We start from the raw sequence: 214,285 nt of genomic DNA, 5'->3' as shown, positions 1-214,285 counted from the left end.
TTTCCTTAATTGTCAACTTCCCTCCCTCACAAAATGAGGTTGTTTTCCTTAATCAGCTCATTTTCTTATAGAAAGCCAGTATAATTTGAAAACCTAGAAAATGAAAAAAAATGCCACATAAATACATTACTTTACCAAAGAAGCAGTTTTAAATTTTAGTTTCCAAAGCTTCATTGATTCTTTCTCAGATATAGTTACCTGTTAACTCTAGCTGTGCTGCTATTAACTTAGCTGAAAACCACTTATACCTTGCAAGTTTGGGGAAAATACTTTTTTCTTATTAGATGAAGGAAAGTACTTACCTCCATTTGTAATAAATCATTTTTTCAGGCCAGAATGGTTTTAGATTAAATTTTAATTTCATTTGGAGACTATTAATCCCAGTTTTTGATGAAAGAAGTCATTGTATTACAAGGCTCTTGAGGTGCCCCTTTTCATGTTTTCTGAAACCTTTGGTAGTACCTACATCATCCTACTTTGTCAGTCTCTTGGTTGACAGAAGTGAAATTTGTAACTGAGATTCCATTCCACTTGCATGTCAGAATGTCAAGCTAAGGACAAGTTTTGGTTAGAGGGATGCTCCCTGCATTTTGAGGCATGGAACCTGGAGCAACCCAAAGGTGACTAACCTCAGCCACTAAATAGGGAACCTGACATTTGCAGTTGTCCACTGATGGACCCCCGACAGAAATACACAAGAGAATTCTCACTTTGCACTGCAGGTGGCCTTTCTATTTGGGTTTCTATGGAAACATGCAGTAAAGGGAGAATGGGGTCTGGAAATTCTGCTCCTGGGTCTGATGTATTAGGCATAGAAGAGATCCTGTGACAGAAAGCAAAGATTCTATACTAGGACTGGACTGAGGAAACTTTTTTTTTCCTGTAGAAGAGAATGGAGTCTTACTTATTACTCTGTTATCAGTCAAGCTGACAGAGACAATGGAGCTGCTCAACTTAGTCTCCTTTAAAATACATCCCTGAAAGTCAAAATCCATTTTTCTCTGTAGCTTGTTGATAGCTTGGAAAGTTTCCAGTTTGCCACTTTAAACATGGGGGAGACTACTTATGCCTTAGAAGGCTGAACACTTCTTTCTTTACTCCAATAGAAAAGTACATCTTGGGTTGATATTAGCAAAATTATTGCTGTAAACACAGACTCACATAAACACATAAAAGGATTCTGACAAGCATACATTTCTTCAGTTGTTTCTTTTATTCCTTCTATTTTGAATTCATGGTTCTAAATCGTTTCCTTATTTTGAAAATTGTGTCTTTGAATTTCGTTCTTCCAACCACCAGTTAATAGCTTAGGTAAATGTATTTCTTTCTGCATGTACACAAAGCAATGGAGAATGTGTTGGGTCCTGGGCCTTTATTCTCCCTTTGACAATGAAGTTAGAGAGATTTGTTTAGTCTTTCTATACTACTTGACTTAAAAAGCTGCAGATGAAACATGATTCTATCACCACATCATGTGGACGACTATATGAATTAGAGTTCAGTTTGGATCTCCATTCACTTTGCCTAGAAATAACATTAAGTTTGTCTTCTAATTTCTAAGTAGGAACTATGCCTTAAGCACCTACTGTCAGACTATGCTAACCACTTTACAAATATCTCATTCGATTCTCACAACACTGGGAAGCAGGTGCTATTATCTTTATTTTTATAGTTGAGGTTAACAGAGGTTAAGCAATTTGCCCAGGGTCATATAGATATTAAGTATCTGAGGCTGGATTAGAATTCATGTCTTTCTGACTCCACATACAATCTAACAGCTCTACAGTTATAATCCTGGTAGAAATGGGCTGCAAGATGACAGAATGGATAGACTGTTAGGCATAGAATCAAGAAGACTAATTTTTCTGAGTTCAAATCTTGTCTCAGATGCTAAGCTGTATGACCCCGGGTAAGTCATTTAACCCTGTTTGTCTGTCACCTATAAAATGAGCTGGAGAAGGAGATGACAAAACACTTCAGTATCTTTGCAAGAAGTTCCAAAATGGAGTCAAGAAGACACGACTGAACGACATTTTCAATACACAGTAGTATGGTAAGCAATCTTGCACTACCATGGGTGTGGAATGGGGAAGGTTTAATTAGGAATGAAATCAAGGACAGATTTCACTGACTCTTGGGATGATTCAAATTTCCAAAAGATGAAGGTATTTTCACATCAAGAGGAATAAATTGAGAAAGGCCATGATCAGCCAAGAGTTCAACCTTACCTAACCCAGGGTCACACAGGTAGTAAGTATCTGAGGCTGTTTTTGAATTCACGTCTTCCTGACTCCACATACCATCTAACAGCTATACAGTTATAATCCTGGTAGAAATGGGCTGCAAGAGAATTCTCACTCTTCACTGTAAGTGGAGAAATAATTAAGAAATAAGTGAATTAGGAGTGTCCAGACTGAAATGAATGAATGACATAATTGAATGAAATGAATGGCAAATCCACTGAGTTGCTCCATATTTATTTTGGACAGATACTTGAAGATAGGACTTAAGTAGGAGAGTATTCTGGATTGGATATGGGAAACTGCACCTTGTTTAATAATCCAAAGCTTATCTCAAATTAAAAAAAAATTTCAAATGAAAACTGTATTTTTCTAGTGATACTATAAAACTACAAATCATGGGTCAACAGAATCTCCAAAGAAGTAATTATTGTCAGTGACTCAAATGAAAATTAAAAATAGTCCAGTAGGCACGCCTAGGCTGCAGCACATTAACAACGACTTACACATAAGATATGCCTTAAAAAATATTGTACAGGAAATATATTATTGGAGAAGGAGGTAGACTGGTTATGTAGTGAGTAGAGAGAGAGAGAGAGAGATGGGAGTTGGGAGGGGGAGAGGAAGAAAAGAAAAAGTATTAACCTACTAATGCCAGCCAAAATGATAATCACTTTGCAGGTTTCTAATTTGTTTCTCATGACAAAATTTGGAGACAGGTGTCCCATTTTACAGTTGAAGAAATCAAGGCAGATAGGTTAAGTGATTTACACACCTTATAAGTGTCTGAGGCCAAATTTGAATTCAAGTCTTCTTGAACTACAGGCCCAGCATTCTACTATGTCATTTAGAGACCTGATATGACAAGTTGAAGTTTTGTTTAAGGTGTGTGGTACATTGTGTAGATCTTCAGTATAAGGAAAAACATAAAGATGAGATCAGCGATTCAATGAATTATCCATAGAGCTATCTAAACAATTTTTTAACTGTATAACACAAGTGTAAAAGAGACCTGAGAGAAATAAAGGTAGGTACTTTTGTTGTAGGTGAACTCAATGAAAGAGGTGAATTAGAAAGGAAAACAACATGGGGCTATTTTTCATAAGGTGTGTTTTTTTTTTTACTTAAGGGTTAAATAAAATGTGAGATGTATCAGAGATCTTAGAATTATAGAGTTAAGGCTGCAAGGTACCTGTAGGTTATCTACTCCAACTCCTTTTATAATTGAAGATAATGAGCCCCAAGAACTTAACTTAACCAAAACATCAGTGACAAAGGCAGAAATTGAACCCAAATTCTGACTTCAAAGTCAATACAGCAAACATGCTTGCCAAAATGTTTTTATGTACAAAATTTAGAGTGTAGTGACATTTATGTAGACTATGGGAGTACCACTGATTTTAAACCTTAAGTTCAAAGTAAATTAGTGTCACATATAAATACATATTTATAATCTGTTTTTCCTCTCCAACAACCCCTTAAGAGAGGCCATATAGGTCTATGATCTTCATTTTACATATGAAGAAACTGAGCCTCATAGAATTTAAGTGATTTCCTAGTCACAAGGCTATAGCTCAATTCCCAGGTCCAGCTCTTTTCACTACTCTATGCTGCCTTCCTTTGGATATTTTTACTTCATTTTAGTAAACAAGAAAATATATAATGTCAATTGTTCAAATATTATTCAAGTATATAACAAATCAGGATTTTAAAGCAATTTCATATAGTAACATATTATGGACTAACAAAGAAAATATAACCATCACTTATTATATTTTGCTATCATCTAATTATAAGAATATTTCACTTAAAGAAGTCATAGTGACAAAGATGTAGGGATTTGGTTTTTTTTATTTTATGGTTAAAATACAATGTACACATTCTACTTTACAAATATGCTATTATAACTACAATGGAAGTTATTGTAAGCAACAATCCATATTTCCCTTTTGTGTGGGTCAGAAATATACAAACAATTGGATTTATCCAGTGGCATGATGTTATTTTCCAATCCAGTAAGACATTGTGAAAAATAGTTGAAAAATGCCTGGAAAAAAGATAAACTTTTTTTAATCCCTCATTTAAACTCCTGGGATTCACTCCCAGTTGTCTGAACATGGATAGAAACAAATGATTAATGACAGAGAGAATGTGTTTTCGGCACCGACTCTTTCAGAGCACGACATTCACAGAATACTTTATTTTGGTATTTGGAGCATTTGCTCATTTCTTGTGCATCATTAAACTAGGAATATCAAAAAGCAAAACAAGGTTGACATTAAATAATAAGACTTGGGGACACTTTGTAACAAAAGTTATTATAATCCACTACGCTTTTTTGTCAGAGTAAGGCAAGTGAGGTAGTTTATTTTGTATGTACATTGTAATGACAATGAGTGGTTCCAGTATACTTCAAAGGTCATTGATTCCTAGAACCATTACGCCAAACAAAGTGTGCTGGCGTGCAAAAGAAGCCTTCATTTTTTTTTTATTTTCTGCAAAATGAGAAAGGAAAAACACTTAAGGCAATTATGGAGTCTCTGGGTCAAGTTCTCTTAAAATTCTTTCCCTTCCTCTAACATTTCACTGCATGGTTATCTAGCAATCCCCCAACAGCCTAGACAATGGAGATTGCAAATTCAGGCAGAATTACAGAAACATCATGTTTCCCCCTTAGCTAACATCATCTCCCATTAGCAAGCAAACTTATAGCTTTGCAGTTTGGTTGTCAAAGTATGGCAAATATAAAATGTTGACAAGACAGTGCTCCTAAAATATAGTTGACAGGCTCTTTAGAGTCAAAAGTAAGGATCTTCAAATCCATCTATTATCTCAGAATTGTAATGTGAAAAGGTTCACTTATGCTTTTAAGGATAGATTTAGTCACCAAGAATCCAATGAGTAAATTATCTCTTTCAAAGGATTAATTAATAAATACAAAGAGAGGGAGAGGAGTACTGGAGCTGTGATTTCACCAATATTAGGCATTGCTTGATGATGAAACTACCAATTGCAAGTCAGCATCTTCTCTAGCATTTCTATAATTTTGGTGCCAAGACTAACACTAAAAGAGGTTTAAATAATTAACCCAAGGTCAAATAATCAGTCCAGAAACCAAGTCTATTAGGCCAGATTTGATTGTACCTCTCTCGAATATGCACTAGGGAAAAAACTATCCTCTCTTAACAGTAGGTTAAAACCTTACAAGTAAACATTAAAGTCAAATGCAATAATACTAATAAGACTATAATGAAAGTTTTCTCCCTCTCCCTCAGATGCTAGAAATCTTTGGTTTTAGATATTTTTCTTGAACAAAATGAAGTGAAAGAAATAATTGAATCAGATAGGAATTTAGGGTTATAACATTTCGCAAAAGTATTTGAGAAAAGAAGCATATTTCCCTCCACATCCCCTATATTTAACAATAAACTGATGACAAATTAGAATAGAGAAATGTATGAAAACCTTAGGATGGTTTCTAGTTCTGGTGTCTAACATGTCTGGAATTTGATTTGAGGATTATTTTACTTCAAAATAACTTTTGTGTGTGTGTGTGTGTGTGGGAATAAACTGTATTTCTGAAAGGAAATACAGTTATTTATATAGGGAAAACAAGACATTTTTTTTGGAAGACACAGGTGTATTTCAAAGTTTTATTTCAAATATTGGCAGATATTATGAGTGCATTAGAACCTGGGACTTAAAAGAAGAAACTACATAACACTTTTAAAACTTTTAACAGAGTTCCAGGCAATGCTTTGTTGCAAAAGAAGGCAGCATTCACATCTAGGTAGCCCACATAGTACCAAAATCATCCCTCAAATCCCTTATCTGCCAACCCCAAGCTAAACTTTGGAAAAGAAAATATATTTTGTTTATGGGAGAAGGGGCAAATAGGAAAATACAAAACCAGAACATATTCCAAAATATCTTGTCACAATTATGAAACTTAAAGACATCCTTAACAGATCCTAGAAGTGGCTCTTTCTTTTTTATCTGAAGAGGAGCAATACCTTAAGATTCCTTAACACATTTCCTTTGCTCCTTTTCCTAAATGAGGATGATTGGTGAATAACTGATCTGACAGATTCTAGATTTGGAAAATATATGATACTTAACTTACCCAACATACATAGATTTGTACAACCTGATTATTTAACAGTTGTGCTAACCATGCCTGTGATTGATGATTAAATGTCAAAAATGACCTCAATATCATGTAAGAACCAGAGATAATTGTATTTTCCAGGCCTAGATAAATGTCTTAAAAACTGTTGACTATAGAGTCAAATATGGTCACAAAATAAAAATAAGAAATGTTTGGGGGAAGGGAGAAATTCAGCAATTGTCACATGGAAAAAAATTCATCAAATAAAATAATAATGATTAGGAAACAAAATCCAAGGCTGTTTATAAAGAAGAGAGAAATGAAAGACTAGGCATATCCTTAGCCTGACAATGCTTTGCTCAGAGACTATGTCCATAATGTAAGATGAAAAGTTTTTTTAAAAATTTCAATTTGTTTAGACACATAGAAATACATATTGGTATATCAGAATGATGAGAATGACAATACAGTACAACATAGATTAAACAGTACAGGTTGCTTTAAACAGTAGTTCTTTCTCCTCAAAATAACCAAATAAGAGGAGTGAGTCAGAAGCATAAATATAGTATATTTTACTTTCAGAATAAGATTTATTTGGATAGAAGAATTGCATTTATGCAGCACAACTACCCTGGGCATTTCCATCATTCTTTTTTTTTCTGAAAAGCAGCCCTGTGTTGTTATTATTATATATAAAGTCGAGGGAGAATCTTGCTTTGTAGAATTGCAAAATCATCCCACCAACCATTACCCATCCCTCATTGTCTCTCAAATTTGGTAGTGTTTGCTACATTTGGTAGGCCGTAAGACTGAGTAAGACAGGAGTCCTAGTGGAAGACACAGTTCACTTTAATTATCAAGTCAAAATCCTGGAGAGGATGAAACTTTCTATTGTCCAGATTGGCCTCTTTTTAAACTGCCATCATACTTCCTTTATAAGTCAAGTAACTGGCACAAGACAACTGGTGGTCATCTTGGGGTTTGCAGGTTGATAAACAATGAACACATCAATACCCTCTGGCTTGGAGAAGCATCTCAAGAATAAGAAGAGGGATGGGAAGATGAGAGAGTCCAAAGAAGCCACTTTGTCCTCCACCATATTCTGGCCTTTCTTGGTCTAGAAAATATAAGTGGAGCACTTTCCCAAAGAAGTAGCATATTTCCTGAAGTTTCAACTTGCCTTTGGTTTTATCACCCACTCTGCCTGAGGATTTGCATGATACACATCCAACATGTAAGCATCTGGATCTAAACAGTGTTGCCCTGGGACAAAAAAAAAGGAAGAAGCATGTTCATTTTATTAAGAAAATGTCCAACTGATTCCTGCAAGGTTCTTTATCTTATTGATTGGGAGGTAAATAGATCAATTCTGAGTTTCTTTGCAAAAGTCAATTTTTCTGATTGTCTGATGGAACGTCAAGGATATTTTTCATTGGATTGAGGATTGCACTAACATATTGTCTAAAATAGAATTCTTTTCTAGTCTGCTCATGTCAAGTGAACCTTAGAAGAGCAGGAGGGCTTAATCTGTTAAAGTACAAATTCCAGTTGGCCACTCATTTCTCAAAGTCTTATTACATAAAGCAAGAACTTTTTAAAAAACATGCAATTTCATTTCTTCTCTGAAAATACACCTTGGACCACAAAAGATTCCCATTAAGTAAATTTCAAGGTATGCTTCTTTGATTTCTTTGACTTTCTGAGAAATGTCTACCATAGGCTGAATAATTATTATAATCAAACCACTGTAACCAAGATCAAAAGTAATGTAGTAAATTGGGAAACAATCTTTACAACTAATAATTCTGACAAAGGACTCATTTCTAAAATATACAGAGAACTGAGCCATATTTTTAAAATAAAATGCCATTCCCCAATTGACAAATGGTCAAAAGATATGCAAAGGCAATTTACAGATGAGGAGATCAAAGCAATCCATAGCCATATGAAAAATTGCTCTAGATCATTAATTATTAGAGAAATACAAATTAAAGCTTCTCTGAGGTACCACCTCACACCTCTCAGACTGGCCAATATGACTAGAAAGCATAATGATCATTGTTGGAAGGGTTGTGGGAAATCTGGGACACTATTACACTGTTGGTGGAACTAGGAACTCATTCAACCTTTCTGGAGAGCAATTTGGAACTATGCCCAAAAGGCAACAAAAATGCGCATACCCTTTGTACCCAGCAATACCACTACTGGGTCTATATCCTGTAGAGCTGATGAATAAGAGTAAAAACATCACTTGTACAAAAATATTCATAGCATCCCTGTTTATGGCGGCAAAGAATTGGAAATCAAGTAAATGTCCTTCAATTGGGGAATGGCTTAGCAAACTGTGGTATATGTATGTCATGGAACACTATTGTTCTATTACAAACCAGGAGGGATGGGAATTCAGGGAAGACTGAAGGGATTTGCATGAATTGATGCTGAGTGAGATGAGCAGAACCAGAAAAACATTGTACACCCTAACAGCAACATGGGGGTGATGTTCAACCCTGATGGACTTACTCATTCCATCAGTGCAACAACCAGGGATAATTTTGAGCTGTCTGCAATGGAGAATACCATCTGTATCCAGATAAAGAGCTGAGTTTGAACAAAGTTCAAGGACCATTCCCTTTAAATTAAAAAAAAATAACCAGATATCTTATTGTCTGATCTTGTTCTCTTATACTTTTTTGTTTCTTCCTTAGGGATGTGATTTCTCTCTCATCACACTCAATCTGGATCAATGTACAACATGGAAACAAAATATAGACTGACAGATTGCTTTCCATGGGGGGGGTGGTGGAGTAAGATTGGGAGAAAAATTGTAAAACTCAAATAAAATATTTAAAAAGAAAAAAATAAAATAAAATAATTATTATAATCACCAACATCATAACAGTAAAATGGATGTTAGCTATTATAAATTAATATTAGTAGCAATAATAATAAATCCTTATCAATCATTCAATAAGTATTTATTAAAAGTACTTCCTATGACTGCTAAAGTGCTAGAGATGAAAGACAAAAAATAATCTCTTGGAACTTAAAATACATTTTTATGTGCATTGTTGAATAATAACATTTAGCACTTAAATTTATGCCAGATCTATAATTAGAAAGTAGCTTTCAGACAATGTGGTTGATTTTACTTGAATTGTATTTATCATGTTATTTTTCCTAAATTTGTTAGAATTTCCTATTTTCCTCACTTTGTTATGAAAATCACCAGAAAGAACATACAAAGAAAGTTCCTCAGGAAAATCTATATTCTAAATGCTACACAAAAATTATTCATTGAAAATGGTGCTGGGAAAGCAATTCACCCTATAGCTGAAAGGAAATAATTTTTATGTGTCCAGAAAGCCTTTATTAACATCATGAAGAGTCAGGATGTCGATTTGAGCCAATATGAACTTTTCTATTCGTTTAAAGAGAAAGGATGTCTTTTGAAATAGCTACCTCCAGGTCACAGATTTTCACTTGACCCCATCAAATACCTCTTTCACTAAGGACAAATGCAAAGTATACTATACAATCCATCCATGCTTAAAAACCTTGGCTCATTCTCCTTAAATGGTTAATCCCCTGCAGCCTGGAGAAAGGGTAGGAAGGCAGGAAGACATGAGTCAGTTAAACATCAGTCTTTAAATCTGACTGACTACAGCTAGAATGATAGACACATTTTTGCAAATGAATACATTACCTTTAGACTTCAAAAGCTCTTGGACCTAGCTTTAACTATTTCATAATAAGAAATGAAGCAAATGTCATTAAGACACAGGCTTTTTAAAAGCTGCAGAATACTCCTAATTTCCTTTGAGAAAATAGTCACTTAATGAAAGAATTTCCTTGATATGACTATGGTCAGCAGGTCAGTGAAAAGCTGAATTATCCCAGGGTTACTCTGAAGTGAATTACTATTTGTTCAAATTTTTCTTTATCTTGCCTATATAAATTAACAAAATTTATGACAGTCCTCTCAACTTCTCCATTCCTCTAAATCCCTTATCCTCAAATTCATATCTTTGTGCTTGTTTGTTTGAGAAAGTGGAAGTGGGGTCAGCTAGGTGGTGCAGTAGATAGAGCACCAGCCCTGAAGTCTGGAGGACCTGAGTTCAAATCCAATCTCAGACACCTAATAATTGCCCAGCTGTGTGACCTTGGGCAAAGCACTTAATCCCACTGTTTTAAATTTTTAAAAAAGAGAGAGAGAGAGAAAAGGTAGAAGTGAAGTTATTTTTCCAGATATCAATTGTGAGCCACAAAACCCAATTATCTTCTTAATTAAAAGAATTTTTGTCAAACCAAGAAAGCCATGATGGGACAATTCATTTTACTGAAGAAAGCTTCTAGAAGATGTTTTTATATAGCAATAACATGGTATCATTAAATAGGATATTGGATTTAGGGAAGGAGACCTTGGTTCCACTTCTTCATATGTGACCTGGGGCAAGTTACTCTAACTTTCAGGTCTCTTTCTATGATACAAAGAGTCTAGCTTTGCTGACTTCTAGGGTCCCTGTCAGTTCCAATACTATAACTTTATGCAAAATATGCTCATTCCACTTACAAATGGTTTGACATTTCTCTAAATACACGAGTGCATTAGAATGAAAGTGTGTTTGGTAAATTTCTTCTATCTGGCATTCTCTTTCTACTTCTTTAGTAGCTAAATTCCAACCAATCTTTTAAAGACCAAGTTCTTCCAGGAACTTTGCCTGAGCTTCCAATTCAATAACAATCTTCCCCTTGAGATGTCATGAAGGATTTTGCTAGAATGTAGCATATTACTTGAGAAGTTCATTAGAGAGTTAAGAAACAATCTTTAATGCAATCTTATGTTCTTATTAGTTCCTTGAGGTTTGGTATTATATCTTATTTCTCTTTGGAATTCTCTGATGGTACCAAACACCATATTCTGCATAGAAGAGGCACTAGGGAAATGTTTCTTATATTGCATTGTACTGTACTACATTGTATTGTGTATTACTGTACTATACTGCATTGTATAGGATAGTATTATTTTATTATTGAATTGTGCTGGGTTGTGCTGTATTGTATTGCATGGCATTATACCTTAAATAATATTAAGTTGTATTGTGTTGCAGATTGTTTTGCATTGCCTTGTGTTGTTTTAAGAGGCTTAATTTCCATTTTGAAGGTTCTGGCACTAGGTTATTGTATATTCATGAAAATATTGGCATAAATAAATACAATATTACTCTCAGTAAAAAGAAATTACCAATATGTGAATATTCCATTATATACTCAACAAATATAAAAAATGGAAATGAAATATTATAACATATTTAAACAGTACTCCAGAAAATTGATGCAGCTATTTTGATATGAACCAAAAATATTAGCAACCAAGTTTTCATTTGAAAAGTAGTTCATAGTAAGGTGCTTTTATAATAAATAAACCTATATTTGCAGTAAATGTTTATAAACAATAAAACAAATATTTCTTCTCAAGGCATCAGAAAATTTAGGATTAAAATTTGAGAACAACACTTACCTATATTGCCTCCAATTTCATATAAGCTTTGGTTCTGAGTCTTAAGGCTACCTGGTGAATCATGACTAAGGGGGAGAAAACATTTTGATTTTTAGTCCTTAATTTTTTTATGAAAATATTTCTTTATACACCCAAAATAATCAGTCCCTGAAAATATTGTGGGCAGTTAGGTGGTCCAATGGATTGAGTGATAGGTCTGGAGTCAATAAAACTCATCTTTGTGAGTTTAAATCTGTCCTCAAACAATTTTTATTAGCTGTGAGACCCTGAACAATACATTTAATCCTATTTGCCTCAGTTTCCTCAGCTGCAAAATGAGCTGGAGAAATAAATAGCAAACCACTAGAGGGTCACAGTGAAGAAAATATCAAATGGGGTCACAGAAGTGTTGGACCTGACTGTAAAGTGACTGAACAACAACAAATTCTACACTTGGTGAGCTATGTCCTTGTGGTCTTTCAAAATCCAGCTGAGGGTTTACTTCAGAAAACATTGCTTAAAATGTCACTGAAATTGGGTCAGCTAGGTGGCACAGTGAATAGAGCACTGGCCCTGGAGTCAGGAGGACCTGAGTTCAAATCTGATCTCAGACGCTTAATAGTTACCTAGCTGTTTGACCTTGGGCAAGCCACTTAACCCCATTGCCTTGCAAAAATAAAAAAAAATTTGCCAAAATGTCACTGAAATAAAATCAGTTCAACTGCTCCACTGCCATCTGTATCTTACTCTTCACCCTTTCTTAGTTGCATAACATCTCACTGGTTCTTTCTGTTGATTTAGCTAAAGTAGACTGTTAGCTACATCTATAACAGGATTGTACCTGCTTTGGGTTCTTTCATCAGAAAAGAGAGACAACAACATATCTCCTGTCCCTAAGTCATCCTTCTTATCTGTTCTGAACTTCAAATTAGGGAAGGAGTGGACAAACAAGGTTGTGGGAAGCACTTCAGGTTTAGAAGATTGAGGCCTTTGGTGCAGAGAAAGGATAATTAGAATTAATGGATTTGGAGTCAAAGGACATATGAGTTTGGGATCCTTACTCTGTCATTTACTACCTGTGATTTTGGACATGTCACTTAACTGTTTTCAACCTCAATTTCATTATTTGCTAAAAAAAAATTGCTATAGAACTTCTTGGCACCTTGTACTCTAAATCTATTATTTTATGATTAAATTATAGACCTGGGACAGCTATATCCCAAGAGAGATTACTTAATGAATGGTTCAGATTCCAGGATGAATTTTCAGTTCAGATTCCATAGAAAGGAAAACAAAAGAAAGCCTTTCTTTGGTATTGGAAGAAAAAAGATGGTCACTTTCAGACTCTAGCCTCTAATTTCTCCCCTTTTGATGGTGAAAAGCAGATACTTTTTTTCTTACTTGGATTAGATAAGATAGATGGATAGCTAGAAAGATAGATGGGAACAGAAAAGTGGACAGATAAAGACAAATGGATAGAGAAAGGAAAGACATAAATAGATGGGATTAAGTAGATAAATAGAAAGATGATGCATAGAAACATAGTCAGATGGATAACTAGATAAGCTAGAAAGAAAGATGGATAGATAGAAGACAGAGAATATAAATAGAAAAATGGATAGGTAGAAGGATGGATGGATCAATGGATAGATAGCTGACAGCACATTTATTAAACATTACTATGTACAAAAATTGGGGACAAAAGGTCAAATATGGGAGAATGGCATTACAAGAGCTTACAATCAATTAGGAGAAAATCACACATAAAGGAGCACTTGAAATTTGGAGGGGTCCAAAAGTGCTCAATGGCATGACTAGGAATTGAGATCAAGGCCTAGAGCTTGACCAGATAAAGTAAAAGCCCACTCCTCAGAACCCAGAGAGTTCCAAGGCTGAGTTCCAATTTTTGGTGGTGAGGAAGCAGGGATAAAGGCCTGATTGGAGGCAGGAAGAAGACAGATAAAGAGTAGTCTGCAGGAAGCCAGTCCTTCAGTGTAAAGGGATTATATATATGGCATGCTTCTCACAATTTAAGCAATCAATGTCACAGGCATTGTCTCATTAGGAAGATGAGCGGGGAAAGGTCTTCAGAAGAAGTTGGTCTAAAGGGGCTGATTCAACATAGGCTCTTTGATCCAACATTTCTTTTACTAATAACATTTTCTTTTACATGGGTCTAAATATAATGAGCATCAAGTCAGTTATACAATCCATGTAGCCAGACATTTGTCTGCTAAATCTCTCCAAAGCCTCTACAAGCCCCCGTGTGACTATCAAGTTGAAACAATTATACTGATTTAGGTTTCCAGGATAGACAGCAACAGATGACTAAGAGTCCAGAGTGTTTTTGCTGGCCTCAGGCTATTACTTTTTAATATGATTGGAAGGCTTCTTTAGGATACATGTCAAAGGTGGACGAGAGACCATTAAATCATGTCTGCCTTCAGATAGTAGGAATTGTTTGGAATGATATTTCTCTTCTCCTAAAATCCCAGGACAAATTCATGTCTTGGAGTAAGTGTGCCTGGTTACAAATTGATTTTCATTCTTCTCCTTTAATGTTCTTATTCTGTGATTAGCCAGTATATGGCAGGAGAGCAAAGCAGCAAGTCACTGACTTCAGGCTGACCCCAATGATTACTCCCCGTAGTGTATTAGATAGGAACTGTGGCACCAAAATACAATATCTATATCATCAGCATGCCTATGTTATGTATACCTATCTTACAAGAGAATTTTGCTTTTGACTCTGTATTTCCTGAGCCTACCAAAGTTATTGATAAATGAGTGATCAATCAATTAACCAATCAAAAATTCAGTGCTTACTATTTGCTAGGGATTGTGCTGAACATTGAGATATAGAGTCAAAAGTAAAACTGCTCCTGCCTTCAGGAAACTTAGACAGTTATCCCCTTATACATCTTGATTTTCCCTATCGTGGCTTGGATTTATTAAAGGTTAGCATAAGAAATTAAATGTGAATTGGGGGGCGGGAATTTTTCAGAAACCAGAAGATGAGACAAAGCTAATCCTTAACCCAAATTTTGCAATAAGATATTGTAAATAACCCATAAAAGAAAAAAGAAAAAAAATTCAGACTTCTTCTCTGGGAAAAAAAAAATCTAGATATCCAGATCACGGGGGTCTTGTGTTGCTAACCTTTGTGATGTGGAAGGAATAATTATATTCTAAAAGAGGAAGACAACAAGCATACATATTAGCATTCATATAACATATGCAAAATAAAACCAGGGAAGTTTGAGGAGGAAATACACTAGAAGGAGAGATAAGGAACGTTTCATGTAAAAGGAAGTGACTTGTATGTACTTAATAAAAGTTTGAATTGAATTAAAACAAAAACCTAGCAAAACTCCAAAGCCACCTTGATCAAAAATATCTGTCTAAATTTTCCTTTGGAGGCAATATTAATATTGACTTTTTTTTCCTTCCAAAGGTATTTATTATTATTATTATTATTATTATTATTATTATTATTATTATTATTATTATTATAGTTTTTAAGCAAAAAATAGGAGATTCAAGGGATACAAATTTATTTCTCTTTCCCAAATTATTGGGATATAAGCAAAAAAGACACAAACTAAAGAAGATCTATAGCTTTATTGAGAAAGTTAAAGATCAAGGTGCAAGGACAAAAGACCCTTGGCCAGAATTCTTCATTGAATTATGATCCCCATTGTCACTTACCTGTTCTCACAATGAAATCGAGCCAGGATATCTTTGGCTTTGGTCTGACCATTAAGCTGAATGGCCATGGACACTTTGGAATGAAGAGGTGCATGTACTCTAATGACTCCTTCAGGTATATCAGACTACAAAGAAAGGAATAAAAAGAAAATCTGCCTAAATTACTTGTATCCAGCTTGGCTAGACTTAGTTCTTTTATTCTTTTTTTACCTTTACTTCGATGTTTTTTTTTAACATACACTCAATTCATGCTATGACACCTGACATTCCTATATAGAATGGGTTATTGACAATAAGATGCTACAACAAATCTTCTTGGTCCCAGCAGTAAATCTCCTCGGATGGCATTCAAGATGGGCCTCCATGAAGCAAAATCCTGGGCTATTACTGATTGGGTTAGGGAAGGGTTTCCAAAGGACATCTTCTAAATTTTTTGGCTGATCAAACAAAAAGGCCTTGACAACAGACCCAAAGGTTCTCCATGGGGACCTTGAATATTTAAATTCTATCACTACAGTAATTTGCTTCTCTCTATATCCCTAGCTCTTATCACAGTAGCTACTGACTGCTGGCATAGTAGATACTTAATATTAATTGATTGTTGCTGTAATCTGACCAATAATAACACACAGAAATGTCTATAAACCATGAATCCTGAATAAGATGTACAAAGCTGAGGATGGATGTCCAGGAGGTTCCCTCCTTTTCACTTTTTTTTAACAGCAAGACATCAAGAACTATTTTCTCTCAATACATTCAATTTTGATCAATGCATAGCATGGAAACAATGTAAAGATTATCAGATTGCCTTCCATGGGGGGGGTGGAGGGGGAGGAGGGAAGGGGTGGGGGGGGACTCTAAAATTCAAAACTTTACCAAAAGAGATAGGTAGAAATTACTATAGGTAGAAACTATATAATTGGAAACAAATAAAATATTTATATAATAAAAAAGACATCAAGAACTACCAAAATACCAGGAAACTAGACTATTGTAGTCTAACTGCTTATCCAGTATTTGCATTTGGATGTTCTGTCATCACCTCAAACTCAGTTTGTTTCTCCATTACTTAACTCCTCTTCTGAGTAAACAAGTTCATCTTCTAGTTGTCTTATTTCTGTTAGTCATTTAATTAAGCAAAAGATCTTGCAGTTATATATTCCTCCTTTTTGCTAATAATTCAAAATGCAAAGAGCAGAAAACAAAATACATAAAAAATATTATTGGTTTCAATCATTCTATTAAAGCAACTTGATCACTGTTTTAATGGAATTTACTTTGAGCGATAACAGGAGAAGAGGTAGGGATTAAGTATTTATATAGTATCAGCTATACATTAAGAAGCTTACAAATATCTCATTTTATCCTTAACAACAACTCAGAAAGATACCTGCTGTTATTATTTCCATTTTACAGTTGAAGAAGCTGAGGTGGACAGAAGTTAAGTGAGTTGCCCAGGATCATACAGTTTGTGAGTATCTGAGGCCAGATGTGGTTGAGGTCTTTCCGACTCTAAGTCCACTGTACTACTTATCTTATCCATTCTATTTGTTAGAAAGTACATATTATATAAAAACAAAATATATTAATAAAATAATAAAGGACAAATAGTAAAATTAAACATTGAAGACATCTTTGAGTTCTCCTTATCCTTAACTTATCAAATATCACTAAATTCTATTAATTTGTTAATTAAAATTCCCTTTCCTTTCTAGTATAATTTTGACCCTTCTAGTTTAGGACTATATCTTATCTGCGATGATTATCTAAAATAAAAATAAATTAAAGGGTAAGATAGAAGAATGTAATGGGAGAGGGGGAAAGGAAGAGGTAGAATGGGGTGAATTATCTGACATAAAAGTCACAGAAGAGCTTTACAGTGAAGAGGAAGATGAGAGAGGTGGGGGAAGACTGTGTGAATTTTACCCTCAACAGAACTGGCTCAAAATGAGAATAACATACATACTCAGGTAGGTATACAAAAACTATCTTACTCTACAGGAAAGTAGGAGGGAAAGGGAATAAGTAAGGTTTATATCTTATCTTATCTAGACTGCTTCACTAGCCTCTTGAGTAGGGTCTCTCTAAGACCTATGTAACCTACAGTTTTGACAGACTAAATTTCCTACAACATTTCTTTGACTAAGTCACTAACCTGAACAGAAACTACAAATGAAGGGGACAGCTAGGTTGCACAGTGGATAGAGCACTGGCCCTGGAATCAGGAGGATCTCAGTTCAAATCTGACCTCATACACTCAAGAATTACCTAGCTGTGTGACCTTGGGCAAATCATTTAATTCCATTGCCTTGCAAAAAAAACAAAAACAAACAAAAAAGAAACCACTAATGAAATCCTACTGCCTTCAGGATAAAGTCTAAATCTTCTATAATCCATAGTATGAAACTATTTTTCCAACTCTATCCATAATAACCTTTCAGTTTGGTCAAACAGATTTCTTCACTGTCTCATGACCACATCCTACTTATATTTCCATACAGCCACATGTGGTTTTATTCACTTGTCTAAAATTCTCTCTATTCTTTTCCTCTTACTGTATTTTTATTCATCCTTCAAGTCCCAGATTCACTATCTCTTCTTCTATGAAAACTTTAAAGACCCCTCCATCTGATAAGCAGGTCTCTCCCCTCAATTTACTGTCTTATAAATGTAGTAATTCATCCTGTACTGTCTTTTGATAGTTTTTGTAAATCTATTTCAAACAGTTTACCTCTAGCATCTCATTGTTCAATTTTTGACATGTTCATATTTTATTTCTTCAACTAGGATGTAAACTCCATGAGAATCAGAATCATGGCTCCTCTGCCTGGAGCCTTGCATGAAGTAGATTTCCAAGAAACACTGGCTGATTATTAGAAGTTAGAGGTTTGGGGACAGCTGGGTGGCACAGTGCATAGAGCACCAGCCCTGGAGTCAGGAGGACCTCAGTTCAAATCCAGCCTCAGATACTTAATAATTACCCAGCTGCGTGACCTTGGGCATGCATTGTCTTAAATTAAAAAAAAAACCCATTGCCTTAAATTAAAAAAAAAATTTTAATTAAAAAAAAAAGAAGCAGGAGGTTCCAGGGCTTCCAGGAGAATGCATGGTTGGTTTGTTGAATCATTTTCTTGTCCACATTTGCTATGCACATGCCTATTATGACAAGGAAGAACAAGTCATGTCCCACAATCCTTAATACTCTTTAAGCGCATTCTGTCTGATGATTAGGTGTTCTCTCACTATTCACAGCTGTGTCTCTTTAGCCACAGGTGGTGTAATAAATACTTGGGTTCAAAATTAGTTGACCCCTCTCTGATTGCAGAAGGGTGGGTTATCTACTGTTTTAGGCAGTTACTATTTATGGTGAAGTGATTGACATTCTTAATTTTATATTTATAGTTCTCTCCCTCTCTCTCTCTCTCTCTCTCTCTCTCTCTCTCTCTCTCTCTCTCTCTCTCTCTCTCTCTCTCTCTCTCTCTCTCTCTCACACACACACACACACACACACACACACACACACACACACACACACACAAAATAGCTGAGAAACCATAGTTCTTCATCTTTGAGTGTATTAAGCAGAAGGAGGTGGGTCTTCATTGAGCATTGTGGATGAAATTAACTTCCATTTAAAGTTTGTAGTTCTGATGAGGGTCTAAGTGGTCACCTATAGAATCTGTAATGGGTCAGGCTGGTGTGGAAACTTGATGATCATTCCTACAGTCCTAGTCTCAGCAGATTCTGGCAACATTTTTTTAATCAGTCTTTAATATTTATTCTCATTTTGTACAAATAATTTTTTTACATTAATAAAATATTCTTGTTTAAGAGTAAATGAAATACCCCCCCACAAATAGAGACTTGCTTGAGCGATAAAATAAAGGAGAGAGAAAAAAATTATAATTAAAAAAATAATAGTAATAATTGTAGGTATGGCCAGGTGGTGCAATGGACAAAGCACCAGCCCTGGAGCCACGAGCACCCAAGCCCACATCCAGCCCCGTAGACCGAACAGTCACCCAGCCATGTGGCATGCAAGCCACCCGATCCCCACTGCCCTGCAAAAACCAAAAAGAAGAAAAAAAAAGACCCAAAATAAAATAAAATAGTAATAATAGTAGGGGTGGCTGGGTGGCAGACAGAGCATTGGCCCTTGAGCCAGGAGCACCTGGGTCCGAATCCAGCCTCAGACAACCAACGATCACCCTGCTATGCAGCTCCAGGCAGGCCACCCAGCCCCATTTCCCTGCACCCCCCCCAAATAATAATAATAATAATAAAAAATGTGCTTCAGTCTTTGTTCCAACACCAACAACTCTGTCGTGGGTGGATCACATTCTTTATGGTGAGTCCATCGCAAAAGTTACTTCCATATTTTTCCACCACTGGCAACATTTTCTAAGGACTCTCCTTTTCTCTCTTGAACACTTTCAGAAATAAGAGAGACATACAACTGTTCAAAATTACTTGTCCCAAAATGTTGGAATTTGGCAATTTGTTAAAATTTTGGGAACTAAAAATATTCTAATGACAATATCTGAGGTTCTTTTGTTTGGGCCTCACAAAGCACATTGCTAGACTAAATAAAATGCAACTTTATTTATATAACCTTGCTTCCCTCCTATGGTAGAATGGGTCTTATCATGAGAACACCCTGTCATCAGTGATAGCCTCACTATCATTGACTCACAGTACCCAGACAACTAGAAAATAGCTAATCAAATTGGTTTTTAGGAGATCAATGTGTAAGCTATGAAATTCTTGATACTTCCTGTACTTATCAGTCACATTTCCCAAGTTCCATCATTTTAAAAAGTCATATTGTAATACTATGAGTTCATTTTTGAGAGGTTTTACAGCTAAAGGAATAGAAAGGAGGGTGTTGATTAAAGAAAACAGATACCTTCATACTCCCCAAAGACAGTTATCTCACCTTCCTTCTTGAAGATGGTGATATTGGAAGAGTCTTTGAAGTCCTAGGACTGGTAGCCTAAAGGACAAACATAGATCCTTAAGAATGACCGTGTATTATAACAAATACAAATACCTTCTCTTTTCAGCATCTTTTTTTTATAACATTTGTGAATTTATTTATTTTTTCCCATGCTCTTTATATAGATTTATAAATTATAGCCATAATAATTGTTGAAACTCATATAGATCTTTAAAGCTTACAAAGCACTTCCTTCATGATAATTTTGGTAAGGAAGTCGTGCAAACACCATTATGCCCATTTTTACTGAGGACAAAACTGAAGATCAGATAGTTTTATCACTTGTTGAAGGCCAAACAGTTCCCAAATGTGAGGGAAAGGATTCAAATCCTGATCTCTTGACCAAAAAGTTCACCACTGTTTCCATCACATCATGTAGACTGTCTCTAATTCAACTTAGCTTGAAGTGACCCCCCCCCCAAATGATCTATATGGAAATTTAACCAGTCACTCTGATTAATGAAAAATAAACCAAAGGAAAATTTTGCTTTACAATGACACTTCAGTGAGAAAACTACTGTCATCTGCCTAGACTTGGTTTCCTTACAGAATCTTGGATATAATCATTGGACTTAATCAGCACTCTTTAGAATGAGCTGCATCTCACCTGGCATCAATTTGAGTGACTTTTACAGTTCTTTCACTCAAGAAAATTTGTTCCCTTGTCTATTGGGCACACTTAGCATTGATATTCCTTTTCACTGTTTCACAGGTATTAAAATAACAGCTTTCAGCTCCCCAAGTTCATTTTATACTTATTTATCAGTGCTTAGTATTAAATAAATATTTTATTTATATATGACATATATAAATATATACTACATAATATCAAAAATGTTAATTAGTATGGTGCTTCAATCATTTTAATAGAAGGAACAAAAATCTCATCAGAATTAGAGCCCTACTGATGTTCAACCTTGATGGACCTGCTCATTCCATCAATGAAACAATCAGGGACAATTTTGGGTTATCTGTATCCAGCGATAGAATTGTGGAGTTTGAACAAAGACCAAAGACTATTACCTTCAATTTAGGAAAAAAAAAAACAAAATAAAACGTTATCTTATGTAATTTTGCTCTCTCTTATACTGTATTTTTCTTCCTTAAGGATATGAGTCTCTCACCACATGCAACTGAGATCAATGTATACCATGGAAACAATGTAAAGACTAACAGAATGCATTCTGTGGGAGGGGGGGAGCAAGAATGGGGAGGTGAATTGTAAAACTCAAAATAAATAAAATCTTTCTTAAAAAAAAAAAAGAATTAGAGCCCTATACCGACCAGAATTAGGGCATAACATCACTTTTACTCTGTACCCCTAATTTGTATAGTCTGTTGGGCTACAGTTATATTTTATTGCTGACACTTTTTTTAAAAAATCTTCTGGGGAAGCTAGGTGGCACAGTGGATAGAGCACCAGCCCTGGAGTCAGGAGTACCTGGGTTCAAATCCGGCCTCAAACACTAATAATTACCTACCTGTGTGGCCTTGGGCAAGCCACTTAATCCCATTTGCCTTGCAAAAAACAAAAAACAACAACAAAAAAAACTTCTGAGAATTTAACATATTGTGCTCTAAAAGTATAAGTCACATTAGGCCTTCCTGGATCATGACAAGAATATGTTCGTTGAATTATACTCATTATTTTTATAATGTATTAAAATACTACCTCGATTTTTTCAGGTCTTTCTCGTTCCAAAGTCTTCCTTCTGAGAAGTTTTCTCATACTTTTGTCAAATGTTAACTGCTTCTTCGTGTTGTTAATCGCAGCCTCATTCATTTTCCTCACCTGAGTAATCAGGAAAGATGGAACCTAGAGCAAGGAGGCAGGAATGGCAAGAAGCCAGTGTTGAACTAGATTTTTAATAATGGGCTGTTTACTTTTTAATGGTCCAGTCATTTTTCCAATTATCAATCAATCAATAATTACTTATTAACTGCCTACCACATGCCTGGCATTCTGTACCATGTTGTCTCGAGGGCCTCAAGGAGAGGAAAATATGCATAATACATAAAAATGAAAACTAAGTAACTTTGGGGAGACAGTTGCATTTGAGGTGGGGAAGAACACTAGGAAAGACTTTATTAAAGGAGTTTTAAAGGAAACAAGGAATTCAAAGATTCCTTGTTGGGCTGCTCTTCTGGGCCTTGGAATCAATAACCTCCTAAAGTGGACCAATATTTGGAATTATTTATTCTCTTCAGGTCCAGTCTGAAGAATATCCTAGAACAAATAGGCATAACAGAATCCTAAGAAAACTGCATCACAGTCTTTAAGTGGTAACAGTGACTGTATTAAAAGCAGGAAATATAAGCATCAATGAAAGAAGGGGAGCAGCCTCTGAAACTCACACATAAAAATGCCTCCTCCAAGTTGCCCATGGGGATTGAGAGGCTGCAGGCTCTGGGAGAAGCAGGCACCATTATTTTTATTTTCTTGGTGCATAGGGTTCATACTCCTGAGAGTAAAAAATTAAAATAAAAATGTTATGGTATCTTTCCAATCACTCACCGTCCACAAAATGTCCTGGTACCTAATTAAGAGCCGGACAATGTGTGCAGTGGTAGCAGCTACCTGCATCTCTTCTTGGTTGGAGCGTTTGCCTTTGTAGATGAAGAGATTTGGTGCAACGATCATGGAAACATTCCACAAACTCATTTTGTTTTTCCCTTCATTAGCAACTACTTTCTTGAGGAATATCAGGAAGGCCTATAGGAAATATTATTTCTATTTATGCTATTATAATATAACATGATACAAAATAATAATAAAATATATTATATATTATAATATGAAATTATATAATATAATAAAATATATAACTTATAATATGATATAAAATATATTTTATATGACCTGGCATGATATAACAATATAATAATATATATATATGATAAAATATAATATAAACACATAACAGCAATAATAGTATATATTAAAATGTATTATGATATACAAATACATGATATGGGGTGACATGAAATAATATAATAAAATACAACTATATTATGTTATATCATATATTATTTATACATACAATATTCAAATAATTTAACATTTAATATCAGGTAACCAAAATGCACAGTGACCTTACTTAGAGTACTTATTTCCATTCCCCATTTCCCCCTGCTTTATTCCCCAAAGCATATCTAGACATTGTCAATTGAGCTGAGCTGTACAATATTTCATGTAATCCCAGAGTGCTTAAAGGTTTAACAAATGTAATGTTAGTTGTTTTTCAATAGACTGCTGCATACAATAACTTCGTTATGACTGAGTTTCTGGTACTGGAGACCTTGTGATCTTTTGTCTGAGTATTTTGAAGATATCAGTCTGAATATTTTCAACCCCTGAAAGTTTGATAGATATGAAGATTTTTTTTCCTTTTTGGTTTTTGCAAGGCAATGAGATTAGGTGACTTATCCAAGGTCATACAGCTAGGTAATTAAGTGTCTGAGGCCGGATTAGAACTCAGGTCCTATTGTCTTCAGGGTCAGTGCTCTATCCATTGTACCACCTAGCTGCTCTCAGATATTAGATGAAAAAAAATTTTAAGGATGTTTAAATACTGATACTCAAAACAGACATCAATTAGTGATCAATTAATGTCTTGAATAAGTACCTGATATATGTCAGACACTGGGAATATAAAGAAAGGCAAAAGACAGTCCCTGCCCTCAAGGAATTCACTATCCAATGGGGGGAGACAACCTGTAAAGAAATATGTACTTACAAGCTTTACAAAGGATAAATAGAAAATAATCAACAAAAGAAAAGTACGAGAATTAAGAAGGATTGGGAAAGGCTTCCTGTTGATTTTGATTTGTTTTTTTTCCTTAAGGGTAAAGGAACACATAGAGGGAAAATTCATTGTAACAGGAAGTCCCAAAAGCTGACTCTTGTTTTATGACTTCACACCTGAAAAGTCTTTACCAGGAAGGTGTCTCCTTCAGCTAAACTAAGGAGAGACAAACTGTGCAGTTAGCACAAAACCCAGGCCTTCATCTAAAATTTAAACTAGAGCAGCTAGGTGGTACAGTGGATAGAGCACTGACCCTGGAGACCTCAGTTTAAATCCAGCCACACAGTCTTTGGGCAAGTCACTTAACCCCACTGTCCCATAAAAAATAAAATAAAATTTAAATAAGACTGAATGAATTTAAGAGTTTAGTTTTTTGATAAAATTTCCTCTGTTGTTTTTCAGTCTTCCCTGAAAAGGGAAGAAAGAACTAGAGAGACGGTTGAAAAGTAATCCATGGTAAACTTCTATTGGGGGGGGAGCTTTGAAAAGTTGTTTAAGAGGCCATACAATTCAGTTGAGTTTTCCAAACTTCAAGGATTCCCCAAAGTAGAGATGAAATCCCATAAGAATATGAAATTTTGACACTCTAGGATTTGTTTTCTAACTAAAAATTGTGGGAAAAATGGAGACTCTTGTAGAGTCAACCAGTACTTTTCCTTCTCATCTTAGTCAGCAATTGGAATGGTGAGAAAAAAGTATAATCAAAGGTTTCAGTAGACCCAAAAGTATGACTAAGGTCTTCTAGGGATCTGGATAGAAGGAAAGATTATCATTTAGTTTAAATTAGTTTGGTAAAGTTTTGTTGTTTTTTTTTTTTTGGCAAGGTAATGGGGTTAAGTGACTTGCCCCAGGTCACACAGTTAAGCAAGTATTATTTGTCTTGAGGATGGATTTAAATTCAGGTCCTCCTGACTCAGGGCTGGTTTATCTACTGTGCCATCCAGCTGCCCCAGTTTGGTAAATTTTTTTATTTTCATTTGTATACAGCTATATAATACTGAGAATCCCTTTACACACGTTTCATATTTTATTGTTCAGTTGTTTGAGTTGTGTCCAACTTTTCAAGATCCTGTTTGGGATTTTCTCACCAAATATACTGGAAGGGTTTGCCATTTCCTCCACCAGTTCATTTTACAGATGAAAAACTGAAGTAAACAGGATGACATGACTTATCCAAGGTCACACAGCTAGTTAGTATCTGTAGTCAGATTTTATTTAAGAAACATGAGTCTTCCTGGCATTCTATTTACCATGCCACATAATTGCCCCAGTTTTAGATATGTTGGCTTAAAATACTGAAGATGGAGAGTCTTTTTTTCTTCCCTCAGTTACTAATATTTTCACCAAAGTTCTGAAACTTCAAAGTATTCGATGGACTAATGGATTCCTTTAGTAATTAAAGACATTGAAAAAAAACAACATGATTTTCATTACCTTTTAGGGATTAAAAGGGATTTGAAGGAAAGAAATGTGTTTGATAAAAGTCTATGGACAAAGATTCTAGTCACAGAATCCCAGAGCTGTAAGGGACCTCAGTTGTCAATCTATTCCTAAACAGAAATCCTGTCTATAACATTTGTATAAACATTCAGAATTTGTTTGAAGACCTCCAGCAAAAGGGAACCCATCACCTATTAAGATGGCCCTTTCCACTTTCCAGTTTTAATTATCACATATCAACTAAAGGGAAATTCAAACCAAAACATTTTATTGATGACTTGATACATATGCAGATGACTCCCAGTTATAGGACTTCACTGAAGAGAGAAACTTCAGACACTAGCTTGGTAAGTCACTTCATCCTGTTTGCCTCAGATTCCTCATGTATAAAATAAGTTGGAGAAGGAAATGGCAAGTCAAATTTGTATCTTTGCCAAGAAAATCCCAAAATAGGGTCACAAAGAATAAGATATAACTAAAGACTAAACAAGTAGTAGTAGTAGTAGTCAAAGTAGTAGTAGTAGTAGTAGTAGTAGTAGTAGTAGTAGTAGTTAAAACCATAATATCAAACCACTTTCCATAGCAGGAGTAGTAGCTGGAAATAGTTTTCTAAATAAATTCACCTCTGAATTAAGTCTATGAAACTTCTCAGATTCAGATGAGGAACCTAAAGGCAGCTTGGTGAAGCAAAGCATCAGCCTTGAGTTACCTAAAGTTGATGTTAGGTTTTATAATGTTAGGTTTTGTAATTTTCACTGTAAGAAATTCAAACTAACAAAGAGCATCAATGACTGGCTTAAGTGATGTTACCTACCTTAGCAGTATCTCTATTGGCATCAGGCAGAAGCATTATTAAAAGGTGTAAAGCTTGTAATTGCAATTTGATCTTGGAGATTCCTAAAAATATAACAGAAGCATCAGCACGCATTGTGAAAAAACCTCTAGCTAATATCTCACAGTACCAGAGGGCTACTGGCAAGTTTTAAAATGTTTTCAGCATAATGATGCAAGGTATGCCCATATTGGATAGGACTTCTGGTTATCACTCTTATGACATATGATGAACAGGTTGGCAAATGAAAAATCCCCATGATTGTTGAAGAGATATATTATATGCTTGAACTGAGGCATCTAAATGATATGGTGGAAGTGTTGAGTTGGAGCCAGAATGAACTAAGTTCACATTCTGCCTAAGCTATTTACTAACTATATGATCATGGGTGAGTAAATTAATCTCTCTCAGGCTCAGTTTATTTATCTGTAAAATGAGGAGGTTTAACTTACTGGTCCCTAATTTCTCTTCCAACTCTAAATGACCAAAGCTTTTTCAAAAAGCTTTATGATATAATATACAACTTTGATACTATAACAGATTTACAAAGAATATAATAAGCTGTGCTCTCATGTTTTAATTGACCCCTAGTTCTAAAACTTACCTTGCAGATTCGTAGAATTATAAGGGATAATCTTAAATAGCACTGTCTTTAATAAGACAGTGCATTAAGACCAACTCAGGTTCTATAATTTTTATGTCTGAGATTTGTCTCAGTTGGACAGAAGTCTGTTTTTCCCTGGAATCCTATCAAGTCTGCTCTAAGGTAGAAGATATGGGTTATGGTCAAAATTCAGAGTGTACCAGAAAACCCAAATTTTCCTGTGCCATTCCCATGGTCTCCAGAAAGAAAGGAACTAGACCAAATTATAGCCTAGGAATCCATGAATCACTGAAGGAATCTTAAGTACAAAGGAAATCTAAATTTCCATGTAATGTGTGAAAGTCAGTGAAATCTATATATGATCAATGTTTTCAGTGAAATTTTCTCTTGACAAGGTATTAGATTATATGACCTGATACCATCAAGGAGATCAAATTGGCCTTTCATACATGTGCTTAGAGTGGAGAGGGTGAGGGAAGAGTATGAATAAATGAATAGTTATGGATCTAAATTAGAATTTGGCAATGGGGTGGAGGGATATATCATTTGGAATTGGGACAAGTCTGAAGAAAATCTATATGTGGAATTTTATAGATAGGTTTAGAGTTTGTAAATCAAACCTGATAAGAGGCAGATGAAACAGAGTACCCTAGGATTTGACTATGCTTTATTCAGGCAGGAATCTTTAACAAGGAATGTCTGTAATAGACTCTATGAAATAATACATAAAATTTTTATCTTGATACCTAAGGCATAGGCTGAGAGCTGCCTCTGTATAACAGAATAAACTTGAACCAAGTAAACTTGAAAAGTCTTCTAGAGGAAAATAGTTGCAGATCTATACTAGAGACTTTAATTTTTTTGTAAAATGAGGCAATTTAGATGAAATTATCATTAAATTCAATTTCTTATTAATAGCATCTAACATTTACAAAATGTCACAGAAATTCTTTTAGATAATGAGAACAAGTATTATTATATTCATTTCGTCAATGGGTAAACTGAGGCTTGCTAAGGTAAAATGATCTGCCCAAAGATCACACTGCTAGTAAATATCAGATGTGAGATTCAAACTCCTTTCCAAGTTTAGTCCTTTGACTACTGGGCCATGATGCCTCTCTAATATGCGAAATCAAAAGTGTCATACTCAAAGAGAAACAGATCCCTTTAGGCAATATATGGACCTAGGAAAACACAAATAAGAAATTATCTACATTGTATTTTTATTATTTTGTTAGACATTTCTCACTTAAACTTTAATCTGATTCAGGACACCCTTGGGAGTTTTGAGATCTTTCTCCTAAGTCACCTTTGCCTTTATCTGAATCAATAACATATCAATGACAAAATAGCCTTTCAGTTTAAAGACTAAATTGGGAAATGACTAGAGTTCATTTTACAGATGAAGCCCAGGCATATGACTGTTTTTGTAGTTAATTGAATCCCTGATTGCATTGGTTGCAAAGTAACACAATTCTTCTCTTTCTGATCAGTCATTTATTTCCTGAGACAGATATTAGACTTTACTAAATGTGCCTAAAGTTATGATTGATGGGCTATTAGACCTTTAATTATATAAGACTTTTGGGGGCAAACTTTGGATAAAGAAAAGTAATTATAGTAATGGATAAGACTTTTCTCCCAGTCTTTAACAGAGCACAGAAGCCGACAGAACAGTCTGACTCTACCCTTTGGGAAAATGTGTCTTCCTCCAGAGTTTACACTGTGAAACCCAAAAGGCCCATCTTCACCTTGGGTGGCAAGTCAGCGCTTTGAAGTCCCAGTATGCTTGCCCGATAGCAAATCAATCATCTGGAATTGGCATTTTTCAGTTCCAAGGTGACAAAGAAATGTAGAGGTTTTTACAAGTCACCTAGCTATTTCTTTCTAGGATACTTTTCCAGGCTCATTTTATTCAATGAATTGCAGGGACAGCAATCTGGCTGTGAGCTGTGGGGCTAAGAAAACAAATTTATTTTTATTTTTTGCTTTAAAGATGAGTTTCTGAACAGCATGGAAGCCAAGGCTGAAAATGACCTCAAGTTATGCTGTAACACCTGCAGAATTGAACAGTAACAGTTTGTCGGCAGAATTGTTGAGCAGGGCCCAGAGGGAGGTTCACAAGCCTGCAGTGTCTTTTCTAGGACAGCAGTCTTGATAGAAAAGTCCTACACTTTATGATTTAAAAATAAAAGGAGCTAGATCTCCTTTTTACCCTAGTTAGTTCTATTCACAGAAAATAATCCCTCAGCATAAAGATAGGGACAGAACTTGTGATTTCAATGATATAAGGAATTCCTAAATGAGGAAAAGCCCTTTACCAATGAAGGGAAAAGGGCATTTTAACCTACCATCTGTGGATAGACTTCAAAGAATTTGTATGGGAATACAACAAACTTGAATGGGAAGAAATTTTCATCTTTATTTCATTATAATTGGTTTCTATTGTAATTATCTGCATTTTAAAGTTGTGATTCCTCAGAAAGGTGCATGAGTCAAATCAGAATGCCAAAGAAGTTCATGACAAAGAAGGTAAGAACTTTGGATCAGGAAGTCAGGAAGACCTCAGTTCAAATTCAACCTTTGACATTTCCTAATTATGCAACCCTGGGGAAATCATGTAATACTGACTCAGTTTTCCTCAAATAGACAGTTATAATTATTATCTCCCAGGACTATTGAGGGGATAAAAATGAGATAATAATTGTAAAGCAGTTATCCAACCTTAAAGGGCAAATAAATGCCAATTATTATTATCATTGAGTTGCTTAGAATGCTGAGAATTCATTGCCCTGTGTCACATAGCCTATATATGTGTGTGTTTATGTGTGTGTGTGTGTGTGTGTGTGTGTCTTACAAAAACAACACTTGAACTCAGGTCTTCCTAGTTCTGGGTCAGCTCTCTATCCACTGTTCCATATTACATCTCCCTAGGTCTTAAACAGAAGCAAGGATCTGGACTTAGATAAATGTAACCCAACTTTAAATATCAGAAAGACACACCTAATGTTTTATCTTCTCTTCCTAAAATAGGAAAGTTAACAATTCTTTTCTTTCCTGCCACTGAGATGAACTAGAAACATACTAATTTTAGGACAATGCTTTTTCTTATCAATTTAAGAGTTCACTAATTACCACCTTCTATAATAATTTTAATGATTTTGCAGCTCCTGAACCACCAGTGCCCTTACAGAGCATAGTCTGTAAATGAATATATGCCTTTTGAAGATTAAAATCCAATTGGAATTCTTACAAGGGATTAATGAAGTAGTGATTAAAGCTTCAGATAGAAAGTTTTAAAAAAATCCTGCTCTAATACTGATCAATTTTGTGATCTTGGTCAAAGTACATAAAATACAATACTTCTGTTCTCTGTTGTATAAATTAGGGTTTTGCAGTGAATTTTAGAGCTGGAAGAAACCACAGACATCTAGGCCAATCTTTCATTTTATGGATGAGAAAACTGAGGCATAGGGTAAGTCCAATTTTCCTTCTCAATCCACTATGTGTGAAAGCTTCTAGATGAAGCCTCCACCAAAGGAGAAAGTTGGGAAACTTCTGGACCACAGACCTTTCTGTGTTAGGGATAGCTAGGTAGCACGGTGAAGAAAGCTATGGACTTGAGGTCAAGGAATCCTGAGTTCAAATCTATCCTCAGATATATACTAGCTGTATGATCCTGGGCAAAGTACTTGCCCTTTGTTTCTCAGTTCCCTCATCTGTAAATTGGAGCTAATGAGAGAACCTACTTCTAAGGGTTTTTGCTTCACAAACCTTAAAACACTACAAAAGTTAGCTATTATTAGTAACTAGTCTTGAGCAGTCTTATAAAATCCCAGGAGCCCTAATTGTCTTCTGGATTATTGGCTTATGCTAAGGCCACTGAAAGACGGACATATTTTGAATCTCAAGGAATATTTATCAAGTCAGTTCAAAAAACGTCTTTTTTCATTCCTTTTCTCACAGCAGCTACTGTGACCAATTCTTGACCCAGATTACCTGGAAAATACAATATAATGGCAGCAGAGAAGTAAGATAGAGACTTTCATTTCTGCGCTATGGTGCTCAATAGCAGATAAAGGTCAAATCTGAGCAAAATGAAATTACCTTCAAGACCTGAGCTGTGTGATAGAGGTTCATAGAAATTGATTCAACAGTTTCTTGTGGTTAAATATTTAGGGTAAACAAGACAACCTTGGGGCAAAAAGAAAAATTCCTTTCAATTCTGAAACTAGAGTATGACCTGAGTTTGAATCATGCCTCAAATACTAGCTGTGTGACTTTGGACAAGTCACTGCATCTCTGTCTGATTCAATTTCTTTATCAGTAAAAATCACAGACAGGGGTGCTTTGAGAAACAAATTAGATAAAATGCTTTGTAAAGCAATTTGCAAACCTTAAAATGCTAACTGTTGTTTGATAGATATATAGATATAGATATAGATATAGATAGATATAGACATGGGTATGGGTATGGGTATGGGTATGGGTATGGAGAGATGGGGGTGGAGGTGAAGGTGGAGGTGGAGGTGGGGGTGGAGGTGGAGATGGAGATAGGGGTATGGGTATGGGTATGGATACGGATACGGGTACAGGTATGGATATAGATATAGATATACATATAGATATACATATACATATACATATACATATACATATACATATACATATACATATACATATATATTATAAATATGCATGCCTCCAAGTAACTAGTTTCCCACAAATGTGTTCTTACCATGCCATTTCAAGGGTCACGTCGAATCAGACACCTTTCTTTTGTCTTATGCCTCACACTGTTACCTGCAGTTTATTTATACCAAGATACTGTTTTCACTTACTTTCCACTAAGGCAATGAAGGCAGGCAGATATTCCACAGTAAAGAGAGGGCTGGGGAGGTCTCTGATAAACATCTTTAGCAGTCCTGCTGCATCATTGTTGCGAACTTGGTCCCAATCAAATGTATCTTCATAAAATTTGCTTTCCAGTTCTTGGCGGAGGTTCTGCAACCAAAGGTATTGTCAAATGTTCAATGACTGCCCCTCCACATTTTCTCTTCCCCTCCCTCTGCACAATGTCATTACAAAGGTCACTTTTGGTGGCATGGTGGATGGAGCCCTGGGTTTGTCTGGAGTCAGGATGGCTGAACCCAAATTCAAACTGGAACTCAGACACTCAGTTGTGTGAACCTAGGCAAATCAACTGCTGTCTGCCTCAGTTTCCTCAACTGTAAAGTGAGTATAATAATAGTACCAATGTCCCAGATTTGCTGTGAGGTGAGATAATCTTGGTAAAGTGCTCAGACATATCTTGTTGTTCAGTCATTTCAGACTCTCCATGACCTTATTTTGGGGGTCTTGGCAACAGAATGGAGTGGTTTGCCTTCCTTCTTCAGGTCATTTTAGAGATGAGGCAACTGAGGTAAGCAGGGTGCATTGCCCAGCATCATACAGCTAGTAAGTGAGACTAGATTTGAATTCAGGAAGAGGAGTCTTCCTGATTTCAAGTTCAATGTTCTATCCACTGTATTACCCAGTTTCCCTCTTCATACAGTAGGGCTTGTATAAATACTTATCCCCTTCCCTTTCCAGTAATTTACATATTCTTAACTGCCTTTTTTTTTGCAAGGCAATGAGGTCAAATCTCAAAATCACACAGCTAGGTAATTATTAAGTGTCTGTGGTTGGATTTGAATTCAGGTCCTCCTGACTCCAGGGCTGGTGCTCTATCCACTGAGCCACCTAACTACCCCATGAACTGTTATTTTCAACAATGGTTGCTGTCAGTCTCCACATGACTCCCCTAGGATAGGATAAAGAGTCTTTAAAATTATGATTACCCCACAATCAGACAACTGCTCCTTTAAAAAAAGAATGGTCAGTCTTGTTTTGCGGAAGCAATTTTGCAACTGTTTTAGTCCCTTCCCTTGAGATCTAACTCTGACATTAACACTACACACTAGTATTTAGACTTTAGTCTTAGATTCTTGACTGTCCTTTCTTGATTCTGGTTTTGTCTCCTCTTCCCCAACTTCCCCAATGCCCCAAACCATGCTGATTCCTGGGCTTAGACCTTTTCTCTTACACTTCTGAACATTCCCAACTAACCTGAATTGTCTCCTTTTCTCTTCTTTAGTTATGTTCTTTCCCAGAACAACCTTCTACTCCCACTTGGCTTGGCATCTTCTATGGTTCATTTGCCTGACTATGTCCTTTTAGATGCAAATCCTATACTTAATTGTCCAGTTCAAACAGATTATAACTATCCCTAAATATAGAATGAGTTCCTATACACAAAAATTATCCTATCCTTGGGTCTTGGCATCCTCTGCTCCAACAGCTGGTTCATGTATTCCTCTGGTTTGTCAGTATCGTATCCTTTGCTCTGAGATGCCTCCCCAGTGACTGGTCACCTGCAATATGATCCCATCTGTAATATAGGTTTGTGTACTGGTATTTGTTTGAGAATAACAGTTTTTATTTAAATAATAATTTCTAAATGAATTTCTTTTATGGATGTTCTAATAGTTTCTCAGGAGAAAAAAAAATAAATCTTGAAAGCATGACTAATTCTATATAAATATATACTTTTTTTCCCACTCTGACCATAATTTCATTTCTGTGGTCTTGGCAAAATACCTTCTCTTCCCACAAAGCAAATGCTCAGGGTTTTGACAAAGCTTCCCTTTCCCTTTCCCTCCTTCCTTTTCTAGCCTCGAGCAAGAGAGCATGTCTCTCAGATGGTTCACATACAGAATGGGAAAACGTCCAATGAAGATGATCTTACTTCTTTCTGCTCATGTAGAATAATGACATATTCCAGAAGTGGTGCTGGCAGCTTTTTTAGCTAAAACACTCAGGTCTGTTTCACATGTGTATGTGTGGGGTTTTTTTTGGTGTTTTTTTTTTAAAGTGTATGAGCTTTCATAACTTAAAAAGCCTCCCTTGGCTTTTTAAATCATGAAAATGGTTTTCAAAAATTATTTGACCTCTAAAAAGTCTAATTAACCTGGATGGTTTAGATTCAGGATATTCACTTACTTTTAACCTCTTCTCCAATGCTTTTCCCACTTGAAGCCAAACTTATGTCTTACTATTTGTAGTATCATGAGATTAAGAGAATACAAAGCTTTGTCAGAAACAAATATAAGAGAGTCCCTTAGCAGATACAGATTGCCATGAGAAGGTGACTAGAAAGAGAGACTGAGCATAATTTGCTTATGGACAATTTCAACCAGATTTAATTTTAGGTCACATCTTATTTGTTTTCAATCAATCAATCAAAAGCTTATTAAGCACCTACCATTTGTGAGGCATTGCCAAGCAGTGACCAATTTGTGCTATAACTCCCTGTCTTTTGCCTATTTTAGGCAAAATCAACAGAAATATGATACATTTGAAAAAACAGAAGAAAATGGCTTATAATTTGATTCTTTAGAATTTTGAAGATTTGACTTTTGTCCCTGAGAAACTTTCAGCACAACAGAGATAAGATAGATTGCAATGTATTCTAAAACCATCAATTTATTGGCAGATAGTCCAAATCTGTGACTTTATAGGTTTAGGGAACTTCCTAAGTGAAAATTCATTCTGCCAATGTAAGATAAGTAAATCATTCATAATGAACTAAGATAATTAATATGAAAAATGCTATTCACCTCCATAAAGAGATCTGATGAAATCTGAATACAGACTGAAGCAAACTTTTTTTCCATTTTATGATTCTTGCTTTGATTGTTTTGGGTTTTTTTTCAACAAGGCTAATATGAAATATGTTTTGCATGACTTCACATGTATAATTGATATCATATTGCTTGCATTCTCAGTGGAGGAAGGGAAAGAATTTGGGACTCATTTTTTTAAAAAATGAATGTTAAAAATAAATTAAATTTTAAAAATCATCTCTAGCTTATAGTCTGTGTTGCTTGGGGCACTGAAATTTATCTATGGGCCTAGACCTAGTGTGTTCTCAGATGAGAGCTGAGCCTAGGTCTTCCTGACTCCATCAGTCAGGAGATGAATTGCATTAAAAAGAGTTCCATTTTTGTCATCATTATCTACCAACTCTATCCTAAGGCAATGGAGTAAAGGAGAAATGAGGTGCTGTAGCAGCATCTCCTGATTTGGAATCAGAAGACCTGGGTTCAAAGTCCACTTCTATTATTAGCTATGTGACCACAAGCAAATCAATACTTCTGCTTTTGTTTCCTAATCTGTAAAATGGAGATGATAATGGGAGAAACAGTTTTTTAAAAAAATACACATAAACTATGGATGTTTTAATTAAACATCTGAAGTACCAGGGATCCCAAGAGGCTGCTCTTTTTTTTTCTTAATAAACAGAAAGAAAACCAACCCTCCTTTGTTTCTGCCATAGCAGAATGTTGGCCCAGCTTAAAATTTGGAGGCAGCTGAACCAGGTGCTAAAACTGTACTTTGCCAAATACAAGAAAAAAAAATCAGATGTAAAGGACATCATGTAATCTGTTCAAGGTTAATGAGAATAGGAGACCAAGAAATTCATGAACTTAAGTCACCTCTAAGGGGGGAAAAATGTTGCTCCTATTTGTAAGAAAGGTTTTTTTCCCCCTTATAAATATTGCAAGAGACTGTATCTTTAGATTCAATAACAAAGGAAACCAATATAACAGCTAAAATGATTAGAAAATAGTCCATCCTGAGAGATACTGAAACCTAGAATGAAGAAAATCTCAAAGATCATACATTCGACCCTCTCCCATAAAAATATATTTCCCCAGTGCTTGGTTCAAGAGTCTTTTCTTTATTAAGAAGAAAGTCATTGAAAAAGAAAAAAGCTTTTAACTACTTCCAACTAGAACAGGCCTCACAAATCAGGATTGGTTTGGCATCTGTGCATCCTGTCTGGCTGAAACTAGTGATTTCCTTTCTTCCCCAGCCTTCCAGTCATTTTTAATGAAGTTTTTAATATACAAAAAAAAAAACAGGGTAAGAATTTTACAGTGGTACATTTTAGAAATCACAGTTTTTATGTCATTACCTTGACTGAATTTGAACCTACCAAGAAAAATGGAGACTTAAAATTGAATGTAGTTTGTTTAAAAATGTATTGCTTATGTTTTCCATACATGATTAAAACACTGCCTAAGAAATGCAGTTACACATAATTTAATAAAAAAGACTGGATAAGGAAAAGCAATTCAGAGTTACCCAATATTTGGGATATAAGGTTTCAATTTCTCTCTAATAACATTTTTTCCTTCTACTTCTCTACATTGTTCTCTCAAATGTCTTCCTATTTGCTTTCTTGAAGCCCAAATGATTAGAATACCTGGATTACGTTCTCCTTTTGAATAGGGTGAAATAAAGAACCTGAATGTTATTAAATCCATCAGTAGAGAAGGGTCACTTTCATGTTGAATGAAGCTCAGGAATATTCTCATGTAAAAGTAGCCACAAAGAACCTGGCACTAGAGAATCATTAACCCCACTTATAAGTAAAATTTATAAGCATTTTCAGAAAAAGTTTATGAATAAGTTGTGATTGCCCATGAAATGTTTATAATGTGCCATAACGTACATATACAAGATGTCTTGTATTATGTCTTCTGCACTTGGTTATAAAAAGAAAAGAGACTAATCACATCCACATGTTCTGGATTTTTTTAATACACACACAGACACACACACACACACACACACACACACACACACACACACACACACAGAGTGAACCAGTTGGAATGTCTGTAAATCCAGATGTCACAATAATATATGAAGACTGGGAAAGATAGAATCTGGTTCTGCTTAGGAAATTTACTTCCTTGACTTCTGATTGGTTGCCTGATTAGACCTATTTAAACAAACCAAGATTGAACTCAAAAGTTTTATCTTTCATCTGTAAATTTAGAACGTGCCTATTATGGACTGACTCCCTCTTTCTCTTTTTTTCTCCCTTTCCAGTGTTCTCCCTCAGACTTTTATATAAGAACATATGGGTCCAAGATCCATGATTCATGCATATGCTTTATAGAAACTAGAGACCTAGACTTCTAGACTTGACTTACGGACACAATCTAGTCCATTCTCCTGTTTTCAAGAGTATCTTGTACCTCATAGCCAACTCTCCATAAATGCCTACAGAGTGGAGACCTCACAAAGCTAATATTTATGAAGGCTTTTCTTTCAGGAACATTTCTTCCTCTATCTTGCCTTAACATTTGTATCCCTATACCATGGTTTAAAAGCCCATTTGTCCTCTTGTTCTATGCCCAAAAGGAGAATGGTATCTGGTCACACTTTAGGGACAGGTATGTGACCCAAAGGACTGATTTGGAGTCAAGGTCACTTACTAACTGTAAGACCCTGAAACAAATCTTTCAAATCAGGTCTGTAAAAAAAAATTTCTTTGAAAGCTATTTTAAATATAATTATTTTTCATAGTAATCCTATGTATTTTATTTTATGCATTAAGAAACAAAATACTAAGGAGGATTTTTTCATGGATTTCACTAAGCCCCAAAAAGATCCAAACACAAAAAAGTAAAGAATCCTTGATCCAAGCTATTTCAGGTTTAGTTTCCCCATCTGTAAAATGGGAATGATAATACCACCCACCTCACAATATTGTGGTAGAAATTATAGGAAATAATCTACATAAAGTGCTTCACAAAGCTTCAAATACCATTTGGAATCTAATAACTCAACCCTTGTTGTTGCTGACCTGCTTCTGGCATGTCCAACTCTTTGAGACTATTGTGGGGCTTTCTTGAAATGTTACTGAAGCAGTTTGTTATTTTCTTCTCCAGTTCATACAAATGAGAAAACTGAAACAAACAGGATTAGGTGGCTTAGCCAAGGTCACCCAGCTACTAGATGTTTGAAATCAGATTTACACTAAAGTCTTTCTGACTCTAGGTTTGGCACTCTAACAACTATGCTATCTACCTGCCCTATTAATTCCCCTACAAATTGAAATTCTTTTAAGTATGCAATAGTAGAGTTGATGAAGAGATATCCCCTCAGTTCCACAAATTGTACTTAATTTTTTTTTTGGCTTCTGCAAGGCAATGAGGGGTTAAGTGAATTGCCCAAGGTCACACAGCTAAGTAATTATTAAGTGTTTGAGGCCGCATTTGAACTCAGGTCCTCCTGACTCCGGGGTTGGTGCTCAATCCACTGTGGCACCTAGTTGCCCTTTCTCTATACTTAATTTTAAGACCAAAACAGTTATATTCTTCCCACCTCCCACTCTGTCTTGTTACTATCTATCAGCCATTAATGACTCATCCTTTCTCAGTTTCTTGAATCCTTTATATATAAAAGGACTATATTCATAAAATTGAAATTAATTAAGACTTCTCTCCATCTTTTTATTAGAACCTCATCAGCACCAAAGAAAAATAAGGTAATAATTATGCCCTATAGCAAGTGTATCTAACTTGAAGCCCATGGGCAGCATGCCACCCTCGAAGCCCATTCATGCAACATTATTACATTTTTATTATACTCATTGATAATATGGGTTACATTGTGGTCACAAATATTAAATTCTAAATAGAGTCTTTGACAAGTTTTTGTGGTTGATAGAACTAAAAAATTGAACACTCATTCTTTAAAGTGTCCAAAATTTTCCTATTGAGAATGGGAGTTTTAAAATGCTTGCACCGAAACTGGACATTGAACACAGTGACAGCAATATTGTAAAAATGAGCTACTATGATAGACTGAGCTCATCTCATGCAACAGCATGAGCTGAGACAATTAGCAAAGGTCTTATGATAGGAAATGCTACCCACATCCAGAGAAAGAAGAATGGAGTCTGAATGCAGACTGAAGCATACTATTTCTTGGTTTTTTTTGTTCTTCATGTTTTTTCCTTTTTTGTTCCATTTCCTCTTTCATAACATGATTACTGTGGAAATGTTTTATATGATTGCACATGTATAACCTATATCAAATTGGTTGCTACCAAATTGTGAGAAGAGGAGGAAGAAAAATTCAGAGCTCAAAATATTATTTAAAAATGAATGATGAAAACTATCTCTATATGTAATTGCAAAAAAAATTCTATTAAAAAGTTACATGAGCAAATGTAGCTTTTGCCACTCAAGACTATTATAAGGACACCCTTTAAAGATAATGGAGAAACCAAATTAGAGCAAATAATAAAAATAAAGTGTCATTATAAAACATTTACTTACTTCATAGAAGGGAAAATGTTTCCAACTCAAGAATATTATACACAAAACAATAACTGAAAAAAATCCAGTTTTTATAAGGGGGAAAAAAATCATTCCTGTGGCTACTGATTATAAAATTAAGACTGGGCCTTAGGTGAATTTGTTGTAAGGTATCTTTTTCCAATACACAGTGGACCCAAGGCAACAGCCTAGTCCCCATGTTTACAGAACAGATATCTAATCCTAAGACTTCCAGTTCAATTCTTCCTTCTTTTGGAAATTATTTGTATTCATTTACCTGAATATATCATATCTTATCAGTAAGACAGAGAAGGAAATGCCAAATCACACTAGTGTCTATACCAAGAAAAGCCTAAAATAGGGTTATGAAGAGTGAGAAACAATTGAAATGACCAAACAACAGTTAAACTGAATTTGATTGGATATGGTTTTGACAAATAAGATGAGATAATTCAGGTAAAAGATTTACAGATTTATAAATTATAATGTTTAAATGCAATGCCAAATCTTAGAATTACTGTTTTTGTCCTTATCACATCAAATTCAAATGAAACAGTTAACTCTAGAAATGATCCAAGTAGGAATTGAATTTATATCTTCTTTTGGGACAGAGTAAATGCAAGATACCTTGACTCTGGATGCAGATCCTGGGACTCGAAGAATTCCTTCTGTTTCTAAACCTGTTTCTTCAAGTTTCTGCAAAAGCTAAAATATAATGGTACATTTTAGGAACATGTCTTCCATTTGATTTGAAAAAAAAATTATTCAAATAACAGTCACTTAAGATTTTTTTTAAAAATACATAAAAATAACATCAAGACATTTCTCACACAAGAGATATCAAGCCATTAGGTGGTGCAGTCAATAGGGCACTGGACTTGGAGTCAGGAAGACCTGAGTTCAAATTTTCCTTGTTACTTGATAGCTGTTGAACTTGGGCAAGTCATTTAATCTCTGTCCTCTTCACTTTAGTTAAGTTTCTCCTTCATTAAATTAGAGATGATAGCACCTACTATCATTATCACTATCATGGTTTTTATGAGGATGAAATGAGATTATAATTTATAAAGTACTTAGCAAAGTACCTAAAACATAGGAGATGATAATCTATGCTAGTTTCCTCCCTCATGCCTACTTAATAGCTAATAAGTTGTTTTTGAATTGTTTCAGTCCTGTATAAGCCTTTGTGACCTCATTTGGGTTTTCATTGTATAGATACTATAATGGCCTGCCATTTCCTTTTCTAACTCATTTTACAAACCAGGAAACTAAACGAGTGACTTGCTCAAGGTCACAGTTCTGAGGTCGAATTTGAACTCAGGTCCTCCTGACTGTAGTCACTCCACCACCCAGCAGCCCAGATAATAGTTAATGTGCAAAATTTTTATCAGATATTTAAATATCTTGGGATTTTGTTGCTGCTTTTTTGTTGTTATTGTTGCATCTATCTCCATGGTGCTCATAAATCCATTATAATTCTTACATGGTGATGACTTAAAAAAAATTGCACAATTCAGTTGTCCTAAATGAAAGCATAAACTAACAAGAAGGCTTCAGGGGTCCTATGCAACATCCGTCATGGAGGGAATTCTATCGCCAGTCCTGTAAACCTTGGTTAAGTAACTAGAGTCCTTCTGGAGACAGGACCACAGCAGGAAGGAAGATAAAAGATACAATCATCTCTAGATCTGGCAACAAAAAAGAGTACTGAAAGCTAGAAGAATGTGTTATCAACTCAAAGTATTATACTGTGGTTTCTTGGACTTGAATTATATAAAGTTTCTTTGAACTCTGTCTTTTATAGTGTATGAATAGGAGCATTCAGCATTTGGAAACATGAAAGTGGTTTAGGAGGAAAAGCTCAGGTTGTTGGATATTCAGCATTGGAGGGGCACAATTTGGGGAGCAAAGAAGGGAAGATGGAGAAGAAAACTGCAAAGATTTTAATTCTTAACAGTATATAACAATTATTCATTCAACATTTTAAAAGTACTATTTCAAATTTAGAAATGTCTACATTCATATTATTTGCCATAACATTTTAACTGTGCCACTGGATGTCACTATAGATTCGCAGTTATTCAAATCAAAGAACATCTACAAAGCTATTTTAAAAAATCTCATTTAAAAAGCACTAAGTATACCTGCAATTACAATTTGTAAAACATAAAGATGTTTTGCAAAATGCTTCCCTAAAAATATTTCTTTATGAGGATCACATCTACAGAAAAAAAAGTTTCCAAGTCACCAGTTGTTTAATTTTTCTCATCAGGTTTTGGAAAGTAAGCTCTCAAAATGTAAAATTATTTTTAAAAACTAATCTAACATGCAATTGAATATGAAAACAACTAACTTGCTAAATGGCTTTGGTTACAAAAAACATGTCATCTTTTATTCTAAATTGTACAACAAATGTATTAAATTTGGAGAAATTATTGGGGGAAAAATAAAGTAAGCAACTAGTGGAAGTCTCTGCTTTCTCCATTCATGCAAAAGAAAAATGTAGAGAAAATCTGACATAACTGAGTTTAAATAAACAGTCAACATATGGTCATCTGATACAGATATAGATTTGGAACTGGGAGGAACTTCAGAGATCATTTAGTGAAACTATCTCATTCTACAGATGTAGAAACTGAGGCCCTCATGTTAAAGATGAGGAAAGACAGTGAAATCACTTAGTCAAGGTTAGAGGTAGTTAGATAAGAAGTGGATTTGAAGTCTTTAGACTCCAATTTCATATGTAAATTTGGTGACTTTTATTTGTTTCTTGTTTTTGGTTCTTACAAGACTAAGGGGTTAAATGACTTTCCCAAGGTCTAGACTCCAATTCTTTTTGCATAACACTATTCTGTCTGTGAATGAATTCCACCACTCCTCAGCTTTCTGCCCACCCCTTCTCTCCTCTTCTCCAGATCCTCACCCATTCTCTACTTTCTAATTGAAGAGATAACCCCCTTCCTTGCTAAATAAAATCCTACAATATCCTTCATCTCACTTCTTCACTCAGTTACCACTCTCTATTTTAATATATTAAATACTCTCCCTCTCTAATAGTTTTCCACCTTCATCTAGCAAATGTATCTACCTTTTTGGTAATTTATTCTCAGATTTTTTGGCTAAATCTTCTCTAACCTCCTACTACTTCAACATCAGAGTTTCCCATGATTCGGTCCAAGACCCTCTTACTTCTCTCCCTTAGTGGTTTCATCCAATCTCATAGTTTCAATTACAACCTTGATGAAAAATGATTCCTAAATCTATATCTTCACTCACAGCTTTGTCCCAGGGCTCTAACCACATTATTTCCAATTGTCTTCTAGATATAGCTCTGGATATTTTTACAATATATCAAATTTCTCTGGTCAAATCTTGCCTTCCCTCAGCTTTTTCTCTTTCAGTTTGTAACATAATTTGTCCAGTCTCCCATGCTTGTAGTTTTGAGGTCATCTCATATGACACCTAACTCCAGACTTCCATTCATTTTCTAAGTCCTCTTGTTCCCACTTCTAGAATGTTTCTTGCAGTCATACTTTGTTCTGTAGTTCCAATACAACCACCATATTTCATGAGGTCATAGCCTTAGAACTGAAAAGAACCTTTAGCTCCTCCTAATGCAGCTAGGTGGCGCAGTAGATAGAATCGGAAAGATATCTTCTTCAGGAGCTCAAATTCAGATTCAGACACTTCCTAACTGCATGACCTCAGGTAAGTTGCTTCACCTTGTTTGCCTCTTCTCCTTATCTGTACAATGAGCTGGAGATGGAAATGACAGCTTCTTTGCCAAGAAAATCCAAATTGGATCACAAAGAGTCAGACACAACTGAAGAAGGACTCAACAACTGCAATACAATCCCCTCATTTGATAGGTGAGGAAAAACTGAGGCCCAAAGAGGTAAGTGACTTGACCAAGGTGACCAAGGTAACAAAGGCAGCAAGTGGCAGAGTTTTTAACTACAAATCTAGCTCTCTTTCCATTGCATCAAGCTGCCTTGTATTGTAAGTCTTTATCTCTTTATTTTTAAACCATATCATAGTCATAAGCTTCAAAGTGTTCATCCTGTTTCTACTCTAAATGTTCCTTAATTCATTCTCCATCCTACAACTCAAGTCACCTTCATAATATACTATAATGATCATGTCACTTCTATACTCAACTACTTTCTATGACTTCTCACTCTACCAAATAAAGGTGAGGTTCTTAACCCTGACATTTAAGGTCCTTTACAATCTGAATTCAACCTCATTACATCTTATTCTAGGCAAAAGCAGAATAGCCTTATTCCCCAGTCCTTATTCTTGTCTTGCCCTCTCCCCCCCTCCATATCTTTGTCCATACTATCCCCTATGTATTCTCCTTACCCTACCACCATCTCTCTCCCCCTGAGATTTTCTATAACCCCTGGGACTCTTTTTTTCCTAATCTACATCTTATTTTTCTTGTGTCACAGTTATTTGTGATACTTCCTCCTCCTCCTCTATAATACATATATATATATATATAGATAGATAGATATATATATGCACACAAATATATATATATAATATATGTCTTCTCCCCTCATTAAATTATAATCGTTTGAAAGTAGAGATTTGTGGCAGCTTCATATCCCTAGCACATGGCTCACTGTGTCTTGAATATGACCAAAATTTAACAAAATGATGGTTGAATTATTGAGACAAATTAGATAATATAAATAGTGCCAAATAGAGCTCTTAGGGGAATTAAGAAGAGTGTCAAATAAGATCAAGAAATATCAATTTTGATTTTAAGTATAAACGAGGTATTTTCATTTTTAAATCTTAGTTATAATTTAATAATAGTTTTAATAACTTCTAAAATAGCAATAGGTAACAATGGCTATTATTTATGCTTTATGAGCCAGTCACTGGCTTTACAATTATTAACTTATTGATCCTCACCACAACCCAAGGAGGGAGATGTTATTGATATCACCATTTTTCCATATGAGAAAACTGAGACAAATAGCAATTAAATGAATTGTTCAAGAGTCACACAAATAATAGGTACTAGAGGTTGAATTTGCACTTAGGTCTTCCTGATGACAAGCCCAGAGTTCTATTCACTGTTTGACCTATATGAGTAATAAACTTAATGGGTTTAATAAATACTGAACATATGATATTTAAAAACCTAAATATCAATTTAATCATAGGTTTAATAAGTATCAAACACATCATGTCAAAAACCCAAGTAAGCATTCAATAATGGGCTTAATAAATACCAAAAATATAGTGTCCTAATTCCTTTGATGATATGAATTTGCATTCTACTCACCTTTTGGAAGATAAGAGGAACTTTAATTCCAGGGAATTTCTTTTGATCATTTTCCAATAGGACAGTAAGTGGAACACCAAAAAGTCCATTTTCTTGAAAGTTAAAGGGAAAAATGAAGGAAAGAAAGAGAAGCAATTAGTTAAGCAATACCTTCTTACAGTGTCCCTCTCCCGCCCCCTTCCCTGCCATGTTTGAATTAGTGAGACCTTTTGTTCAGATTACCTCGTCCTTTTACTTTATCTGTTCGGTTCCTCTTTAGTTCAATACCCAGAGCATCATAAAAGGCTGTCAGTTCGATGAGAGAGAGATAGCGAATCTTCTTCATATCTTCAATAGACAGATCTCCGACTTCAGTTAACCCAAATCTGCTTTTTCGAACAATAAATTTCTGCAAATGCATGTTGAAAAAATTAAAATCTTCTTTAAAGGAAAGGAGAGATTGGGGGAGAATTTCTAATATTTTGCCCAAGGCTCCTGAACATGCTTCCCAAGGGGAAGAAAACTAGAAGTTAATTCAGCTCCTATAATTTTGATAGATAAAGGCAGGCTGAATCTGACTCAAAATCTTCATTTGTTTCCCTATTCTGAGAGATATGTTGAATGATTGCTTGGAGGAGGTAGCACAAACATTTGAACTGAGACCAGGGAGGAAGACCCCAAATCAGACACCACAGGTGCTACTGGTTTGTATCTCCTAGTCTCTCACCCATCTCTGCCCTAAAAGTTCTTTTCTAACTCAAATGACTTTGATAGGCACATGATGAAGAGGACTTTTCCCTACTCTACCCCGGTCATACTAAATAATAAACAGTTTCCACATCTATCACATATTGATATACCAGAAGCAGTTCTACCTCCTGGCATTACTGAATACTCTGATAGAAATGTTAACACAACTAACCAGAGGGACAAGAGATACAGAGGGCACATTCACCCCATATTGTAAATAAAAGAATTTGGATTTCTCTCTGTTTTCCAGTTCACAATCTCTCAATCTCTTGAAACTATATTAAAATAGCAAAGGGGATATTGCTCATAAAAATTCTGGATGGCATATCACTCTGTAGACAGAGTGGCAACTAGGTGGCTCAGTGGATAGAGTACTAGCTCTGGAGTCAGGAGAACCTGAATTCAAATCTGGCCTGAGACTTTCAACACTTACTAGACCTCGGATAAGTCACTTAACCCTGACTGCCTCTCATCCAAGGCCATCTCCAGTCATCCTAATTCATATCTAGCCACTGGACCTAGATGGTTCTGGAGGAGAAAGGGAGACTGGTGACTTAGCACAGTACTCCCTCACCCAAATCCAACTGACATACTTGTCATAGCATCACCTCCCTGATGTCATGGTCTTCTTGAGAAAGAAGGACAAACAGATAATAAACAAACAAATTCATCTTTGGGAGATACTCTTTATGCTTATTTAAAAGCTTTAAGTTTTCTGGACTTAGTTGCATTGTTTTACATGATACTATAGGTAATAAAAGGGCACTTAGTGTGGCAGAGTAGATAGAATTCCAGACCAAGAGTCAGAAAGACTTACTAATTTTCTGAGCTCAAATCAGGTTTTAGACAGTAATTAGCTGTTTGACCCTAGACAAGACATTTAACCTCATTTGCCCCAGTTTCCTCACCTGCAAAAAGAGCTGGGGAAGGAAATGGCAAATCACTCCAAGAAAACTTCAAATGGGGTCAGAAATAGAGTCAGACATGACTGAAAATTGACTCAGCAACAATAACAAATAGGTAATAATAATAATAATGATGATGATGATGCATAATAATAACAATAATAATAATAAATAACTAGCATTTATATAGCACTTTAAGATTTTCAAATATCATTTCATTTGATTCTCACAACAATCTAGGGAGATAAGTGCTATCATTAAAACCATTTACAGATGAGGAAACTAGGCAGAAATAAGTGAAGCAACTTGCTCAAGATCACATAGTTAGCAGGGGCAGTTAGGTGGTGCAGTGGATAGAGCACCAGCCCTGGAGTCAGGAGGACCTGAGTTCAAATCCAACCTCAGACACTTAGCTGTGTGATACTAGGCAAGTCACTTAACCCTATTGCCTTGTAAAAAAAAAAAGACAAAAAAAATCACAGAGTTAGTATCTGAGGCAGGATCTGAATTCAAGGCTTTCTGGTTCCAAGCCCTGTTCTCTATTCCTTGAACCACCAAGCTGCCTCCATAGGTACAAGTAAGTTTTAGCATATCCACAATGATGACTTGCATGTGAATGGTACCACATATGGAGGTGGGCTAGTCATAGATAAAGAATGAGGGGGTAATGGATGGACACTGAGAATAATGAAATGTGAATGGAACCAGTGGAAAATCTCCAATATGTTCACTGTGTACTTTATTGGAAATTGTGTAAAAAGAGGATTTGGATTATACAGAATGAGATCTGAAGAAGTTGAGATATGTAGTAGGAGTAGGATGTGCATTTCAATGAGATCATGAATACCCGGATTATAGGAACATAGAAGATAGTAGGAAAGATACTAGGACATTGGTCCCCTGGGGGGATGTGGGAGTGAAATTAATACTGCGATTCTACTACACTGCAGGGTGGGCAGAGGAAGGATATCCAAGTAAGAGCAGAATGGGGCTCGTCATTCCGTGGGGTTGGTAGGAAGAATTGTCCCAAATAGTCTCTCTCTCTCTATGTAATTAGGTATTCTTGATGACAAGTTTTTTTTATTGTTGTTGCTAGAGTAAAAGTTCTGTCAAGATGTAATTTTTCAAGTGGCACAATCATCTAAAATGATTATTTAAAATTTCTGCCCTCTAAAGTTCAATGTCCAAAGACAGAGTCCTAGAAAAGGCAAATGATGTCATCTGTTTTATCCAGGATATATCAAACAAGCCTGTTAGAACCGTATGTTATGTATAATCTTTATCAAATTACTTGCCATCTTACAGAGAGGGAATAAGAGGAAGAGAATTTATCCAGATTTTAAAAAATAAATAAAAAAACCTTTTGATATATAATTGGAAAAAAAGAAAAAATTGCATGTAAAATATAAGAAACTAAGTACTGAGTGTGAAGGTTTTGAGAAGCTTTTCTCATATATGATGTTTATAAGTCTTAGAACATGAATTTTGGGAAAATCTACTTTGGTTTAGTTGGCTTCCTGATCTTTGACAGGGTTCTATATAGGTGAAGATAATGAATAGACAAATTCTGAATAAGAGTATTACAATAATATACTTTTCTATGTCCTCTTGTTTTAACTGTCCTTAAAGGAGGACACACTTATTTTTCTATGGGAGCACTGAACTATTTACTGACCTATCAGAGCATTATTCCTGTTTACAGTACAAAAGAGAATATGGAAGCAGCTAGGTAGCACAGTGGATAGAGTACCAGTCCTGGAGTCAAGAGTACCTAAGTTCAAATTCAACCTCAGACACTGAATAATTACCTAGCTGTGTGGCCTTGGGCAAGTCACTTAATCCCATTGCCTTAAATTTAAAAAAAGAAAGGGTAAAAAAGAATATGGCTCCTATATTACAGGAAAAGGTTAGAAAATGGAAAAGTTAAGTAGGGTTTGTCCTTTTCAGAATGAGAAATTCTTACACACACACACACACACACAAAACATGCATACACATATACCAAATATCCTGTTCTTTGTCCTTTAGGGAATCCAGCAGGAAATTAGAATCATAGAAAGGACTTGAAAAGTCATTGAATCCAACCCCATCACTTTACAGATGAGGAAAATGAGGCGATGAGAAGACTTGTCAGAAGTCACTGTCAGCTAGTAGGATAAAGAATCGATAGGAGCATAAATATGAGGGGTGCTACTTACAGTTAAGGAAGAATCTTCTTTTTTAAACCTTTGTGATTTAAGACCTTCTTTTTCTTTAGGAATTTCTGTGATGGACTCTGAAAAAGAAACCTCAAAGGACAATTCTTCTGCAACTGATGGAGTGTCTTTATCTAGTCCACAGTCAAGACAACTATTAGCTGAAAGTGTGAGCAGAGGACATAAGGACAGATTATGAGTCAGAGGACATGAGGACATATCACAAGCCATTTATCAAATGATAATACTCCTTGTGCCCCCAACCCTGAATAAAACATTTCACACACCCACTCAATTAGTTGAGAGTTGAACACAATGGTCTTCAGACTCAAACCAATGAATTTCAGTTGAGCAATAATTTGCCCAACTTGGACCATGAAGTCAATCCTGGAACTATTGATCATTTCTATTCCATTGGCTCCTTTCATTTTTTCCTTTTAATATTTTCTGTATGTGCTGAGACACATATTCCAAGCTGCCTCCAAAATATGTTAAAAAGTGAGCATTTTTGGCTAGGCTCAGTGACTTTTGGACATCAGAATCTTAGGCTGCATGCATTAAGAGAGACACAGGATTCAGAAAGATGAAGCTGATAACATCACTGGCAGACTACATCTGAAGGAAAATAATGAGTTCTAACAGCTATATTTTAGGAAGATGATGGATCAGGAAGGAAGAAATGAATACAATTCAGTGTACATATATTAAAAACCCACCAACTTCTAGGCAGTATTCTAGGGATCAGAGATATATACAGCTTCTGCCTAAAGGAGCTTACATTCTACTAGAGGAAAATAATATGCATATTTAGAAATAAACATGAAATATATACAAGTTCAGATCTAAAGGGAAGGGAAGATTATTAATAACAAAATGAAAGATTCAGAGGGCATAAAGTTAAGTTAGGTAAAGAATGGGATAAGGATACTGTAAGGATAGATACGACATGGCTTGGTATGAAAGAGAAAGGAGTAGTGGTCAGAAGAAAACCATGGCTAAGAAGCACAGGGATTCTTTTTGCTAACAAAGGTCACAGATTGCTACCAAAGAGTAGCAAAGGCAATATTTATCCAATTATCAGTCTCTCAATAAGGGAGTAGAGATACACTCTAGTGCACAAGGTGGATATTTGTCCTCCTTGATCTTTCCAGTCCAAGCAAGGGGTCAATGAATTGTTGGATCTAGGCTGGTTATACTCAAATATTAGACATATTTCTATATATCTAAGAAGAATAGAATAGAATAAATAACACACTCTGTGGCAAACATTATCATGGGTCTCTTAAGTGGAAGAAGAAAGACCAAGAATAAATTTTATTCCTACAGAGTTCTATACATATCTATGAACATATACTATCTTTGATGTCAAGAGGAAATGTGATTGAGAATGAAAATTCAAGAAATCCTTCTGAAAATTTAGAGGGAGTGACTGAAAATGATCAATACTTTTATGCATTAAAAATTAATTCACTTAAATAAATAGGGAATTAGTGAGTTGAGTTTGTTATGTGATGTTATTTTTAATTTTTTAAAAGAAATTGTTATTTTTATTAATAATAATAATAATAACTAGCATTTATAAGGAATTAAAAGATTTGCAAATTGCTAATCCAAATTAAATGGTTTAACATTTCTACTGTTTGACCCTGGGGGGTCGAACTAATAACAATGAATGGGTGGAACTGAAGAGAAACAGATTTAGATTTAAGTGGAATTAAGAAGAAACTCCATAACAGATGGTGCTATTCCCAAGTGGTATTCCTCCATACTAGAGGTCTTCCCTTGGTAGGATTCTTGTGAAGGTGTGGATTAGACTGTATGGCCTCTAAGGGTTCTTCCAACTTTGAAATTCTGTGAGCTCTCTAAAGGTCATGTAGCCTTCTGAAAGAGAACACGTATAATACAGTATCCTTCAGTGGATACATAGTCATCTCCTTTCTTGCAACATAGTCTAAATTTAATAACAGTGTGTTAACAAAGGGGCAAAATATTTTTCTGGAAAATCTCTTTTCTAGCATTTTGTAGGTCCTTAGCAATAAAATAGTAGCTCCCTCCTGTTTATCTGTAGCACTTATATATATGGGGTAATTTTCTTAGAGATGCTAATAGGGGTCAGATGGGTCATATTCCTTATGAGAACTGTCTCCTCTATAATGAGGCTACCTTACTAGCAGAGGAAACCAATCACAAAAATCTATCCTTGTGTCAACTTTGGTACTTGATAGATAATTGAATCAGTAATCCATAAATGGATTTCATGCCTAGTTCCCAGATTACTTTTGACTTTTAAGCAGATTCAGCAAACCAGTCCCTAAATCAAAGAAATTTGTCTTTTTGCTTGATAAGAGACAAAGTCTTTTGGTTTTAATTTCTTTTATTTCTCAAATATATGGCAAATGGTAAAGAAAAAGAGGGTTCAATTTTAATAAACTCACATGTGTTTTATTTTAGGAACTATTGGAATCATTATAGATACATGCAGTATGACCTTTCCCCCTCCCTCCCTCCCAAAAGATGAAGAGACAGTTAAAGGGAAGTTTGATTATATGGTAGCTTACTCACAATTAATTGTTTTCCAAACTGGCTTCTTCCCTGGCACCTGTACACCATTTGCAGAAACAAGGGATACTGGAACAGGCTCAAATGGAGGCTATAAAAGGAAACACATAAATTTTTTTTTAATTTTTTAAAATTCTGAACTTAAACACAAAAAAGGTGCATTTTCATGCACATAGCCAAACATAAACATAAGATTCTATATGAAACCATGCTTCTCCCGTATGGTGCAATGGATAACATGTAAGCTTATATCACCCCCATTCCCCCAGATGCTTATTAGTTATATGACCCTGGGCAAGTCAGTTAACTTCTATCTGCCTTATTTTGTTCTTCTATAAAAGAAGGATAATCATCCTAGCTCCCAGGGTTGTTATAAGAATCAAATGAGATAATAATTGGAAAATATTTTGCAAATTTTAGAATTCTATATAAATGTTCATTATTATCTATTTAATAGTTTCTGTTAAAATATACATGGATATATATATATATATATATGAGTGTATTATATACATATACATACAAATTTATGGAGGGAGGGAGGGAGAGAGAGAGAGAGAGAGAGAGAGAGAGAGAGAGAGAGAGAGAGAGAGAGAGAGAGAGAGAGAGAGAGAGAGAGAGAGAGAGAGAGAGAGAGAGAGAGAATGAATAAGTAAGTAGCTTGGTGCAGCGGAAAGAGTGTGAGCCCTGGAGTCAGGAGTTCAAATCTGGCCTCAGTTACCTATTATCTGTTCAAACCTAGGCAAATTACTTAATCCTATTTATTTCAGTTTCCTCATCAGTAAAAATGAGGTGAAGGAAAGAAGGAAATGGCAAACCATTCCTGTATCTTTACCAAGAAAAACTCAAATAGGGACCCAAAGAATCAGATAGGACTGAAATTGAACAAAAATACCTATAGATATATAGATACACAGATATATGTGCAAACACATAAAATCAATCTATGTTACTTAAAAAACTGCTGACAGTTTGTGCTTCCTGCTGAATTTCCATTCATTTAAAAAATGCTATAATGACCTTTTTTTTTGGGGGGGGGGCTTTATTGCTTAATCTACCTACCTTCTCCCTGTTTCCTCAATTAAAACTGAGAAAAACAAAGAAAAAAAGACTTGTTATAAATAATCAAAATCAAGAAAAATAAATCCACACAACAGGTATGCCAAAAATGCAAGCCTTTTTCTCCCCTTATTTCCCTCACCTCTCTGACAGGAGGTGAATAATAAGCTTCTTCATAAGTCCTCCAGTCATGGCTAGTCATTGCATTGATAGTGTTCTTAAGTGTTTCAAAACTATTTGTCTTTATGATGTTGCTGTCCTTGTACAAACTGTTTTCTTGGCTCTGCTCCCGACTCTGCATCAGTTTATACAACCCAGGATTCCCTGAAATTATCTAACTCATCTTTTTTTTTTTTTTTCCTGCAAGGCAATGGGGTTAAGTGGCTTGTCCAAGGCTAGGTAACTATTAAATGTCTGGGGCTGCATTTGAACTCAGGTACTCCTGACTCTATCCACTGCGCCACCTAGCCACCCCTCATCTTTTCTTAAAGTGCAATAATACTCTATCACATGCCCATGTCACAATTTGTTAGGGTTTTTTTTCCCCCTCAAAGCCTTAAGAGGCAATCTAAGTCATTTCCTTAAATCTTAGTTCTTTTCTCCACCTTCCCTTCCTCACAACCCCAAAAAACATTTCTATAAATAAGAAACACACTAAAGGTCTGTCCACCAGTTCATTTTATGCAGTAAATGAATGCTCTTTGCACACTGCTAATTCTAATGAATAATTCCTATATTCTGGCAAATACTTCATTGGTTAATACACATATGGCTCCCAGAAGAGGATCATGTGTTGATCAAAATCTTTGACATTCTCAATCTTTAATGAGTACTTACACCTTTGCTTTCTTGTTATAAAATAATCAAGTTAATAATTTGTTAAGGGAAGATTCCATTTTCTCAATTTCACAACTAACATAGCAAAACAAATTTAAAGGTCAAAGGAGCATCAAAGGGCATGAAGTTCAAACCCACCCATTTTATAGATGAGGAAACTGAGGCACAGAAAAGTTAAATGAATTATCTAGGGCCTCTCAGCTAAAAATATCTGATAGGATTCCAACACAGGTCTACCTGACTCCAGGTCCAGATTATCTTTATTCTTGACTGCTGGATCCTTTGTCTTACTCTAGAAACTCCTACCAAAATAAGTACTCGGTTTTTCTTTGAATTGTTACAGTTATATTTTATTACATTATATTAAATTACAGTTTCAACACCAAACTCCATGCAAACTACAGTAAAGTAATGACTATGAAGTAACTAAGCACTTGTATTTTTAGAACTGCTTTAGTCTTTAAAATCTCTGAAGAAGCTGAATAAGTTTGAAATAATATAAGGAATTTAAATGTGTATGATTGCAGTCTTGGCACAGTATCCTAATCTTTTCATTGTGTTGGATACCAATAACCAGTGTACACACACAAATATAATCTATGTAAGCAGATGCAAATTGTTCTTCATATTTTAAAATGACCCTCATGGAAAATCTCATGATTGACATATGCAAATAGGGCTGAGAAGACATCTGTTTAGCCAACAGCCCTTTCCACATTATACATAGACCAAAAAGTATGAGGCTACAGTTCTTTATTTCTCACTAGTGTCTGATGTTTTCCCTTTCAATGTATCAGTCTCTGAAGCTCATTTTCATTTCCATTGTACTCAAAGATAGCTCATCCATTGTTTTAATTTTTTAAGCCTTATCACTGAGTGCTGCAATGCAGCTGTGTATTGAATGCCATTTACCATTTGCTTAAAACTTGGAGAGAAAAAAATTCACAATCAACAGCAAAAAAAGTTCCAACTTATAGCAACTTTTACTAAGATAAGCACCTAACTGAAAAAAAAATATATCTGACATTTGAGTGGAAAAGATAAAAATGATTCATGGCTATGAATCCTTTTTCGAAATGAATAATGTCTATTATTGCACTAAGAATTAAAGTCCTGGTGGTGTCACCTGCATTTCAATACTGAGCCTATGGCAATATAATTCAAAGACTTTCTTATTCCTAATAAATGTACCATATTTAGAGGTTAACATTGACTATGTGCAGTTATAGCCCTTAAGATAAGCTTCACAAAATATACCATCAACTTCTATTTCTCAATTACATATAAAAAAATTTAACAGTCATATTTTTGAATTTTGAGTTCCAAATTCTCTCCCTCTCCCATCCCTTTGAGAAGGCAATATGATATTGATTTTACATGTGAAGTTATGCCAAACATATTTGCATATTAGCCATGTTGCAAAAGAAAACACACACACACCCCAAAAATAAAGTAAAAAACTATGCCTCCATCTATACTCAGAGTTCATTAGTTCTTTCTCTGGCACTAGATAGTATTTTTCATCATGGTTCCTTTGATACTATCTTAGATCACTGTACTGATAGAGTAGCCAAGTCTTTCACATTTGGTCACCCTTACAATATTACTTATCCTCTATATAATGGTCTTTTGGTTTTGATCATTTCATTTTGCATCAGTTCACAGAAGTCTTCTCAGTTTTTCTAAAATCATCCTGTTCATTACTTCTTATGACACAAGAGTATTTCATCACAATAACATACCACAATTCATTCAAGAGTCATTTCCTCAATTCCCAATTCTTTGCCAACACAAAAAACTGCTATAAATATTTTTTACACCTACATACCTCTGACTTTTTAACACAAGTTCACAAAATAGAGGCAGTAAAATCCCAGCATATATAATATATATATATATACATATATATGTATACACATATATTTCTAGTTTTAATTTATAAAATAAAATTAGAATTTCCATAATATGTAGTAAAATAATAAGGTGACTGCATATAAAATTGTATATTTACTATCTACAACTTGTTAATTTTTCAAATGTACAATAAAATGATCATGTAAATTTCATTTTTTCCTTCCTTCCCCCTTGACCCACTCTAGAGATGACTACCAGTAGACACAAATATATGCAAAATTATTTTGTGCATAATTCTATTTATCAATTATTTCTCTGGTAGTAGATAGGGTCTTTCTCCATATATCTTATAGTTAATTTGGGTATTTATCACAATCATGAAGCTTATTTGTACAAAATTGTTCTTAATACAATAATGTTGTTATTGTATACAATGTTCTCTTGGTTCTGCTCATTTTACTCTTCATTATTTTTTACAAGTCTTTCCAAATTTTTTTCCTAGGATCAAGATTATCATTTCTTATAATACAGCAATATTCCATCAAAATCATAAACCATATCTTGTTCATTCCCCAATTGATGGGCAGACCTGGCCGCAAATTCCAGCTCTTTGCTATCAACAAAGAGAGCTGCTTTAAACATTTTAGAACATAAAAGTTCTTTTATTTTTTCCATAATCATCTTTGGAAATAGATCAAATATTGCTAAATCAAATGGATATTGGCTGTTCAATAGCTCTTTGGGCATAATTTCAGATTGCTCTTCCAAATGGTTGGATTAGTTCACAATTGCCCTAACAATGAATTAGTATTCCAATTTTTCCATATCCCCTCCAATATTTGTCACTTTCCCCATCTATTATTTTAGCCAGTCTAGTAAGCATAAAATGATATCTGAGGTATGTTTTAATTTGCATTTCTCTAATCAATAATGATTTACAGCATTTTTTATGACTATAAATTGTTTTGATTTATTCTTTGGGAAATTGCCTATTTGTATTCTTTGATCATTTTTCAGTTGGGGAATGAGTCATATTGTTATAGCTCTGACACAAGTCTTTAATCTATTTTAGATATGAGACCTTTAACTAATAAACTGTCTATAAATTTTTCTGCAAATTTTCTACTTTCCTTCTGACCTTGGCTATATTAGTTTTATTTTTACAAAATCTTTTTGATTTAATAATTACCAAATTTATCTATTTTACACCTGATTTGCTCTCTATCTCTTGTTTATTTTGTAAATTATTTGCCTATCCATAAAAAATCATTTAGAAAATTGGAAAGCAGTATGGAAGAAACTGGGCATAGATTAATATCTTATACCATTTACCAAGATAAGGTCAAAATAGATACCTGACCTAAATATAAAGAAAATTGGGCTCTAATTTGTAAGTACAACTGATAACAACACTTCCCCTCCAACCTGTCTGTCTCCCAAACTTCTCTATTTTTATTGAGAATGCTATCACTATTCTTCCATTTAATTAGCCTCAAAAACTTAGAAACATTCTTGAATTTTTTCTTTTCTCCCATCCACCCAATCAATTGAAAAGTCTTATTAGCTCTATCTCTATCAAAACCTCCCGTCACTTCTTGGCTCCAATTGGTGTACCTTTTTTCAAGTCTCCACTCTCCTATCTCATTTTTCACATAACTGCTAAAGCTTTATTCCTAAAAGTAGTTCTCACCATAATTTTAGCTCCCCTAACTCAAAAATTTTCAATGACTCCCTATTGCTATGAAGACAACATTTTATTTTTTTTAGGTTTTTGTAAAGCAAATGGGGTTAAGTGGCTTGCCCAAGGCCACACAGCTAGGTAATTATTAAGTGTCTGAGACCGGATTTGAACCCAGGTACTCCTGACTCCAGGGCCGGTGCTTTATCCACTACGCCACCTAGCTGAACTCTTTGGTCTGGAATTTAAAGCCTCCAACATTTGGCTCTCAGAAATATCTTTCTTCTTTAATTTCATATTACTCCTCTCCCTATACTCTCCACCCTAGTCAAACTGACTAGATGTTTTGCGAATCTGACATTGTAACTTTCTCTGAGATTTTGTACAATCTTCTTTTCTTTTCAATTTTTTAGGGGAGAGGAGAGAATAGACAGATAGAAAGAGTCAAAGACAGAGAGAAAAGAGAGAGATTAAGAAAAAACTAATAGACTAACAAAGTGTGATAGTGTATGTCTCCTGCTTGTAAAAAGAAAATAAGTAGCCAACTTTGGGGCCAACTTTGATTATCATAATTATAGAAAGCTCAGTTTTCTTGTATTTCACAGTTGTAAACATTATGTTTTATTATTGAAAAAGGCAAAACAATTATCTGTGGAATAAAAGTAAACACTAAAAGGTACTATAACTTGATAAATAATTGACTTGATAAGTTGAGATGAAGGATGATTGACACAGCATAGAGTAAGGAATCATGGCTTCTTAAATGGACTTAAACAGGACCTAGCCTTTAGATACCAGAAGACAGAAGAAGACTTTCCAGTCAAAAGTAAGTACATGTTCAATGACATAGACATGAAAATAAAAGAATTGGAAGAGACCTAGAAGCTAAGAACTGTCTCAATTGAAGGAATATAGTATGTAGGTAATAGTTGAAAATCAAGCTGGATAGAGTTGGAGCAATAATAGAAGGCTTTGAAAACAAAGCAGAATAATTTAGATGGGCTAGAAAAAGCAAAAAGAAGCTATTGGAGATTTTTCAAGAAGGATAGAAGTGATTTTCTGGCAAAGAAATGGAAGTGATTGGGAAAGAGAAGAGACTACAGTCAGGCAATCTTTATTCATATGTAAAAATTATTATAGCCACAAAATGATGAGGACTTGAACTAAGGTTCAGCAATAAGAAAGGAAAAGGAAGGAGGTCTATGAGCAAACCACAAAGAAAATTTGATTACATTTGATAACTTACTTGATATCTGTGATAGAGGTGGAAGATCAAAGATGAGAGGTCTGGGCCTGGGTGACAGGAAATTGTGTGGTTGTGAAAAGTAATGAGTTAATGTCTGTAACACATTTTGAACAAAGGGATAATATAGACTTAAATGCTGCAGTTGTTAATAGCAAAGGAAAATGGAAATTAATTTTCTCTCCATTTGCTTTAGTTTCAGTGACCTTGAAATTAGTTCACGCTGAGGGAAAAAAATCCAATTTGTATCTAACAGAGAAAGGTTAGGATTAAAGGGAATAACATAAATTGTATTTGACTGTGATCAACTTGGAATGTTGACTAGGGCCTAAGTGTAAGCCAGAAGCACAAACTCCATTCAGAAAGAGTTGACATAAGAGTGAAGACAAATTGTTCCTCTAGGTACCACTCTTAAAAAAAAAAAAAAAAAAAGAGGAACATTGTAAACAGCTGAAATGCAAAGGGATGAAAACAGGCAGCCTCACTAGAAGTGATTGGTTTTCCTTAGAGAATGGGATGTTTCTTTGAGGAGCTGCAAAGATTTTGCTACTTGTTGGTGGATTTGCCTTCAGTGAAAGAGAAAATAATAATTATTACATGCCTACTCTAAACCAGACACCAGATTTCCTCTTCAAAGCCCCGTCAGCCTCATGGTTTTTCCAGCTGAGAAGGAAGAATATGGTCAAGTGTATGCCATGAAAAAAGGTCAAAGGCAGAATGATAAACAACAATGGTTCTCCAACTTTATTCCTCATGGTACAGTATAAATAATTTCTATGAAAGACTGTAGCACTTTGGCAATACTTGGGACAGTCTGGAGACTGGTACATACCTTCAATAAGCAGTAATTTTGTGTGTGTGTGTGTGTGTGTGTGTGTGTGTGTGTGTTTTGGGAGCCAAAGGTCTGACATTTTGAAATTAGTGCATATGTATGCTGGCTAAATCAAATTAACATTGAATAAAATTAAGTATATATATAAAAGTATATATGTGTGTGTGTGTGTGTGTGTGTGTGTGTGTGTGTGTATTGCACATTTAGGATAAATATATATTCCATTTATATTAATTATATATTCATATATCACACAAATATTTAAATCTGTAGTAATGTCCAAAATTTGAAACTCAAGGCATCATTTTTGAGAACCACTGATGTAGTATAAAGAATGAAGGATTTGCAGTCAAAAGTCTGAAAGAACTTGAAATTGAAATTTTGTGATACCCTAATTTTTATAAATTCAAAGAATCACAGAGATTTTTACCTTAAAGAGTATCTAGTTCAATATCCTTCTTTCAAAAATAAAAAAAAAAGCTTAGAGAGTTTGATTTGGACAATGATTAATTAATTTAACTAACCAAAGTTTTACTTTTCAGTCCAACAATTCTGTTTTAAATCAACTGGATTTATTGATGAACTTGTTTCTTTCCAGTATTTAATAAACCATTTTTAGTATTAGCAATCATCTTTATCACTACTGAAATACTAGACAATATGGAAGACATAATATTGAATATATATAGCTATATGCATATATATCTACAAGTACATACATCTACAAACATTTGTCATATAATCTGCTATATATCTATATACATACCTACATATACATATGTATATATGTATATGTGCATGTATACACATATGCATACACGTGTGTATATACATATGTGCATGTATACATATATGTATGTGTGCGTGTGTATATAAATAAATTAAAAATTCTAATTTCTGGTAGAATCAAAGCAATCAAATATTTATTAAACAGGCACTGTGCCAATCTCTGAAAACGCAAAAGAAATTTTAAAAATTCCTTCCTCTTAAGGAACTTAAATTCTATGGGGAAAATAATATGTTTGCATATATATATACAAATATATCTGCAAAATATATGAAAAATAAATATTATGTAATGTCAGGAGAAAAGTGCTAACATCTAGAGAGATCAGGAAAAGGCCTATATAGAAGTCTGCATTTGAAATGTACTTAATCCAATTTGTTATTGTTATTTCAGTCATGTCCAATTTTTTTGTGACCACATTTGACGTTTTCTTGGCAGAATTATAAGTGTTTTGCCATTTCCTTCTCAAGTTCATCTTACAGATGAGGAACTGCAACAAACAGGGTTAAGTGACTGGCCCAGGGTCACACAAATTCTAGGTGACTGAGACAGATTTGAACTCAGGAAGATAAATCTTCCTCATTCTAGGTCCAATACTCTAACTACTGTGTCACCCAACTGCCCATATAAACCCTAAAATAGGTAGCCAACAGAATTAACTTCTCAAGATTTCTTTGACATTAAGGTCATGAACTAATTTAAAATATGTAAAAAAATTATAATTATGTTTTACTTAAAAATTGTCATTGTCAAATAAACTTGCTTACTATTATGGTAAATAAAGTTAACTATTTACATTAGCTCATTTCAATGTCTAAAGCGTCATAATCATTTTTCAGTTACTCTTAACTGCTCATCAAGATTCTTTCACCATACATTTCCTTTTGTGTGAAAGCAGTGTATATTCCATATTCTGGTTCTATTTTTTATAATCTCATATTTCTTATTATTATTATCTTATAAGGTTTTTATTTTATAATTTTAAAAATTATTTTATAAGGATTTTGACACTTCTCTGCCATACTATAGTATTCCTCATACTAGCTCTATAATAATTATATTATTAGTATTTCATTATGTTGCATATGCTTATCAATTATCAAATCTTGTTGTTTCTCCTTCCACATCATCTCTTGGCATGCCTGCCCTTCTTGGCATCTCCTCTCATATACCTAGTTACTAACCTATTTCAGATCCTCATTGCTTCCAAACTGGTTTCCCTCTCTTCATTCTCCCCCATTCCAGTCAGCCTCCAAGTGGTTTTTTTTTAAGGCAGATCTAATCTTGTCACTGTCTTATTCAATAAATTCCCCTGATGGGGAATCGAGGTGGTGCAGTAGATAGAGCACTGGTCCTGGAGTCAGGAGGATCTGAATTCAAATTTGATCTCAGACACTTAATAATTACCTAGCTTTGTGACCTTGGGCAAGCCACTTAACCCCATTGCCTTGCAAAAACTAACTAAATAAATAAATTCCCTTGGCTACCTATGACTTTGAGGATTAAACAGATCTTGGATTTGGCACTTAAAGCTCTTCACAATCTAGTCCCATTTTACCTTTCCAGTTCATTCCAACTCCCTCCAGGGAAGGGATTCAAGTAAAAGAGGTCATTTTTTTTTCCTGATCCATGTCTTGCTACTGGACCCTGATGGCTCTGGAGGAGAAAGTGAGGCTGGTACTTTGCCCAGCCCTCTGTCACTTAAATCCAATTCACTTGAAAATCAAGAAAACACACTACAGATATCATTGGTCCTCTATAATAATGAAAGACTTCAGCCCCAACAAGGTATTTTGTTTTAATATTAACCTTTTTTCCCTTTACTTTGAAAGGAAAACAAAATCTTTCACAATATGGTTAAGAAATGTTTATTAAGATGCCTGGTAAATGTATCTGCAAGTTGGATTCTGCTCTTCAGTGAAGTTCTATTGAAGATGAAAATAACAGCTCTGTTCAGTGACATACAGCACAAAAGAACTCTCATTAGAAGAAGAAATGTAAATAGCAGAAAGATGATGCACAGGAGATAGTCACGTTCCCCAGAGTCCTGTTCCATTTAGACAAACCATACTAGTCAAGCAATGGACCACAGGGCCCGTTGGAAAAGAACCAGTTCATCAACATCTTAATAGTCATCACATAGTCCCAAGAAAACAAGTATGGAAGAAAGGAAAAGAGATTGGAGTTCAGCTGTTGTAGACTTGTGTGGACACATCCACACTCTTAGGGCTTCCCTTTTTCAAACAACACCCCAGAATATTTCTCTTCCCACTGCCCCCACCCCCACCCCCAAGCAGCACATATTCTCTGGATGGTTGCAGGCAGCAGAAATCAGATTTGAGGGTTGTTAAGCAGAATGCCTTCTTGCCATTGTTCCTGGAAGATAAAGCTGCTGTAAACAGCTGGGAGCTATTATGAGAGGGACCAAGCCAGCAGGATTCAAATGTATTTAGAAAACAGGTTTTCTTTTTATGCAAGGGGCTCAAAGATGTCTCTTTGTGTGGAGGGTACCAATTTTTTTTTTTTAAGGAAGTGGTCTGGGGTTTTTTTCTCCCCCCCTTTGGTATCTGTTTTTTTGTTTTGTTTTGTTTTGCTTGTTTTTAAAAAGCTACAACAGAACCAAATGAAATAAATATAAAAGGGGGAAATGCTGCATATTTAAGAAAAAGATGATTTCTTTTCCCCTTTGTCAGAATCATACCTGAAGCTAAGAATGCTATTTTCTAGTTAGATTGTCCTCTCTTTCTATGTAGCATCTTAGCAGATCTAGATGAAATCGAGATTAAATGAACCAGGAAGGAATTTGAGCCTGGGGAAGGGCAGGATTTTGGATAAAGTATTTCACTGTCAATTCAAAGGCAATGTTCTTCCCACTACAAAATGCATGGGAAAGATTGTAGGGGAAAAGACTGTTAGTAGAAAAAATGGCTAGGATATTACTGCAGTGGTCCAAGTTTGAGGCATATGACATCATCCCCTTTGTTGATGAGTTTACTAGACTGATAGGTCCCAGGAATGCTGTAGACATTGTTTACCTAGAATTCAGCAAGGCATTCAACAAGGACTTTTACAACTTCATTATGTACAAAATAGAGAGATCTGGGATAAGTGATGGTACAGTCTGGTAAATTTATAACTAGAATGACTAGACTCAAAGAATGCTGATAAATGGATTAAGGTCTTCATTTAACCTGACAATGTCTTTCTATTCCCATAGCTATTACCTTAAAATAGGCCCTCATTGCCATTTACTTAAAACTACCACATTCAATAGTTTTTTAGTCCCCTCCAACTCTTCATAATCCCATTTTTTTTAGTTTGTTTTTTTTTTCCCCAGCAAAGATATTGGAGTGGTTTTCCATTTCCTTCTCCAGATCATTTTAGGGATGATGAAACAGGTAAACAGGATTAAGTGACTTGCCCAGGGTCAGTCATATAGTTAGGAAGTGTCTGAGGCTGAACTGGAACTCATGAGGATAAGTCTTCCTGATTCCAAGCTAGATATGTCACCCAGCTGCTACAGTCACCCCCATAATACATTTTCCCACTCTTGCTCCATTCCCATTTCTTTACTTTCCTACACACCATTGCTATATTTTTCTCCCTTATGTAAAGATCTGATCATATTGTTCCTCTACTAAAAATTCTTAAATGTCTTTTTTCTTGCTTACTGAGTTAAGGTCAAACTCTTCAGTGTGACGTTTAAGGAGGTTCGTAATCTGTTACCATCCTCTCTCTCTAGCTTAATCTAAAACTACTCTGACTCAAAGAATCAATGCATGGTGAAGTTAGAAGAAACTATAGAACACATCTACTCTAATTCAATGTTCCATAGCATTTCCAACAAGTAGTCATTTGCCTTGGCTTGAAAATCTCCACTGAGAGCAAATCCATTCCCTCCTGAGGTAGATAATCTTACTTTTTAGATAGCTCTAATTATTAAGTAGTTTTCTATTCTATTAAGTTAAAATCTGTCTTTCCAATTTATATCCAGTTCCTTGTTTTTCCCTTTGAGACCACATATAACAAGTCTAATTCTGTTTCCACATGGCAGGGCCTCAAATACTGGAAGACAGCTGTGATATGAATTTTAAACAACCTAGTTCCTTCAAAAAAAAGTCCTCACATCACATGATCCCAAAGCCTTTCACAACCCTGGTTACCCACCACTGAACATTCTGCAAACTGTCAATGTCCTCCCTACATATTTATGTATATATAAACATATTTTAATATATAGAATATGTTAAAATATATGAATACATATATAAATATAAAATGTATTAAAATAAATAATAAAATTATACGTATCATATATATATATACAATATTAAAAATCAAAATACAGTAATGCAGATTTTGTCTGAAGGATTAACAATTCCCATATTTTATCTACTATGCCATTCACTACACCAACCTATCATATCAACTTTTTTAACTTCCATATATCATATTATTAACTCATATTGAACATGCAGTCAATTCAAGACCTCTATACGGTATTAATTCCATCAATTTTTGATTTTCATTGATCAATAATGGCCAGAATTCATAGAATTTATGAAAAAGAATTAAAAGGATTAAATTATAAGAAAGGTTCTAGGTGCCATTCACCAATCTGGACTTTTCCCAAGATTCCAAATGTTGTGATCAATGAAGCCAAAATGATTTTTCTTTCCTCAAAAGTCTCCTCCTCTCATGGGAGCCAAGAATATCCACACCTAGGGGGCATCCTTCCCCTCTTTTCCCTCCCTCAGCACCAGGCCATCCCATTAGTTATCTGGGTTGAATGACTGCTCACCAAGCATAGTGAAAATGGGACTCACCAGTTGTATTCTTTCCTGTGAGATGGAGGACCATAAGGCCTATTCACTAAATAGTCTTGCTATTATGTCCTAACATTCTTAAAACCTTAAGACCAACTTGCTCTTGGATAAGTCTTACAGACTGATGCAATCCTAAGGCTGCTTAGCCTTAGCAATCATACCACTGCTGCCCCCTTAGCCCCTCCAGGTCTTTCCATGTGCAGAGCTCCTTGAGAGTAAAGACTTTCTCATTTTTACAACTTGTATTACTTGGCAGAGAGACTGACATAATAAACTCTTACTGTTTCCTCATTCATTATTCATTTAAACCTTATACTTTCACTTCTTTTACCAAAGGGATAAAGCAAAGTGGTATAATTTCTGTTTATTCATTATGTTTAAAGACTGTTATTCATTATGTTTAAAGTATGTTGAATTGATTATATCTGTAAAAATAAAAACATGTTTTCTACAAAAGAGATTCTAGTTTCAAGTCTAATACTTTTTCTTCCTTACTATGTACATGGAAATACTAATTTTATTTGGTGTTAAATCTAAATAAAAAGACATGAGTAAGTGAACTAAGTTAGTATTATCATGGAATCAAAGTTATTATTCTCATGGAATCAAAAGTCAAGAAATTAAGATATTTAAGTTATAATTAATAATAATAATATAAATGAATCTGACTTGAACTGTGGTGGCCTCAATTAATTGTTTGCCACTAGCATCTGTGGAAATAACATGAGAGAGAGAGGAGTAGGGAAGGACTGAGAAATGGATATAGATTATTTTCTACTGGAGGAAAGGAGAAAATTGGAGCATCAGTCTTTTATTGGGAGAGGAGGAGGAAGAAAAAAAAGAGAAAGAGAAAGGGGAAGAGTACTAGGGTAGGAAGGGTTCAGTGAAAGGTTGACTTTATTCACCTCAAATGGACATTATGTATTTTACAAACCTTAAAATATAATATAGAGATTAATTATGATTACTATTACTCCAAACAAAAACAGCTACTACTATTGCTGTCATTAAGACATCTTGACCTGGATGTTTGACCTTTACACCAAAGTTAACATGTCCAAAGTCAGAGCTTACCATTCAAACTGGATCATTGTTCTTCTTTCATTATTTCTATTTGTGGCATAAATAATGACTTGAACTCTCCATGTTCTAACCTTGGAGTTATTTTGGACTCTTTTTCTTCCTAAAGACTTCATATGCAATCACTTACTAGATGATCCTATTCATTCTTCTTTGTAAAACTCTAGCAATCTAACCCCTCATCCCTTTTCCCATTGATATCAAAGTATAGACTCTCATTACCCCCAACCTAGACTGGGTATGTGTTATGCATAAAAACAGACATATGGTAATAAAAAAATAAATATAGTCATCAGTGCACTGACTGATAATTGAGTTTGACAAAACTGTGGTTATTGTTGCTTTTTCCAAGAATCAATATAATCTAGTTTGAGCTGATAGAAAAAAAGTATAAGTATGACTTCTAAGACCCTAATTACATATAAAAAGCTTTTTAAAAATTTCAAGACAAATCAAGTAGACTTTTTATTTGCCCTGTGAGAGAACAGGATATGCAGTAGACTATGAATTCTTGTTAATTTTGAAGGCAAAACCTATATTTGCCATTTTGGTATCCTTATTGCTATGGCCCAGTTTTTCATAGCTCAAATAATGCCAGAGATTCTGTAATACTTGTAACATGGATCAAAAAGACTCAAATGAAATAAGTCATAACTAAGATATTTTCTCTCTCTCTCTCTCTCTCTTTCTCTTTAACTTTTGCAAATCAATGGGCTTACACCACTAGGTAATTATTAAATATCTGAGGCCAGATATGAACTCAGATCCTCCTGACTCCAGGGCCTGTGCACTATCCACTACACTAAGATATTCTTTCTTGTAAGAATCTTATGGCAAAAGCAAAAGCAGGAATAGGCATGTTGTTTTCTTAAGAAGCAGATAAAATATTTTTTTGGGATTTGGGGTCAGGAAGATTTGAATTTGAATACTGCTTTAATACATTTACTACCGGATGATCCTAGATTAAGTAACATAATTTTTCATTGCCTTACATTTCTCGTCTGTAAAATAGAAATAACAATAGCATCTACCTCACAAAGTTTATTATGAAGATCAAATGAGATAATATAATGAAGTGTTTTGCAGACCTTAAAAACAGCCATTACAAATGCTCTATTATAAATGGAACAGCAATATGGCAAAGTGGATAGAAATACAAGGCCAGAAGTCAAAAAACTCATCTTCTAAGTTCAAATCTGGCTTACTAGCTGGCTGCCCCTGTACCTGTCACTTAACCCTGCTTACTTAGGTTCCTCATCAATAAACTGGAGAAGGAAATAGCAAACCCCGCCACCATTTTTGCCAAGAAAACTCCAGATGGGGTCACCAAGACAATTTCTACTATTACTACATCTACTACTACTTACTACTACTACTACTACTACTACTACTACTACTACTACTACTACTACTACTACTACTACTACTGCTGCTGCTGCTGCTGCTGCTGCTGCTGCTGCTGCTGCTATTTCCACTACTGCTACTATTACCACTATTGCTACTATTATCACTACTGCTACTACTACCACCTCCACACTATCAGCATGGCCAGCTTCATTTCTACTTCCAAATTAGCAACATATCTGTGGTTGGCATATATTTCTCTTTGTTCTGATCTGACAGATAAAAATCATGTCAAATAAACAAAAGTCCTACCACTGAAAAAATTCTATGAAAGTAAGACTAACATTGTCAAAGTGCATTAAAGCGTTGAAGCAACTATGTTAATAATTCAAATAGACACCAAATGACAAACATCCTTTTGTCATCATTCTTGAGGAAGAGTTGCTTCAATTTTAACAAAAAAAAATCATAGAATTAAGATAGTTTACCATATACTCCTCTTCTTCTCTACATATCAAACTCCCTTGACATCATTACTCATTCTACCTTACTAAAAAGGAATTCTGGGATCCAGTATGGCTAAAGTCAAAGGGTTCAATGGTATAAAAATAGGCTGAGAACCCCAGGTCTAGTCTAATTCTCATTTCTTACAGATAACAAAACTAAACTTCCCAAAGATTCAAGGTCCAAGGTGCCTTTGCCAAGTTTGGGAAGCATATGATTTGAACCCAAATCTTCCGAGTTCATTATACAGGCTTTGTTTCCTACTGATCTCCTTATAAGACCACCCTTAAAACCCAACCTCACCTTTCATTCTTTGATTTCCAATTGGGACAATACACAATATAGTGCTTTGCACAGAGGAATAGCTCAAAATTCATGAGCTAGGGAGCAAGATGAGCAGAACCAGAAGAACACTGTACACCCTAACAGCAACATAGGGGTGATGATCAACCTTAATGGACTTTACTCATTCTATCAGTGCAACAATTAGGCACAATTTGGGGTTAACTTTGATGGAGAATACCATCTGTATCCAGAGAAAGAATTGTGGAGTTTGAACAAAGACCAAAAACCATTACCTTTAAGTTAAAAGTAAACTGTTGTCTAATTATGAAATTTTGCTATCTCTATACTTTATTTTTTTCCTAAAGGATATGATTTCTCTCTAATCACATTGAACTTAGATCAATGTATACCACAGAACCAAGGTAAAGACTAACAGACTGCCTTCTGGGGGGGGGGAATTGTAAAATTCAAAACAAATAAATAAAATTTTAAAAAAATTCATGGGGGTGGCTAGGTGGCGCAGTGGATAGAGCACCGGCCCTGAAGTCAGGCCCTGAGTTCAAATCCAGCCTCAGACACCTAATAATTACCTAGTTGTGTGGCCTTGGGCAAGTCACTTAATCCCATTTGCCTTGCAAAAACCTAAAAATAAAAAAAAATAAAAATAAAAATAAAATTCATGAGCTAGGATACAGGAATACCAGAGAGAATAGTATGATCTCTGTTTGAGTTCTGCTTATAAAATGTGACCTTGGTAGGTCACTTAACCTTTGAGCTTCAGCTTCCTCATTTGTAAAATGGGAATAATAATAATAATACTGGCACTGTTCATTTCAAGGGAATATTTTAAGGATTAGATATTATATGTGTTTACACAAATGTGAACATTGTGATAAATGAATAGATGAATGGAAGAATGAATAAAAAAATCAAAAATAGAAATATAAGTTCTCATACAAAATGACAATCTCATTGGAAAATTGAGGTCACAAAACAGCTATAAATAAAATGGAATTGAATCTTATATTTTTCATTAAATTTATGACACATGTCTTTCATTAAATTTTGCTGTATGTCTTTTTAGGACATTCATTCACCTGTATAATATTTGAATTAAAATCCTGAATTTCTTTCTTTCATTCAATCTGTTTTCATTACAAACATAAAGGTCATTAATACACACCTATCATTTTAAACCAATCTTCCTGCAGGTTTAAAATGTCATAGCATACCCCCATTGATCTGCTTCATCACAAAGTTTTACCCCAGTGTTTCATGCCAACAAAAATGTGCTTCATTGACAATATAACTCTCCAACTTTGAACTTTATATTTTTTTTAGGTTTTTTTCCTAAGGCAAATGGGGTTAAGTGGCTTTCCCAAGGCCACACGGCTAGGTCATTATTAAGTGTCTGAGACCGAATTTAAACCCAGGTACTCCTGACTCCAGGGCCGGTGCTTTATCCACTGCGCCACCTAGCTGCCCCTATTCTCCAACTTTCAAAAAGAGAGGGAGCACATCTGAGTCTAGATAAGAGATTAGAGATGAAGGATAGAGATTTATCATTTTTAGGTCATGGTCTGTAAAACTTTGTACTATGATGCTGTCATTTTTTTCTCAATTAAAATGAATTGATTTAGCTTTACATAGCTTTTGCTTTCAATTTAAAACAAATAATAAAGCATTTTTAGAGCACATTCATTACTTACAGGAGACTCGGGAACTCCAAAGATGTCTCGGACATCTCTGACTGAGTGTTTGTTCTTTTTTCTCATGGTTTGAGTATAGGTATTATATCTCTTTTGAACTGCAGCTGCCTGGGTTCGAGTCAAGGTGGAGAGTAAGGCCTGTCCATCTTCCTCTTCAGCTCCTGAGATTAGTGTTGATAAACCCACATCTTGCAACCACTCAGCTTCAAGCTCTCCTTCTGCAAAAGTGTTACAAGACAGGAGTTACAAATATTCTCTGGAACAAGAAGATGCCATGCTCCTGGGTGTAGAAGGCAAGGGGAAATTAAATAGAAATAAAGCAATAAATAAAATGAAAAATCTTACCATTTCTAATGAATTCATGTTTCAAGAATTTGTTAGAATTCATTTATTAAAATCTACATTATAGAAAGTTGATTAAAGGACCCATACTTCTGTGCAGGTGGGTTTTCTGATCAAATGAGAGTTGTGGTAAGAACAAGAATGATCTTTGCCTCCAGTATTCCATGTGATACTCACGATAACCTAGTTACCATTTACTGAGGAGGAAACTGAGGCACAGAGAGTTGAAGCAGCCTGTCTATATTCATCTAAGAATAATATATAGCAGGTAGAATTTGAACCATAAACTGGTATTGATTTTTATTTATTTGCTTGTTTGTTTTTAAGGACCACATGTGTGATTTAATTTTATGGGGTGTTTTCTTTTTTTTTTTTTTTTGCAAGGCAATGGGGTTAAGTGGCTTGCCCAAGGCCACATGGCTAGGTAATTATTAAGTGTCTGAGACTGGATTTGAACTCAGGTACTCCTGACTTCAGGGCCGGTGCTCTATCCACTGCGCCACCTAGCCACCCCTTATGGGGGCATTTTACCAGTGCAAAGAGACAACTGTTCTGCTCTCTATAATCTTACAGATTTCCTAGAGGGACTCAGAGGTTAAGTGGCTTGTCCAAGGTCACAAAGTCATTATATGATAAGAAAAGAATTTGTATCCAAGTCTTCCTGATCTCAAGACCAAGCAGCACTGTTATATACTATGTCATACTTTCTCTTAAATCCACAAATATATTGTCAGTAAGAATGGAAGGATAGCTAGATAGACATATACAGTATATGTATCCATCTATCTATATATCTATGTATATACATTGTTCTCTCTATATATATATACTGTCTAGGATATTTTTTTCTTTTGAAATTTTTATTGATAACAGTTTTCCATCATCTTTATTTCCAAATATATCATTTCCTCATATTTTTCACTGAATATTTGACACATGTCTTTTACTAAATGTGAGCCATTCCTTGATATCAAGATTTTTATTTTAAAAGAGAGAGTCAGGGGTTGCTAGGTGGCGCAGTGGATAGAGCCCTGGCCCTGGAGTCAGCAGTACCTGGGTTCAAATCCGACCTCAGATACTTAATAATTACCTAGCCTTGTGGCCTTGGGCAAGCCACTTAACCCCATTGTCTTGAAAAATCAAAAAAAAAAAAAAAAACAAATAAAAGAGAGAGTCAGGGCTGAAAGGGTGGGGGAAGCAAATTAGCAAAATTAAGCAACACATCAATTGAATCTGACAACATAGTAAATGTTCTAGTTCTATAATCTTCCAACTCTGCCAAGAATAGGGGAGAGGCACTTGGGGTGGGGACATTTTTCAAAAAATTAGAATAAAATAGAAATCATGCAATAACTAAAATTTAACTAAATTTGAGCTAATCTTTGATGATTCAAGGGGCAGTTCCAAATTATTCAGTGCCACAAGGTCATCATAAGGAACATCATTCATTGTATTATTGTAGATAAAAGCAGTTAGTAAGGTAGAGTTCTGATTAATTAAATGTCAAGTAACATAAAACGTATCATATATCCAGGAACTGAAATGATCCTAAATGTTCCCTAAAAAAGATCCCGCTTCATGAGCAGGTAAGAATGGCTAGAAATTCTATCATATCCCAAAGAGATTACAAAAAGGAGGAAAAGATCCATAAATCTGCAAAAGTACTTATTGCAGTACTTTTTGTTTTAACAAAGAACTGGAAACTGAATGTAATGTAAATGGAATGGAATATTATGATGCCAGAAGAATAACAGAAATGACTGATTCAGAGATACCTGGGAAAATATATAAACTGATACAGAGTGAAGTGACAAAGCCCAGAGAACAATTTATACAATCTTTTCTGTATTGTAATTACTTTGTAGTACTATAAAGGAAACATGGTGATAAACAAGAATTATGACAAATACATATATATACTTATACACATACACATATGTATGTGTGTATATATAATCCATTCATCATCACCATCAACTATTCCAAAAAACTGTCTAAGACTTCTTACCTCTTGGCAAAAGTGGCTGCAGAACAAGAGATATTTTTCAGACATGAGTAATGTGTAGATTTGTTTAGCTTACTGTATTCTTAAATGTCAAAGGAGATATATTGGGGGATATTGGGGCATAATGATAGTATTGTTTTAAAATATATCATAAATATAATATTTCATTTATAAAGGTATTTTATTTATAAGGTAATTTTTTAAAGAGAACACAAACAAAAAGACAACAAAATGTTCTAAATATGGATAGGAGAGAGCAGAAGGCAGTTCAGGAGTTCAGACCCAGACAAACAAAGCAATGATGGAAGTCCCATATTACTTTTACCATGTACATTTAAACAAAATAGGGGGCGGCTAGGTGGCGCAGTGAATAGAGCACCAGCCTTGGAGTCAGGAGTACCTGGGTTCAAATCTGGACCTCAGACACTTAATAATTACCTAGCTGTGGACTTGGGCAAGCCACTTAACACCATTGCCTTGAAAAAAAATCTAAAACCAAAAAGAATTCTCAAGTTTTGGGGTGGCTAGGTGACGTAGTGGATAAAGCACCGGCCCTGGAGTCAGGAGTACCTGGGTTCAAATCCAGTCTCAGACACTTAATAATTATCTAGCTGTGTGGCCTTGGGCAAGCCACTTAACCCTATTTGCCTTACAAAAAAAAACCTAAAAAAAAATAGGATACAACAGAGATCCCACTGTCACAAAGAATTCTCTTTTTCTTTCTGCTGCATATGAACATGCTCCTAATTATTGATGATTATCAAATTCATCATAAAAATAAAGAACATTTTAAAAATGGTCTACTATTAGCACCAGCCTAGAAGCACTGGCCCTGCTTGCATAGTACTTACTTGTAGAGACTTCTAAAATTCATTTTCTTAAGTAGGTAAATATTTCACTTGAAATTTGGTTTGTGCTATCCATATTTTTTGTGAGTTTTCCAAAAATTCATACATGATTCAAAAATAAACTGCAGCTCCACCCCTGTCTAAACTATTAAAAATATCTGAATTAAGACAGTCTCAGTTGATGAGGTTTTCCTTAAGATTTGTTGCAGCAGGGACCAGCCCTAGAGTCAGGAGGACTTGAGTTCAAATACCTAGTCAGACATTTAATAATTGCCTAGCTGTGTGACTTTGGGCAAATCACTTAACCCTACTGCCTTAAATAAATAAAAAAAATTTTTTTTACAAAGATTTGATGTAGCATTTTATCTCTTGAGACAAAGTTTACACAAGTGCTTTTTGTCTTCTTCTAGTATGAGATGTTTTTACATCAAAGAAGATCCCAAGTTGTTTATCTCATTTTTAAGGTGTTGCAAAATGTGATTTTAGGTATACAACTTGATTAGAATAGGCATAGGAACTGCACCTGCATTTTCAATGGTTTAGGGCACTCCCATGTGAGGAAATTCATTCTACCAGCACAGGATGAACATTTTTCTTACAACCTATACTCTCTTTTTTTTTTTTTAGGTTTTTTCAAGGCAAATGGCGTTAAGTGGCTTGCCCAAGGCCACACAGCCAGGCAACTATTAAGTGTCTGAGGCCAAATTTGAACTCAGGTACTCCTGACTCCAGGGCTGGTGCTCTATCGACTGTGACACCTAGCCACCCCATAACTCTTAGAGTTTCCTAGAATACTGAAAGGTTAAAAGATTTGTCTAAGGTTACACAGCTAGGATGTGTAACAGACCTTCCAGTCTTGAAGGACAAATCTTTGCCCACAATGCCATTCTCCGATTTGCTTTAAAACAATACCATCTCCTATTTGCCAGCCAAATACACATGTAGTTATACATTCTCTTTGTGCCCTTCAGAAAAGGAAGCAGATAGTCAACAATCTCATTATTTTATGATCCTATTACTTTATTCTTTACATGCAATATGGATGCAATTTATGTAGCCGATTTAAACCTAATTATTCTTTAAGATGCAGTACAGGATATTTAAGACGTTCTAAAGATGGAAGATCAGTTAAACCCTGTCTTACATACAGATGGCACAGTAAAAGAGGTGAGGAGCACAAGATTTGAAGAGAAGAAATATCTGCAACTTGACAGTATGCATGTCTAATTTCTCTTGCTTATCAGAGACAACTAAATTTCAGGGGAGTAACTTTTGAATAAAACAAATGATAAAGACAATCAAGTCAAGCAAATGCTACTGAGCATCAATTTTTCTGCAGGATGTTGCTTGTCCTCTGTTAATAGCATCCTATTTAAAATAATTCATAAGCTGCAATGACTCTCAAGATTCTCCCCTCATGTCATTAGAAAGCTGTCAGATGTGGTTTTCATTTCTCTTTTGTGTTCTCCTTGAGCTAGAGGGGAAAATGAAGCAGGAAAGACTCTATGTCAGTTCACTGGAAAAGGTTGTTGAGATGATCTCTGGTAATTTGGGGTCTGTAGAAAGGGAAGGAAGATTTGGATAATAATTCCAAGGATCAAATATTTAGTACATCCTTTTGAAGACTTCAATAACAACTCAGATGCCAGTCACACTCTTTTGATTTCCACCATATACATTAGGGTTCCTAAATATTTGTTTTTATTTTTATTTAATATATATATATATATATATATATATATATATATAGAGAGAGAGAGAGAGAGAGAGAGAGAGAGAGAGAGAGAGAGAGAGAGAGAGAGAGAGAGAGATGACATGGAAGGGACTTTAAAGTCATCTAGTTCAACCCTCCCCCATTACCATCTTATTAGAAGAAAACAGACCTGAAGGTGAAAATGACAACCAATATCACATATATAGAAAATAGCAAAGGTAGGAACAGAATTCAGATCTCAAAGATATGACTCTCCCTAGTGTACCATTTTTTTCTTATATTCATCTTAGTGCCACTGAGCTGTCCCCTCCCATGCTAATGACTTCTCTTCATTGATTATCCTCAATTATCTTGTCTGTATCTTGTTTGGGCAGCTAGGTGACCCAGTAGATAGAGTGCTGGGGACAGGAAGACCTGAGTTCAAATCTAGACTTAGAAACTTATTATCTGTGTGTTCCTGAGCAAGTCACCCAACACCCCATTCTTCAGCTTCCTCATTGATAAAATAAGCTGGAGAAGGAAATGCCAAACAATTTAAGTACCTTTGCCTAAGACCCCAAAGGGGGTCATTAATCACTGAACACAACTGAACAACCAATATAGTTTATAGCGAGTTGTTTACATATTGTCTCCCCCATTAATCTGTGATCTTTGAGGGCAGGAACTGCCTTTTACTTTTCTTTGTATCAATTAGTACAAGCCTGGAACCTAAATGCTTGTTGATTGATTGACACTTTGAAAACTAAGCAAGCTTCATGGAAACTCATCAGAAATCCCCAAAACATATACTTGTGGAAAGTCAACATGCATTTTTATACACTTACTGTGTTTCAGATACAATTACATATCCTGAGGAAGTAATGAAAGGCAAAGTTAAATCAAAACAAAATAAAAAAAGAAGTGTATGATGAGGGAGGGCAGAGAAAAAAAAGGGGTAAAAAAACTTATTTTTCATATTTATTTTCCTTTGTAAATTTTCATTTCATAAATTTTCACATTTTTACAACTTGTTTTCATGCAATTTCCTTCAAAACAGTTAAGTGATTAATGAAAATATTCATTCAATCATGATCACCTTGTAATAACTCAAATATGCATTCAGTTCAATTCAACAAGTATTCATCAGTTTGAAATATACTGTACTAAATACTGGAGTTACAAAAATCAAACTATTTTCAGGGAGTTTACAATCTGAGGGGTGAGCAAATACAAAATATACTTGAAGTAAATAAATATAAAGGCAATTATATATATATAATATATAATTTTACATATATATGCAAAAATAAATTTTAAATAATAAATATTTAGGAAACCTAATATATATGGTGGGAATCAAAAGAGTTCTCATATGAGACTGGTACTTGAGTTGCTTCTTGAAGGTTTCAAGGGAATCTAAGAGATAGTTATGAGCAGAGAAGAGCAAAGGCATGTGGTAGGAAACAGATGGGCTAGAATGAAGTTCCTAAAAATGAGTAGCGATTCCATTCTATCCAAGAGACAATCAGGAACCACTGAAGCCTTTGCTTTAGGAAGATGTTCTGTAGCTATCACATATATTGAGAATTCACAGTAATCACTTTATATTTATTTAGCTGTTTATAAAGTATTTTCTTTACATCAATCTAGGAAAGCAGATATGAGGGTTGTTTATCATTAACCCATTTTACATCTGGAATAGCTGAGGTCTCAGAGACACTGTTACATGCCCAAGGTCACACAGACAGCAAATGTTAGAACCAAGCTTAAATATAGATCTTCTGACCTAATAGAAGAAATTGAAACTTAGAGAGGTGAGAGGACAATCACAGTCACACAGACACAAAGGTGAGATTTGAACCCAGGACCACACTCAAAAGCAATGAGTATGCTTTCTTTTCTTGCCTGGAAGTAAGGGATGATTCATCAAGGCTAAGTACCCCAACCCTTAATAATTCATCTCAAAAGAACAAAGGCCAGTTATGCTCATTTCCCTGTTGACAGTTTATTTTCTTTTCCTTCTAGAACCCTTGTAGTATACAATGATATTGATGAGATAGGATATGTGTCCAAACTGCCATTTTGCCCTTTTTTAGTCTTCTGAGAGCTTACATGACTATAAGAATGATAAACAGAATAGGACTAGAACCAGATTTTTAGTTTCACATCTGTGTGACCTTGGACAAAAAAAAACACTTTATCTTACCCCACCCCAACCTCTCTTTCCCTGGTCACCCCTTCAGGCTTCAGTTCCTGGAAAGATGCCTACAAATTTACTTTCCAAAATGAGGGCCAGGAATAAATGTTTTCAAATGAACTTCCCTATTATACAAGAACATGTATGGAGACAGGGGTCAGGTTGAGATGTGATGAGGTAAATAAAGCAATGAGTTCTATTGAATTCAAATTCAAGCTCTGACATTCCCTAGTTTGGAGATTACCAGTAAATGACTTAATCTCTCTGAGGTTCAGTTTCCATATCTGTAAGAATTAATATGGTCTGTATTTCACATGGCTATTGTGAGGAGAATAACTGAGATAACTGAGAAAGCCCTTTGTAAACCTTAAAGTCTCACATAAATCTTAGATGCTATTATTATTCAGGCTCTTCCCAACTATAAATTCATAGAATCTACAATAATCTTGCTAGCATACTAGTTGACTGGAAAAATGCACAAAGAATCAGTCATCAATAATCATTTATGAAGCACATTCTATGAGTTCTACCAAGTGGAATACAAAAAATAAAAAATAAATAAAAAGACAAAAGATAATCCCCATTATCCTCAAGAAGTTTATAATCTCAGAGTCAAGAAAACCTGGGTACAAGTACTGGTTCTGTCACATGTTGAACATGTGACTCTAGATAAATCATTTAAGCACGCAGGACCCCAGACTATAAATAGTAGAGCAGGTGCCAAACTACCTTAGTAGGAGGAGTTCTTTAAACCAATGAAATATTAATATAGTTTAACATATTATTCTTAATCCTAAATATTAATACTAATATTAATATTAATCCTAAATATTAATATTATCCTTAATCCTAAATATTAAATATTAAGATACACACATTTATCAGTCATCTATTATGTAAATATGATTATATAGAGAGCTTATCTATATATAAACTATGAATAGCATGTGGTAATAAATCATATTACAAAGTTTATGCATATTCCTGTACAATGTTGATATGCATGTAGACTCATATACAATATGTTTAGATGTATATCTTTGTGTATACATGTGTATACCTATACTTAAACATATATTTAGCATGTTATCTCAAGGATATAAGGAGAAAAAAGGACATAGAAACATTGGGAATGTTGAAACAATGATGCTAACAGGATTAAGATTGTCAAAAACAGACCACAGGAATGTTAAATCATTGGAGAATTTATGGATGGAGCAAGTGCAGGGCTTTGCTAATTAATGTATGTTAATTATATTATAATAAGGATTTAAGACTAGCCAAGATTGATGCTGGAGGGACTTTGCTGGGGGGAGGGGGAAGTAATGTCTAGAAGTCTCACAAAGCCTAGAGACATGGGAACTGGAGGCAAGTGTGATGGACCTTATAGATAAGAAATCCTATATTGGGAAGGAAAGAGTTGCTTTTGAGTTATAAAAGAGTAATAAATTTTCTTTCTCATAGACATGTGAACTTAATAAACTATTAAATAAATCCAGGTGTCCTCTAAGTTATTTACTCGAACTTCAGAAGCCCAAGATAGAAGCAGAAGGGAGGTGGGGGATGGGATCACGGAGGGGAAAAAATACTCTCATCCTACTCTAGCACGTTGCCTCTTGTCACAAACCTGTTCACACCGGCTCAACAAGCACTTTACCACTTGCTGCTAATTATACTGGCCAGCACCTTCCCTTCTCCTCAGACATTTTTCTTTTCTCTTGCTTCTTCCAGGCCACTGGACACACAGGAAAGTGACATTTGGAGAACTCAGCATCTAATAATACACTCATCACCACGGACCCCAGATGCTGCTATCTCTCCATCAGGATCAGCACTAGAACTGAGGGCTATCTGACCTGCTCTCCTCAAGCATCAAGGCAAACCTGACTCAGAATGTCTTTGAAAGTTGTCTCTAGGATGCCCTACTTCCCTTATACTCACCCCATTGTATTGTACAACTTCAATAACTGCTCCAAAGGTTGTGTGTTCTGTTACACTCACTCTCTGAGGGCTCTCCAACCTATCTCCATCAAGCTTTTATAGACTAGGGGTTCATTCTGGTCAGTTGTAAGAGCTACTTCATAGATGTTAGCCTTTTTTCCATGATCTAACCTAAGAAAAGTAGCTCATCCCATGTCAATGCAAATTAATGGATCTGACTTCCTTCCCTAAATATTCTCATACCAGGTGGTATAGTATCAGCTGATGCTCTGTGGGAGGGAAGAAATGTGACCTTCATCCAGTTCAAGTTATCCTGAAGTTGGCAAGAACTTACATGAACCTGAGGTTGTTAATATGGGAAAATCTGTTGGCTCACTACATTTATTCCAGTCTCTGTTTGGGAGGAACAAAGGAATGGGGAAGGTAATAAAAAATATTCACAGAAATCATAGCTTAGAAAACAAAATAGGATGTTACTCACCATCAGCAGGCTTGACCTCAGTGACTGTCTGTTCTTCCTGTCCACCCTCACTGTTTTCTTTAATACTTTCAACTTCACACCAGAAATCCTCCATCGAAGTACTATCTACGGAGGCTTGGGAATTGGATCGGCTAAACGTGGGAGGGTGGAGGGACTCATTGGAGAGCATTCTGTTAATTCTTCTGCAGCGGGGGATAGATTTTCTGAGAGAAAGGAAAGAAATTCAATGAAAAATAAGACTAAAGCATTTTGGAAAATCACAAAATTAATATAAACCTGAAAATAACCAGTGTTTTAGGGTACTGTGTTTTAAATAGCAATGGAATTGGAATATTAATGTGACCATTTCCATTATTTATTTATAAAGGGTTCTACAATTGAATGTACATATGTATGGCTTCAATTTCATTGGGTGGTCTCTACATAATACTGAAGCTGGACATCACTGAAGTATTGATCTTTGGGGTACCCTGAGCCTACAAGGGCAAGCTCTATCATGCTCATAAATATGGCATATGGCATTATTTCTAAAAAGAAACTGAATCTACTTGAAACACAAAAGTTCTAGGTTGACTCATGGACCTAACCTAGTATGGAAAATCAAATGTTCAGACCTTAAAAATAAAAGACATTGACATGTAAGTTTTAGATTGTTCACATACTTCTCCTTCCCTCTTGTCTTCACCTAAGACTTGTTTCCTTCTCCTCTGGAACCTGATTTCTAAATTAATCCATACCTCTCTCAAGTATCTTCAATCTCTTTCCTTCTACCAATTCCTTCTCCTCTGCATCCCAGTTTGAGAAAAGCCTTCCTTTGACACTTTTACCCCCTTCAATCACTCACTGTTCTACCTCCCTCTGACTATTAAATGTTTTGAAAAACTTATGTCAGTCATTCCACAAGCAAATATACGATGTTTAGATAGATAGATAGATAGATAGATAGATAGATAGATAGATGATGGATATACATTATACACTTAAAGCACATACATAAATACACACATATATAAATAATATATATGCTATTTATAAACCTAAATATAATAAATTGTATTTTAAATAAACAAGATTATATATATATATATATATATATATATATATATATATATATATGACTAACAGGAAATAATTAACAGAGAGAAGACACTAGAATTAAGAAGGATTGTAAGAATGTTTATCTATCCTAAGAACTCCTACTTATTCTAAATTATTCTACTTAATACCCATTCTCTTCTTAACCCCATGAAATTGGGTATATATCTCCACCAGAATTAAATTCAAGGTTCTATTCATGGTCTTTTCTTTGCCTTTGTTTATCAACTTCAATAGCTTTTCTATTCAAAGGACCCTCAAAACTCCATAAATCTAGCCCTGACCTCTCTCAAGGTCAAGAGTTCCACAGACATATCTCACATTGCCTATAGGACATCTACCTATTCTATCAGGCCTCAAACTCAACACATCCAAAACTTTTTCTCTAATCATACTCTTCCATCTGACCTCCCTATTTCTGTCTGTGGCATTACCTTTCATGTGGTCTCCCATGGTTTTGTAGACTTGTGATTATCTTTGTCTCTGTCTCTGTCTCTGTCTCTGTCTCTCTCTCTCTCTCTCTCTCTCTCTCTCTCTCTCCATTCTATATTCACCAAAACCATGTTTTGGTAAGGCCACTTCTACAACATCCATTGTCAGACCCTCCTCTGGGATTCTATGCCAGTCACAGTCTCCTAACTGGACTGGTCTTTCCACAGTTTCCTAACTGATCTTTGAGCTCTCCAACCTGATCATACAGCTGCCAGCCAGAATTAACTTTTTATTGTGGTTTTTAATGCGAAGATCTGGTCATATCTCTCTTCTGTTTGAGAATCAGTCACTTTTTTGTAGTCTCCAATATAAAGTTAATATTAAGTCTGACATTCAAGGACTTTCATCTAGAACAAGGAATTTCATCTTTCAGTCTAGGGCAAACTTCTTTCATGCAGACTAGATAAACTTAATTATTCATGTTTTTACTCTAGGCTCTAGATAAACATGAATTCATTTAATCTGTTTCTTGATCTATAAAATGAACTGGCCTCAGGGACTAATGAAGTCCCATTTAGATCTAAATCTATGATTCAATAAACCTATTCATACTTCAACTGATTATTCTAATTCCTAAATCAAATTATAGGAGTGGCTAGACAGCAGAGTAGATAAGAGTGCCAGACCTGAAGTCAAGAAGGCTCATCTTACTGAGTTCAAATTTGTCCTCAGACACTTACTGCTATGGGATCTGGGCAACACTTCACTTTGTTTACTTCTGATTTCTCATCTCTAAAATGACCTGAAAAGGAAATGACAAACTACGCCAGTATCTCTTTTTTTGGGAATGGGGGTTAAGTGACTTTGAACTCAGGTCCTGTGCTACTTAGCTACCCCAAACTCCACTATCTTTGCTAAGAAAACCCTAAATGGGGTTACAAAGAGTCAGACAAAACTGAAATGACTGAACAACAACCCAAGTCAAATTATAATGTGGTTCTCAGCTGCTCTGAGAAGCAATGTGAACTATCAATCAATCAATCAATATTTATTAAGTTCTTCCTATATCTAGGCACTATGCAAAGTACTAGGAGTTGTAAAAAGACAAAAGACAGCCCCTGCCCTCAATCTATTGGGGGGGGGTGGACATGCTAACAAACATAGACTAAGCAAGTTATATATAGGATAAATAGTAAATAATTAAAAGGCAGAAAGTAATGGAATTAAGTAGTGTTAGTGAACAATTCCTTTTAGGAGAGAACTAGCCTCAAAACCAGGATTTTATTCCTGGCTTAATTAAGAGAAAATGCTCATAAGTTTTGGCAAAGGGAATTTCTTCACCAGGGAGTTCCCCATACTAACTCTTTCAGTAGTGGAAAAAAAAATTGTTTTCCTTTTTTTGCCACAGTGCTGAATATTTTTTCCCAAATTTGGGCCAAAATACTAATTTCACAGGGGATCAATAATAGATGCAGTTTATGTTAGTTTCTTCTTAACTAACCTACAAATGAAACTAAAACAACTAAATAATAAATAAAACTTGCAGAAAACATATTTTTTAAAATAACATGCTCCTGCACTGAAAGAGCTAATTAAATCATACTACTAGTTCCCATCCCAAACAATTTCAGTGTAGCTAGATTAAGGGAGAATGGTGAAAACTATGTTGAAACATGTAACTTGGAGGATCAAAGGTGTGTTTGGGGCTAATTGCCTGTAGACTTCTCAAGCTAACTGCCTTTTTTAGGAATATTTTATTTAAGAAAGGTATACATTGGATGATACGTCATGTAAAATACTTAGCCTAGGTCTTAGGCTCATAATACTCCCTAGTTCTTGGAACTAGATTAAAATGCAATTGGAAAAAATACAACAAAATAAATATACAATAAAACATGTGTAGTGTCAGTTTTCAGTCAAGCTTGATTCTTTGTAACCCCATTTGGGGTTTTCTTGGCAGATATCCTGGAACAGTTTGTCATTTTCTCCTCCAGCTCATGTTACAGATTGAGAAAACTGAGGCTAATAGGACTAAGTGACTTGAAAAAAGGTCATACAGCTAATAAGTATCAGAGGCTAGATTTGAATTCTGGAAGATGAAATCTTTCTAATACCAGGTTTGATACTCTATCCATTTGCTGCCCCAATCTAATAAAACATATGTGTGTGTATACACATATACATACATACACACAAAACAGGTACTTATACAAATGAATATATATTTACATATAACTATACATTTTAAATTATATTATATATAATATGTAAGTTTATGTATTTTGTATATAAATATAAAATGCCTTATTTATATAGGTATGCTAATTAGTATTTTATTTTTTCCAATTATACATAAAGCCACATTTTAGCATTTAATTCTTAAAAATTTTCTACCTCCCTCAGCTCTTCCCCCCCCAAGATGAAAAGCAATGTGATATAGGGATAACATATTTTAGAGCTAAATTATTATTGAAACAAGAGGGATCCTTATTATGAATTAGTAGTTCCTTTTTCTATTTGAGTTTGACATTACAGCCTTTGACATTATCTAGCAAAGCTAATATTTGAACTCCCTTTCAGTCCATGTGATACTAAAATGCCTCAGATTCTGGCTATGAACAATGTCAAACATATTTTTAACTGATGTTGACTATATCATAACATAACGACAACCAGTTCTAAAGGCAGCAATAATTTGAGAATGAGTTGTCTGCCTGCTGTCACATCATCAGCTGGTGGGGTCAAAGGTCAAAGTAAACATGAAATCAGAAAAATAGGTAAAGATGAGAAGGTAATGTGAAAATTTGCTGCAGCTCCCATCCAGTTCATTTAAAGAACCTGTCAACTCCTTAAAAAAAAAAGAGGGAAATTGATACAAGTGAATGACACTGACTCTTACTGCTATTTCCTAGAATTTAATCAATTCAAAATAGATGACCTGCCATAAGGGGGAGGAAGAAAAAAATCTCAGAAGTTTCCTTTGCCAATAAAAATAATCTCACTACACAGCAGGGTGATGCTTGTTCAAAGCTACAAAACATAACTAAATCATTCTTTTCAAGTTCAAGGACTCCTTGATGACCAGATTCAATGGCCTTTCTCTGTCCTCATTTTACTTGACTTTGCTATATATTACACTGTTAATCCCTCATTTTGGATATTTTCCCTTTTGATGGCTTCTCCTTCCTGATATTCTGTGTAGATTTTTGAACCATTACTTTTTTGTCTTTATTCTTTCTTCTATAGCTGAATTGCTCCAGGCTCTATCGTCAGTTTTCTTCTCTCTTTTTCCACTATCACTTTTGGAGATCTCTCTGCTACCATAGTTTAAACTAAGAGCAAATAATTCCCAAATCTATATTCCCACTTCAATCTTCACCTGGATTTTCAATCACTTGTTAGATATCTCTACCAAGATGCCAACTCTGTGAGTTTAAATTGATCTCATCTCACTCCACCAAATATCTCCAATATCACATTTGTATTGATGGTACCACCAATTTCTAAATTTCTCAAGTTCAAAATTCCAGTCTTCTTTTGACTTTTCTTTCTCCCTCACTAACCATAGTCAATCAGTTACCAAGTTCTGCCATTTCTAATTCATATTGACTCTTGTATTCTATTCATTCATATCACTGACACCAAGTTATTGCAATAGCATCATACCTCTACCATTAAGACAGCTAAGTTTTGTAGTGGATAGAGCACCAGTCCTGGAGTTCAAATCTGACCAGACACTTATTAGCTGTATGACCCTGGGTAAGTCATTTAATCCTGACTGTCATTCAGGGCCATCTCCAGTCATCCTGATCCAAATCTGGTCACTAGACCCAATAACTCTGAAGGAAAAAAATGAGGTTGATAACTTAAGAATAGTTCCCCTTACTCAAATACAAATCACTTGCCAAGTCATGGTATCACCTCCCTAATGTCATGATCTTCCCTCAAGAATGAAGGACAAACAACCTCAATCAATCAATCACCACTGTCCAATTCAAAATGAAGGAGGTGGGAAAAACTACTAGACAATTAACTAACTTAGTCATATGCATTAATATACTCAACTATGTTGAAACTTGCCAAAAGTAAGGAGTTATCATTTTAAACATGCCATGATTAAGGCAGACATATTGAGTTGGTGGTACTATATTTCAGTCAAATAAGATATAATGGAATTAGGCATCATTATTAAGAAGTAATGATCAGGGGGCAGCTAGGTGGCGCAGTGGATAAAGCACCAGTCCTGGAGTCAGGAGTACCTGGGTTCAAATCCCGTCGCAAACACTTAATAATTACCTAGCTGTGTGTCCTTGGGCAAGCCACTTAACCCCATTTGCCTTGCAAAAAAAAAAAAAACTAAAGAAAAAAAAGAAGTAATGATCAATGGTTATCCTTTATATTTGATTCCTAACAAGATGTGGTTGGATTTGTACTTGATAAAGAGCTGTCTGTTAGTGTTTTAGAATTTATTAAGTGTATACTGATGTGCCAATCACTGGGTATACCAAAAAAAAAAAGACAAAACCTGCCTTCAAGGAGCTTATATTCTATAGGAGAGACAATATGCAAACAACAAGATAAAATTAAGGAAAATGGAAGGTAATATCAAAGGAAAGACACTAGCACTGGGTTTGGGAAATGGGAAGCAAATTAGAAAATGCCTCTTTCAAAAGGCGGAATTTGATCTGAGAATTAAAGGAAGTCAGGGAAAATGAGATGGAGATGGAGATGAGGAGGGAGAGAATTTCTAGGATGGTAGAAAAACCAGTGTAAAGGCAAAAAGTAAAGAGATGACATGCTCTATCTTCAGTCATCCTGATCCATATCTGGCCACTAGACTCAGATGACTATGGAGAACAGCATCCCCTCACTAAAATACATATCATTTGTTTATCATGATATCTCCTCCCTGATGCCATGGTATTCTTCCAGAATGAAGGACAAACTATAACAACTAATTTTAAATTTCCAAGTCCTTCCATAATGAGTAGCTTATACATGGTTACTCTTAAAGACATTAATTGATGCTTATCAATTCTCTCAATTATTTAGCATCCTACTAATGAGGAATCTCTATTGAAATATCTGCATATCCATAATTCAATGAAAATTCACATCCATAATGTGAATCTTTAAGGCATGAAAAAAAATCCAAAAATACCAGCTGACAATTTAACCAAAGATTAAATTATGTTGAATAGATATCCAATATTAAGTGTATTTTAAAATTATTATTTTAATTCATCAATAATACATATATATGTTATAATTATCTTCTTCAATAATTTATGGGACTATATTTCATTTGAGGGGAACACTCCCTCAGTAACCTAGTGGATGGTCTCTGAGAGTAGTTATGGTCAAAAGAATTCAGTCAACATATAAACAAGCAGAGGCACACAATAGAAAGAGTATTAGATTTGGAGTCAGAAGAACTGGATCTGAATTTAGACTATCATCTAGGACATATGAATTTGAGCCATCACTTAAATTATCTGAGATGAATTTCCACATCTGTAAAATGAAGGGTTTGAAAAAGCAACCTGTAGGAACATTCTACCTCCAAAATTATGACCCTATCATCCAACCATATGATGAATGAGTTTCCTAGAACCTATTAAGACTGATCCTTGGCAAACAACATGCAGATCATTCTCTAGTTTGTCCTTGGAACCTTTCTGGATTGGAAGCATTGCCAAAGTTGATGCTCTGTTAGATTAATTATCTGCTGAATAGATGACTTGACTAACCAGAACACTCCATTCTTCAACCATCCTAGATTAAAGAGAGGATACTTTACACAATATTTTCCCTTCCATCCTTCATCCCTGTTTTCCTTGGAAAAATACTCAAGAATCTGGTGTCAATATAACTGCTTTTAACATCATCCATCATACTTACTTTCTAGATCTAAGGTTAAGGTGATGGCTTAGCTAATAGCTGGGAGTTCTCACTCAGTGGGTGGTCTGAGGGTCTTTGGGCCAATATTTGGACTCCAAGGTAGAGTACAGTAACAAAGATAATGAATAAAAGCTAGCAGTGGGCATTTTACTACTTCATAAAATACAGCTCACAAAAAGTTGTGTTTCAGTTTCATTTAGAGATGAAAATATACATGGATTATTGCCAGAATTATCCATTTGCCATAACATGGATGATTAGAAGAACATACTGAATTCCTGCATAAAAGAAAACAAGGAATGGGAGGATAAGGAAAAAGGTATGTTCCCAGAAAGTTTCCAACAACACAAGGAGAAAAAGGTCTTTTCTTCCTCATTAGAATATACTTTTGTTCATATTTTTCTCTGATATTATGCATATTTCTGTCTTTCAGACATTTATAGTGACTTTTATTTTTATTCAATTTTTCAAAATCAAAGAATTTCAGTAAGACAGGAAATTCAAAACAGCATGATTAGAGCTAATCACAGTGCTGCTTTTAGCTCCACAAGATGAGCCCTTTTTGACTTTTATTTTACCATATTCTGGATGGCTGAGACTTCTAAGACATCATTACAGATTCCAAGGAGAAACTGTTTTCTTTATTCTTTTCAAATCTTTATATCTTTCCATGTGTAATCCCCAGAGAACTACCAAGGAGTTTATACCTTACTAATCTTTGAATATCTAAATCTAGTGAAATTTGTATCTCCTCCCCCAGATGTATGCAGGGAACTGATCTGATGGCTCTTCAAAAAGATCACAAACTCTGGAGCAGGCAAGAGATTAACTTTTGAATAACAGAACCCTTTGACAGTTTAGAGAATCCTATGGATCCCTTCTCATATTAATGTTTTTGAGTGCATTAAAATATAGTGGAAACCAATTATAATGAAATATATATATATATATATATATATATATATATATTAAAAAGATCTTTTAAAATGAGTTGTTGCTGCTTTTAAAGTTCCCGGATCCCAAATTCAGAACCCAGACTTTAAAAGACATTTAATTAACAGGAATAGCCTTGTTTGCTATGCAATGGCTTGCTATACTATGGTTTTACAAGGGATGTATTTCTATCATGTTCAAACTATTTGGCAAAGAAGTAGAAATGATACACTATTCCCAGGAATGCAGTAATTTTAACAGGAGTCATTTGCTAAAGGATTCTGTTTATGGTATAAGCTAATTGAGACACTGGGATATTCAGGTCTTGTTTGTGTAATTAGAATTAGAATGTCCTATTCTCATAGAGAACTATCTGCTTACACAACAGAGATTTTTCCAGGTACTTCAAAGAAAAACAGCTTTATTAGAGACCTAAAAATCAACATATAGAGCACTGCCCTTCAACACAGACTAATCAACATTCAACTTCAACTGAGAAATGGCCTGTAGTGAAGTCACCTGGAAAAGGACACAAGCTCCTTATAAATAACAGAACCATTTAATTCCTTGAAATAGCAATATGAGAATGACTTTTTTTCCCAAGTCACATCCAAATATTTTCTGCTGGGTGGGGAACTGACCATGACCTTTCCCTCCTCAAACATCATATAATTATGATCCCTAGTCTTCCCATCTGCTTAGCGAGCCCTAATCTACAGCCTTAGTCCTCACCAAATATGGAGAAAACAGAGATTTCATTGCCTATTTGTTTCTTTATTGTGAAACACTAGTAGGCAGAAACTAAACAAAAAATAGAATGTGATTATGAAGCACAGAAACTTTTGTCATTAAAAAAACAACTGCCTAGCATTTACCATTATACTGAGACTTAATTATCATGTAGTCACTGAAAGCAGAGGGCATTTTCAACACGTCAGATGGAAGCACTTTTATGGGCAGAGAGCACACTATTATTGGCTAAACACAGGTTCTGTTGGGTTTTGTGAGGTTCCTATGGTGGTGAATGTTAAAGAGAGATTTGCTCTTGGCTGGGAAATAGCCACATTGCTTGTGGCCTCTTTGGAATAGGTTTTCTTATATAGATGGTTGTACTTTTAGCATCCTACTTGGTATACTTTCTGATATATTGCTATCCCCTTATTGTTGGACTCTTCCTGGTTAATTCTAAGCTGGTTGAAGATTTTTTTTTTCATTCAGGTAGTGTATTTTGACCTGAAAAAGGGAGACAGCCTGGTGTGTTGAAATCAACCCCCTCCCTGAGAGTGAAAGAATGAGGATTTAAATCTCACCAGAGGGGGTTCAAATCTCACCTTCTCCACAAAGGATGAGGGTTCCAATAAAACTCTGATTCTTAATATCATGTAAGTGACCTTGAACAACTCACAGGATCTTTCGAAGCCTCCAATCTCTCATCTGTAAAATGAAGGCGTTGGCTCAGGAGGACACTAAGTTCCCTTCCAACTTTTAATAGGTGGACTCAGGAAAGTATACCGAGAATACAGCCAGCTGCCTCCCTACTGAAAATACTTAGAGACCCAACAAAAAAGCAGTCCAAGTCTGGAGGGGTGGAGTCAACCTGAATCTCTCAGCAAACACTTTACATTTCTTCTTGAAAAAACACTCATATGGACATGAAGGGGATCTTGGAGAGATCTACTGCCTATAGTAATATACTGCCTATATTGAACCTTAGAAAATTTTGTTACCCAAGAAACACTCTTCCAGGGACTCACCTTCACAGTTGTTTGATTAGAACTTAGAAGAATCCTGATGTTTTGGGGTTTGTTTGTTTTTCCCTTTTTGGCTTCTTAATCATCTTCACATTCTAAAATGTTTACAAGTAAATTTGATTTAGCTAGTTTGCAGGAAAACATTTGAAATGATCTGATAATAAAAAAGAATGAGTTGTTTCAGAATAATGCCACTGAGAACTTGCTTTGGCTCCTTTTTTTCCCCCTTTCTCCATCCTCAAAAAAAAAATCAATAAAAGCATTTAGTATGCTTACTACAGAGAGGGAAAAAACCTGCTCTGGAATCAAAGAATAAAGAATAAAACTCCATCTTTGAATCTTGGGCAAGTCACTTTAACTTCATTATTCCTCAGTTTTCTCATCTGTAAAATGAAGGGAATGGGCTAGATGGCCTGGAGATGGGGAACTACTCTGTGCTAGATGCTTTCCAATCTATTTCTCCCCAGCTCCTTGACTCTCCCCTGTAATCCTGGCTGGCTTCCCTGTCCTATTCTTATTCCTCTGGATCTCACCCTCCTGGGGAGGAGAGGAGAGAGAGAGAGAGAGAGAGAGAGAGAGAGAGAGAGAGAGAGAGAGAGAGAGAGAGAGAGAGAGAGAGAGAAAGTCAATTGATTGAAAAATTCTGCCAAAAGTTAAATATGTCTGCTCCAAACCTCCTGTCTGGCACTAAAGGCTTCAGAAAAATGTGCTGGTAGAGAAAAGTGATACTAAAACATTACACATATTCTGTCTGCAGTTACTTGGCATGATATATTTTTTCTTACAATTAAGATTTTTTTCTTCCCCTCCCACTTTCCCATTATTAATTGGGGAAAAAGAAAATTCAAAGCTTTTTTAAAAATATGAACAGTCAAACAAAATAAATTCCCACACTGCCCATCTTCATATTTCACATTCTGCACCTAGAATCCCACAAGATGAGGGGAACAGCAGCAGAGTGTGAAACAGTCCATGAGCATCCCTCCTTTCCTTTACGCCCGTCTTTGTTTCTTTTCTTTTTTTCCTTTTCTTTCATTTCCTCCTTTCCTTTCTTCCTCCCTCCCTCCCTTCTTCCCTTCCTTCCTTTCAGTTATCCAAAATCACACAAGTTTTAAAGAGCAAAACTGTGTCCCATGACCCAGTCTTCTACCCCCAACATTAAGGTGACTCCTAGAGTCATTTAGTAAATAAAGGTTTGGGATTTCAGGGCTTTTTTAAGTTATTTATCTACCAATCATCTACACCAATGATGACACATGTAAAATTTATTATTTAGAAAAGAGTAGAAAATAGACAAGAGTATGTACACTCTTTGTCTTGCCCATGTCAAATCCCTGGGTAATTTAGAAACCTGGTGTGTATATATTGATTTTGGTCAAGCTCAGTCAATTTAATAAGTGGTTCTTATCTCATCATCTGAGAAGATAGATTAAAATGAGTAGAGATCAAGCTCCAAGACACCTAATCATTACTGAGAGGGTGTTAGAGTTATGATAGCTCATCGCTCATATTTTCAATATAATTAAGTGATACCCACTGAAGAATCTATAAAGCAAAGTGTGGGCAATGAAGTGACAAGTTTCCTTTGTGGCATCCTTCCCTTCATCCAAGTGAAGCAGAAGCAGATATATTGCTCCAGGATCTTAGTCATTTTAATATTTTTGTGCCTAGAAAACTGTTCCAACCCAATTAGTCCAGATAAATGCTGTAAAAACAGATGGTTCTGAAGGACTGGATTATTTTGTGTTGAGTAGCACATCTGATCCCTTAACCCTGATTGTTTAACATCCAGAGTGATCCCTATTCTCCTGATTCATTTCTGATCACCAGACCCAGATGGCTGCAGAGGATAAAGTCCAGCTGATGATTTAGCACTGCCCCCCCCACTCAAATTCAATTCATGTGCTTGTCATAACATCACCTCCATGATGTCATGGTCTTCTTCAAAAACGAATGACAAACACTGATCAAATAGCACATTTGGTCCTTATCACTTGCATCTGTGAAGATGTTAGCAAACTTAGCATTGTTACCAGTGTATTGAAGGAGACCCAGTAGGGAGGGACTAAATCCAAACTCCCTCATTTTACAAATGAGGAAACTGAGGTTAAAGAGGTTGAGTGACTAGTCCGGGATCATACAGCTTATAAAGGTCTGAGGTAGGATTTGAACCTATGTATTTATAATTCCAAGATCAGTATTCTACCACCTAGACTACAGGGGAGTCATTTTCCTCTTTAACAGACCCAAGTCGCAGAGGTAAGGTTTATTCTCATTTATATTACTTTGTCTCTCCCCAATGGATCTCTGTGGAATTTTTTTGTTCAAAATGGAATTTTCCTAGTGTATCTTTACTGTAATGTATCACTGTGGTTAGGGTGCTGCTTCCTAGTCCAGAGTGAGCATAACAATTCCTCTTAAACCATGGTCAACAGTATCCTTTCAAATATCTCCTCACAGTCCATTGCCCTTATTTCAGCACCCCAGGCAAAAGAGAGGAGGGCAGACTGAAACTATCCACTACACCATCTGTGCAACTTTACTGCCCTGCATCTCCCTATCTTTAAAATGAGGTTGTTGGATTAGATGATCTCTAAAGTCCTTTTTAGTTCTTTTCCTATCTAGTCTTCCAGGCCTCCTCTCCCCCCAGGATGATTTTTAGTTGAATGCTATGAACTGGAATGTTTTCATGAATGATGTATGACTATTATCTTCTTATATTCTTTTCATTTCCATTAGGGATCTTTAAATTGGCAGTTGACTGCCCTCCCTATAAATAACTTATAGGCTCCTCGAGTCATAGAATCCTAGAATTTCAAAGCTAGAAGAGATTCAAAAAGTTTTGACTACAATACTTCTAATCTAATATTCTTTGAACTTTCCCAGAAGTGACTCTGATCTACGTTTTCGATTTGTACTCTTTTCTCCACCCACCCCAAACTCTTAAAAAGCAAAAAGGCCAAACATTTTCCAATTAGTGGCAGCCCCCCACTAAAAAAAAAAAAAGCAGCATCTTAAAAAAAAAGATACCAAACTCTTAAAAACAGCCACATAAAATTCTAGGGAAGAACAGGGTTTGGTTTGGTTTTGTTTCACAGGAGCAACTGTAGTTGAATTCTAGTCCAAAGACTTAGAATCAATTTTCCTTGAAGTTATCAACACAGTGGATAAAAACAATAGAACCATTTATTGTTAGAATTAATTAAAATTCAATCAACTCAACTAACATTTATTAAGCATCTATTAAATACAAAGTGTCATAGTACACTCTAGCTATACAAAGACAGGAAAAAAAAGTTCCTGACCTCAAGGATGTTACATTAGTTGGATAAATTTAAGGTCCAAAGGCAAAATAATGTCTCAAATTCTATAAAATGCACGTAAATACACCATGAAGGAAGATTATACGAGGAACCCCTACAAAATAAGTTGTAATTAAGCATACCTTAAAATATTTTGTTTCAGAAGTAGAAACAAAATGTATGTCACATTCCACAATTAAATAGTCTCCCACCTCTCTCCTATGGTAAGATAGATACATCACCATTTTGAAATGAGAACTGGTCACCATATTAATCAGAGTTCTAAAGTCTCTCAAAGCTGTTTTCCTTTACATTATTGTGCTCATAACACAGACTGCTCCTTTGGTTCTTCATGATATACCAATTCATACAAATCTGATTGAGAAACTATTATTATTTTTAAAAAGGTGTTGTAAAATGGCTATTACATATATTGAATGACTAAGACAAGCATGGGACAGTGCAATGATAGCCCAAGTATTTCTTACTTAGACAAAGCTGAAGGATAACAGAAATGTTAGAAATAGAAATTTTGGTGTTGACTGAGTAGCAAGGAGGAAAATGGAGCCAACAAAACTGAGAAAGAATAAGGAATACAAATAGTCATTCTTAGAACTAGTTCAATTAGGCTAAATGCAAATCAATAAATACTTCTTCAATCTTATATATATGACAGGTAAAACAAAGAGAAGTGACAAGAAGTGGTCACTTGCCCCAAAGTGTAATGTAACATGTAATATGTAAAATAGAAAAGTAAATATGGGGTAATTTGAGAAAGGAGAGAGATCACTTAGGGATGAAGAAAGACTTCTGTTAGGTATTAGCCCCTAAGCTGGGCCTTGAAAGGATTCTAAGACTCAGATGAGCAGGGATACCATTGAAGATATAGGACTGTACAAATTCTAGAAATGAAAGATGGAATATAAATAACAATAATAATATTTACAATGGATAACAGCAAATAAGTCAGTTTGATTAGTCCAATACTCAAGTTTCTTTTTTTTCTTCTTAACTTATGGAATAAACCACATATTTAAAAAATATAGATTGATAAAACAATTTTATAGTCATGAAAAATGCTCTAAATCAATACTCAATTTTCAAAGACATTCATATTGTTATCATAATAGAAATAAACCTTTAAACAGTATCAGGAAAAGTCTTCCACACTGAATAATGGTTTGTATTATAAAGTATTATATAAATGTGATCTATTTTTATTATGAGTGATTTGACTACCAAAATACTTAGTAATGATCACCTTATTAGTGAAAGTGTGTTTTACTAATTCATTATCTGCTCCCTGACAACACTTAGGACATCTTAAATCTCTGATCAATATTATATCTCAAGGGATTTGTCTCTTCTATAAGTATAAACTTCTCCTTTCCAAAAACAATCATCCCATATCTTCTTTCTTTCCCAATCAAACTCTTAGAAAATACAATACTGCCTCAATTTCACCTCCTTTCACTCATCAGCCCTTTGCAATCTGACTTCTGATTGAATCATTCAATTGAAATTGCTCTCTCCAAGGTTACCATTGCTCTCTTAGTTGTCAAATCCATTGGTCTTTTCTTAGTTTTGATCCTTCTTGACCTGTCTACAGCATTTTAAACAGTTGACTATTCTCTCCTTTTGGATATATCCTCTTCCCAAGGTTTTCCTGACACTGTTCTATTTTGATTCTCCTCTTACTTATCTAGTCTTTCTCAGTCACTTTTGAGGGTTTATCATCCAATTCCAATTCCATAACTGTTGGTGTACCTTAAGAATTTGTTCTGGATCCTCTTCTCCCTCTCTTGGTGATATCCTCAATTCCCTGGATGCAACCAGCATCTCTATATAGATGACTTTCCAAACAGTATCTCCAACAGAGAGTTCCTTTGGGGCTATAAAAGAAGTCAAATACCAGTAGTCCCAAGGACATGAAGCAAAGAATTTTTGTGGGAAATACAAATCAGATATTAAAGTCCTAAGTGTTTTCCTTGGTGAAGAAGCATAGAGGGAATAATTGAAATTGATAAAATTCATGAAATCACCAAGGGACAGAAGTTAGAAAATACAACATTGCCCAAAACAGAGCTTTCCATGTCTACACGTAAGGGAAATCAGGAAGGAGGCAACTCTGGATGGGTTGGAATCTTAGGAGGAAATACCAGGAGAGAACCAAGGCATAGAATCCAAAGAGGAAGGGTGCCAAAATTTTTAGAAACATCATGGAGAATGAAACTGGAGAAAAGGCCAGTGGCTGTGGCAATTAAGAGCTTTCATGACCTTGAAAAGAGTAGTTTCATTCCTTTGACTCTTGAATCTTAGGAATTCTCTCCCCTCAGCTTTTCCCAGGAGCACTCTGATCTTTTCTTTGCTCCAATGTCACATTTTACTTTGCATCCTGCTTGGAGTGTGTGTGTGTGTGTGTGTGTGTGTGTGTGTGTGTGTGTGTGTGTGTGTGTGTGTGTGTTAAGTATATAATTTAATATACTTAGTAAACTTTATATATGTTTGTGCGATATATACATATATGTGTATAAATTAATACATATGCAAATATAAATATGTATATGTAAATATCTCACATCCCTCAGACAAGTTTATAAATCCCTTTGGGTTAGAGTACTTGGTTTTTTGTGTCTATCTATATATATCATCATCTTTTTTCTTTCATCTTCCCCTTCTCTCTCTCTCCCTCCCTCCCTCCCTCCCCTCTTTTTAAACATACACACCCTCCATTTATCACCATTTAATCACTTCTGAACTTGCATCAATCTGGCATTACTACCACCCCAACAAAGACCTTTAAATATAAAACCTATTCATGACCTAGTTTAAGCTGTCTTAGTGTCTTCTTTATAGATCCTTTGAACTTATATTTTGCTTAATGTTGCAGATGATGAAGAACTGTTTTTCTCCAACAATAGTCTTTTCATATGAAAAATATATGTAGGAATGTTCAGAGAGGCCTCTCAAACAGACAGACATACCTCATCTAGAAGACTGCAAAAAACTTGTATTGTTTTCTTATTAAAGGAATTAACTACCACCTCAAATTCATGAAATGGCACAACTCATATATTTGTTTAGTGAGTCTTTTTAAGAAATACTCATTTAAAAAAAAACTACCTGTAGTTTTCATATTTCAGCAGTTATGTTTTAAATTTATCCCTAGTGAGGAGAGGTGTAGGCATATGGTTCTGAGAACTAGAAAGATGTGTAGTACAATCCAATTAAAAATACATCTTAGAAAGTCCATGGGAGGGAAAAAAAAGGTGTTAATACTTGTTTCAAATTTCCCTTCAAGTGGGTGGTGGTTCCTTACCTAATTAATATATTTTAATTACTTAGAAGATGACAAGCACTAAATACCTTTTTTTTCTTTATAAAGTTGACATTATCTTCTCTTATTAGAGATTCTCTTAACCTTTCAAACAACAGCACTTTTCTTAAAGGAAGAAATTTATACTTCTGTTTTTGAACTAGAAAATATATAGAGATGCTTATTGTTCATAGACTATATTATCATTCAATAGAAAAAAAAAACCTGAAAATCCATTGGAGACAACTCATAACTTAGAAACTATCCCAATAATTCATTCATTCATATATGTATGTATATATATATATAGTCAAGGCTGCTCTACTAGAACAACCATGACTCCTCAGAATTACATGTACATGACACATCATTCAATGTATCTTTTACATCATCAATGTAGGTATTCTATTTCTTAGTACAGAGACCAAATCATTCCTAGCTTTACATCACATGCAAAATTTGTCCACTGCCTATCCCAAATGTCCCAGGGGTTCTTAACTTTTTTTTTTGTTACATATGTCCCTTGGACAGTCTAATAAAGCCTATAGACCCCGTGTCATAATTTTTTTAGAAATGCATAAAAGATCATAGGATTATAAAAGAAACTATATTATCAATATATTTAATTATTTTGATTTTATTTAATGATTCTGGATGTTTTATGAATTCATTAGCTTCTATCTGTCCAATTTTACTTTTTAAGGAGTTATTTTCTTCAGTTAGCTTTTTTTAACTTATTTTTCCATTTGGCTCATAGTTGCTTTCTTCAGTAAATTTTGTACATCTTTTTCCATTTATCAATATATTAAAAACAAAAACAAAAACATGTTCTTAGTCTTCAAGTCAAGAACCTCATCCTAAAACATTTTGTCTTGATTTCCTCTCTAGTCTCATCATATGCTAGTTAATGTTTTATACTCCTTAGGAAGAAGACAGACACATTCATATCTCTACATCTCTAATATATCATCTGACACATAGTGGATGCTTAATAAATGATTATTGAACTATTTGTGTAAATTATATTTACATACATGGAAAAGTGTTTAACAATCAATTTGATCTTTTTAAAGCACAGGTCTGACCATGTCACTGCTCCCCACCTCAAATATTCAATAAAATCCAATGACTTTCCATTGCCTGAATGACTAAATATAAAATCTTTAAAATCCTTCCTGACCACTTCCCACCTTTGTACTCTTTTTACTCCTTACTCACTCCCATGTACTCTGTGATACAGTAACATCACCTCCTTGTTATTCCTTGAACACATCCATCTCCTGAATATTTTTACTGATTGTCTTCCATTACTACAATACTCTCCTTTACCATAATTTACTACAATTTACCACTCCATTACTACAATACTCTGCCTCCTGGTTTCCCTGACTTAATTCAAGTCTCAGGTAAGGGAAGATGCTAAGATTTAAGGAAGGTTGGAAAAAGCTTCTTATATACTTTCTCATTCTTTCTTAATCTTAATACTTGTCTTTCATATTACATTATTTTATTTATATTTATATACAGAACACACATGTGCATTATATATATATATATACATAAACATGTATATATGGCTACTTATCTAATCTATGTTATCTATCTCTAGTTTGAAGTTATTTTCATGTTATTCCCACTATTAAAATATGAGCTACTTAAGAACAAAGATTGTTTTTTGCCTTTCTTTCCATCTCTAGCACTTAGTTGTCACTCAATAAAAGCTAACTATAAGAAACTTAGGAAGACTTATATGAACTAAGGGAAAATGAAGTAAATAAAATCAAGAGAACAATATATCCTAAAACAACAAAGCAGAAATAAAACAATTTTGAAAGACTTAAGAGCTCTGACCAACATAATAATCAACCATGAAACTAGATGATGATTGCTACCCACCTCCAGACAAAGAGTACATTATTGAGGTGACTAAAAAGACAGGATGACAGGGGTAAAGTCAATTAGATTCTTTGGCACATTTGTTATTTGGGGAGGGTTTTTTTTGGGGGGGGAATGGGAAGGAGACAGAAAATAAACATTCATTAAACAAAAAATAAGTTAATTTTTAAAAATTCACAAATCACTTTATAATCCAGAAAAGTTATTTAGAACAACTGTTTTAGATTTCATTATTTGGTAGCCTCTTTTTAGTTCTCTATTCTAACTCAATTCAGGTTTCAGTGGGTAAGAAACAAGAATAATATAAATAATGAATGTCTCCATTTCTTCCCCCTTTACAAGGAATATGATTGTTTATGGTCTTTTGAAAACGTTTGAAAACACTAGGTTTTGTGAAAACTTGATTTTTAAAAAAAATGTTATCTATATTTGAGGACTGTTCTCTAGTTTCTCATCGAGTTTATACTTCTAAACTGTAGAAATCTGTTCAAGGCAGAGCCAACTCCAAAGAGATAAGGAAACTATGTTATTGTGGGAGAGAAAAGGAATTACAAGTTTTTTTGGAGGCAGGGGAAAGAATACCACACAAATTTGCTTAGAACTCTGGCAGTCCTTAAGTTGCTTGTTTTGTACAAGAAGTGACTCTGAACCCAGACAATGTCCTGAAGAAAACCACAGCTGATAACAAAGATACCTAGACAATAAGCAAGACCTGTGCAAGAGCTCACTACCATCTTTTCCCGTCCAGTCTGAAGATGGTACAGACTAAAAGCTCTAACAGACTTTTCCATGACCTGCTTTTTCTAGATATTACAGAAATTCAGGGTGAAATGATTCCAGGTAATCATTCACGTTCATATAATGCTTTGCCATTTAACAAAGGGCTTTTATCATAATGATCCTTTTAGATAGGTGGGATGCAAAGATTGGTATTCCTTAATCGCAAATAAAGAAAATAAGGCTTGGTGTGGATTCGTGACTTCTACTGTTACAGCTCGATCCTTTCAATCCTAAAACCAGGGGTTTTCCCAATATATCACCCTGCTGCCAAGAGAACCCTCAGCTTGGTAGGAATTGGTCATAATTCCATTACTGCCAAGGAATGTCTTAAAATAAATTATATTTCTTGAGCTGCTGCTAAAGGTGAATTGTGTGTCCTATGACATTAACATCTCCTTTTATGATATGAACCATAAGATTTAAAGTATTACTAATCTTTAGAAATCTATTATCCAACTTCCTAATTTTATAGATGGAGAAACTGAATACTAAAGCAATGAAGTGAGTAGTTCTTAGTCACTCATTCATTATTCTGTCATTCACTGAACAAGTATTTATTACTCTGGGCAGAGTACTGTGCAAAGTCCTGAGAATACAAAATAGTCCAAAAGAAAAAGACCCTAACCTCAAAGAACTCCACCAACATGTAAAGAGCTATGTACTGAAAAATAATAGAGGGGGTATATTGGAAATACTCTCATAGAGAATGCACCAGTACAAAGGGGATCAACAAAGGGTTCTCAAACATGATGGGATTTTTTTTTTTATCGGAAACTTAGAAAGCAAGTTATATGGTAGAGATAAAGTCTCTAGCTAAGTCAAGATGAGAATCTCAATTCTCTGATTCTAGTGAAGTTATTTTCCCCCCACTATGTTTCCTTTTAAAATTCACAATCTAGAACTAAAAATAAAGTAAAACAAAATAAAACAAAAAGCCTTTCTGTGCACATAGGTTGGTATTTTATTGCAAGATAATAATCTACCATTAGTTTTGAGTGCCATTTTGTGCTATAATTGCCCTTATCATCTAGTGAAATTACTACAAAGTTAATTCCACCTTCTTTTTCAAGGAATTTTTCTAAATTATATTGTTTAACTATGAAACCATAAAACTGTATCTGAATATGTCAGATAAGACAAGGAAAATCAGTAATAGGTTTTATGCTGTTCCAATACTTTGCCTTCATACTATTTGTTTGGGTTTTTTTTTTCCATTCACCAGGGACTTAATGAACCTTAGGCAAAGATAGTCTTGTTATTTACAAGAGATATTGTTACAACATAGTCAAGTTAGGAAGGCAAGATATCAAATACTTTATATCATTCTAAAGAAGAAAAATATATTTAAAACAAGTCAAAATTATTGACTATTGCTTATTTTCATGTGACAATCCCTGTATTAGAACTACAAAAATATTCACAGAAAATCTAATAATAATAATAATCTAATCAACAATCTAATAATAAACACAAGAATTAAACATTTAAGAATTATCCCATTGTTCCAAAAGATGTTCTCCTAAAGCTATGGCCATTGTAGGTTCTTTGACCAAAACTGGCAAAGAGATCTATTATATATAGTCATTTTTCCTCTATTCAGTATCTCAACGTATTCATTCTCAAATGGAAAGGTTCAGACATTGAAGGATATCCAGCAACTTCTTCTGTTAGTTCAATTGACTTCAATCAATTCTCTATAAGTTAATTTGCCAACAAATGACAGATTCATGATCATAAAATTTTACTCTTGGAAGGAACCTTCCAGATTACTTAATCCAATTTCATAGGGTCATAGCCACCAATCTTCATCCTATATAAAGATTGGGCCAAAAGTAATTTGAGTGAATGGAAAAATGAACCTAAAAGTTCTTTGACTTTCTTCCTAACCTCTTAAATTTGGAATCTGAGAGTTCAAGTATCAGCAAGTTAGTGCCAGATGCTAAAAAGAGGATGAATAAAAATTTCATAGTACAGTGGAATAGAAAGAATTGGACTTGGAGACAGCAGATCTGGATGTGAGATCCAGCTCCAATATCCATTAGAATTAACTTACTCTGGGTAACATGTTTAGCTTTAGTTTTCTATTAATTTCCAGATCCTATTTTTTCCTATATCTAAGTTGCTATATTAATGAGTTACATGTTAATCTGATTATCTCCAACAGCCACAGACTGACATATAGGCATTGTTGTTTTATATCTAGACTGTATGTACCACCAAATTCTTAAGAAAGCTACATAGAGTATTTTTGCAAACTCTTCTGATCCAAGGGCCTTTTAATTAAAACTGGCTAAGAAGAAACTTTAGTTAGTTTACCTTCATTTTTTTCCTCCATAAAGCATGTCAATTTAATAAATAAACATTTATTAAGCGCCTACTATGTTAAGGGGAAACACTGGTTTCAGAATTATTGTAAGAGGGGACTCTAGATTGCAATGAAATGAATTCACATTTAGATGACACCTGCAGGTTTGCAGAATGCTTTATTCTTACCTACCTGGTAAAGCAGGTAGAATAAGTTTTCTCATTCCATTTTTAGGAATGAGGAAATTGAGATTTAGGATGGGTAATAAAATTGAAACACAAAATCACTGAAAAATATATGTCAGAGGAAGTATTCAAACTCATTTGTTTCCAAATTCTTTGAGCTCTCTCCTATAAAAGGACTCTCTTAATGGAATTGGTTTAGGTATCATGGCAGACAAGTCATGAAAGATCTGCATTCCAATTCTGACTCAAAGATTTACTAGCCATGTGATTCTGGACAAGTCATTTAATTTCTTTTGAACTCAGTTGCTCATATGTAAAATAAAGACAGTAAGACTACCTCTCAGAACTAGTGAGAGGATCAGCGAGAAGAAAATTATATGATTTCTATTGGTTTAGTTATTGATATGATCAATTATGCAGATAGTTTTCCTAATATTGAACTAGCCCTACAGTCCTGGTACACATGCCACCCTGGTCACAGTGTATTATCCTTATGATAAACTGCTGTAACATCTTTGCTAATATTTCATTTAAAAATTTTGCATCAGTATTCCTTAGGGAAGTTGGTTCAAAATTTTCTTTCTATATTTTGGCTCTTCCTGGTTTAGGTAAATATGTATAATGTTTAAAACAATTCCAGCACATAGTAAGTGCTTAAGAAATGTTTGTGGATTGTTAATTTATGGGAAACAAGGAAAATTCTAGTTTGAGAGCATGCTGGCCTAAGGTTTTGCTTTAAGAGACCTAAGGGTGTGGGTTGTCAGGTGGAGAGAAGGACTGTTGGGAGACCTGATGTTATTTCATTGAATTACTTTCTGGAAGAGATCAGAATTTTGTTTATTCAAAGACTTCTTATAAACACATTTAGCTATTTTACAAACACCCTATTATAAGCAATAGTACAAAATCCACAGCATCTGAGAGGTAAATAGTTTCTGAAATAAATTGTATTTTCCTTCCCAGGGAGAAAAATAACTTAACGATTCAGGTCTTCAAATTTTTTTTCCTATTTCTAAGTTGCTATAAATTACAAATACTGTGTTACATAATTAATTTAATTATCTCTAATGGCTCACAGACTGCAAAAAGTTGTTGTTCAGTCATGTTCAATTAAGTCTGACCTCATGATATGATTTAAGTTTTTCTACTGGTATGCTTTACAGGCTCATTTTACTGATGAGGAAACAGAGGCAAACACATCAAGTATCTGAGGCCAGATTTGAACTCAGGAAGATGAGTCTTTCTGGCTCCAGGTCCCATGCCTCATAATAAATAGTACAAAGGATGAATGCAATCTTTCCCCCCTCCTTTACACAAATTAGATAAACGAGCTAAATGCTATTTTTTAACAATTAATCTACATAACCAGAGAGATTATCAGTGTAAACCTCCATATTAAAATTGTGTTTTATTTTTCCCAAGGTTCTACTTAATTATCATTATCCTTCACAGAATTTCTCTGACACATGAAAGTGCCTGAATCAAATTCTCAGCAGGTTATATTTACCTGTTGCTGAGGTAAACAAACCAATGACAACATATACTACTGAACACTAACGTCGCTGCCAAGTCATGTTCTAGGATTGTATTCAAGGGGTTGGGTTCAAGAGGAAGGGAGTAAACAAAGGAAATTTCAACCAGAAATACATCTACTACATCCTTTCCACCTAGACTATAGATAGTGAGGGAGAAAATATTAAGATTAAATTTAAAAGTGTTTTGGCTTCAGAGAGTCAGTTGTTAAACATTTAACAGCACTCTCTTGATCCTTCTATTTCTCTTCTTGAAATCTGTCCACTTTGGGCTTTGGGGAAGACAAGATAGGGAAAAGAAGGAAGAGAGTGCAAGGAATAGAAGGAAATAAAAGAAAGGAAGAAAAGGAGTTTTTCCGGAAATCATTTGTACATATAAAAAAAACCCAAAGGTTTACGGTTCTCAAATCAGAAGTCAAATCACCCAAAGTATACCTAAAATGGAATCTACTCTCCATGATCCCAATGGTTCATCTGATCTGTTTGAAGGCCTACAAAGGGTAAGGGTAGAAAGTAGCAAAGGGACGGAGAGAAATAGACTGCTGCCTATAAAGGTGGGTTCATTCCTTTATCTTACATTAAATCTAAATATGCCAGTTGGCAATTTCAAGATATTATTTCTGGTTCTTTTCCCTGGAATCAAGTGTGTATGAGTGTGTGTATCATACTCATTTAAAAAGCTAGATAACTTGGATGTATCTTTCTTCTCAATCTATAAAATGTAGTTTTATTAAATAGCAAAGTTACCATTACATTTTTCAATTTTCCTCCAGAAAACTCCTGTAGAAGCTGGTTTTGATGACACATTCATAGATAATCTATTTACTGAAGACTGAATTTTTTCAAGTTTTCAATTCTTTTTTAATCATACTGAATATCCTATTACAAAGGCTTTCTCCTGATCATTTTCTTTCACTACTAATTATTCTCCTTCAGTTCTATATGTGGAAGAAAAGATTGCCTGAAAAGAATATTATCCTAGACTTGGGGTTCTTGACTTTTTGGTGTATAATGGACCCTTCTGAGGGTCTGGTGAAGCCAATGAACCCTTGATAGGTTGCTTGCATTCATAAATGAAGGAAATGCCCTATTCCCTCTGCTGACCTTTAAGGTCACATATCCAACTGTCTTTTAAATATCTTGATCCAGATGATCATCTATTAAATTCATAAATCCATTAAACCCAATAATCCAAAAATAGAACTCATAATCTTTCTACCTCAATCCTCCCCTCCTCCTACATTCCCATTACAGTAGAGGGCAACACCTTCCTCCCAATTGCTTAGGCTTGCAATCTTGGAATCATCCTGGATTCTTCATTGTCTTTCACCCTTCATATCCAATCTGTGTCCAAGACCTTTCCATATCACCTTTGCAACATCCTTCCAACACACCCCTTCCTCTCCTTTGACACTGCCACCCATTCCGGTACAAGCCCTCATCACCTACCCCAAGATAATTGCAATATTCCACTGGTAGATCTGCCTGCCTCAGATCTCTCTCCATTTCAATCCACCATCCAATCAGCCACTAAAGTGAGTTTCTAAAAGCATAGGTTCAACCATGTTAATCCCCTACTCAGTAAACTCCCTATTGAGTCCAGTTTCAAATAAAAAATACTCTGGCATAGGGCCCTTTATAACCTGATCCCCTCCTAACTTTCCAGTCTTTTTTACACCTTACTCTTAAGCTTCCTGGCTGTTCAATGAATAAAGAAGATATTTAACTCTCACTTCCATGAATTTTCCTCTGGCTCTCTTCATGCCTCTCCTTCACTTAGTTTGACCTACCTGATTTCCTTTAAGTTCTTTTGTTGTTGTTTTTTGTGTGGTACTGGGGTTAACTGACTTTCCCAAGACCAGTCAGCTGGTAAGTATCAAGTGTTTGAGGCTCAAATTTGAACTCAGGTCCTCCTGACTCCAGGGCTGGTGCTGGTGCTCTACAAGCCTGCTTACCCTTCCTTTTAAGTTCTAATTAAAATAACATCTTTTTCAGAAAACTTTCCCCACATTAGCATATTTGTAGAGTTGAAGAAGGACATGGCAAACCACTTAGTCAAAAAGAGGGGGCGGGGGGATCAGGGAGAGCTGGATACAACTGAGAAATGGCTAAATGAATATTTTCTAAGAAATCCTAAGTAGGTAGTTGGGTACTTTTGCAGAAAAGTTAGAGAAAAATGTTGATACTTAACTGTCCTGAAGGCTTGAGAAGTAGAACTGGAAACATGTATAAAAATTCAGAATGAGTTGAAACATGTGCTGTTTTCAGACCTTGCTTAGGGGAACATGTGAATTTGCTTGGTTAAGAATTAGAAAGAAATACCTAACTGCAGAGGAATTTGCTTTTCTTTAAATCTTTAAATAAATTCTGAATTATCCTATCTGTAGCTTTTTTGTGCATAGTTATTTGCATGCTTTCTCCCACCATTAGACTGAGCTCCTTGAGGGCAAGGAGTGTTTATTATTATTAATTTTTTTGGCACATAGTAGTTTTATATACATATGTGAATATATCCATATATATACACACAATACATACATACATACATTTGTTTTTGTTTTTTTTTAAACTAACTGACTAAATCACTCAAGTGATTTTCCTAAAGAACAACTCCAATCATGGTACCCACGCTACTCAGCAAACTCCACTGGTTTCCTATAGGTTCTAGAAACAAATACAAAATACTACATTTGAGATTTAAAGCCCTTCATGACTTAGCCTCTTCTCATCTTTCCAGTATTCTTGCATCTTCTCCCCTAAACACACACTTTGATCTGATGACACTGGCCTCCTAGTTGTTCCCACAAATAAGACATTTAGCTCTAGGTATTTTTTCTAGTTGCCCCCCTCTACCTACTAGATGAAACCTTCCCAATCCCTCTTAATCCCAGTGTCTTTCCTCTGTTAATTAGCTACTATTTATTCTGTATGAAATTTACTTTGTATGCATTTGTTTGTACCCTGTCTCCTCCATTAGATCATAACTTCCTTGAGGGCAGGAACAGCACTCTTTTTGGTATTCCTAAAATTACCATACTTTTCATTAAACTAATTCTACTAATTTTCTACAGTTGTTAGAGTTATGTTAAAATTTCATATTTAACAAGAATGATGAAAATTACTATTTGTATGTTTGGGTAGATTCTTTTCTTGTCTCAAATATAGTTACCAGATAATAATAATGGTTCACTTTACCCAAACTGCCTTCCTCATAATATTCTTCCTACCAAGAGGTAGGAAGAATACATACTCTTATCCCTAGTTTATAGATGACAAAGCTGAGGTTCAGAATGGTTCAAAGTCAAAATTAGTAAATTACAAAATCAGAACTCTAACCCAAATCTTCTTATTCTAAGTCCTGATCCCAAGGACAACATTAAAATCATAGAAAGTAATCCACACTTCGTACATTTTATAGGCAAATCAGATCATCACAGAAAATTACAGTTACAGCGCACCATAGAGATTACTGAGTGTGATCCTTTCCTTCTACATGAAAATTTCATTTCAGACAGGGTAGCTTGACCAAGGTCACAGAGGAAATCAGTGACAAATCCTTGCTCCTCTACTATCATAACAGAGTTACCTTATAAAGTTAGGAAAGGAACAAACATATCAACAAAGGATTTGACATCTGCAAAAGAAATTTGCTATTTCAGAGACTTTTATCCAGACCAACTCTTTATTAAAAATGGATGAAAGATGTTCCCAGGTAAAGAATACAGGTTCAATTTTATCAAATTGAATATATTTTAATTAAAAGTCTACCTCAAAAAAGTTTATCCATGAATAAATTGAATAAGCTCCAAAATGATTATCTAGAATGAAAGAGATGGGTATTGGATAAATGAGGGAATACCAAGGGGACAGTTTATTAAGGAAGACTGGGGAGGTCGTAAATAGGTTAAAACCAAGGAGATGATTTGGGGGCAGAAAAGTGTCTAATATTCTAACCTTACAAAACAGGTTTTTATGTTCTCACTCACTGCATCTAATTACAGTACACTCACCAGACCAAATACTTTCTATCCACCACCCCCCCACACACACACACACTAAAATGTGCATAAGGCTTGTTTTGACAAAAACAGTTAGGTATTTCAACAGCATTCCACTAAATTATCCATTCAGTCCAAAAGAACAATGACCTTAATTTTAATATGTATGGATTTGCCCTAGTACCAGAATGAAAGAGTAGAAAGAGCCCTTAGTCTGTATCCTTCCCCCCAAAGGAAACTCAACTATCACAAACTCCAGGGGCCAAAGACCCAATGAAGTCTACCTTCTAGGACAATCAATTTCACTTTTGGACCACTCTGTCAAGGAAGTTTTTCCTGGACATCAAGACTAAGTTTACTTTTCCCACAATTTCTATCTTTGCTCCTATTTCTGTCATAAGAACCCAAGCATGACAAAGGAGCCTCTAAAATACTTGAAACACTACTATCATATCCTCCAACTACATACCCTCTTAAGTCTATTCTTCTCCAGGCTAAACATTCCCAGTTCATTCAGCTGATCTACTTATGTCATGACCTAAAGACCTTTCACAATTCTAGTGGCCTTCTCTTGAATGCTTTCAAGCTTATTATCATTCCTAAAATGTAGGGTGTAGAACTGAACACAACAACCTAGATGTGATCTGACTAGAAAAGAGTTTTTCATCTCTACTTTTTTTTCTAGAGCTAGACATGATGCCTTAGGTAGCATGATAACGCTACCTAAAATTGAAATAGTATTTTGGTTACCATAATGAACTTGTAGTCTATTAAGACCCTCAGATCTTTTTCAAACTGAACTGTTGTCCTAGCCCCATATGTCTCCTAAAGTTGATTTTTGAACACCTATAAAAATTTAACATTTATTCATATTTAAGTTCATCTCAGTAGTTTCAGCCCAATCAAAGCTCTAACTTCTCAAGATCTTTTTGATTAACAAACATAACTATCCTTCCTGGGTTTCTGTCATTTGCAAATCTGATAAAATATGTCAGCTATAATATGAGTAGTACTGGAGTTATTATTTTTCACATTGTTGTCTGATGGGCTAGAAATCAGTTCAAAAAATTCTTTAGGGCCCCATATAACTTACAACCATTTGCTTCTCAGCAGCTGCTCCAATACAAACAATTCTGACTTGCCAGATTGTTTGAAGTTCCTAGGGGAGATGCTGTTATTTACCTAAGCAAGTCGCTTAGAATCTAGCTAGAGGAAGAGATTATGATGAGAGATTAGCCCTCATGGCTGTTAAATTAGAAAGAATTTTTTTAATGAAATCCTTATGAATTTTTTATCCTTTTTCATTGTTACTCCCTTGTTCAACAACAAAAACAACAATACAATATAAGAAACTCAACTAAACAAAAATAAAAGAGAAATAAGTGAGAAAAATCCTTCTACCAATATAGACTGGCACCTTCTCTGTGATTCATCATCTTAGAGAGATGCCCCAAACAGTTAAAGACTAAGTGACTTACCTGAATCACCTGGCCACTAGTGTCAGATGTGAGGCTTGAGTTTAGATCTCTCTAAGTCTAAAGTCATCATTGTGTTCAACAGATCACACTGCCTCATACAATTAAATCATACAATTAGAACTGGAAGGGACTGCAGAGCCATAGGGACAGAGATTAACAAATCTAGATCTGGAAGGAATCTCAGAGACCATCAAGTCTATTTTATAGACAAGAAAACTGAGAGGAGGAAGTGATTTAGCCAAGGCTACTCAAGTAATTAATACCAGAGCAAGGATCTGAACCCAATTCTTTTGATTCTAAAACTAGAACCTGTCTAGCACACTACACTCCAAGTCTTTATCTATGTTGTTCCTCCCACCCAGACTGCCTTTTTTCTCCTCTCCATTTCTCCTTCTTCATTTAGTCTTCCTTGCCTAAGTATTCCTGCCCATATTAATCTTCATCGTCTCAACTATTGCAGCATTACCTGTAGTAAGTTTAATACCTAATTATATGCTTTCTTGTATTATTTACTATTTAATCTATTTTCATAGTTTTTCCTATTAGATTATATGGTACTTAGGAGCACAGGTCATATATCTGACTAGAAAGGAATTTATCCCTGCCCTAGTAATTTTTTTCTGATAGCTTCTACTAAGGTATTAAAGATATGGTAATATTTGATGAATATTTATTCATTTTGGGGGAAGTTTAGATTGCACATGCAAGGATAATAAAAGGACCAAATTCTACTCACAAGCTGAAGATGGAGGAGAGGGAGAACCTGATGATCCAAAGGTAATAAACGTCAAAAGGCCTGTATTGACAATCAAGCGCTAGACATAAGTCCAGTTTTGTATCTGAGCACCCTGAACTCCTAGTTTAAATGAGGCATGATTCCACGTTTCCCGAAAGCCATAATCTGAAGGACCCCATGGTAGGTCTTCTCACCTGCGTTCACTCTACCTTCAGGCTTATCTCAGTTCTTAGTTCCGAGTTTAAGCATAAGTCCAGATCCAAATTCAGAGCATTCCTAACATGGCTATTAGTCGGTTTGCCTTCATAGCTTATAGATCTGGACCAACTTATCCTCTTGACTCTATGTAGCAAATTCCTACCTACAGTTTCAAGGGTCAGCTCTAAACCATCCTCATTTCCATGAAACCTCCATATAGATCATGGAGATTTCATGAACACCATCCCTTATATTGTCTCTTAAATGCCCATGTATAATCTTTCCATGTAGATTATTAGCCAATGAATATTTAGGACAGAAATTTTATGTTATACATAAACCCCACCACCTATATGTGAATTAGAAGAATGATGAGTAACTCTCTGAATATGGAAGATTGATTGTCAGTAATATAAAAGGAAGATATAAAGAGAGAAATAATAAGGACAGGAAGATCAGGAGTGGAGTGACAATGTCCAGTGGAGTAAAAACCAAGATTTACTTGTACTAGATGGGCAGCTAAGTGGTGTCATCTCCATGAGTGCAAATCTGGCCTCAGAAACTTACTAGTTGTATGACCCTGGGTCAATCACTTAACCCTATTTATCTCAGTTTCCTTATCTATAAAAGGAATTAGAGAAAGCAATAGCAAAAATCACTCCAGTGTCTTTGCCAAGAAAATCACAAATGAGATCACAAAGAGTTAGATACAACTGAATAACAATACTAGGATTACTAGCCATGGGAAAATGTAAAGGTAAAAGGTGAAGGACTTAAAGACTACTTTTTTTATGAGGGAGGAGAAGGAGAAAGAGGTACAGGAGAAGTCAGATAAATTGCCACTAATAAGATCAATAGTTTTCTAGTGGGGGATAAGGGAGTGTTTGGGATCATTCCAAACCTCAGTTTTGCCATTTCTTGAATCCATGCCATGAGGACATCATGGTGGTAGGACTATCTGCTAAGCATATCTATATCCAGGGGCTTAATCTTCAGAGTCCTCCATACACCATCATAGTCTTATGCTCTTCTTTTAGAATTTCAGTAAATACCACATTCTTCTTTTTCATGCTATATAAGTTCCAAATCATTTAAATGCTTTATTATTATCAAATTCTATCCTTGCCATCACCTGCTTCACAAGGAGACTGTGCCTCAGTCAATTTGTTAATAAAAAGTCTACAAGGGGGAGAAAGAGTCCCGCCTTGCATCCCATAACAAATTAATTAAAATGCCCTGTGAGGGTATTTGATAATACTAAGTTGACAAGGCATGTAATGAAAGGCAATTAATAATCTAACAGGATGTGTAGTTATTTGAAAGGTTCTTTTGAAGTGACTTCATCTGTTATCCTCCATTTTAATTATGTTCATAACAAAGCATGATGAATACAATATTCACAAGAGTATTTGGGCCTTCTAACCAAAGAGTAGAGATATTTGGTCAACAGTGACTTCAGGCTTCTCAGAATCCTTGGTATTTTCATGGAGCCTGCCCTACAGCCCATCCCCATGGGTCTATCTGCATTTTTACTTTTCTTTGAAATCAAAGGAAGGATGATTTAGAACCAGTTCAAACAACTCTGACATCCCACATTTAGGTTAATTTACAGCCAAGTGTTTCTCCAAAGCACAAATCCCTAAAAGATAATGGGTTTAATTCTTTAACAGTGAGTACGTCAGGGTTCATTAAGTTAAAGATCTTGAACTTTTTTTATTCTAGTGTTATTTTATATATTGCACCAAGTTAGATGTTTAGCACATATCTGAAATGCTCTTCCTCACCTTCATTGCTTAGAATTCAGGACCCAGCTCAAATGACACCTTCAGCAAGAGTCTTTTCTTAGTCTTTCTAGTGGCTAGTGATGTCCTCTTAGAGACTGACTTGTACCCAATCTTTATGTATATGTGTCCCCCCCCACCATTAGAATGGAAACTCTCAGATTGTCTCTGGTAAAACTAACTGGTCTTACCTGAATAAGATCAAACTAAAAGGGCGCTTGTTTGCCAGCATTGATCGTTGCATAAGATTTTTTGTTTTGTTTTTCTTGAATCCCCATTAGTCCCAATAGCAAAAAATACTTCCAATCATAAGATCAACAATAACAAAAAAAAATGTTCAAGTCTCCACATCTATTCAATTCGTAAATGGGGAAGATGATTTATGCTGTGTATAACTCCAATACATAGATGTTTGTGTGTTCTATTTCTCCATTAAACTATAAGCTCCTGAGGGTAGAGGCTGTTTCCCCCCCACACACACACATATGAAATTGTATCCCTACCTTCACCATCTCACTCCTTGGTTATTGCAGTAGTCTTTCCTTCCCCAAGATATCTTCACAACTACCAAAATAGCTTTATCTCCCTACCTTTACTAAAAATTTTCTCCTTCACTTACCTCTAAAACTTTCTCCATCTTTATACAGCTTCCAGTTAGAAATCTTAAAAGTTCTTCCCAAACACCCAACTTCAAAATACTATAAGGTTCACAAAGTTATTGCTTCCTTGGCATTCTTATGTATCATTCATTCTCTCTCTGGCCAGAGAGGTTGCACAGTGGATGAATGACTGAGTCTGGAGTTAGGAAGACTCATCTCCTTGAGTTCAAATCTGTCTTCAGACACTTGCTATATATGTGATCTTGGGCAAAGAAATCTTGGTTGCCTCAGTTTCCTCATCTGTAAAATGAGTTGGAGAAGGAAATGGCAAACCATTCTAGAATCTTTGCCAAGAAAATTCCAAATGGAGTCACAGAGAGTCAGACATAGACAAAAAATTACTGAACAATTACTTGTTTAGAAATGAATGTTTATGGGGCAGCTAGGTGGTGCAATGGACAGAGCACTAGCCCTGGAGTCAAGGAAAATCTGTGTTCAAATCTGTTCTCTGTCACATAATAATTACCTAGCTGTGTGACCTTTGGCAAGTCACTTTACCCCACTGTCTTGCAAAAAAACCCAAAAACCATAAAAAAAGAAATGAATGTTCACTGAATCAAAATTCATATTATTGAATCACTCTTAAAATTTAGTTATTTTTTTTCAACCCATGGGTTTATTCCTTTTGGTCTTTAGTATCGCTGAGAAAAAGCTCTCAATCTTTCTCTTTCTTCTCATCCAATGTTGATATATCCTGGGGGTGATTGCTCTTGGTGTGATCATCTATCTTTTCACTAGCACATGGCTCAGTCGACAAGAACTATGTCTACAGACAATCCTTAGAAGGTTGTTATGCTATCTCTCCCCAGAGGCGAGTGAATTACTTCTCCATACCTTTCTTATAATAATACTGTGCATCTTGGCTGAACTGTTTCCACTCTCTACCTTTGGAAAATGTCCAGGCAGGATCTGTATTTCACCTCAATCACCAGAGACCTACCAACTAGGGTTTTTAACATACTCTTGTATTCTGCCAAAGCTGGATCAAGAGGCTGTCTTGAAAAGCTTCAATGTGTATTTCTGTTGTTTGCATTAAGATGGTGTGCTCCTTTTTTAGTTCATCTAATAGCTATGATTTTTTTTCCTCTCTCACATGCTTAGGGTGGGGGGAGGAGGTAAGAGAAGGCTGCTGCTGCTGGTTTTGTTATCTATTTCTGGCCTTTCTGCCAAGACATTGGCTAACACAGTCTTAGATCATGGTGCCCATTGTCTTTGGAATTCCTTATCTGTGGAAATTCCGCTTGCTTGGGAGGCCCCAAAGTTGCAAAGTCTCCATGTCCCATGGATTTTTTTTTTTGCTTTAGAATAGTAAAGCAAAGCTCTTTGTTGACTTTTTCAAATCTGACACAAAATCTTATCTTATTAAACTTACTTTTGATTAGCATAGCTGTTATTCACTTGATTCCTGAACAAGGGATTTTTAACTAGGGCTTTGTAAAATGTGCCTTAAAAAGACAAGACACTAACTGGAAATGGTGATATTATTCACGTGCACAGGGAGCATAAAAATTAAGGTGTGGAATGAATTAGAGACAACCTCCTAAAAGCCACAAGGGAATTATAGACTCCCTACAAGTTTCCTTAAGAGTGAAGAAAGACTTCCCTAACAAGAAATAACAAAAAAAGAAAAAGAAAAAAGAAAAGAAATAACAATTAAAGCACATACAAATTAAAATATTCTTTTCAAAAACATATGACTAGGTTAAGGCACAGATATCATTTTCTATGTAGGCTATGAAGCTCTGAAAATTTCTCCCAGTCTGAATCTTATCTTTGCTGGAACAGTTTAATTACTTAAAAACTAATCTTTTTTTTAAAAAACTCCAAGAAATAAAGTTTAACACACTAAACTACCCTAAAAAGAGTCATAAGGAAGACCTAATGGGGCCTAATGGGAAAAGTAAAGCTTTCCTTTTTTTTATTTTTCTCTTTTGTATAGGAAACATCTCTCCTATATTACCTTATTTCCTTTGATATCCCCATAACCCTGGTGCAGAACCTCATCAACTCATACCTAAATTACTGCTTTAGCCAGCTGATTGGTCTCCAAGTCTCAGGTCTCTCCCTACTCTAGTCCATCCTCCATTAGGTCAACAAATTGACCTTGCTAAAGCCCAGGTGTGACTATAATGCCACTGTTCTACTCCCAATCATCCCCCACCCAAGTCAATGAACTCCAGGGACCTATCACTTTAACAATCCTGTTTGAATTTTCAAAATTCCTTTCTACCTTTCCAGTCTTCTTTATTTTATTCCCTTCTCTGTACTCTGTGATCCAGTGACACTGGTGTCCTGGTAGTTCCTTGCCTGGGATACTCCATCTCCCAATTCTGAGAGTTTTCACTGACTGTCCCACAGGTCTGGTAACATAGTAAGGGCTTAATAAAAGTTTGTTGACTTAAGTTGAATTAATCAAGGGAAGTCTCTCAAATTATAAATTGCCAAGTAGATGTGCATCTGTATTGGCAGAGTTTTTTCACCTGGGATTTCATTATATCAATAAAATCAGAAGTCCACTCCTAGTTCTACATTAAAGGGATTAAAGGAAAAGGCACACCAGGGTCTGATGGGCAAGACTGCAACTTCACAGGAACTCTCAACCATTCTGAATTAAAGAGAGGGAAATTCAAATAAATCAGATCCAAGGTCTTTCTCCTCTTCTTTCCTCCCAAGTCCCCTCTCAAAACAAGACAAAAACTTTCCTCCACTCCCCTTCCATTAGGCTCTATAAAACAAGGAAGAGGGAAGCAAAATATTATTAGAAAGTAATATATATATAGTATAGAAAAAATAGATGATATTTATGTGTTTTGGGTTAAATAAAGCACTTTATATACATTATTCCAATGGATCCCTACAACAAGCAGGATGGGTAGGCAGTATAAGCATTACTTTGATATCACTCCTGCCATATTCTAGGATCTTTATGAGGCAATCTGGCAAATAATTAAATAATTAAATCACAGACTAACGAGGCCTATTATTGCCATACCTTTCTATGCTCAACCCATCTTTGGTTTCATGACTCCTTTATACACAAAGTCTGGTTTGGCAGAAGCAATGACTACTAAACTAGTCAGCTGCTTGACCTCAAGTCTCTTCTGAATCCAGTCTATCTTCCACTCAGTTTCAAACTGATCTTCTCAAAGTTTCCCAAAAAGCTTTGCTCAAAAGGGTCTTGACCATATTACCTCCTCACTCTAAATATTCCATTGTTATATATTCTCTCTTAACTCCAAGATCAAGTAGAAATCTGTTTGGCATTTGAAGCCCTAAACAACTGGCCCCTTCCTACTTTTCAGGTCTTCTTACACCTTATTCCCCAGGTACTCTACTCCATGATCCAGGTATTCTTGATATGAAACTCCATCTTCTCAACATGTACTCCTATACCCGGAATGTTCTCCCTCATCACTCCCCCCCCATCCCCCTGAATTCCTTGATTTCTACTAAGAACCAACTCTTTTTAAGACATTTCCCCAGTCCCCTTCTCTAGGCAATTACTTTCAAATAACATTATAACTCTTATAGATACCATAGTTGTTTGCCTATTGTTTCCTCCACTACAAAGCAAACTCCTTTAAGGCAAGGGACCATGTTGGTGCCTTTCTTTTTTATTCCCAGAGCTTAGCCAGTGTCTTGATATATAGTGACAGCTTAATAAATAATACTTGGACCTCTTCCACTTTCTTAGGTTTTGAAAACCCAAGATCACCTCCCAGCCATAAAGTAACATGAGTAGAACTTAAGTGGAGGAGCTCAGGTACCATTACCCCCATTTTACAGATGAGGAAACTGAGAGTAATAAGAGTTAAGGCAAGACAGATTCAAATCTATACAATCCTCTTTCTAAAGTACCATGATTGCCTTCCAGCACAACAAAATGAACTCCAAAATAGACATACGAAGAAGAAATCAACCATAAAGAATAATTCACTAGACTATGCTTATAAATTTCTACTGATAAGACCTGAATTGGGGTAATATATTCTTGTACCAAACTCTAGTCTAGCAATCCATACTTTAAGAGAGAGTAAAGAATTAAGACTTAAACAGGTTCTAAAACATACAACCTAATGGTAGAAGTGAATAAATTTTCTATAGGCATTATGAGCATGAAGAAGAAAGAACACTTTCCTTATTCACCTACCTATTTCTTCCGGGCAAAGACGACTGCAAGCTAATCCTGCCCGGTATCCTCCACCCCATTACCTTCTGGTGGGAAGCAGAGTGTGGGGCTTGGTCATGGAAGAAAGATTAACATGGCTAAATTAAACACCAAACTGAGCTGCTGGTCCAGTTCCTTAGTGCTTGGAATAGATAACTTAAGCTAAGAATCACTCTCAGTGGAGGTTTAGAAAAAGTAGGTAAATGATTACCTGGAAGGATTGGTTTACATAGCCTGGAATGCTTCTACACTATGACAGGAAGTAGAGTCATCCCCTCCCTCTCCCCCCCCCCCCTTTAGCCTTTCATTAACTATTTTTATTTAACTGAACTTTTTTGATTATTTCCAGATTAAATTTAGGGTCTGTTCCCACACCCATATCACTTTCCTGGACAACATTCAGTGGCTCAAAGGCATAATCTAATTGGGAAATAATTTGTTTCTTAATATTTAGAAAAAGTGTTCATTTTAGTGACTCCTGTTAAAAAAAAAGGAAGCAGATATCCATGCTTAACTTTCATATTATGTTGTCCTTGCCATTCTTACTAAAGCAATAGAAAATACACCTGACTTACCTACAGCTATTAGACACTTTGAAAATTGAGTTGCCTATTTCTCCTTCAGTAAGATTGAATTTTTCTTTGCAAAACCTCGGAGCAGAACATCTTCCACCTTTTAATTACCTACAAAACAGTGCCATCTTTCTAGTATAAAACTAAAGAAAAATTCCAAAACCCCAGTGTTCTCCAGTATTTACTCCCTTCCTTCCATATGTCTCTGAAGAGAAAGAGAGAAGCAGACCTCAGAACAAAATTGGAATTTCTTGGTTTAATAAAATCTGTGTCTTACCTTGTAGTAAGCAGTTTAAAAGTCCCACCGATTATATCCTTAAGGGAGAAGGGCAAATCATCTTTACAACCAAGTTTCCCCCATGGCCCTGGTGGCAAGAGGTCATCTTCCAACTCACATTCCCCAACCTGTACATTCTGAAAACTATCTAAACACTCCTAGATAGGATAACACTTGGTGCCTCCAGCCAGACTGGGCCAAAGGAACAAAGAGCCATGGGGTTTCTGGTCTAAATGGAAAACTCGTTCACACAGCTGAACAGCAATTTAAAGAGGTAGTGCTGGGGAGGGGGGGGGGGCAAACAAATGACTTGCTACAGTAACTTTCCTGTTTGTTTTGGGACTTACAACCTTTCATCCATTTCCTAAGAAGAAAATGAAATACCCAATAAGTTTCTAGTAGCCTAGAACTTATGAAAACTCCTGCAATGTAGGGAAAAGGAGGGGAAAAAAACCTTCCCATAAAGGAGGTATGAGGATCTATGAAAAGCAGTTTTTAAAAAAAAAAGCATTAAAAAAAACTCTGGAGGCAGCTAGGTGGCTTAGTGGATAAAGCACCAGCCCTGGAGTCAGGAGTACCTGGGTTCAAATCTGGTCTCAGACACTTAATAATTACCTAGCTGTGTGGCCTTGGGCAAGCCACTTAACCCCATTGCCTTGCAAAAAGAAACAACAACTCTGAATGTGTTATGTAATCAAAAAGTTTCATCTGTCCTAGAACTTGAACCTGAAATATGCAAAGAAAAGAACTATAAAATGATAGGCCTGACACAGTATCATACTTCATTAAGTGAACTTTTTGTAAACAGAGGTTGAATAAATGAAGTGAATGAATGGAGTGAATGGAAACATTTGCAGGGATGAAGGAATGTATACATAAATGAGGGGCCTTTATTTCAACAAGAGATATTTCTAAGGTAAGATGCAAAGAAATATCAGGACATGATACCATTTTTGGAAACACATGAGAGCATTTACACAAAAATAACAAAGCCTATAAACAACTTTATGTTTTGTTAGATCACCCTGTTCAAACAGTCCAATCAGATGATTAAAGTACAAACAAATCCTTTCTGTGGCAGGGGTTTTATAAGCAAGACTTAATGTGAATTGATTGGCTGGGGGGGGGGGGAGGGGATTAGCTTGAGCCACCAAAGTACTGCAGCTTGTACCTCTAGCTTTTTTGTTAGAAATACAAACTCCCTTTAGAGTTCCAGATGGGTGGCAATGAACTTTGATTTTAAAATATACATACTGATTTTGTTAAAAAAAAAACACATAGATATGAAATATGAATGACCACAGGTTCCCAGTGGTACATATGATCCAAGCTCTTGTATTGGACATTACCATATCCAAATTGTATACTCTACCTCTTCATTCAAACTTAAATTCAGCTTAGTTCACCAAAGGTTAAACATCCATACTTTTTCATGATTGTTCATTATTCTACTACATATAAAGGAAGAATGTGACCTAAATGAACAATTGTCCATAGTAGAAAATTGCTCAGAAAGGAAAGGGAGAGGGGGAGCACCAATTTTCAGAGCCTTTGAATGATCCATACATATTTAGATGAGGGTGGGAAAGTGGGTTCTCATCCTCCTGAAAAAGATCTAAACCACCCCATTTCTTTTCATATTTTACCCATAAACCTCTAGACCTAGGCCCCTGGAGGTCATTCTGAAGCTTAAATGATCAGGTCAAACAAAAGGAAGGAAGGAATTAATTTGAACTACCTCCATCTTGACCTTGGGTTTGAGATAGTTCCTCACTACATTTTTTCCCTAATTTCCTGCATAAAAAATCTTGATGAAACATCTGTATACTCAAAAACCTGAAAGGTGTAGTTATGAATGAAGCCCTTAAAGTTCAGTAAGACTGGGAAAAATTTTTATTTAATTTTCATTTAATTATTGAATTAAAAAGTTCTATAGCTATGGGCCCCACCAGAAATTCTTTGTGCAACAAAAAAAAGTTGTTCATTAGAGGCAGATGATGATAAGGGTGGCTCCGTGGCACAATGGATAGAGCACTGGCACTAAGAGTCAGGAGTAGCTGAGTTCAAATCCGGCCTCAGACACTTAATAATTATCTAGCTGTGTGGCCTTGAGCCATTTAACCCCATTACCTTGCTCCCCCCAAAAAAAGCAGATGATAGAGGTTTAAGAAATATCCCCTTTAATTTACCATTATGAAAACTAAATAAGCAGAAAAACATCATGACAATGTCCATTGTTTACCTTAACTTTTCTGAACTTGGCAAGTTCTGATTTTATAGTCAGACTTCCCTCCCCCACCCCACCCCCACTTAAATAAGCAGCTAAGTGGCACATTGAGGAAAATCCTGGACCCAGAGTCAGGAAGCTCCAGGATTTACTATATAAGGGATGAATATATAGTACTTGTGAATACTGAATGATTTACTCATTCCAAAGAAAGGTAAACTATAAATCAATCACATGGACTCAAGTTACCTAAAACAACCTATGTAAGCGGGATATAATTCAATAAATTTCAGTCCAGAAAACACTTATTCGGTAGCTTTTGTGAACAAAAAGCAGGCTAGGCATTGGAAGAAATATAAAGTTTGGGTAAGATGTGATCATAGGCCTCATGAATTTCATAGTCTAATAAGGGGGCTAAGTCGCAAGTAGATTGAACTCTCAAAAATGAAGACAGAGGATCAAATCATACCTCAAACACTTATTAAACTGCATGATCCTGAACCAGTGACTTAACATTTTCTGTCTCAGTTTCCCCACCTGAGAATGGGGATATATTAACAGCACCTGCCTCCCAGTATTATTATGAGCATAAAAAAGAGGTATTTAAAGAATCGTTCAATACTTCATGTGAGTCATAGGTCATTACCAGTTGTCTTGACTTTTATCTTGCCACAAGACTTCAATAATTCTGGAGGAAGAGAGACTGATGACTTTGAGCAACTCTGCCTCTCTTAAATTCAATTCCTGTACAAGTCAAGATATCAGTCTCATGATGTCATTGATCCTCTTCAAGAACAAAGGATAAACAACAATGGAGTATAAATACTGGCTATTATAAATATCACAATATGTTGCTTCATGACTTCAATACAAGAAATAATTTTAAGCTGATCACTAATAAAATTAAAAGAACTATTCAACAATAATATGGAAAAAAATCCATTGACTGTTCTCTTATAGTGGAAAAAAAAGTATGGAACTGATTTTAATCAAAATTTCAATCGAAAATTAAAATGTTTGCTTTAAATTCTTGGAAAAATAAATATTACTCCAAGATCAAACACTATTTTCTTCTACCTTTAAAGAATCCTTTCTAAGCATTCTGAAAGTTTATGACCTAATTTATTTGGCATTTTCATATTTGTGAAGAACTCTACTTTTCTTATCCCATTTTATTCTCGCAATAATCTTGTGAGATATATAACTAATCATAGTATTTTTTAGAATATTTTAGATAATGAAATTGAAGCAATCTGAAGTTAAGTGATCTGCCCAGGAGTCACACAGCTAGCAAGGCTCTGAGGCAGCTCTTTCTATCTCCTCATTGAAAACTATTCTCTGTGATGCCAAACTTTCTTATTAAACAATAAGTTTCATAATAGCTAAGACCACATCTTATCCAAACTTTGTATTTTTGCCAACACCTAGCTTAGTGTTCTAGGTAAAACATCTACTTAATATTTTCTGACCTGAAATTAATTTAATTATGTCCTGCTTGCCATTTTCAAATTCTAAAATGCTTTCATAGACTTAAGGTAGTTTAGACCCCGGTGATTGCTTTACAGTTTGCCTCCATATGGGACTGAAATGAATAAACCATTTAAACATCACAAGTCCTACAAGTTTTCCCTTCACCAACAACTGGTTGTACCCCTTTCTTTTCTTTTTATTTATTTTGAGTTTTTACAATTTTTCCCCTAATCTTTTTTTTTTTAGTTTTTTTTTTTTTTACAAGGCAAACGGGGTTAAGTGGCTTGCCCAAGGCCACACAGCTAGGTAATTATTAAGTGTCTGAGACCAGATTTGAACCCAGGTACTCCTGACTCCAGGGCCGGTGCTTTATCCACTATGCCACCTAGCCGCCCGCATTCCTTTATTTTCTAACAGATAGTTTGTCAAGTTTCTGTGGCTCCCAAATATACCAGAGGCAAATTCTCCAAACTAAGCAAGGTTAGTCTTCTGATGGCAAATTTAGTCTGTTGCTAAGCCCACATATGAAGTCTTTTAAGCTTGGTACTACTCCCTCGTGTTTTTGCTTTGCTGGCAGAGCCTTTGTCCTCCAAGGTCACTGCCACAGATTGGTGAAAGAGTGAAACTTTCAGACCAGATGTCACTTGCTCACAGAAAGGAAGGGGACAAACAGACAGAAATGTCCAGAATGGATGATCCATGACTGCAGGCAGACCTTAATCCATTTATCACCTCCAGTGCCCCCCATTCCCAAAAATAGACTTTAAAAAAAACCTTACCAACTAGTCTTGTGTTTCTTTGTTTAACATTCTGGACTTATAAAATCCCCAAGTCCCTGATACCTGTTGGGACATCTGAAAAAGAATTCACCAAAGCATTCTGGTTGGATGGTGTCCATAAACCCACAGGGAAGAAGGGTACAATTGAAAAGAAATAACTAGAATGGGTGATCTGTAGTGCAGACAAAAACCTAGGCCACCCATCACCTCCACTCCCCCTCACCCACTAATATATACTTTAAAAATCTCTGCCAACAAGTCCTGTGTATCTTTATCTAATGTAGTAATGATTTATATATTCCATCAGTCCCTCACATTTGTTGGGACATCTGAAAAAAAGAATCCAGTAGCCTGTTTTCTAGTGTACTACACAGTACTGTCCTAAAGCTCTGGGTTGCATGGCCCCAGACTATGTTCTGAACCAAGTTAGTATGGCCTGGACTTGTATGTAGTAGGTATTGTTTTGTCAAGCTGAGATAACCACCGGCACTTTCATCATCATTATCAATCATCATCATCATTATCATCTAGCATTTATATAATATCTACTATGTACCAAGCACTATATTTATTTGATTCTCACAGCAAGAAGGTGTCATTATTACTCTCATTTTTGTTGCTGTTGCTCAATAGTTTTTCAGTTATATTACACTCATTGTGACCCCATTATGGGACTTTCTTGGTAAAGATACTGGAGTCATTTTTCCATTTCATTTCCAGTCCATTTTGCAAAGGAGAAAAATGAGGCAAACAGAAATAAATGACTTAGCCAGAGTTGAGGTTGAATTTGAACTTGGGTCTTCCTGACTTCTCGGACAGAATTCTATTCACTGCAGAAATTGAAAATCAGAGAAGTTAAATGACATGCTTAGGGACACACAGTATGTGTCTGAGGCTAGAATTGGCCTCAGGTCTTCCTGACTCTAATGTCAGCACTCTATTCTATACCATCTTAAGAAGAGCTGAGAATTGTTAAGAGTAGAGCTGGTTGGTGATCCTTGTTATGCCAGTTTTATTTATGCATTTTTATATAGACATTTACATAAATATACAGAGCGACATTGATATATATGTACATTTAAAAATAGAGACATTCATATAGAGAGACATTCCTATATATATATAGACATTTAAAGAGGGAAACATTCATATATATATATATATATATATATATATATATATATATATATATATATATATATATAAATAAATAGAGTTATAGAGATTCATATATATATATGTGTATATTTCATACAAACAAAATATATATATACATTTATTTGTATATAAATGTATATACATATATATGTATATACAGGCAACTAGGTGCCACAGTTAGAGTACTGGAACTGGAATTAGGAGGCATCTATTAGAGTTCAAATCTGGCTTCAGACACTTACCAGCTGTGTTACCTCGGACAAGTCATTGAAGCCTGTCTGTCTCCTTATCTATAAAATAAGCTGCAGCCAGAAATGGCAAATCCTTCCAACTTCTTTGCCAAGAAAACCCCAAAAGGAGTCAAAAAGAGTCAGATATGATTAAATCAATCGAACAACACCACACAAACACACACACATTTTATATGCACATACATATATATTTATATATACACAAAATATTGTATATGTATACATATGCACAAAGTATTGATGGTCAGATATGAGGTATAGATAAGTGGTATATTGTAAAGACATATTTGCATACAAAAATATAGATATACATTTATATATGCTTTAAATGGCATGAAGTTATTTCTAATATCCCTTGAGATCTCATGCAAAGAGTATAATTTTGTCCCTTACAAAATGTTTGGCTGATACATTCTTTCCCCAGTAAAAAAATGAACCAATTCTCCTACAGTGCCTGGCTGCAATGAAATGCACTTAATGTCCCTCTGGTGTCATGGTCAATGGCATTTTCCCATAGGGTAGCTTGATCCCATAGAAAACCGAGAACTAGGTTCCTAACCTTTTATAGAGAGAACATTGCCTGTGATTAGCAAATAGATAGTTGACATCATATTACTGATTCGAGAGGCATGTGGCATGTTGTGCTATTTCTATTATACTGAGCAGCAAAAACATGTTTTCTTTTAATAAACCTTTAACCTTAATACAACTGAAAACATAAAACCAGTCATGTAGGAGGGGAAGATTTACAGAGCATGACCAAAGGGAGGAAATATTATAGAACATGTCATTCCAGAGTATCCAGCCTGCTGGGTAGTAAAACATATATTTCCACAAGAGAATGGCAATGATTTTTTTTTTCCTTTCTGGTATCCATTAAGTTTTATAGAAGAGACTGCTGTTTTCTTATTAGTTTAATACTACAATTCAGCTTTATTAGAAATAACATGTTAACATAAAAAATGACCATTAAAAATTAATTTGCTTGGAAAACAATTGGGGTGGGGGAATAAATTAATTATAAGCATTTAGAGCTTCTCATTTTCCAAAGACAAAAGAAATAGACCTCATAGAGAGACCAGACTGATTTAGGGTCTTTGGGAGACAGGGAGAAGTTATATGGGCTATATAAGGTATAGGAGACAAGGAGAAAGTTTATTGGGAGTTACATGGACTTATTGGTTTGGGTGAAACCAAGTGGTTAAGTTGAGCCTCTCCCTAGATGTTTCTTTTAGGGACAAAGAGTGAGTCAAAATGTTGGGAAATAGCATCATACAGTGACCTGGTGCCCAAATAAGAGACTATTGCTAGGGGAAAATTGATGGTGTATATATGTGTGTATATATATATATATATATATATATATATATATATATATGTATATATATGCATATATACATATATATATATAGTAACAACCCTTAGCAATTCATTATTTTTTCTCTTTAAAATTTTTTTAATGTAAGTTTTATTTTATTTTGCTTTTTGTTCAATTAACAAGTATTTTTCCTCCTCCCAATTCTACTTAAAAAAAAAACTCTTATGCCTTTTGCCCTTTTGTCTCTCTTTTTTTCTCTCTTCAGACTAGTAACTCTTAACCCTTTCTGTGTGTGTGTGTGTGTGTGTGTGTGTGTATGTGTGTGTGTATTATCTGGCTTTCTGTTTCTACTCCACTTACTCTCATTCTCTCTCCACTCCCACCATTTTCTTCTTTTTTTTAAATATTTTATTAATTTATTTTTCCAATTATATGCAATTATAGTTTTCAATAATCTTTTTTTTGCAAGCTTTCAGTTTCACATTTTTCTCCCTCCCCCTCCCCTGACATAAAGCAATTAATATAGGTTATACATGAACACCATGTTAAACATAAATCCATATTAATCATGTTATGAAAGAACCAAATCAAAATGCCTCCCACCATCTTTCACAGGCCTTTCTCTTAATAACAACCTGTAAGTGACATCCCTTTCTCTTGTCTTTGATAATATGCTTCAGTTCATAAATTCATTATGTGAAAATAGGGAGAGATTAAGTATTTATTAGGCACCAACTATGCACCAGTCATTTTACTTTACAAAATCTCATTTGATCCTTCCATTTACAAAGCACTTAAAAAAAATCTCATTTGATCCTCACAATAGTCCATTGAATTAGGTGCTATTTTGATTCTGAATTTACAATTGAGAAAACTTGAGATGAACAAAACAGAAATGGTTACTTGAGTATGAGAGGCCACATTTGAACTTATGTCTTTCTGACTCCAGGCCTGATTTCTATCCATGTGATACTTAGCAATCACAATAAAACTGGACCAGAAAGTTCAGATGAGTTAAGTGAGGAATATCAGGAGAAATCAATCATGAATTTTGAATCTAAAGGCTAGGAGATTCGGGGGTACAACCCCAGGATATAGACAGGAAACCAGAAATCTGTTTCCTAAAAGAAAAAAAATTGAGAGGGTATCCAGAAAATGAACAGTCTTGGATAGATAAGTAACCTTTATTCACTGGGTGCTCTGTAAACTCAAAGCCACTAATCCAGCCAGAATATTCAGAGACATCTTCTCTAAGTGAAAGAGATTGTTGAGAGAATGGCTAGTGACCTAAACTATAAAGAGTCAATCAGGAATATATTTCCTAATAGTAGAAAACAAGGTAGTATCCAAGATGTGAACAAGAAGTCTTTAGGAGAGGGATAGCTAGGGTTCTGTTCCCTAGCTCAGAATGGTGTCCAAAAAGCAATTTGCCTTCTAGTGATCTGCCCAACTGGAGACAGGTGGCAACACAACTGCCTCCTAGGGGACAAAAGACTAGAGGTCTGTCCCTAAATAGAAAACTTAGAAAGGTTGTCTGTTCCTTAGGAGTTAGAAGAACTGACCTTGTCTATGGCAGGTTGGGTAGATGTGAGGGAGAGAAGGATGTTTCCATTATAGATTTAAAGGCATAGACACTTCAGTCAGAAATCTATCATCTGATACAAATATATACATATATGAATATATATTTATATTCTATAGTTGTAAAGATTAACTAGACAAATTCAACCAGTTTTTTTAATTAAAAATTTTTAAAATTTTTTTTAATTGAACAGTTTATAATACATTAAGCCAAACACAGAGAGGATTTTTAAAAATGAATGATATAGGGGTGGCTAGGTGGCGTAGTGGATAAAGCACCGGCCCTGGAGTCTGGAGTACCTGAGTTCAAATTCAACCTCAGACACTTAATAATTACCTAGCTGTGTGGCCTTGACCAAGTCATTTAGCCCATTGCCTTGCAAAAAAAAAACCTAAAAAGAAAGAATGATATAGTCTGTCCTTGAGAAGTTCACAGTCTAGTAGAAAAGAGACAAATATACAAATATCAAAAATAGAGGTCAATAGGTGGTAAGCATCTAAGAGAGAAAACTTTTGTAAGTAAGAGATTTGGAAAACATACTCCAGCATTTTGCAACTATATTATCAGTTTCTTCAAAAGGCTTTGACAATAACAGTCTGGTGACATGGGCTTTGTTGTGAACCTTTATCTTTATTTTCTTAAGTGAAATCTTACTGACATAATCACAATTTTTTTAAGCAGGGCAAGAAATTAAATTCTTTCAATGAAGTTGCAAAGAGGAGAAAATATGTTGAAACTTCCAAGAAAATACATTCTTTTGCATGAAATTCCCTGGGCTGGTGGTTACATGAACTTCCTAAAATTTGGTGGCAGTTGCGACTCCTCACATTGGCAGAGGCTGCCTCGTTTGGGGAGGGGCCCACTTCTGGCAGGTCTTCATCATAGGTTATGAGGCACTTAAAACCAGGCCAAAGGGGACACAGCTGTCATCCTAGGGTCAACAATTGAAGAGTAATGACACAAACTTCCAAAAGAAGATGAGATTTTAGCAAATATCTGTTGAACGGAATAAAAATGTGGGAGCTTATATAACTAAAATGCTAGAAAAAAGAAAAAAGAGATACTAATGTAAATCATTGATCAAGAAAAAACTCAAGGCATATAATTAAGATTCCTGGAAGGGCTATTTTTTCCCCCTATATACAGCAAAATAAACTAATATTCAAATATTAGTTTCAAATTCAAATATTCAACTAATATTCAAAACTGGGCTGGATCCAGTCTTAGCTTTTTGCTGATCCTCACAAAGGAATTCTGTTTCCTATTCCAATGCCTGTTATTCCCCCATTCCAATGGAATGCTCTCCAGATTCTCTTCTTAGAAATCCCTGGCTTTCCTTAAGACTTAGTTCAAATTTCATTTCTGGTCTCCCAGATGCTAGTGTCTTCTCTTCTAAGGTTATCTAATCTCTATTTATTTTGCACATATGCATTGACATACCTAGGGGCAGCTAGGTAACAGATAATGTAAGCAGGTCTACAATCAAGAAAACTCATCTTCCTGAGGTCAAATCCACCCTCAAACACATACTAACTGTGTGACCCTGGGCAAGTCACTTAACCCTCTTGCCTCAGTTTCTTCATCTGTAAAATGAGCTGGAGAAAGAAATGACAAAGCACTCTAGAATTTTTGCCAAGAAAATCCCAAATGGAGTTATAAAGCATCAGAAAGGACTGAAATGACTCAACAATAAAAGAAAACTCTCAGAATTAATGAAGCAAAGCATCATATTAAAAAAGCATAGAGATTTTGGGGAAAATGGTGAAGTGAGAGGAGATATTTTTAAAAAAGCCTTTATCCTAAATATTGCATTTAAAATCAAGTAAAAACAGAAGCAAGGCTACCAGAAAACTCCATAAGAAAACTTTTATCACCACTCAATGAAAATAACAAGCCAGTTAGAGAACTTGTATGTAATGAAAATGATAGAGTCAAAGAAACATAGGCAAAAATAAGTAAATAAATAAAGTGTAATGGATATTAGCATTTATTAGTAATAGTATTATTAACATTAGTAAGATTAGTAATAGACATGCTTTTAGACAGTGTTTCTAGCTAACTAAGAGTTCTATTCCTGATTTCTATTTAACTAGAGACAAATAGCTTAATGACATTGTACTTTGATTTTCCTGTCTATACAATAGAAGCATCTTCTTAAAATCTGCTTTTATGAGTTATAAAATTTAATGATCTTATATAAAAATAAGTTCATCCAGACAGGGGAAGTATTATTATGATTTACCACTTCATTTGTAGAACAGAGTAATCTGATTTTAAGCACAGGAATTGGAACTTCATCATCCTATGGAACTCCCCAAATGAGGAATTATCTCTACTAATGCAGGTTGTCACCTTCTCTTCCTTTTGGGGAGGGGGGCTGGGGGGTGGGAGGCACTCAGGTTTAAGTAACCTACCCAAGGTCACACAGTTAGTCTTTGAAAGATTTGAACTCAGGTTCTCCTGACCCAAGGATAGGTATCTACCTGCCCTAGCCCTAGCCTAGAATACTGAGAAACATTTGTCTAGGCCATAAAGCCAGCACTTGAATCCAAGTCTTCCTAACTTAAAAGTCAGCTCTCAATGCTTTTAGTCCCTTTATAGAGCTCTTGGCTCCTCAAGAAACTCCCTAAAACATTAGCTTGATGATCTGTGTATTGGTAGAGGACGTTTCCAAACCAGAAGTTCCCTAAATGGCTGAAATCACAGCTCTAGAGCAAAACTACTACCAAATTAGATGTCATTTTTTCCAGTGAGTATTTAATAAACACCTCTTGATTAATTTAATTGGAAAGTTTGGTTTTACCTATGCAAACATGACCATTTTTTTTTTATGAAATAAAAAACTTTTGGCAACATCATCACCAAACACACTTGAAGTATAAAAATAACAAAGGGTCTGACACATAGTTAACTTTTAATAAATGCTTGTAGATTTGGTAGTAATATAATTAGTGTGGCACAAACAAACTGGAAGATGTAAGAGCTGTCCATGGCTCACCACTTGATTTTTCTTCCTAAAACTCCTCTTCTCTTAGCAAGCACATTTTAAATATTGATAATTGCATGATACATTTCCGTATAGCAAGCCTTTATCAGCGGATGGAAGAAAACTGGCTCTACACCTGGTAACTTGGCCTCTGTGAGGGGAAAAAGACTGAGATTTTTCCAAAGGTTCCATGGGAACAAAGGATGAAAAATTTCAAAGAGATGATAAAATAAAAGTTTAGGGAAGAGGAGGAGGGAAAGGAGGGATGCAGGGGAAAGGAGGAGGAACATGTCTCACCAGTAGTACTTGTGTAATTAGGACAAAGGCATCATTAGCTAATCTCCATAATTATAGGTAGCATTTTTTTTCTTCCTTTCTTAGACACTGTAATGTAATTGTCAACATCTTAGCCAGTCTGGGTAACAAAACCTGGAAATGAGGCCGTAGCTTCCTTGACACCAAAAAAGGGCCCCCAAGAGACTGCTGGGCATACCAAGAATTAATTTCACTGTCACAAGGGAAATGTGGTCTAAAGCCAGACTAGCAACCAATTCTTGTTTATGGAAGCTGTGAACACTTCCCTTTGAGTACTGAAGACTTAGGGACAGTGATTACTGAGTAATGACAGACTAAGAGAGTAAGCACATTGTATCACATCATATTTTTTTGCTGTTTAACCTACGATTGTACTAATGCTACATTTCACTATCTGTGTTCAAAACGATTTAATCTGACAGTGTAAAACTTTACTAACTCTTTCATAGGTAACATGTAACAGACCCAAGAAAGAAGACTTCTGGTTTTTTGTGGATCATGTGTGTGTGTGTGTGTGTGTGTGTGTGTGTGTGCGCGCGCACGCGCATGTCTGTAGTGGAGTGTATGTGTAGTAGAGTGGCATCTAGTATCTTCAGACAATAAGCAAATTTGTTAATTATCATATATTCACAATTTCTGACTGCTCATTTTTTTAATCAATCATTCATTGGTGACATCTAAACTCTAGCTCTTCAAGCAACAAGCATATTTGTTTAATGATTATGAATTTATGTTTCTGGTAGTTCCATTTTACTTGCTCCCTGATTCCAATCATTCATTAGGAGTCACTAATGACTTCTAATCACCAGTGATTACTAATGATTGAATTCATGTTTCTATTTCACATGCACTAGCATTTCACACTAGAGAGTCAAGTTAACACTTTGACATGGAAAAGTCAGTGTGACAGGGAACAGTATTAAACAACAGCCTCTGATTTGAAATCAATAAACTAAAGGATAATGGATTTATTTGCTAATTATTCTTCCCTGCCACAGACTCCAAGGATTTCACAACCAGATGATGATGATGATGATGATGATGATGATGATAATGATATTTTAGTTATTCAGTCCTGTCTGACTCTCCATGACCTTTTTTGGGTTTTCTTGGCAAAGATACTAGAGTAGTTTGCCATTTCCTTCTCCAACTCATTTTACAGATGAAGAAACTGAGACAAATTGTTAAGTGACTTGTCCAGGGTCACACAGCTAGTATCAGAAGTAAAATTTGAACTCAGGAAGATAAGTCTATCCACTGTGCCACCAAACTGCCCCAATAATAATAATAGTATGAATTTCCACAGCATTTTAAGGATATGTAAAGTTCTTTACATATTATCAAATGGGATTCTCATAACAACCCTCAGCAGTGGGTGCCATGATCTTCTCCATTTACAGATGAAGAACTAAGGCAGACAGAGGTCCAGCAACTTGACCAAGGTTGCTCAGTTAGGACGGGCTTGAGACAGGAAATTAATACAAGCCTTCCTGATTCTAGGTTCATGGCTTTACCAACTATGCCCTATGAATGTGACTGATACAAAGAAATTCAGGACTAAGATATGATCAAGGATGAACATTTTACTGGTGTTTTTCAGTTCCTCTGGCTTTCAGAATGATAAATAAGATAATCTGCTTCTTAGAGCTCTAATTGTGTGATTTAATTACCTTAATGACTTTTCAGTTGTACCAAGACTTTTTAATCTACTGAACCACCTAGTTACCTATAAGTTCTGTGCATATTTTTACATCTAGCTTCATCTTCTGATACATCTGTCACAGGAAAGAACAAAAATACAGTATAAGCAATTAACAAAAGAATTGATTTGTAAACTTCTCAGAAGCACACCAACTTGTCAAAGGAAAATCTGTTTGGTAATGTCCTCTCAAGTTCTATAAAATGGCATTTTCAAATGAGAGAGAAACAAAACATTGAAAAGTGTTATATGGAAACAGAGGGATGGACCTATCCAGAGGATAACTCAGGGTTCTTGTAAGCACAAAAGGAAAAAAAAGGGAAAAAGAATCAATTTGGCTCTCAGAAGTAAATTGCTAACTGATTCTAAGTCTTGGAAAAAGAAAAGGATGCTATGTCTATTTATAGCACCTTGGCAAGTTAGGACTATTAAGTTTCCCAAGATAAGCAGGGTCAGACTTGTTCAAGCATATAAATAGAAGTCTTAAAAGACAAACTCAGATACTGCAGGATCTGTTTTGGATAATTTCATGAGTAGGTTAAAAGTAATGATGATTTTCCATTCATTATCCCATTTGGGATAATGAACTGACCTGTGAACCACTAATAATACTACGAGCTATAGTAATATGGTTATACTATATAGTAATATAAAATATTATTAACCCCATTTTACAGATGTAAAAAACCTGAGACTAACAAAGGTTATGTGACTTGTCATTGATAATATACCTAATAAGAGTTGGAGATGGTATTTTAAGAAAGAAATTTTCTTAATTTCAGGTCAGTGCTTAACAGAGTGCTCAATGCTTAACATAGTGTCTAGTATATAGTAGGCATTTAATATGTGCTACTTAGGTCACCAGTGCTCATTTTCTACTGTATTGCTTCTCACATTCTTTCTTATTGGTTGTCTACAGGCAATACTAAAATATTATTAATCAATTTATTAAAAGTCATCAACAGTTGGACTTGAAATTGAAATCTGAATTCTGTCAATACACCTAAATGTACTCAAGGAAAAAAGTACAGCTTCTGCTCATGTCAAAATAGACCTGACATAGAAATGAACTTTTCCTCCCCAAAAAAGTATTGTGTGTGTATCATGATATATAATACAAAAATGGCTTTATTTTTACTTTATCTAAGCAAAACTTAGATCAGTGATGAGCTATCATTTATACAAAACATTCTATTTTTATTTAAACTAAGTAATTTTTATACTAATATATTTATACACCAATATGTACATAGATAATCAAAATTTTGATCAGTTATATGCTATCATCTATACAAAAACTTTTTATTATAATGAAAATGATTACTATGTATCTGTCCATACATATACTAATTCTTGCATAGAGCATAGTCTAGAAATCTTCCTTTCCATCAGCATGAGAAGGGAAGTTGTGATTATCCCTCCTTCTCATTTGTGTGGAAATAATGGAAATAAACAATGCTATTCAATCAATTATATAATTATTACATGCTAGACTTGGTCTAGAGATATTGTTTAAATAATGAAACAATACTTACTTGTACCCAGGTGTCAATGTAGCAAAAATTGAACCAAAACAAATACAGAATAAGGAAATATAAAACAGAAATGTACAAGCAAACTTCAATGTGAATTTTATAAATCTAATATTTAGATAAATTCTTTGAAATTGACAATGTCTAATTGATATATGGTCAAAGGATAGGAGAGAATTTTCAGAAGAAATCAAATCTATCAATAGTCACTATTGATTAGAGAACCCCAAATAAAAATAACTCTGAGAGACCACCTCATAACTATAAAATTATATATTATAGAAATATATATATATATACATATATATATATATATATATATATATATATATACACTATAGAAAAGAAAAAATGGTAAATTCTAGGCTGGAGGGGATTGGGAAAATAGGGACATTAAGATATTGTTGATGGAGTTATGACCTGTCTAACCATTTTGGAGAATAATTTGGAACTATGTCCAACTGGCTATCAAACCACATACACCCTTTGATCAGTAATAACACAACTAGGTCTCTGTCCCAAAGAAATCAAAAATTAAAGAAGAGGACGTAACTATAAGTATAAAAATATTTATAGCAGTTCTTTTTTGTGGTGGCAAAGAATTGGAAATTGAGAAGATTCTCAACAATTGGGAAATCACTGAAAAAGTTGTGATTTTTTTTATTATGATGGAATACTATTGTGCTATTAAAAAAATGACAAGTAGGATGGTTTCACAAAAACCTGGGAAATCTTACAGGAGCTATTACAAAGTGAAGAAAGCAGAACCAAGAGATTGTATACAATAAAAGAAATATCATAAAAATGATCAACTGTGAAAGACTTAGCCATTCTAACCAATATAAAGATCCTAGACAATTCCAAAGGAGTCATGAAGAAAAATGCTATCTGTCTCTAAAGAGAGAAATTCATTTTTCTAGTTTTTTTTTTTCCTATTGGCAACATGGCTGAAGTGGAAATGTGTTTTATATGGCTTCATATGTATAATGAATATCATATTTCTTGCTTTCTCAATGGGTGGGGAGGGAAAGAAAGAATTTAGAACTGAAAATTTTAAAAATTACATAAAAAATTTTATAGTATTATTAAAGTTTTATTATTAGAAATATTTGATTGGTTTGTTGCGGGTTTTTCCCCCTTGGTGACGTGAGCTCTGCACCTGTGATTTCGTTGCATAACAATTCACTATACTAAGGCAGAGCAGTAACTCATCCCAAACCTGGAGTCTAATGAAAATTGCTGGGGACATTGAGAAGTTAAGGGACTTACTCAAGACCACCCAAATAGTATATGTCAGAAGCAGGAATTAAATCCAGATTTTCTTGACTCTAAGACCAGCTCTGTTGCTTCTTATGCTGCAAATAATTATTCATAATTTTCTTCAAGTATGTACATACTTCTGCATTTTTCAAGGTCAACATCATTTCTGCCTTCAAATTTTATCCTTGACATGTTCAGTTGAATTGTGAAGTTCTGGGGGGTAAGAATGTCATTGTAAGGCAGTTTAAACTGAATTTGTAGGAAAGTATTCAAACTTGGGATATCCTAGAGCATATATGCATTTTCATTAACATTTATTTCAAAATATTTTCAAATGATGGAAATGTCTATCCACTTCTCATAAGTGTCCTAAAAGCTTTCCATAAGCAAACAAATGGGGTGAATTGTACATATATTCTATTTTCAAGGATTTTTATCACCTTCAGTCAAATTGTAGCTCAAGTATTAGAAACAATGTTAGAGCAGAGTGCAAGGGCAGGCAGCGTTAAAAGCATATTATTCACCTACCATTCATTTTTCTCCTCCCCTTAATTCCATGCTGACAAAAATGCTTAAAATGTGAGGACCAAAGAGCACCAATCTAGAATGGTAATGGCCATTGCTTTCTAACACTTATTTGGCCAGAAATTATATATTTCTCTTTTCTGGCACAAGAAAGGTTTCCCTGCTAGATCAGGATGCATGGAGCAAAGCATATGTTGTTTGTCAGGGTACAATTTAATGAATATTTCCTAAATGTCTTCTCTGTGGCAGGGCCTTGTACTGGAGATATGAAGACAAAACCAAGGACAGTCCATCACTGCCCTTAAGGGGCTTATACAATATTTCATTAAAAACTTGTACCTAAAGCATGGGTTTTTCTCTAGTTTACCTTTCTGAAATCATTCTTGTAATTATGTTTCTCTTGACATCCAAAGGATCTTACAAAAGAATAAATGTCATATTTATCTACATGTACAGAAGATTTTAACTTAAATTAATCCTTTTGGAGCTTGGGAGAAAGGAGGCTTATTTCAGTGATTTATCTTCTTTTGAAAAAATGGAATCATCTATCCAAACTGTTACAAATCCCTTTATAAGAATTAGAGTTTAAAAAATAAAATAATGGTGAAAAAAGGTTTTAAAGGGAAAAATATTTTCATTAGCTTAAAAAAAGTGATTTGAACAGCATGAAACTCACTATATACTTCTAGTAATCAAAACAAGTTTGCATCAATAGAAGGCTGTTGATGGATAGACAGATGAACAGATGGATAGATGGACAGGTGAATAGAAGGATGGGTAAAGAAGTAGATAGGAATGAATTTCGATTTTAAACACAAAATTAGTACTACTTTTAGCATGTTATAAAAAGTAATCCTTTTCTTTCCTTAATCCTTCATGTTTTATCTCAAACCTAGTTGTAAATTTATTAACAACAATAATAATAATGAGCATTTATAAGAAGCTTTAAAGTTTGCAAAGTGTTTTATACATGCTATTTCATTTTATCCCTACAATTCTATAGATGTCATTCCTATCCCCATTTTGCATGAGAAAGCCGATGCACCAAGTGGTTAAAAGTCACAAAGCTAGTAATTGAGGTTAGATTTGAATCTAAGTCATATTATCTAGTGAGTCACCTAATTGGAAGTTAAATTGATTTTTTTCAAATGCTTTTTGCTAAATTGTAAAAACAACCAGCAGTTTCACTAGAAAAATAGGAAATTTCAGGAAATTTTATCTAGTTTGATGGAACAAATGCTTCTTGAAGAAGCCATGTTTTCAACTTCAACATTACACAGTTGCACACAGTATACATTTAAATTGACTTCCTGTTTTCTATGGATTTTTTCCTTAAACATGTCTCATAGTTTCCTGGTGAATTTTTTTTTTTGATTCAGTAAAACTTGAACTTTACATTTCATCTGTGGGACAGGTTTCTTTTCTTATCAAGAAGCCCAAGTAGGGGGGCAGGGGGAAAGTATTTTCTTTGAAAGTGGGGGAAAGGTGGGCCAGCTAGGTGGCATAGTGGATAAAGCACCGGCCTTAGAGTCAGGAGTACCTGGGTTCAAATCTGGTCTCAGACACTTAATAATTACCTAGCTGTGTGTCCTTGGGCAAGCCACTTAACCCCATTTGCCTTGCAAAAAAAAAAACCTAAAAAAAACGAAAGGGGGGGTGTGAAGCACTTATAACTTTGATGTTTAAGTATTCAAATCCATGAGCAAAGGTTTTGCATAGGTTTCCCAGTATTGTTGTATCAAATGAGATAATATACTTTGCTTAAAGTGTTGCATTGATGTCAAGGATTATTTATATTATTTATTAAATACTTATTGAGTGTAAAACACTTTACAGAATTCTAGGCAGTAGGAGCCCAGAAACAAAAAGGAATTAGCCCCTGCCCTCAAGAAACTTATATTCTACACAAAATGTACAGGAAACTATGTACAAGGTCATTGTTGTTATGGCATCAGGGAGGTGATTTCATGACATGCAAGAGAATTGGATTTAGATGAGGAGCTGCTATACCAAGTCGCCAGCCTCACTTTCTCCTCCAGAGGCATCTGGGTCCAGTGACCAGTAAAGAATCAGGATGTCTAGAGATAGCCTTGGATGAGAGGCAATCAGGGTAAAGTGACTTGCCCAAGGTCACACAGCTAGTAAAGATCAAGTGTCTGAGGTCATATTTGAACTCAGTTCCTTTTGACTCCAGGACTGGTGCTCTATCCACTATAACACCCAGCTACTACCTTGTATACATAAAGAGTATGGGGAGCAAGTGAGAGGTCAGACAAAGTACTCTAGAGAAATCTGAGGGAGGGGAGAGTACTCTTGTGTAGCTATTGGGGAAGGGTTTCCCTGTAGAAGTGGTACCTGAGAAGTATATCTGAGTCACAAAAGAAAATAAGCATTCTGAAAGGTGGAGATGAGGAGGGGGTATATGCCAGACTTGGGGAAAGACCTGTTCAAATATGTGAAGGCTAAAAGATTAAATGTAAAGGTCAGACAATATTTAATAGCCTGGACAGCTGAGTATGGAAAGCAGAGTATAGTGAAATAAGGCAGGGCAGGTTCAGATTATAGAAGGTCTTAATGTAATTCATTTGTATTTCATACTTTCAAGTGTCACACTGGTCTTGGAGTCAGGAGGACAGGAGTTCAAATCCAGCTTCAGACACTTGAAACCTGTGACCTTGGGTAAATCACTTCACCCTGATTGCCTCCCATCCAGAGTCATCTCCAGTCATCCTGATTCATATCTGGCCACTGGACTCAGCTGGCTCTGGAGGAGAATGTGGAGCTGGTGACAGCACAGCCCCTCACTCATTCAATTCATGTGCTTGTCACATGATGTTATAGTCTTCTTCAAGGATGAAGAACAAACATCAGTATACTTCCAAGGCAATGGCACAGGAATATTATTTTGGTAGCTGTGTGAAGAATGAATTGCACAAGAGAGTCAGGAAGCAAGGAAGTCAATTTGGAGGCTATATTGATAGTCTAATTCAGAGGTTCTAAGAGTCTGACCTCAAAGAGTGGAGGAGAAAAAGGGATGGATTTCAGGGACTTATAAGAATGGGTTAGATACAGAAAGAAGTAAGAATCAATCAATAAATATTTATTAAGCACCTATTATGTTCCAAAAATCAAAGATAACCTTAAGGTTATTTCTAGGTGATTAGGAGAAAGGCAGGTCCTTCAAAGAAATAAGCAAATTTGAGCAAAGAATGAACTTAGAGAGATATTATGATGATTTTGGCCTTAGTCATATTGAAGGGAAGCTAGGTGACACAATGTTTTGATAAAACTCCAGCCCTGTACTCAGAAGGACTTGAGTTCAAAAGTGACCTCAGACATATACTAATTGTATGACCCTGAGCAAGTCACTTCACCCTGTTTGTCTCAGTTTCCTCCTCTGTAAAATGAGTTGGAAAAGGAAACAGCAAACTACTCCAGTATCTCTGCAAAGAAAATCTCAAATGGGGTCAGGAAAAGTCAGATATGACTGAAATAACTCAACAAAAATAAAAGACATATTGAGTAAGATGCTGGTGGGACATCCAGGTAGTGGCATCCAACAGTATTACTCCCACAATCAGAATCTGAGTCTAAGAAAGGCAGCTGTGCCTCTGTCCTCAGTGGAAGACACTCTTATTTTCTTAACAGCACTGGCCTCTATCTAACCAGGTGGGAGAATGATAGAGGGAAGGATGGTATCACCTTATTTTCTAAGGATGCAGAGAAGAAGGGGGTAACTAGGTGGCACAATGGATAGATCACCAGCCCTGGAGTCAGAAGGACCTGAGTTCAAATTAGACCTCAGATATATAATAATTACCTACCTGTATAACCTTGGGCAAGTCACTTAACCCCATTGCCTAGCCAAAAAAAAGAATACAAAGAAGTAAAGGACAAGCTAAGATGGCTGTTAGGGTAGGGAATAGATAAGTTAAAGGGAGCTCAAGGCAGATGGCAATAATGACTGAGATGGCTACAGATTGAAATTTCTGTGAAGGGTTGAAACTAGAAATGGGGCAGATGTGTTGGAGCTGAAGGCAGCAGTGCCTCCTCTCTCCATAGTGATAGGGATTATAAATATTAAATATCCATTATTCTTTAATGCTTAAATATTTCAAAGATATCCAAAATGACCTCCAAATTAACACCAGAGATAAAGGTCCATTTTAGAATTCTTCCCATCTTGGTAAAATGACACCAGTTTGACCTCCACTGGCATTCCACATGACCCTTAAAGAAAACAGGGTCACCTCCCTACATTAGGTTTCACAACTGGACTTTCAGGGAAAGTACTGAATAACAGAAAAAAAATTATCTCTTTCCTGAAGTTATATTATATTACTTGGTGTGTTTTAGAATATAGGTCAGTTAAAGGGCAAAAGTTATTCTTGAATATACCTCCTCTCCCTCACCCCATTTAGGGGACCAGTTCTAAAAATCAAGTCAACACCAGAATCTCTTTTTATTTTTTTACCCTAAAATTCTCTGAGGAAACTAATTAAATTACCTATTACCAATTCCATCTATACCCATTCTAGGGTAAGAAGTTATAACCTTCATGGACCCAGTGAGGCATTTTAATGAATCTCTTTTTGCAAAGAGGATCCCCACCTAGAGCTAGGATTTGGGCTAATGCTCTCTTGACCTTGACCTTTACCAACAACAGTCCCTAATCAGCTCCTAAAGCCTGATTACCCAGGTTAGGTCATTTTACAAAGGAGGAAATACTGCAGATGGTCTTGATGAGCTAAGGAGTTAATTTGCTATTTTCTTATACATTAGCTTCATCAAGATGGGAAGATGGGAATCTGTGACTGTGCTCACATTTTTAAAAATTGTACCACTGCTAGCTGGGCTTCCCTCCCCCCTTTCCTTTTCATGATATGATTTATTTCCTGTCATGCACCAATTTGGGGGGTTGATTCCTACACACACACACACACACACACACACACACACACACAAACACATATATATATATATATATATATATATATATATATATATATATATGTATATATATATATATATAAAATATTCCACAACCCTTTGTGAATTACCAACATTTTAAAAATAGAGCAGCTTTTAGGGTTCAAGGCTCAATCTCTAAATTGTGTTATTTTTTTTTAATTTGACCATGGCTAAGGCGACTCCAGATAGGAAACAAATAATACATCTCATTTAAAAAAGGTAGATTGGAGAGCCATAAACCCACCAAGAGCAAATTTTTACTTTTGTTGTTGTACCTACAGAAACAGAATTAAGAAAACTCACTTCCATCAATGTGTGTGTGGAGAACAGGAAGCCACTCATAAACAAAGGCCACTCTTGGTCACAACCAGTTCTGAAGACTGAGTACTTCTATTTTAACTATATTTTTGAAAACTGTATCAATTTATGGCAGAAGAGATAAACATTTCTGCAGAAGTTTTAAAAGTAAGGGAGTTCTAATCTTCTGAAAAATCTAAATAGTTAATTTCCCAATTTGTCTCAGCATTCTTAAAATATAGTCCAGTAGATGTAGTAGTTAGTAATTATTCAATTGTATCTAACTCTTCCTGACTCTGTAGACCAACTGTGAATGCAGTTTTCTTGGCAAAGATACTGGTTTGTTTTGCCATTTCTTTCTCTAGTTTAGGCAAGGGTTAAGTGACCTACCCAGGGTCCCACAGCTAGTAAGTGTCTGAGCTAGATTTGAACTCATGAAGATGAATCTTCCTGATTCCAGGTCTAGCACTGTACCACCTAGTTGCCTAAAATAAATACTCTTCATTTTTTTTAGATTGCTGATTTTTCACTTCGTTTTTTAGCTTATGCTTAAATTGCATCATATCTGCCACAAATCTAACTTCATCTCTCAGTTATGATTCCAAAGGTAACTATATCTATAAAAATTATATGCAGCTACAATGAGAAATATAAGGAAAGAAAACAACTTTGAATATTAATATAATTATATTTATGAAATGTATAATTATGTAGAATATGGATTATTAATATTAATAAAATGCTGCCCCCTTTCACAAAAACTACATCTTTCTCAGTTGTGGGATAAGCTTAGAGGGAAAATCTTTTTTTTTAACAGGATGTTAATGTCATAATGTTTAGAAAAAGAAGAATCAAAGTCAAAAGTTGAGAACTAAGGCCTAGTCAGAGAAAAGGCAGCAAGAAAACATTGAGTTAAGTCTTCACTGAAGGGTCAAGTTAATATATACAGGTTATTTATTTTCTTCCAAAGAGCTAGTTTTGAAGAGCCTAGTAAAGGAGATAGTCCTACTTCAAGTTGAGCTAGTTGTCAAGTAGTCAAGTTGATTGGTTCTTTGTTGTTTTGCAAAATCCTTTATTTTAGTTTTAAAGGACAACAAAACAAGTGGCTAAGAATACTGGATACTCACCCTTTTCTGGTGCCTATTGTCCTCAGTGGCCCACTTCACTTTAGGAAGATGGGAAGATGGAAAGAAGGAAATAAGGGAAGTGGGGTATGGGGAGACTGGTACAGACATTTTAGAAAATTTATGTCAAAGTAGAAAGTAGCACCTTCCATCTAAAGATCTCTTTTTAACTGTGCATGTTGAATGATATGGAGCATGGAAGTAGGCTATGAAGTTGATAGTGGAAGGATAACTCAAAAATTTAAGATCCTGTGTTAAACTTTAATAACCCAATTTTAGCAACAAGGAGAGCATACTAGAGATAAGTTTTATGTTTAAATATCACCCTCTGGTGTTTATTTATTATCTGAGTGAGCTTGGGCAAATTACTTAAACTGCCTGGGTCTCAGTTTCCATATCTGTGAAATTAAAAAAAGGAAAGAAGGAAGAAAAAAGGAAGAAAGAAAGAGTGAAAGAAACAGGAAGAAAAAGAGGAAGGAGAAGGAAGGAAGGAAGGAAGGAAAATGGAAGAAACTAAGAAGGTACATGGGGGGAAAGAAGGAACAGGGAAGGAAGGGAAGAAGAAAAAAAGGAAGGGAAGAAGGAAAAGGGGGAAGAATTTGGAAGGAAGGTAGGAAGGAAGAAAAAAGAAGGAAGGAAGGAAATAAAGAAAAAAGATAGGAAGGAAGGGAGGGAGGGAGGGAAGAAAGAAAGAAGGTAGGAAGAAAATAAAAAAGAAGGAACAAGGAAGGGAAGAAAGAACAAGTAAAGAAGGAAACTTTCTCCACTAATGGAGATTAGAAACTCATCTAACTTTTAAATCTTCAAGATTTGCCTGGGATTGAAAATTAAGTAATATGCTTATAGTCATATATTTAATGTGTGTCAGAGGCATTACTTGAATCTGTATGTCCCTGACTCCATGGCTTCTATGTACCATTCCAGGTGAAATTAATCTCTGTGGTGGTGGGGAAATGATACAGAGCCCTTTGGCATTTTAGTGAAGCATAAGAACCTCTTCTCAAGAATGATGCTTTTAAATACATAAAATCAAATACACAGAATTCTAAGGGAAAGCAATTACATTGAAATATAGCTAACATAATATTTTTAAATTTGTTTTATGAGCCATGGACTCCTTGAAATCTATCCAAATCCCCAAAAGTAAGACCCTCTACATTAAACCAGTCCTACTACTTTGGGATTTTCCTAACATACCATCTTCTCCTTGTTAAAGGCAAATCCCTTTAATGAACTGATAAGTTTTCAGGAAGAATTCCTTTTTCTATAACCAGTACAGAACATGACCTACCAGGGCTTTGGTGAGGGAATAAAAAAAACCTATTTCTCCCCAAAATATTCACATCAATGAATAGTTCTAATATTTCTATTTTGAAATTTCTAACTTCTTGAGTCCAAGGTATATTAAAAATAAAACCTTTAAGAATTGCCCATGAAAAGGGGTGGCTAGGTGGTGTAGTGGATAAAGCACCGGCCCTGGAGTCAGGAGTACCTGGGTTCAAATCCGATCTCAGACACTTAATAATTACCTAGCTGTGTGGCCTTGGGCAAGTCACTTAACCCCGTTTGCCTTGCAAAAACCTAAAAAAAAAAAATTAAAATAAAAAAAAATAAAATAAAAAGAATTGCCCATGAAGCTGATCACATAATCAAGTCTCTGAGTGAGCTCTTGTGATTATTTCAACATCCATGAAGGTAACAGTGAAACTTCTCTGGAGCTCTCAAGTACATTTTCAAATTCTTTCATGATTAGTACATTAATCCTAGTCTCTGGTATGTTTGCCAAAATCCCTGGCCTCTGGGCTGCTTCCTAACAATGAATGCCTATGAAAGTGCTCCTGATTGAAACAAACACACAGGAGTGACTTGATAGCCAGGCCACAAGATATGGGTTGAATACAATGGTGCTCTCCCATGGTGCTCTCCCATGGTGCCAATCCAATGGAACCAGCTCCAGTCAATTCACCTAAGATTTCAGATAGGATCTCTTTGTCACGCCAGATTCCAACATTTGTGCAGCAACTCCTGAGGCCATTGGCACATGGCTAATAGAAGCTGACAAGCTGACTTATGTCTACTTATTACCCAGAATTTGTTCCTTTGCCTTATCTTGAAACCTGTTTCCTGTTGTGTTGTCTTTCCTCCTCCCTTTCTCTTCACTCCCCCCCCACCCCAGATTCCTACTCCTCCTCAGCAAAATTCCTCCAAACTCCTCAGCGAGAATATTGTGCTGATACTCCCACCCACGGGAATTCAATGGCACAGTTTAATAGTATGGTTAAGGCTTTTAAAAAAAAAATGAAGAACACCAAACTTTAAAAGAAAATTTCTCATAATTCATTTCTCATCATCAACCTCTCTCTAAATTTTATTGAATCTGCCTTGTCTTTTGACTAGCTTGTAAACCAATAAGAATGGACCTTGTGTCATTTGCAGTTCCTCATTTGAAGGATTTGGCAAAACATACATGTGAAAATGTTATAAACAGACCAATAAAAGAAAATCATTGTCAATGCCCTTATAAAAATTGAAAGGTAGTTGAAGGGTACCAACAAGCTGAGGGTATAACAAGTGTTAGGAACTTGACAGATTTTTTTTCTTTTTAAACATTTCTTCCTCACCTCAAGTCAGTCCTCTTTTCCACACTGACCTCTGGAGAGGTTTTGTACTTTTTAATTAATCAGCTGTCTTTCTCCCTCTTTGTTCTCAAACAGTTCATCTCCCTCCAGGCCTTTTGCCAAATCACTTGCTCCTCCCTTTTTACTTCTCTCTAGTCTATAATCACCTTCTTCTCTAATAGCTGTGCCCTTGAGGGTTATGTGTTTACAGCCTGGCCCCCATCTGCTAGCCCATTGTAACTTCTCTCAGACAGCTTTCCCTAGTGTCTGTAACTCAAAAATACATAAATAAATAAATTTAAATCCCTTTAGTAAGAACATCATTATTCCCTTTAGAGTTCTTTGGGGGAAATCACCAATTTCTTTCCAAGAGCTCTGTGACGAGCTTGTCTTTGAACAAAATCAGCTTTAGCCTCTACCATAATGTCTTGTTAATTCACTACTTAGAATGTGCCAGACACTATGTTGTAGAATAAAAGAAAAGTAAAACCAATTCCTTGCTCTCAAAGAGCTTATATTCCATACAAAAGATATCCAGTCATCTCCTATGGAAGGTACTGAACTGGGGTGATTGAGAAGAGGAAGGGATTGAGAAAGGCATCCTACAGAAAATGCATTTGAACTGAGTCCAGAAGGAAGCTAGAGGGGGAGGTAAGGAAGGAGTGAAATGAGGAAAAGCAAATAGGCCAAGTGTAGCTAAATCATAGAGTATGAGAAGGGAAATAAAGGGTAAGGAGACTGGAAAGGTAGGAAAAGGCCTAGTTGTGAAAGATTTTAAATAACAGGTGATTTATATTTGATGCTGGAAGCAGTTGCGAGTCATTGGATTTTATTGAATAGGGAGGTAACACGGTCAGACCTGCAATTTAAGAAAATCTCTTTGACAGCAGAATAGAGGATGGATTGGAGTGGGCAGAGATTTACAGAAGGGAGATTAAGTAGAGGACTACTAAAATAGTCAGGAGAGGAGATGAGAGTCTATACTAAAGTGGTAGCAAATGGGATATAGACAAGAAGCTTAATACTGAAAAATAAGCAAATTCGGATCTCAGCTATTGCCATTCTTTTTAATTTTTCTTCATTGATTACAAGGAATCTTAGAAGACTGAACAATGCAATATCAAGGAAGGAAATTCGTTCTTTATGTCTGTGGAAAATCAGGTCACGTGTATACCCTGAAGCATGAGGTTTAATTACCTTCACCTTGGCACATGTAGTTACAGGTATTAAAACTGTATTATACTAGTTTTGGGGAAAAGTCCTATATCAATGAAAGGAAACCATCACAAGGAGGAAATTATGTTATGCCATATATGGTGATTCATAATTGTCTAACGTGGACTCTTACCAAACTTACAAAATTGGAAAGAAAATATTATACATGTAAGTAGTCTACAACATGCAAAAGCTGACCTACAAATGACTCACACTGTCCATACAAATGGTTGAGTAGGTCGTACAGCACCATCAAGTCAGACAGAATGCCATACTGGGACTTCCTCTGAAGCCACTGAAAAAGTGGGGAGGAAAAAATGGTAGCTTTTAGAGCACTTATGGTTGAAGAAAAATTAAAGGAAGAGAAGAAAGAACTTAAACGAGCTGGTCCTGAAGCATCTCTCCATGATGCTAGCCTTATTAAGTGACCACTCTAATCAAAAATAAAATTTCTTCAAATAATCATAGTCTCAGAGTCGAAAAATGTCTTAGAAAGCCATCTATTCCAAACATATCTGAACAGGGATTTCTACCACTCCCACTCCCACTCCCTCTGCCCTACACACACACACACTTGATAAGTGGTCATGTTGCCTTTTCTTGAAGTCCTCCAGTGAAGGGGAAAACCCACTGAGGCTTAAATATTTCTTGGAAGTTTCTTGTAAATAAAATTACAGGGTGACTAGGTGGCACAATGGATAGAGCACCGGAGTCAGGAGTACCTGAGTTCAAATCCAACCTCAGACACTTAATAATTACCTAGATGTGTGGCCTTGGGCAAGCCACTTAACCCCATTTGCCCCGGAAAAAAAAAAACCTAAAAAAAAAAATTACACACACACACACACACACACACACACACACACACACACACACACACAGTTCCCTCTAAATTCTTAATAAAATCTTTATCTTTGAAGATAGATAAGATCTATGGAGAATGTCAGCACTGCAAGGCCTGCCCATTCTTGGATGGTTTCTAATTCATTGTTTATAATTAATTTACATTTCTTTTCTACACCCTCTAGACACAGCTCCCAATTACACCCTGGGGGGAGGGGCGGGGCAAACATCAAATCATTCCCTTTGGTTTTCCCTTCTTTCCAGTTTTTTCAGCTTTATCCCAATATGTCCTTCACTATCCTGATTGCCATCCCCTGGAATATGAAACAGCTTAATTATTGTCCTTCCTAAAATGTAGTTTCCAAAACTGAAAATGATACTCTTAGGATAGTTGACCAACTAGAATGCAGTAGGACTTTTGTCTCTGTAGTCCAGGGCACTATGTCTTCCTTAAGCACACGTATTGTTGGTTTTTTTCTATTATTATTTCCTACCATATCACAATGCTGACTGATACTGGGCTAACAATCCCCTAAAACTCCCGTTTTCAGAAAAACTGCTCTACTGACATGTTTTTCCTATCTTATGCTTGCAAAATTGATTTCTTGAATCCAAGTCTAAAGCTTTTACATTTATATCTATCAAATTACATCTTGTTAATTCCTTCGGAATGTTCCAGGCTAATGACATTTCTTAATCATTTGACTGAGTCATCCAATGGATGAGCTATTTGTGAGCCTCAAATGAGATAATGTTTGCAAGGCATTTTGAAAACATGAAAGCACTCATCATCTCTTTCCTCCTCCCCTCCTCCTCCTTTATCTCTTTCTCCCTCTCCTCTTTCTTCTCTTTCATAATAATAATTAATTGATAATAAATAATTAATTAATGATTATTAGCCTACAGTCTGATGATTTCATCCCCTGAGTCTTCTACAAAATTCCTGCTGAGTATTGATAGAGCAATACAGGAGTATGCCATAAATGATCAGCAGCCAGATTTTTTTTTTGAAGGGGGGGGAGAGGGATTGAGACAGAAGATAAATGTCTGCACATACAATTTTAATTTAGGATGCATTGTTAACATTTTCTGATATCTAGACAATCAGCAAAGCAAAAAACTGAACCCTGATTTGAAAGGATTTGCTTATTTCTGAAGCATACAAGAAAGTCAGATTTGACTCAAAAGCCAAATTTGATAAGTATTTCATCTAGAAAATGATAAATCACAACATACAGATCTCTAGGGTGCTCCCCCACAAATCTTCATACCATCTGATAACCAACCTAAAGAGTATTTTGGAATTTTGACACTTGACCAGTTCAGAATTGGTCTTACTATAACATGGTCTGGTTTCTATCTCCTCATTTTATCTGCAATAATAGCATGAGAGACTATCAAATGCTTTGCTAAAAATCTAAGAAAATGACATCTACTGCATATTCCAAATTTAACAGTCAAATAACCCTGGCAGAAAAGGAAATGAGTTTAGCCAGCTATGACCCAATCTGGATGAAGTATGATCATCACTTTCTATATTACATCCAATAGTCTCAGGCAATCTCCTGTCCAAATACTAAAGAGAAGTGACTCTTCTTAGTTTCTAAAATCAGATACCATTGGGTTTGTTTTAGGTGTTATACAGTCATGGGTCTTGTTGTTGTACAATCATTTCAGTTGTGTCTGACTCTTCATAACCCCATTTAGGTCATGCTTCTTATGCCATCTATTTTTTTTCTGTATATTAATACCATCTAAAGTATTGATTCTAAAGTGTTGACCTAAAGGATTGATTCATTTGGCTTAACAAGAATCTGCTTTTAAAAATACAAATATTCTAGAATAAAGGAGAAATTAGTTATACACACATTAATAGTAAACAAACATTAATAGTTAATTGAAATTCCCTGGATTAAGGTGGTGGGAATATTGACTGCGACAAAAAGTGGGTCATTTTTTAGCAAGAGTATATTGGGGTAATTGTTGCTGTTGTCCTTCATTCTCAGAAAAGACCATGACTTCAGGAGGCGATACCTGTGATTAGATTTGAGTGAGGGGGTACCGTGCAAAATCACCAGCCTCACTTTCTCCTCTCGAGTCATCTGGGTCCAGTGGCCAGATATGAATCAAAACAACTGGAGAGGGTCCTAGATGAAAGGCAATCCAGGTAAAGTAACTTGTTCAAGGTCACACAGCTAGTAAGAGTCAACTGTCTGAGGCTATGCTTGAACTAGGTGCTCCTGACTCCACAGCCAGTAGGAGTGGGACAGGAGGAAATCTTGCCATTTTATATTCTAGCAACCTATCCCCTGTGTCTGGAATTCATTCTTCATCCTCCACTTTCAAGAATCCTCCTTTCCTTTTGTGGTTTATTCATGAATTCTATGAATTCTTCCCTGATCACCAGAGAAAATGTTGACTCCCTCCACAAACTTTCCTATTTATCCTTATTACAACTTGCCTTGAATTATTCTTTTTCTGCATAAAATGTCTTGGACCTTTGTGGTAGAATGGAATAATAATAGCTAACATTTATGTGACTCTTTAAAGTTTGCACTTAAGAGGAAAGGGAATAAACATTTATTAAGTGTTAGGTACTGTAAGATGCAAACAACTTACAGATATCACATTTGATCCTCAAAACAACCAATTGGGGGAAGCTAGGTGGCGCAGTGGATAGAGCATTGGCCTTGCAGTCAGAAGTACCTGAGTTCAAATCCAACCTCAGACAATAATTACCTAGCTGTGTGGCCTGGGGCAAGCCACTTAACCCCATTGTCTTGCAAAAAAAAACTCTAAAAAAAATTTAACAAAAAAAAACAACCAATAAGGTCAGTGATCCTGGGCAACACTTAAGTTCTGTTTATCTCAGTTTCCTCAGCTATAAAAAGAAGCTCTGGGTTCATAATTAGTGTGTTTTGATTTAAATGACTTGAGAGGAGTATTAGTAGATGTTAGAAAGGTTCAGAAGAGGTGACTAGCTGGTCCAGGGGATAGAGCACTGGCCTTGGAGTCAGGAGTATCTGAGTTCAAATGTGACCTCAGAAACTTACTAATTACCTAGCTGTGTGGCCTTTGGCAAGTCACTTAACCCCATTTGCCTTGCAAAACCTAAAAAAAAAAAAATTAAAATAAAAAAAAAGTTTCAGAAAAGGGAGGTAGATCTGGACCATTCTAAGTTTAAGAAAAGGAAGAAAAAACACATTTTTTTTCTTTGCCTCTTTCTTGTACCTCAATACCCATTGTCCTTAAGGATTCTTTACTGGGCCCAGTATTTTAAGAGTCATTATAGTACAATGGAGATGTGAAAAAATTAAGTACTGGGGCAGCTAGGTGGCAGTGGATAGAGCACCAGCCCTGGAGTCAGAGTACCTGAGTTCAAATCCGACCTCAGACACTTAATAATTACCTGGTTATGTGGCCTTTGGGGAAGCCACTAAACCCCATTGCCTTGCAAAAACTAAAAAAAAAAAAAAAAAAAATTAAGTACTGAAATTGAATTGTACCATGAATCAAAAAGGTAATTTGGGGGCAAACATGTAATATCCCTGAAAAAGATACTTTCTATGATAGGGAAAATACATTTGGAATTTTAATTTTTCTGTTCCAAACTTTTGACACATTCCTAAATTGGAGGCTCCCTGTCTTTATTTACTTTCTTTTCTTTCTTTCCTTTTATTATCTCTTCCTATCATATTACAGCCTCACAACTTCAGTGATTTTTAATAGTCAATTTATTGATTCTTTAAAAGATAAATCTCTATATCACCTATTGAAGAAAACAAATAAAAATGATGATTATATTACCTATAACAAATTGGATTTATATAGAAAATTTTAAGGAATTTAAATAAGATTTCAGAGTAACATACCAAAGATCAAGGAAGAATAAATTATATATTCAATCATACAACAATGTTTGAATCACTTATGTCAGTTCTTCCCAAGTAATTATCTCTTCCCTTGTTCCTTCATGAAAATGCTCTCATTTCATTTAAGTAAACAAGAGGAATTAAGGTGAATTCATTGCAAAAAGAAAATCTATTGTGACATTATCATTTTTAGAGAAACTTAGAAAACAGTCATGAGACTATTAACAAAGACTGGGATCTCACCAAACTATGAAAAAAGAAAAAAGAGGTGGAACAGAACCATGTAAACTTAGTCTTTCTGTGTTTATATTAAGCAACCATCTGAAAAGACTACAACAACTTTACATTGTTTTCTATATGGATATCCAGAATTCAACATGAAAAAAAAATGGCTTGAATTTCTAGCCACAAACAAGTTGTCCCAACATTCCAATTTCAGATCTTTGAAACTCATTTGTTCCTTTATTTTAAGAGCCATTATAGTACAATGGAGATGTCAAAAAGTTAAGCAAAACAAACCTTACTCCTAGCTAGTTTTCAATATTATATGTTATTAATCTCTGGTTGCACAATTCAGCAAATTGAAATTTCACTGCCCACCATTAGGCTGTCATAAAACTAAATTATCTCTTGGAATAAAAGCCAAGAACTGAGAGTATTCAGAGAAAAATTTGATTTCTCTTTATTCATTCTCAGTAAATAACAATGTACATAGTCTACCTCCATTAATAGTTAAGGTAAACACATCTAAAAATAGTATTATTTAAAAGTGAATTAGAAGGAAATCATTTTTAATTAAACAAGAACAAAGGTTCTCATTTCAACTTCGTTTCCCTTACGTCACTTATTCCTTCTGAAACTTGAATTATTTTACTTGATGTAAACAAGAGAAGACAGAAGGATCTAATTTCCAGGCCACTCTTTGCCATCTCCTGCCACAATCTACTCCCAAAATAAATCCATAGTATAGCATTTCAAATCGGGCACCCAGCTATTACCAAACCCTCCCTTCTCTGTTCTCTTCTCAGTTATTGCCTGCAATCAGACCCACTCGAATGGGCAGCATCTCTGTAAGACACAATGGCAATTGATTTAGTCTGAAAGGTCTAAAACTCTATTTTTACTTCATCTAGAAAGCCTAAGTATAGGGTTTATAGCAACAACAGAAGGCAAGTGGTTGGGGAGGGGGGGGATTAAAGGGGGAAAGCATTCAGAGTTTAGTTAGCGGGAGACAAAAGCCAATAGAACGATCAAGGATATAAGGAGAATTGGGATAGGAACTGACTGCAAAAAGACCCATAACTTAGCAAAATGATACTCACATAATTTCTTAGAAATCTAATCACTCATCCCTGCAGTGGGGCTAGAGATAGCAGTGTAGAAGAGACCAAGAAAATTGAAAACAGCCACCCTATCATTACTATTGGTACCTTTTTAAGTAAAAGGAAGGAGCCAAACCTGGTGTGTCAGTCCTGGGTTCAGAGATGAGCAATCACAGAATGACCCAAGGCAGAGTGCATTTCACCATACACACCTTGCTTGACCTGCCCACATTCCTGTGTAAGTAAGCCTCTAAAATCAGAGCTCTGGATGGCTTTGGAGGCATTCATTCCAGTGTTTGCTGCTACTGGAATCATTCCTCCTTTGTATTTGAGGCTTAATCAATCACCTGGACAAATTGCCAGGAATGGAGATGGGAAACATGAGTGAGGTGTGTAAGACAGAAGAAAAGAGGCATTGCAGGGGAATTGGGAGGGACAAGAAGAGAGAAACAGAGAGCCTATAAGGAAGTTTTAAAATCAAATACAGAGTCCCTTTATTAACTAGTGACTCTAGAGATGTAATCAGGAGAGGAAGGAAGGTCTGCGTTCCTTCATTGTTTTCATTTGGATTTGGGGGCCCTGTGGTAGCTTGTGATAATGTCCATGTTTCTTTGAAATGGGTCCAGAAATTGTGAATATAGGACTGAACAGGGAACGAATTCCATCCGACTCCACCAAATTTTCACCCCAACAGTAGTAGTGAAGATTAATAATGAGTATAGTGAAGTGAAAATATTATGAGACATTCACAAGGATGACTAGGTATTAGTAAATCTGCTAATGGAACTTAAGTTAAATGATTAATGTAACTAAATATCAATTAAATGTATAAGAATAACCAAACTCACAGCATAATTGTCAACATAAAAGCTAATACATAATAAAATCATCTGCTCCACAAATACAGTACTTCTTTTCCCCTAATTTCGTGGCAGTAGATGCAAATTAGTTTTCCAGGTATCTTCTAATGAAAATAATACCTTGGTTTTTGTTTATAGTGTCCTACACATCACATGAGAGTGGGGGAAAAAAAGATTGAGATACAATTTTTCCCAAGCAAAAGAAAACTGTTTAAGCTTAACCCATGAACTATCAGGATCCCCTCATCTCTAAGCAAAAAAGCAAAATGACTTTAAGAAAGGCACATGTCACCCAGGTGATTTACACACACAATGACCACATACAGTGACCTCCCTTATACTTGTCCACATCAGCCCTGGCCATCCTGGGCCCCTATCAAACTCTACCCTTCCCTTCCTTTGAACCCGTAACAAAGACACCCAACCCCCCACTCTCTAGTCTAGACCTCTTCCTCTCCCACTTTCTGTCTCCTTGCAGTCAGATAAACTTAGCTATCTTCTGATGACAGTACATCCCTAGCCATCCTTTCCAGTCCTGGCTGTATTTTTCTCTCAAGCCCATGAACATATCTAACCAGCACCCACATTTTTCCCAGTCTTCCTTCTACCACCTTTGCTCAGCAATCTTTTGTCCTTTGAGGTGCAGTCCATTCAGATAGATCACCCTATTCCCATTCGAGTTGTGGTTCTGAATAATCCCAAGACCAAAGAGTTCAGAACTTAGTTCCCAGTCTCTCTTGCCCAAACTCTGCCCTTTACTTGGAACTTTAATTTACATATTGATCTAATAACCTTATTGCACAGTTTGTCAAACTCTTTAACTCTTATGTTTGTCTGTACCCTTGACTCCAACTTTGAAGTCATAAACAAGAATGGTTTTGCCTTTCATCATGTCATCACTGACACAAATGTTCACCTCAACAACCCCAAATTTGATCATAAGCTCTCACCCTTCCAGATCTTCTCTGCAAGCTCAGAGTCCACAGACTGTCTCCAATGCATAGGTGTACTCCAGGGTTCTGTCCTAGGCTCTCCCCTTTTTTCCTCTCACCCTTCTCTTTTGGTGTTCTCATTGGTTCTCATGAGTTCAACAATCAAATAGCTCCCAGATCTTCATATATAGGTCTCACCTTTCTTCTGAACTCCAGTCCTGCATTTTCAATCATCTATTTGGCATCTTCATCTGGATATTCCACATTTTTCAGGCATTTTTCAGTTATGTTCAACTTTTCATGATCCTATTTAGGATTTCCTCAGCAAAGATATTAGAGTGATTTGCCATTTCTTCTCTAGCTCATTTTACAGATGAGGAATTGAGGCAAACAGGGTTAACTTAGGATCACATAGTCAGTATCTGAGGCTGGATTTGAACTCAGGAAGATAGATCCTCCTAACTCCAGACCAGAGTTCTATCCATTACACTGACCAGTGCCCCATATAGTCTATATCTTCTATGCCCATACATATGTGTGTGTGTGTATATGTTCCATAGACATCTTAAATGTAACATGTCCAAAAGAGAACCAATTATTTTTCCCCTAAACTCAACTCTCCTCCTCATTTCCCCATTATTTCTGCTTAGGGTAACACCATTTCTCTAATTTACTCAATCAGTGTCAACCTCATATATCCCACCTCCTCAACACCCTTCCATACAATCCTTCTGATTACTGATACCACAACTACCTTACTCTACTCTCATTACCTTACACTTTATCATCTCTCCTTCCTCTGCCTGGAGGGTGGAGGGTGAACATGGGAGAGTTCCTCCCAGATCCTCTATTGAAAGAAGGAGCTCAGGGAAATCTCATAATTTCCCACTGAATGTAGGACTTCATCACGCATTTGAGATCAGGAACCATCTTTCACTTTTCTTTGTTTCCCCATCACTTAGCACAGCACATTTAATAACTGATTATTGACTAACTGACTCTTGCCTGAACTATTACAATCCCTTTCTAATTAGTTTCCCTGAATCTATTCTCTCCTCTCTCAATTCCACCATCCTTACAGCTTCCATATTGATATTCCTAAGTCTGACACTGTTATTTATCTTCTCAACAAATTCCAGTGGCTTCCAATTGCTTCTAGGTTAAAATACAAACTGCTCTGTTTGCATTTAAATCCCCTCATAATCGATATCTAGCCTATATTTGCAGGCTAAATATAAATTATTCCACCTTACTCATTCTATGCTTCCAATTGGCCAGTTAGATATTCCCAGGACATGACAGTTTGTTTCCCGCCTCCATGAAGTAAAGTAACATGGTCAGAAATGAGAAGTCTTGAAGGTCTTGACACAATCAGATGGGGTATGAGATGGAAGAAAGTAATGGATGACAGATGTGGAGGTAGCAACATCAATAAGATGTTGTTCAACCATTGTTCAGTCATATCTGACTCTTCATATGGAATTTTCTTGGCAGAGATACTGGAATGGTTCATTTTTCCCTTCTCCAGCTCCTTTTCCAGGTGAAGAAGCTAAGGCAAAAAAAGGGTAAACTTTTGACCTGCCCAGGGTCACACATCTGAGGTTGAATTTGAATTCAGGTCTTTTTGATTCTAGACCCAACACACTATCCACCACAGCAATTAGCTGCCCACAGTGGGTCTGGGGAATGAATAAAATAGAAGAGCTGAGGATTAAACTAATGTTTTGAACCTGAGAGACCAGAAGAATGGTGTTACCCTTGAAAGAGTGCCAAAATATTTCCAGTGATTGTCAAAATGAGTTTCACAATGAAGAAAGAATTATGGGACTCTCTCTCTCTCTCTCTCTCTCTCTCTCTCTCTCTCTCTCTCTCTCTCTCTCTCTCTCTCTTTCTCCCTCCCTCCCTCTCTCTCCATACATATGTGTGTATAATCTACAGTATATATATATATATATATATATATATGTATATATATATATATATATATATATATATATATATATGATGTATATTACAAAGGAATCCCACTACTCTATTGATAGTTTCTGAAAGGAAGTGGTTTGCAGATTATCTTTTAACACAAAACAGTCATTTTTCCAGTATTAAAAATACTGTATTTTGGAAAGATAGTTTCATCATCATGAATGACACAAGGAAAGGAGCGCAGTGCTGAGTGCCTGCATGTCTAGATTTGGGTGATATCCAGGCTATCGTACCATTTGTGGTATGGCTATGGTACATTGGGATGCCTCATAGGAAAGGCAATGGAAAATAAAAATTTTAAATTACCCAATGCCTACAACAGGGGAAGTACTTAATAAGTGTTATCAATGTAGCTATGAAGTGACAGAGCAAAAAGACATGCACGAAAAGATAAAGGGCCTTTAAAAAAATTGACGAAAAATATCTTTACACTCTGCATTAGGGAGCTAGATGGTGCAGGGGATAATTGGACTGGGATTCAAAAAAGATCTAGAGTTTGAATCCTTGCTTCAAATTCTTTTTTTAAAACTGTGAACTCTGGACAAATCAACCACATTCTCTTAGCCTTATTTTCCTCATCTGTAAAATGGAGATAATACCAGCACCTTCCTTTGTGGAGATCAAATGAGATGAAAAGAACTTTTCAAACCTTAAAGTAACTGGATAAATGCTACTTACTATTATTTTTATTATAAATATATTTTGATTCCAACTGTGTTTAATTGCATTTTGAATTCTATCATACTCTAAGGTCCTTGAGAACGGAAATAGTCTTACCTAAATAGAACATCTCTTCCAGCACCTGAAACCTTGGCACTAGTAGACCTTCATTTTATAAAACAAACCATTTAGTAAATATCTACCATATGAGCAGCACAGGTGGTAGAGGATGGAGTGCTGGACCTGAAGTCAAGAAGATTTGAGTTTAAATCTTGCCTTAGATACTTCCTAGCCATGTGACACTAGACAAGTCACTTAACTCTGTTTGCCTTAGTTTCCTCATCAGTAAAAGGAGCTGGAAAAGGAGGTAGCAAACCATTGCTGTATCTTTGCCAAGAAAACCCAAAATATGGTCAGGAAGAGTTGGGTACAACAAGAACTATATAAACATGAACTACAATTATAGATGGGGAGTTTATGGATATTTTTGGTACTTTGTATTAGAAACTTTAAGGATTTACACTATTCTCTATACTTTCCCAAGGAAAGAAGCAAAAACAAAACAAAACAAAAAAGGTACTCTTTCAACTGCCAATTTTTGTTTTGATTTTGTCACCTTTTCACACACACACATACACACACACACACACACACACACACACGTATATACTCCTCACCTGGGTTACTGAGACCATCCCTTTACCCTTTTGCAGGTTACATTCAGTCCAGGCTCTCTCAGAATTTTTCACCTAAGCCAGAAATGTGTCATTCACAGTGCCTACACCTAGAGTGAAACTTCAGGAAAAGGCTTCATGATTGGAATTCTTGACCAAAGCTATCAATCTCAAACTGAAGTGTATAAACTTCCTTTTTTAAAAATTTGCAAACACATTTTACTATAAATTGATTTATTTGGAATTTCCTACCCATTTTATGTTATGAGTAGGCAGCTAGGTGGCACACGGATAGAGCACTGGCCTTAAAGTCAGGAGGATGAGAGTTCAAATCCAGCCTTAGACACTTGTCACTTACTGTGTGACCTTGGGCAAGTCACTTAAGCCTGACTGTCTCACATCCAGGGTCATCTCCAGTAGTCCTAATTCAGATTTGGACACTAGACCCAGATGACTTCTGAGGAAAATGTGAGGTTGGTGACTTAGCACAGCACCCCTTCACTCAAATCCAAAATTCATGCGCTTGTCATGGCATCATCTCCCTGATATCATGGTCTTCTTAAAAGAACAATGGACAAATATGAGTTCAAAATATTATTTTAAGAAAGGATTGATAACACAAAGAGATAACAAATGCTGCACTAAATTGTTATTTTCCATATGAGGAATTTCATAATAATCTTGCCAACTTGGTTTCAAGGTACTTCTCATTTATTGGCTTGCTTTTCTTTTTATTTTAACATCTTTTCCCAAATATATAACATGGTCATAATTATTAAAAATGAAAAGAAAGCTTTGAAGATTACAGCTGAGTTAACTTCCCAAAAATATGTTGGTATGCAATGCAATTTAACTTGGCAAGAAACTGGTGTCATGGTGAATTGAACGACGGGTCAGGTGACAGGAAGACCCGAGTTCAAATTTGATCTTAGAGACTGAATAGCCACATGGACAAGTTCTTTCACCTCTGTTTTTCCCATTTTCTTCAGCTATAAAAATGGAGATATTAGCAGCTGTTATGAGGATCAAATAAGATAATATTTATAAAGTGCTGACATGTAGTTGACATGAATCTTAGAAACCTCCTCTGCTTATTAATATATCTTCTGAATCAGACTCTAACATCTGCTTGACTTGGAGGTCCAAAACTTCTTTGGGTAACCAGGGATGGGGCAGAAAAGCTGTAATTCAATCTTTCTCATTTCTCTGATTCAAATAGGGAAACATTCCAACTACCAACCCATCTACCAACTCAGCTGATTACATCTGAGACAGTCTCCAAAATGTGTTCTGTTATTAGAAACATCCCTGACTACACAAAATTACCAATGTCTGCACAGACTGAGACTTTGTCTTGCTGAGTGTTAATTTTCTAGCTCCTTGCACCTTGGGTCCTTCTAAGAGGTTGCAAGAGAGCCAAGATGCTCAGCTGTAAGTAGCATCAGGCCACAACCATGAAAAACCCAGAGAAAATTTAACTCAAAAATAAATAAATAAAAGCTGTAATGTTACAAAATTTCTAAACTGAATAATGAGACTTGGGGCTGATTGAATGGCATTCCAATATATCATTATTGTTGACCTGGCTACTCCCTATATGCATGGTCTTCACTGAAGAAATACAAGTGTTTTAATTTTTATATTAACTTTCAGAGCTAAAGCAGTATCATGATTGATTACATAATAGATTCAAAATTATTTAACCCCTGCACAAGTAAGTCATTTTTTCATCACTTCTGGTTCTTCCTCTCTTTTATTCTTTTTTTTAATTCATTCATTATTTCTCCCTTTCATTCATTCTTCAAACTGCTGCTAGAACAATCTTTCTTATATATGGATTTGGTCTAGTCATTCACACTCAAAAACATTTAATGGTTCGCTATTGCCGGCTGAATAAAATTCAAATTTCCAAGCTTAATATTGAAGTCTTTTCACAACTTGGTGCCAATCCTTCCCTTACAGTCACGTGATACTATTGTTTCCCAGTTAGAAATATTCACTGACTTGCTTAAAAGATCTTATAGGGAAAAAATTTAAAAAATATTTCACAACTTAGTGGATATGATATATATATATATATAATATATAAACTATACTATAAAAACTACATATATTATGGACATAAGAGAGATGACATCTAATATTATAATGGACAATGTGTTGGGCTTGAATCTGGAGGATCTGAGTCCAAATTCTACCTCATTAATTGTATAACTCTACACAAGTACCTAACTTCTGCTTGCCACAGTTTCCTCTACTGTAAAATGGGGATAATCATAACACAATAGCTCCCAGAGCTATTGTGAGGATCAATTGGGATCATAATAGTACAAAGTTACACAATAGTACAAATGTTACAATAGTAACAAAGTAGGTACCTAATTAATGCTTGTACCCTTCCCTGTCTTCAGTGTCCCCTTCATTTCCTGCCTCTGACTTGGCTCATGCTGTTATTCCTTCTGGCTGGAATTCCTTTTCCTCCTCATCTACCTCTTGAAACCCCTTCAATTCTTTAGAATTTAGATAATATGTATCTCCTTTATTTGTCTTTTACCTTGATGCCCCCCCCTTTCACCTTCAGATCTTACACAGAATTTTTCTTCTGCCTTGAACAGTCAACAAACACTTATTAAGCACCTACTATATCTCTTCACTGTGCTAGAGACATCTCTTGTTTTCAAGGAGCTCACAGTCTAACAAGGAAGGCTAGAGGCAAGTATTGGACATGTGATTTCACTGGAAGAGGGAACACCTAAGTGATAAAACTCTCCTTAATATGGTAGGCTGGCAACTTCTCTTTAAGAAATGCTTGATGTTGAATAAATGAATTAATGAATCAAATGACTGTCTCCTATCTGTACAAAAATATTTATAGCAGCTCTTTTCATAGTGGCAAAGAATTGGAAAGTAAGAGGATGTTCAACATTTGGGGAAGGGCTACATTAATTATTGTGCTATAAGATATAATGAGCAGATAAATTTCAGAAAAACTTGGACTTACATAAACTGATGCAAAGTGAAGTGAGCAGAAACAGGAGAACACTGTACACAAATAATATTCATAGTATATGATGGAGAATTGGGAATTACTTACCTATTTTCATCAATACAACAATTCATGACAATACTAAAGGACTCATGCTTAAATATCATATCTACCTCCAAAGAAAGAATTAATAGAGTCCAAATATAGATCAAATCATACTAATTTTTTTTACTTTCTGTATTTTTTGTGATTTTTTTCCCCTTTCAATCTGTATCTTCTTTCACAATATAATAAATATGGCAATATGTTTTACATGACTGAACATATAGGACCCATAACAAATTATTTACTGTCTCATAAGGGAAAGGGGTTAAGGAGGAAGAAAGAAAATTTGGAACTCAATTTTTTTTTAAATTAATGTTTAAAATTGTCTATGTGCAGTTGGGAAAAATATTTAAAAATCAAGACTTTTGACTATTTCCTAAATAAGAAAAAAATCTTATAGCAATTCATTCCTTCCTTATAGTAATCTATAACATGATTTTTGGTAATTCAATATAATTAATACAAATGGCTTGGTATAATGTATGAAGGACTGTCCTTGAAGTAAGAAAATATTGGTTCAAATACTGCTTCTGATGCATACTAAAACTTGAATATAGACAAGCCTCTTAATGTCTCAATATTCCATAACTCTTTAAAATTTAAAGTTGCAAAAGAGTATCTTTCTGTTCTGGTGGAGGGAATTTCCACACCAGGAGCTCCTTCTATCTCAGAAATCACTGGTCCAGATATTTCCCTATACTTTTTCCTCCATTTAATATAAAAAATAATCATAAAATTTACCATATTTACCCCATGAATGAGACATGCCCTTTTTTGAAAAATTTGGGGTCTAAAAACTGGAAACATCTTATACAGTGGTTGTAAATTTTTTATTTGCATTTCCCACTTTTTTGAGCTTTTCTTTGCACTCATTGTTTTACATTTGTTACCTGCATATAAGGTTATGTTTTGCTACATTCTGCCCAGAAATGACTCAGAAAAGATTTTCATCCAGTGTTGAATTCAAGTTCAAAGTGATGCTGTTTGCCAGAGTGAATGGAAATCATGCTGCTGAATGTCAGTTTAGTCTCCTCCAACTGAGAAAACAATCTGAGACTGGCTATGGGAAGAAGAAACCCTACTGAAAATGCCCTGGCAGAAGATCACGAGGGACTAGTCAGCCAAATGACCTATGTATATAGGGAACTGAAGAGATCAACTGATGAGCAAAGGACCATTGGAATTCCTGTGTCCACAAAGATGGTTCAACAGGATGCAAGAAGAATTGCTGATGAAAAAGAAGTGACTGGTTTCAAAGGAGGGCACAATTCAGATTCATGAAATGGAATGAACTAATCATGCATCCACACAACAGACTTGCTCACAAGATGCCTGAAGGCTATGAGCAGGTCCCTGAATTTCATGATGAATAAAACTTGAGTTCAACAACTTTGTGTAATACAATTTTTTCATTCTGGACCCCAAAATTAAAGTGCGTCCTATACATGGGAAAATATGGCAATAAAAAATTGTCATTCTGCTAAATATGGAATAATCATGTGTTATTGGCTGACTAAGTTCTTAGGTCACTAGTTTTTATCTTATTTTGACTCGTGTAAAATATGGAGATGGAGATGATTGCATTTAAATCTCAGTCTGGGTTAGGAATCCTGACTTAGTTCCTATTCTGCTATTAACTAGCTGAATGACTTTGACCAGGACATTTAACTTCTCTTGGACTCACTCAGCTTCTCTGTAAGTAAAATAGATTACTGTACTAGATGATTTCTAAGTTTCCTTCTACATCTAGAATTCTAAATAGAATGATAGAATTATTTCTATAATTTCTGAGTTTTGTTAAGAATGAATCCCAAATAGTCTTTGACAAATTTGCTAAACTAGGATGATCTTATGAATGAGAAAATCAAAAAGTTATGGATATGATAGGAATTGAGGAGTGGTAAACAATTTCCCTGGACCCAGAATATCTCCCTTCACCCTGATCCTACCCTATAATTTCACCATTAGATATGCATTCCTTTGGGACTTGAGGGCTTGTCAATTCTAAAGATTATGTTAGAATAAATTAAAATGCCTCCATCACTCTTATTACAAAAGCATTTAATGCACTAAAAATAGTTTGCTGGGTAAAAATTTGTCCAAGGCTTAAAATACTATTAATTTCAAGCAATTGCTTCTGACTGCCGGAAAATGTCAAAATAATACCAATGTATTATTTTTAAATACAAAAATAGTAATATATTCACCTAAGGAAATATTTCTTTAGGGAATATAAAAAAATTTGAATATAGATTTACCAACAGCTATAATGGACACTAGACCTTCTTTCTCCTCCCTATACCTCCCCAGATGATGTCTTATGATAAGTTTGCAAAGTGCTACACAAATAGTATTCAATCTAATCCTCACAATAACTTATAAGGTAAATACTATTACTATCATCATTTTACTTATGGGGAAACTGAGACTGACTTGCTCAAGACCATACAGCTGGCAAGTATCTAAAATCAAATTTGAACTTGTCTTTCTCATTCCAAGTCCCATACTCATCTATTGAACCACCTAGCTGCCCATTATCTAGAAAAACATAATGGTAATTGTTTGAATAGCCTTTGGGAATTCTTTTACAGGAGAAATTATGAAAAGAGTTTCCATATTGTCTTCATATCATTAAAAGCAGTGGAAAGGTTGAAGGATGTGGGGAAGGGACAGGAGAAAGAAGTTTTTGGTAAAAGAGATTTTTTCTAAATAACAGTTGGGTTATTCTGATTATAAATACCATGTTTTGAAAGATAAATGTATCTGGGATAGTGATAGATGACAGAGATAGATAGATAATAGATTATTAAGCATTTATTGTAAACCCAAGAAAACAAGACCATCCCTATTCTCAAAGAACTTGCTTCCTAATAGGGGAACAATAACTAGAAGGGGAAAGGAAGGAGAGAAAAGATCCCCCAGGGACAAAGTAGCTAATGGGACAGAGTTAGTTTTGCCTGGGAGCCCCTCAAAAATGGCAATCATATCAGTTAAAAGAGGAGGTCAACCTAGGGTGGGAAAGTCAGCTTCTGGGAAGAGTGAGTAGGGGCTTAGATGGGTAAAATTCTGTGGTGTAGTGGAGGGGGTAGGGAGGAAACAGAACTGTGAAGAGTGGGAAGGAGATTCCCCCTAGGAGATGGAGGAAGCTCCTACATATTCCTACATAGTTGCAATGTATACTCAGTTATCTCTACACGTGAAAATGGTCTTCAGACATCCAAAAGGTAATAAAAATTTAAGAGAAATTATTCATAATTCTTCTTATTGCTGCTTGTTCTTTGTAATCAAAAAAGGACTAAAATGACATCATGATGTTGGGATAATGTCCAGTGTGTCTGACTATGGCTAAACAAACCAATAAGAGCTTAAAAGGTTCTACCAAAAGTTGGGCACCATTAGTTCTTGTGAACATTTAGGATGGATAATTCTGCTATTTACAAAGCAAGGGATAGGTGTATTCCTAAAATAGGCAAGTACATAAATAATTAGTGTACACCTTAATTGTTGGTTGACAGTTAGTTGTGAGCCAACTGGGTGGACAAAAGTCATCTAAGTACATCCTGATCTGCTTCAACATTTTGCCCAAGGCTACCCAAGGTACTGTTCTTTGTTCAAGAAAAGATTGCACAAACTACTTTGCAGGAGCCTTTTGCCAGCTTTCTAGGACTAGAGAAGAGTTTGTACTAATCTACCAACACTCTGAGTCAATCAGTCCCCCTTGTGAGCAAAAACACACAGCTGTGAGACAGCTGGCTGACATCTGAGGGATAAACGATGAAATAAAAGAAACCACAAATGACCTGTGTACAATGGCATCATTCTGTCTCTATTTAAACCTTTTCATTAGGATGAATGAATTGTATTCCCATTAGGCAATGCATAAGATTTTTATTTAAATTTGTATGTTGGATGATACTTGTACAATGTTGCTAATTATCTTAATTTTATTAAATGTTTTATTAGAAATTCAATATTGAACATCAATATAATCAATTAAACCATTTACAGCTAATGTCAATGAATATTTTTTTTTGCTTTGCTGCCATGTCTATTACTACCCACCAACTCACCTTCCTCTTCCATGTAAAAATCACTCACTTATAACAAATATGCAGTCAAGCAAAATAAATCAATTAAACTGGCTATATCTGAGAATACATATCTACTTATATACCTCTTATCCCCCAACTCTCTACCAAGAGACAGAAGGTATTTTTGTCATCAGTCTTTTGAAATCACTTATTGATCCTTTCTTACAAATAATAACAATAAAAATAAATGTAATAATGCACATTATCTAATTTATTTATTTCCTTCCTCTTTCCCCATTCTCTCTCCTCTCCTTCTCTTTGTTTCCTTCTTTCTCCGAATGTGTCTCTCTCTTTCCGCCTCTCTTTTTCTCTCTCCCTTCTCTCTTTTCACTCTCTTCTCCTTCTCCCCTCTCTTTCATACCTCTCCCCCTTCTATTTCTTCCTCCCCTTTCTATCTTTCCCCCTCCCTCTCTGTCTCTCTCTTCTTCCCTTTTAAACTCTCTCCTTCCTCTTTTCTTTCTTCCCTTTCTCTTATCCTCCCTCTCTTCTCCCCCTTTTCTCCTTCCCCTTCTCCTTCCCTTTCTTTCTATCTCTTTCCCTCACTCCCCAAAATCTGTCTTTTTTCTCTCCCCCTTTTCCTTCTTTTTTTAAAAATTTCTTAAATTTTCATTTAAGGCAATGGGGTTAAGTATTCCCAAGGTCATACAGCTAGGCATGTCTGAGGTTAGATTTGAACTCAGGTCCTCCTGACTCCAGGGCAGTTACTATATCCACTGCACTACCTGGCTACCCCCCCCTTCCCTCCTCTCTCTCTCTCTCTCTCTCTCTCTCTCTCTCTCTCTCTCTCTCTCTCTCTCTCTCTCTCTCTCGACACCACAGAGCAGCATTTGGACCAGCTCCTCCCAACTCCTCTGCCTCAGAGAAGCTACTTTTATCTGATGCAAAGACAGAAGTAATTTCAAAGTCAGTGCCTGATCCTTTCATGACTGCTGGATGGCCAATGAGCAGCAGGCTTGAGCAGGTCTATTTCTGAAGAGCCTGCAGGGCTCACCTGGGGGTCAGAGGCATGTCCAGCCATGCAGTATCCAGGTTGAGGGCCTTAACCAAGAAATCCATCTGCAGCATCTCCTGCCTCCCTTTAATGCCTCTCTGTGGTGGGGAGGAGACCCTGTATCCTCCAAGGCCCTAACAATGGGCTGCAAGCTCGAACAAGGGTTTCAGAGCTGGAAAGGGTTCAAGTATGGGCCTGGGGACAGATCATGTGTGTCTCTTGTCTCAGGACCAGCTACAGGAAAAGGAATTTTCCAACCCTCAAAATTCTCAAAGATCATCAAAATCAAAGAATGGAGATTGAGTTGAAAGTTATGCCAGTGGGGGGAATACCCACACCATCCACACCAAAGGAATCACAAAATCTTGAAATAATAAAGAACATCAACCGTGGTCTGCAATTCTTGGACCACCTTTCATTGCAGTGCAATTAGCTAAAGTATTGTGATGTGGTTACTTCACTGAAACTTGGTATTACTTAAGCCAAAAAAATCTGCTTTGGCTGAAAACCTTATACTCTCTAATTGCCTCAGTTTCCCACTTCACTTAGTTTAGAGCTGGCAAAAAGTTGTAAAATATTATTTTACTATAATTGTGGGATTCAATATAGTAGGAGCTTGTTAGCATATTTTTCCTGCAATGCCTTTCAAGTGAATTTTTATCACAATTGTATTGTGGGTGGTCAGTTTTTTTTTCCTCTAAATATCAGTTCTAAGTTACCCACAATTTTACATTCCAAAGCACATTCTTAATATGTGTTGCTGGGTTTGTTTCTCATTATTCTCCATTTACAATTGTATGTCTCGTTTCTAAAGCACTTTAAGGTTTAACAAAGCACTTTCCTCAATATGACCCTGTGAAGTCCGTGGTATAACCAGTAATTATCATCCCCATCCTACAGGTAAGAAAACTGCATCACATCTCAAAGAGATGAAATAATTTACCCCAGTATCAAAGCTAGAAAATAAAAGATCTGAGCGTGAAGAATAGATTTTGAATTCCTTCTCTAGCATCTTTCCACAAGATCACATGTCATCAGTTCAAGCCATTGTACATATGCATGAACTTCAGGGGAGTCTTGAGAAATCAAGTACTGTATGAGAATAGGAAACAGCTTACTTTATAGAGAAGCAATTACAAGATTTCAGATATGCCTGAGGTCAAGAAGAACGCAGTACTATAAAATACCACCATACAATAATTTCATGTGATATCAGCATCATTGATTCTTAACAAAGTTAAATAAGTGAGTTTCACTTAGATCTCAGCTCATTTCAGTAGTTCCAAAGTAGAATACAGGGAATGCTCTCTGAATACAAAGAGATGAAAAAAGAACAATATATTTTTCTTTACAACTTAAATTTTCCCTATGAGTATTGAAAGCATCCATAGAGTGAGATCAAGTGTTAAAGGTAATCTAATCTAATCCCCACCTAAAGTCTGAATCTCTTGTAAATTATGTCTAACAAGTAACCAATTAGTCTCTTTTTTGCATCCAGATTCCATTTATTAAAAACCTATGTGCAAAGAAAATATTATGCTCTTTACTGCAACAAAAGAATAAAAGGACCAAAACAAAATGCATCTTTTCCAAAGTTTACACTATCTTTCACTATATGTATATAGTGTATAGTGAAAGATAATACAAGCTTTATATATATATATATATATGCATTTATGTGTGTATATGTATATGCATATATGTATATATATGTATAATACAGATATCATGTGTATAGATACATATATATGTACATATGTACATATATAATTAATAAATCAAGCCAAGGACTAAACCTGATGATACTCCAATAGTGACCTTCATCCAGGTTGGCAAAGATTCATTAATTATTTATGGATTCATTAGGTCCAACAATTCAACCTATTTCCAATCTACCAACACACAACTCTACATCTTGTCCATGAGAATATTAAGCATGACTTTATCAAATGCTTATGAAATCTAGATATACTATGTCTATTCCATTCCCCTCATCTTCCTGTTTAAGCATTGATCAAAAAAAAAGAAATTAGACTAAATATTATTTATTCCTAGTGAACCCATTCTGACTTAAGAATGATCACTGTTTTCTTTTCTAAACACCAACAAATAATCTTTTTAATAATATATTCTAGAATTTTGTCAAGAATTAAAGTCAAGTTCCCTGGCCTATAGTCTGAAAAACCTACCTTCTTCTTTGAGTATCTCTTTTATATCTCTATAGCTGGAGGAAGGGGGGGACAAGTTTATTGGGGGGAAAAAAAGGTATAGAAATATAAAAAAGATGAAAAAATTGTAATAAAAAATACAAAAAAATGGGATTTCATTTTTCCATCACTAATACTACTATTTTTTCTATTATTTTCCAGGATTTTTCAGAGCCAAATCAACCAGTTTGTATTTTTCCCACCTGTATTCTGAGATTTCACTTATCTAAACCTAAGTGACTCAATTTATTGACTGTAAACAGGGATTTTCTTGAGAACGGGAATTTTCTCATGTCTCTAATTTATTTCATTGTTGTCTTTGTTTCAAGGACCTAAACATAATGTCTCAATAGTTATAGGTGCATAATAAATGGCTGTTGATTGAGGAAGCACAGCTAGGTGTTCTACTTATAACTCTGCTTGCCTACGGTTCCAAAATCCTGTAAACTACTTTTATTCTACCCTTTCTAGTCTGAAAACCAATTTAGAGAAATCAGAAGACAGGAGCCCAGTGCTCCTGCTTCTCTCCAGCATTCATATCATTGTCCCATCAGCTCCAAGCAGTAGTCCTAGTGCCCCCTAGCTATTTTTAAAGGTCATTTTGTCATTCTTATGACAAAGATTTCAATCAGAAATCTCAGCGCATTCTAAACTTTTAGCTCCTGACATTCTTACAAGATTATCCTATTTTTATAATAATACTTAGCTTCCTACCTTGTTCCTGACTTGTTTTGTGATTAGAGATCACAATGCTTAAAACAGTGCCCAAGACATAGCAAATGTTTAATAAAAGTTGTTGGTTGATGGCTGATTTATTTTGGAATCTGATTGGACTATTCAGTTTCCCAAACAGGTCCTTTTGACCTTTTGAGGTCAAAATTAAGGTAAATCTCTTCCTCATAAGAGTCATTGCTGTTTATGTCATCAAAATGCCATTTTTGATTCCATCTCTCTTGAACTCATTCCAGTCATGAGATAATATCTATCTTTACTTTGAATTCTTCAAAATCCAGCTCCCAAAATCTAGGTTGCAGGTTATTCTATACTTAGCTTTCCCTAGTAATCTAGTACAGACTCCTAAAATAGTCCTGTTAATTCTTCCTTTTTAAAGTTCCCCCATCATTTGTACTTGAATATTTCTCTTTATTGATCAAAATAAGTTCCAGAGTAACAGTCCCTTCTACTTCCTAAAAGAATAAATTATCAGCAAGGCAAAGTCAAGAATTTCTCAGTTCCTTTGCTTTTAGCAGAGAAAAACCTCTAGAATGTACCTGGACAGTTGACATATCCATAATTAATTGCATCTTTATTTTGCTCCAATTTAACAATCTGAAACCAATTAACCTTCCTCCTTTTGACTAGCTGGTCTGCCCACATTGTTTTTTTCCCCTCCACTGACATTCATCCAAATGTTCTGTCTCATGTTTACCCCTAATAGTTTGTGCATCTTCATATCAAATCATATTTTTCTAGTGTTTCATTTTCAAAAGGTATATGCTCTCCTTTTTGTAATTTCTTAACTTAGTGATAACCATCAATACCTGTGGGTTTAATTTTCATCTCTTTATGATTCTCTACAGCTACAATCATGCATCACCAATTGTGTACTGAACATTTCAAACCAGCTGTCCAAGAGATATCTGAAAATATATTTATATATGCATTTATCTGTACACAAATATATAGATAGATATATATATCCAAAATTGAATTTAGTCACTCACCTCACCAAAAAAAAAAGCCAACACCCAAAGACCCAATTTTCTCAACCAAATTTTTCCTATTTCTGACAAAGGTATACCAGTTTTATAACCGTATGGTTAATAAATCATTCAAACTTAGGCCAAATTTTACCATTTCTACCTCTATATTTGTCACATCTGACCCTTTCTGTCTACTCTTAGAACAACCATTTTAGTTCACATACCCATTACTTCTATTGCAATAATCTCCTACCTGTTCCCCTGATCTCATGTCTTTCCCCACTGCAATCCAATCTCCAAAAATGTGATCCTCAACCTCCTTCACGATCTGGTTTCAAATTATTTTCTAGCCTAATTGCTCCCTTTACTGCAGTTTGTCCAGCAAAATTGGCATCATTTTTCTCTGTTCTTCACCACATTCTACTTCATATCCCAAGTCTATGGGTTGTCCCCAATTCTCAGAATGTACTTTTCCACTCATTTCTACCTCACAGACCTACAACTGCTATTACTCTCCCTTCTTAATTATCCTGTATTTATTCTGTCTACACTTATATATGAACATGTTAGAATGTAATAGAGTAAATAGAATGTTATTAGATGAACCCCAGTAGAATGTAAACTCTTCAAGATTAGGTGCTTTTTCATTTTTTTGTTTTTTCTGGTCCCTCTTCTACCCCCAGCCCACCATAAGGCTTGCCACATAGTGGGTACTTTAAAAATGCTTGCTGATTGATTTCTGTTACCACATTATCATTTCATTATCATATCTTAGTTATACTTTTAGATTATATATAACTCTTTACAGGAAGATTTCCATTTCACTCTGTTGAATATCAATACTCTGAATTTAGGTTCAGATAGCTGAGGTCAAAAAGATTTATCACCACTGCCCTTCTTCATGGATATTGCAGCTTCTAAATTATTGGTTGTCACCAATACTATTGGTCCTATATTGTAATTGTTAGTGACTGTATACAATCTGAGTTGTTTTTCTTCCTCCCCATTTTAGGCCCTCGTTAGAAGCACTCCATCTGTGGCCTAAGACTCGTGATGCTTGTATCATGCTCATCAGCATCATTCTTGCTTTAAAGTTTTCAGTAATTAGTTTCTTTCAAAATATCACAGCTTCCATTGTAATTGGTTTTGAATTAAGACAATATATATGAGGACCACTTCATCATGATCACCATTCAGTTCTTTTCAGGAGGGCCCACCAAAAGAACTTTCCTCAATATGACCCAACTGTAGGTATATGGAATTTCATTCCTGGTGGTGGGGGGGGATGATCTAAGACATCATAGAATGAATAGTTTGAGGTTATTTTAATTCCAGAATTCCCATGACTCTTGCTCCCTTCTCATCAATTACTGAAGCATTGGCTAGAGGCATGCCTAACCAGATGGGTCCTTTGTCTGGCATGATTTCTCCTCTTTTATACATAAAGACTGGATGCAAAGAACCATGACTTGGGATCTGAAGGCCCTGGATCTGAATCTTCCAGATGCCTCTGACTACTGGCTAGTGATCACTCCTAAATTCTCTGAACCTTCATTTTCTCATCTGCTAAGTAGTTTGCACCCTCTTCCTCCACAGGGTTGTTGTGAGGAAGATGCTTTGTAAAACCCCATATAAAGGTGAGCTGTTATTATGTGAAATAAAAGAGTAGAGTCAATATCAAGGATTTGGGGCTTACAGGCTTGCAAGCAAAATATTTCAGGAAGGAATTAGCCTGTGTATACAGTTGTGCTCTCTGGTCTTTTGCCGCAGGAACATTTTTTTTAAACTCCGGAAAAATGTTCCATTAAAATCTTTTCTCAATGTTTGTCTCTGCTTTATTGACAGAAGCTTTCTGTACATAATTTCCTGATTGGCTGCCAGTGAGTCATTCCTATTCAGCTGCCAATTCAGTATTGCCCAAACTTATCTTTAATACCCTCTCAACTGTGTGGACAATATGGAGAGAAAAAAAATAGACATTTGAGAGTCAAATATCACAGGGAAATTTGGACACATTTTCCCCATGAAGATCAAGCTTCAGAGCTCCACTACTGTTCTCCTGTTTCTTAGGGGGAAGAAGACCTTCAACTCTTCATCTGAGGGGTGTGTTTTCTCCTTCCCCTCACCTTGGGGAGCTTCTCTCCTTGCAAACACTACTTCTCAAGCTGCTAATTTAGGATTCCAGATCCCATAAGGTAAATAAGGGATTGGACCAAATAATGATGTAACTTTGTATTGCATTCTTAATATGATAAATACGCACTCTTGGGTCAAACAATCACCCTTTCTGAGCCTATTCAGACAATGAATCATAGGATAAAATTGCAACTATCCTAAAGGATCTGAAAGTCACTTTATAAATAAACCCTACTAATATTAATTTTAATATGAAATCTCATGTCAAAAGGAAAAAAAAAACAGCCACCTGGATTTATTCACACAAAGAATTATGGCTGATGGTATAGACTTTCTATTCATTTCCAGAACTCTCTCATGGCCTTGGAAAATGCCAGGGCCATGATAGATGTTTTTCTCTTTTTTCACATCCCATGACTCCTTGACTTTATTCCCTTTACTTTTTCCCAACATCATTAATAAGCAAGGGGATGGAACTTTATCTAAATGGAGACTTGTTTGGTTACCACTGGGGTGAGAAGGTAACTTAAACTTTTTTAAGATGCGTCTGGAAGGAAAAGCTGTCATTGGAAATTTCACAAAATATTCCAAACTAACAGTGAAAACTTTTTTGATTGTGCACACCAATTAGTAAATAATATTTGAGCATGCATTCTCAAATCTATGTTTCTCCTTACTTATAAATTATATAAGTGCTCATATACAAGTGCTCATATATATTATACAAGTGCTCATATATATTACTACTGTATACATATTTTGAAACAGGAAAAAATTAAAAGAAAAATAAAGATGGAATAATATTTGGTTCTAGAATTCATAGGCAGTCACTGGAGTTTAAGTACTAGAGTGACTTTATTAGACCTGAATTTTGCAATCTATGGATGAATATTTTATTAAATTCCTATTTTCTGTCAAGAACTGTACTAGGTGCTAGGGATATATGGGAAAAAATTAAACAATACCTCCATTCAAAGAGCTTATATTCTAATGGGGGGGAACAAGTATACATAAAAACATATTCAGCTGTATATAAAGTCAATAAGTAAAAATATATGCAAAGTTGTTAGATATAAGGAAGGAAAAGCATTAACAATAGGGAGATTAGCAAAGTCTTCCTATAGAAGGTACGAAAGTTGCATATAAAAGGGAGGAGCTCTAAGGTAGATGTAAAGAGACAAGGTCACTCCAGTTCTTGCCAAAGAACAGAGACATAGAGAGTATCTTTAATAAGAAACACCAAGAGGCCAGTTTGGCTGGAATCAAAAATGGAGGGAAAAGAGTAACATACAATACAATACATTGAAAACACAGGACAAGGCCAGATTGTAGAGTTTAAAATGTTAAACAGAGTAATTTATAGTTATTTGCAAGGAAATAGGAATTCACTAGGGTTGATTGAATAGAAGAATAACCTGGTCGGATCTTTGTTTAAGGAAGGTTATTTTGACATTAGTGTTCAGGATGGACTAGAGTGGGTAGAGACTTGAGGAAAGAAGACCATTTATGAGGTTGTTGCAATAAACTAGATTAAAGATGACAAGAGTTTAAACTAAGGTGGCAGCTATTCAAGGCATGAATGCAAGAGAATTTGTTATGGGGAAAGAAATGAAAAGATGTAGCAACTGATTGGAGCTATTAGGTTCAGGAGATGAGGGGTCAAGAATAATGCCAAGATAATGAACCTGGGAGACTAGAAGGAGAGTGGAGACTTGAAAAGAAAAAAAGGAGATTGGAAGAAAGGAGAGTCTAAGAGGAAAGATAATTGAATTAGGTTCTAAACAAGTGAATTTAAGATGTCTCTGAAATAATGAGGTATTATCTCACACCTATCAGGTAGGTCAAGATGAGAAAAAAGGGAAAATGATCAATATTGAAGAGTCTGTGGGAGGACTGGGAGATTGATGCATTGCTAGTGGAGTTGTGAATAGATCCAACCTTTCTGGAGAGCAGTCTGGAACTATGCCCAAAGAGCATTAAAACTGTTCATACACTTTGACCCAGCAATTCCAATTCTAGGTCTATATCCAGAAGAAATTATAAAAAAAGGGAAAAGTCCTACATATTCCAAAATATTCACAGCAGTTCTTTTTGTAGTGGTAAAGATGTAGAAATTTAGGGGATACCCATCAATTGGGGAATGGCTAAACAAGTTATGGTATATGAATACTATAGAATACTATTGTTCTATAAGAAACCATAAATGGTTGGACCCTACAGAAGTATGGAATGATTTATGGGATCTGATGCTAAGTGAAGGAAGTAGAACCAAGAGAACAATGTACACATTAACAACATTGTGAAATGATCAACCTTGATGGAAGCAATTCCTTTCAATAGTTCAGAGAGCTAGCACAACCATATTGAACTATGGACAATCTTATTCCCCATCCAGAGGAAAACAAAACAAAACATACACACACACACACACACACACACACACACACACACTCCAGAACCTGATGAACACTTTATAAAAACTATCTCTTATGTATTTCTTTCCCTTAATCTGAATTCCTCATACCAAAAATAATTAATACAATGTATAAGCATGTTTATCAAAATATGTATGCACAATGCTAACCACTGAGGGGAGGGGATAGGGAGGGAGGGTGGAAGGAAATTTTAACTTGAAAATATTCATGTGCAAATGGATGAAAATAAATTAATTAATGTTTAAAAGGCAAATGTAAATTTTAAGCTACTTTTTAAAAAAAAGATATCTCTGAAATGTCTAATGGAATATTAGTGATGCAAGATGAAAACTCAAGCAGAGAGACTAGTGTTGAGCTTGAATAGATCTCAGTCATTAAACCCATGTGAATTGTTGAGGTTCCCAAGAGAGTATAATGAGACGAGAACTTAGAGTGGGACCTTGAGGAACACAAATAACTGGAGGTCATAATATAGATTTTGATCCAGCAAAGAAGCCTGAAAAAAGATAAGATAGTGAAGTAGAGGGTGAGTCAGAAGAGAATGATGCCAGGAAAATTCAAGAAGTATCCAGGATAAGGGGATGAACAGCAATGGTAAGTGAAGAAGAATTAGGACTGACAAAAGATCATCAAATTTGGCAATTAAAAGATCATTAATAACTTTGGAGAGTTAAGTGATGAGGTGGGAAGTCAGATTACAAGGGTTTAAGGAGTAGGGAAAGAAGTTCTGGAAGAATGAGAATGTAACAGTTTTTCAAGGAATTAGCATGTTAAAATGAGGAAAAATCAGACATCTCAAAGGAATAGTAGAGTTTAATGAAGGTAGTTTGATTTGATTTTTTTGTTTTGTTTTGCTTTTGCTTTTGGAACAGAGGAAAAATCAACATGTTAGAAGGCACTAGGGAAAGGATCAGCTAATAGGGAGAGGTTGAAGATTCAAAAAGCAAAGGGGATGATTGTAAATGCAATCTGCCAGAGAAGACAGGAGGATATGGCATCAAATGTACATGTAAAAAAGTTGAACTTCATAGAGAAAAGGTCTGGAGGACCCTGAAGCATCATACCTTGGGGGAACAGAGTAGGAGATGAAGAGAATGGGAATAGAGGGAGATGGGAGTAGAGGGAGAACCCAGAGCTCATTTAGCATGGCCTTATGAAGTAATAAGCAAAGGTCTTCAGTTTAGAGAGAAAGAGGAAAAGAGGAAAACCATTTTAGCAGCTCTATGGAAGACAGAGTGAAGAGTCACCTGATGCAGGGAAATCAATTTTAGAAGGCTATGGCATATTTGGGTTTTGATGGCTCAGAGTGAGTGTAAATAGCAATTTTTTCTGCTCTGATCAGAAATTCTGAGTATCTTCCCCTCCCAGATTGATTCTTTTGGGAAAGTAACACTAGGTCATCTTTTGCTTCAGTTCTTAGCTAGCATTTAATTACTGAATGGATGTTTTGTCAGACTGTCTGAGACCTGGGGAAAACTTTACTTTAAAAAGGCCACTGTCTCCATCTGGGCCCATTGCCAGTCATCCTGACCTTTGTCTTGTCTCTGGACTCTGATGACCCTGGAAGAGAGTGAGGCTTATGACCTTGAACAGATCTGTCTCACTTAAGTCCAATTCATTTGCAAGTCAAGAGATCAACCTCCTGATGTCATTGATCCTCTTTGAGAATAAAAGTCAAACAATATAGCATCAAAAAAAGGTGGCAGATGAGATCTAAAGATAAAAAATGGCCTGATTTGTCAATTGACTAAATATCTGGGGTAAGAGAAAGGAGCTAAAGGTGACACTGAGTTTTCAGACCCGATTGACCCGAAAGATGTTAGTATCCTTGAGAGTAATAGAAAAGCTTGGAAGAGGAGTAGGTGTGAGGGGGAATGATAATGCAAAGATCCACAATCTAATGCAAATACTTGCTTAGTCTGTGCAACAACTCTAATCCACCCAATTTGAAAACAGGACCCTAACTCACTAATCACTGACCCAAAGCATTGAATCAGGTCCTACCACAACCACAAGGAGATATGAGGCACAAAGAGTAGTATATGGGGTGAAGCACAAGGAGAGTATGTGGGATGAGGAAAAGGTTTCCCAGTAATTATTTACTATGAGTGCTCAGATCTCCTTAGAATATAACTTTCCCACACGCCTCTCCTCCACCTCCCAGTGCCACCGTCTGCTCTCTTCTCAGGGTTTCTTCCCTCCTCTTCTCTCCTGAGCTCACCATGGTCCTTCCCCAGCAGCTGTTGGGCAAATGGCGCCTGGTAGAAAGTAAAGGATTTGAGGAGTACATGAAGGAATTGGGAGTGGGAATGGCCCTGAGGAAAATGGCCAGAGTGGCCAAACCAGATGTTATAATCTCTGAAAGTGGGGATGAAGTTACCATTAAGACTGAGAGCACCAGAATATAACTTTCCTGAAAAACCAATGCATAGCTCAGACAGGGAAAGTTGGTAGCTTGCAAAATGAGGGATTGTGGTTGTGTTAGAGACAAGTCAATGGAAAAGGTATGATGGGAACAATCTTCTCAGCTTCATATTGGTTGATCACATAGTTCTTGAAGTTAGAGCATAGTCACCTTGGGACTAGTCTACATTTTGTAGACCACTGATCTGAACTCTTGGGAATTTGCCTCATGTCCTTTTCAAAAATAGTCATACCCTAAATGGGATGGGAAATTACATAAAAGGGTGTTTATGGCATACAAGAAGAAAGTAGATGATGCTCTCTATAGTCACTCCTTTAAATAATGGAGATAAGAATTCTAAACCCCTCAGTAGCATCAGATTGAAAAATACGATAGGGAAAGGGAATGAAAAAATAAATTTACATGATAACTATTATATATTAAAAGGAATAAAAAAGTTGAACATAATAGATTTACAGTTTCACATTTAATCATCTTTTATTATACTTTATTAAAATGTTTGTTTTATTTCATAAATTAAAAATAAATATTAAAAAAAGTAACTGGCTACCAAATCTCTGCAGTGTGTGTGTGTGTGTGTGTGTGTGTGTGTGTGTGTGTGTGTGTATGTGTAAAAAGATTTATGGGGTAGCAAAGACTGAGGAGTGTGGATGATTAAAAAGTATTTACCCTTAGGGGACTAGAAACAGTTTCACTGGTCAACAATCATTTCTGGTAACACTAAGGAAAATTATCATGGAATTGTTTTCTAAAAAACTCCCTTAATAGAGCTTTTGCAGAGTCTGGTTTAGAGAAGGATTATATTTGTTTGGAAATGCTTCACAAGCGATGACATAATGTACATACTTAGGCTTCCCATAGACAATGGATCATCATGCTGGGTTAGCCAGTATTGACTCAGTGCCTCCTCCTAAGAGATGACATGGTTAACATCAGACATGCTTGGCAGAACTATCTTTTCCAAATTACATAGCTCTAGCAACTAAAGAGAGTTGAGAGTCCATTATGGTAAAACTTTCCACAATGAAGCATCATTCTCATCTAGGAAGCTGACATTGTAATCACTGAGTTTTATAAGAAAGGAGGGAGAGAGACTTTGAGCTGTGGTTATTTTGAAATAACAAGGCCCAAGCAGCCTCAAGAAACTCCAGTCAGCTTATTTTTTTAATTGCTTATTCTATTAAGGTCAGAAAATATAATTCTTCATGCATAAATGACCTCATAAAAAGTCACTGTCATTGTTTCAAAGTTTACTGAGATTAAAATTAACACAAATTAAGCAATAGTAATATCTGAAAGAAAATTAAAGAAATTCCCATACTTCCCACCATGTTCCCTCTCCACAATCCAAATAATTTTCTCTTCTCCAGTTAATACCCACTATATTGTAGGTAATTTCTTCAGTTAGGACAAATGTTCTCAGAGCAGCTAAGACACAGTAGATAGAGTACCAGACCTGAAGTCAGGAAGATTCATCTTGACCACTTACTGGGAAAGTCACTTAACCATTTGCCTCAGTTTTTTCATCTGTAAAATGAGCTGATTTCATTGATTGGTTGCTATCCTTTGTAATCAAAGACCATGATATCTAGTGCTAAATCATCATGACATGCACATGATTTTGATTAAAGTGAGGTATTATTGTGCAAAGGCACCCTTGTCAGTTGTCTCTTCTAGAATCATTTTAACCTCCAGGGACTTGATAGTGTAGGACTTCTGGTGCTGGTCTGGATATAGTGGGGGACCTTCGTCTTTCAGATATAGATCTTTTCCAAAATATCAAGGGAACATGGAGTTATCATAACATCAAGTTTAGGGTTTTTGATTTAGCGACATTCAGTCAAAGTTCCCCAGCTGGTAACTGTATATCTTTAGTCTTAGTCAGTAATTACATCCACTGATGGGTGACAAGTCTTCATCGTAGGTACAAACCATGCATGGACATATAGTTCCCCTCATGCAGGGTACCATATCATCAGAATGGTAAAAATTATACTAACTTGTTACACAACAGTCTATTTTATTCAATATTGTGACCATACTGAAACCTAAAGACTCTGGTTTCCCAGAAGCTGCCCATCAGGTCATGGGAATACCACCATCAGATCACTATGCAGCATCATTTATGGTCTGAACTACAACTGCATCCAATCATCTTCAAACCTCTCATTTGGTGACTCTAGATAACCTTGGAGAGATTCCATGCCCTCACCACCACCACCCACCCCATTCAAATATCTATCCTATCAGCTTTCAATAGTACCTGCCATGCCTCCTGATGGAGAATCAGGGTACAGTTCTGAAGAGGGAGCCTGTAAAATGAGCTAGAGAAGGATGGGAAAACATTCCAGTATCTTTGCTAAGGAAAACCCCACACAAGGACCCAAACAATAAGATGTGGCTGAAATGACTGAACATCAATAAGGTGATGTAGCTAAGAGAATGTTGCACTGTCAGAAAAATAAGCTCAAATTTTATAGCTGTAGGATTAAGTTACTTAATTTTTCAGTCTCCATTTCCTCATTTGTAAAAGGAGAGTGATAAAGGGTTCAAAGGGTTATTATAGGAATCAAAGGAGATCATTGTATTGCATCAAGTTTAGGGGTTTTGATTTAGTGACAATCACTCAAAGTTCCACAACTGGTAGCTATATACCATTAGTCATTGTCAGTAATTATATCCAATGTTGGGTGACAAGTCTTCATCAATAGGTACAAACCATAAAGAAATAAATGTATGTGTGTATTTGTATTATACACACATATAATATAATTATATAAATAACAGCTATCTTTCTTCTCCTCCATATTTTTGCTGTTTTTACCTTCTTGTTTTCTGAATATATTACACCACTGAGTGGGAGAGGAAGCCAGTGCCGTAGTAGTTACACCAGGTCTGGGTGTCAGCCGTTTTGAATTCTAATTCTTGATCAACCAGTTACTGACTGTGGGAGTTCAACTAAGATATTTATTCTCACCTTGGTTTCCCCTTGTTGTGACATTGTGTTCTTTTTTTCTGGGTTCTTATGAAATTGCCATTCCTGTTTGTCATTCTCTTCAGAATTCCCAGAAGCTTAAGGAGAATGGAACAAGAGAGGGAAGGATAGCTAGAGCTAAATACAAGGAAGGTAGATCTGACAACTGGCATGGTTCTAGTGTCCTAAACAGTCTTCCCTTGAGGCTAGTCTGATGCCCACTGAGGAGGAATTTTGCTTCAATCTAGACCCCTCAAGGGTCAAGTTTACCTAAGGTTATTTTATAGTGTTGATGAAAGCCTCTGAGAGATTAGAATGAGTCCAAGAATATATAAAAATTGGGGGCAGCTGGGTGGCACAGTGGATAGAGCACTGGCTCTGGAGTCAAGAGGACCTGAGTTCAAATCCAGCCTCAGACACTTAATAATTGCCTAGTTGTGTGACCTTGGGCAAGTCACTCTTAACCCCATTGCCTTAAATAAAAAAAAAATTTAAGCATTTATAAAAATGAGGACTTATTTTTATCCCTCATCTAGTATGGAAGTGACACCTAAAGCCATAACTATGATGGGATGACCACCATAGTTTGCTTAAGGGTGCAGGCTCCAGGGTAGAAGCTGCAAAGAAGCAAGTTTAGTCAAGGTCAGGAGAAACTTTTTACCAATTAGAGCTGTCCAAAAGTTAGATGAGCAGCCTCAGAAGATGGTAAGGACCTCTTCAATGTAAACCTTCAAGAACAGGTTTGGAAAGCCACTTGTAGGAATATTTTAGTAGGAATTCCTTTATGGTATAAGTTGGACTAGAGAACCACTGAAGTTTTTTCTAACTCTAATTTAATTCTATTTCTAAAATTCCTACAGTAACATGGAATCAATTTAGCACCTAGGTAGGAAAAAATAGTTAAAAACAGGAATCTACAAGATAATTGCCTTTCCAGAACCTATTGGGGACATTAGAGCTGCAAAGGAAGACCATTTAAAATTCCATGGCCCATCCACCTTCTTCCCCTTCCTAAATTCTCATGGTTCCAAAGCCAATCCAGGTCTGTCAGATGAAGGATCCCTTCCCTCCTCTTCCTTCTTCCCCTCCTCCTCCTCCTCCAGCCTAAAGAAGTCCCAAAAACTATCTAGGATGAATGAATTAGGGGGGGAAATGGAAAGACTGGCTACCACTCAAGACCACATCCTACCCATCCCCACCTTCCCTTGCTTTCTCCCTTGGGCATTATTTGACTGCTCCTAGAGCTTGGATGAGATAGAGGTCAACAACACTATCCTGTCCCTGGAGGAGAACCATCTGTCCTTTTACTGTTTCCTAATGTCCTCCAGGTTTTACCATCTGCCCTCTCTAAGCTGAAAAGTCAGTCCCTCAGCACTCTTGGATGATCTATTTATGTAACCTAAGGACCCCTAGGTCTTGCCATCCTCCCAGCAACTCTGCCCTTAGAACTCCCATGACTTTCCATCTTCCTTGCAGCTTAATTTTCAAGTGTAGTCTCCTTGAATTAGAGGATGAGCCTGCAAGAGCAAAGGCTGGCTTCCTTTACCATTGATATCTCCAGTGCTTGGAGTAAGCATTTAATATACTTTTTCAATTCTTCTTTCCTTTGCTCCTGCCTTCCTTCACTCTTTGACCTGTATTCTAGGTGAGTACCTTCCTCATAACATACTGGACCTCATTGTGTCTGGGATCTCTGCCCTATCTCCCTTCTCTACTAAATGAATTTGTTTTCAAAAGGTGGTTTGGGGTGGTGGAATGAGAGGGTGTTCTTGTTATGTTGCTTGCCTTGGTGAAACTTGCTCCAGATGCATTTTATAATGTTTATCCTAGATACAAATAAAATTCTAGTTAAGGAGGGACCCTTTGCTTTTTGGACATTCTAACAATGGAACACAAGTTCAAGGAGATCCTATAAAATTGCATTGACTATAAGTCTAGGATTTGACTATATCTTTTATCTGAAGACTCCTCTACATCAAAAAAAATATTACTAATTTATCAAAAGATTGATTTTTTTAAAATCTACAGTACCTTAAAGGGATAGTTTGCTAAAGTCCTGATCTGCATTAAAGGAGAAATACTCCCATTAATGAAATTCATGAATGTCAGATTCTAGTAGAAGACTCCGACCTCATCCAATCACCAAGAGTACCATAGATTGGATCCAAATTCTTGGATTACACTTGAGCCTCATCCTCTCTTCTGGAAATCCTCCAAACTAGAGATGATTCTGGATAAATCTTCCAGATCTTTTTTCAAACAAAGTTGAGTAAAAGCTGGACTATACTTAAAAGAGGGAGGGGAGATAGTATCATGACTTTACTTCATAATAGGATTTCATGCCTCCACACCTCCTGGCCAGAAAAGTTCTAATTGTAAATCACATTAAGAGGAATCATTGAATAAGATTGTTAAATCCATGAAGGACCATTTGTAATACAGCATTATTTTTGCTTATTAATTCCAGAGAACAAGCAATTAACATAAGATAATCAAATAGAAAAATATGAGCCAAGGGACTAAGAATATTTTCTCCAACTGAGAAGATATCCTTATTACTAGTTGCTTGAATCTATTATGTGCCTAATTAGAATGTCTCTTTTGTCACCTCTTTATTTTCACATATAACTACTGCTTGGGTAAATAAGAGATGGGATTGAATAATTGATCTTGAATCTTTAAAATATCTTTCTGGTACTTTTTTTTCATCATCCAAGTGATTCCAAGAATCCCTGAATAAGTCACTTGTAACTGCCCCTTTCCCAGAATACAGAGAAATGGCCATTAATAGGTAGAAAAAATGAAACTGAGAAAAAAGTAATTCAGAATCTATTAAGGTCAAGGCCATGTGATGTCCATAGCAGGAAGATAAACCAAGCAGAGAGAAGGAAAAGGAAATAAGTATTTATTTATTTATTGTCATCTATGTCCCAGGCTCTGTGCTTTTTGCATATTAATTTATTGTGCTTTTATAATTATAATTATTGTTATGCTTTTACAAATATTATCTCATTTGAGTATAAGATAGAATCCTTACCCACAAAGAGCTTGGGATCTAGATGGGGAGATAAACACATTAATTAAGGTAAATTCTCAAGAACTTATTTAAGCAACAGTTCAAGATAATAACTGCAGACATTTCACAAAGAGGTGAGAACTATATAAACTAGTATACAGTAGTTTCAAAGGAGTCTCAGAAGGTTGGATGAAATAGACTTATTCCTATCTCTCTGTCCACTCCTTTTCTGTCTCTTTCATTAGTGCATCTTCCTTTTTTTAATCCCAAAAATGTAGATTTGATCTCATGGCCAGCAACTATTGTCAATTTGAGCTACAATATAATTTTATTATTATTTTTTTGAAGGGAAATAGTTTGGAGATAAGAAAGTTAGGGATAGGTTCAAAGAGGGAAGAGTAAAATTTAAAGGTTTTAAAATAAATTTAAATATAGCTTCAGCAAGTAACTAAGTGATATGATAGATAGCACACTAGCCCTGGAGTCAGAAAGATCAGAGTTCAAATGCAGATTCAGATGCTTAATAACTGTGCGACTTTAGGCCTGGCACTCTTAACTACAAAAAAAAAAAGGAAGGAATGAAAGAAAGAAGGGAGGGATGGAAGGGGGGAAGAAGAAAGAATGGAAAGTAGGAAGGAAGGAAGGAAGGAGGGAAGGAAAGAGGGAGGGAAGAATGGAAGGAAAGAGGGAAGGAAGGGAAAGACTCAGAATTCATGCAGAAAGGCTTCTCTTCTTGACTGGTCTTACCCCCACCCTCACTCTTACCCACCCACCCATCACCTCCCTCCCACCTCCAGTATGGTTTCATTAAAATATAATTATATGGAATGTGATGAGTTTTGTACTTCTCATAAATGAATTACACTTCATAAGGATGGTAGGCACAAATTTGGCTCAAGAATTAGGGACCACACCTTGCAAAAGAACTGATTCACTTTGTTTCCATCTACCAACTCTAGAACAGATCTCATCACCTAACCTCTTAACTGATGTGCCTGCTTACAATTTCTCTCCTCTCCAACTCATCTTCCATGCAGTTGGCAAGCTAATGTTCCTAAAACACAAGTCTAACCATATCATTCCTCAGTTCATAACTCTTCAGGAGCTCCCTATAGTATCCTAGATAAAATTACTATCTCCTCGCCTGTCATTTAAAGCCCTCCCCATTCTGGCTCCCACTTATTTCCAGATATTTCTTATACTATATGTTCCAACAAAACTGGTCTACCAACCTTTTCTTGAACATTCCATTTCCTTGACTCTGCACAAACTGTTCTGCAAACCTGGAACTCCTTCCCTTCTCAACTCTAACTTTTAATACTCAGCAAAGGTCCTACTCCTAAGGCAAGATTTTCTGGATACAACCAGTTGCAAAATATTTGAGAGAAATAATGGTTTCATCATTTTTTTTAAATTCCTAGATTGTAGCCTTGTGCTTCATACATAATTTGCTTTGAAAATGTTTTTTTGAATTGAAACCTAGCCTGGAGAAGATTTAGTAGAAACAAAATTATAATACAGAAGGAGGATTTTGAGTTTTTGAGATCTGCAAAAAGCACTTTACTAATATTCTCATTTTGTCCTCACCAACACCACCAAGAGGTAGACACTATTATTATCTTTATTTTATAAATGAGGAAACTAAACAGATATAAATTAAGTGGCTTGCTCATGGTGACATAACCAGTGAATATTTGAAGCAGGATTTGAATTCAAGTCTTCTTGACTCCAGGTCCAGCTCTCTATCCATTCCCCTTCCACCTATTGCCTTTTGTATTTAATAGCACTTGAAAATCTGATGTGTGTAAAAGGGATTCACCCTATGCTGTTTGGCTGCAGAGGTCAGAACTAGTAACAATGTATGGAATGTGCAGAGAAGCAAATTTAGGGTCAAGGTAAAGAAAAACATAGAGCTATGCAAAAATGGAATGGAATGTCTTCAGAAATAATAGAAATATTCAAACGACAATGGGATGACTATTTGTTGGATTACTGAGTGGGGAGGGGGGAGACACAGTTCCTATGTTGGTACAAGTAGGAAGAGATGGCCTCTGAAGTCACTTCCAACTCTGAGACTCCCCAAATATTTAACACAAGATTATAGATTGATCATAAGACTTTCACAGAGGTGTGTAGATGTCACCAATTCCCTTGTAGGCATGAAAGGTGACCAGTATCAAATTCAATTATTGGTACTTTCCATGCAATTATTAGTTTCAGAATTTATTTATTTCTGACGCAACTTATCAGCAAGACTCTCTTAATAATAACTCTTGCCTTCAGTCTTTCCTCCCTACAATCTGTTGTTCATGGAGGCATATTTTCCTTGTGCCATTCACCAAAGCTTCAGCAGAAGCTTTGAAGGTCATTAAAGTTCAAGGTCATTAAAAGGTCCTCTACAATCTGGATTAGGATAGGTTCAAAAGAAATAGTAGTAAAGGACTACAGTAATCTACTGTCTGACAAACCCAAAGACATTAGCTTCTGGGGTAAGAATTCACTATTTAACAAAAATTGTGGTGAAAACCAAAATAATAGTCTGGCAAAATTAGGCAAAGACCCACATCTCACACCCTATACCAAAATAAGATTAAAATGAGTACAGGATTTAGACATAAAGGGCAACACCATAGATAAATTAATAGACCAAGAAATACTCATTTATCAGAACTAGGGAAAGGGGACAAATTTATGACCAAAAAAAGAAATAGCATACATTATAAACTGCTAAATGAATGATTTTTTACTATATTAAATTAAAAAGGTTTTGTACTAATACAATCAAATAAAACGAATTCTTCCAAAATTATAAGGAAGGCAGAAAAACTGGGAAACAATCTTCACAACTGGGAGTTCTGATAAAGGTCTCATTTCTAAAATATGTAGAGAGAACGGCATCAAATTTATAAGGTTACAAGTCATTCCCCAATTGAGTAATGGTCAAAGGATATGAATAGGCAGTTTTTAAATGAAGAAATTAAAGTTTTATATGATCATATGAAAACATGATCCAAATCACTATTGATTAGAGGAAATGCAAATTAAAACAACTATGAGGTATCACCTCACACCTATTAGATTGGCTAAAATGACAAAAAGTTGAAATGATCAATGTTGGAGAGTTTGTAGAAGAATTGGGACATTAATGCATTGCTGGTGGAGTTGTGAACTGACCCAACCATTCTGGAGAGCAGTATGGAACTATGCTCAAAGAGCAATAAAACTGCTCATGCCCTATGACCCAGAAATAACAATTCTACATCTATATTCAGAAAAAAAGCATAAAAAAATGGGAAAGGTCCCACATGTTCCAACATATTCATAGCAGCTCTTTTTGTAGTGGCAAAGAATTGGAAATTGAGTGGCTATCCATCAATTGGGAAATGGTTAAACAAGTTATGGTACATGAATACCATGGAACACTATTGTTCTATAAGAGACCATACATGGTCAGACTCTAGAGAAGCATGGAATGACTTACAGGATCTGCTGCTGAGTGAAAGGAACAGAACCAAGAAAACAATGTACACATCAGCAACAACATTATGAGATGATCAACCTTAATGGAAGCAGCTCCTCTTAGCACTTCAGAGAACTAGGACAACCCTATTAGACCTGCTACTGCCAATGTTATCCCCATCCAGAGGAAGAAAAACAAAACAAAACAAAAATTCTTCGGAATCTGATAAACACTTCATTCACTTTTTAAAAAATATTTCTTATGTATTTCTTTACCTTAATCCTAATTCCTCATACCAAAAATGACTAATCTGTAAATTTGTTAAACACAAATGTGTATGTACAATATTAACAGGACTGTTCACCACTGAGGGGGAGGGGGGTGGGATGAGAGGGTGGAAGGAAATTTTGTAACTTAAAAATATATATATAGGCATATGGATGAATGTTGAAAAACTTTCATAACATGTATTTGGAAAAATAAGATATCAATTTAAAAAGCCCTCTACAATATACACCACCCTGAGTCTCATCTCAAATTATTCATTCCCACATATTCCACACTCCAGTCAAACCAAACTACTTGTTATACCCTCTTCTGGATGAGATCATCTTCTGTCTCTTTGCTCACATTGTTTTCTAAACTTAAAACACCCTTCTCCTGTACTTTTTATCTGTTGAATTCTATCTTTTCATCTCATTTGAATTTATCTTTTAAAAATAAACCTAAAATCTACCTTTTAAAACCCAACTTGAATGTGACTTCATCCAGCAAGCCTTCTCTGATTCCCAATGACTCTTTTCATTCTCCCCTATACCATCTTCACATAATTATTTGCTTGTTTAATATTTGAACTTTTTATTTCATGCTGGAGCTATCTGTACTTGTATCATTTCCCCCTTGTTAAGGGGAAGTTCCAGATGGGCAAGGATCATATCTTATCTAAACTTTTTATCTACCCTAGTCCCAGTAGAGTTCATTCAGCACATAGTAGGTTCTTCAAAAGTGTTTGTTGAATTTCTTTATTTAGATTTAGTTGTCTCCCCCTATTAAATTGTGAGCTCTTCCAAAGCCCTTCTCTGTATCCCTTCAAAACTTAGCAGAGTGCCTTATACTGACTGCTTTAAATATCTTAACTATTGTACATTTAATATGCGTCTTGCATTCTACCACAGAGAGGATTGGTCCTAATGTAAATTTTGTATCCCTAGCCCCTAGGCTCAATGACCTCGGGAATGACATGATTAATACATTTTTGTCAAATTGTTGATTAATTTTCAACTGTTAGATTTCATCCTCCCTGTGTGCAGTCATAATCTGTCTAGACAAGAGGCCCTGGAAAGAATATCTTGTAGGGACTCTAATTAGCTTACATGTTACTGATGGACATCATGAGATGCTCCAGCTGGTAAAGGATGCCTATAACTATTTCCCCTAACCCTAGGAATTAGAAAAAAAGTTGATACTTTTCAAATAAATTATGTCTTTTGTTGATTATGGAAGAGGAGCGATAAATACACTAATTTGAAATTTTAAGTATGCATGTCATAACTTCCAAATATACAAGAGAATGAGTTGGCAATAAAAGGCTACTGCTCTCCTCACTTTCCTTTTCTTCCTTTCCCGTCCATATCAGAGATCAGAATCATCATCTGGATGAACTTCTTCATTTTACAAAGAAACTGAGAAAGGAGAATTAATTCACTCAGAGTCACAAAAGTAGTATTCGGCAGAGCTAAAGTTTAAACCTACTTTTTTTTGGTTTCAGATGCCATCCAAGCAATTTTCAGGTACATCAAATAACAAAGGATTACAGAAACTGTTTAACTCACATTTTTGTACATCTTTCAAGAAGAGAGAAAAATGAAACACAATCATATCTATATATTGTATACATACCTTTATTTACAAAAAGTCACTGACTTCAGTTATCCCAAACCCAAAAGATAAACAAAAAACAAAAAATAACCATTTTCAATCATGAGCATGGCATTTGGGTAGATAGTACTGGACCTTGAGTCAGGAAGACCTGATTTCAAAATCAAAAAGCTGTAAAACCCTGAACAAGTCACTTAACCTCAAGAACCTCAGTTTCCTCATCTGTAAAATGGAATAATATCTACCTCTTATAGTTGCTGTGATGACAAAATGAGATGTTTGCAAAGCACTTTGCAAACTTTTAAATTTTCATTTTGGTTTTATATTTACATTTTATAAATTGTCATTATTATTAATTACTTGTAGGAAAATTCCTCTGCTCCTTCTTCAGAGTAAATAGAATTAATTTTATCCAGACCTAAAATTCAGTTATAAGATTTTCTACCACCACCCCCAGTAGACTTCCAGCTTCAAAACAATTCCCTTATTATTATGTTATACTGCATATAAATTTTATCCTGGCTGGCCAATGGAAGGTATATTCAGTAATAACAAAATTCTGAAAAGGAATACAAAGGAAACTAGAAACAACCAATGTCTCATTAATCTATAAGAAGATAATTAGGTTCTAAATAATTAAGAATTGATTGTAAGAGCAATGAAATACTATACTTACATTTTCATTGCAATTTAGTAAAAAGAAAACAAAACAACACAAAAACATGTAATTTCACCAAAATGAGTGAAAACAATACTGGAGTTTGGGGTCAAGAATCTGAATTCAAATCCTAACTTTGCTACTATTTGACATTGGGCAAATAACTTTGTTTCTCTGTTTTCTTATCTAAAAAATGAGGAGGTTGAACTAAAATGACTTCTCAGATCCTTTCCAAACCTAAATTGATAATCTTTTGAACAAATTCAGATGCAGGTTGTTATTGAACTAAACTCTGCAAGTTAAAAAAATGATAGGAAAACTATAAAAAGCAGACATAAGTCCTCAAAAAAATTGTAATCTGTTTCATTAATCTCTCCCTCCATTATTAGCATCTGAGATAATCATTGCAGACCATCAATCTATCAAAGGAAGAATCAGGAAATGAAAGAAATGTCCCAGGCACATGCTAAGGATTAGGAATGCAAAGGAAATGAGCAAGCAAGTTAGTCCCTACCCTCCAGGAGGTTACTTTCTAAAAGAGGATGACAATTTTATATGATGAGCTAGGAAAGTCATAGCTCGGCTTAGAAATGGTGTGGCAGTTTCCTTCTAGGCAAGACAAAAAAAAAAGTCATCTTCCAGGGTCCAGTATCCCTGGGAAAAGGTCTAAGAGAGAATAAGAAGGATGGCTGACATGCAGTCAAGTATGGTTTAGAAATAGCAGAGGATGCAAATGGATGCAAGTAATTGGAAAAATTAAATAAAATTTCAATACAGAAAAAAAGGAAAAAAGAAATACCAGGAGAACATGAATCAATAAGAATCATTTATTAAGTACTTCCTACAACCCAGGCTCTGGACTAGGTGGGCATTAGAAATCCAAAAAAAAAAAGGCTATTCTTGATCTCAGGAAACATACTTTTGACAAAGAAATGATATTTATAATAATTCAATTCAACCTTTATTAATCCACTTCTATATTGTGCTAAGGGGACAAAGATGAAAAAATAGCATTTGCTTTCAAGGAGCTTATACTCTAATGGACACAAATAGAAAGTGTTAAGGTAAACAGGTTTTCCAGTTTCTCAACTTCCTTGACCTTTCCTTTTCCACACAACAGAGTCAGTGGTTATTATTTTAGGGCACCTGCCTCCCTTGCCCCATTACTATCATCAAAATGATTTCCCTCAGGATCCAGAATTCCTGAAGATTAGGGTTAGGAAATTAGTGTAAAAAATTGTATCAGATGTGAGGCCTCACAAAGGAATTGGTTTCATGTGGTAGAAGTGATAGAGATAAAAATTGTTATTAAAAACTGCATAGATGGTTTAGTTCAGAGCTGGGGGGGGGGGGGGGATAGGAATATTCCAAAACACATGAGCACTTTCTCTGGGATTCATGGTTTCAGAAAATGCTTGAGCAGTGACTCAAATTTTTTGGTCTCTTAAAAACTGAGGACCCTTCAAAGAGCTTTTTTTAATGTGGGATTATATCTGTTCTACATTATTATATTAGAATTGAAACATCTTAGTATTAGAATAAAAAAAATTGATTTTGAGGACCCATCCTTCAAAGAGCTTTTGTTAATATGCATTATCTGTTCCATTTTATCATATTAGAAATTAAAACATCTTAGTATTATAATAAAAATATTTTTACTTTGAGGACCCACTGAAAAGATCTCAGAGACCCCCCTCCCCAGGCATCCTTGACCCCCAGCCTAACAAATTCAGAGATTAAGTGACTTGTCTGGCTTCATATAGGGAACTTGAACCCAGATCTTCCTAGTAGTAGGGTCAACTCTTTATCAGCTGTGCCACATTGCCTCTACCAATCTTTATTTGTAGATGATAATAATAGATCCTTGGAACCTCAGAAAATGTAGTCCTTAGGATTTTCATGAACTCTGACATCAGCATTTATATATTGATCCTCTCTTCATTAGGAATATCAGGAATCTTCTAGTACACCAATGCAAAACTAATACCTACTTGGATAGAGAAAACAAAATCTGTTGGAGGGGAAAGACAGTGTGCTAAATGAAAACTGAAACCTGAGAGTCTTCAGATGACTTTCTTAAAAGGGAGAATTTGCCAAAAAAAAAAAACCCCTCTTTGGCAAGCATGCCAGAAATGGCTGCTGTGGGATATGAAGTCAGGATCCTTGTTATGGAGACTCTACAGCATCCTTAGCTTCCTACATTTCTGTGGGCAAATCCAACCATCCTGTAATGAGAGAGAAATGACCTAGTTGAAAGTGGATAGGGCAGCTAGCCAAATAAAAGGATCTCTAAGGGACAGCGCCAGATGTTTTCCATCAGCTCTACATGTGGAGGTACCAAGAAGATCAGCAGGAGTACCACAGTAAAAAGAAACCAGAGAAGCTAACTCTAATTTCAACCATAACATGAAGAATGGTCTATAAATACCTTATATTCCTTTGTAAGTATCCCAGAGGACATTCCATGGGCATTTCTAAAGCCTACAGGAAAAAACGTGTCTACTATTGCCTGGAATGTGTACATACAGCCGCCTGCACAAATGCACACCCTTGTACAAATGCTTGCTTTAGCAAGAATTTATAGTTAAAAATAAATGTTGTCTTAATGAAATAATAGAAGTACATCCTAGATGAGTGCCAGTTGATGAACTGAAGCTGCTAAATGTGTAATATTTTCTTCAAAATCAAAAATACATCTTCTGACTGTTTCAACTAAATCTCTCCAGACTCATTTTAAGGTAATTGTGAGATGAATTAGAGAGCAATGCTTCATAGGAAAGTCAAATAATAGTGTGGTATAACCTTTGAACTCCCAGGATCCCTTTGGGTGGCTTTTATACTTGTTTTTAAGGAAGAGCGGGTTCTTTTCCTCTCCTATTTTTTGCCTTCTCAGGAAGTTTATGGTATAATGAGATAAACATCAGAAAAGCTTCAAACTGTTTACACTACACCTTCACAGAAGAAATGCTTTCTTTCATTTGTATATAATTTGAAAAATTCTTGAAGGCTTCAGATAACTTGTTATCTTCAGATAATTTTCATTTTGTGGGTGGGGTGAACTTTTATTTTATTTATTTAATGTGTATGTCTGTGTGTGTGTTTTGTGTGTGTGAGATGGGAGTTAGTAAGGCAAAGTGATCTCTGAAACAATGCTAAATCTCTTCACAACTTTTTTTAATAAATTAATTCTTTTCTATTTGCTCCTGTCCTTTTTTTTCTACAGAACTGTGTCTGTAAAATTTGAAATGACATTCTCTTCACCTGCCAAATGTTGTTTGCTTAATAACAACCAGTTATCCCAACATATCTTCTAAATAGATTGAACACATGGGACACCCACTGCTTTCATTTGAGTCAAATTAGCTAAATGAATGGGCAATGCTCAGAATCAAAGGCGATTTTTGCTAATTAGGAGCAAAGTTAAGCTGCCCAACTACCTATTATTTTGTATAGTAACACAATGCTTCATTGTTGTTAACTGAAGTTAGTTAACTCAAACAGAAAATATCTCATTGAAATTGTTCTCTGAAATTGGTTTGGGTCAAATTGTATTTACCTACAAATACAGTTCCCCTTTTCCAAGAGAAAACTTCCCCAGAAAGAGTTATTTAATACTTTCACTTTAAATTACTGAATGTGTATGAAAACAACTTCTGTATTTTAAAGGTTTTCCTCTGGCTTTTAGCTCCATTAAAAAAAAGATCAATGAAAATTATCTTAACAGCCTACTTCAATTAATGAAGCAGATCAATATGTATGTTGGTTCTCATTAACTGAATTTGGATTGACTGGTCAAAGTGAAATCATTTTAGCCACTATCCAAAGTCACAGGAAAATAATGGTTTTGAGTAAAATGAAAAGAGAATAAGAAAGAAATCTCATATTTTTGGAAGAAAAAAAATTTAGAATAAATTCCTTTCCAGGATGAATCAGATTGGATTGCGACAATGAGGAGGAAAGTTTGCAAAAAAATGTGAAATTTTATGCTATAGATTATTGCAAATAAAAATAATTCTTGAATACATGGAGAAGATATCCTACGGAACCAAAGGGAAGTAAATCTATCTTACAAAGTCACCAGACTGGAACCCAAGTGTCTGATTCTGAGTTTCTGATTCTGAGTTTAGTGCTGCTCTTTCATTTACCTGGGATAAACTACTAATTTCCCTAAAAAAATCTCCCAAAATAACAGGAAGAAGTTTAAAAAGAACAAACAGAAAAATATTTATTGAGCTCATCTGCAGGTATCTTTGCCATTAAGCATAAAAAAAATACAAGAGCCAGGAACTTTACTAGGTAATGGGACTACAAAGACAAAAGGTAAAAGCAACTTCTGTGCTCAAGCTTAGCCTAGAGAATCTTGTTTACATTTATATAGCATTTTCCCAAATGTTATATTGACCAGACATAAGCTCATTTGAGTCTTACCTCAAACTAGTGTAACCTACTTAGTCCCCTCTTACAGATGAGGAAACTGAGGTATTAAATGAATTAAAGTTTTCTACTCAGGATCATTGGGAAAGAAATAAGCATTTAAAGAGTGCCTGCCGCATTCCAGGTGCTTTACAAATATTATCTCATTTGATCCTCACAGAGATGCTGCTATTATCCCTATTTTTACAGTTGAGGAAAATGAGGCAATGAGAGGTTCAGTGACTTGCCCAAAGAGACAAAGCTAGTGAGTATCTGGGGTTGGATTTGGACTCAGGTCTTCCTGGTTCCATTATGTCACCAAATTAGAATCCAAGTCTTCTGATTCTGAGTTTAGTGCTGCTCTTTCCTTTACCTGGGGTAAACTACTAACCTCCCAAAGTTTTAATGTTCCTATATGTAAAATGATGTGGGACTTCAAGGGTCCCAAATTGGCAGTTTGGCTGGAGTCAAGAAAATCTGAGTTCAAATCCAGCCTGACACTGTTAAGCTCTGTGTAACGCTGAGAAAGTCACTTAACCTCAGTTTCCTCAACAATAAAATGGGCATAATATCTGCATCACTTGATTTTTGCCGAAATTGATAGAAATTATATTTGTAAAGCATTTAATATATTGTTTCCTGTCTCACCCATCTTCTCCTAGCTTCCAACTCTATGATCCTGTGATCCAAAGAACATGTAGAACTTCCATTTACCTCAATAGACATTGTTCACATAGAACAAGAATGATATCAGTATTAGGCAACTGAACTGAATGCTAGATCCAGAGCTGGAAGGGACTTCAGAAGTCATCTAACCCAAATCCCTAGTTTAATGAGAGTCTATAGTTTAAATCCTTCTTAATCTCAGAGTGATTTTTTTGGTCCATTCCAATCTGGCATTTTGGGGGTACCATTATCTATAACTAAGGGCAACTGAAGCTATATGTGTATTTCTCTAAAAGTTTCATTCACTGGGTTCTGTGAATATTCTATATTATATTTTAAGAGGCCAAAATGTTACAATATTAATTTTGTTGTTTTTGGTGTTTTGTTCCAACTATTTCTCTTGGGCCCCTTCTATAAACTCAGCAGATAGCAGTGGATAGATGGAAAATCTGAAGAGAAACAGAAAAATCCATTTCTTTCAAATGGATTTAAGTTACTGGGTGCTTGAGAAGAATAATTCTGGCCAAATCAGGGAATCCCACTTGATGCTCAGGAGGCTCACAGTGACTATGGCCCTATGAGAAGGCAAGCAATCAAGAAAAAAGAGAGGGGAGAGAGAGTCCTCTTTACAGCTAGCACACAAAGATCCTAACGCTTGCCCTGAAGGAGTATATTGATCAGCAGTTAGTAAGTCAAAGGTTAATAACTTAGGCCAGATTATTTTCAGTTATCAGAGGCAGGATTAATGATGGCCTCTGGCTCAGGAAACACAGGGTCTTCTCTCTTTGGTTGAACTGCTGAGAACCAATGAATTACACTCTTGGAATATAATTCCAAAAAAGCATGTAAAGGCCCAAATAAATCCATGTCTCAGAAGGCAGATAGCAACAAAGACTCTTGTGGGGAGCAGAGAGGCATTTTAGGATTTGGAACAATCAGGAATAAATTGACAACTGTACTGTATACTCTGAAAACATCCAAGTCTTTTGCTTCCATCTATTATGCATTCCACAAAGCCACATGGTAGGTTAATAAGCCCTCTCCCCAGAGCTTGCTTTGGAAACATGGATGTTGTTTCTGACAGCCCATATGGCAGAATCTGGCTGTTAGGACCAGACAGCTGCTGGACCTTACAGACATAGCAGCCTCAGAGCCATTTTCAAAATGCACAAGTCTTGACTAAGGGGTCAGGCTTCCAAAGTATTCAATGCCTCTCACATTACTAATATCCTTTCTACTTGTGAGCTTCATAATCTGGGTAATTATCACTAGCCTTGTAGAATAAAGAACTCATGAAAGGCAGATCTATCATCTTGTATCCTCAAATTGGCTTTAAAATAATTTGCTGAAGGGGGGGGAATTAAAGCAAAATGTCACTCTCTCATTTCCATAGGTTAAAAATAAGGTTTCAATGGGCTTGTTCTTGGGGAAGAAATAATATTTTCTTTGTTCCCCACTGTCACTAGGGTTCTCTTGGAGGCGTGTAAGGCAAAAATGAACTCCTTCAAATAAAAGAATGTAATCGCCAGAAACCCTCAAGAGTCAATTAAATTAGGAAGCAGAGATAATCATAGTCACATAACTGAAGAGAAGTTCAAGGGATAGGAAGAAGGCAATTAAAGATCGTTATCTTTCTTCAGGAAAACTCAACCTAAATGACTGCCGGCACCTTAAGCAAGCATTCACTAGTTAGTTCATCTCCACCCACACCCACTCACCCCACTTTATCCAAGTGTCATCCTCCATAAACACTTTCCCCCTTCCTCATTAAGGTCATACTTTTGCCAACTGGCTGCACCTTCCTAAGTATCTCTCCCTTGATTTGGTACATGGAGGCCCTCCCCATTGCCTTCCAGAATAAAGGAAAAGTTGAAAAGACGCTATAATCTGTGTAAGACAGACTTGCTATGCAGAGGATATTTAGAGAGAAATGGTCTCGGTTTCAAAACAAAAGATGTCAAGAACGTTTCCATTTCCTGGGCAGTAAGTGAGTAGAGGAGTAACATAGTGGCGCCCCAACCCTCACACGCGCCACCCAATTCACTCTAAGAAATCCAGGAGCAAGAAGCGAATAGAAGAGCTACATAATAGCGCCCTAACCTCACCGACCAATTGAATTCACTTGGAATCTGGGGAGTAGAGGGAAAGCCTACGGGAAGGGGGAGGAGGGGCAACATTTCTGCTGAGATTTAATTTTTAAAGACTTTTTTTGGGGGAATGTGCTGGAAGTTATCAAAAAGTTCTACCAGAAGTTTTCTGAGGGTGTTGAATAACGGTAGCCCACCCCTCCCCTCCAAAAGTGGAATAAACTACTATCTGAACTTTTTTTTGTTGTTTGGTTTTGTTTTGTTTTCAGGAAGGGTTGTGTCTGGTCTACGCAGTTCATTCTCCTGATGGACGGGTCTGGCTCCTGGCAAGCCAGATGTGGGGGCAGCCAGCCGCTGGATCATTGTCCAGTTCCAATATTCCGTTTTCATATCACACACACACACACACACACACACACACACACACACACACACACACGCACACGCACACACACACACACACACACACACACACACCACACACACACACACACCACACGCACACGCACACGCAGAGCTGTCTAACCAAGTCCCCCACAGGCGGGAGGAAGAATGTGCCACAAACAATCCCGGCGTGCGAAGGGGACTACGCGGCCCAGCTCCTCGGGTCGCGAGCACGCCGGGGCCACGGGGCGCCGGCTGCAAAGCGAAACCGGCCCCCCGTCCGGCCCGGCTTCCGAGTCCGGCCTCCCGGGCCCTTTACCTGCTGCTGATGGGGTGGCCCGACGGCGGGGCGGCCGCGATCTCCGGCGCGAAGCTGGGCTCGATCCGGGAGATCCTGGACGGCGCGTAGGAATGGTAGGCTGTCAGGACCACGCTGCCGGAGTCCTTGATCTCCATTCTCAGAGGCGCATGTCTCCCCCCACGGCCGGACCACCGAGGCGACGGCCAGCGCCGACGGCTCCGGGCCAGCCCAGGGCCAGGCACGTCGGAGCTGCGGGCTGCCTCCCGGGCCGCTGTCAGGGCGGACTAGGGGAGAGCAAGCCCAGGCTGCACCTCCTGTCAGCTGTATTAGCATATATTTAAAAACACCGCCCACAAGCGCTGCCATGTGGGGGTCGGATCCATGTTTCTAGGAAACTGGAAACCTGTAGTAATCCTACTGGGGCTCAGAGCAAGCGCCTCTGGTCAAGATTTTCTGGCTTTGTTCCTTTTTTTTTTTCTCTTTTCCTTTTCCTTTCTTTTTTTTTTTTTTTTTGCCCTTTCCAAATGCAGGCTTATCCGAGCGCTGGGAGCGTTTCCTGCCTGGCAGCCCGGAGGGAGAGCAATGAAATCATTCTTTAGTTCTTGCCCCAAAAGAGAAAAGAGGGGCCTGCCCAAGAAGGAAAGACAATGTGTGGTCTAAGGAAGCAAGGAAGAAAAATGGGACCCCGCGTCTACCTCTCTGCTTCCTTCTCCCACCCACTCCCCAGGAAAAAACGAAGAACTAGAGGCTGTGGCTGTTTATTCACCCAAATTACAGTAAACTTGATTTTCTTGAGGTTCGGGTAATTCTCCCCACTCGTAAAAACCCTCCCCCCACCTCGGACACCCATTTAAAAGACGCAATCCTAGGACTTTGGAATCTAAGGGCGGCCGAAGAGCCCAACTCGCTTCTTTTACAAGTGAATGAATGAAGGTCTGGCGCGGGGGAGGGGAAGCCTGACTCCAGACCTAGTAAACTTCCCCAAGGTCACGCAGAGAGTTATAAGCTGACCTAGGACATGGGTCATGAAAGAGAATCACAGATTAGAGCTGGAATGAATTTAAGAGCGATTCTGGTTGACTTTCCCCTCACCCTCTTACAACACAGCTTATCTAGGTTTCAACTTATACTATTCTCATTTTTAATTTTTAAAAATATTAGTTTAGATCTGTAACCGAAGGGGGAAGGGGGAGGGGTGGAACTCCCAGCATTGAAAACTTCCTTTTCCTGGGCTTGGGTTGGCCAGTTATTTATAATTCCCAGCCTTACAGAGTTGCCTAGGGGCACAGTCACTACTGGATTGGCTGGAAGACCTGGAACCCAAGTCTTCCTGACTTGCCCTTGGACACACAACTATGTAAATGTCGGGTGTAGAAACCAAGTCTACCTGACTTCCAGACTGGTCCTCCATCCCATACATTAAACTATTTCTCAGAGTCCGTCAATAAGAGTGGAGTCAATAGGCAGTGTTTAACTAGCACATGCTTAACCACCATATTCAGAAAGGACACTTTGGGAGAAGGAAATGAAATTGGTGACTTTCAAATGTGTTTCTCTCCTCACACCAAACAAAAAACAAATCTAGCATGGTGTCATCAAAAGAAAGATGATTTTGGAACCATGAAGATCTAGATTCAAATGTCTCGATAACATACTGATTATTCAGACCTGGAGGATTTAATAATTAAGTTGTAGGTTGCATTAACAGTATATTTTCTCAGCTATAATAATAATAATAATGTTTGTCCTTCATTTACAAAAAAAAAAACCTCAGGGAGATGATGCCATGACAAGTATAGTGAATTGGATTAGAGATGGGGGGAGGTGGGGTGCTGTGCTAAGTCATCAGTCTCACTTTCTCCCCAAGAATCCCCTGGGTCCAATGGCCAGATATAAATCAGGATGACTCAAGATGGTCCTGGATGTGAGGCAATCAGGATTAAGTGACTTGCCCGAGATCACACAGCTAATAAGAATTAAGTGTCTAAGGTCAGATTCCTCCAATCTTCCTAACTCCTAAATCTTTCCACTGCATCACCTAGCTGCCTATCTCAGCTATACATGAAAACACAAGTTTTGTGCTGTTCTTTCAGCCTTGTCCGAGGCTTGGTGACCCCCATTTGGAGTTTTCTTTGCAAAGATACAGTGTGGTTTACCATTTCCTCCTTCGGCTCATTTTTGCCAAGAGGAAACTGAGGCGACAGGTTTTAGTGGCTTGTTCAGAGTTGCATAACTAGTAAATAAAATGTCTGAGGTCAGATTTGAATTCAGAAAGATGAGTCTTTCTTTATCCACTGCAGCACACAATTGTCCCAAAGACAGGAAGACTTGTTTTCAAATCTTTCTTCAGACACATTTATTAGTTGTGATACTAGGTAAGTATAATCTTTGTCTGCTCAGATTCCTCATCTATAAAAAAGAAAATAACTTCTACCTCCTATAGTTATTTGAGGGAGAAAATGAGGTAATACTTATAAAGCATTTTACAAATCTTTAAAGTATTATAAAAATGAAAGTCATTATTAGCTTATAACCCTATTCTTTGAAATTTAGATAAGTGTTATTACAGAATATATCATCAAACATTAATGCTAAGTGAGACAAATTTTCATTATCAATGTTATTGTAAGGTTTTCTTTATGCTTTTAAGTCTTCAGAATCAACAACATATAAATTCAAGATAATGTTATTAATAATACATTGCATCTATAGAGTGTTTCACAGTTTTAAAAGCACTTTCACAAAGAATCAGAGAATTAGATAATGTTAGAGCCAAAAGGGAACTTTTAAGTCATCTAGCCCTACCTCCTCATTTTATAAATGATGCCACTGAGGACTAGAGAAATTGAGTGACTTTCCCAATTTCCCAAATTCCAGTTGCAATTTGTAAATGATAGAGTCTCTAATGAGATTTAATCACATTTGATTTTCACAATGATCCTGTGAGTTAGGCAGACAGGTATTAGTAACCTCATTTTACAGTTATAAAAATTGAGACTTAGAGAAGTTATGTGAGTTGCCCAAGGTTACATGCTAAAATAAGTGGTACAGACAAGATTTATATCTAGACCATCCGAGTCACGGCCTATGTGTCCTACCATTGAATGGATGCCATTGAATCACATCAACCCTAGTACTCAAGAACTGTGATTTTTGTTTTTTCATTTGAAAAACATTTCATTTGCTTTTCATTTCATTCATAAGACCAGATTTCCAGAAAAACCTTATCCAATAATTCAATTTATTTTATTGAATGCTAGTTATATGTGCTAGAGATACAAATAATATGCTGCAGCTAGGTGATGGAGCAAATAGTGTCTATGGAGTGTTCAAGGAGAACTGGTACCTCAGTATAAGAGTTTGCTGAGCCCATTTCAGGGCTGCTCATCCTCCTTTGGTATCCACCTGCCACTTAACTCTCACCTGTGGTTCCAAGAAGCTATAGCATGTATAGTGGCCACACCCTGATGAAAGCTTCTCAATAGGCAACTAAAGCAAATTCTGAGTAACCAATGACCTTCAAATGCTTCAGTGATTTGGGAGGATTTCTTCCCCAAACATGGACTTCACCCAACAGATTGGATGAATGAGAAATCACTGTAAAGGCAGTTTAAGAAGGTACTGTGGAATGCTTAGAACTTTGTTGTCCGACATCTGCCTCCCAGACCATTACCAATCATCTTAACTTTTGTTCTGCCTCTGGACTTACATGATTCTGGAAAGGAGAGCAAGACTGACAACTTTGTGCAACTCTGTCTCATTTAAACCATATTCACCCACAAATCGAGACACACTCCATGAGGTTACTGGTACTCTTCGAAAATGAAGGATAAACTACAGCAGATCTGAGGTTAGAAGCTCTGAATACAAGTCCCACCTCCAACAAAAGTTAGCTGTGTGACCCTGGGCAGGTCATACAATCTGTTTGCCTCAGTTTCCGCAACTGCAAAATAGGTATTATAATAATAACACCTTCTTTCCAGGATTGTTGTGAGGATCAAATGAGATAGTAATTGGAAAGTGCTTAGCAAAATAAGTATTATATAAATATTAGTGTAGTAATAATTATTATTAAAGACAGTGCTTTCCCTTAAGAGCTTACAATGGATTCAGGGAAGATACACCCAAAGGGAAAATAGAAAGATGGAGGGGGCACCAGAAATCATGATGACCTTTACTGGCTGGTGGAAAGTAGAGAGTTAGTGGGAAAATTCTGAAAATTCAGAGATCTCTATAAAGGAAAGCTTTGGAGGAATTGAGTATGTCATTCTCCATATCTTTAAGAGGTCACTGTGGAAGTGAGAAGATGTTACCTGTCAAAAGCTCAATCCATCAGCATAATTCGATTTCAGGTGCTCAGTTTGTACTGGGTGGGTAATACACACACACACACACACACACATATACAAAAACACACACATACACATACATAATTTTTCTTCAACTCTGATAAAGCAATATAATTTTTTTTTTAGGTTTTTGCAAGGCAAATGGGGTTAAGTGGCTTGCCCAAGGCCACAAAGCTAGGTAATTATTAAGTGTCTGAGACCGGATTTGAACCCAGGTACTCCTGACTCCAGGGCCGGTGCTTTATCCACTATGCCACCTAGCCACCCCAAAGCAATATAATATTAAGAAAGGAACATTGGGGGCAGCTAAGTGGTGCAGTGGATAGAGCACCGGCCCTGGAGTCAGGAGTACCTGAGTTCAAATCCGACCTCAGACACTTAATAATTAGCTAGCTGTGTGGCCTTGGGCAAGCCACTTAACCCCATTTGCCTTGCAAAAAAAAAAAGGAACACTGAAATTATAGAAAAAGAAGAGAAGAAAGGGAGTCTGAATTCCTTGTTGAGGTTGAAGTTTCTTCATCTGTAAAAACAAGAATTTTGGACTCTAGAGAGAAGAGACTATAAGGTTCCTTTTACAATCTACTGGGGATAAGTACAAGGTTTGTGAGATAGTTACATGAAGTGGCTGGAGTACCTAGCCTGGAGTCAGGAAGATTCACACCTATCAAATTAATTAATATGAAGAAAATAAAAACCGCAAATGTTGGAGGGGATGTGGGAAAACTAGGACGCTAATGCATTGTTGATGGAGTTATGGATTCAACCTTTCTGGAGAGCAATTTGGAACTATGTCCAAAGGGCAATAAAATTGTGCATACCCTTTGATCCAACAATACCACTACTAGGTCTATATCTCAGAGATCACGAAAAATGGAAAAGGACCCACAAGTACAAAAATATTTGTAGCAGCTCCTTTTGTAGTGGCAAATGATTGGAAACTAAGAGGATGTCCATCAATTGGGTAATAATTGAACAAGATATGGTATATGAATGTAATGGAATACCATTGTGCTATAAGAAATGATGAGTAAGCTGATTTTAGAAAAACTTGGAAAGACATAAACTGATGCTGAGTGAAGTGAGCAGAACCCTGAAAACAATGTTCCCAGTAATAGCAACTTTGGATGATGATCATCTCTGAAACCTTAGCTCTTCTCAGCAATAAAATGATCCAAGACATTTTCTAAAGATTCCTGATTGAAAATGCTATCCACATTACCAGAAAGAACAATGGCATTTGAATGCAAATCAAAGCATACACTTTTTATTTTCTGTTTTTTTTTTCTTTTTCATGGTTTTTTTCCTTTTGTTCTGATTCTTTCACCATATGATTAATGTAGAAATATATTTAACATGATTGTACATATATGGCCTATATCAGATTGCTTGATGTCTTAAGGAAAGGGGAGGGAAAGAAGGGCAAGAAATTTGGGACACAAAATCTTATAAAAATAAATGTTGGGAGGGGAGGGAAGGAAAGAGCACCACTGCCCAGAGAAGTCTGCTTCTAGTAAGTTCCAGAATACACCAGAATGGACCCATTATCACTGGTTGTCAAGAAGCTTCTTAAACTTTATTCATTTCCTCAATTAATATGCATTTTTTCTTGACTCATGAAGATTGTATTTCTTTTTTAATTGGTATTTTATCTTTACAAATATATATTATGAAAGTTTTTCAACATTCATCCATATGCATATGTATATTTTTAAGTTACAAAATTCCTTCCACTTGCCCTTTCCACCCCTCTCCCCTCATCAGCAAACAGTCAGGTTAGCATTGCACATACATATTTGTGATAAACATGTTTACAGATTAGTCACTTTTGGTATAAGGAATTAGGATTAAGGGAAAGAGATACATAAGAGATTTTTTTTATAAGTGTCAGACTCTGAAGGGATTTAGGGTTTTTCTTAATTAAATCTTTTTTTGGTTTGGTTTAGTTTGGTTTGGTTTTCCTTGGGATGGGGATAGCATTGTCCATAGCCGATCTAATGTAGTTGAACTAGCTCTCTGAACTGCTTTGAGGAGATGCTTCCATCAAGATTGATCATCTCACAATGTTTTTTGTTAGCATTGTTCTCTTGGTTGCAGATTGTATTTCTAGAATACTTCACAACTTACAAATCAGCTTTCTCACCAGAATTATGTGAAGATCATGACCAGTATTATTTTGTCATTGTTGTTCAATGGGAAGCCTCTGAACAAATGAAGTTAATTCTGCTTCTTTGTGACTCCATTTGAAGTTTTCTTGACAAAGATACTGAAGTGGTTTGCTATTTCCTTCTCCAGCTCATTACCCAGTTGAAGAAATTACAATTAAGTGACTTGTCCTAGGTCAAACAGCTAATAAATGTCTGAGACTGGATTTGAACTCAGGAACACGAATCTTCCTGATTCCAGGTCATCCAACATCCAGTATCATTTTATCAACCATCTATTATAGCTGAGGAAACTTGGGTTCAAAGTATAAATGACATCCACACAATCACAAACTCATTTTTGGCAGAGCTAGATTTGAAACCCAAGTGTTGAACTATTTCTATTTCTCAGCACTTGCCTCCCTACTAGTTATCCAAGTTTAGGGCCTTATCATGTTTTCATCTAACTCTGTGTATGGCCAATATTTTATGAATGTCTGTTCTATATTTTGAAAAACAACTATTATCAGTACCATAAAAATGCTATCTAACAAAGACCTTACAGAATAAATAATACATAGCTTTACTCTCCATTGTATCAGTAAGATGAGTTAATGTTATATTTTGCACTTGCACAAATGCAGAGAAAGCTTTTATAGACTCATAGAACTAGAGAGAAAAGGAACTTCTGAGACCTTAGAATGCAACCCTTTCCCTCTACAAGTGAGTTAACCTTGGAGGCAAGAGGTTAAGTGATTGGACAAAGACATACTGATTACTAAGCATCCAAGATGAAATCTGAATCTGAATCTGAATCTGAATGTGCATCTAAAGACTGACTCCACTGTACCAATTAACACCTTGTCAACTTAAAGGATGACAACCTACTTAAGTATGCCTATACACATAAAATTTAAAAAGTGTAGTCATGGATGAATAAAAAGATACTGTATTTTCCAAAAGAACTAAGATTCAGAGAGGGGAAAGTAGTGTTTCTTTTTTCAGCTTAATTTTTTTTAAATCAGTAAAAAATTCACCCTTTCACCCTCCTTTTGCATTTGAGAACAGATGAAAAAATAAAACCCTTGCTACATACCTGTATAGGCAAACAAGATACTGAACTGTCTAAAAGATCTACTTGTCTGTCTGTCCGTCTATCTATCTCTATCACTTTCTCTACCCAAGATATATGTGTATATAGATCCACATACATATACTATATATTGGGCATAATATGTGTTTCATATATTACATATACTGGGGCAGCAAGGTGGTACAGGGGTTAGAGGGATGGGCCCAGCATCAGGAAGTTAAAACTCAGTATATGAGATCCACTGAAAAATTACTTTATAAACCACTTTGAAAGGTTTAAAATTCTGATTAGCATAATAACTGGTCAAGATTTCAAAACTCATAATTAAAAATTCAAACCACCTCCTGATAATCAGGTAAAAGATTCAGAGTGCCAAATGAGTCATATGTGTGCATAATGTTATATAAAATCTATTTGAATAGTGTATTATAAGTACAAATACATATATAATAGGTTTATTTTATAAACTCTATATGTACATGTATATATTCAATACACATGTATATGGTCTACATGTTTATGTTCAATAGTATAGGTCTGAAGTATCATATATGCTATACATAATAGTATATATGTGTATGATTATTTTATATATATACTTTGCATGTATATGCATGTTACTGTACAATATTATATATCATCTAGGTGTGTGTAATATTATATAGATTCCATCTATAGTATATATTATTATGTACAACACATATTATTCACAGATGTATGACTCATTCTGCAATGAATCTTTTTCTCTCCATTTGGGAGGTAGATAACATGTTTTATCATGTCTTCTAGTGTCCTGGATAATCAGATTCCTAAGTCTTTTAAAGTTGTTTGTAAAAAAGGAGTGTTTTGATGAAGCCCATCTGATGAAGCAGTTTTGATCAACCAGAGACCAACCATCTAGGATTTCCTAGTCCCAGATGATGCTGTAAAAAAGGATGTGAAACACAGAAAGAAGAGTTATATGACCTTAGTTTACCTAATAGAACTGAACAAACACCTGACCTTAGAGTGACAGTAGCAGTATTGTATAGCACTTTTCCTAACACACTCAAAATCCACCCACCAGGAAAGCAAAGCCACATTGCACAAAATGAAAACATGGATAAGAGAAAAGGGCCTCTCATCCCTGCAGTTGCTTAGCCAGCAGAAATGTTGCTAGGTTTGATCACTTAAACACCATCCCGGAAAACAACCGCAGCTGCATGGAGCTGGTTCTTTATTTCTTAGCATGAAGTCTTGAAATAAGGTCATCCTACTGACTCTCCTGCAGGAAATAGAGGCCCCATTCTTATCTGCAGGTGCAGATGTGAGGTTGTAAAGAGAGAATGGAATCTGGGGTCAGGATATCTGGCTTTTGGGGATCTACTAACTGTGTGACCTTAGGCAAGTCACTTGACCCTGGTTTCCTCATCTGTGAGAGGAAGGTAATAATGCTTGCATTTACCAACCCCATAGGATCATTAATGAGGATCAAGTGAGGTGATATAAATAACATGCTTTATAAACTATAAAATATTATTCAAATGCAATAACAATACAATGGAAAATATACTAGGCTTATCTTCAGGTGGCTTGGATTCAAATTCCTGTTCTTTTACTAATTAGCTCTGTGATCATGAGTAAATCATAACCTCTCTGAACCCATTTCCTTGTTTGTAAAATGAGATAACATTTGAACTATCTACCTTACAGGATTGTTATGGGGGGGTGAGGGGGAACCAAATAATCATTAATTTACTTAAATTTTCTGAGACCCAGTTTCTTCATATTTAAAATGAGTATTGAATGGAAATGTTTTAAATGATTTTACATGTATAGCCTATATCAAGTTGCTTATGTTTTAGGGAGTGAGGAGGGGGAAAGCCGGAAGAAAGGATAGAATTTGGAAGTAAAAACTTTTAAAAGAATGTAAACAATTGTAGAAAAATAAAATGAAATGAGTATTGAAATAAACAGCTAAGTTCCAATTATGTACCAGAAACTGTGTTAAGACTGGGATCTCTGACTTGTGTTTCTTACCTCTCATATTTTTTTGGAAAGCTCAAATCAAGTTATGTACTTAAAAGATTTTGCACACTATGATTATTAAAAGTGCTATAAAAATGCAATTTTGATTTTGAGGCAAACAGGATTAAGTGACTGATCCAAGGGCACATAACTAGTTTGAACTCAGGTCCTCCTGAATTTAGGGCCATGTTCAATCCACTTCACTCCCCAACAGCCCCAAAGAAATGCAAATTCTTATAATTTGCACAGATGAACTGTATATACATCTATAGAGATTTCTTTTCATAGAAAATTCCCATATGAGAAAACTCTCCTATCAATGCATGTTGGCACATCTTCTTGCAATTGATAATCTTAAGGGTAGCCTGATGATGAGACCTTCTATCACATGATCAGTTGGATGGTAGAGTGGATAGAGCAATAGCCCTGGAGTTAAGAGGACCTGAGACACTTACTAGCTGTGTGACCGTGGGCAAGTCACTTGATCCCAATTTCCTCATATCCAGGGCCACCTCCAGTAATCCTGCTCCATATTTGGTCACTGAACACAGATGATTCTGAAGGAAAAAGTGAGATTGATGACTTTACACAGGCCCCCCCCCTCACTCAAATCCAATTCACATGTGTATCATGGCATCACCTCCCTGATGACTTGGTCTTCTTTTGGAATGAAGAACAAATAACAATGATAGCAAATAGCACACATCTAGGAGTCACATAATGCATATGCATTAGAAGCTAGTCTTTCAGGCTTGGAGGTCTGCTCTCTATTCATTACACTTGGCTACTTCTCATTTATTCATCTCTACTATCACTAAATTGAGAGAAATTAGGGGATTCAATGTGATGGAAGGTACATTTATATCAAAGAATGAATAAACTGAGGCAGTAAATGTTAAAAACCAAGAAGATTGGGGATTTGGGGAATAAATGCATAAGTAAAAGAACTTTTCAGCTATTGACATTGAAATGTTGTATCATTATATCAGATGATAAATCCTGAAGGCAGCAATGAAACATTTCTTGAAACTTGTTGGCACTAAGTGAAATTACCCAACCTTGTTTTTGGAGTAATAATGAGGTAAGAGTTTCAGACACTTATGGTTTCCCCTTCAACTTTCTTATTATTTTTAAAAAGAGAAAGTGGGGGCCATGCATGGTTGCCCTTTCCCTCCCCTGTAAAGGAAAAGAACTTGCTTTATTTATGTAGCAGAGAACTGCAGTCCCTAAGTGACTTCCTGTAAACAAATTGAATTGCTATTGATTGGAGATAGAGTACTGCTAATGGACCAGCTTGTCATGGGGGCCTATAAAAGGATATGCATAGCATGAGAGTTATAAGAGAGAACATTCAAGAATATTTCCTGACAGTCCATTTTTTGTTAATATAATAGGTTATTCATTCAGAGTGTGGCACCATAGTTATCTAGAGAGGAGATACTTTTGAGAAGAAGCTTTTTGACACACTTCCAGTGATAGCATATAAGCAACAATCTATTCTTCAGTATAAAACATATCTTGCCTTAGGGTTTAAAGCATTTAAAATTATAGGTTATCTTCATCTATTTGAAAACCATCTGGGATTTTGACTTTATGATGCTTAGTCAAAACCATAACTAAAACAAGACTAATAGGGCTTTGTCCCAGAATATCCAAGGGAACATACTCCCACCTCTCAGCAATAAACGATCAAAAAAGAATCACTGAGGACCACTCCCCATCCCCCAAATTGTGAACACTCTGGAAAAAGGAAGTTTGCAAATTCCCATTCATTGATTCATTCAACAAACTTTTACTGAGCTCTCACTGTGCACAATACAGTGTTCTTTTCTCTGGAGGATTTCCAGGATATATGGAATTTACAGTTAATTGAAAGAGATAAGGTTTAGACAAATAATTCTCATTCAAGGTGGAATATATATAAAGTATATGTATATTATCTCAAGAGGGAAGTACAAAGATCTGTAAGATTTCAGGTGAGAAAGATTAGTTTTGGATCAGGTTAATGAAAGAAAAGAATGGTTAAAGAGGTCAAGTGTAGGAAGAGTGCTTTAGATGACTGTGTGAATCCTGACTATTCCTAATTGATTGGCTATCTGATATTGGACAATCTGCTACATCCCTTTGGGCATCACTTTTCCTCTTCTACAAAAGAAAGGGTAGGATTAGATGATCTCTCAAAGTTTTTCTGTCTCTGAGTGGTAATATAATGGAATAATAATGGAAATAGGGGAAATAATGGGAAAAGTGATGAATTTGCAGTCAGAAGATTTCAGTTTAAATCCTGACTCTAACAATTATTAATTACTTTGTGTGATCTTGGGCAAGTCATTTTTGTCTTTAATTACCTCAAGTGAAAATTGAAGGAGTTGATCAAAATGGTCCTCTAATCCTATGATACTATGATTCTAAAAATCATAAGGGCCTTTGATTTCATAATCCTCATTCTTTCCTCTCCAAAACTTCCCACTAAGTCTCTGAGTTAGAATCTTTCTGAAAAACAATGATACCTGGGTTTATGAAAGACACAATTAACGTTAGGAAACTGGTATTTCAAATTCTAGAATCATAACTATGAAATTTATTACCTGAGCAAATTGGAGAGAGAGAGATGTTAGGATATCATTGCTGATTCTGAACATCTCTGTATTGTGAGGTTCTCTGGCAACCTGGTCAAGTAAAACTGTGCCAAGGTGGTAGAGAACCTCAGGAATGTGATTAGATAGTTCTGAAACCTATATAAGTGTCCGTCAAAGCTCACTGAGGGATGTGACATTAAATGTTTCCTCTTTCTAGAGGGTTGACAATTATGGGAGAGTATATACTCGCTTTCCATAGTGATCATCTTTTGGTCATGATTGCTGAGAGGAGGGAGCATATTCCCTTGGATATTAGCACCCTGGGACAAAGCCCTGTTAGCCTTGTGCTAGTTATGGTTTTGACTAAGCATCATAAAGTCAAAATTCTAGATGGTTTTCAAATAGATGTGGATAGACTATAATTTTAAATGCTTAAACACTAAGGCAGGATAGGTTGTTGCTTATATTCCATCACTGAAAGTATGCCAGAAAACCTTATATTCTCAAAAGTATAGGGGCAGCTAGGTGGCACAGTGGATATAGCACTGGCCTTGGAGTCAGAAGGATGGGAGTTCCAATCCAACCTCAGATATTTGAGTCATTCTAGCTGTGTGAACTTGGAAAAATCATTTAACTCTGCCTCTCATCCTGGGCCATCTCTAGTTGTCCTGATTCATTTCTGACCATTGGACCCATATGGCTCTGGAGGAGAAAGCAAGGCAGGTGACTTAGCACAGTACCCCTTAACTCCAATTCATGTGCTTGGAATGGCATAACTTCCCCTGATGGCATGGTCTTCTTTGTGAATGAAGGCCAAACATTATTATTCTCTTTTTTTTAAATTTGTTTTTATTAAAGATATTATTTGAGTTTTACAATTCCCCCCCCATCTTACTTCCCTCCCCCCCCCCCCCCCCCGGCCGAAAGCAATCTATCAGTCTTTACTTTGTTTCCATGTTGTACCTTGATCCAAATTGGGTGTGATGAGAGAGAAATCATATCCTTAAAGAGGAGACAAGAAGTCTAAGAGGTAACAAGATCAGACAATAAGATATCTGTTTTTTTCTAAATTAAAGGGAATAGTCCTTGAACTTTGTTCAAACTCCACAGCTCCTTATCTGGATACAGATGGCACTCTCCTTTGCAGACAGCCCAAAACTGTCCCCTATTGTTGCACTGATGGAATGAGCAAGTCCTTCAAGGTTGATCATCACTCCCATGTTGCTGTTAGGATGTACAGTGTTTTTCTGGTTCTGCTCATCTCACTCAGCATCAGTCCATGCAAATCCCTCCAGGCTTCCCTGAAATCCTGTCCCTTCTGGTTTCTAATAGAACAATAGTGTTCCATGACATACATTTACCACAGTTTGCCAAGCCATTCCCCAATTGAAGAACATTTACTTGACTTCCAATTCTTTGCCACCACAAACAAGGCTGCTATAAATATTTCTGTTTTTACCCTTTTTCATAATCTCTTCAGGACATAGACCCAGTAGTGGTATTGCTGGGTCAAAGGGTATGCACATTTTTGTTGCCCTTTGGGTGTAGTTCCAAATAGCTCTCCAGAAGGGTTGGATGAGTTCACAGCTCCACCAAGAGTGTAATAGTGTCCCAGATTTCCCACAATCCTTCCAACAATGATCATTATCCTTTCTGGTCATACTGGCCAACCTGAGTGGTGTGAGGTGGTACCTCAGAGAAGCTTCAATTTGCATTTCTCTAATAATTAATGATTTAGAGCATTTTTTCATATGGTTATGGATTGCTTTGATCTCCTCATCTGTAAATTGCCTTTGCATATCCTTTGACCATTTGTCAATTGGGGAATGGCTTTTTGTTTTAAAAATATGACTCGGTTCTCTGTATATTTTAGAAATGAGTCCTTTGTCAGAATCATTAGTTGTAAAGATTGTTTCCCAATCTACTACATTTCTTTTGATCTTGGTTACAGTGATTTTATCTGTGCAAAAGCTTTTTAATTTAATGTAATCAAAATCATCTAATTGGTTTTTGATGATGTTCTCCAACTCTTCCTTAGTTATAAACTGCTCTAAAGAATAAGATCTAGTAAAGATATCCCAGGACTTCTACTCCTACTACTGAATATGTCTCAGTCTTTGCTAGATAATGGTGGAAAAGTTAGGACAGGTAAGAAAGGAGTGTAGGATCATAACTAGTTAAAGAACAGATACATTTGAGAATAATAATGTTTGTTATATTCAATGGGGAGAGGCTAGAGGCATTCCTAATAAGATCAGGGGTGAAACAAGGGTGCCCATTATCACCACTACTATTCAATATTGTATTAGAAATGTTAGCATCAGCAATTAGAGAAGAAAAGGAAATTGAAGGAATTAGAATTGGGAAGGAAGAGACAAAACTCTCACTCTTTTGCGGAGTGCTCCCCTTTCCATATTGACAGGTAAACTAGTCCTTGATTTTCTAATTTGCTTATAGTATTGTTTTTTTATGTCTAAGTCCTGTAACCATTTGGATCTTATCTTGGTAAAGGGTGTGAGGTGTTGGTCTAATTGAAGTTTCTTCCATACTAACTTCCAATTATCCCCAGCAGTTTTTATCAAAGAGGGAGTTTTTATCCCAATGGCTGGACTCTTTGGGTTTATCAAACAGCAGATTACTATAATTATCTCCTGCTTTTACACCTAGTCTATTCCACTGGTCCACCACTCTATTTTTTTAGCCAATACCAAACAGTTTTGATGACTGATGCTTTATAATATAATTTTAGATCAGGTAGAGCTAAGCCCCCTTCTTTTGCACTTTTTTTTCATTAAGCTCCTGGAAATTCTTGACTTTTTATTTCTCCAAATGAATTTGCTTACAATTTTTTCTAACTCATTAAAATAATGTTTTGGAATTTTGATTGGTAGGGCACTAAACAGATAGTTTAGTTTTGGTAGAATTGTCATTTTTATTATATTAGCCCTACTTATCCATGAGCAGTTGATATTTGCCCAGTTATTTAAATCTGATTTAATTTGTGTGAGAAGTGTTTTATAATTGTTTTCAAAAAAGATTCTGAGTCTGTCTTGGCAAATAGACTGCCAAGTATTTTATATTGTCTGAGGTTACTTTGAATGGGATTTCTCTTTCTAGCTCTTCCTGCTGTATCTTGCTAGACATACATAGAAAAGTTGAGAATTTATGAGGGTTTATTTTATATCCTGCAACTTTGCTAAAATTACTAATTGTTTCCACTAGTTTTTTGGATGATTTTTTGGGATTCTCTAGGTAGACCATCATGTCATCCGCAAAGAGTGAGAGTTTTGTCTCTTCCTTCCCAATTCTAATTCCTTCAATTTCCTTTTCTTCTCTAATTGCTGATGCTAACATTTCTAATACAATATTGAATAGTAGTGGTGATAATGGGCACCCTTGTTTCACCCCTGATCTTATTAGGAATGCCTCTAGCCTTTCCCCATTGAATATAACAAACATTATTATTCTCAAATGTATCTGTTCTTTAACTAGTTATGATCCTACACTCCTTTCTTCCCTGTCCTAACTTTTCCACCATTATTTAGCAAAGACTGAGACATATTCAGTAGTAGGAGTAGAAGTCCTGGGATATCTTTACTAGATCTTATTCTTTAGAGCATGCTTATATATTAGTTTAAAAGATTTGTCAGCCTGGTAGGAATTGATAGTCTCATAAGGGGAATAAGATAAAAGTTTCAACTGAGGTTTCAACAAAGGCTTCAACTGAGGAATTGAATTTTAACCCATCAATGTTCTTTTTGTTTTCCGACACTTTAGACAGAATTATTGCATTATCTACTACAGTCCATTAAAACAGAATTTAGAATTCTTTGGGTGATGGGATCCTTTATCACCTTGACCATCAATTACTTCCTCTCAGACCATATGGAGACAGCTCAAGACCAAAATCAATGACTCTTAAGAATAGCACTCCTGACTCCCAATTTTCTTTTATCCCAGACATGTAGTCAATATTAAGGGAAGAAATCATTATGGAGAAAGGGCCTTCCCTGCTCATCACCCACAATACAAACAAATGGCTGACCATGTCATTAGTGGTCAGGTAAGCCCCAGAGCCCTGCTACTAGAATTTCCACTTCTCCCTACCAGACCCCTAGTCCTGCTTCCAGTGGAGCTCTTGTATCCTTGGAAGAAAATCCTTTGTGGAGAAGATAATTAGTAACTGTTCCTGTAGGTGTTACAGTCACAGTTAATGCAGAGCCAGAAAAGAAAATTCTTGCTACCAAAGTCCTTTCTTTCTTATGGTTCAACACCAGAAACTGGTATTATTTTATTAGTAGAGATGACATTAAATGTAAATATATATTTTACATGATTGCACATTTTAACCTGCATATTATTGTTTGTTATCTTGGAGGGGGGCGAGAGGGGAGAGAGGAAAAATTTAGAACTCAAAATCTTTCCAAAATGAATGTTGAAAATTGTCTTTGGACAAAATAAAATACTATAAACAAACAAAAAAAAAGAAATTACATTAAAAATGAAACTGTAACTTCTGCTTTGTTGATGACCTTAGGGACCACAAGACTTTTCCATCTGATTTGTGAAATCAGATGGAAATGAGAGTTCCCTGAAAACAGAGGATATCTTACTTTTCTATATGTATACACAGTTCTTAGCACAAATCTTGTGCTAAACTAAGAGTTTTATTTTTTTTCTTTCATTAATTTGTGAGTAGAGAGAATAATTGAACCCATGAGAGTAGATAAGATCACCAAGCATAGAAGAAGAAGAAGAAGAAGAAGAAGAAGAAGAAGAAGAAGAAGAAGAAGAAGAAGAAGAAAAGAGAGTCTAGTATTTGGTGAGCAACAACAGATGAAGGTCCAGCAAAGGAGATGTAGAAGGAGCAGTCAGACATAAAAGGAGAACAAGATAAGAACAGTGTTGGGGGTGGTGAAGTGGATAGAGCACCAGCCCTATAGTCAGGGTACCTCAGGTACTGGAGTCAGGAGTACCTGAGTTCAAATCTGGCCTCAGACACTTAATAATTACCTAGCTGTGTGGCCTTGAGCAAGTTATTTAATCCCATTGCCTTGCTAAAAAAAAATTAACAGTGTCATAAGATTGTAGAGAGGAAAGTTTCCAGGAAGAATTGATCATTGACAGCATCAATAGCTACAGAAAAGTCAAAATAATGAGGATTGAGAAAAGATTAAATTTGAAAATTAAAAGATCATTGGCAATTTTGGAAAGAACAATTTCAGTTGAATAATAAAGTCAAATTTTGAAGTGTATGAGAGAGCAAGTGGAGGTACCTAGAATAGGTAGATTTCTTAAGAATTTTAATCAGAGAAGGGAAGGAGAGATATTGTTAAATTCAAATGAGAATTGTTTTTTTAAAGTACAGGGAGACCTGGGTCATAAGAAAAGGCATAAGAAAAAAAAAGCAAGGGTTTAAGGACAAGATGAGATTAAAGAGTAGAGGAGGGGTTGACCATTTGCAGGAGAAGATGGGGAAATGAGATTAAGGGTGCATGTAGAGAGATTTTTCCTTGCCAAAGAGAAGTTACCTCTTCAATAGAGACAAAACTGAAGGGGGAAGATGATGGGGGAAGAGGTCTGAAATGATGTGTAAAGAAGAAAAGAGGAGGGAGAAAAATGGCCACATATTTTTCAGTTAGATATGAGTGAGGTCCTCAACTGAGAGAGTAGAGAAAGGTGGTGAAGTTGAATAGCTGTTATAATTAGATGCAGAGTGTGTGTGTGTGTGTGTGTGTGTGTGTGTGTGTGTGTATGTGTAAGAGTAAGGGAGAAGCAAACATAGATTAAGCATCTACAATTTTTCAGACACTGTATTAAGCACTCTGCAAATATTATCTCATTTGATAGTGAATTGACAAAGAGATTTAAAAAGATTACTGTGCTGCAGTGAGAGTGTAGCAAAGATTATGTATCAAAAATTTATAGTGATCCATTTCAGCTTAGTTTCATGATTTTGTCCAGGTTTATTCAACTTCACATGAATAGGAGTAAAGAAGATGGAAGACAAGAGTAATTCAATGTTGAGACTGGGCAAAAAAGTGATCAACTTTGCATCTAATAGGTACTCCTAAAACAAAACTCCTTGTTTCAGTTTTGAGAATTTTACAAGGATAATCCTGTCATGTTCATAAAGAATTAAAGCCTATATTTTCAAGAGAATATCAAGAGATCAATAAAAGGTACAAGGTTATAGGAAATAAAACCCTCATGAAAACAAGTCAAAGACCTTTTCAGGGCCCCCAAGATATGACTCCTGAGTTTCCAGGCCTGGGGGGTAGGTAGGGGTGGGGGGAATGGAAATTATCTACCTTGTAGCAGTGGGAAATATTTAACAGCTAAGCTCTCATTTGGTTTCAAGAGTCATGGACTCTTAGAATGTGAGACATTTATTTTTAAAGTAGGCACAACTATCATTGCAAATCCATAGATTAATAGTAGTCCTGATAACGTTTATACAAACCAAGTGCCATTTAAAGGCGAAAAAAGACGATGACAAGAATTATTTTTCAACACACCGTCTTGTACACACAGACATGCATTACTCCTCTTTCTTTCTATGAGAAAAAAATGTCATATCAACTTGAAAATAAAACAGTGATTTGCAAATTTGGTGCAGGCCTGTATTTTTATCTACGTAGAGAACTCCTAGTATAGAAACACCCTTCACAAAAGAGATAATATACAAGAGAGTCACTTGTAGTTCTGGTTAGTCATCTGGAACTCTAAGAGGGAAAGGGATTTGCCCATGGTCCTAAGCAAGTGTATTTCAGAAGGAAGACTTGACCCCAAATTTTCTTGACTCCAAGATGGGTCCTCTACTATGTTTTGCTTTTAAGTATTTTGTTTTTGTTCTTCAGTCATTCAGTAATGTCCAAGTCTTCATGATCCTATGGTTCATAGCAGTCAAGTCCTTCTATCCTCCACTGGCTCTCAAAGTCTATGCAAGTTCATGTTTACTGTTGAAGATGCTTAATAAATCTTTGATGATAATAATTAGACTTTATATAGTGTTTACTATGTGCTCAACACTGATAATCACGTTATAAATATTATCTCATTTGATTCTCACAACAACCCTGGGAAGTATAATCTTCATTTTAGAGTTGAGGAAATTGGCAGATGGACAAAGAATAAGTGACTTGGACAGGCTCACACAGTTAGTAAATACCTGAAATTAGATTTGAACTCCAGATGCAGTACTCTATCTAGGGAACCATTGTTGGGCGATTGAATTGAACTATTGAGAAGTTGAGTTACTTTATGAAAAGGGTTTGGAGTATTCTTTCACTGATGGGATAGGATGTATTAAGGGGGAATTGAATGATATTTTCCCTTTCTCTTAATACATGTTGAGAATTATCTTTATCCTCATTTGATATGAAGAAACTAAAATGAAGCTGATAGGTTAGACTAAGTAATGTGCTCATAGTTGGACACAGGACTAGAAACTGTCTCCTGTGGTCCTTCCAAAAATCATATTTGATAAGATAAGGGGATGATAACTCAGAGGTTTTTCCAGAACCATATAAATGAAGTATTAATCTTTGTTTAAAGGTAAATCATTTCCTAGTTTACATTCCCAACAAAAAGTCTCCTGGCACAGTACTTTGCATATTTGTAGAATATTGTTTGTAAATATTTGTCAAATAATTCAGTAAGTATATCATCTTCTTTGGATCCCAAAATAGAAATTTGTATGTTTACTAGATGCCAGAACTTTAAAAATATTTAAAAGCAGTAACTATGTGAGCAAGAGGTAGATAGGAATGGTCAGAGAACTAGGCTCTGAATCAGGAAAGCTTTGGGTTATGTCCTCCCCCTGATACATACTGTAAATCCCTTAACTGTTCAGTATCCTTGACAACTTTCCAAGGCAGTGAGCATTAGAGAAGATTTTTTATTTGCTTTGGTCACCAGGAACTCCTTACATTGATGAAATTTTTGGTCTCTTGTCTCTAGGTTCAACTATAAATTCTTTGGTTTATCTTTTAATGACCTTCACAGTCTGGCTCCAGCTGCACATTAACCATCTTTCATGTACTCTTTGTTCTAGCCAACCAGACCTGTTTGCAAATCCCTGTATGCCAATATTCCATCTCCAGTATCCATGTCTTTGAACAGACTGTTCCCTATGGAATGTATTCCCTCTTTACTTCTACTTCTTTCAATCCATGGATGCTGTCAAAATTCATCTAATTCCACACAAAATCTGATTTCCCCATTTCAGCTAGTTACTAGTGTGTCTTTACCAACCTAAAATTACTTTGTATTTAAGTGTTTCGTGTTTCATTATCTATGTACATGTAAGTTTTCTTAGGGGAGGCCTTATAATTGTCTCTGTACCCTAGCATTTAGCACAATAACTTATATATTGGAGGAGTAATGGAAGCAGTTGAGGTTAAATGACTGGCCCAGAGTCACACAGTTTGTTAAGTGGCTGAACTCAAATTTGAATTCGAATCTTCCTGATTCTTATCTATTGCACTACCTAGCTGCCTCTTATCTTATATGTAAGGGTTTTATAAAAATACTTAGTGAATTGAATTGTTGCAAAGATGTAGGATGACAGCAATATAGCAAAAAACTGAGCCAAGGTTCCAGAAGGCATAAGTAGAGGGAGGGAATAAGAGCGATCTGGAAGGAGTTGAAAGAGCTGGGAGTGGTATCAAAGAAAGAAGGTTTTTGTTTCAGAAAACAGATATGAGGTATTAGGACTGGTATTAGGAGATGAGAAGGATGGAATTTTCTTTCACAGGATAGAAGTAGCACTTGGTTGTCACTTCT

General features: G+C 35.8%; 1 protein-coding gene and 1 long non-coding RNA gene across 6 annotated transcripts; one reads left to right on the top strand and one right to left on the bottom strand.

The window, feature by feature from the left end:
• Positions 1 to 7,179: 7,179 nt before the first annotated feature.
• Positions 7,180 to 193,581, bottom strand: ARHGAP28 (Rho GTPase activating protein 28). 5 transcript variants are annotated; one of them, XM_074201154.1, is made up of 16 exons: positions 193,348 to 193,581; positions 78,646 to 78,848; positions 69,139 to 69,356; positions 51,104 to 51,191; positions 48,545 to 48,702; positions 44,935 to 45,100; positions 44,713 to 44,804; positions 40,041 to 40,118; positions 32,073 to 32,235; positions 26,610 to 26,692; positions 23,065 to 23,262; positions 22,222 to 22,365; positions 20,490 to 20,546; positions 15,554 to 15,678; positions 11,867 to 11,931; positions 7,180 to 7,611 (listed from the first exon to the last, which is right to left on the bottom strand). In XM_074201154.1, exons 1-16 carry the CDS (start codon positions 193,482 to 193,484, stop codon positions 7,520 to 7,522), a joined length of 2,067 nt encoding a protein of 688 aa, XP_074057255.1. In that variant the 5' UTR covers positions 193,485 to 193,581; the 3' UTR covers positions 7,180 to 7,519. The 5 variants fall into 5 exon arrangements, with proteins under 5 accessions (XP_074057255.1, XP_074057260.1, XP_074057258.1 ...); XM_074201159.1 differs by lacking the exon at positions 193,348 to 193,581 and adding an exon at positions 149,441 to 152,949; XM_074201157.1 differs by lacking the exon at positions 193,348 to 193,581 and adding an exon at positions 115,941 to 118,210.
• Positions 42,997 to 48,831, top strand: LOC141498179 (uncharacterized). The gene is made up of 2 exons (XR_012471576.1): positions 42,997 to 43,121; positions 48,604 to 48,831. It is a non-coding gene; the product is annotated as an uncharacterized LOC141498179 (long non-coding RNA).
• Positions 193,582 to 214,285: the final 20,704 nt, after the last annotated feature.

Source organism: Macrotis lagotis, chromosome X (genome assembly GCF_037893015.1).
Source record: "Macrotis lagotis isolate mMagLag1 chromosome X, bilby.v1.9.chrom.fasta, whole genome shotgun sequence".
NCBI lineage: Eukaryota > Metazoa > Chordata > Mammalia > Peramelemorphia > Peramelidae > Macrotis > Macrotis lagotis.
The sequence above is the reverse complement of the archived record's forward strand: the minus strand, read 5'-3'. Positions and strand labels throughout refer to the sequence as shown.

What these genes read in the sequence shown, in the direction of transcription:
- ARHGAP28 (XM_074201154.1), bottom strand. Translation starts at nt 193,484, where the DNA reads ATGGAGATCAAGGACTCCGGCAGCGTGGTCCTGACAGCCTACCATTCC. An exon ending in TGAGGTCAAGCCTGCTGATG is followed by an intron (nt 69,357 to 78,645) that starts GTGAGTAACATC and finishes ACACTTTTGCAG; the next exon opens with AAGGAGAGCTTGAAGCTGAG. An exon ending in CGATTTCATTGTGAGAACAG is followed by an intron (nt 11,932 to 15,553) that starts GTAAGTGACAAT and finishes TCTCCCCCTTAG; the next exon opens with TCATGATTCACCAGGTAGCC.